Source organism: Brachycentrus maculatus, unplaced genomic scaffold (genome assembly GCF_059751285.1).
Source record: "Brachycentrus maculatus isolate JH-2025_06_01 unplaced genomic scaffold, ASM5975128v1 h1tg000299l, whole genome shotgun sequence".
Lineage (NCBI taxonomy): Eukaryota > Metazoa > Arthropoda > Insecta > Trichoptera > Brachycentridae > Brachycentrus > Brachycentrus maculatus.
The window spans coordinates 571,037-859,394 of record NW_028281050.1 but is presented as its reverse complement, the minus strand read 5'-3'; the positions used below and the strand labels follow the sequence as shown (position 1 = coordinate 859,394).

Here is a 288,358-nt window from a genome sequence, read left to right as displayed (position 1 = left end):
ACTGGATATTAAATTTAAAATAATAATCAGATTGTTATCTGTTTTGAGGATAAAACTTTCTTCTTGTGACGTTTAAAAACGCTCTTATGTTGCTTGTCGGTGGATGAACTTCAGATTATTTTATCTTTATTTTAAATTATTATACAGAACTTCGGTCAATGATTATTTCGACATAGTAATATAAATATTACAAAAAAGTAACCTTCACGCAACTCCCCGCAGGGGTAGGCATAGAGAATAGAACGTCACACTAATCTGTCTTTGCACACTATCATCGCCGCTTACCAACCCGTTCTCGTACTATCGGGGGCGTGCTTTCCAAATAGACAGAAAAGCAGTGTTAACTAAAGTGTATCTCCTAACTTACCCGCGTGACATATAAAAACGCCACAAATACCTACCCTACCTTACTAAGTAGTACCTAGCTTACCTTACTACCTACCTCTACTGCCTACCCTAATTAATTATCTGTGCGCGCCACTACGTACTATGTATATATAAGACACTGCTAACGTGTACGCGTCTCTAAATACCTATTATAATTATATTGAAATGTTTAAATTCGCTGTATTTTAGATTCATACAATGACCAAATTTTGTGGTTTATATCAAGAATACTAAATCAATCATTGAGTTTTATAATTCTATCGAGTTTTTTGGCACAGTTGTTTCGCCTAGCAAAAGCATTATTTCAAGTCTTTCTGCATATTTTTCTTACTTATTTTTAACAAATATACTCTTTTTAGCTAGAACACTTTTGTGGGGTAAAAATCTTTTAAATAATTTGAAGAAAAAATTCTAAACCACGTTGTTTTGTCTGTGCCACGTGCCTAAATCGTCTGGAGAGACTCTTTTTATTTTTTTTATTTATACCTACATAACTTTGTGGTAATAGTATTATGGTAGTATTTTACGAAAATGGCGCTATATGAATCATCCAAAACTATTATTATTATTATTTAGTATTAACTTTCACCTTGAAGCTTCTTTTAAATTTCAACGTTCATATATACGAGTAAATTTTATCACATACTGAATAAGACTGACGCATCCTTACGAATATTTGTATTGAAGAAAGAAATATCCACATTGATGGGTTTTCCCTCGTATTGAGATAATGTACCGTGATGGGTATATGTAGTACGTAGAATAGAAAAGTGGCCTGTTTACATTACCTCATGTTAATGTCTCCCGATGTACTCAAGATTACTCTAGTCTGTAGTCTCGATGCATCCGTACACGCCAGACTTGCAGCCGCTTGCATTATTGGGAGGGAACCAGAGAACAGACGCATGCAAATGGAATAACAGTTTATGGGAAATGGTACGCCAGCAAGTCTCGATACAAAGGAATACCTGTGAAGATGAATCAATAAAGGTAGTAAATATTCAGGGAAGAGAGTATAGTGGAGTACTTGGCTACGTTACTGCGGTCGAAGTTACTTTTTACGACGTATCTAGCACCGTTTTATCATGAATAAACTGCCATTTATAGGACAAGTAGGTGCAACAATACATATTATTACTTCAATAAAGAAGTACAGTTTTTATTATTATTACTATTAACTAGGTTTATTACTTTTGCCTTTGCTTTTCCTATATATTTTTTATGTTTATATTTTTGAATGTGTATCATCAATGGCGTGCTCAGAGAATTAATTAGGGTAGGCAGTAGAGGTATGTAGGTATTAAGGTAAGCTAGGTACTAGTAGAGGTAGGTAGTAAGGTAAGCTGGTACTACTTAGAATGGTAGGGTTGGTGCTGGTGGCGCTTATATATGTCTCGCGGGTAAGTAAAGTTTGGCACTGCTTTTCTACCTATATGGAAGGCACACCCCTGTGTATCATGGTAACAATGTGTAAATTGTAAAGTCGCATGTTTTCGGCATATTTATTTAGAAAACTCATTAGAATTTAATGATAACCTGATTCTTATGACGCTTGCATGCATTTTTACTGTAAAATAAAATTCGCACATCATTTTTAATACTTACATGATTTTATCACTATGTATCAATATATTGCTCGCACGGGGGAGTAAGTAAAAATAATATGCAATACATCCAGTGAAGAATTTCCCCTGCACTTGAAAATCATTCCCGTACGCATACGTATTCTAGTATTTCTAAGGATACACTGCAATAAGTATGCAAAACGATGCATAAAACACGTACGCTTCTACTTTGACAGATTCTAAAAGCTTTTAAGCTCGAGCCTCTCCCCGTGTTAATTGTTTGGCTAATGGCAGTGCAAAAAGCTCTTCAAACTCTGAGGTCGATCGACTCGAACAGAAGAGACATCACTAACTTGTTTCGACTCCTGCCACTTGTGAATTCCTGATACAAATCCTCACGTACCGGGAGATACGTATACGATGTTTATTCAACTTGTTTTCTCAAACCTTCAAGAGGACTTTTTATTATTATTTCGAACGCAAACAATTCAACGAGCTGTGTCGCGCTGACCTCGAGATCTTCAACTATTTCTTGTTGACAGTTTTAATAATGCGAGAAATTATGAAGAAGACGCTTTAAGCATGCAATATGAGAACCGCTATCTTCTTATTTTTATGACATTTTTCCGTTTAATTTGTTGATCTTTAACACTAAAAATAATTTAAATGTTATACTTTGCCATCATTATCGAATGGATTGGAGACGCTACTCACACAATAACTGCATTTAAGCAAACAAAATATCCTTCACATAATTTACAATATCAAGTGTCGGTATCGAAAAAAAAAACATTCTTAAAGTTTTCAGCAGAGATTCTGTTATGATGATGTTTTAGAAGAAATTACCCTTATTTCGGCGTAGATAAATTTAGGCGATCAAATAAACATGTTTTAACATATTTTAAGTCTTCAGAATCAGAAAATAGAAGGGATTTAAAAAAAATATTGTTTACTTGGAGTAATACACTGCATCATATTATGAATATAAGTCTCATATAATTTTGTTTATAATATATGTAATACAATCCATAATTTTATTTATTTAGTAATTTTTACATATTTAAAAAAAAATGGTTGTTATAAATTCAAACAAAATAAAGATAAATAAGCCGTGCATTTTCTGTTGGCCAACATGCTCCGACACATGTATATTTATTTGAACTGATATTGTCATTTATACTAATACGGTTGATTGGTCCAGTACTCCGTTTGTACTAACTCTGAAGTTAAGAATACGGTTAATTTGTTTTAACTACCATCTGCTTAACCCAAGAATCAGTTGAAGAGATAAAAAAAAACTTTGTATCATGTGGGATACATTTTCAAGAAAAAGGTTAATAGTCGACAGCTACGCCTTTGACCACTTTTTGACGTTATGTTACATACAGTATTTTTTTAAAAATATCATTTACTGCATCTAAAACGAGTTTCTTTCTAACTTCGTCACAGATAATCCCACGATGATTACGTTATCAAATATTTTTAATCTCGAGTATTTCTTTGTATGCAAAATACTTCGTTCTGTTTTTAGTTGACTCGATTTATTCAAAACAAAAAAATTAAATATAACAAGCCTGGCTGAACATCATATGCAAATAGATATATAAACATTTGCATTGTCGTATGAACATTAAGCCTTTATTGTTCCAGGTATGCAAAGTGCATCATGACATTCCAGTTTCTACAAGCTGGGAGAGAGTCTCGTTCATATTTACCTGATGTTTCTAGAACAAACTTGCGGTTATTGGTTCAGCGGACTTGGTCAACTACTACTAATGACTACTACCATCACGATGTTTCCCCGCAGGGGTAGGCAAAGAGAATACATCACCACATGTGTATCCAAACATACTCTTTAATTCCTCAGTTCTCTGTCTGGTCAAACATGTCCTGTGTAGATTATTGATATGACCAGATTTCAGTTTATGATTTATTTGGTCGTGCTTAGTCTTTGTTTGCTGTTTTTTTCTTCTTCTAATGTCGTCATAGAAATGTTTAAGTTAACTATTTTATTTTAACCTTTAAATTGCAATAACCATTTGAACGCGTTTCTTGTTTCCGTTCTTGCAATGCCGGCCATTTGAAACGTTCGTATTTTTTTACATTTGACTTTCTTTCATTTTACTAGCCAAGGTCAAGTGTTTTGGGAGTTTTAGTAACAGAATATGCACAGACTTTCCTTGTGATAGTTATTACATACGAAGATAAGATATGCAGACCAATATTTACCAATTTGTCGTTGTTCATTGGCTTAAGCGAGACATTACACACACAAAATTATTTAATGTAATGAGGATTAAAAACATATGATGCAAGCCTAAAACTATGAAGAATAGAAAAGGAAACTACGTTGATGTTCAATAATATTATTCATTATTTTCGTTAACCTTTAGCCGCATCCAAATGGTGCATAGGGTACCACATCGTATCGATGCGGTGTTAACTTGAACAAGCTTATTTAAGCTTAGCCACACTGGTATGCACTGGTAATAAATACATTATTATTTATTGTTAATAATATTATCATTACTATTTTAAGTCTTCGAACCACACAGACTTTTTTTTTTAAATGGTAGGTATATTAAACCACATCCTTTCCAAAAGTCAAAGACTTTTTAAGTGCTCATAGTTAACTGTGTAAAATTGTAGCACCATTGTTTCTCAGGGTTAAATAACGATCCCTTCGGAATCCTATTTACCCTCCATTTTAACATCATACCCTTTAGTTAGATGTTTAAAGACACGAAAAGATAAATAAAAAATGAAACGTTAAAGTTTGTAGTGCTTTTGTCAAGTCTTCAATGTTACACAACTTTTGATAGCTGATCAAACGAAACTAATAAAATCCGATCAGACTGCCTTAAGGCATCCAAAGTCCACGAGTAAATGTTAATAAATATGTATATGATACCATTTTACGTTCCATTTTACATTTTGCAGACTTCTTGCATCATAAACCGAGTTTTATGTATTTTATTTTCCTGTAGCGCTACCGATTTTATTATGTGATACGTATCACGAATCACAAGTCATCAAAGCTTAAATCCATATTGTGTGCTTATTTCCCTGCATTGTTTATTTCTCTCGCATCCATATTTGTTCCGATTACATTAGTTAGTAAGTTTGTTTAGTTTAGTATCTTCTCGGTGATTATGAAATCCGGAGGTTCGCAATTCGTTACTCCCCCACATTCGCCTACATAAAATATCGTGTTACCGGTGATATTTTGTATTGAGTACAATAGATTGTACTTACATAATGAGTTTTGAAGGTCTTTCGTTCAAAATATGAATATCGAGAAGACCAGTTTGATGGTGTCGGTGACAATCGAACCGGATCGCCTGTCTATTTAAGAAAAACATTAATATTACTTGTGTAGTGATTCTGGTTGATAAATCCAATTCACACTGAAAATCGCTTAAAATAGTGAAATTCTAAGAGATGTTATGTGAATTGAATGAAAGATGAACGATTATTATGTGATCTTATTATGTGAATTGAATGAACGATGAACGAACATTGAAACTAATTTCCGAAGCGAATAAATATGACATCATCGAAACCAAAGAAGACTGAAAAAGAATGATTCGATCAAGTAGATCAAATTGTTGAAAGTAGAAAGGTCAGAAGTTGGAATAATCGACATGCATGTTTGTTAAACAATCGAATTATGTCTACAAAAACAGTAACTTGGTAATTTATTATTTCCCTCCACCTCTACAGGTAAGCAGCGTTATATTTATTGTAGTTAGTAAGGAAGTTTAGAAGATTTTTTTAAAACCAACTTTTGAATGAGTAGATGCTTCAGAATTAACCTGCAGTTAGGTTCATATTAAAGTCGCCTTCAGAGTCAAAATTAAAACAGAACTGTGAATTGATCGCGAGCACAATACTAACCCAAGCGTATCCACCTAACCTAACCCTTTAACTCTGACTAAATCTCTTTGTTGATCACGAAACTAAAATATATGTTTTAAAAAATAGTAACATAAACTAACTTCGTCGATTTATTTATGCAGCGAAATTGTTTCGGTACTCAAAAATATATAAAATTGGTGTCTATATTGTACATTCGTTCCAAGGTGTACGCGATTTCTTCATTACATTTAGAAAATTTAAAAGGAGTATCTTTTTCTTAATTGCCGCTACCGTTAATTTCCTGTCACCAGCGGCTCCAGACAGGTTTTTATTGGAGATCAGATCTAGTACAGATAACATGCCAATCTTGTTTCACACGTACAACTGCTTCTGTGTGCAAATTGTGATCGGCTTCTCAATAGATTCCTGCGCCAGATACCTAATATAAGTGATGTCCGCTATTCTTGCTATTCTTGCTATTCTATAATCGCCTTGTTTTATTATAAGCAGCATTTTTGTAGCGTGTAAACGCGTGCACGTAGTTACGAGAACAGTAAAACATCTTGCTCGCAAATTTCTCTCCCCCAATTGACGTCCCACTTAGGATACTAGAATCTTGGTATGAAAAAAATACCGCTAGGCCAAATACACATAATTATGAATTACGTATTTTTCTAAATGCTCTAATTAAAAATCCGTGAAGTTTATATATTTTTTTTTTAAACCCTTACCCGCACCCCAATGGTGCATAGGGCACTGCGTAATACAAACACAGTGTTATCTTGATCTTTAACCATGAAGGAAAGGTAATCAGCCCTCCGCTACAGGCACCAGTCCAGGGTAGTATCGAATAAATAGTACAGTGAAAAAAATCACTTATATTTATTTTACCCCCCCTGGGAATCGAACCCGTGACCTTCAGAACGGTAGCCGAGCGTGCTGACCATTACACTACGGAGGCGAACTATATTATTATTTATATAATTACGAATTTAATACATTAAAACAATAAAAAAAAAACTGACTTAAAGTGTACATGATTATAGTTTATTTAAGTGACAATTTTACTTCACTTTTTAAAAGGAAACTACTGTAAAGGGTTATAAAAAAATACTTATTTTTATTTTTCGAAAGTATGTTTATGCTTACTTATTTAAGTCCATTAAAATCTTAGAAAACTAACTAAGTTATGGCATACTTGATAGTAGTATGTTTAGTTTTTTTTCTAACCCTTATCCGCCCCCAATGGTGCATAGGGCACTGCATCGTATTAATGCAGTGTTATCTTGATAGTTTCTTACATGAAGGCAAGGTGATCACTCCTGCGCTTCAGGGACCAATCAGAGGGTTATATTTAATTAATATATGAGTGTAAAATCACAAATATGTATTTTCACCATCCCCCCTGGGAATCGAACCCGGGACCTCCAGTACGGTAGCTAAACACGTTAACTATTACACCACGGAGGCGGTCTGATGTATGTTTGTGCTTACTTTTTTAAGTCCATTAAAAATTGACAAAAATAACGAAGTTATGGCATAATCAAAAGTCATTAGTATAGAAACTGAAATGAAACTGAAAACTGAAAAAATATGAAATTATTGTGCATTTTAAAAAAAAAGGTAAAATATTGTGCTAACAATGAACGTACTAATAAATAATATTGTATTTAAGACATAAATAAAATTGCCACATTCATGAAACGTGTTTACCTGTTTTGTCAAAGTCAAAATAATCTACAGGTATTTTCCTTTTACCGTTTTTAAAAATACATTATTTGCTCGACAATTTCACGCTTACTTTATGCCAAAATAAAGAACGGCAAATAAATTAAATTTATTACATACGTGAAGAAGATTCTCACTGTTAAATTGACATATTAACTTTTTATACCTCTTTCAACATTGGGAAGCTTATTTTTATTCTCAGCTGCGAAATAATTAACGAACGAATAATTCTTTATGCCATTCGCAAGCATTATTTACTGTTTATTTTTGTTACTTTCAAAATGGATTGAGTTGTCTTTTATTAACATTTTAAGTGGTTGTAAATAATTAACAAGGTTTACGTTTTACTTTGTTTTGCTCCTTTAAAATAATAAATGACCTTAAAATAATAATAAATAAAACAGGTAAGCGGCTACTTACAATTTTCTCTAAGTCTGAAAACCATATCAAATATTTAAAAACTGTTTTCATTCAATTCTGCTTCATTGATTTTTGAGTTATGTTTTGGTTTGTTTGTCGATATAAATGTTTTTTAACTAACTGTTTTAAATGTTATTAACATTTTAAGTGGTTGTAAATAATTAACAAGGTTTACGTTTTACTTTGTTTTGCTCCTTTAAAATAATAAATGACCTTAAAATAATAATAAATAAAACAGGTAAGCGGCTACTTACAATTTTCTCTAAGTCTGAAAACCATATCAAATATTTAAAAACTGTTTTCATTCAATTCTGTTTCATTGATTTTTGAGTTATGTTTTGGTTTGTTTGTCGATATAAATGTTTTTTAACTAACTATTTTAAGTGTAATCTAAATATGTATATTGGAAATGCAGACAAAAAAATATTAATTTATCTAATAAGAACATGTTTCAATTCATTGATATAAGTACCAATTTAAATACGAACAGCACAAATGAAGGTTGTCGTAGTATGTTTAAGATTTTATTTGATTTATATAGCCATTTACAGAAGTTGCATTGTAAGTTTTTTTTAGATTTTTAGCTAGTTTAAACATAGTTATTAAATATATATGTATGTGAACAGGAAGCATTACTGACAGTGAATGATAACATTATTTTTATTTGACTAGTAAAAATAATTACTATAATACTACCTAATAACTTCTATGTTATACATAATTAAATCAGGCTCAAATAAAAAAAAAACAAATTATCTCATAAACTTGATCGAAAAATACGACTCAATCCATTTGGACAGCTAAAAAGGTAGTGTTATATGAATAATTTTCAAGGAAGAAGCTGTTTGCTTCGAAACCAGTCGACATAGTAATAAAGTCATTATAAGATATAAAAATAGTGATTTTGATCGAACTTTTTATGTAAGTTATTTAATGGAAAAATCATAACTTCATGCAAGTAAATGGACCAATGAAATATTAAAAAAATAATAATAATAAAACCCCTGTCCGCACCCCAATGGTGCATAGGGCTCTGCTTCATATAAACGCAGTCTTATCTTGATTGTTTACACATGAAGGAAAGGTGATCAGCCCTCCGCTTCAGGTACCAGTCCAGGGTAATATTGAATAAATATAACAGTGAAAAAATCACTTATATTTATTTGACCCCCCCCCCTGGGAATCGAACCCGGGACCTCCAGAACGGCAGCCGAGCGTGCTGACCATTACACTACGGAGGCGGATGGAGAAAAAAATAGTTCTCGGAAAAATAGTATCAAAACAACATACAACATATTAAACGTGTAAAAATAATGTAAATATTCGCTTTGTAAAAAATATACTTACAATCGCGAAATCAAAATGTATACAAAATTTCAATAAAATTCGTAACCTAAAGTAAAGTAGGTATCTAAAAAAATGTCCCCAAAAAATACGTACTCAAAATCTGTTACTCACTTATTACTTTTTCAATATCTAATGTTGAAATCATTGGTTAATAAAGAAGTTTACTTTATTTTGTAGAACAACAACGCATTGAATATCTTATACTAATTCAATGTGTTGTTCTACAAAATGAAGATCATTTCAGCCATATCAACGTCAACGATATCATTATGTTAGTAAAATGCACTATCCATATATAATATTTTATAATGTAAGACTGTCTCGTTTAAATGAGCGGGGAAATCTGGCGCCATATGCAATATCTTTGGATCTGTCATAACTGATGGCGAAGGGTGATAAGGAGTTGCAAGGATTTGCCTGTAGTAATAATAATTATAGGATCTACTATCAGATCGGGATGGGCATGGTCCATTATTTGCAGTCTATTTGTTTGTAGGTGGAACTTCAATTGGAAACTGGTATCCAAGTCTGCCATCACGAGTTAGCTTTGCCTCACACTGAGTATCATATACTATGTACATGTTATATTGCATTATTAAAACAATATTTTTCTTTGCGACGAATTGCTCTTGTGCTGTCTGTTGATTGTTGTTTCGGTGTCTTGCTTTGCTTTTCGTCTTTCTCGTCTTGCTTAGTTGTGTATGTCGTATTCTGGATGTCTAGCATTTGGTACACTATTCGTCTTCATCATTATTGGTTCTGACCCAAGTTGAATGTACAGTTTAAAAATTACCCCATCGACTTTCTTGTTTAGTCTGCCCTTCTTGTTATTGAGGCCGTTCTCTTGTGAGCTTTTCTTCCATAGTCTCTTTTCTACTTGCTAATTTTGCCATAAAAAATATATTTTTCGGCTAGTATATGAAACCATTAGCTCCTTTACTAGCAAACGTAGCTATGGTGATGTATTTTCGTTTTTATTAACTGTTTCCTGATTCTAAAAATCCTACCTGTAATATTTCGTAAGGTGTGAAATTATTGCATCTTATTGTACGAATCCGATAGTTTTAGGAAAATTCGATAGTGCAGAACAAGAATCTTTATTGCTAACTTTCCATGTTTTACTGCTGAAACTTTAAATTGTGGGGAATCCATTATTTTTTAAATCCTATTGTTGTGAATCGTCTACAGATGTTCAATGTAGTATAACAATGAAATCTAATAGTATCAAGAGAAATAGTCCAAAAGTCAAATCGCTTGAATATATCATTGCTCAAAAATCATCACAAAATCATTGCCAATAGTAGAGTTTTTACACAAGTCATTAATAATTCATTGTGCAACCTTTGCTTTGTCATGTAAATAGTTCCTTATTTAATTTGCCTCTTTATAGTGATTTTTAATCATTACAACATTAATTTCTCTCCCCCTTTTATAAAATTAGCGTTTTTTTTTTCTAGTATACTTACTTGAAGACGTAAAAATTGTGTTGAAAGCTTTCTCTTGTTTTTCAAAAAGAACTATAGTTGGAAAGAACAATATTTGTGTTCTGTCGTTTGTCATTTACTTCCTGAGCCAATTCAATCTCTATAAAGTGTGTAGTAGCTTATTGTTCTTGCTCCTACCAAGACTGATACTTTTTATTTTTATTCTTATTGTATTTATTTCCACGTTTTCCACTTCGATCTTACTGTGTTTGACTTCCTAGCTTCCTACACGAACCTCAAATGCACGTTAATTCCATCACATTAAAATGTATTCCTTTCTGTACATTTGTGTTTCCGCGTAGGATGGTAAATAATACCCTCGGCAACACTTTCGTCATTACGTTTCCCATATTAATCATCTTTATGTTTTATTTTATGTCCATTTCTGGTCGTTCCTTTAGCGTCCAACCTGCTGTCATTATATCCTCTAGGCTTTACCCATCTTTACATAACTCGCAAGACTTTGGTATAAGTATTTGTATTTATCCATCGAGTGACTCATTTCAAAGCAAACGAGGGTTATTGCACACTGTTTGAAATAATAAAAATCCCTGTTGTACAATTTCCGTCGAATCTACTCATCGTTACATTTTTTTTGCTCTTTTGACGTCCATAATTAAGTATTAAATAAATACAAAACACAATTTTCTTTGATTGCAGTTTTTCTTTCACTATGTAAAATTCCTTTTCCTCGGTATATTACTTCACAAACCACTTTCTGTTTTCAATATTTTCCTTAATTTATCGTTCAAATAATCCCGATCCCGAATAATTTTAACTTCAAAAGATCCTTTTCATTACGTATTTAATTTGATTTCCAGAACTCAATTATCATCCTTGTGTTTTACTTTATACTTACGTCATCATTTGATTAATAAGATAATTAGCTGAATACGTTATCTTACGAAAGCACTTTAATGAAGGTCCTTTTTATTATTTATCAATCAAAATTTTTGTTATAAAGAATTTATGTGCATGGACATAACATAGTAACAAATGATACGGTAATAAAATTTGAACCTATTCGCCATATGTTATTATAAAAGCAAAAGCCTCTGTTTCTGTGCTTGTATGAAATCGTATTTTGCACATTTTCTGCAGTTTAGTATAGAACATGATTGTACCTGCAGTGTTATAGAAATCATTTCAGAAAATTAATCTTATTATACGAGCTCCAATTTAATGTCTTGTGCATTGCACAAGCGCCATAAATATTTGCAGAACTCAATTGTATTTCCTATATTAATCTAGCTTACATATATATATTCATGACTGTGATTTTACCTCCGTGTGTGATCGTCGCAAAATAATGATTTATTTTTCCCATCAAAATTTTACGTCGTATCATAAATTAGAGTTAAACAATATATATTCTAGGTTTACTATCCATTAAGCTATTGTTTCTATTGAAAATTAAATTCTGCTTTGGATTTTAGAGTCTATTTGCCCACACGTAAACTGAATGCAATCTCAAACTTGCATTGCCACAATTTTTCTTCGTCTCCTTCGCTCAACGTCTGTATGTTTTGTGTAAGAGAGAGTGAGATGAATTTATAATAAATTCGTTTGACAATAGATACCAGAACCGTCGAAGCGGAATGCTCTTAATTAGTGTCAGGTCATGAAGCTGTGACTGATAATGGATTCATTATTTCTCAACTAATCGAAGAAGACAATAATTCGTCGGAATGAGCTTTCTCTTTTGTAAATTCGCCCGAATTGAATTAATCGAACTTCAAATTGAACGGCTTGATTTAATATTTAATTGAAGCCATTGTACTAGATGTTGGTAAAGTCAGCGATTCTTGTTTATTTTAATTTTCTTATTTAGTTCTCTCGTTCTGGAGGTCCCGGGTTCGATTCCCAAGGGGGTAAAATAAATATAAGTGATTTTTTCACTGTCATATTTATTCAATAATACCCTGGACTGGTACCTGAAGCGGAGGGCTGATCACCTTTCCTTCATGTGTAAACGATCAAGATAACACTGCGTTTATATGACGCAGTGCCCTATGCACCATTGGGATGCGGATAAGGGTTTTATTATTATTATTAGTTCTTTTTTGTACCAACTAAAATACTTGTTTAATTTCCAAATTCTTTTATGAAACTAATTCTCAAAGCTTTCTTTTACTACATTTTTTTTTAATCTTGTCTCCTCCGTCTTTTGGATTGAAAATATTACAATGAAAGCAGTGGATGGGATACAGATGATGTTAGTAAGGGTATTGAGAGTAAAAGTTATCAATTCTATGAAGGAATGAAAATGAAGTAGGAAGAGTTGGTAAAAAGTGAGAAATATCGTCAATAACTAGGTCACTCAGGATTGCATGGCAGTCTTGCTAGCTTGTTTATGTAAAAGTGACAATATTATAATATACGGTAGGCGGTTAAAAATAAACAGCATTGTTGTAATTTAATATTTGTTCCAGTAGGGATCGCCTTACTGAATGCTTCTAACCGCGAGATGTCGTCGATGCGTTTTTCTATATATTTTTTGGTTTTGCATAAAACCACGTATTTTTTCTTCAAATCTTATTTAACCGTTGATCCGATCTAATAAACAAATCTTTTGTTCATTTGATCACATGCACATTTTTTCGCTAGATCACTGATTTGATTCAGATTATTTTATTCAATTTACTGTCGACTTTTTTTTAGTGTGGTAGACGAAATGAAACAATTACAAAATTACCGAAACTATCCATCGTTGTTAAGTGATTCGATCCTGATGTCTAGACTGATGCTGATCTTCTAAATGTCCCAATCTTACCCGTCTTTAGTTCCGATCCAGTGACTTCTGCATGGAGATGTGACTAATGACTAACTTTACTTTTTCGGTTACTCGATTAGGATGGTATTCGCTACTTTTTCTCGGCTTATATTTCTTTTTAGCTTAAGTTTTCTGCGTCAAATTGTCAAATATATTATGAGCTTGATATACGCAATCAAATTTGTGCACTGATTGCCGTGATTAGTTTTAAGCGATCAATTCCAAAAACCAAATAATGTAACGATTAATTTTAAATAGGTCCTTATTCACCTTCTATCTCTGCACCATTGGTCGAGGATAGGGATCTGAAGATTAATAAGAAGAATGTAATGTAGTTTAAAGACTCGCTTTGTTTCAATGTCTACCTTCTTTACTCTCACATAAATTGATTTTTCGATGAGTTACCCATCTTCTGCAGAATTTGAATTCCTTTATCACATTCGATACTTAATATTTATTATACCTATACTCCCAGACTGTGCAAATTTATGAATATGATAAATATTTTCAACACAAAGACGCGATATTCAACTCTAGTGTTATTCTTGAACATTCCAGATAATTTGCACCTGAAATTAGCATTGTCATTCTATTGCAGCTTACGGGATCGGAAGAAGTAAAAATTACATACATATTACTAATTGCGTTATGCAGTTATGTGAAAGCACTTCCTTTGAAGGTTTTAGCGTTGATTAATTTACTGGTTTCTTGCCACCCAAAAACGTTATCCTCTAATGTACATAAAACCAAACCAATCCTTAATAATACTGTTATATTTCATATCATTCGCAATCGCTAAGATTAACGTTTTAATAAATTGTTAAAAAGATATTGCCAAAAAAATCATAGAATCTGTAGTGTCGACATTTCGAATTGTTTATATTTTATTTTACAATTTATATCGCTAAAATAACGAATAACAAAGAAGAGTCTTTCAAATATCTAAATACTTTTCCATCTTGTTAAAACAGGCATACATATTACATCAAATGGACTGATTACTACTATTTTTCTATTTGTCTTGGGGGCTCTATTACCAAAATGCACAGTTACCAAATAGAACCACATTTTTCTAAAGACTTCACCGCGTAATTGAATAATGTAATTATTCAAAGCTACTTTTAGATGCATCTCTATCTATCATTTCTACCTGTTTGTCTCTCGAGAGATTGACGCACTATCTGCTGTGTGCATCGGGCATTCATCACCCGAGCTATCGGACACGTTTCTGTTGGCGAAGGTGCCCGCGCATTTCATCAGGAGAGTTGACGCGGTTCGCGTTAGTGCCCGCGGCGCGACTCTGTGGGCGCCTCTCGGACTCCCTTCACACGTGGGACGAACAGGTTGCAAGGCACGTGCACTATTAATCTCCACAGTCACCCACCCACCTGTACGGCGAGCCAGGTCCAGGGAACGCATTAAATTTTCATCTCGCTTTTAATTGCCGAACAGCGGGAATCGAGATTTGTGTTGCCACTGGCGATCCGTATAGAAAACCTTTAATGCTTGTTCAAACGATTCGTTTTTCCTTCAAAGAGTCTCTCGTGTTACAGAACCAACCGCCAAAGTCAATAAATATTATTATTTACAGCAGCATTAAGATTCGTAACTTGCTGTACCTCCGTTATTACATTTTACTGGATGGTTTGTAATTATTTTATATTTCAAACATGTTTTGGTTCTTAAATAGCAATTTCGTACATTAGTCTACTTATTCTTAAATCTCATTGCCTTGTTTTGTTTAAAGCTGGTAATGTTTCTCCATCCAAATCTAGCCATTATAATTATTTAAATCTAATATTTTTTTTTAAGGGAAGATACTAAAATTATCTAACCTGATGTATCATTAAAAACTATTTATTTTATGGTCTGTTTTCACCTGGTCTAGCTTCTAAGCCATCAAATCTTTTTCATCTCCTTACCATCTTCGTGAAATAAAAATTGAAATTCTCCAGCAAAACAGTAACATTTTTTTACTTTGACTTTTTTCATACTTAATTTAGCTTTTTTAAATTTTCTTAATTTATTTAAGATTGTATACTCGTATTTTCTTGATTTTAATTTCCCTGTCTCAAAGCGTCCAGTTTTTTTTCAACTTGCTAACATCCTATACCGTTTGTATAATACCTACTTATTTTTATTTGTTATTAAGCGCACCTAATAACAAATTTTTGTAGAGTTTTATCGTACCTCAATTTTTTCAAATGCGATTTTTTTCCCTATGATCCAAGTGTTTAGCAAATATTTTTTCTACGTTTAGCTTGCTTTTTTACTACCTTTTATTTCCTGATCTCCTTCCTTGTTCCTTTTAACTTTCCTCCATATTTTTCCATTAAATTTACACCTCTGTTTGATTATCTTGCCCTGAAAGGGTTTTAAGTACCTGTGGAAACGATGCTATGGTATCGATCGCAATAAATTATTTCGGATATATTTAATGCTTCAGTTAGTTCTGCATCAATAACAATAAAATTTGATTTAAGGTTATTTACGTACTTATTTTACACTGTAATTCATGAAACTGTAACTGTTTTAAGTATCTTTACTTGTATACATTTTTATATTTTTACAAATTTGTAGAACCCTTTTAACTAACTAACTAACTTACCATCACGCCTACCCGCAGGGGTAGGCAGAGAGAATCGAACGCCACACCACTCTGTCTTTGCAAACATTCTTTGCCTCTTCTACATTCATGCATCTCCTCATACATACCCGACGATTATTACGACTCCTGACCCGGCCGCTTTCAAGTATTTGACATACCTGATTGTGCCAAGTTTTCCTCGGTCGTCCTCTGCTTCTTTTTCCAACTACATTCGCCCCATAAATTTGTTTAACCGTTCTTTCTTCACTCATACGCTCCACATGTCCAAACCATCTCAACACACCTTTCTTAATTTTATCGATAATACTTATCTCAGCCTTACATTCTTTCCTTATTTCATCATTCGAACATCTATCAAACATCGTTTTGCCACACATTCGTCTGAGGGATCGCATTTCGACTGCATTCAGTCTGCTTTCATCCGTCTTTTACCAACTCCATGCTTCGCTTCCATGCATAAGGGTTGGAACCAGAACTCCATTGTGTACTGCCAGTTTAGCTTCCGCTGATAGATTTTTATTTGTTAAAACTGATTTTAGTGCACCATTCACTCTGTTCCCAGCATTCACTCTCCTTTCTATGTCTTTATCAATCTTTCCATCCCTAGAAAACATAGAACCCTTTTAACTGTAATTATTTTCAACATTTTGAGTGTGTCTAAATACTTGTTCATAAATCTGGATTTTCTCCAATTAGGAGTTTTTTAGACATCTTTACATAGATGAGGAAGAATATGGAAGTCTGGGCATTTACGGGGCTTACGACCGAATGATATTTTCGTTACATAGAGTGAAAATTTGAAATCATCTTAAATATATCGAAATATAAAATTTCTCCATTTGTATAAATGATTCAAATGTATTATGTTATGAATAAAAATGTAAATATATTAAATGAATAAAATAAAATAAAAATATCTCTGGAGTCCATGTATCATAGTTTACTCTATGGTTATTATATATCGTAGTCATACAGGAGAAAGCGACCAAGTCCATTTTTTACAAAAACGTGATTATTGACTATTTGAAATCTTACTAGCTTAAAATTGCCCTGAAAAAATCCCAAAGGATTTTTAACTTGGAAGTATAATATATTGACTTGTTAAAAATGACTAACTGCATTGATGTTTATTTTCTTGCCAAGCAAAAGTGACTTAAATGGCCCTCCTGAACATTTTACGTTTTGTAAGTTGGTCACTTTCTCCTGTACGACTTCGAACGTGAACTAATATGAACGATGAGGATGAAAAATAATAGAAAATTGTTAGAATCGTTTAGACTTTAAGTGTTGGAGGACGATGGTAAGAATTTACACCCAAAAATAAAACTAACTAAACTAACTAACCATCACGCCGCTTCCCCGCAGGGGTTGGCAGAGAGAATCGAATGCCACACCACTCTGTCTTTGCAAACATTCTTCGCCTCTTCTACATTCATGCATCTCCTCATACATACCCGACGATTATTACGACTCCTGACCCGGCCGCTTTCAAGTATTTGACATACCTGATTGTGCCAGGTTTTCCTCGGTCTTCCTCTGCTTCTTTTACACCCAAAAATCTGGAGCAATAATCAAATATATCGACAAGAAGTCCTAACAACACACAGCGCAATAATCCAAAAATCACTTTCGGAATGAAAATAAATTTCCCTTCCATCTTTTTAAATGTAATCAATCACTCAGTAAAATATCATTAAGTTAAACCACGGAATGTTTTAATTTTTATGCAATTTCGTCAGATCCATTTCATCAACCGCCATCTCCAATCTCCAAAGTCATTAATCTCGACACTTTTACAACGTTCTAATTTCAAAATTGCATTAAAACTTTAAACAGTGCTGCCAGTGAAATGGTGTCGAAATATTTAATCACGTGGTGTTTACAGTATCTTGTATTTTGATTGCAGAAGTGCATTCGGCCCAAATGTGTACGTTTTTTAAGTGTATAAGATTTATTTTTAGTCATTTATTTAAAGCTCTGAAGAAGAACTTGTCAAAAACACGTCGTTTTTCTTTTATACAGTTTTATAGATGTGGTTAGTTTTTTATTTTCATTTATTTATTGATTTGGCGTTTAATTTGTAGAACTCCATTTTAATTTTTGTATTAATTTTCAAATCAAACACAGATTTTTTGAGCCTAGTTATGGCATTTTCAACATTCGTTTGAAAATGCCATAACTATGCGAAACAATTGTCACAATATTAATTTTTTTATGTGTTTTTGTTAACAAAATACAACTTAGTTGACTCAAAAGATCTGTGTTTGATTTAAAAATTAAAACATAAATCTTTTATTTTCTATAATAGTTTCCTACTAAATACCCAAAATCTATTTACCAAGCATGTTTCAAACTCTTTTTACATTATTTCATTAAATAAAATGATTCAAAATTTTAAATATGTCCAAATACTTAATCACAAATCTGGATTATCTCCATTATAAGAGTTATTTATCATATTATTTTTTGACATCCAAACATAGATGAAGAAGAAGTCTGGGCATTTACGGGGCATTCGACCGCCATAGGCTGGTTTAAGTCATCACTTTAAACAGGTGTAACATTCACCAATTCTACCCATGAATGTCAACCGCACTACTCAAATTCTTGGAACTCCTTTATATATGGTTCAATTTCGAAACATAGTTCCACGTAAATGCCCAGACTTCCATATTCTTCTTCATCTATGTTGAGACGTAAAAAAAGAATACAAATAAAATCTTAGTATATCATTTCCCTTAAGAGCATTTCGTCTCATAGATATTAGTATCTTTAAATATCATATTTGCGGTTCTTAATATTATACGAAGGAATTATTTTAGTACATATTCTGATATTCCATTGAAATATTTTGAATATTTTAGATTAGTCAATAATTTCCGTGTTGCCACAGTAGTCTATCCCACAATCCCACACGGATTAAATAGTCCCCAGCAAGTACCTGACTTCGCCTCAAGTGTCAAGTACCTACCCGCTCAAATTACCGCCATCAGAGAGCGACTTTGTCTCTGGATTCGAGGCTTCGTTCCTTTTACCTATTCCTTTGTGGTTAGAAACATGAAACGCTTTGATTGGTTTGGGATCAGACTGGCAGACGTATTCATCCTATCAGACATCGGGGAAGGGAATGTCAACACGCGATATGCACACATAGATAAAGTGTGTGTGTTTGCTCTCTGGCGGGACCGCGAACACCTCAAATAAAATGTTCCAAAACGTTCTAAAAGAGTTTGGTGTGTTTGAAATCCCTTCAAAACTCCGAAATGACAACTTTAAAAAGGGTCCGCTTTTATTTCTGGGAATTCAATATTCTTTTTACATATAGATGTTTAAAAAATTAAGAAATGTATCTGATTTACATTTTTTTTATATTTTGGTGTATTTTTTAAAATGAAATAAAGAGTTCCGTATATGAATAACAAATAAATATAAGTGATCTGTAATATATCTAGATCTGTAATTGATAATTCATAATGACTTTTACTGAAAAAATATTCTTCTCACTAAATTAAATCTCAATTTTCACTTTTATTGGTCGACATTCATCGTATGTTGATCATTGAAAATCTAGACGTAAATTGTATTTTTTTAATTTATGTTATCAAAGGTACTTTATAAATTTGCCATTATTATTAAATGTTATTTATCATGTTTAACTAATTTTTTGTTTTTCTTTATTTTCAGGTGAGTACCTTCTTATACACCAGCATCTCTCTCCAAAAATCTAATTCGCTGTCTTGGAGTGCACAAAAAAGTTAGTAATTTTACATTCGCCGAAATTATTTTATGACATAAAGGGTGGAAAATATAGGTAAATAATCTATCAAAACTTTAATTTATATACACATTAGATGTATTTATTCTGTGAATTTTTATTTTTTCGCCCTAAAAAACCTTTTAACAACAGTCGAAACATGTGACACAGAAAATACACTTATCTTTTGTAAATTATAATACATATAATATCCGCACATTTTTTATTGGTTCTAAGTTTAGAAAATTATATTTTTGGTCAGCCCTAACAAAATTATTTCTGTGGGTTTTATTGATAAGAACCACTCGGTTTCTATTCCATATTTATAAAACCTGTGTATATTTTCAAATTGATATGTGTTGAAAAGGGGTGAGGCGCTCGCGCATGAGGTCAATGCCTCTGTAAATACCAAATACTTCAGTAACTTAGTATTGTTTACTTTTTTGATGTCCTGACAAGATCAAATATCGAAAAATGGACCTACAGCGATGTATCCCTTCGATACACAATTGTCGAGAGGTTCTTATGTGATCAATCATCTAAGTAATTAAATAATGTCGATTAAATCACAACATGGTTTAGCTTTTTTAATTTGACTTGGCCTATCACAATTCTATTTGGATTGCCGCAAAAGTTTCGAGAATGCTTGGGAAATATGAGTTTACAAAATTGAGTATACAATATTTTTTTGGTATTTTTGAAGATTTTAACAATTTAAACGATTAATATACTGAAGCTAGTTTTTTACATTTTTTTCTATTTTATATTTTTTTTAAACTTACGGTTTGTAGTTATTGTGAGTTAATCTAAAAATATAAAATGTTAAATTGTTAATGGCATATTTTCAAAAAACCGTTAACAAGTTCAGTTTTAAATATTATTATCATCTCATCTACATCACGACGGTTTTTGATCGCATTTATTGTTTCAGATTTTTTTTTACTATTTATTTCTAAATATGTTACATACATAAGTCACATGCATAATATTTCCGATGAGTAATTTCCACATTTCTCATTTTGGGGCATGGGGTTAAGGTTAACAAGACTGAAACACAAATAAGAAAGTTACAAAAAGTGATAAAAATTAAACAAAACTAATACAGGGCAAAATAAATCAATATAATACAAAAAACAGGTATAGTGAATAGGCATATAAAAAATCATAGGAAGCAAAAATTAAATTTAAAAGAAACATAAGAAAAGTATAACCAATACCTAACAAAAATATCTTTCCAAAAAGTATTTTTTCAGTTTATTTATTTTGGATCCCTCATTTCATTATACTTATTTTATTATGGTTTCAAAAAGAATCTTACTAAGAAAATTTTAGAATTTTTTTCGTAAGATTTCCACCGATAAACCCGTCTGTTACCAGCAGAAAAAAATACGTCGGTAAGATCATTTTTAGCTGAAAAATTTCTGTACAACTTCATAGTCTTTATCTATTTCGACATTTATAACCATCTGAGCCCCTAAGCGTTTGTCAGAACCTCTACGGCGATCTTAATTTATTTAAAATTTATTATGTTTGTTTTTTGTCTGTGGCATTAATCATGCGAGCTTATTGGCGGGATATTTATTTCGAGATGACATTGCCGATAGTGTCGTTGGTTCGTATCTCGGATGGTACGTTTAAAAATACGCAAGTCAAAACACGTTAGCGTCGATGGCAAATTAGTTTGAGACTGACAATGAATTAATCACTTACTATGGAATTAATTTAAATTAAAAACATCAACTACAAAAAAGAAGTAACAACGTCCATTATTTTTTGCCGATTTTATTCATAAATTAACTATTCATAAATTAACTTGAATCCAATGAAGCTTTTAAAAACCTTTTAAAGTTAGATGAGATGTTAATGAAGTTGTTATTTTAATTGCTATTTTTATTTTTCATTAATTGATTCGGCAGTCACTGTGTGGTAAAATCTATCCATGTTTAATTTAAGTTGTATTTAAATTAAAAATGACATGTGTTTCGATCCATTCCGTATTATTTTATTTCCACTATACGGTATTTAAAAATGATGTGGAATGCATCGAAACACGAGTTACAATAGATTTTTAAAAATAGTGGTATTTACTTTTCTTAATATAAGCTAAAAAAATAACATGTCGTTACATGACTTCTACTTACTTGAATGAAATATCAATATCTTCACAATACGTCGTGAAAAGTAAGTTTTTCCCATCTGATAAAATTAAATAATCTGTTAATCAATGGATATGTTTTTGTGTCCAGGGCTTGTCACGCTTACAATAATGCCCAATGTACGAGTACATATTCCTTGGTGCTTTGTTTCCAAATAGTTTCCAAATAATTTAACACTAACGACAAGGCAAGTAAACAAACACAAAATAGGCCATAAATAAATTTCGGTAAACATTGAACAACAAGACAAAACAAATTGTGGTGGCTGTAATTGTTTATGTACACCGACAGTTTGTTTATGTTTCTTGTTTTACTCTCCTTGTATCTTCATTCTTTTGTCCGACATTCTATTTCGAGTTCTGAACAAATAAATTCAATTCTGTAAACATTTATTTGGTCTTTTCTTCATTTTTAAATATTTTCTTACTATTTGATATCAATCAAATAGTAAGAAAATATATTTATAATATCATTTAGTATCCTTTTTGGGACTTCCGAACATTTTTTATTCATTTCCGACTTGTCTTTAGCTGACGGACACTTCTACGTTAGGCAGTTAACCCATCGCACATTTTCTATGCGTGATCAAAATAAACATTTAATTTTATGTAGAAAGTACACAAAATTATGGCTTATTTCAACTGTGCTTTTCGCATTCCATTAGCGTTTTCTTTCGATATATGTACAAATATACAAATTCGTAATATTACAAAGGAAATAATAGTTCTGCGTCAGGATTCGAACTAAGGTCATCTGACGTCCGGCTAGGTGTTTTAAGTTACGCAGACACCTATATGAATTCGTATTATATACCAAAATGACATGTCGCTCACTCCTTTCAAGAACGTCATAAATCAAAAAACTCGATTTTTCAGTAGCACGTTTTTAAAGTTTAAAAATATAATACAATGTATTAAAAATAAATATCAAGCCACTTATTGAACTTTTTACTGTGCAACAGATCTTTTTAGGTAAAACCTGAAGTTTTTTTCTCCATTTGAAAAATATTAAGTATATTTAAAAAAGTAATTAAACAATACCTTTTCTTCAAAATGCAAAAACAATACTTTCGCCCTGTAGCGGGTAAAAATTAAGTTGAAAATATGCCTCTTTTGCTGGGATGTAGTACATTTTCTGGGCATTCCGAAAACATGCACAACTGAAAATTGACGATTTTTGATTTATGACGTTCTTGAAAGGAGTGAGCGATGTGTCTCCCGTGATGTTTTCCTTCCTATACATCACTCGTAATTTAGATTTTTTTAATAACAGTATTAATGTGAAATCTAAAAATAAACATAAGTATCTTAAAATTAGTTTGATGGCTTTTTAAATTAATCATTATCATTCTAATTGCCACATGTTTTTATTGAGTTGGTTGTATATTTTATACTGTTTTTTTTAACAATAAAGGCCATTTTTCCTTTTCAACTTATGTACATCCTGTAATACGTACGTTTTTGAAATATATTTTTTTTATCATATGTATTTTCCACATTTTAAACTCGATTATTCATTTGTTGAACTCTTTGATGTTGAAGTCGGTACCACGATCGCAGCACGTTTTTGTTACATTGAAAATCTTTCAGGTCATTGATCAAAATTTTCAATCAGCTTTTGGCATATTCGCAAGAACGTCATTGATCCGTGATCCTCGGTTCGACAACTTGTCATTTCCGTTTCTCGTTAGCTCCATTCAATCATTTGTGCAATCGAAGGGGTCATATCTTTGTAATTACAGTATTACGTTGATGCAGTCAATAATCGATCCAGGGACGGTGACGTGGGAATTTATTTTTAAATATGAATAATAATTATACATATATATTAAATGTATTATGAAATGTGTAATAACTCATCTTTATTTATATTGTAGATTAAAAATTAGTCACAGATTCCAAGCAATATATGAGAGTGGAATATGTTAATATATTTTTTTTAATCATGAAATTGACTACTTTTTATTTAATCTAATTTATCGGTTTACACATTAAGGTAATCTGAATATAGTTCAGCAAGAATGCTCAAAGTTTATGGGTTCATTTTATACTTGGATCGATACCCAAATAATGCTCATAAACGTTTGAATTCGTGATACTACGAACAATTTTCATCAGAAATGTTTCAGCATACTAAAAGAAAAGGGATTGTGAAAAATAAACAATTGAAGGAATGTTTTTATGAACAATTTGAATTGAAGAAAATAGTCAATTTTTTTAATTGTATCTAAAAGGGTGCATTTTTTTCTAGCAGATGTATGAATTGCATTCCACAGCAAAAGTATTGCAAGAGTTGTCGTGTCTCTTGAGAAGATCGTATCGATGAACCATGTTTAGAAACACAAGCAACATTATCGGTAAAATATTTTTCGCCGTGGGGGTGTGTACCTTATAATGTCATTATATTAATAACATGTGTGACCTTTGCATTGATCCTTTCACAACATTAGGTGAGTAATGCAATCCTGTTGAAGTTACACTCATGGTTACCGTCACAGTCTAGCTGCAGCAGCTGTGGGTTGCCTATAAAGTAATCTCATTAGATGCTCGCAGCTAGATGCGACGTGTCTCGCTTCCTACACCTAATCACACAGGCGCTGCAGTTGCAGTATAATTGCAACAATAGAACAATACGTGAAATCCATCCATCTGCCATCAAGTCATCTCCATATAGGTATAGGCAGAAAAGATATTAGGCTAAAACTCAAAGAAGTATATATATATATATATATATATATATATATATATATATATATATATAAATATTTATATATATATATAAATATATATATACATATATATATATATATATATATATATATATATATATATATATATATATATATATATATATATATATATATATATATATATATATATATATATATATATATATATATATATATATATATTTATATATTAATTCATCATATTCAGTATCGTCTAAACTAACTAATTAATTAACCATCACGCCGCTTCCCTGCAGAGGTAGGCAGAGAGCATAGAACGCCATACCACCCTGTCTTGGCAAGCATTCTTCGCCTCTTCCATATTCATGCATCTCCTCATACATACCCGCCGATTATTTCGACTCCTGACCCGGCCGCTTTCAAGTACATATTTGACATACCTGATTGTGCCCACCTCAGTTTTCCTCTGCTTCTTTTTCCAATTACATTTGCCTCATAAATTTGTTTAACCGTTCTTTCCTCACTCGTACGTTCCACATGCCCAAGCCATCTCTATTCTATCAAATTCAATATCGTCTAATGTCTAATCCATTGGGAAAAATAATATTAGACAAAACTCTACTTGTGAATGTGACGAGACGTCATCATAAGATGTCCCTCATTTAGTGTGGGTAAGTCCAATTTTTGAAAAAGAACGATTAAAATTGGAAATAGAATGTGCAAAAGAAGGTATGCTGCAGACAAAAATTGATGAGGCAAATTCACATAAAGATCTGTCAAGTTTAGTGGTGTCTTATTTAGAAAATATGACAAGACGAATAAGATAAAATAAATGTGCTAAGTGACAAATCTTGATTGATAATAAGATATTGAATCCATTGTTTCTATTGCATTGTTTTTATGGATCAACCTTATTCATTTATTATTAACCATATACATCTACTATCATTTTTAATACATATAAACTAAGTATTCTATAATTCCTTGTACATAATAGGCAAGCATAATTTTCTAAGGCAATCAATAAATATAATTTTCAATGCCATTTGGAATATTTTCTCTGTATGCTTATTTTTAATTTATTTGCTTTTTCTCTAATTTTTGTTTCTGTTTTGTCCGCCTCCGTAGTGTAATGGTCAGCATGCTCGCCTACCGTTCTGGAGGTCCCGGGTTCGATTCCCAGGGGGGTTTAATAAATATAAGTGATTTTTTCACTCTAATATTTATTCAATATTACACTGGACGTGGAGGGCTGATCACCTTTCCTTCATGTGTAATCGATCGAGATAACACTGCGTTTATATGAAGCAGTGCCCTATGCACCATTGGGGTGCGGTAAGGGATTATTATTATATTTTTTCTGTAATGGTAACATTACATTGCAGATGAAGATTGTGGTGTATTTCTTTTTAATTTGTTTGTATACAAAATAACGTTAACAAAGTGAGGTATAGTTTTGAAAGGTAACAAAGCAATGCTATTACTCACATCCAGAAGTGTTTATTGTTTGAAGACCTGTTTTGTAGATTCCTTGGAGAATGGAGGGGTCAAAATAGAGTTCATATTGGCTCTAAGGCATCTCTAAATACTGTTCTTTATATTACCCATAGAAACACGATACTGATCTGCCAGGATAATAGGAATTCGAGGGGATTATAACATCACCAGTATTTATTACAAAGTATCAACAGTACACTATAATATTTTTAAACAATTTTATTTATTAGGTAATATTATTCTGTCTTTCTTGCACCTAGCTTTTTACTTGTTTTTTTTTTAGTTCATTATATAATGTAAATCCTTTATGTCATCGTATTTATAAAGTCTTCGATTTAAAAAAAAAGCATTATAATTTACTTGTCTCCACACATCTGTTGCTGTCTGTTAGTGGATAAGTTCATTATTTATTAATATATCATCAAAATACAAGCAGGATTGTTGATTATTTATTTTTCGTAATTACTAGACTTTACTTGAATAATACAGTAGAAATTTTAAGATAGGAATTCAATATACATATTTTTCTTTTAAGTAATTAATTATTTTTTAAATATAATTTCACAAATACTGGCGTAGTTGAGTAGACGCTCTACTGCGAAACTGGGGTCGCGTATTTTATCTATAGTCAAAATGTGTTGTAAACATTATAATTATGTAAATATTGAGTATTATGTTCGAAGATCCCCATAAACTCAACCAGAAGAGATTTAGAACTTATTTAAAATTGATAAATATATTCATTTCTATTTTCGGTAGGTACGATGAAATTCAGATTCTTTTCTTCCCGGGTCCCCAGAACTCGTCGCTACTTTGCTTGTCTTTTGTCTTTCGTTTGACCTGTTGCCTTCCAGTTTAATTGGTCCCCGTGTCTGAGGTCCCGAGAACGGAACACCGGATCCTTATTCCGGTCACGTCCTGGCGCGTGACTCGCGCTGGGGTCAGGGACGATCTTACTAAAAATAAAGGAAAATGTGTATTAAGGGACTGACATGGATAAATACTAATGTGGAATACGTAAAACATAACACAAATTCAATGAGTAAAGGTCTGTTGGGTTACGAGGCGGATGGATTTGAGGCTTCAAATCTCTGAATTTATTGAATCTATAAATCTGATGTTCAATAATCCCTTTTTTCTCGACGTAAATCTCATTTAGATATGAAATGAAAAAAGCAGTTTTATTTTCTCTTTTTTGTCACTTCGCATTACTTTTTTTTTAAAATTATTTAGTAACATGTCCATACCACTCAATAAGGATCAATTTTTATACAAATCGTTGAAAAAATCATGAATTTTTTTAGATGAATTAAAAATAATTGGTTTTTTCTATTGGTAATATAAAAAACCCCATAATCAAAACTAAACAGGAACTGATCAAATAAGTACAATAAAAGTGCAACATACATTATGAATGTTTTAACATTAAAAAAAACACACCATTTTCACACTATAAAAATCAAGATTTTTTGTAAACGAAGAATTTCTCTGGAATGTTTTTGGTCTAAGGGCTGAGCTTATTTTTAATTTAGTGGCAACAAATATTTTACATTTTTTTCACTTTCCGTTTTAAGTTATCCGGGTTTATTACCCTATAGAAGGTTATCTTATAGAAATACTATCCCGTTTAAAAAAAATAAAAACTCTACTGACTTATTTACAAGCGTTAACTTTGAATTATCTCAAATCGTTCGTTATTACATAATTTCTTCGAAAACCAACGTGGGTATTATTAATAGGTTTATTAGTCATTCAGACCTCGATCTTCCCGTTAGGAATAGATTATTATTAAGTGTCTACGATGTCTGACATCACACTGTAATATTGAGTTAAGGAAACATGGCTACTCCGCATCATTTGCAGTTCTTGCAAAAAGTCCTGGCTATCTTATTTTACCCTGTAGGTTGACATGGACACAGTTGAGTCCTTGAATACCAATAAGGCTCTTCGGTTCTTGCAGACAGGCTTTATAAGTGCACCAGTGGTGCACAAACTTCTTTGAAATCTTACAAATTTTAGATTGTAAAAATGTAGGCACATAAAGAGTGGCTGATAGTTTAATGCTTGTCAAAATGTAACATTGCAATCAACAACGAAAGTCTGAATTTTCAGTAAATGATTTATTCGAAACAAGAGCTGAAAACTGACGAACAGCTATTTTCTGTGTTATCTTTATCATTGTTTTTAATTTCGTATTATCTCACTCCGTTTTTAGCGTTATATTCACCCTGATGATAAAAAAGTTGATTCGGGGATATTAAGAAATTATCTTCATACTAAAATGTAGTGAGCAAAGGTTTTGAATTCTAAGTACGAGTATTTTTCACTAAAAAGATGAAATATTTTATTTATTGTTTCGGCATTAACTTTGTGGTAAGACATGTTACAATGATTAAAGAAAACACTTCGTTTTTTACCACTTGAGTTTTATTATAGACTACATGTTTTAGAAGTTAAACTTCCATCATTCAGGTCTGTATAATAACTAAAATATAAAATATAAAATTGTTCTATAAATAAGGAGAGGGGAAAGTAAGGGGAAGGGGTTAGTCAAGGGACGGAGTTTAATTCAAATTCTTCACCATTGCTTTCCATTTTTCCTTTGTTTTCAAACTCCGTCCCTTGACTAACCCCTTCCCCTTACTTTCCCCTCTCCTTATTTATAGAACAATTTTATATTTTATATTTTAGTTATTATACAGACCTGAATGATGGAAGTTTAACTTCTGAAACATGTAGTCTATAATAAAACTCAAGTGGTAAAAAATGAAGTGTTTTCTTTAATCATTGTAAAAAGATGAATGTTGTGTTGAAAGTAGTTGTTGCATTTCTGATTTATACATGTGAAATTCGGATCACACAATAAAGTGCGGGATACATTAAGACATAGTATTGAAGAAAATAAATATCGTCAGATAAAATTTGAATTTTTCTTCCTTTGAAACATATATCGCTCGCGTACCATAAATTTCAGACAAGGGCAAGACTACTTCAACTGCATACAAACTATAAAAAAAAACTCTTGCCAACTATTTTGTTTTCAATTCTCTGCATCGAGTCTACTTTCTACTAAAGCTTCTAAGATTACTTGCCCGATGCGGACAATTTTGTAAAGCTGTCCATTAAGTTTAGAAACTAAAATTGTATTCTTGATCTAGTCGTTTCTATTCCTTTCTACTATCTTCTTCTTTTCCGTCTCGTGCCTTAGAAGTACGTAATCTTTTTACGCTTACGTCTAATATCGCATTACGTATTCCAGTCAGATTTTTCTATCAATATTACATATGACAGTTTGTGGCACTGACCACCTCTATGCAAGGTAAGGTTTTCTTGGTCATTTTACATTGTCTACAAAGTTAGATGGAAATTTCTTTATCGCTCCTTGAAGAGGAAACGTGAGAACAAGTCTGAAAGTGTCTCAGTTATAATATATCAGAGGCATAATCGTAAATCGACTCGGTTATACGATAATAAGGTTACAACTCGAATAACAGGGATGGTTAACGGCTACAGGATGTTTGATCGCCATATTAAATTCTATTTCCCGGTTTGCAGCTGGTATCTTCGTGGTTCCGTGTAGACATTATTATAACTCTATTTTTTTAAACATGTCGTATGGAAATTCAGTTAGTGCGTGAGACTGTTGGTTAATTACACATTTTAATTTTAAATAGCTTAACGCTAACTTGGCTTTGAGAGCTATTTTACAGTTACAATTGTACAAGGTATTTCTGTCTTTTTTCTAAACATCTTCAAAAATTACATCGTCTTACTTGCAACTTGAAACTTCTATAAATACGATATCGTGAGAGTATATTTTCAAAACGCTTTTTTACGGTTTTTACGAGTATATTGTGTTTTCTGGTTGTGTTTTTTTTTAATGGTGACCGTTTATTCACTGACACCTTGAGTCGTCATGAAGCGCCTTGTTTGTTTTGTCATCACTTTCACACAGATAAATTCTTCATTAAAATTACCGCGTTCTCAAAAACAAACCACTCATCTGAAAACCATTCCCATCCGTTATTTAAACATAAAATTTTCAACAGAAGTGCCCAGCGTGAAGGCAAGTTCTTTGGCTGTTAAACTCCGGTTAATTATGATATTATGACAGTAACATTTTTAGACTCGTTTAACTTAAAATTTAATGTTCTCTGCTTACAATTTGAAAGTCTCTTTACAAATGCCCGTTACGTAGGCAGTAAGTACGTACTAATTTCAGGAAATGCAAGCGAATTATCATAAATCGGTTCTTGTTAAAAATTTCGAAAGCAAACTTTGTAAACGATTGTGCCCGTTTTAAGTTTTTAAGTCTGTCATTAACAGCGATTTCCACTCGTGAGTGCATAATTTCTTTATTGCGAGGTTCGTTGTTGGATTTATATTATTTTTAAAAATAAAAAAAATAGAAATGTATTATCTATTGACTTTTTTACCTCCACAGTCGTCAAACGACGAGAACATCTTTTGTATTTTCTTATACTTATTTTAAATTATGTTTATTCGCATTTTTTAGTTTTCGTATTGTGCTTTGAGCATATTAAAGGGATGGATACCAAAACAATAAACGACGCAAAAAATTCAAAATAATATATGAGTTGAACTTTACAGATATAAACATGTTTTTATAAATATATCATAGACGGCTTTTTTTCTGTACTTCTACAGCATTTTGTTCTTGTACTTCTTACCTTGTGTACTTGTATTTTGTCTTAAGATTTATTTGTTTTATGGTCATAGATTACATCATGTTTTATTTGAAAATTTGTTTACTTGTTTTTCTAATCCTCTCTCAAATCATTGATTAGAAAACTGTTCCTTTGCTTTCATATAGTTGACGTTCACGTTCACTCTGTGTCAATCATCTAAGTGGCCATTAAGTGTTGATAAGACGAAGAAGAAAAAAGTCGGATACGATTAGTAAACATTATTGGCAATGAGTCTGCGCATTCAACGAGTTCGTTTCTGTTGCAAGTGTGTAATATCTATGATTTAATTATAATTCGCTCCGAGTATGCTGCGCTAGAATAAATTTATTATAATATCATGGACGCAATACCAACTTCTTAACGTTATTATATTGAAATACCAACGAAATTAACACACAATAAGCCAGATAATCATGCCGATAATTTGTACTCACAAATAACCGTTCCACACGCTTCAATTACCGCTTTTATTTTTCACTTATCTCATAGAAACTAGCTCGTTACACCGCTGCGAGGCTGTCGTTTCAGATGCAATGATTTAGGAAATGTCAGCCGTGGGTAGGTACCTATCTCCAATGACACTGCCCACTTAGTTATTATACAATAAAGCCACAAATTCTTTGTCTATGTTACTATAGATAAATTAATATACTACGCCGAAAATTTCCCGCGTAAACAACTGTCAAATGAAATCTTAAAACAGACGTTTTAATATTTTAATAATTTATTTCTCAAATGATCAGCATTCTCTCATTTCACGCTTTATTTAAAAGTACGAATAACCTTTCGTCATCCCTTCTTGGTTACCTTTAAAGGGGATTAATCTGATTAAACTAGTTTATAACTAATTCTGTACAAAATAGTAATGTTTTTTTTTATCAGATTTCGATATAACAGCTGAAACATAATTATGTGCTAATTCAAAATATAATAACATCTACAACACGACACCAATTCTCGTTTTTTTACACTGGGTAAATTATAATAATTATTTTTATTTTACTTAACACTTTAAGGATTAAAGATTATATACTATTTAATGAACAAGAAAATTATAAATCATATGTAATTTAGAATTTAGGGCATTGCTAATAATCGCCTTGTCGGATTTACCCTAATACATGGGGCAAAAACGTACCATATAATATTAGTTCGCTAATTTCATAAATCGTTTTTGAATAATGTCTTTAAAAAATCACATCAAACATTATCCTTTCTTATTATTATAATAAAACACTATTACACTTTACACTCCAAGGTCTTTCTTTTTATATTGTTTCATTTTCACAGTTTTGTTTCATATATTTAAAGAATCTTTTTTGCCGAGCTTCACCAGGCCATCTGAGGTGGTTTGTCGGTGGAGTTCTTTTTTTATACATTTGTATTGTTTTCAACTAATTTGTAAAATGTCAATAAGATTACAAAATAGCCTAACATGTGCATACAATCTCTTGCATCGATTAGGTTACCTCTATTTGACCTATTCTGTATAAGAATTACCTATTATTTACCTATTATTTTTAGCATATCGAATTAAAGTTCTTTTTAATATATAATAAATATTTGAAGCACTAACTTTGTGATTTTCCATTTTATAACTAAAATGTAACTTTGTTTTCAAATCACTATAAATTATTTTTCTTTTTTAATCACTGTGTCATCAATTTTCCCTATTTTTATTACCGGTATGGCGTATGTTATAGATATTTTCAGATAGTAAAACGTACTTACTTACGTTTACGGTACAGAATGATAGTAATTTACTAGAAGAGGTTTGATATTAAACTAGATGAGGGGAAATACAAAGAATCAACCTTATATTTTTCTTTGTACGGACTCTTTAAATTGTAACAAGACTTATGAATACGCCTCTATGGCTTATAATATTTGTGCTTCAAGCTCCTTCGCGAGATAAATTTCTTTACGTATCTAGAGTACACCAAGGACACTTTTTCTTTTTTGACACTGATATTGATTACTGGTTCCTACTTAAACATGCCATTAAGATGCCGAGCCCCAAATGTTTTTATAGAACGGAAACGAGGCAATAAAGTGTGGGCTAAGAAAGAATGCCGCCTGTAAGTACCCAAGTACTTGGGAAGGTAGGAACCATAATGATAATTGAAAATTTTAGATCGTTTATTAAAAGTTTATCGATGAAAAGCTGCGGAGGTGTAGATTTACGCTTCTAGTAGGCGGGTATTATAATAAAATATACAAACAAATGGTATTTCATAATAATATTATTTTACTAGTCCGATTTCTAGGTTTAAGAACTATCTCTGTACTAAAGTACGAGGCAACATCTACCAGTACCAACTTAAATTCATTGCCACGTTAATTTACTTTTTTTTCAGAGAGTAATAACCATAATACTTTTAGAAAATTTACAAAGCGCCATTTTCGCAAAATACTAATGAATTAGATACATTTTCAAAGTATCCAAAAGACATACAATTCTCTTCCTTAATTTTAACTTAACTTATGAGACAGGTAAGTATATGATCAATTTGTTGCAAAAGATTAACATTTTCATGGTCGTCAATAAATATTCGATGGGGAAAAAAAATTACGAAAGGACATTATAGTATTGTAACACAATGATTTAAGTTTTTTTGTAATATTTTTTGGCACTATCCGTATAACTATCCACTATAACTATGTATTTAGAAACATAGTTATCAAATTGAAAAAATACGCAAATAAAATTATGATATTTTTCTTGCAACGTATAGCTGACAAAAAAATAGATGCACGAATCCTGTCGATTGATTGGTTGAAAAGAAATAATAACTTTTCAATCATACGAGTATTTTTATTTTATTCTTTAATATTGAAAATTATTTATTGTTTATGCTTTCATAAGGAACTCGTGAATTACATATTATTAACTCTGTACCTATATGAAAACTTTTTTTTCGTTTTTGTTTTAATCGGATTCTTTTTCAATTGTGGCTATTCGGTATTTGACTAATTCACGGTCAGTCGCGTCTCTATTATCAACCGATCTTTCCAGTATGCTTAAAAGACCCTATTTTGTAAAACTGCTTTATCATTCTGAGCACGCACCTAACCTAGAAATCCAAAACAAACTCAAGTTGACTCCAATTACTTATTATGATATACTTACATGTTTATGTGTGCATAAATCATTTTATTTATATGGTTTCTATTCACCTCAGAATGGCAACCGATACTTTGAATAACCATTTCGTATTTGTACTAATAAATGTTGTATTCAAATTATTTTCCATGTGACTTTAACCTTTTTAGAAAACGATGTTCTGTAACTAACGACTGTGTATAAAATTAAACGATAAACGCTTTACACAATGTATCCTAAAACTCTACTTTTTATTATTAAAATATTATGAAATTACTTACATATACTGGTTACATACGTAAAATAGGTAAAAAAAAACTTTGATCTTCATTTCTTAATAATATTAATCTTAAATTTCGACCCGACAAAACTGATTTATTACTGTGCTGGTTATGCTCGCATTCTCATTTATTTCCATTTTTATTTATTGCAAATTATACGTCATAATCTAAAATAAGTATTTGATGAAGTGTTATGACTGGTATCATCAAAATGGCTTTTGAATTCGTGTGAACTTGTAAAATATTGTCTTTGATAACTTATATAATGACAGAAGAAAACTCCCGTCTCGTCGGTTTTTAATCTGTCACTTTTCCCGCGCATTCGGCGCCATTTCCCGCCCACCTGTCGTGGTTGGCAATACAGCCGATCTAATCTCCAGCCATACAATCGAGGCAGGTACTTACTCAGTACTCAGTACCTACTCGACATAAACAACAAGAGCAAATAATGTTTACTAGAGTCCACGGTGGCAGTGTCTATCGGTACAAACATAATGAAGTTGTTCGTGTTCAAAATTGTACATTATTTATTCAATCCAATTTCTGACGTTTCCGTCCCTTCGCAAAGTCCGCCATTGTAGATCAGTGATGTAGTGGCGTTTGTAAAATCTGCAATTATTATTTGAAAAATAATATCCTCTAATTTAAACTGCTCAGGGGACAAAAAAGTCAGAAAAATATGTCTTTTACGTTACATATAATTTCTTTTGTAAAAAGTAGATATTAGAATCAATGTGTATTTTTAACGAATTCAAAGTATATTTCTATTACCCACCTTATGAGTCTTCCACTCAATAATACAGATTGTTTTTTTGGTAAAATTATTTTTCTACTTTGTTAATTAATCTGAAGAATATTAAAAAGTCAACACTTATATAGCTGTACTTTAATTTTTCAAATATATTCAAATAAGTTTTCCAAACGAAGATAATAAATTGTACATTTATTTATCGCTACAGGAGAGAACGTACTAAGTATTAAATACAAGATGGCGCAAAATACAGTTCCCAATTGGAAGTGCTTATATTTAATATGTAAACATGCCTTTGCGTATTAAAATTAAACGAATGAGAAAAGTTAACAGCAATAAGAAATAAGAAATTTTTAAAATAGATAATCGATCAACAAAAAATAATTGCAGAAAGAATAAAAAAGTTAATAATTTCACCAAAATAACAGTCGATATGTTGAAGTAGTCTATGGATAATGCGCTGAAATATTTTAGTTATGTGCATCGGTGATGGACGTGTCATATTTTGAATATACTGCATGGAGCTATTTTATCTTAGCCTCGCATATCACGAATATCAGAAATCGAAGAAAAGAAGGAAGGTACCCCCAGGTAAATAAGTAGGTTTTATATAGAGACATCTGCAGACGCCTTCCTGCATCTTGATTTTATGTTGCCATGATGTGGTCAAGTACCTAAGTACCACATTATCTTCTGATCATAATGTAACACAATTTGAAGGATTGACTTAGGTCAATTTCTTCATTGTCTTGCTACTACTTCGCTTCATGCTTTCCTAGGTCGTCTAGCTCTTGATCATGCTTTCCTAGCTTCATGCTTTCCTAGGTCTTCATCTAGCACCAGATCCTGGGCCTAGATGAAGACAACCACTCCATATTGTTGAAGACTATCCTCTTGGAGATTTTCTCTCACCTGTCCCCATTACTACTAACTTGCCAAAGCCTTTTATTATTCCTGACTATCGGTTTACTTTAATATTTGAGATAAAACTCATGGATAAGTGTATTTTGGGCCACCTGCTATATCCGTGCTACTGTTACCCGAGCACTAACTCAATAAAGTTACTTGTCAAATACAAATCTCACAGCATGCTTTACTGCTTGCCGTCAGTGTGAACTGTGGGTGTTTTACTACCTCGTCTCATTTAAATTATGGATAGGAAAGTAACTGTGAATAATTGCAATTGAATTGAAGGCAGCATCATATTTAAATCTTAAAACATTTTTTATACTTTCGACTTAAGTTCTTTGGCTAATTTTAAAATGTTAACATTTGCCTACACACGTCTTTTCCATTAAATAGACCTACTTGTAAAGCTGCAAAAAAGAACTTAGAATACTACTAGTAAATACATAAAGAACTCGTTGAAATAAATAAATCAACTTAATTAAAACGCCTAATCGACATATAGACATCAACATCTTACAAACTACATAGTGAAATACCAGAAGACGTCAATACGAAACAATCACTCACAGAAATGTCTTTAAAAGAATTCGAAACAAGAACCATAGAACCATACTACAAATGAAGCTTGGAGTATTTATACGATAGTATATGTGGGGCGCATATACTTTCGTTCGCCTCCGTAGTGTAATGGTCAGCACGCTCGGCTACCGTTCTGGAGGTCCCGGGTTCGATTCCCAGGGGGGTTTAATAAATATAAGTGATTTTTTCACTCTAATATTTATTCAATATTACACTGGACTGGTACCTGAAGTGGAGGGCTGATCACCTTTCCTTCATGTGTAAACGATCGAGATAACACTGCGTTTATATGAAGCAGTGTCCTATGCACCATTGGGGTGCGGTAAGGGTTTTTTTTTATATATGTGGGGCGCATATATACTTGGGCGCAATTTTACTCAATATTACATGAATTCATATTATTTACTCGTAATTTGCCAATTATTCTGCCACAACTGTAGAGCTCATGAATGTAATGTTAACCGATTTACTTAGCAAAAAAAATATTCATTAAAACGTGCGTTCTAAAAATTGAGATTGATTGAATCAAATGACCATAAATTATTGTCTAGTACCGTATGTTATTCAAAGCGTTGTGCATACTTAACTTTATTCATCTATCACTTGCCAAACTACTTGTTAAAGTGTCTGCTATGTACAATTTGTTGTAAGTAATTTCTCGAAAATAAATAACTCAGTCATTGTCATTTCTTATTACTTTCTTGATTGCCTGCTAATATACGACAAGCTTGTCTTGTGTCGCTATTGCTTTCTGTATCTCTTCAGCCTTTTGACATTTGATATCTTCATCTTTGAATTACCTTGCACAGGTAGTAAAATCATTAAAACACTGCATTATTACCGTCGTTAATTTGTCTACAGGGTACTACATTACATCAGATTGTAAGCAAAAGTCAACGCGGTTCAGAGAATAATTTGCGTCTTTATTGACTTCATGCGAGATCAAATTAGTTACTTGTACTTACTTTTACACGTTGCATTGGAATTAAAATCTTGATTTGTGTAAATTTCTAATACTACTCGAGAGCTTGCATGTTTTAAAGAGACGCGAAGTCGTTTTACGGTGTTGTGAAGATCTCCTTCATTTATATGTTGATTCATTTCATGAATTTTATTGCAACTGACTAAAAGAGTTGTTTATTTATGCAATTTTATGCAATTATCACATTGTTTCGCCTTGTCTTTACAATCATTTAAAAATATACCATTTGTAAAGGTATTACTACATTACAGAATACGAAAGATTAATTTTTGTTCATTTACAGGGGTTCACTGGGGGGTTTTCACAGATATAAAGGTTTTGAAATTATATTCACAGAAATTAATCCAATTCAATCTAATTATTTGAGTTACTCTTGATTACAGTTAGATTTCCAAGTCCCACGCCAGTTTTTCGCTACCTCTGTTCTACAATCGGCCGTAGGATCAAACTTTCAAATTCCCTGTAATAACTATTGTAAATACCTAGGAAATATCAAATGTCATATTATTATTTCTCTACAACTCTCATTATTATAATACCGAGGAGGCTTTAAATGTAAGCCAACATGTAACGAGAATAGTAGAATAATATTGTATATTTCAGACACCTTGATCAAATCCACGCACAAATCTAATGATGGCAGTGCAATGCAGACCTGTTGCAATGTTTTCTGCATACTCTGAGACCAGATGAAACCACTAATAGAGCAAACATCACGAATTTACGGTATATTTTCCAATGCAGTTGCTTAATGCCAAACTCGGCGTTATCTTCTGATATTATTGGGCATTTGCCATTCTTCGGAACACACAACACACCTTAATATAATGCTGTACTCTAGAATTATGATCGAATAACGCCTTCAAACTATATGATCAAAAATTATTGCATTCAAATGACCTCATGTTCTTATTTTACTTGATACTTAAGAAGATTTTTTTGCTTGTAACAAATTACATATCGTTAGCAAATATGTGTTAACCATTTTTTTGTAGTCTACTCTTTGATATTAAGGCAGGTACTCGCTTATTTTTTTATTGTTTGAATGGCGTTCATCCAAAAAGAAAGATATTTCTACCAGTATCAAGGAATTAGTGAATTGAGACTGCAACCATTTTTTATCGCAAACTGTCGAATCCATGCCTTGCGTTAAAAAGAAAAGAGAAAATAGATTTAGCTCCTTCCACAAAGGCGGGTGCTTAATTACTGATATGTACGATTGTATGGAATATTGTGATTAAAACACAACGGATAGTACCTACGTCATGAATCACATATCTCGTGAAAATGTCATTTTTTACGTTTTTCGAAAAATCCGTATTTTATCATAGATTCGGTCACTTTGTAGTGAATCTATCCATTTTTAATCTAAGTTTTACATGTTTAATACCACTATATCTTAAAATCTATTGTGACACGTGTTACGATGCATTCCGCTTAATTTTCAAATACCGTATGAAAATGATGCAGAGACACGTGTCACAATAGATTTTAAGAAGTAGTGGTATTTTCCGACTAAAACTAAAAAAAAAAATAATATCTGAAAATACTTTGTATCAGTCAATAGGCCTTATAATAGCTTAATAGATCGCTCAGTCATGTGTGACGTTTAATTTTAATACCAAATCGTGATTAATGATCACTAAATCGCATTCAGCCCAGATCGGATGGTAATTGCAACTTGCGCACTTGCAGCGCAACTTGTCTCCGCCGTGGCGCCACGGGTTCGACTCTCCGACGTCTGACTGCAGTTTGTCATACCGATTCCTGTCTCGTTCTCCTTTATAAAAACGGAATTAAACGCGAAAGAGACGGGAGTATCGTGAGCGCTGGAGATAGGGTAGACGCAACACCTTTGGTTATATTCGACAAGTAAATGACAGCGTTGGATCTGTAGGTACGCAGTAGGGAAAGAGAGCCATTGATGGACAGTTAAAAGATCATTTGCCATTTGGGAACATTTAATGTATGTTTAAATAATATTTATTCAATATTACCCTGGAATGGTACCTGAAGCGGAAGGCTGATTGATCACCTTTCCTTCATGTGTTAACGATCAAGATAACACTGCGTTTATATAATGCAGTGCCCCATGCACCATTGGGTGCGGATGAGGGTTTGAATGAAAAAATAATATCCCGTCGATATGATGCAGTATCCTATGCACCATTGAGTACATGTAAAGGTCAGAAGAAGAAAACATAACTTACATATTTGACTTATATTATTATTATTTATAATTTAACTTTTTTCATGTCACAATTCACATCTGTGTAAGCGCCCTTGGGGAAGTCTTTTACGAAAATAGCACTATATAAATTATCAAAATTATTAGAATTGAATTATTGGTGTTATTTCACCACACACCGTCTCATGTTTCTAATATCGACAGTAAGCATTGATTCAGTTCCGCGATGTCCGATTTCATTTAGGGGTCTTAATCACGTTATTTAAAAAAATATTAATTATATTTTTTGATAATTTCTAGAGCATTTTGCTTAGCGTTTTTTCGGTTTATTTGCTAAGTGTTTGCGTTGAGTAATTCTTGGGCAGGTTACCAATAATACGACTATTTTTGTATACTCTTTCCTACGTTGCATGACTAAATAAATTCATTATGGATTAAGCCTTAATCAGAAAAATACTTTGAAATATTTGAACCCAATATATTGTAAAGTTCGTGCAAAAATTCAAAACAATATTTAAATATATTATGATGTGTAGTGGTATAAATTTAATTAAAACATATTCAACTGACTGGAAATATTATTTTATGTTTTGACACCGTAATTTGTCATGCCCATAATTAGGTGACTGTCCAACACTGGCGCTCTTACTCTATGTATCTGACTTGACTGGATCCATAGTGTCCGAAGGCGCCAACAACAAACCAATTACCGCTTTATGGCAGTTACAGGTGCCACAAATCTGTAATTAGATAGGGTGCTAGGACTGGGACAGTTTTTTTTCTCTGAGCATTTCGTCACCTGAAACTAGCACCTTAAAACAGACAACCTTTATTGAGCAATTACAACGAATTGCAGTTGGCGCCGTTTGATCATATTAACTGTATAATCATATTACTTGACGTATATCAACAAAAATACCAAGTCTCACAAAAACAAGAAGAAAACACTAATAAATACAACGTCCAAGGTAAACCATTCTACTCAATCGCTCATATTTCCGTTTTTTTTCGACAAAACAAGATGTGGGAAGTTTAATTCTTTATAACGTGTTCTGGATATTTTCTTACCTCATGTCCATAAAAATGATCCAAAACTCAAAATACATTAAGAGTATTTTACGTCTGCCTGTGGTACCTACAATATAAATACTCTTAGAAATCGTGTAACAGGCAAATTTGACAGTAATAATTGTAAGTTACGTGACTATGAACTATTTTGTTGAAGGATGCTTGACTCTGGCCAATATCTGTACACGACGGATTCTTCAGTTCTTTGGACACGTTATGCGTGGCAATGAGGATAGTCTGGAACGACTGGTTGTGATTGGTAGCCTCATAGGGAAGAGAGGGGGAGGAAGATCCCCACACGATGAAGCGATCAAGTTAAGGCAGCAGCAGGCACCTCGGTGGTTGGAGCGCTACGTGCAGCGCAGTCAAGGGATAGCTGGAGTCGTTGCTTCCACAAGGGTCACAACCTTCAGTAATGAGGACTGAGAAAAGAGAAAAGACTTAATATTGACGGAGATTAAAGTATTTTACACAAATAGGTACTTTAAATTTAAGTTTAAGTCCTGATTTCAGATTTTATTGAAGACGAAAAACTTTTTAAAATCATAAAAATGCTACAGGCTACATAAATCGACACACTTTAATCCAAAGTTTCCTTAAATAATTCTATCAAACTGTCGTATATTTTTAACGATGTCAATATTGCCTGAATTCAGTCGATAGTCGGCTAATTTTACGAGCATATAATTAACTTTTAGTGGACAAGGCGTATGCAGCCAACAATTTTATTGGTAACACCTTGAACGTGTGTTTCACTTCAGTTGTGACCCAAACTAAGTGACACAACAGACACTAAATAATATTATGTGATAATTCGCTCCCGATTACACAAAACGATAAGAAAACTCTAAAACTACAATTTTTCTAGTGGATTACCGTCGCTCTTATTACCTGTGCTTATAATAAATGTAAACGCACTCCACCTACGAATAACTCAACGAAATTTCCAACGACAATAAGTAGAAAATTAGAAAATATCTGTTATTATTGCACTTTATTAATTCTGTATTTTTTTTTAGTTATCTGTATTTATTACATGTTATCTGCGCTTCCATTCGTCCAAGAAAAGTCATCACATTGTCTGTTGGTTTTTGTTTTTGTTGCATATAATTCTCGTGTATTAAAAAAGATATTCCCGACCAACACAACTATTAAACAACGTGATTGCCGAATCAATAAATAAAATACAAAATAATATTATTTATTGATTTGGCATTAACTTGGCGGAACAACATGATGATTTCATTATAAAAATAAAACACCATACATGAAGACCATTATATAAGACCACTTTTGGAGTTTATAAATGTAAAAAGACCAATTTCGAGAACTAAATGTGTTTTCATCAAGAGGTGAAAAAATCAATTGTATTTTACACCAGTCGTGTTCGCAATGATGATTTAAAAAGTGGCTGTATACAAGTGTTTTATTTTAATATTTAATTTTAAAATAATGGTGAACATACAAACAGAATATATGTATAAAAATGTATACAAGCATTTAGATATATTTTTTGTTTTGGGTACATAGAAAAAAGAAAACTCCACCCGTTATATTATTAATCAATTTCCATAAATTTCAACAAGTATTTGAATCTTTTTAAAATATAATTTTCAAGAACACATTATCGATACATTGTCATTGATTAAATCCGACCCAATCACTTTCACACGACATACGATCAATACAGTCACAAATACATCACATTCTACACTTAACACATATCATTTTATGCCAGATCCTCCGTTTTCTGGGTCACTGCAACAAAAATCCATAATAAATTCGTCGGGAAAACGTCCGAATCGAGCCGATCAAAAGGGGGTATTGTCATTTGTGATTATATCTATCGTTTTCTCCACGTGGATCTTTCGGAACACCCTTTGTTCACCTGGAAAGGAAGGTTTTTGTCGCATGTGTGATTGCAGATAACAGATGGTAAACACTTTCGTCTTTTTCGAAACGGACTGGTTCGCGAGCGCAGATTACATGGCCAATGTCTCGCTGGCTTTACCTACGCATTGGGAGATGTTTGCTTCAATGTTGCCATCTGCGTTCCAATATACCACGGCGCTTTCCGCGCGTTCACTTGTCCATTATTTCCGGTTACAGTTTTACTCACATATATGTACATATATATTCACATTTTCTTTCCAAAGTTAAGTTTAATTATTTATTTTTTTTATTTAGTTTGGATTATTTCAAAATAATCAAAACTAAATTCATTATTAATAAATAAAACCCTTATCCGCACCCCAATGGTGCATAGGGCACTGCGTAATACAAACGCAGTGTTATCTTGATCGTTTACACATGAAGGAAAGGTGATCAGCCCTCCGCTTCAGGTACCAGTCCAGGGTAATATTGAATAAATAGTACAGTGAAAAAATCACTTATATTTATTTTACCCCCCCTGGGAATCGAACACGGGACCTCCAGAACGGTAGCCGAACGTGCTGACCATTATTACACTACGGAGGCGAACATTCATTATTATGGTTTTATTATTATTTTATAATAATGTATACATCATACGAAATGTGACTATGTGTAGGTACACTGTTTTATAATATGTTTGTAAAACATAGAAATTTTGTTTGTCTTACACTATAGTAATGATTCCCTGTTTTAACTTTATATTTTTAGTATAAAAGTTAATATTACTTTATATTTATAAAAGAACATTAAAAACGAATTAACTAAATCAGTTTCTGATTCTTATTATAATATTGAATTTGTTAATCTTATCGGGAAATTCATTGAATTTTAATTATGAACTACGAGTTTATTACATGTGGGTTCTTCTGCCCCCTATCTGTACCCGATTGGTGTATAGGGCATCAGATTGAATTGTCGCTGAGTTAACTCGCTCGTGATTATATGAATGCAAGGATATCTATAAGTCCTGCAAGATTCATCAATATAGAAGGAATATTTTAATGGGATGCACTCTTAGCTTTTTCACATCCATACATCTAGTTATACCTGCCCTTCGGTTACGTAGACTTTTGACACGACCAAATTTACAATTTTTATCAATTTGGTCGCACCAAGTCAATCTTGGCCGTACTCGTTCTATATTCCCTTTACATTTTACAAATATACTCAATTAGTAATTCTGTCGTCATCCGTTCGCTCCACATATCCAAACCATATTATATAACCTTTTTTTTTAAATTAAGTCATCCTTACATCCCTTTCTAATCTCTTTTATATAATTTTTTTTATTCTGTCATATATCGATAATTCTTATAGAGAGGAAACTCGTTACTAAAAAATTGTATCGCTAAACATTATTTGTACCTTGACTAATGTCATAAATTAAACAAAAACAAAAAACAACAAGAAAAACACCCATTCGTCTAAGGGATCGCATTCGAGTTTCCACCTCATTAATCGCCCAACGAGAGGAGTCTGTTGGGATTTATGTAACAAAGTGGATAAAATGAAGGGTAAATGTTATAGTAATATGTATTCCTTCCCTTCCCCCCCCCCCCTTGTTACCTTTCCTCCCCCCTCTCCCCTCCTCCCTTCCTGCCACGGCGCATTCACCTCTCGGCCGGCCGGCGCCGCAGCTCCTGCAGTTTTTGCAGACCCCGAGGGCTTAACCCTTCCGCTACCCACCGGGTCTTGTTTCATCAATTAACAGTATATTAACAATGTAAATATTTTTTTTATTTAAGATTAATTTTTTTATATAACCCATCTTTGAATATAGATCGCAATACTTTGTCTTCATAGGATCAATGATTTTATTTATTTTTTATTTATTTAATATATTTACATTTTTATTTATAACATAATACATTTGAAACATTTATACATATGGAAAACTTTTATATTTCGATTCGCTGTGCCTCTCCAAAAAAGAGACTGTGCTCTTGTGCTTGGAGAGGGACTAGTCCAGAGGGAATAGTCTTTTTTGTATTTTTTTAAGATTTAAATGTAATATTGATCGATGTTTAATTTCAGTTTTGCTTAATAAATACCACTTTTTCTTAAAATCCATTGTGACACGTGTTTCGATGCATTTCGCATCTTTTTCAAACACCGTATGTGAAGCTTATTCTAAATTTTAGAGTTCGGTCCATGGGACGTTAAATGTTGAATAGGAGGTAGGAGCTGTTTCTTATTTTTATTGCATTCTAAAAAAAAATAAAAACAATGGATAACTACCACATTACGTTTTTTAAGAAAATTTAAAGAAAAGCAAAATTATCAAAGGGTCATTATCAAATTATCAATGCTTTTCAATGAACAGGATAGCTGAGATATCCACATGTATATAGTATCTCTAGAGCATACATAAAAATTGTGACATTCAAATTTTATTCGGGTTAGTGTCGTAGATTCATGCTTTAACTCTTCATAACTTGAAGATATTAGGAAATTGCAATATTATGGATAAAAAAATAAAACAAAAAATTTAATAAATATTTTGAGAAGCTGAAAATCTAACACAAAACAAATATTACGGCAGCGTATTCGACTTTATTTTTTTTATCCAGAAGAATATATTTTAAGCAATTTAAGGGTAATGGCTTAATTTTAAAAAAAAATCTTAAAAGCCTGGCGGCTAAAAATCAACTGATATTTCAAACAACTGATTTTTTTATGTAAATCGTTCGACACTACTGGAATACTAAAGCGATCGTAAAATATGAAAGTCAGTAACTGATCATTTTAAATATTATAGCCCTTTTTACTGAAGTTTTAGGGTTAAGAAATCACGAAGCTTCCCGATCGTATCCGAATAATATTTCTTCTTGGAGAGTGGATCGCTTCTGTTTTTTTCTCGAAGAACCAATCCTAACTGGTACATTAAGAGTGGAGGGATTTTTATCTAATGAGAAAATTTATTGCATAACCTGTTTTTTTATTGTAAGATATATCATTGATATCATTTCACCTGGACTTCCTTCGATTATTTATTACATAAGAACGTATCTTGGGATTTGCGGTTTATTTTCTTTATTGGGTCCATGCTTCATGACTGTGGGTGACGAATCTCTTTTTCTTACATTGACTTTCATGATTTGGGCATCTCTGCACCAGAAATGATTCTCTTCCTTCCTCTTGGTTTCCAGGAATGAAAATGACATTCTTGATGGCATCATCCCATGTTGTTGAATCGTCTTCCTTGTATTATACCAATCACTACGATTATCACTTTTTTGTCTGTGATGGTTCATGCAGCATATTTCGATAAACCCTTTTTACAATTTTTTTACTCTGCTTTATACCTATTTTAGCCGATCTTCAAATACAAACATTCATTTCTTTGTCTTCTTACCCTCATCCGCACTCATGGTATATTAGGGCACTGCATCAAATTGATGCAATGTTGAGTTGATCGTCAATTACATAATAATAATAATAATAATTCGGATAATTTGGATGGCGCCATTTTCGTAAAATGTGGCGCTTATAAAGACATGAATAATAATAATAATTATTTAATGTTTTACTTAGGAAATACCACTATTTCTTAAAATCTACTGTGACACGTATTTCACATACGGTGTGACACATACGGTGTTTGAAAATGATGCGGAATGCATCGAAACACGTGTCACAGTAGATTTTATGAAATAGTGGTATTTCCTATGTAAAACATTTATTAAAAATAGATAGATTTTATAACAAGGCGACTGCCGAAACGATTAATGAAATCAATAATAAATTAATAATAAAACGATTAATGAAATAAATAATAAATTAATAATAAAACGATTAATGAAATTAACAATTAATGAAATTAATAATAAATAGATATAACAATGAAAACCACTTATGTTAGTATAGTTTATGACTGATCCTGAAATAACAGATACTTTTCCTTATATTTTCCGTAAAGTGGGGTAACCATTACTATATCTACTCGTACATCCTATTTTATATCCTATTGTTACATAAATCAAGTTTTTCTATTGAAATTTATCCAGCATTATTTCGGGGATAAACTTTTTACGACACGTAATTCAAATAGAACAACGGGAAACATTTTTACTCAGTCCACGTGGCCTACGATGTACATTCTTGTTGCGAACGTTGTTTGTGAGGTATAATAGTTAAGTTTTCTTTTACTTATATTTAACTTACAGTTATCTGCCAAGTTTTTCAGTTTATTACTGTTCGCATTAACTATCCATTTTGTATTATCTTTCTCGTGTGTCAATCTTTAAGCCAAGTAAATTTATTATTTATTTATTTTTTCAAAACATAATACATACATAAGTCATATATATAATATTCCCGATGAGTAATTTCTATTTCTCATTTAGAGACATGGTATTAAGGTTAACAAGACTGGAATACAAATAATAAAGTTACGATTTTTTAAAGAAATATTCAAAACTATTAAATGGCAAAATATAAAAACAATAAACAGGTATAATAAATAGGCATAAGAAGCATATTTAAAATAAATGACAAAAAATATAAGGTAAGAAGCATATATAAAAGAAATAAATGAGAAAAACATAAGGTAAGAAGCACATTTAAAATAAACAAATGAGAAAATATAAAAAATGATAAAATATAACAAATGAGAAAATATAAAAAATATAAGATAAAAACAAAATAAGAAAATATTACTTATCACTAAATATATATATTTCCATTAAGTATTTTTTCATCATTTATTTTGGATCCCCAAAATATTATAAATGTCTCATTTTACGTCTCCCATTTCTACAAATAAAAATTAACATCTGCGCTATTAGAAATGTCTGAAAACATATCGTTGACTTAATTATTCACTACATAGAATTTTAATATCAATTAGCCCGACGTTCTAGGCAAATACGTGTGTGTAATACTGTCAAACGTCCCACGGCCTACTTTATCCTGAATCCAATTTTGTCTAATTAATCGATTTATATTCACCGGCTTTACTTGACGATGTGTTAACTTCTCAATTTCGTCTTCCTATTAACAAATAAAGATACTTTTTTTATCGTTTATTTAAGTAAAAATGTCGTTAGTCTGAGTGACAGGTGCTTGCGTGGACTATAACAGCATTTGGCCGCCTCCATTATGTAATGATGAATATGGGTAGCTAACGTGCTGGAAGTCCCAGGTTCGATTCCCAGGTGGGGGTGAAAATAATTATTACTGATTTTTCACTCTAATATTTATTTAATATTACCCTGGTGCCTGAAGCGCAGGAATGATCACCTTGCCTTCATGTAAGTAACGATCAACATAACACTGCACCAATACGATGCAGTGCCCATCCATCATTGGGTGCGGATAGGGGTTAGAAAATGTAGACGAAGTAGCTTCATTGTCTCCCTCCATGGTGTAGTGATTAGCGCGTTTGACTACCGTTCTGGTCCCGAGTTCTTCCCAAGTGGAGTCAAGATAAATATTTGTGATTTTTTTACAAAATTTATTATCACCTTAGAGCACCTGAAACGCTGGTCCTTGCCTTCATCTAAATTACGACAAGAAACACTCTTTCGGTGCAATAATTCAAATATAACTAAAAAAATGTTTCTTCGCTCCCATTAGAAAACCTTGTTCGAATAGGGAAAAGGTATATAATTTAACGGTGTAAATAGTTTTATCAAATTACCTGTACTCCCAAAGTACCTACTTTATGTTATAAGCTCGCTTTTACTTGTAGAGAATGATTTTCGTTTCCCAGATTTTTGATAAACGAACAAAGAACAACAGGACTTAGTATGCGCGAGAAAGCTCTTTTTATTCCGTAAGAAAAGATTGCAATAGAATAATTTGACCGTTGACCACGATTTGACAATACGCTCCAATCTAAATTTGAATTTGAACTACTCCGTCTGCCCGCGCACGCGCACAACTCCATTTCCCTTTTGATGGCTGCGTTTGATTTACGACCGCGTTTTTACGGCTATTCAATTACAGCCAGCCGTACGAAGGTAGGTACCTACTGGAAAGTCAGTACCAACTACGGATATAACATATTTCTACCTCTTAAGTCTCGGATCAATTGAAAACAGGAAGAAAAAGTGATTTTATAAAAATACTGACAAAACATCAAGCCATCAATTGACATTTCAATATCTACCTTATGAAATTGGCGTTTACTTTGTAGATTTATATTATTCGAAACACGGTTTATAATTCTACTCAGGTGTCAGCTGTTTCGCCTTGAGTGGGCATCGTTAAACTATCGAAGAAATCAAATAGACGTATTTAAATGCAAATTTGTAAAACTGTTAATAAAGAAGATCCTATTATTATTATACAATACATGTATTGTAGTAAGTGGATTTTTTTAAAATAATGTTTTTAGAATATTTCGAAAGGTGAAACAATTGTCAAATCAAATCATAAATCGTGTTTTGATTTGTATCAATGATAGTACATACATAATTTTTTTTTAAAAAAAAAACACTTTTTTACAACTTGAGTTTTATCATTTTATTTTAACGACTTGTGTCAGAAGCTATGCTTCCATCTTCAGTTCTAAATATAAACTGAATTTAAACTTCCGAAACTAGTCGTTAAAATAAAATAAAAACTCAAGTGGTAAAAAAAAGTGTTTTTTTTTAAAATATTTTCATCTTGTCTTGCCACAAAGTGATGCCGAAACAATAAATAAAAATATACATACTTTAACGAGGTTTGTTCCGAAATTCGGGAACAATCATTCTTATCAATTTCTGTCAAACAAACCGAAATTATTAGCAGTTATATTAAGTGCGTTTACAGCGGGTTATTTCATTTGCCCTTTCGGTCGCAAGAGGTTAATGCTGAGGGGAATTTGTGTAAACGCTTTGGTAAAATATCCTGGAACAATCGGGAGTAATGATGATGGATGTGGAATCGAAGCCAATGGGCTTTGGAACGAATTTACCGAAAACGTATAAGAAATTTATTACACAACGTTTCAGTTTATTTATTATTTCTGTTCCCGGAATCATTTTATTAAAACGTCTTGACCAGCGCGCGTTATGATTCATACTTTTTGGGGAATTGTGCATTTTTTGGTCAAATATTCATGGCACCAACGCTTTATCATAATAGTAAATTCGGTATCCAATTTCTCTTATTTCAGGTCTTGTTTATTTTATGCTCGGTAGCAAAAAGCCATTTAATATGTATGTATTTATATCCTTGAGAATTTGCCCATGTTTATTTTCAATGAATATAAATTTATTTATTTATATCGCTCACTCCTTTCAACAACGTCATATATCAAAAATACGATTTTTCAGGAGATCGTTTTTAAAGTTTAAAAATATAATAAAATGCATTAAAAATAAATATCAAGCCACTTATTGAACTTTTTATTTCGCAACAGATCTTTTTAGGTAAAACCTGAAGGTTTTTCTCCATTTGAAAAATATTTAGTATATTTAAAAAATAATGCAAAAACAACACTTTCTGCCCTGTAGCGGGTAAATATTAAGTTTAAAATATGCCGCTTTTGCTGGAATATAGTACATTTTGTGGGCATTCTGAAAACATACACAACTGAAAATTGACGATTTTTAAATATGACGTTGTTGGAAGGAGTGAGCGATATATCAAGAGTAGATGGAAATATTTGGTGCTCCTCGTCTCCAATTATATTTACAAACTAGGACTGATTGAAACGTTATACGACCCCTACCTCTTCTCCCCTTTTTTGTGATTTGTAACTGTTATATCTACCTGGTATACGTAATTACTCGATTATTTATTTATTCTTAAACAAAAGCAGGCATTCCCACCAATTCAAATAAATTTTTCCTTCGGTTATCTTTCATAATACATCTTCCTCATCCACACTCTCCTGTTTTTACCTTCTTAGCAGTGATCTTATCCTAATATAAAATAAAGTTCTTTTATCCAAAGAAGCCTTAATAGACTGCTAATGATACATACTAATTATTTATGTAAAAATCTTGTCTCTAGATAATGGCCTATTCGTTCCGCTTGCACGCACAAATTAAGTACATTTTTATAATATACTGTATATTGGTTGTATCACTTTTCTACTGTCTAGTATTTTAATGTGCCCTTAACCTTTGAATAAAGGCACTCCATTGTTAGTGTAAATAATGCCTTTAAATAAGTAGTGTTCTTCCGGCTAGAAATTGCCTCTCTTAACCCGAAAGTGCTTTTTAGTATCTCATAAACACACGTTCTGCTAACAGTAAATAAATTTCGAGCTTTTACCTTTTCTTTAAGAACTCTTCACAATTGTTGCTTTACTTTATAAACCAGTGTTGAAAAGACAAAAATAATATCAAAGCTAAATTTGTGACACTGTAGTTTATGCTTATATATCCATAAATACCTCTTTTAGATTTCAATTTATTTACATATTATTTTTTGACAACTCATCAAAGATGAAAAAGAATATGGAAGTTTGGGCATTTCAAATTACAGGAATTATTTTCATATTATTTTTTGACATCTCATCAAAGATGAAGAAGAATATGAAAGTCTGGATATGAATATGAATACCGTAAATGCCCAGACTTCCATATTCTTCTTCATCTTTGATGAGAAGTCTAAAAATAATATGAAAATAACTCCTGTAATTGGAAATAATCCAGATTTTGTGAACAAGTATTTGAACACACTCAAAATGTTGTCAATTTATTTAAATATAGTATGCAATCGCATAAAAATTATACTTAATCTGGTAATTCTTACATGGTAAATACCCATATTTGATATCGTTATTCAAGTTTTGACCATGATGGAAAATATAAAATGACCATAACATATTAATTAAAACGCATTAAAACCTTCTTTGGCATACAGTTTATTTATGGCACTTGACCACAAAAATACGACGACGAGTTTATTTATGTAATTGGTTTAAGGCGCATAAACATAAAAAAGGTATTGTGACATAGATTTATTTGCAAACTTAATGATACTATTTAGTGACTTAAAAACCGTTATTTATTTTACTTTGGTTCTGTAGCTTATTATTGACTGCCTTGAAACGCTTTACACGCCATACACTATATAAACGAAACGCTAACATTATCGATGAAAAGGCTTTTATTTTATAGATCAATAAGATCTAATTTTCTTTTGAGATTTAAGTTATTACTCAATCAATATCCATTTAAAATACATTTACTTATTATTTTTTGACATCTCATCAAAGATGAAGAAGAATATGGAAGTCTGGGCATTTACGGGGCTGACGACCGTCATAGGCTGGTTTAAGTGATCACTTTACACACGTGTAACATTCACCAATTCTACCCATTATTGACAATCACACTTCTCAAATTCTTGTCAAAAAATCATATGAAAATAACTCCTGTAATTGGAGATAATCCAGATTTTGTGAACAAGTATTTGGACACATTCAAAATGTTGTAAATGCATTTACTTATTTTATTTGCATTTTTTTTAATGTTACACGCCATTTTTTATTACGCTTTAGCGCTTACACCAAATGATGTACATCTTCAGACTCATCTTTCCTTCTGATAGTATTTACTTTTAATATACTTTTGAATATCTTTGCTCGTGATTATTGTACAACTTCTTAAGGAATCGACTGATTTACAATTAAAATCTATTAATATCTACAATGTCTATGTCCGCCGTGGTGTAATGGTCAGCGTGTTAAGCTACCGTGCTGGAGGTCCCGAGTTCGATTCCCAGGGGGGGGGGTGAAAATAAATATTGTTGATTTTACACTGGAATATTTATTATATATTACCCTGGAGCGCAAAAGTGATTACCTTCCCTTCATGAAAGTAATGATCAAGATAACACTGCGTCAATTCGATGCAGTGCCCTATGCACCATTGGGTGCGGATAAGGGTTATAAGTATAAAATCTACAACCAAGAACGAAAGGGTAACAACAGTTCGCAGTTCGATATTTCAGCATAAAATTTATTTTTTTAATTTTTTTTTAAATATAAATTATTTTTACTAAAAATACTTTCATATTTTGCTTTGAGGATAGGAAAAAAGTTCCCAGGAGATAATATTCGACAGTGTTTTACATGAGCCCACGCATTATCCTCAAATATTCAATACGAATAATAAATTAAAATCTCATGTTGGCGTCCCTCAGGGACTCGCATTTTATCCGCCAACGCCAACCGCCCCATCCTTCAAAACTTTTATTTTATTCATAAAAATAAACAAAACAAAAATAATAACTGGTATTTTAAATTCTTTATATCCAATTAAGTATACTTGATTTATGAACTTAACAATGGGGTCTTTTGAGCTTTAGTTTATTGTTGCAACAATTTGTGTTTTCAACATCTCGTTTATCCCACATTTCGGCTACTTTTTGTTTTGTTATAATTCACCGTAGTTTTATGGGTTGTCAGACAGATTCATCTCGTTAGTGTCCGCATTACATGCTATTACGATGTCCATGACAGGGCATCTGATGAGATGCTGTGGATATGAAGTTGAAGGATTAATTGGCGGTTAGGACTGCGATTCAACCGAATCAGTTTCGAAAATCGGAAACGTACCACCTTTTCTCAGAATTCATTTCGGATATAAAAACAATAAAGGTCTGCTTGCACCGCGGATGTCTGAAACCGAATACTTTTTTGAATTAATATATTTTCAACAACAAAATTTTTTAATATGGTGGATTTTGATGAACAGGATTATCTATTAATAAATAATTCCAAACATACTGTATACTCTTTCGGGAAAGTGTACACAGTTCAGTTCCTAAAATAATGCAGTGATGTGATTCAATTTAGTTTTTTTACTAAATTAGTTCAGCGTTTCGTTTTGATTGTGGTCGAATAATTTTATTGTTGGGTAGACAAGTCTATTTTCCGTTGAAGTAATCGAATAAATGGATTGGGATACTAAAAAACCGTTTATTAATTGACGGTCTATATTCTACATGAAGTGGCAGATTTTTTGGGGATGCTTCTACTTTTCCTTAGCTAATAAAACATGCAAGTTTGGGTTTCTAGGTAACGTTGATAATTAGTCATATATATGGTATTGATATTTATTTTAATTGGTGGGTAATAAGATATACTGTAGCGGTATATTTCATTGATCTGTTTAAATCTTATCCATTTGGATAATTATACGATATCAATCTAAAATTGTAGATTACTAACTTCTGCAACTCAAGGTCATTATGACTTATGCAGCTCAATTAAACAGCCATTTATTTTTTGCCGAGTAATTGGATGATTTATGAATTGCCGAATTTCGATATTTCCGCTTCCAAGACAACTCTAATTTTGCTTATATCATGCTACGAAGTAGGTTTTTTTATTGGGCGTTCCCATATATATTCTTAATATCCAAACAATAACAAAAAACTTAATGCTTACTTAAATTATCATTTTATTTCAACATTCAATTAGCTGTAATTAACCTCAGATTCTTCTTTGTGGTATCTTATACTAAGATAAGATAAGATAATATCAAAAGAAGTTTTTTTACCAGGTAAAATACTTTTACTAACCTGTTATCTTTAATGAATTATGATACTTATGATCTTTCGTGAATATCTCAGAAGCGAATTCTAATTTGTCTCCCAACAACAGTATTAGTACTTTATGGCGATAACGTAAGTTATTTTTCTCATTTTTTTAAATAATGACTTTTGATCTTAGCACAATACCTCTGGAATCTATTCCCAAACACATTAATTTGTTTTCTAAAACATTATTTATTACATCTTGTACGCGAGTCGTGACTGTTTATTTCCCTGTAAAGTGCTAAAATGAATAATTACGGTTCGAGTGTTGAGCTCATTTTCTTTTCTTTTTTATATCGCACCTTGTTACTACTCGGTACGCTTTCCCATCTTGCGCTTGGTACAGGTCCCGTGGTCAAAGGTCTTATGGGAGCCTTGTATTGCCTTTTGGGCGCCTTATTTATTTATTATTAATATTTTTTCTTGTGGAATTGTTATTTTGATCACCAAATCTAATTATCACATTCAGATGTCTTTAGAGACAGCAGTACGAATTGAAAAGTATAAAAATAGTTATGATGACGAATATTATTCGTCTCCATCTCATAGTAACCTGCTTCTCTTTGAACAGAAAATATTTACGTTAGTTAATTATAATATTTTATGTACCTTATAATTTGGTATGTATGACAATAATGGTACCTACCATTATTGTATAACTTTTATATAAGGTTCTGAATCATTTTATTTTATAATATTTCTGTAAAAAATTACGTACAGCGTTGACAAATGTTTTCCTTAAAAAATGTTTTAAAATCCTTTTTCTTGCATAACAGCAGTGACTTTGAATTGAATTCCAATATGTAAAGAATTGTTGTAAGCTTTATAAAGCACATATATCTCTGACCAAGTCAATACGAAACATGTGGCTAATTGGTTCTTAGAATTACTAGATATCTATTTTCTTCTTCGTGCAACTACCTAAGAAATAAGTAAAACATCACCGTATTGTGATTTTCTTTTTTAAAAATCAATAATCAAGTTATATCAGCTCTCTTTTTGTAGCATATCTACCATTCTAGCTTTAGCACGTGAACCGTCCCTAAAATGGCGAAGATCTCGTCAGCCAGTTTGTTAATATCATGTTATTCTACCAAAGATAAACCTGCCGTGGGAATATGTAGGTTAAACGCTCATGTCCATGGACAATCGATAAAGAACACTCAATTACTATCCGCGTGATTGATCTATGGTCAACAGTAAACAAAATGGGAAACTGGATAATGGCGATCACTATTTTGATGGATTACCTTACCTAACTTTTCGATACATCATGCAGGGATTTCTAAAAAAAAGGTGTAATTAAATTCATAACGATCGAATTACATGTTGTTTTCTATCGTTTTAATAACCAGTCTTCGCAAGATGGTGCTCGCATTATCTGTACGTGAATAAGTTTCCGTTTTTTGTATATCTAAGAGGGGAAATATTGTAAATAGTGATACATTTCAATCTTTTTCGTCGGAATAACAGAACTCCAGTCTAGAAGTATGTTACTATCAAGCAGGATACGGGATATATGGTAGACTGCAGTTTATGAAATACGTGGAGTTCTGCCTCTCTCTGCAGTTGCAATGACTTTTTCCAGGTATAAGCGAATTTTATGTTGACTTCGTGCTGTCTTGGGATATCTGGAATTGGTGCATAATATGCCTCTATTCTTCCTGGTCCCGTGCCAAATTAAAGGTAGCATTTCGTAGGAGATTATTCACTTGCTCGCTTGTCCTCAACAGTCTCGGTTGCTACCAGTTTTTTGAGGCTCTTAATTTTTTTCTGTCGCTGTCTGTTGTTATAAAATATAATAAGAGCTAAATTTTAAGGTGGCTTTTGTGAAAACGTGAATCTCTTCATTTGTATTATTTGTTTCGTATTTAAGCTGGACCACCTTGAAATCTCTTGTATTTGAACTGATTTGTTTGTATTATCCTGAACTCAATCGCCGACGTAAAAAAATATATGTGTTTTTTGTTGCTTTTATAACCATAGATAAATGTTTGATTTAATGTTCAAAGTTGTATCCGCGATCATAAATTTAGCAGTGGCGGAAAAAGGTGACAGTTACAATAAAATCTTACATATTGAATGGGTTCACGCTGGATCAATTTGTCACCTCCATATTAGAAATAAACCAGACAACATAAATATGTACTTATTTATAAATTGATTACATTATTGACATTCAACAGCTTTGACTTTTTGTATTTTTCAATGTGTTGATTGTAAAACCAAATCTATTGTTATATTATTTTAATTTGATAATTCGCGTAGGTTCATTTTCAAAGTCCTAATTTTTTTACTCGAACAAATGTCAATTTGTTTGAGTTGTAATCAATTTGTCGTAAAGTTTCCCAAGGTTTCACTTCATAGTTGACATTTCTGTCAATATAATAATAGTGTGAAACATTTATTTTAGAAATAACATATAAGCTACAGAAACACGTTTAATGTGTCCGCCATGACTAATAAAAATGATAATAATAGGTTAATTTATATAGCGCCATTTTTACAAAATATCGTCTCCATGGGCACTTTTCATTATTATTTTTTACTAGTTTTGAATGTTTTATATAATACTGTTAAACATGGCTTGTTATTATCTTATACTTTTTTATTGTATCGATATCAAATTGCCGTATTGCGTAATAAATTCTTAGTTACTTTTCACGTTGAACCGAGACTAATTTTTTAAATTTCTACTTGTCACACTACTCAACTATTTCACGAACTGCACCGGCTACGCTTTCTCAAAAAGGTAGATACGTTCAAAATAGACTGCTTATACTCGCATATAAATCAATGCATCAAACGGCTCCAGTGTATCTTTAAAAAGTTTTTAGAATCACATTATTTTCATATTATTTTTTGACATCTCATCAAAGATGAAGAAGAATATGGAAGTCTGGGCATTTACGGGGCTTACGACCGTCATAGGCTGGTTTAAGTGATCACTTTACACACGTGTAACATTCACCAATGTGTGTAAAGTGATCACTTAAACCAGCCTATGACGGTCGTAAGCCCCGTAAATGCCCAGACTTCCATATTCTTCTTCATCTTTGATGAGATGTCAAAAAATAATATGAAAATAACTCCTGTAATTGGAGATAATCCAGATTTTGTGAACAAGTATTTGGACACACTCAAAATGTTGTACATTATTTTCATTTTAAACTATTTCTTCATTCTTTTTTCTGTACGTACAAAAGCCAGTTTCTTCTCCTTGCATCCAACACTTGAAAGGATTACCAGAAATATAAAATAGTTTTGTCAACTTTGATACGCTAATCGCGACTTTAGTAGTACACGTGTTTCCTGCGGAATCAACACCATATGTGATGAACGGATTTTTAAAAAAATATGTAGATTGATAATTGTCCTTCTCTCTGTCTTTTTTCTGATATTTTTTCTTCCAAAACTTAAATAACGAACTCGCATTGCTTTTCATCGGGCCATCGCTATTTCCTGCTTGGCTATTATGGTAATTTATTCTCGGGCCATGTTAAACAATGAATCTACGCTACGCACATCATATTTTAATATAATATGTAGGTGCTGTGTGCTAACTCTATTGACCTTTATACCGGCGCCATCGCTACTCGATGTTCCCTCGTATTGTCTGTCTATCAAGCACTCGACTACCTGATTTTGCAAAGGTTACAGCAATATTTTATTTTCACGAAATATTCCATCGTATCCTACCGACATTTTATTAGCTCCCAAAAATGCCAATTCTTTTTCGAGCTAAGCTGAATCATTTATTTTTGATATTACAAAATATGAAAAACATTTCTTTGTGGTCATTTTATTTTTACCAACTGTTAGTCTATGATCACTATGCATCATGCCATGTAGTTTGCCAGCAAATATACGTACTCCCGATATTACATACATTTCAATGGTTTTATTCGAATTAAAATTAGTACAACTCCGTAGTGTAATGGTCAGCACGCCCGGCTACAGTACTGGAGGTCCCGGGTTCGATTTCCTGGGGGGCTCAAATAAATAAAAGTGATCTTTTCACCCTAATATTTATTCAATATTACCCTGGACCTACATATGTAAACGATCAAGATAACACTTTGTTCATATGATGCAGTGCCCTGTGCACCATCGGGTGCGGTTAAAGGTTTGAAGAAGAAGAAAATCGAAAGGAACTACACATTACACTGGTTAGGCAGCAGGGATGAGGTGAGAGCTTCGATTCGAGCTAACAAATTACTTTCATTATGCACAAATTATACAACGGAAAATAGACCGATACCCGTTACCTATACTAGCATATAATGATCAGCTGTCTTTATTCTATAGAACCGTTCTTATGATAAAACTGCGACCGCGGAGTATGGTAAAACTTTAAAATAAGCAAAAAATTTCACGTCAAGCAATTATAATAAGGTATCTCTTTTACTCGCACCATATCTGCCTGCAAGCACTTTTGAACTTGCAATTTTGAACGTGTTAAAATATAGCTTGGTAAAACTTTTAAACGCTTTACACTTTGGGTATATTTTTGTGTAGGTACAGCCTTAGACACCAAATGACGTTTGTTGAGCAATAATAATAATTTATATTTTTCTAATATGACTTTATGTATGCAATTCAAATACATGCTATAATTAAGTACTCAAATTTCTATCAGCCACTTATTTATGCAACACTTTGAAATCGTGAATATCCTCTTTTTTATTACCTTGCATAAAACAGTTATATCAGTATTTTTTCGTGGATAGCTCTATTGGTAAATCATTAATCAGTTAATCGTGAGTGTCCTTTTTTATTTGCATTTTTTACAGATAAAGTCATTCTAATTGCCTCTTTTTTCTTCGTGCTAAGCATGTTATTACTTGCTGCCAATTTATGATGCAACTCGAATCGCTAACGGAAGTTTTCCGAGGATTAGTCATGCTTAAAATTGGAATACATTTTCGTTAAACGCCTAAATTAATACAAAGCACAAGAAAAAATTGGTGCAATAGATTTTTTATCACTGTCATGCTTTTGTTTATTTGTGGCATACGCGTTTATTCAAAATAAAGAATTGTTTACGCAAATTATCAATGACTTTATTACAAGTTTAAAAAATATATATTTAACATGAAAACGCATTACAGTATAAAGTTACATAAATAATATGCCCAATGGTTAATTTGAATTACTCATTTTGGGACAGTGTTGTATGACGTACTTACAAATATATAAAGAAACAAAAAATAGGAAAAACAATAGTAATAGGATATACACAGCAATAATGAGGTAAAAAATGCGATTACTGTAATATATTTATAGTATAATTAAGAACAGAACAGGTATAGAGTAACTAAAAATAACACTATTTTCCTATTCAAGACGTTTCATCCTTGACAGCAGTGGCAAAGGTCCTAAACGTATGTCTGTTACTAATAAATCTTCATCTATGGAATATGGAATTCTGTCATTATATGCGTCACACGTTAAGCACGCGTTTATTTAATTATTAAAAAAATACAAATCTTGTGTCTGAATTAGTAAATCAATTAATCAGTGAACGGATAAATATTATTAATCAAGATTAACTTAAAATTAAGATATTGTTCTATCTTACATTACCATGTAGACAAGTACCTACTCCAAATGCGAGGGTTAGTAAGTTTTTGCTGCTTTCTTGTATGTATTGTGTTTCCCACAAGATCACGCAAGGGCAAGCGGTATGCAGAATACAGAGTGTAGAAACTTCCACTTGGCAATATCGAGATCATAATATTATTTGCAAGCTCGTCCCGGATTAAGGAGGAATATCATCAAATTGGTCTACCGGCTTTCACGACGCCTTCCCGCCATGTTTGGTCATGGAATTCACTCTAATTGAGCGTGTCATGTTCTTGAATTATTGCAGTGGCGATTTTAAATCAACGGAGGAGAAAGTTTCCGAGACGGAAGAAACACAATGTACATACAAATATGGCGGCTTAGTGGATTATTACTATTTATCCCAGAATATGAGGGTCACGGTCGAGAGTTCAGATGCTTTATTAGCTTCATTATTATTTATGTGAGCTCGTTGTTAATACCTTCAGAATAAACATAAATAAACAAACGTAGTAGTTACTTGTTTTCAAATGACAGTAAATATTTGAAAATGATTCCATTTATAAAATGATGTTGCCATTGTTAAAATCAAAAATTATTTAAATAGTGTTGGGCGTAATCCATCGATATTTTAAATGAATAAAACACTTCTAAGAGCGAAAAAAGACATTAAACATAAAAAAGAAGAAAATATTATCGAGTCCATATACAAAATGTACATGATGCGTTACAGTATGATATAATATGATTTTGAGCTTCTTAGTCTTTGTTTTGATATAAGAGCACACATGTACAAATTACAAACCAAAGGGGGTATTTTTTGTTCGTAAGTCGAGGTATGCTACGTATGAATGATAGGTCAACCCTCGAAAATGGGGTTTATTAATAACTGAATAATATTGGGGAAGGAAGTATATAAATATCTATGCTATGACTGTATTTATGTATCTCGTTATTTCGAGTTGTTTATGGTAATTCAATGATAATATTTGGTAACGTCGCGAATACGCAAATAAAAATAAACCCATCTCATCGTTTTTTGGCCTTCTTAAATTACTCGCAGTATTTATATTCTGAATTCATCATTTCCGTCACACACTTCTTCTATTATTATTAGCATTACTAACATACTGTGTTATGCATATTTTATAAGCTTGTGATTCACGGATATACATTAGTACAAATATTATCCATTTGCGAATAAAGCTTAAACAGATAATGGGCATTTTTTTTAAAACGTAGGTTGTTACAAAATTAAACCTGCTTAAATTTTATTCGATCCATACAGTGTTATCATGATTATAAACTACGTAAAAGTAATGAGTTTTCGTATAAATAACTTAGAATTTGAAAATGATAGGTTTTTAACAGTTTTTTTGTACTTATTTTTTTTACCATTCGCAAGTGGAAGATGAAATAAAATCTATGAAGGTACTATGTTGCGATGTCATGATGATATGATGATATAAGTTCTGTTAGATTTTCTCATTTCATTTATAATATGTATACAAGTAATTGGAAATTATTTATTTAATGACTGATATAATAAATTATAAATGTTTTATGGATCTCGTTAGCGCTTCCTGCTGACGCGTGACAATTGACGCTGTGAATGCAAGGTACGATGATGAGCTTTACAGTGTATTCCGAAACGTCAACAGATAATATCTTATTAATGACTGCAAATCCATCTAAATATATAAATCGTCAGAATATTATTAGACTATGAAAATATTTTAATGAAGAAAACGTTTCGAAAAATCTTTTTATTACTATTTCAAGCGTTAAACGTACACGGTAGTGCATAGGGCACTGCATTAGTTAATTTATTAAATTCACCTCAAGAGATTCGTATGCATTTCAAATATTTTTTTATATCGTCAGCGTCACAAGCTCTTCCGAGTATAACTAGCCATTGGTGCTATTCTCATTTTCCTGTTCATAATGAATGTTCCTCACCCATTTTCTTTCACATATAGTGGTAATGTCCGTTACCCCAGGTCCAGATTAGATCCTGAAGATCCTAGATCTAGAATCTGGAAAGCAAGAGTGATCACCTTTCCTTGCCTTAATATTATTTACGATCAAGTTATCTCTTCGTCGATCCGATGGGTGAGGATAGGAGCCAGAAATACAAATATTACCGTGAAAAGATACTTAATCTTAATTCCCCTACGAATCAAATCCAGGATCTCACACACGATAGCCGAACGCGCTAAGCACTACGCCACGGACGCAAATAAGAAAAATAATCACAAGAAAAATACCGTTAAAATTCGCGTAAATTATATTTACCACGCCCGTTACATTAGTCGTCACATCCCTAACTGTCAGATGTACAAAAATAAAAATAAACGAATGCGGTTAATTTGGAATTCGAACATGGAATTATTTGAATGAATAGTGTGTGACGTTTGACAGGGCGGGAGATTTTATAGTTGTTTATGGCGCGCGGCTCCAAATTTAAAGCGGGCGCTTCGTGTTACCAGCGCTAAATGGTAGCAACTCATTATTTCTAATTTAGTTTATGGCCAAAGATAGACGCCGGAATCGTATATCGTATAATAAATTATGGATTTTTACGATTTTTTTATGTGGTCTTGTAAAGAACATTGTTTTCGTACATTTTTATGTATTTTCATATATTTTGGTATAGTAACAATTCCTTATCGAAGAACGTTTTTTTTTTCTTAAAACTGTAATGCAATAAAAAAAAACATGGAAGATTTGATTTTGGCGCTCATTCTTGGTTTTCATACAAACCAGTGTGAGAGAGCGAATCGAAACAATAACATAACAATTTTGGCAGTAAAGAGTACCAACCGTATACCAACGCCCATTATCAAAGAAATATTTAAATTAATTTATTATTTAAAAAAAATATGCAATGTAAGATTTTAATTATAATATTTGTATTTCAGCAAAAATATTTTAATGGAAGAGCTATTTTTCAGTGGAACAAACGATCCCGGTTTTCACGGACCCCTTTGTAGAATTTTTCTTTGTCTGCTTAGTAGCCTCCCTTAAAACGGAGCAAGTGAAATGTAAAGGGGATGTTTGCTGAGAGTAATTGATATTGCGATTGTCTTGCTTAAGGTAAGGTATATTGTGCAGACGAGGATTTGAATAATTTTATTGCGAAAATATGCAAGCGGTCTGAAATAATCCACGGTCTGAGATTCACAAAGGAAAAGTTTATGACTTCTTCGCAATAACGAATATGAGCAAGTTCCGTTTTAATTTTGTCATTAAATTATATGTTTATTGTTGTTCGCAATCAATGGTGCATAATACAACAAATCAGATCAACGTGGGTAAATTTCATCGCCAACTACACGAAATGATCAGCCCTGCGCTCAAGATTGTTGATATCAATTGTCGGAAGAAACGTAATGAACGAATGGCAGAATAACCAAAACGATCCATCGTCCAATTGATCTTGTTTTAATGACCGGATCATTTAAGTGATTCAGATTCACGGATGCGGATCTTACTGACATCTATAATGTACTATCAGCGATAGCACTGTTTATAGAGTATGTAAAGGACAGTATGTACGTATTTTATCAGTTAAATATCTACCGGTCGAATTTTTAATTAAAGAGTACAGCACGATCGAAATTTACATTTTGAACTCATTTACCTAAAATCATTATTTTCTAAATAGCTGTCATCGAAGCTGTTAAATTTCCATAAAAAATTAAATAAAATGTTAAATATTTATCTAAATTTAACGAATCCGATATACTGGCTATTTATTAGACACGATAATCGCAATTATTTTGACAAAAATCGACGTCGTTCGTCTTTTTATCGCGCAGCGAGAAATTCGCAGTCCCGCTGAAAAATGTGCGATTTTCCCCGATCAATTTAGATAAGTTTTCCTTCTGTGAACACACTGAATACACGCTGATAATTGCCGGAGTCATTAGCTATCTTCACCGGAGGGCGACTAATGTATCCCCTGCAACCCCAAAGGTTTATACTCAGTACATACTGGAAGTATAAAACTATCTTCTACCACTGATATGAAAGGTTGACAGGTATAACTGTGTTACTGCTTTATATAAGTACTTAATATCGCCTCAAGTCTCAAGGCCGTCGTCAACTCTCAGAAAAGTAGTTTTCCAGTAATGCCATTCATTTTACCATGCTAAAATATATTAGCTGGAATATATAGTATATAAAATTAAAATAATAATACAATTCATAGATTTAGCGTTTAATTTGTAGTTTTATTTGAATTTATGTATTAAATGTTAAATCAAACACTGATTATTTGAGTCTACTAAAAATAATAATAAAACCCTTATCCGCACCCCAATGGTGCATAGGGCACTACTTCATATAAACGCAGTGTCATCTTGATCGTTTACACATGAAGGTGATCAGCCCTCCGCTTCAGGTACCAGTCCAGGGTAATATTGAATAAATATTACAGTGAAAAATCACTTATATTTATTTGACCCCCCCCCCTGGGAATCGAACCCGGGACCTCCAGAACGGTAGCTGAGCGTGCTGACCATTACACTACGGAGGCGGACGTGTTGTGGACGTGAGTCTACTAAGTTGTAGTTTATTATTGTTAAGAAACTCAAAGTTAGTACACTAAAAAAATCAGTGTTTGATTTAACATAATGCATAAAATAATAATACAGTTTCAATTATTGAATCGGTGGTAGTCACTTTATGGTAAAATCTTTTCATTTTTAATTTAGGTTTTGTTTGCTAAATACCACTATTTCTTAAAATTTATTGTGACACGTGTTTCGCTGCATTCCGTATAATTTTCAAACACCGTATATGTGTACGGTGTTTGAAAATGATGCGGAATGCATCGAAACACGTGTCACAATATATTTTAAGAAAAAGTGGTATTTTCCAAGTTAAACTTTAATTTTAAAAATATATTAAATTATTTATAGGGACACTAATTGTTTGTTGTATTAGTTACAACTAGTTGGTTGACTCTATTACCTATTTTTATTTATAAATTACCTGATGTTCCCAGATCAGGAAAAGTGATATATATTACACTAGGTTTTTCAGTTTCGTATGAATAAATCTAGAATCTACTGGATATATATTTTTAATGTAGAGCTGCGAAGTTTACGTTGCAATTCGTTAGTTCCGACTGAAGACTGGCGCGGCTGGAGCTGATGAGCTTTAGCTACTCATGCTATTCACCCCTACTTTTCCTTCGTTCACTTCCCCATCTCACCCCCGATTAGTGTAAAGGTGGGTGAGGGATTCATTACTCAGAGAGCTCTAATGATCCGCTCTTTAGAAATTCGGCCGCGGATTTATCCCAGAAAATAAACTTGATTTTGGTTCGACAGATGTAATAAATTGCTACCTACGCGAACACGGTGGAAACCGTTTGAGACGAAACGCTTCGCGTTAAAAATCGGTTAACACGAAGAAATATTTTGCACCCAACATAATGTCGTGTGATTTATATATTCTTTGTAATAAAAGCGGGGAGTCGGATTATGACCCTTTCGCAGTCGTGAACTTCAAGCGTTGATTCGAATTCTGCTCTGCCAAAACTCGATGCTTTATTTATAACAACCGAGGATGCTTACATTAAAGTAGCTCAAGAAGTTGAAATATGTGTGCATATCGTAAGAAATAATAATAATCAATATATTTAAACCACTCCACCTCCGCCTCCGTAGTGTAATGGTCAGCACGCTCGGCTACCGTACTGGAGATCCCGGGTTCGATTCCCAGGGGGGGGGGGTCAAATAAATATAAGTGATTTTTCACTCTAACATTTATGCAATATTAGCGGAGGCCTGATCATCTTTCCTTCATATGTTAACGATCAAGATAACACTGCGTTTATATTATTTAGTGCCCTATACACCATCAGGTGCGGATAAGGGTTAGAAGATATTTAAACCAAACAAAAAATAATAATAATAATAGGGAAAAAAATTATATAATTTTTTGTCCGATTTTTTCGTAAAGAAAATTTTTGTAAATGAAAAGTTTGAATCTTTGATTTTTTTGTAAATACACAAATAATCGGACAGATCCTTTTATAAGAAGAGTATGATAAGTTCGATATCGCTTCCGACTTGAGAAACCGAATTCGCAATCTGACGCGTGATGTCGGCATAATGCGAAATTATTATATTCTACGACCAAAATAATAATCATAAAAACATAACTAGATACGATTTCGTCTTAAACGATTTCTACCGTATTCTGCTTTGTTTCTCTCTAACGAAATGTTCGGGAAAGAAATGTTATTTTTTAATTCATAATCCAATATTCATACAAATTGTTTCCGATAATTGAATTGACAGTCCCTAATTCAATTATATTTCAATTATTCATCTTATTTATTAAATAAATTTAAGTAGCCTCGATTCGTTTGTCTAATTTATTGTCAATTAGGATTAACACGTTTTACCTTGCATGTAATTATGAAGTTTAAAATGTCTCGATATTTCCTAGTGCCTAAAACAATTCGTTTTTTATCTTCAAGTCTTAAATATAATTATTCAATAAAATATCTTACTCAATTATTAATATACTAAATTAAGCTATTATTAACTTTATTAAAAAAATTAGTAAAAAAACATATGCTGTCACGCTTTTTCAATCTCTCATTATGCCTTAAATTTCGTATGATTATCTCGTGTTTCATCTTATACTGGTCAAGAATCTTAAAAGGTTAATATGTAATAGCTATTCAACAAAATCTAAATGTCAATGTCAAGTTTCTTGAACGAATGAACGTAAAATGTGCACGAATGTGAAAAAGCCGAAAAATGTATGCAAAGACAGAAGGGTGTGGCATTCTATGCTCTCTGCCTACCCCTGCGGCGAAGCTGTGTGGTGATTAGTTGTAGTGAAATCCAATATTTCTCCTTAGTAAATCTTGTGTAGTTTTCATCGTTATAAAAATAAAAATAAATTGACTACACCTTTCATGGTTAAAATAAATATCTGTATGTGTGTTTGGTACGATAAACCAAGCTAGGACACAAAAAATGTGCAAAGTTCTCCATGGTCCAACAGTACCGACATCTGTCGCCAGCACAGCGTAACATATCGCCAAGATGTCAATAATCTAATGTTTTTTTTCTTGTTTTCCAGTGGGCGGCATGTCCCGCGGCGGCAAGCCGGGCCTGCAGGCCAAGCGCGTGGCGCCGCCCGCCGTGCCGGACGCGTTCGTGCCGCCCGCGTCGCCCGGCCGCCTGGCGCCGCCGTCCCCGGGCCAGCTGGCGCCGCGCGCCGGGCCCGCGCAGCAGCGCCACTCGGGCAGCTCGTTCGGCTCCTCGCAGGGCTACGCGAGCAGCGACGACCCGCTGCAGCAGCCGCCCGACACGCCGGTCGCCGGGATGAGAGGTGAGAACGCCCTTTTGTTTTGTTCGGACCCCACTTCACACTTGTATGGAAATCGTAGTACGCAGCCGAGTCACAGATTACGAATCCTTTCCAGAGCGCCGCCAAGCGCTGACTGACGGCGGCCATCCGATAAGCGAGAGGTCGTAAATCGGATCATGCAAAAGCGGAATAATCTAACTGTCTCGCTCTTTCCTTGTGGTTATACGACATTTATAACTAACTGACTAACCATCACGCCGCTTCCCCGCCCCTGGTTACCCCTGTAAGCAAAGAGAATAGAACGCTTTATCACTCAGGCGAAGAATGTTTTTGCAAACATTCTTCGCCTCTTTACATTCATGCTTCTCCTCATACATACCCGCCGATTATTTCGACTCCTAACCTGACCACATTTATTACTACTTTTATTTAACACTACGCCACGACAGGCACCGTGGCGTAGTTGGATAGACATTCGACTACGAAACTGGTTCGATTTCCACCGATCGCAAAATAAATTGAAGACAGATTTATTTTCAATTGGTCTAGGTGTATGTGATCTGTTTTTCACATTTATTGGAATGAAAGAAATAACATGCCGGCAGACTTGATTAAGGCTATCCTAACGTTACTTCCCTTCCAGATGACCACTCCGACTATGGCAGCACAGTCAGCGGGGCCAGCGGGGGGAGCGGCAAGTCTCCCGGGGTGGGGGGAGGGCCCCCGTCCGCCTTCACCTTCCCCCCGCCGCAGCAGCCCCTCACGCACAAGGCGGCCGTGTACTACCACCACCATCTCGCCCTGCAAGAAGACCAGGGAATAGATATGACACAGGTAAACTTTGAACCTTTTGAACTTTTTATTCAATATTACCCTGGACTGGTGCCTGAAGCGGAGGGCTGGTTACCTTTCTTTCATGTGTTAGCGATCAATATATTTCTGCATTTATATGATGCAGTGCCCTATGCGCCATTGGATGCGGATAAGGGTTTGAAGAAGAAGAAACTTTGAACTACTCAATCCACGCAATGACAAGTCGTGAGCCCTTTAAAGGTTCAACAACTTTAATGTTACTTATCCATAATTTTGTCTCCCTGAGACATCTGTAATAATATTTCATTATATCATCACCAATATTGCCAATATATTATTCAAAATTAACATGTTAAGTTTTCGATATAAATGATACATGTAGGAGTTCCAAAATTTGAGTAGTGTCATTTTCAATCATGGGTAGAGTGGCATATGTTGCATGTCTATAAAGTGATTACTTAACCAACTTACGATAGGTCATAAGCCCTATAAATACCCAGATTTCCATATTCTTCTTTATCTTTGTTAAGATGTCAAAAACATTAACCTTTGTCAGGAAAATAGTTTCAGACTGAAATAAGTCACCAAGCTTATTTAACTTTTTGATACTTTGAGGACAAAATATAGTGTTATGATATATAATACATAGTTACACCAGTCGAGATTACCAAACTAAAACCAAGTACAATAGTAAAAAAGTAATTAAATCATTAAACAGGAAGTAAAAATGTCATCATCCTAGTAGAGAATAGTACTAATGATTCCAGTGTTTTTTATTGCAGAGTCCTGGTCGTGACAGTCCTGGATCTTCTTCGGGATCAGCGGGATCTGGATCCCGGCATAGTTCAGCATCTCTGGACAGCGGGAGAGCATCCGGATGTCCAAACGCAGCTCGCTGCTCACTCAGTTCCTGCTCTCTTAGCTCTGACCAAACCAGATTAGACAGACTATTGTGCCAGGGTTTACCGGTAAGTCTTTATCATCTGAAATTTTTATATTTATATTCTCATCAAAGGTATTTCGAAATTTAGCGTTAAAAACTATAGAGAATTTTAGACTTCAATGTACTCCTTAAGTTGCAAGCTTACAGAGAACTCTGCAACAATTTCTCATTAGTTTATTTGACACACCTTCCGAATATAGTACAATAGATTATATGAGTTACAGCGGGGTTGGTATAGTTTCCAATATATACCCAGTGGATAACATCACTGACTCTTCATAATTTACCTCATTTTATAGTTCATTCTAATTTCAACTGTTAAATAAGAATTTTCTCAAAATGAGAAATAGAAATTACTCATTGGGAATATTATATGTATATATGACTTATGTATGTAATATGTTTTGAAATAAATAAAAATATTAGAGAATTTTAAGAGTTTAGGTAATTACAAAAAGTATGTAGGCTGAAAATTTTCATGTTTTCATGTTTTAATTTTATTGTCTTCTCTTCTTTATGGCGCATAGGATAGTGTATACGATTGGTGCAGCATTATTTTGAACAATAATCAATCTATTTTCATGTTACAAACTCTAAAATTCTGTTTAAATAATCAAGAAATATACAATGTTACTAAGAGAAAATTCTGTCATGGTGAAATAAATGGACAATGATATTTATTCACTAAATTATCTACATGTATAATGAATTGTAATGTAATGTATTCTTAACGCATGTTTTAAATGATTGATGTATACATGACAGACTTATATTGCTTACACAATACATTATTGGCTAGATACGAAAGAATGTACAAATTTTATTAATTCAGAAGGTCGAACAATGTTATATTGTTTACCCTGACAATAATTGAGATATTTATCCTTCTAATGACCCATAAAATCAAAGACAATTTATATCATGTTCAATCTGATGTTTTGAAGCGGCTTTTATATTTGAGGAACGATTTCTGGTTGTTAACCTGTCATAAATACATCACTTCAACAATGGCCTAACTCATTAAAGTAATTACTAAAATTGAATGTTCCAAGACATCAATATACAGGATAAGGCAGACCATGGGTAACCAATTCAGGATGCTATAATGTTTTTTTATACCTACCTACATATGAGTATTTTTTATTCATTGTTTTTTCTTTTTTAAATAAATTCATTTAAATCTCTAACTAACCCTTAGGTTGCTTCTCCATAGGGGTAAGTAGAGATGATAGAATGCTACAAGACAAGTTTGCATACATTATTTTCTTTCACATTTATATATTTTCTTTGGCTCCTGGCCTGTCCACTTTCAAGTATGTGATGTAATTGATCATCCCAAGTCTTCCCTGGTTTTAGCTTCCAATTTCATTTGCCTCGTATAGTTGTTTTAGCGTAGAATGTTATAAAATATTAGAAATAAAAATATTTAAAGTGTTAAAATGGTACAAAAATTAAATAGCAGTAAAACATGTTGTTGTTGACAGAACAGTTAATAAGACATAAAATATAATTTACTGAAAAATTCATTTAATGATAATTCATATTTGTATAGGCTTAAGTGAAACATATTTATGTTTGTGGTGTTTCCCTAATCTATTTTAAATATATGTGGAATTGGAAAATAAGATTATCAGTGATAGAAAAATGATAGCAAATAATAAATTTCATTATGTTCTGCGTGTAGTACATTAATCTTGATTAAATTCATGGTTCAACAATCGAACTTTGAATTAATAATTTTAAATTAAAGAATTCGCACAATTGTGCACTCAATCTTTAACAATTTTCCCAATAAGTATACTTCAAATGGTTACACTTGGTCTGGTCGCCCTGCACTAAGACAAAACACAACAATGCTGCATTGTTCCGCAATGAATTGGTTTTTATTGTCCTTGCTTATATGCAAGGAAGAATTTGACATTGTGACTTGTAACGATATTCAAATTTGTCAACGGCAAACTCAATATAATTTGCGAGGAATCATTTTGAACTTAATGTTTGAATGTCAATGTGCTATTGAACTGTTTGTGCATTTGGAATGCAAATTTTTATTTGAAAATTCTTTGTATGTATGACAAGTCATAAATCATATTGTGTAAATAGTATGAGGATAAAGATTATTTCATAAAAATAATTACAAATGCCAATTTTAACAAGTTATCTTTCGAATGGTAAAACACTTGTATAATTTTTCCTATTTGTTTTATATATTTTTTTAAACAACTGCATTCTAAATATTCCATTTCAAAAATGAAGGTGCTAAATGTTATGCTCTCTGTATTAGTGTAAAGAAAGGAATTAAGTTGTGCCAGAGTGAGGAATTGAATTTTAGACCTAATTGAAAATCTGTCATTTATATAACTTTTGTGATAAAAACTTGTTTGGTACAGTACTAGAGGTCCCGAATTTGAATACTAAAATTGTCATAGTAAATATCATATATTTTCACTCCAATATTTATTTATTATCAGTCTTGATCGTTACCAGAGGTGTAGAAGTGATCACCCTACCTTCGTTTAATTAACAATCAAGATAACTTTGTGTCATTATGATGTATCACAAGTGTATAATAAATTGACCACTTAAATCTCAAAGCTTTTGAAATGGCTAAAGTACAAACGGAAATAACTAATTTTGTTTGTTTGATAGGCATATGAGTTGAAATGTTTTGGTAAGCCCAGCTGTGCACTTCATTACCTCCTCACTAAATCATCTTAAAATGCTTGTACTCAAAGTCTGCAGTGTTTACACACAAACTTCTTTTCCTCCTTTTCTCACACATCCTTTGTTTCAACCTTGCTTTGTTCCACTTCACCCGTAGCCAAGGGAACACTTTCCATCGTAAACATATCGTAAATGTTCAGTTCGCAACATACTAAATCCTTTGTTGTTCTTTTTTCGTAGACGGAAATAACGTTTGCTGAATATTGAAATGCATTGGCGTGTTGAATGTTTGCTTGAGCTTTAAAATTTAACTTTTCCAAGAATTGATTGTTCGGAATTCAAATTAACCTTTTCTCCCGCCTTACTTCAACTGACTTATGACAATATAATACTTAAATAAGAAACATGTCAATGGAAAATTAACTAATTATTTTAGCTAACAATCAAATTTGACTATGTGAGTGGATTTCTGAATAAAGATCACAATATTACATTTTGATTATTTTTCATTCTACATAATGATACTACATTCATATAAGTATATCCAAAATCTAAAAAACTAATTATTAAATTTTACTAACAAATTGTGAATATTTACAAATTTCATAATCATGGCAAAACTGTAAAAAAAAACATTATTATTTTCAATGTTTGTTTTATACTGTAATACCAATCACTTAATTAATATCAACTGCTTTGAAAATAAAAATTAAAGGTTTATAATTGTAGAATAATAATGAAATTTGATTTGCAGCATTTTATTTTTTTGTGCATTTTTTTTACTCAAATTGAATGAGTTACTTTAATATTCCCACCTCAGTAACATAGTCTACGTTGAAATATCAATAAAAAATCTTCTTAAAATCACATTTAAAATCTTTTAATAAGTAGGATAAATGTCCATCAAACTAAGTGTGATCTCCTCCAATTTAATATTTCGCCATTATCAGCCTCTCAAATTTGAATATTTTCACTTCCTTCTCCAAAACCGTTGTGACATAATATTTATTGTGTTCTCCATTTTGTTGTATGTAAAATCTGATAATTTGTAATTCAGATGTGTCCTGCCATTGTCATAAACAGTCCCGAATGGCGCACATCTCATCTTTTATTCATCCTGCCTGTCCCTCCACTCATTTCTACAAATACTGAATCATTTTTTGTCACCTTTAAACTGTACAAACTACAATATGCGCTGAAAATTCTTGGGATGTAATGTATCGGAGTGGATGTGACTGAATTAGCATTTCATTGCATTATTTTATTGTTTTATTCCAGTAATCTCCCATTGCATTGTGACTTGAACCATATAATCAGTCAAATCTTCAATTGCTTTTGTAATTTTGCCATTATTATTTTCAATACTTCTTTGTCTTCCCTGCACCCGATGCATTGGGCACTGAATTGAAGCAATGCAGCATTATCATGATTTTAAATTATATAAAGCTTAGTTCGGTAAATAAAAAAAATAAAATTTCAATAAAAGAGAATTTTTATTTTATTATTTACACAAATACTTCAGTTTCATACTATTTCTGTGAGCCTAAGCGGCTCATTATTACAAATAGGTATCAAATTGTGGTAGAGTGGGTTCAAACCGAGAAACTTTGACTTAAGGGTCCGCAACACTAACCACGGGACCACAACCCGACAATTAGAACTTTAGAAGACTCTAGAAAACTTTAGAATTAGACAATTAAAAGATTATTTATAATCATACCTTATTATCTATAGCCAGATGGACAATGTAAACAACAGAATTCATATAATAATGATATTCAGGTAAATACAAAAATATATTATAGACATCTCTACAGAGACATAAAAGTTTTTGTTGAGAAGTATAGAATTCCAGCTTATACTATCTGAAAATGCATATCTTCCACTTCTCCTTGTGAAGGTAATATTAGTAAATTTGAAGATTCCTAAAAATATATATATGTTTTAAAAAATGAGAGTCTATTAGCAAATAATAAGAAAATATAATAATATAAATATATACAATTCCCATATTTTGAATATAAAGATTAATAATACATGTGTGAATAATCAACGGCCGACATCAAATTGATTGGCCAGGAGGACTCAATTGACACACAGTGACAAGTTACTGCAATTTGTAATAATAACAGCTCTATTGTGTCATAACATAATAAGTACGTCATTAATTTCCTTTAGCATAAAATAAATGTCACACTCCATTGAATTTTATGTTGTTCTCACTAAAAATATTGATCTTTGTAGAGTGGTACTGAGCATACAGCGAAAACTGACCGAGTATTTTATTTGTGATTAGTTGAGATGACTAAACTTTTCATTATCATCCTTTAAACTGTTGTGATTTTGTATTTAGCTGATGAAGAGAGTCTCAAGAAGCTACAAGTGGTACAAAACAGGATAATGAGAATATATATATATTTTTTAGTATAACAATATTTTTTTTTAAAGTCTGCTTAAACGGATTGAAGTTTAATCTTATATAATATGTTCTCACATTTGTGAGCAAAAATTATATTAAGTAGTGATATATATATATTTATATATATATATATATATATATATATATATATATATATATATATATATATATATATATATATATATATATATATATATATATATATATATATATATATATATATATATATATATATATATATATATATATATATAACTAGAAATAAAAATACCATTACATTATGAAATTGTTCAGAAGAAAAAAAAATACATAGGTACCAATTTTTTTTAAATAATTTACCGAGGGTTAAAAATGTAAAGTGAGATATCATTAAAAATGTATGAAGATAATTACTGTAACAAGTAATTATTGAGCATTGACTATAAATTATTATTATTTGAAGTATTAGATTATATGATGTATAGTATAAACTGTTGTTTCTGCGTAGTTATTAACTCTCGTAAAATGATTATTTTACGCCATCTTTTTTTAAAGTTCACATTTCTCTTTCTAGGACCATGACATAATTCACGCATGGCTCTCAGAACTGCACTTTGAAGAGTACGCTCCGCTGTTTGCTGCAGCCGGGTATGATCTTCCAACTGTGACCAGAATGACTCCAGAAGACCTGACTGCCATTGGTATCAAGAAACCGAATCACCGCAAGAAGTTGAAGGCCGAGATTGCCAACCTGAATGTATCAGACAACCTGCCTGATTATATTCCAGTATGTACAAATTTCTCTTATAATTTTTACTATCTTTTCTACATTAAATTATTTTAATTGAAAAATCAGTCAACTGAAAGCTGTCAATATTTATTGTCATTTTATAATTAATTAAATAATTAATTGTGATTAGTAAATAGTTTTCAAATAAATATATTATTTTAGGTGCTAAAAGTATATTTTTAGTAATATCATAATTCAATTAATCAATTTTGTCAATTAAACTGTTATGACTCCATTCTAGGAATCACGTATATCTTTACAATACTGCTTATCATATTACTTCTTAATATTAGTGACTGTTTTTTTTATTATTATTTAATAGGAGTCGCATTCTGCTTTATCTCTCTTATAAGGTTTATATTAAATTCAAAAGGATCGGTTTGTGTTGTTAAACATATCTATTAACATGCAAAAACCCTATGGATATCAAAAATTTAAAAAATAAACATTACAAAATGTTATTTGTTGCCACTTACTGACTTTTTAATGTCTTCTGGCCCACATATATGCAAAATATTAAATAACACTCTTTCTCAGACTGTCTTAAATACAAGCCAACAGGTTCTAAGCAAGCTTGATACACACAAAGGTTAAAAGTCTGTAGAAAAGTGAGTGTCCCAACTGTTATATTGAATGTTTCAATCATCATTTTGTTGAAATGTCCAACCACGTAGTAAAGGCTTTAGAAATGAAAATTTGAACATTTTATTTTGACAGGGTTCATTAGATGAATGGCTCCGATTACTCCGTCTCGAAGAGTACGGCCCGGCCCTGAAGTCTCAAGGGTACTGCAGTATACAGGACACCACGCAGCTGGCGTGGGAAGACCTCGAGGATGCTGGCATCGTTAGACTCGGTCACCAGAAGAAGTTCCTCCTGGCCATCAAGAGGGTGAAGGACATCCGCTCCGGAAAGAGGACACCACATCCTCACGTATGTTTTATTTCTATATCCGTGGTGTGTGATGTTTAGAGAGATATGTAAATGTAATGCAGAAAAAATCCCTCGGTCATATATATTTACGATAAAAATGGTCATAAGTCAAACCCAATACTGGTTTTCAACTAGATTAGCAAAAATTTAGCGCTTTACTGTGTGCGTCTGTCAAATATGTTGCATCAATCAGCTCGCACTATTAATTTTAATAACTTACATAACATACATACATTACATACAAGTGCTACTAGTTTATTTGGAAGGAGATTACAAAGACTTCCTCAACAAAAGGCAGTGAAGAATGGAATGATGACAAGTTTAGAAGTTTTCCATGACAATTTTAGACCATCTATGAAAGTAAAAATTACAAATAAATAGGAATAATTATTTTATACTGTTTGATTTAAAAAGAAATGTAAACACATTGTGATTTTTGGCGCTTATTTTAATGGGATTCATCTGCACTACATTTACAAATTGCAAACACGTGGAATTTATGTTTCTCTATAAACAAAATCATATTGGCAAGATTACTCAATCATTTAACCCTTTAAACTTGCTTTTGTTATAATTTTCACTCACTTTCAATGAAATATTACTAAACTTTTAAAATTTCGTTTTGCACAGCATAAGCATTTCTGTTTTCACAAGCACATTTTGCCAAATGTTTTTGAGCTCTTTCTAGTAAAAAAAGACTTGCACAATCTAAAAATTTATACATCCGTGTCTTTGGCTTTACTGCAACATTATTTTTTATTGCTTTTAAAAATAAAACATAATATAACATTACAGATTGCACTTTATTTGAAGAGTTGATAACTAAGCCTTGATTATCTCGCCAAAATGATTTGTTTTAATAAAATACCAATATCTTTTCCTTTCTTTTATTTTTTGGCTTTGATTTACAATGTAACCACCTACTTACTAACCATGGACAGTTCTCCTCTGTCTGAAGTAATTATGTATTAAAATAACACCTCATAGTATAACTTGGCTAGAGGTTCAATAATGGTTCCCCTTTCATTGCCCCCGTAACGTAGATTGTGGTAATATTCCAATGTATTATTGTCCATGGTTCAAGGCAGAAAATGTTGTATTTATTATGTTCTAAAGAATCACAATTAATAGGATCATGAAATAGAAATGAAGATGATTTCCATTTTTTATAATCTAATTGTACTTGTTATCACACGTTGATGATGTTTGAATAAATTTACTTGACAAAAGTTTTTTTCCTGGTTTATAGCCATGACTTTCAAGAAATTAGTGGGTTTTTATGAAGAAAAATCTCATATTTATTTAGATATCCAGTCACTCTTAAAAAAATAAAAGAAATTTCAACAAATTATTGTAAAAAATTATCAAAGCAGTGTACATTTGTAATTTTAATTATTGATAATAATAATGATTAATTATTATTTAAAAAATTGTTTTTTTTTTAACTGTTTGTAAAGAAGTTCATAAAAAGTCAGTTTTTTGTTAACTTCTCGGACTAATATCCTATGTTTGAATTCTCTAGTCTATCACATTTTCTTGAACAGTATGCTTAGTAGTGTACAAATGATCGAACGTTTTTGTCTGCAATGTAATACAATAAAATAGCTCAAGCATTATACATTTGCTCAATGAAATGTGTATTTCGTGCAACAATGTAAAACTTTCAATGTGTCAGATAATAATGTCGATTTGGAAAAAAACGGAAAGCATCTTTGTTACTTTAGGCCTTTATTATTGAACTCATCTTCACAGTCTCATTGCACTGTTCACGAGAATTCGTCTGTACTGCTGCCTTAGAATGTTCTGTGCATAGCGATAGCTCTGCGCTTGATCATCATCATTGAATCGCAACGCTTTGAAGGGCTTTTGATGGATTTAGTTTCAGTGTTCAATTTCTGACATAGAGTAAAAATTGACATGTTTTCTGTAGAATTCACAAATTGAAACATTTGTCGATCATTGCTCTTTTACACTCTAAACAATTTAATTAAAAAATTATGTGTGTTTTTTTATTTAATCTGTTCCGTAATGCCTTAAAAGCTTAGCTCTGCAGTTGATTTGTTTAAATGAAAATGTCACCGATTGTGTTTTTCTGGCCAACTATGTCACGGGTCATTAACACTTCTTGCCCACTTTGGAATTGTATTGTGCCATCCATGATGTGGACATAGCAATGCGGTCTGAAATTTAAGCAAGGTGTCCAAATGACACGTGGTATATAACCCTAAATATCAACATTTGGAGAACCAATAAAATCTAAGGAATTCAATGAAAATGACACCTCTCCATAGAATCAAATACAAAGTCATTAAATGGAAGTCTGTCCAACACTACTTTAGCAAAAAAATATTGTCAGCATCGTCTGCATGTGAATGTTTTGTTTCTTTTTTCCATCACTACCTCACAACTTCTCAAACACCGCGTGATTGGCGAATACTCATCATCTGTACTAAAACCGGATGCAAAATTGTGTGAAACACACAACGCAAACACTACACACTGGATTTGATGGGGCCGTCGCCGAATTACCGAAAAACAGGACATGCTCTTAACACCTTCACCAATGAGCGGAGGAGATCTCACTCCGGGGTCCTATGTCCACACCTCAATGCACGCTTACCAACAGCCGTGGGAGGTGCAACAATCGCGTAGTATGCACGCCACATACCACCAACAGCAGATGCAAATGTTCCAGAAAAAGCATCCGGGCATTCCTTTCAACACTACAGGAAGTGGTACTGATCTGGTTCCCATTCAGGTATGATCTTTAATGCTAACTATGTGTTGTGTTCTTTATTATTTTCACAACTCCGTGTTTACTTGTGCCGTTTTATAAGTTGCCGATATATTTTTACATTCCCTTTTTTGTTAGGTGTTACGTAGCATATTATTTATTTTATTTATGTAAACCTTACCTTTCTCCTAAACGTATGGATCTAATCAATGGTGTATTTAGCGGTGTATAATTGAAATATTAAAACCTCTTTATTTTTTATTGTTGTTGTTATCTATATCAAATATTTTATAGATGATCTTATTGTAGAACTCTGGAGGCATGAGATTTTTTAACGAATAGTAAAATTAATATTTTTCTCTTGTACTAATAACAATTTATCAGCTTTCTACTAATAATATATTTAGACAGACTTTAATCATTGGAAACTCTTTTTTTAGTGAAAATGCTTGTTTTTTTTACCCTCTATTTAAATTTTGTTTTTTATTTTACAGATTAGGCAACCGCGTGGTAAATCTTTGGAAAGCTTAGAAGACGCTAGTGAAAGGAATACTCACCTTACATTTTCCCCGGAGAATCCCCAGACATACTACTGCACCCACGTCAACATGAACCAACCAAATCTCCAGACATGGCGTCGCTCTTACGATGACGGCGACATTACTCCGACAAACGAAGCGGCTATTCTCGGAAGTTACGAAGGCGGCGGCACTTTACCTCGACCCAGAGGGCTCGTCAAACCGAGGCCAGTTGCCAAGATTAGTGCCACGACGAAGGCAGTCAGAGAGAATGTGATTTTCCAAGATGTGAATGAGAAATCTCCAAAATACATTATGGAAGGATTCCAGAATGTATATCCTGTTGAGAAAATGGGATATCAAAACCAGCCCCAACATATGGCCCAGATGAGGCAAGTGTATGCGGTGAGTCCGCACATGGGCAAAAAGATGCCTCCTGAACCGCCAAAGAGACAGAGTTCTAACCCTGGCATAGATCAAGTTGCCGCTCAAATCGAACACATCGGCATCTCTGGGCAACCCTTCGGGCAATATGGAAACATGGGATGTTACGGGCTATCTGTAAGTACCTCGCAATCTCTCTCACATCATTCATCTTTTTTTTTACATATTATATAGATTACACTTCAGCACTTTTAGTTTATACAAATATTATGGAATCTATAGGCAGATTCCGTGATATTGGAAATGTACATTGCATGCCTATTGGAATCTACCAAAACCTCTTATTATGTCTGCTTCCTATTGTCATACATAATAGACAATTACTTCCAATCAAGTCCCACATAAAACTATATTTATTTGTTATTTTCAATGTTTTATGCTTTTTATATTTGATTTATTTTCAATAAACTTTGAATGTACTACTTTTTATTTAAAAAAAATTTAAATGTTCAGTATGTCCAAAACATGTGTTCGGCTCGAGAAGTGTATTTGTATCCTTTGGTTTAGATTACCAATGGTCTTCACTACGTTGTGTATCCTTTATTTGCTAGCTATCAAAGGCTATCTTATAGCGAAATCAACAATTTCTTAGTAGGCACAACTATAGGGAAGTGAATAAGGTTGGAAAAGAGAGACCGTGTTACCAATCTAAGAGACAATCCTCTGCGATAATTGTGATGATAACAGTAGACTGTTTCTATTTTCCAGTACCAACCGAACTACAGCACCCACCAGACTACGGTGGAGATCCATACCGAGAAGCTGCCCCCTGAAGGTCCCGGGCGAGGGCGTGTTCCCTCTCTGCCACACCCGCTGAACCTCCCGCTGCCCGCCTACCCCTCCTCTGATAGCCTGAGCAGTGTGGCGCTGGAGCCCATCGGGCCCCCGCCACCGGCGCCAGAAGACAGGCGGTGGCAGGTCACCTGCCCTTTGGCGGCGCAGAGCAGGAACGGGTCGGATGCGAGCTTCAAGGTATGTTGAATTGTTAATGTTTTTAGCTTTTAAATGAGAATACTTCGTTTGAACCGTGCTAGTCTGGAAGTTGAAAGTTGATCCTATCTCTATCCAAAATGACCATCGCTCAGTGAGGCGTCCTGCCCAACATCTTAGGCACTATCCAGCCCAAGAAGATCGAGAAGAAGGCATTTCCCACTCCAGACTTAGCCCACTTGACGCCCTAAGACTTTTTATTATCTATCATTAGCATCATCATCCTATCATTAAGTCTTCATAAGCGCCCTTGAGGTAGTATTTTACAAAAATGGCGCTATGTAAATTATTCAAATTATTATTAGTATCAAAATATATTTATATAATATTGCATTTTCAGAATCACTTGCAAACGAGTTTTATTTTGATCGCCATTTTTGTTTCAGTCGAGTTCCAGCACCGAGTCAGACAGCCTTCCGTTCGCCAATGAGAATGCCGGAACAATCAAGCAGAACCGCGGGCAAACCAACAGCCGACCGCACACAGCGGACTATGGGCGTAGCAACACCCCTCTCGGTTCTTTGCCGCCCCGACACCCCTCGACACCCACACATTCCGCTAACAACGAGAATGAGGAATCCACCAACAACAGAAGTGGAGCCACTACGCCTAAATCGATGGCACATGCCCCGCTCTCCCTCTCAGCGGAACCCGGAGATGTCTTGAACGATATTGGAAACATGCTCGCCAACTTAACCGACGAGTTGGATGCGATGTTAGAAGAAGAAAAACGACAAGGACTTGTTGACAATTGAAAAAGACAATATTGAAACTGATTATACTTATATCGACAAGGCCTCTGCTTGATTTTGTTGCAAATGCTACAATTTCTTATTAATTTAGACACTTAATATAGTAATATAGAAGGTATATACTAATGCCGAAGTAAAACAAACAATCTAATTACATTATTTTTTCAGGAGAAAATATTTATATTTCAGCATTGAATGAAGTTATAAGCTATTAACATCTATTGGAATGTAATAACTATTGAAAACAAAAATACATATATGTTTCTTACGTGATTATGTTTTAATAATTAGCACAAATATTAAAAAATCACTATTATTCACAATCACTTGCTTGTGCTTTGAGATGTTGACATGTATTTTTTTGTATACAGGTATTAAATGTCTAAATTATTATGGAGATTTACAACTATGGCTGAAGATTCGTTAATGAATTTTAATATAATGAGAACAATCAGACAAATCGAACACAAAGTTTTCTTTACATTTCTACTACTTCAAAATGCCATTGAATTCTGAATTTTTATACAAAATCTGTAAACAGATTTACACATACAACTTTTGATATGATTTTTGTACTTTTCCACTTTTAATATTTTTGTGATAACCACAGTTAAATATTAATGATCTGATAGATTTAGTGGGAAATAAGAAATAGAGGTTTTGTGTTTTACTTAATTTACGATAATAATGAATTATTGAAACTTGAAAGGATTTTTTTATTACTATAATATTTATATTGGGTGCCATGATATTTTACAGTGCCTAAAAAATTTGACACTACCAATGCATTTCAAATACGGTTGATAAAACAAATTAATATAATCATAAATGTGTGTATGCTTTAATTATTATTTTCAAACCACAAAATTAAAAATGTCGTTTAATATAAAAGAGTTCTGTTTTGTTATACCTGTTTTTATTAGATTTGAAGAATGATTTGATCTCGGGAAAATAATTTAAAATTTTGCCAAAGTACTAAACAATGAATATAATTTAAGCTATAATTAAATTTTAATAAATTATATGGATTGCCTACTTAAATTTTTGAAAATCTTTTGACCATATTTTAAAATAATTTATTTAGTTTTTGAAATGATAAAAGTAAAGTATATTTTATTATAATATTTGTCAGCTTAATCCATCCGGGCTTTCTCTACATGAGAGGTATTTTACTTTATCATATTAATAGATACCTATAAAACACAATAAAACCTATTTTTGGAATTCATGAATTCTATTTCGAGGTTTTATAATGATTTACATATGTCAATCTGGCCTTACTTTTTATGTAAAGTAAGGCCAGATGGATATATGTACATGCATTTCAGATTAAGCTGACATATTGTATTTTCAATGCTTAAAGTGTATAGATAATCTTAAGATTTTTTTTATTAATTTTTACTAAAATTTCCTTTTATTATTATGGTAATATGATTTTAATCTATTCAACTAAAATTTTGTATATATATTGTGTGTGTGGTATTCATTCCTAACAATCTTTTTACTTACTTATTTAGTGTGATTAATTGAATCCGTGTAATGAATACATTTAACTTTTATTTAGTTGTGATTATCCACATCATCTCGAATAAGTTGCTGCAACCAACAGTTATTTGATAATTTTCCATTATGAAATGTTGCATCACATGCATAATAATATCATATAATTTTGATTATCGTTTGGCGGATACGATACACACGAATACCTAAAAAGGAAATTGTTACTCATTATCCTTCGAAACTAATTTTGTTTGGATAATGACGTTCATCCATACTCTCTAGTAAAGTAAAGTTAGGTTTGCCACGTGTATTGCACACTGTTCCCTGGTTAACTTAAAAGGTATCAAAACGAGGTTTGCTAACTAAATTAATGTTAAAAATATGTCACCGATTTTCATTTTCAATTGTGTATTATTTGATTGTCACATGAACTTTTTGTAGGTATAACTTAATTTTTTTTTTGTAATTTGTTTCTTTTTACGACTAAAGCCCTGTACATTGTTTGAATGCAAAAACTGAAATAAAACACTGACGCCTGTATTCTGATAGTGATCCATTGGCCATGTTAAATATAGAAGAATTAATATATATGTACAATATTGTTTTTAATTGATGATTTTTATGATAGTTACTGATTATTTAATGTTTCACAAAGAGATTGCTTTTGCCTTGAGAGATAGATCCTACTGCCATATTTTGTATGTAAAAAAATATATATACTTAGAGTTTTATACTTAAATATCCTTTTTATATTTAAATCACTAGCGTGATTTCTTGAATTTTATATGATAGAATAATATTTTCAGTTATGTATCAAATGCCATCTTGGATTAAACAAAATGTAACAAGTCTGCAATAGTCTTAGATTAGTGTTAGACATTGAATTTAGTCGATGTAATGAAGAAATAATAATGTACTATATGTATTGTAATATGTAGGCTATAGATAATTATTGTTATATATTTACATATGTCAAGAACATCGACACTGAAGTGTTAAGCAATAGATTTTGTACAGTAATTAGAATTTAAACTAAACAAATATTAGTATACGGTCGTAAAGTGAATATGTGAATAGGAACCTAGTTTTTGCATTACATTACATGAACAATGTTTTTATTTGTAATAATCGACCAACTATTATTTGTCCCTTGATGGTAACATTTATAATCATTTGTTAGCCAGTGTAACAACGATTTATGCATTTGTAATCCAGCGTAATAATGATTTCATCATTATTATAGCCAGCATAATAAACAATGTTTAATTTCGATAGCCAGCATAGTAATGATTTAAAAATTTGTTAGCCGGCTTGATAATGATTTGAAATATTTATCTTAAATCAAAATGTATAATTATTTAAGTGTATTATGTGCCTGAAGATTTAACTTTTTTTTCGCATTTCGATTGAAAAAATAAAGTTATATGAAAGAGGAATGTTTTATTTTATATTCGCGGAATATAAAACGAAAGGGCTTAATTTTAATTGGTTTTAATTCCAGTCAAATACTTTAAATTTATTATTAATGTAAGCGTTACTCTTAATATTGTAAGATGTCACAAAACACATAACTTGCCAAAGTGACTACCTAAAGGAAAAGTCAAAATATATGCAGAGTATGTTGTCAACACATCAGTAACATTTTATTTTGTAATTTAAGCTTTCTATCAAATTACTTAATATTATTATAATGAATTACTAATTTGGCATTATGACTGGTTTGCTATATTATTTTATAGTTTGATTGTGTAATTATTTTATGTTTATGATTCAATTAAATATATAAACACTTTATAGAATTGATTCAATGTGTTTTTATTTCCCCTTTTTTTTAAATTTATTGGCAAAGCACCCAATTTTGGGTGATACCTGTTTTATTTCCCCTTAATCAAGCAATCATAACACAGAAAAATAATCATGTTTTTTTAATATCCCATATTAAATAAATATTTTATTCACAGATGCAATTTGAAAAACAAAAACAGAATAAATGTTTTCAATTTCAATCTTACTCAGTAAATATAACTATTTCTTAAAATCAATTATGACACATGTTTCGATGCATTCAGCATCATTATCAAACACCGTTTGTGAAGCTTAATATGTACATATAAATATTAAAGTTGTGCCCTTGGGATATTGAAAGATGAAGTGGAGTAGAAGCTATTTCACAATATTTCGCAATGAAAAATGGGGCATTTTAAAAAAAATGGCGGTAACAGTATGAAAATCGTGTTACACACATCACCATTTGACATATCATATTTGAAGTCTGAATAGCACAGTCGTATTAGTAGTAGTATACTTTATTCGTTATTAACACATTATTGTCCGGTGGTTTTCTATCAACCCCGACCCTAATTAGACTCAGACAATCTACCACCTGACTCCAGTAAACTAATCACAAGTAATCGCAAAATCAATTCTGACTTACAGGTACACAATGTTTTTTTGGTGTCTCTTGCGCTCTAAAATGCTTATAAGCGTGCAAATAGAATGCTTTTAAACGTCTCCAACAGGATGTAAAAGACGAGATTAAGCATCGTATCCATAGATGAACAGAAATGTAGGTATTTACAAGGCTTACAACCCGTCATTGGCTGGTTTGAGTGATCACCTTATGCATTATTTTGCCCTTAATTGTAACTTAGTATTGTCTGTGTTTTATGTATACTCAATTTAAATTTAAACAATCCTTAGATTCTTCTCTCCTCTCAGATTTGCATGAGCTCAATATGTACTACAAATTATGTTTGGTTTCGTAAACAACATTTGAAAACAATGTTGTAGGCATCAGAACTCAAGTCGCACAAAATATTTTTTAATTAATGTGTTTTTTTCTTCATATTATTGAAATAACTTCTAGGTTAAATAAATAAATTAAGAATTGTGTATTATATTAACCTTTTTCTACCTAATTCACACACATCTCCCCCAAATCAAAAAAATTATGACTTATTATAAATAACTGAGAAAAAAAAACATAAATTTATCAGTAACTTATGGGGATGATAGACCACAAACAGAAAACCGGTACAGATTCGTGTGCTGAAAATATTTTTTTGTATTTCTCTGGTTTCACCGAGCTTCAAGTGAAATACTGAATTGCAGAGCAGTCTTTATTGGATGGATTAAGGTTATAACGATGGCTAGAATAACTGCCTTATACTGTTGAGACATTAGGTTTATCTTTCTCTATCCCTAACTCTTTTTTTCTAAAAGACCTAAGCTGATTATAACGAGGCTTCAAAAGGCAAGAAAAGAAAAATTTAACAAGAGTGATATAAGAACAATATAAATATTACTAATGATGATAGTAAAAAATAATGTGTCGCACATATAAAAACATTCATAAATGATACACAAAGTGAGAAATATGACAATGGAATAAGAATGAATGAGATATACTCAAAAAATACTGAAGAGTTATCCATTTAAAATATGTTTTCTCTGAGACAGGTGAACAATATGCCAACTAATATATATTGATATGATATTAACATGAAGTTAACAACACAGACTAACTAATTTTGTTAACAACATGCCCAAACTAAGTAATTTTTTTTTTTTGCCCACAAAAATCAGGTTAGCAGCATGGTTATTATCAAATTTGGTTTAAAAAATTAGAGAAATACATTAATTGGATTAAATTAATTGAAAATAAATATTCACAGCCTCACACGGGTTCGAACCCGTGTGAGGCTTACTAAGCAACAGCGCAACACCAGTCAAAAATAAAATGAATAACAAATATTAATTTCAAAAAACAAATTAAAACCTGATTTTTTGAAGCACTTTTGTGTTGCTTATCCCTGATATTTTGTATTATGAAAGTCATCTGTGAAATTTTCCCGAAAGCTTGAAGAAATTACATATTTTTAACATCATTGTCAAAACACGCACTTATTAAATAAATACCTTAATTACAATAATATTTTTGTTTTGAAAAATAACATTATATTTATTGAAGTACGAAAAACAAATATTTACGTTAATTTGTAGATTTCAAATAAAAACGTAATTGAACGATGACAGAAGGCAACTGAATACGGCAGTCAGTTTTCTAAAGATGGACGGCGCGGGTGCTTACGGCGGAGGAAAAGCGGGTGGAGCATTTAATCCGATTGCCTTTGCTCAAAGGCCTCCTGTAATTTTGAGAGCAGTTTGCTGGGTAAGTTATTTTCACACTTATTTGCCGACGAAATACCGCGGATCGTGTGAGTATTTCTTCATTTTTGATGTGTTCCAAAAAATCGATTTGACATTTGGGGGAGTAGGGTGATTTTTACTATACAAGAAGGGAGAGGGGGGTTGGTAGATCAATCCTTAGCCTAGGGTTTTATTGATTTATTATTATTTTACTGTACGATATTTATATTATTTTTCGTAAATTTTAATTTTTAAAGCTTTCCACCGAAGTCGCGTTATGTCATGGAGGTTTCTACATATTTATCTTTGCGCAACGTCCAAATCCCAACCCTTTGTAATGAGATGAAACTACGACGCTCGTCTTACAGATTAAGAATATTTGTGGTTTAATATTATTGTAATCTTTTACATTTCAACAAAAAAAATAAAATAATGTCACGTTAAACGACATCGTCAAATTTTGTGGTTTTTCTTTTAGTATGTTTCCCTATAAACAAAATTCCCGTAAAATTATTATTGAGACTAAGTGTTCTCTTATCCATTCCGTGAGACGTTATTTTAATAAATTTATTATAATAATAATAACTATTTTTATTCCATCATTGTCCATAGAAATTTGTAATTATTTATTGAATATTGAACTAAGCATTATGAAAAAAATACTGACTTTCTTAATGTTTTTTTTTGGGTTATTTTACCATTAAAAATAACAAGAATATGAACAGCCGTGAAAAATCTTATGAAATTGCATACCTCCTTTTTTTCTTGTAATTAATTAATTAAGTAATTTGTATTTTTTTCCGGATTGCGAGTTATCTCTGCACAACTCGAGTGTAAATATTTTAAACCAATATCTAAAATCAACATACCAACACCGAATACCATCAAGATAGCTTATCTTATTTGAAATCAGTAAGCGTGTAAGCCCTAATTTGGCAATGAACCCCTTTCCTGCATACTCTTCAAGCTATAATTTATTTCCTGCTGGTAGCTGGTAAGACTTTAAAAAACTAAGCTCTTTCAAATAATGTGGATATTAAATTTTATGATAAAGATTATTAATTAACCGATTTGGTGCCACGAGCGCGTTAACTCGCTCTCCAATTCCGTGCTCGCCAGGCCGGCCATACAAAATGAGCATTTGAGCTTGTCACAAGCCAATATCAAATCCAATTGCAATATTTCTAATTAGAATATATAGAGACATCTATTAGAAAAATCAAGAAATACTTAAAATATTACAATTTACCAATATTATCAATGTTATAGTCAACTTTCTTAAAGCTTTCACATTTCTTTTGAAAACATCACGGCCTACACTGGGCACGGCCATATTAATACCTTCCAGCATTCAAAGGGTTAATAATATGTATTTATATTTTTGAAGTATTTATTTTCTCTAGGTAGACTTTATAAGTAGTGTTCGCAGTGAGTAATGACCTTGAGAGTGTAAAGGGTTAAAATACATAAAAAGAATAGTATTAAACCTTGTTTTGAAGGCTGTAAAATTCCAGAAATATATTTTATTTCTCCTGGTGTCCTGTATTACTGAAAATTAGCCAAACCATACCTGGATGTCTAAAACGGTGTATCCCAAGTAACCATCATATGCTTGATGGAAGTGGGTAACTGGCGAGTTTTTCTGACTGTACCTCTCCATTTTTTATCTTTTCAAAATATATGCAACATTACAGAGCTACTTTCTATTGTCTTTTTTGTCACTTTCCTTGGGGGTCTTGGTTCTTACCCATTGGTTATTATTGCCCAAATATATCCTTAAAGGACTTCCATTTTTATCAGCTAAATAAAGCCCCCTAAGTTTGTTTTTAATCAATGTAATTGTTAAAACATTATTAGTTAACACCATTCTATCAATGCTTTTAAATTGTACATAAATTTATAATTATGGGTCTGTTTTCTTGGAAGTCCGGTTGCTTATCAATAATGACTTGTGTCTGAATGAGCTATGTATTTATAATCTAATGCACCTGACCAGCACATGAGCAATTTGTTTACATATATTGTAAGGCTTAATATAGACGATTGAAGACTCCAGCTAAAACTAGAGTCTTTAAGCATGCAACCTCATATTTTGTTGAATTATAAATATCCTATTGTTTCTCTCTAAGAGTGTGTGTTTGCAATAATGCTATTAGAGTTCAAACCTTGACTATTTCTGCTCTTATCTCAAGTCTGACTTGAAATTAATTTTTTACTCACAGGTATACAAGAAACTCTAGAGTTTCCTGTATAAAACAAGGCTTATGGACAGCTTTCATACTATTGAGAGTCTATTGTTAGAGATATCTTTGTTTTGCTTTTTTTAGGTTACGGATACTAATTATTTTAATTTCTTAAAGAAACGTGCGCTGAAATATTTATTTAAATTATTCAGTACATTTTTCCATGCTAAAAAATTATGTTTATTGACACACATCGGACGAGTAATTTTTACGCCTGCGGACCGCTGGCGACGGGATTTGATAATTATGCACATATAGTTAAGACCTTAACAAAGAGATTGGTACATAATATTCATATAAAAACATTAAATATATGATTTCTTTTATTCTGACGTTGAAATGAGGCCGGCGCAGAAGGTAAAAACACCTTTTCTGTCCTTAAAGCATCAACCGACCTAAAGGGTAAGGTAACCTTTCTCGTCCATAGTGTGTTAAGAATGATAACTAAGAAAAGATTTTTTTTAAATCCAAAATCTTAAGTTAATTTGTTTTTCTCATTTGCCGACTGTGAAAGAATAGACTCAATAAAAAATTCCTACCTCTAGCTGGATAAACGGCAACCGGTAACTAAAAATAAAATACATAAAAACAAGTCTCAAATGATATTTAAAATACTGCTCCTAGTTCTCTACAAATGTAAACTTTTTCTGAGATAAGATTCATGGTCTGTGTGAATAATTATTATTCATTACCATTATTGTTTGATTAACTATAACAATGTTATGTTTTTGATAAGATTATTCCTCTCCGGCATTAAAGAAAAAATTAATGCTAATTCTTTGGATTTTATGGTGCTTCTTAACACAGTAATGTCAAACATACTTCTTTTACCATAAGCTCCTTACTGACGAATGACATATTTATTTAAATATATTCATTTGAAATGTTCAAAAAATTATTAAATTCACAATTCCTTGAATGAAATTTTCTTAATATGTTACTTTTTCAAAACTTTTCGTTTTTATTTTAAAGATGTAACGACATTTGGCATTAAAAACTTAAAAAATAATTATATGTTTCTGTATAATTATTGAAATAACATTTATTACAATAATAATTTTTGATAATTAATACATATAATACATATCAGGTCTGTAATCCCAAAATTGCCATTTTGTGATTAAGAAAAACACGTAAATACTTAATAAAAATGAGAAAATTGTTTATTCAAAGTATTGGCCTACTATCTAGACATTTTTCCCATCTTTCTGGCAAGTTATGGATACCCTGCCAATAAAAGTCCTCGGGTTTTGAGGAAAACTAGTCGTCAAGCCATTTTCGGATGTCTTCATACGAAATGAAGTGCTGTTCAGTAAGCGTATGGCTAAAAACTAACTAACTAACTAACCATCGCGCCGCTTCTCCGCAGGAGTAGGCAGAGAGAATAGAACGCCACACCATTCTGTCTTTGCAAACATTCTTCGCCTCTTCCACGTTCATGCATCTCCTCATACATACCCGCCGATTGTTACGACTCCTAACCTGACCACTTTCAAGTATTTGGCATACCTGATCGTGCCATGTTTTTCTCGGTCTTCCTCTGCTCCTTTTTCCAATTACATTCGCCTCATAAATTTGTTTTACCTTTCTTTCCTCACTCATTCGTTCTACGTGTCCAAACCATCTCAACACACCATTCTTAATTTTATCGATAATTTTTTCGCAGCTTTGCATTCCTTCCTTATTTCACTATGTGAACATCTATCATACATCGTTTTGTCGCACATCTTCTCAGATATTGCATTTCGACTGCATTCAGTCTACTTTCATCCTTCTTTTGCCAACTCTATGTTTCACTTCCATACATTAGAGTTGGAACCAGGACTCCGTTGTGCACAGCCAGTTTAGCTTCCGCTAATAGGTTTTTAAGCGCATGGCTCATCGACGAAAATAAATGGTAGTCGGAAGGAGCCAAGTTTGGTGTATTAGGCGGGTGGGGTAATAATTCCCAGTCGATTCCCTCCAAGTAGTTGCGAACAAAAGTCGAAAAATATCATTAATGATATGTTTGTGGATTTTTTTTATTTAAATTCATTTAAAATTTCAAAAAAATATATTTCGTCGGCAGGTGATTCCAGTGAACCAGAAATTTTGTATAATATGCATTGAAATAAACCAATCATATTAAATTTCATTCACCCAAGCAATTCTTAATAAAGAGAAAATTCTTAGCTCAACTTCACGAAGTAAATTTACATATTTATGTGTTCTGCATATTCTATGGCATTCAAGAATTTATTTTATTATACTTATTATTAATGATGACTGGAAAAGCACTTAAATTTATTCATCAGACATTGCTTTTTTGTTAGACTACTAACATTAAAAGCGTTTGTTATAAAAATATATTATTTTTTGCAAATAAGGAAAATTTCAAGACTTTTCTATCCCTGTCAATCTTAAATTAAACAAATGATTTTTATTGATATCTCGCCAGAGACAATTTATAGAAGAGATGATAATAAGGAGGTCCGTGCATTTACACTTGTTACGACCTGTCAAGTAAGTTTGCCTGATTTAAGTAATCACTTTACCCACAGTGTAACATTCACCCATGATCAACATATTACTTAAATTGTGAAATCTTATATACATCAAATGTCAAATGCCAGACTTCCATATTTCCATACAATGTTTTAAACGAATTCCAAAATTTTAAACTTTTTGTTTCGTGAACTTTGAAACAATTTATTCGCAGTATGCTCGTAATATATGTATATGAATAAAAATACATATTTTCTAAAGAAACGATATTAATTACCAAATAGAAGTTTGTCTCATATTCTGCATGTTATTTTAATTGCAGTTATTCAGCATGATAGTGTTTGGCTGCATCTCCTCTAAGGGGTGGGCCGTGGACTCGACCGGAAAGGAGTACTGCCTGTATAACAAGGACACCAACGCTTGCAACTATGGGGTGGGCATCTCCGTCATCGCCTTTGTGGCCTCCGTCGGCTTCATTGTCGGGGAGTTCCTCTTCGAGCAGATGTCCTCCGTGAAGACGAGGAAGCACTATGTCCTCGGTGACCTTGGATTCTCTGGTAAATAAATTACCCAAATTCCTTATTCCCTCAATATGTCTGCACTGTGTAGTTAACTTTTTACTGTAACTTTAGTTGACAAATTTTTAATAATGAATAAATCTATGTTTTGTGCCGACATTTCTTGGTGGAACTGCATTTAGAATAAAATAACAACTATGTAACTTTTTCCACATGAATTTTGTTTGACCAGCAACCGGGTTTCGTCGTAATCGACATCACCAACATCACCAGTCTGATGTTAGTTATTTTATTCAATAAATAAATCAATAAAAATCCTCAGAAGAATGCTAATTATAAAAAAGTTACCTTAAAAAATTATAATGAATGTGCAAAAGAGATTGTTTTTCTTCCTTCATATAACGACTTTAGCCTAACAATATAAAGCCTGGTAATATTATATTTTTATAAAGATTGTTTTCATTTCGCACAATTTTTTTTTATTGAATATTAAAATATTTATTTTAAACGCAACACCCATACATCTAACTTACCGTACTAAATTCCTTATATCGTCCCACTCATACCTCACAGTTATTTGACTTCTGACCTGACCATATTTAGGTCTCCAACAGATCAGGTAATGAATCAATATAAAGGCCGTCACATTATTCTAGGAAATTTTTATTAATTTATACTCAATTGTATCTGACCTATTTATATGAAGCGCGCATATGTCTGTCATTCAGTATCTAACCAACTAATCAACACGCAGCTTCTCCACAGGTGTAGGCGGAGAAAAAAATGCCACACTACTCTATATTTGCAAACATTTTTTGCCACATTTATGCATATCAATACACCTGCCGACTCCTGACTTATAAAGAAATATGTACAATACACATATGTATTTAATATAAATGTGAAAACTCATTTGTTATTTGACACAAGACATGGACTTAATAATTTTAAACAAATACATAAATACATAAATATTCAGATATATAAAACGGAATTCCAACACAAATCAATTCTTATAAAAATCACTAAAGATTGATCAATATGATATTGTCTACCTCCATAGTGTAGTGGTTAGCGCGCTAGGCTACCATGCTGGAGGTCCCAAGTTCGATTCCCAAGAGGGTCAAAATAAATATTAGTGATTTTTCAGTCTAATATTTATTTAATATGACCCTGGACTGGTACCTGAAGCGGAAGGCTGATCACCTTTCCTTTGTGTATTTAACGATCAAGATAACACTGCTTCTATACAATGCAGTGTCCTATGCACCATTGGGTGTGGATAAGGGTTAAAAGAAAAAAAAAAATATATATATATATGTATATATATATATATATATATATATATATATATATATATATATATATATATATATATATATATATATATATATATATATATATATATATATATATATATATATTTATTTATTTATTTATTCAGTTTTCAAATATTTTATTACAAATACCTACATCATCTCTTTTTTTGGGGGTTACATGGAATTTTGTCAATGAATAAGGGTGTGTCAACAATACCCTTATCTAGTTGTTACAATTCCAAAATTGAGAATCGGGAATAATCAGCTTTTGATTTGCAGCATTCTGGGCATTCCTGTACTTCGTCGGATTCTGCTACCTCGCCAACGCCTGGGGCAAGTCCGAAGAGCCTCCGGAGGGGCGTGGCTCCAGCAACATGCAGTCCGCCATCGTCTTCTCCTTCTTCGCAATCTTCACATGGGTATGTTTATCTTCAACCGAGATCCTACCGTTGGCGAATGCCACGGTTGTTCGACAACTAAGTCACCAACACATAATTGATATAATCGGTGAATTCTGAAATTAAGAATACATGTATATATGTTTTTTTTTATAGTAGAAAAATACTGTACGAAATTTGATCATTCTTCTGACAAAATATAACTTTCTCTTATGGAATTACCAAAATCTCTACAAATTATTTTTTCTTCGTTCTATCAACAACAATAAATTATCATCTTAAGGGTAAAGGTAAACTTTAACCCTTTGCACTGAAATGCTTTTTGGTACGTACAAATAGCCAACTCAATAAAATTCCGTAACTTATTACTGTACATATAATTGTACTATTATGATTTTGGTTTAATTATATTGAAATCTAAATAAAATAACACATTAAAAGTATTGAGAAATTTAATTTTTTTTTTGTCGCCATAGCGGTGGCACTTGATTAATACAGTATACTATGCATGCCGCCTCTATGGCAACACTCAAGTGCTAAGGGTGAAATTAGAAAAATGATAAACATGATTTTGTTTCACATTGGACACAAAAAAACATCTAAAGTTTTTTTTCATTAGCATTCTGGTTAATTATCTGAATTCTCGTTTACAATCCAGGCGGGCTGTGCGTTCTTCGCCTTCCAGCGCTTCAGGCAGGGAGCTGAGGGGGCCTTTGCCCCCTCTTACGAGGTAGAGGGGGCCCTAGGTGGCACCACTTCCTACCCGGGGGCCCCTGATCCCGACCCCGCATACCAGGATCCCCCCTTCTCCAACCAGAGAGGTGACCTACTTTTTATATTGTGTGATTATTCTGTGATTACCTGTCTGTCAATATTTGATGAATATAACCAAATCAACTGTAGTCCAGAGCGGATATTTTTTTCCTAATCTGTAATATACTTAAATGAGTGTTATATGATATAACATATTTCAACTCATCTCAGGCACCTATTTTAATAATAGTCAATTCTACAAATAATATAATAAATGTCTTGCATTTTAAGACTAAGAGCTTGGGCAGAAACAACCATTAGAGATCACAGAAGACCTTTAATGACGGCATAATGGTTCCAACCCTTATGTATGGAAGCGAAGCATGAAGTTGGCAAAAGAAGGATGAAAGCAGACTGAATGCAGTCGAAATGCGATCCCTCAGATGAATGTGTGGCAAAACGATGTTTGATAGATGTTCGAATGATGAAATAAGGATAGAATGTAAGGCTGAGACAAGTATTATCAATAAAATTAAGAAAGGTGTGTTGAGATGATTTGGACATGTGGAACGTATGAGTGGGGAAAGAATGGTTAAACAAATTTATGAGGCGAATGTAGTGTAAAAATGAAGCAGAGGAAGACCGAGGAAAACCTGGCATAATCAGCTATATCAAATACTTGAAAGCGGCCGGGTCAGGAGTCGTAGTAATCGTCGGGTATGTATGAGGAGATGCATGAATGTAGAAGAGGTGAAGAATGTTTGCAAATGCAGAGTGGTGTGGCGTTGATTCTCTCTGCCTACCCCTGCGGAAAAGCGGCGTGATGGTTAGTTAGTTAGTTAGTTAATGTAAATATTGTTCCGTGTTACAGGTGGAGGTGAATACCAAGCCCCGACATATTGAAGTGTGTCCTGGTGCCGACATGCTTGCACCCCTCGACCACTGGACAAAGCACCTCTCGGTGCATCACTTCCCACCGACATCCATCCCATGTGTTATCATCCAGGACGGTCATCCCTCTTAGCTACTTTTTTTAACATTCGTATATTTCTGTATTATGATTGCTCTAAGATACTTAGAAAATATTGTGTGTGATCTTTTTATGCATATTTTTTTTTAATAATTTTACTATGTTGGCCCAAAGGGCTTTTGTACTGTACTTAGAGACAGAGTGGCTTTTCCAGAAATTTAAATTTAAATAACATACGAATTCCTTACATGTCAAAAATAGTCATATATAATTTAGGTACTTTTGTTTTATCATCAATTTCTGTAAATTTCCTAATATTTCTTCCGAATTGCTGAAACAATATTCCAAATCATCTTTCTTACATATGACTAGTTTTGATGTATAAGGATACAAATTATTCCAATTCAATGAAGGCCACAGGGAAAAAATGAGGAATGTCAATATTCGTGCTCTTTAACATTTCAAATTTATATATTTAGCTCCTCGGTCTGTATTTCAATGTTGGTGATATTTTAGCAGCCAAATCTGTTGTTTTCCTCTTTGAATACACCATTTAAAAAAGTAGGCATTAGCGACAGAATTTTTCATTTTATTATAAACGCAATGCGCATAAAAAATGCATTTGTCTTTTTTTATCATTTAATCTTCAAATTTGATTTGAGTTCTCAAATTTCTTAATGTCACATTTCAATTATGTACCATTTATCTAAAAAAACTAAAATTGATAAATTCGACCTCTTTCTGAGGGTGGAAGTTTTTAAGTGAGAATATAAACACTATTGAAATGGGAAATAAAAACAACTTGATGATTATTTTTTAATAGATTTTTTTCGGTGTTCTTAAAAAATATATATAAAATAATTGATTTCCATTCTTTCCTAGTCACAAAACATTTTCTTAAATGTTTTTTTTTAATTTTTTTAATTTTAAGTATGTAGACTAATAATATATGAAGAATAATATTATATTACTTCTCTTACTTTAAATTGTTTCGATGATGTTTTTATCTGAAATGAAAAGCTCAGCATAACAACACATTGATTTATATAAAATGGGATAACGTAAATTATTACACTTCTGTTAATTTTTATGCAAATCCCAAAAAAATCCATGTAAGTATATTTGATTATTCAAAGTACTTTTGGATTATTCCACGCGCCCAAAGGCCTATTTTTGAGATGATTAATTTAACTATCAAATGTGAAGGCTTGATAATGCTGTAAATGGAGATGGTGTATGGTATGTCAACAATACAATATGTAACGTGTTGTCATATGATTTCAGTGCTTATTTTTATATATACACGTTAATATGTATGAAAAAAAAAGTTTTTATGTTACACAGAAGACACCATATTAAATTTCAATAAAACATAATAATTTTTATTTTTATTCAAGAATAATATCTTTATTGTCGATTTTAGTAAATTATTGATTTTGCAAAACGATATGTATAAAACCATTAATGTCGAAGAAAAAACTTTCAAATAATTAAATTTTAATGTTCAATATATTAAATGTACTTAATATTTTATTTGGCATCCTTTTTTTAAATAACTTATTCCACATAAGAGTTGCAACAGTAAAAGTGCCACTTTGCAATAATGAAAAGTTAGCAGCAAAAAAAAAGTAAAAACTCTTTTACCCTGTTCTTAAATATAATCCTTGGATAATGTCCAGCGCATGCCGGGCGAACAGGTTGCGCATCACATAACGCTACTGCGTGGTGTAAATGTTGGGTACTCCCAACATTTACACCACCCTTTCTTATGTTTATCACAGTGATATTATGCTTGTGTTTGAGAATGAAATGGACACATAGAAAAATGTTTGTTTTGGAGTATTACTTGTTAAATATGTCATCTTCTTCAAAACTTATAATAAAAATTTAATTAACTTATAATAAAAACTTATATTATTATCCTAATGGTCACTTACTTTTGTTCTGTAATAAAAACTAATGGTTCTCAAGAAAATAAGTGTTTGAAATAATAAATTTAAGATGTCACACTTACGCGTGTTTTGCAAATGTCACAAATGACTTAAAACACAGTGATCGGGTTAATCATCTGTCATTGTCTCTCAAATTACTAGTTATTGTAAAGTAGCACTGTTGCCTTTATGTCCCTCACAAGATGGAATATATAAAACTTTAAAATTTTAAAATCAGACAAATACATATTTTTTTGGACAATAATGGGTTATATACATGCATTTATATTATTGGGAACAAAATATGTCAGATTTCATTATGCTACCATGCATAATCATAATTGCTTCTCATATATCCAAACTTACTAAATGTACTTAGTGTATTTTTATAGTCTTTAGAAATTGATTGATGGAATATCAAAGTAAGCGCATTACGTTGTTGGTTACGTACAACATTTATAGTATATATATTAATAATAATAAAAAAACACAATAATGTGTATTTAGATGACTATCGAATTTATTCAAAAAGCAATCCATTAAAAATATTGACAATATACATATTAATATTAATAATATATCCTGCTCACGTGAAAAACCAGAAATTGTAAATTGTACCGAAATTTCAAAGTACAAATGGTTTGTGCATACGTTACTTGGTAGTGTTCAGGACTTTTGGTTTTGGTAATGTTTACAACGATAAAATAGCTATTAATATGAAGAAGCATTGGTAAAAATATATGTATCATAAAGAAGTAAATAATTATCATTTGGATTATTAAAATAACTCAATCATTCTCATCCGATGAATTGATTTAGTTTTGATCAATCGTCATTTGCAGATAAATATTTGATGAGTGAATTGCTTTTTGAACAGTTTTCGATTATCCCAAGTAGGCGAAGTTGCATTGATCTCTTTATTAAAACTATAAAATGAGTAAATAATACAAATAGTTTAGAGCAATATTATGATGTACAATAAATGTTTATAGTTAAGTTATAGAATAGAACTTGCTTTTAAATATTATATAATGTAATATGTGTATATTTCAAATATATTGTAATGTTTTCTTTATTTCTGTGTAAAATGTTTTTCATATAGCCGGTTGTTCACAACTGTGCTTGTGACCTAAATCTCCAACCGACTTTCTTTGTACTGTATATTTTCCGAGATATTTTAAATAATACTATGTTTTTTTTTCTAATAATAAGTTTACAATACTGCGTGGATTATATTTCAACGTACAGCAAAACGAGTGTCATGATTAATTTATTGTCATATTTTTTTAGAATCATTATTTTGCAATCTATCAATCTCTTTATAGACTGGAGTCATTCACGAGATACAAATCTATTTTATGTCTCCATAAGCCATAATCTTCAAAAACTTTTTAAATTAGTGGCTTTTAAGTTTGATTCGAATTGCATTTTTTAAAGGTTTATTTTAATAAACAAAAGAGGTTTTTGAGGTTTTTTTTAATGAGGGAATTGTATTGCAACCGAAAAATTTAGCTTCTAAGAAATGTTAAAATAAATAATATAGCCAAATATATATGACTAAGTAACTTGTAAAATACTGTTTCAATGTCGCTTTTGTAAAAGCCACCATGGTTTCATACAAAAGTGACTCATTTTAATTAACCTTTATTTAGTCACACATTAGCATGTTAACTAGCGTTAATTAAAACGACTAAATGAAGGTTACTTAAACTCTCATATTTTATTTAAATCCGCAAAATATGCAAATAACGTGATTTAAGGGATCACACAACAAACTGTTCCCTTTGTTTCCCTTGACATAAATCGCAGACAGTAATAAAACTTAATTGAACCTAACTTGATTGAATTATTTTTTTTAAACGGAGTAAAAAATTGTTTACTATTGTATTACAATAAAGTTTTTTTGGGATTTTAAGAAGTGTATTTATAAAAAAGTTAAGCGTGAATGAACCTTTACATGTATGTGTGATTAATGCTGTGTGTGATATAATGCGCGTAGGAAGATGTGTACGGGACATGGAAAAATGTGCATTGTTTAAGGTGACATGCACACTCCTTGTCCTTGTTAAGCACATGCTACTTTTTAATATTGTATGCACCTTTCACGTGGTTTAACCCACTCGATGTCACACACAGCACTACTCGCATATTTAAGTCTATATGTGTAAAGGTAGTTTATTTTATTTTATTTTATTTTATTTTATTGGAAGGAAGAACAACAGTTACAATATATGATACATACAGAATACAAAAAATAAAATCATGAGTACCAATTATAGTTCTTCACAACTATACATAAGAGAGGTCTATATAAAGGAAGAGACATGAGACAAGGATAGGATAAAGAGAAAAGGAGATGGCAGTGATAGGAAGGAAAGAATAGTTAATGATGACTTGATGATCTGAATGATAGATATGTTGTAACTCTTATTCTCAATATCACCTACTAAATATTTGTAGAAAGTTGTTCCTTGTAAATGTCATTTTTAGTGTTAAGCTGTGTAATGTGTTATTTGCCTCGAAATTGTTTACATGTAAAACTGTGTGCTTTTATGTGGTCGAATATTTAAATCAATGTATGAAAAACAGCTACAAATATTTCTATTTATGCATTTAAAATTGTCAAAGATCGCTATTTACCGCATTCTTCCGGACAAAAAAATTGATCCGCTTATTTAAAAAACAACATCTGAAATACTGATAAAACTGTTGTTTCGAAAGATGTTTTTTGTAATTTCTTGTAAAAACTTTTATTAAGTATTAAAATAAGGATAATCACTGTTTGTGTTTTGAATTGTGTGAATTTGAGCCTGCATACAAACATTTATTCTATGCACTTTTGTTAGAATGAAATTTTCTTGGAATAACAGCACTTTTTCAAGTTAGGAATTCTATGATATTTTTCTCTCTAAAACCACACATTATTTATTGCAAAGCGACTAATGATTAGATAAATCGGGTAATTTTAAGATTTGAGTCATCTCATTATTCAAATAAGTTGAATCTGATTATTGAAGTAAATAAAAAGGCCCTTCACGAAACATATTTCACATTGACAACAACAAAATAAGGTTCTCGGCTCTGAAACAAAGTCAGGATTATTTTTTTAATGATCAGTAAGCAACTTAAAATTTTACCTTTGATTACTCTCTTTCTGATTCAAGTTAATTAAATAATAAATTAATCACAGAACCAATATTTTCATTTGATTTCTCCCATCTCTAATTATTATTCTCTAAAAATTTTTAGAAATTTCAGAAACATTTCATTTTCTGGTGTTGTTTTTTAAATGACGGGTTGAATTAATTAATATCTTTTTGTTATTGTCAATAGTAAAATATTGAAAAGTATATCAAAATGAGTATAAATAATATATTTTTATAACAAAATTCAAGCTACATACAAAGTCACACCTGTTTTCAATATTGACAATAATTACGTTATCAATCAAAAATTATGAAACAAAGTGAATCATGAGCAGCATGTTATCAATAGTAAATTGGTATGAAATATTTGCTTTGTATGTGAAGAGCAATAATCATTCCATAATATTCATCGGAATGCAATTAGTTATGAATTGTTCAGAATATTGCTAGCTATATTTCAATCTTAATGCCGTCAGATCGTTGTTATTTAGGGAAAAGTTACTTAGAGGTCAAATCTTATAGAACGCCCTTCATAACGCAGTTTTTCTCTAATAATATATGGGACAATTAAAAATGTAGGAATTTAAATTTACTTGCATTTATTTTTGCACTGGTAATGATCTAAATAAAAATACCTTATTCATACATATCTTTATCCAGTACGGATATAGAATATATGTATTTTGATAATAATCTTCGTAATCATGTATTGTATTTGTTAAAAAAATTATATTGATTGCACATTTTGAAAATTAACCGTACAAAAATTGTTAATTTTTTTCGTTTATTTCAATTTTAAATTTCGATCACTTCCCATCATAGCTTGCACATGTAGATTAAGGCGATCATAAAGGTTCTAAGGAATTTTTATAACTCAATAAAATGAACGTTTGTAATCTTTCAAAATGTCCAAAGGGATATAAATATTAACTTATTACCTTTATAATATGAAACGTGAATTACAAGATTTTTCCAAGTTGTTGATCATCGAAAAGCAATATTAATTATCATCTTAAATATTGTTATCTGATATTTAAAATGTTATTTATTTTATATCATTAATTATATTGGATATGTTTATTATAGCAGATAGCAATTAGTAATGTTTTCAAGGATATGGTTTTTGTCAATCCAACAAGGGAGATCTCTCTTTTTAAATCCTGTTTTAGATGGTTGATTCTGAGTGCTCAAGAGAGCTTACCATGAAATTACAGTTTAGTAATATATGCATCAAACATCTGAAAAATGTGTATTTGATTAAAAATTAACTCTTCCATTCCCAGAAGTAATTCTATGAACAATTTTGTAAATTTTTATTTTTGATTTTTATCAAAATGAGTTGTTTTGGATGTGAAAAAGTTTAATATATATCACATTCAATACAGCAAATTGACCAGCACAATGTCATAACCGAAGTATATTCTTTGATTATCTAGAAAAATGGTGCACACAGTTTTTCACATATGAAATCATAAGAGATTCATAATTTTTTAATTAACAGTGATTTGGAAATTCAATTTTATAACTCTCAATTTATTGTAAACCCTTTATTAACCTGTAAAACAAGATTTGAAAAGAGTTATCAGTTTTTAATGTGTTTTACACACATTTAGTCTTGTTGCCAATCATAAGAATGATCCCCTTTGCAAATATTTCTCTTATTTAAATTAGAATAGAAAGACAATAATTGATATACTTTTTAATAAACCTGTTCTTATGGAAAACATATTCTAATTTTCACTTGATGTAAATGTAATGTGTGGAGCCAATATGTGTATTTTTATTTTTCTTGTGTACAGGTAACACAAGCTCTTTGCATTTTATTCTAATGAGTGTTTGAATTAATTTATGGCATTGTTATTATAATCTCAAGATATTAGTAATGTTGTTAAGATTCACAGTATGTAACAGTAAATAAATAGAATGTTTGAGCTAGCTTATATCTGTTTCCTCAAAGTACATATATATTTGTAAAAGCAAAATAATATGTTTGCATTGTATTAAATGATTTATGTAAAAAATATTTAGTTATGTAAGAAATCATATATTCAAATGTTACATACACTACACAGTTGACAGTGTACATTATAAAAGTAATAAAATAGATTAATGTGAATACCTTGTTTTATTTTCACCTCTTGACCCTTTACCTCTTACCCTTTTACCCATAACCCACTATACGCTGCTATTAGTTTTATTTTTCTATCAAAATTGTTTTTATTTAGTTTGTTTTTTTGTAAATAAAATTGTTAAAAAAATATATATAAATATTTTATGAGTTATTCTTAAATCTAATCTACATCTAAACATGATGAGATTGTGAATTGTTTCACTAATATGCAATCAAGTTATAGAAAACAATCACAAATAATCCATTCAAAGAGTTTTTGCACAAAAAATGCACAGTTGGAAACAAGATGTTGCCTACACTATGGTACAATGACAACTACTGTACTTTCGTAACATGGATACCTACGGAGAGACGTGACCTAAAACATAATCCATTCCTCTATCATAGAAGGTACTAAAGTGTGATTCTTGAATATATCTTTCAATTGTGATTCAAAAACATTAGCAAAAAAAATATTATATTTTAAAATTATCTGCAAAAAGTGGAACAAAATCAATATTGAGTGACGCTCAACATTGTAGTGTTGTTTGCCCAATAAATGACCAAATGCCAAATTTTTTTAAATCTCTGGCCCCGTTTATTCCCCTCCCTACAGATATCCATCTCATCCTGGCGAGCAGGAACCCAATTTTGTACAGACTGTTAGTTGTTTTTCTGAAATTAAATGCAATAAATTTATAGTTTATCTTTATAATTTATAGTTTATCATATTTTATAATTAAGAATTCAATTAACTTGACATTGGCAAATGCATTGTATTACGTGTGCAACGCCATTCCATATTTTAAAAAAAAAACATTATAGTGGTAAGGTCAAAAATACTACGTACCCAAACAACGCAGAAAGGCCCATCGAAAATAATATTTAACAGTGCAGACACGAAAATTGCTTATGATCTATTTCTAACACCGTATTCATACATCGAAGAAAGGAAATATACAAATGCAATGTTACACAGAATACAGAAAATCAATCTGTGGATCTGCAAGGCATAATGAAATTAATTAACAGAAGAGATAAAATACACGGTAAAGCAAACAAAGATCCTGCAAACTAAGAACTGTTCGATTATAAAACAAAGGAATATTTGTAACAACAAATGCAAGTTAAAATTTATATCAAATTATTAAATATATATAAAAGTAAAACTGACTAACCACTAAGTAAAAGCTTTGAATATTGAGAATTAAATTTTATTGCATATCAGAATCAGCCACATCCACACTTTGGGTATTTTTATATTATCGTCTATTCCTATAAAAGTACTAATTTCAAAGTATAGATACATATATATATATATATATATATATATATATATATATATATATATATATATATATATATATATATATATATATTATCTCTAAATGAACGATTATTATGAGCATTTCATACCTACAAAGCACCAAAGGGAATGAAAATTTTTGGGGAGAAATAAAAAAAATAGCATTTTCAATGATTTTTATATTTATCACAAACATTGCAGATAAGTAAAGAACAGATTCATGGAATCTAATACCATATTGGTGCACAGTATCTTATGTGAGAGGAACCTTACATGTCACACGATGCTACAGCTTATTATTTCTTTTATAACATTACACTATAGAATACAATTATTAATCTTACAATCGGCTTGTATTCTATTTAGCGAAAAAGCAAATGACTAAAGATATCCTACATTACACACCCACTGTGTGAAATAACTCTCAGCAGACTAATCCGATACAATTGAACATTTGAGGTCATATTTATATGTCATGACTTTTATTAGCGCATTATACAATTTGAACTCTTGTTTCATGTGTCAATATTTCCATAACAATAAAAAATAAAAAACAATAAACTTTATTTTACAACGCAGACAAATATCATACGACATATTTGACACGCTTCTTCTAATTCTAATTCGCACCTAATGGTGCACAGAGCACTGCACTGACACAGTGTTACTCACGACTGTTACGCGATTAATTCTGCGCTTCAGATAATAGGAAATAAAAATTGTAGTGAAAAATCACTAATATTTATTTTGATCCCCCCTGGAAATCAAACCCGTGACCTACAGAACGGTAGCATTACACTATGGAGGCGGACTTTGACATGCACACTATCACAAATCCAAATTTAGGTTTAAGGTATATGCAGGTGATACCTTATTCACAATAGGGATGTTTCTCAGATCAGACGCTCCAAAGTGCATGATGCATTGAAATAAATGAATTGTGTCGCCACCGAACAAAAATACAAACAGCCCTAAAACATACAAACCTTGACTACTCATGCTCATTTGCTTATGGTTAGTTGGAAGACATTACTTTATAGCGATAGGCTGCTAATGTACATACCCAACTTTAACAACAACAAAAAATATAGAATAAGAATTGTCGGACAGGGTATGTGGTTATTGTAGCTTCATTTATTTGGAGTTTTAAAGTCATCTTTATAATCAAATTTAAATTGAGAAAGAACTTCAAACATTGCAATAGATTACGGAAATCAATTGAGAGAGACTTTACCACATATCAACAACACTGCTGTTTACACTCAATTGCCGCTATGTTTAAACACAATAACTAAACTAAGTTAAAAAGAGAAATGTTAGCATCTAAAACTTTCAGAAATATGGATTTTATACTGATCGACAAAATGCTTTAAAAGTACATAATTCGAGTGTTATTGTTACAACTAAACTAGCATCCATCATTTCATCCGTGGACTAACCCTCGAAAAAATGGCTGTCTTCGTAAAGTAATGGAAAAAAATGATAAATTTTAATTTCATTTTTAACAATAAATCTGGTAAATCACAAGTTAATGATTTTAAGATTTATTAAACATGTTGACTTTTTCAAGAAAATATAATAAAAGTCATTTATTTATTCCAAAAGTACATACAATTTTTAATAATGGAATTCTTAAGAGAAAATTCTTGACATTTCCTAGTAGAGGGAAAGATTTTTTAAAAGTTTTTTTACATACTAAGTCTTACAAATTCCTCAAGAAAATGTAATAAAAATATATGAATGAATATTATATAAGATAATAGTAACAAAACCAAGAATCTTAAGATAACTTAGTAAAAAAGTAAAAGAATAATGATTGGATAGAGAAAAATATAAGCCGGTAAAAACTTATTGGAAGAATTCAACCGTCGATACCTTTTTTATGTTGATATTATATTAGTAGTTATATAAACGGTACCAGAATGGTGACCAAAATTACTCATTGGAAATATTATGTATATACTTGTGATTATACTCATTAATCATAGTAAAAAAATAAAACATTATTGTAAAGCTTAATACACTCTAGAGACCTACAACCATAAATAGTATTTTCCAGTAAAAATGCAATATGGAATTATGTATGTTATCATCAGTATATAAAATATAAAGAAGTCTTATAAAGAGGTATCAATTTGTTGACAATTCAGCTTGACATTGGATACAACCGTTCGGTTCTTATAATCGCATGTCTGTATTTAAAAATTATTGGTCGTAACACTGGCAGTGTGCTATACAAAATCCCTAAAGGACAAGTTTATTGCACCAACGTTATAAATTGGATCAGTCAGGAAACCAAACCTTCCGGACACTAGACTCAATGAATACCTCCCGAGAATGAGCTTTCATGAAACAAGTACAAGCAGCCTCGGAAGGTAACTGATCATAGGAGAATCTAGGGCTGGAGATAGAATTATGACTTTGGAACTTATCACAATACTGACATTGTAAGAAGTGTGGCTTTTATATAAGTAAACAGATTTGAATTATTTTGGTATCATTGGATCTCATTGAATTTTTATCGTCGATCATTTGTAAATGATAAAAATACAGTATCTGCACCCTAACAATGGAAGTATGTTATAGAACTGCAGTATCTTTATTACTTCAACGTACTGAAAGAAAAACCAGTTTTTTCCTTGATATTTATATAAAATCTTTTTGTCGTATATTTGTGTGAACACAAATTGCGTCACAATGCGTCGTATTGAAATACGACATAAATAGTTGATGGGTATTTGGTATATTGAAAGCATTAACTTTGTGGATCATAGTGATATATTATTTTGAGAAATAAAAAGTCTTTGTTTTTTGGATCCACTCACATGTGAGTGGATCAAAAAAACAAAGTCTTTTTATTTCTCAAAATAATATAGTTGATGGGTAGTTTAAAACTTTGAAATACCACATTTCATCCATTATCTAAAAACTACCACAGATTTAGATGCCACACTTACAATAACAGTATATATCAGATCCGGAGTCTTATACGGCACCGATCCCACGAAAACCATACTATGCACATTTTGTCACTTACTAGTAGATAATGATCGGATGCAGAAAATTGATGGGCAAACAATAATGGCTAGTAAGTGAGAACCACGTTTATTTGGATATCAAAAATTATCAATAAAAATACATTTTCTCGAGGATTTAAAATCCTAAATGGTCAACATATTTAATAAAATCAATTATTTTAATTAATTATTTAAGTCAATAATTTAGTAAAATAAGAAATCATACATGAAAGTTAAGATCTCATCCAGTTCATGAAAGAATGAAATATTCTTATTTAGTAATTAGTAGGGTGAAATTATTCATCACTTAAACCGCTTGACGCGGAACATAGAGATAGAACGGTTAATATACCTATTGGGTAACATCTCTTGCAACGACAGAGAAAAAGAATTTAGTAGTAAAAATACAAATTTTATTTACAAACCACGACTTTTTGCATTCAATTATACAGCAGAAAATCTTAAATATCAGAGAAAAATTTAATGCACAAAAAAAACACAATTGCTGCTTTTTGAAAATATCGTAAAACAATGAAGAGTGTGTAAAAAATGCAAAATTACAATATTTTATGTATTTTTCTTTGTTTTAAAAAAAATACATTTTCAATCAGTCATTTTAATTAATTTTTTAAATTAGTAAAATGACAATTCTAATGTACGATCTTTTTTTTTTTAATAAAAAGAGAAAGTGTGTTTTTATTACTTACACAAATATTTCAATTTCATACTATTTCTGTGAGCCTAAGCGGCTCATTATTAGAAATAGGTATCAAATTGTGGTAGAGTGGGTTCGAACCGAGAAACTCTTGACTTAAGAGTCCGCGACACTAACCAAGGGACCACAACCCGACACGATCTCAAGCAGGCCTCTTCTAACCAGGAAGACCCCGGGCCAATCGAAATAAATAAATAGATTGGAGGGCTGCAGAAATAAATACATCCATCTGACAAACAGCAAAATGCAAAACTTGTTGCCATATGAATAAATATTTCATTCTAATATATTTGGAGTGCCATTAAATAAAATTATGTTCTTGAAATAAATCTGGTAACAGGAAAATTTTCTTATTTTCAGTAGATCAAAAACAGGTCGAGGGCCGCACAAATATATACCCCGGCCCGTGCTTTGAATAGCCTTGATCTAAAGAAAAACAATATTTTATTACACACTCCTGTAAACTCATTAAACCTGAGACCATTATTGTTCTACCATCATGATGAATTTTTTAGATATCACAAAAACAGTTTCTTTGTGACATGTTTCATGTTTTATAGTTGACTTCAGGAAAAATAATGTTTTTTTTTTCATTCATGCAAAACTAACAAAAACATTGTGGAGGTTTGTCTCGGCTCATAAAACAAAATGTGTAATGTACAGTTTTCGCACTTCCAGATTGCAGATGAATCATTTATATTAAGTTCAAATTTTAAGAGAGTTGAATTTAATTGCTGTGCACAGAGAGATGGTATCATAGGAACCGTTACTTTTGCCTGACTGATGTCCACAATTAGGCAGTTCCAAACTCCAACTTGTAATGTTATCCATGTGGAATTTTATACACATTCTTGAGAGAATTTCAAAATTAGAAAGGTAGTAAAATTATTGCAGCATTCTTACGTAAAAGTTAATACAAGAAGTCAGTAATATTTCTTATTGCGCTCTTAATATGAGAGTTTCGTGTTATACTTTACATCGGTAGGAATATATTGATATTTTAAACTAAACAGCCTTTTACCCACCACTATCTAGATCTATACAACTCAACGGTGATCCGTGTAAACTCCCGAACCTTCGACACAACACCAAAACATCCATAACGCCAATAAATTTTACATCTCATTTTTACAATACACAAAGATATTTTGCAGTAACTTAAGATTAAATTTTCACTTCTTGGTTTTGGAATACAGCCCCGACTTTGGCGGGGCCCATCGCAGGGCCGACGGGTCTACGCAAAGCCGAGGTTTCTTGAAATGGGGGCTCGTTCGATGCTCCGCCACCAGCTTGGGAGTCACGCAGATGACGTGTTGTCCCTTCCAATAGCGCATCATATTCATGGACTGCAAGGTGGAAATTATATCCGTTTGTGAAATACCAGTCATCTGACTCAAGTCCTTGATGCTCAGAATACCTCGGCTGACGCTCAAGACGTCTAGAAGTATCCAAGACCAGTACGAACGATAGCTTAATTTCCCGAGATCGGAAAGAGGTTTTTCGGGACTGCCGACGACTTGCTCCAACCGAGATAATTCGTAACTGAACGCAATTAAAAATTTGCCATATCCCTGTCTCTGGTATGGAGGCAGAGTCAGAATACAGGCGACATTGTTGCCCTCTGGAGATTCTTTTTCTTTCGAGAAGTAACCGACAACGTGCGCTCCGCATTTGTCGACCTCGCACAAAATATAAAACAAAAACGGTTCCACGTCGAAATATAAAGTCTTGTGGTCCAAAAACAGCTTGGCGAGTAGACACAAGTTCTGGCAATACACTTTGTGATCTTTACCATTTACTTCGAAGACAGCGAGGGTTCCTTTTCTGTAGATCTCGTTTCCTACTGGCTGGCGATGCTGACACTCGACGAGGTGGTGCTGGTATGTCTTTTCGAGTCGCATGTACTTCAAACAATACTCGCAAATCCACAGTTTCGGCTTCTTTCCGTACTCGTCGGGGTACGGACTGAAGTACCAGGTGTCTATTTCGTATTTTCCGATCTGAATCTTATCGATATATTTGACTTTTGTGATGGCTTCGTGTTCTTTCTCTAGAGCCGCTGTGGTAGGATCCATTTCGTCGTACGTTTTTTGTATGTGGTTGATTTCGTCGTGTTTACGTTTTTGGTTACGGGTGATCTTGCGGCCCGACTTGTCCGTGATGAGCGAGTCGGTGGATATCTTACTGCTGGACTTCCATCCTCGCTCGCTCATGTCGAACCTGTCCGACATTATCCTGTCTCTCGATACCCATTCGTCCAGCCTCCTGTCAAATCCTTCGTAGTGCACATAGTACTCGTAATAAGACTCATTGTTGTTGTATCTTGTTTGTATAATTTCTGCCGGTTGCCATGAATCATCGGTACGACGGACGAGATAATGCTCGCCAATATCGAGAGATTGTTCTTCGAGGGACTCCGAATCTTCGTTATCGGCGCTTCTACAATCCGGGTTTGGCAGCTCGCCGCCTACTAGAGCCGGCTTTTCCATTTCTTTGTCGCCTTTTGCCATCGTACTTCGTCGAAATTACGATGCACAGCTCGACATAAGCGTAAACTTTGCATATAATATAACGAAAGCGTCACTCCACGCCCGTCCGCGCCTAAAAAATCGCAAACAACGCAGATACCGACATACTACGCGTCCGAAATGAGAAATAATGGTGCAATACTCTGGTGTTGCCATCGCATAACACGTGCTAAGTGGAAAAATAAAACAACACTGAACTGAATTTTGAATTTATACATTCCGAATTCAGAATAAGATATTTTCCCTCGAGGCTTGTATCGGATTTAACATATTCTACAATGTAAAAGGATTATCTTTCTCGTTAAATATAATTAAAACAATATTTTCATATCGATTTGCTGATTTTGCTCATTAAAAAACACGTTTTTTGTTTGTAAATACTACGCAATTCCAAATTCATGAATCCGAGGAGTTTCATTTGATTTATCAGGAATAGATTCAAAATAGATAATATGGGGTTTGTAAAGTTCTTAAATGCTATACAATCTTAAACACATTTATGAATATTGGTGTCTTATTGTAAATTAAAAACACCAAATAATTATTTTTAGATTTAAATTGACCATTATTTTTTCAACAAATAATGAGAAGAAAGTTATTGAGTTTCAAAGCGGTTTTTTTTCATACGCTTTGTCGTAATGTTCTAAGTATTCTTCGGAAAATATTTTTTTCTTCTTTTATCTTATCTCTTAGCTAAGAAAGGGTAGGTACAACTATAATATTAGTATAGTAGCAACATTAGCCGCCGGGTCCATAGCGAACACAGCGCCATCTATCCCGATTTCAGTGTTTTCTAGTGTCATGTCGAGCTGTCGCGGGTGGTCGAGGTCCGAGATGTATATTAGTGAAAAGTTATAAGTGCTGTTTCAAGATTTATCTAGACGTATTTACAGTTTAATCTCGCCATTGTGCAAAATAACGTCTACTTATTCTATCAACATACTTTGACCGTGCCGGTTATATATTTCAAGCAATTTTTCATGTTAAGTTGTCCGATCACTTAAAACGCCCATTCCTCTAGGAAAGAAGTATTGTGATTTTCGAGAAGATAGTGTGTCAAAATGCAGGCGATCAAGTGTGTGGTCGTGGGCGATGGGTATGTATTTTATTAAATTATTCCGCAAATCCTGATTTGACACTATTGTTTCCATGGTTTAACTTCGGGCGATCACTGACGTCATTTTTATAAAGTTCGTGACGTTGCCTTATCATTATACTTGTTACGTTAAGATTGTAGGCGACAGAAATACATAATCAGTGTATTCTATTAAAATATAAGCATTAACTTCTTTACCTCAGTAATAGAAGTTGTTCGAGTACTTTTTTCATATCCTAATTTTTAATAGCTGGTAAAAACCTGACTTTTTGCCACCTGTTTTATCATTCTAGCATGCTGGTCTGTACGTTTTACTTATACTTTTGATTTTGTTGCAATAAAATTTTATCTGGATTAGGGTCTTTCTTTTTTATTGTTTTATAGGAAATGCATGATCGAGGTGATATTATAGCGGGAGATTTGACAGTCAAAATTGATTTGACGTAAAAAATGCCGTGAATATGTACCGACTTCATTTTTTGTTATGGTTTGAAGGGATGTGTCATGGAAAATGAAATCAATTCGATCTAATTAATAGTAATGAAGTGATTCGCTTTTGATGACGAATAAGTTTAGTATTTCATTATAATGTGTGTGTACGTTATAAGTACATATAAATAAATACATATAGTTTTAGTTTTATATTGTGTGGGATGTGGTAACGTTCAAACCGCGCCATTTCTGACGTACGAGACATGACTTTATGAAGAATGTAAACCACCTTATTCCGATAAAAGATTTTGTTCAATGTATTTTTCAGTAGAAATGATTTTCTAATTTGTTCAATATAATTTTAATCGAAGATATTCCCTTACCCATAACTAGTAACATTGTATACAAATTATTAGTACATAAATACACAAAAATTGCACTTAAAAAAACATCTTTGACCTTCATTTAGTTGCCTTAGTCGGCAAGACCATTCCAGTTTAATCCTTCGCTCAGTGCCAAGACTCTCGATCAATCGAAATGAATCAGAATATTTCCGAAAGATAGACCAGGAAATCATAAAATTTGTTCTTGCTGCCCTACAGTTTTCCGTATTATTCAGATTTTAATATTATCAGGTCATTTTGACAGGATATCCGTATTCAGAACGGAACGTGTAATGCAAGCGTCCAGAATTCAATCCTGACCGGATCTTGATTCAAAAAGCCATTTGTTTTTCGTGTCATTCTGTATTGATAATACGCCTCCAGAGTATCTGAAAAAGCTGTGCATTCCAGACAAATTAACTGTGACGTCTAACGCTTCGATCAGCTACAACTGCCACGGGTAAAGTGATCTTACCAGCTCACAACTAGCGGGCTAAATTTTTAAGAGTGCCTGTGCTGTTGCAGGCCCGAAGGCATGGAATGCTCTTCCACCAGCAGATAGAAATGGTGATAGTTAGATGATCTTTAGAAAAAACAAATTAAAAACGTATATCTTTTCCGAATCATTAAAATAATTTTCTTTTCCCTACAAAATTGTATCACAGCGTAGCGCCTTTGAAGGGAATATCACGGAAATGGCCCTATCTAGATTATCTAAAATTATTTTTTTATTAACTTTGGTTTTATCAAGAATCACGTTTTATAATTACTAATTATCGTTCAGCAGGGCAATTAAGAGGCAATGGCTAGGAACAACTCGTATCTTCAAATCGTCCTGACTACAAAAAATGTCCGAAAACAGTACACGCATAAATGACGAATATTTTTTCCCTCGTTTCTAAGTCGTAATCCGTAATAATAAATTCTCCAGCGGAAGCAATTCTCCGTGTGACTGCAGTAATATGTTTCCCATCGTTCAACATGTGTTTTGGTGCGTTTTTATGTCGGATTTTATGCCGACTGTTCAGAACTCGGCCGTATGTACCGGGAGTTCATAACCCCCAACTTCGTTCGAATAATATTATTTTACGAGTTCACACGGATTTGGTGAACCCGCAATGAACCGAATTTAGACGACTTTGTTTAGCGGTGGAAAATTGCGAACAAACAAAAAAACAATACTTGTTGACATCTTAGAATTGCTGACGCCGACGGGGAAGAAAAAGAAATGAAATTTATTTAGCGAAATCGTAATGATGGAAGTGAATTGTCTTCTTCTTCTTCTTCTTTTTCTAGATCCTAAGGATCTGTTTGTGCCTCCGCTTGTAGCTCTTGGGATGTTGACTCCCAGCTGTCTTTCCACCTTTTTGGCTGTCTGGTGGTCTGCGTCCTTCAGGGATTTGTAATTTGAATTTGAATTTGTATAAATTATTGTAAAATTAAATATCATTACGATACTTAATGTCCGCCTCCATAGCGTAATGGTAAGCACGCTCGGCTACCGTTCTGGAGGTCCCGGGTTCGATTCCCAGGGGGGTCAAATAAATATAAATGATTTTTTCACTCTAATATTTATTCAATACTACCCTGGACTGGTACCTGAAGCGGAGGGCTGATCATCTTTTCTTCATGTATTAACGATCAAGATAACACTGCGTTTATATGATGCAGTACCCTATGCACAATCGGGTGCGGATAACGGTTTGAAATGAAATGATACTTTATTCCGTTTTGTTTTGTTGACCGATTTTATCGCTTTCACGACATCGTCAGATTGCTGTAATTTTCAATGGACATGGCAACGTATTCAAAGTATTTTCAGACAAATTACTTTTCCTTTAAACTCTTTATTTTCGAATACCATATGTTTATAAAAAAAAATATTTGAAATTCTGATAACCTGTGGGTTTATTGTTTGGGTAATATGCGTCATTGAATAGTGTTATTGTCGCCCAAAAATAAATAATAAAAATAATACTTACAGTTCCGAGGAACTCCCATATAGAAAATATTCAACAAATTACAACTTATGTCAGTAAAACAACTATGTATATGCTAAGACAATCCTTGCATATGCGTTTAAAAATTACTCTCACAAACACAAGAAAGCACTTCCCAGCAAGGTACATAAATCATAATTAACATACTTTATGGATACGTACATAGAACCACAAAACACAGAAACACATCAAACAAAACCTAACACATACGTCTTTTGGTATTTTTTTTATTATTATTATTCAATTATATTGTACAACCTGCTCCCAGTATCCATAAGTAATTAAATAACGAAATTAAATACATATGAGCTATTCATAAATGAATAATGGAGGTGGGTAGATTTGAAATAGATCGCATCATTCGGCCATGTCTTATTTGATTGCATGACATAAACAATTTTTTATTCATATAATTTTATAAATACATATTAAAATATACCCTGGCATGGGAAAACCCCATGAGGGCACATTATTGTAAGTTGTAATTTTGTGTATGCTGAAAAATAAATAAAGAAATTTCAGTTACGTACCAATTACTTTTTTAGACCTATCATTTTTACTTTCAAAATTATTAATTATAAATAACGAGAAAAATCGTTGTTTGATCCTTGAGGGCTTTCATTTATTTAAGTCAATATAAGTCGATAGGTCTGATATATTTCTGCTATTTTTTATTAATATATTCGCGTAATATCTCAATCTATCATAATTTAACTTTCGTCCTTTTAATGTGAAAAAAAGTTTTAGTGTGTCCGCGAAAGAAACTGAAAAACGGAAAAAAGAACGGTTCCAAAAATAGAAGAAAAACAAATAGCTCTAGAATTTGGCCCACTACTGTGCTTTGTTGTCTATTTTTTTTATTTTCTCTTTTTTACAAAAAAAATCCTTTGTACCGATTGTTTTATTTTTTTTAATTATCATTTAATCGCATCCCTAAAACGTACCTCTGTGACGCCTCCCATTGTTGTACAGTACATGGTCGTTATAATACGTCTCGCCATAATCCATAAATTTCGCTCGAATCTCTTATTTCACATTCCTTTCATACCGCTTGCGGAAAATTTCATTTATACAATTATTTCCTTGCGTAGTCGTTGTGCGCTGTAATAATCGGTGTCCCCTTTCACGTAAATGCTCAGAAAACAAAGAAAAACTACAATTTATTCAACGTAAATTATATTCTTCAAGTAATTCATCTTGTTTAAAAAAAATGTAAGTATGTAATAAGAATACAGATATTTCTTTGTTTTAAGTCTGAAAATGATTTTAAAAATAATAGTGAAAATATTAAAATACAATGCAGGGTCATGCCAATAATAATTGATCGGTTTTTCTCGCATTAATTTTAAGGATTCTGTCTCCTTTCTTATATTAAATATTATTTACTTTGTTTATATTTTAATGTTAATAATTTTAATGAAATGAAGGATTGATAATTTAATTTATTTAGTTCATGAATGGTAACCGTAAGTATCATTACCCATAAGTATTTATTTTAAAGTAGTTGGTTATGACATTTACATTTAAATATGTTGTCCAAAAATATATATTTTTACAATTAGAAGGCTATGCGGTGGACTTTCTTCAACGGTTGATTTTCTTTTGTGCTTCAATTATTATTTTCCTTTAAAACAAGCGACCGGAGTTTACAGATTTCAATGAGAATTTTGAAAAAAAAAATTGATCAGAGATTCTTTCCGGCGGCCTTTTAGCACGTGACTCCATCTCCCGACCACGTGACCCGATTATTCCCGCCTTATTATATTCGCCACAGACGCAGACAGACGGACGAGCAGACGCCCACGGCCATGGCTGAATGGAGATTGAATTATTTTTATTAATATTTAACCTCGAAACTGCGAAATCGTAGCTAGAATTAACAAACCATTTCCCCTTGTCCAGATCATAATATTTTCTAACCCGTGAGATCAATGATTGTCAGTAGGAAGAGCTAAGGTTTCGTAAAGTAAGCGAGCGGTCCCCTGGATAGCATTAAAGCTATGGCGTCACGGATTTGGAGCTGTATCCATAGTTAAAACCATCATAGATATCCTGCTTATTTATTGACGTATTATAGAAATAAAAACCGTGCGAATATTATTATATTATTTATTTAAAAAATTGCTTAAAAATAACTTAAACTACCAACCGTTAACCAGGCATCCAACAGTCGAATATAAATTATCGTCACATAATCGCTGAATTTTTCATAGTGATTAGCCGAAACCGAAAAAACGATTCGCTGAAGGAATTGAAGGCGATAACTTCGGCGACCTATGAGTAGTGTATGGAGGATTGGATTAAACGTTGGCATAGCTGTATTGCACTCGATGGAGCCTACCTCGAAGGGGACAAAATAAATTTTGATGAATAAATGACAATTTATGCGTTTTTTTTAAACAAGTTCTGGGTACTTTTTGTACTAAATGAATGTTATTTATAGTAATCTTTGCGAAATGCGTCTTTTTTACGGTTCCGAATATCAGGCCTATAGTTCGAGTAATTAAAGGATATGGATTAATTTGTATCCCCTGGCTTTTTATTTACGTTCGATGATCGTAACGTGTTATTTAAACCTGATAAAAAGTTTCTAACTAAATAAAATGCGTATCCTTATCTCGGAGTTAGTTGACCCTATGGCACCGAGTTGTATTCATAGTGACTCACTCGACTCTCGCTGGGTGGGTTAACTGAATGCGTACAGATTTATCGTGGTCATGACTCGTGACTCAATATTTTTAAAATTGATATAAACATCCGATATCACCTTCCTTGTAACATAATTTACTGTGATTCACGGATTACTGGCTTGTCGGATTGGGTCGACGCGGTCCAAATCAATCAATCAATTCCTGCTCACTATCCCAACCGGTACGGTGGTATCAAACATGGTTAGTATAAAGTGTTATAGTCCAAACCATTGGGGGAATGAACCTAATGGCAATAAGCTTCTGCTCTCTGATAGTCTGTTGATATCAGTCACCACTCCGGCTTCTCTTGATAAGTTTTTTTTGTGATCTCACCATATAAGCATTGTACATTATAATAAGGTGAAAAAGAATGCAAGTTCCACTTTCAAGAAAATATGCTCATTGCTGAAAACATTTTTTTCTTTATACCCATATATTTTTTTAATCAAAACGTTCGAATTCTCTGATCCTTTTCCGCGCGATGTTCCTGCTCCACATTTTACTCTCTAAAAATAATAATGAATTGTAAATAATTATATTTCTCTATCTTCACGATATAAATACGTGGTCTACCACAATATTATCAGTATAGCATTTAAAACGCATCCTAACATTGACGTCTAGAAATAAATATGACTTAAATATACAATTATAAACTTTAATTCGTATGTGCAAATCAGAATTACGTTTTTTTCTTTTTTGGATTCGTTTTTTTAGTATTTGCAGGACCAGCATTTTATCGATATTTTTACAAATGTATCTAAAATATTTGAATGAAACGAGTGGTCGCTCATTCCCATGTTGTGAAGTCTTTGATATACTCCATTTCATTATTTTGTATTGTATAGTGGAAACATAGTCACCTAGGAAAGAAGAAAAGCATATGCTGGATGTGTTTGAGATGAGATACCGGAGACTGATGCTACGTATTCCTTGGACCGCAAGACGCGAAAACCTTTCCATCCTATCAGAAACTAATGGTGATCGAAAGTCTCCACTCCCTGTAGAAAAAGGAATCTATCCTACTTAGACATTTTACCAAAAGTAGCGGGCAGCGGGGACATTTGAGGGTAAGCGAGCAACAGGGCAGTTTCCCATAAGACAAACCGATGAGATAAAGGGATAAATGATGAAATTAAAAAGTATTAAAAAACAATATAAAAATATATTTATTTTATCGGACACTGGATTATTCACCCCACGGATGAGATGTCAGTTGTTTTAGTGTCTAAACTTTATATGAAACTTCTTAATGGAAGTCTAAGCATCCCAGGGCTTACGACCTGGCAAGTGATCGCTTAAGCCAGCCAAATGCCAGGATCACTTGCCCGCTCGCAAGCCCTGGGATGTTCTGACTTCTATAAGTGTACATACATGTTTCATATGAAGTTGAGACACTTTTGAAAATTGACATCTGATCCGTGGGGTGTATAATCAAGTGTCCGATGTAATAAATAATATTAATATTGGTTTTGAATACTTTTTTGGATGCTCAGGACTTCCATGTTAAGTTGAGACACTTAAAAAAAAGTATTCAAAGAGTTATGAATAATAAACCGGAGTAAAAATATATTTACCAGTTCAGTTATTGAATTAAGCAATATTTACCGATAAAGCGGTTAATTGAAACCTGTAATCTTTTAGGTGCGATCTCCCGCTAGTTACTTCTAAAACTATGTGTATATTTGATCGATTATTTCGGCAAATAGACTTCCGGCGCTGAGAGTTTTTATTATATTGGTCGAGCTTGCCAAATGAGAGTAAACGGGAATAGACCTTTCATAATATTCACGGCCGTTTTAAATAGATTGCGTTGGACAGGGAACTAACTCACTTCCGACCTGACGTAATACGTTTATCTAGACGGCGCGTATTTTGGACGACACTCAAATTGGAAAACTTTCGTGACTCGCGGGCAGAAAAGCTGCTATAATATTTATTGTAGTATGCTTTACTTTTGGCATTTTAGCACCCTTAATATGCGAGAAGGATTTATAGCTAGAATAATATTCATTTTAGAATAGTCACGTACTATACATACAATATTTTTGTCTACAACATTTTGAGTGTGTCCAAATACTTGTTCACAAAATCTGGATTATCTCCAATTACAGGAGTTAATTTCATATTATTTTTTGACATCTCATTAAAGATGAAGAAGAATATGGAAGTCTGGGCATCTACGGGGCTGACGACCGTCATAGGCTGGTTTAAGTGATCACTTTACACACGTGTAACATTCACCAATTCTACCCATTAATGACAGCCACACTACTTAAATTCTTGGAAGTTCTATATATATGAACCAATTTTGAAACATTATTCTTGAATCACTAGAACTTCACTAGTGACATTCCAAGAATATCACTAGTGATAGATTTATTTAGAAATCGGTATTCATGTAGAGTAGTGTTTTTTTTGTCCGCCTCCGTAGTGTAATGGTCAGCACGCTCGGTTACCGTTCTGGAGGTCCCGGGTTCGATTCCCAGGGGGGTTCAAATGAATATATGTGATTTTTTCACTCTAATATTTATTCCATATCACCCTGGACTGGTACCTGCAGCGGAGGGCTGATCACCTTTCCTTCATGTGTTAACGATCAAGATAACTGCGTTTATATGATGCAGTGCCCTATCCACCATTGGGGTGCGGATAAGGGTTTAAGTGAGAGTGAGTGAGTGTTTTTTAAAGTGGTATTTATTACACAAGTGAACTACGATTGATAAGGAGAGTGATAAAGGTAGCTCACCCTAAAGCTTATTGCACCCACCCAAGTTTTGCCTCCCGGTATAATTTTCCATTATCTGGGGCTCTACCGCCCGCTAGGTCCCACCAAAACCCCCCTCCCGGTGAACAGTAACGCCCATTTTGGAATTACTGCGGTGTATAGCAGGGAAATACGATAAAGCGAATGTTTTTGTCTAGAATTTTCACTCATGAATTACATGAAATTATAGTATGTAATTTAAAAAATTTGCATGTCGTCAAAATATCCACGTTTCGTATAATTTATTTTAATTGAAATATTTTTTCATAACAACAAAAAGCATTTATGAAATGTTGTATAAAATATCTACCTACACTTTAAAATTTACTAAAATTGTCTCATAAAAAATATTATGATATTAACAAATATGTTAAAATATTATCCAAATATAAACAAAATATCACACAAAACAATTTCCTTGTAACTGTAGAATAGTAAGTTTCATACATTAGTGAGATTTTATTTAGCAACTTAGAAATCAATTCAAATTTCGCAACAACGAAATACTAGTTAGAACAGTTCATTAGTAAGGCGAAGATATTAATTATTCCATTAATCAATTTATGTCAGCGATATATTTTTAAAAATCTATTAAAACTAGATTTCTTCTTTTTCATCCGCCACCATTAAAAATGTTTTTCCGTATAATAAAATATGGTTCTAATACATCTAATTATAGTTTATGATAATTTAAATATCTATGAAAATTATTCGTTGCCTTTTCCCTTCAACTTTCAGTTGCTAAAACAGTTTTTATTCGTTTTTATGATTCTGCATTTGAACTATGTTGTTTTGATTAAGGGGATACATAATTACACCTATGAATATGATCTAATCCATGGGTCGGCAACCTGCGGCCCGCGAGACATCTTGGTGCGGCCCGCGAGATTCTCGCCGCAACGCACATGACGGACACAATCGAGTGAAAGGAAGCGAGAAAGGGAGCGAAGGGAATCTCATTGATTTTATTAAATACAATAAATGTCGTTAAAATATACACTTTTTATTTTTAAAACTAAAATATTTGTACATAATTATTGTATGTATACCTACTGCAAGTGCGGCCCGCACTGATCCCCATGAAAAATATTTGGCCCTTTTACAACAAAAGGTTGCCGACCCATGATCTAATCGAACGAGAAAACACTGAATAACAACATTTGTCATGATGTTTTGTTATTCCACAATGAAACAATGATAAATTAATTATTTTAAAAATATAATGTTTTTTCTGTGAAAAGATACTTAATTTTCAACGTATTGAAATACACATTATTATTCTGTATACAGATGAATGTTTATTTTTACTATTTATTATATTAACACGTTTTAGGTTACGAAGTTCAATTTCCAACATTAGTGACTAATAGTTGCTTGTACATTGATCTCAAAATTATTAAAAGTACAATACAATACAAGGCACCTTACAAGGGCCCAGAGCAGCCGTGTACTAAGCTTTGAGAATAGGTGTTTGACTTTGTGAGGAATGAAGAGATAAGGCGTAGGACGCAGCAAATCTTGGTCACAACTGTCGTCAAGAAAAGGCGATTCAGTTGGCTTGGCCATGTACTCCGCATGCCTCCTGAGAGCCTTAATCAAGCTTGCCTCTTTTACAAAGCATCAGGTTCGCGCCGCCCAGGACGACCACTGCTGACAATTCGTCGGCAGTTCTCGTCAGAACTTCGGGACGCGGATCTGACTTGGGAGGATGCAAGGGAGCTGGCAGCCGACAGAAAAGCCTGGAAACAGTTTGTGGACTCCATATGCTCCACCTAGGGAGCGGATATGGTTTATTTTTTTAAAATATTTTATTTACAATACAATACAAGAGAAATATAAACAATTTTTTTTTTTTAAATTTCAGGCGATACATAATTTTTTTTCCTTCAAATTAAGGTTCCGATATCGCGTAAAAATACATTAAATCGTTGTTGATTTGACGATAGTATGTTCATTTATTTATTACTATTTATTTCAATTCCTAACAAATATTCGATATAAGTATTATTGTATTCTCTCAATACTCCAAACATTGAAATTCATAACGTGCCAAATGAAAAATGACATTTCAACACCTGACAATCGGATGACAGAACGAGAATGAGTTTGAACGAATTTAGTTGTGTTAAAAGCAATAGATGTTTTTAGAATTCGACCATATGGCCATATAATCAGATTTTAACTAGGATTGTCGTATGGTTTGTTTAAAATGTTCATTGTATTATCTACCTGCTTTGTAAATAACATATTTCCATTATGCGTGTTCTAATAAAGTCCCGTCACTCAAAATAGTACGGGAATGAATGAAAATAGCTGTAAACAGTCGGTCTCCCACGAAGTTGTGTTGGCTGCGGACGATTGACTATTTTCGGCAAAACCTGAACATGTCGTCGTTTACCGCAACTAAACATATTAATAAAACATTATTCAATAAAAATTATTTTTTTCAAGAATGAGTAGGACTTTAAAATATTTGAACGTAGTATTTTCACACACATTTATTTTCCAATAATTTATATTTATGAATTATATGGTTTTTAATTATATTTAAAAAATGTTCAAACTGTTGGATTACCGCGAATCAAATTTATTCCCATAATGCTGTTAAAACGGTGATTTAATTTTTTTTACTTTCTTTGTATCATTTTTAAAAAATACTCACGAAATTAAATACTCTGTCAATTTTATAGACTAATTTCAATTTTACTTTATCTAGTAGGTTATGTAGTGCTTTTCTATAAAATAAACACCATTTGAAAAAAAAAATTGCTGTAAGTGTATTTTTTTTTGTGAGATAATATCTAGTTTTCTCAATCTTCTCCAGTTTAAAAATACGTAATAAAGTTTTTCAAAAAAATATGTTCTGCGTCAGAAATATCGGTAGAAAGCCGGAAATGATGTATTTTATGTAAATGGTAACGAGCCTTAAAATGTTGTTATTTCTCTGCCATCAGTGTAGTAGTACCGTCAATGCACAGTGATTCACCCAGAACAAGCTAGGTGGACAAAAACATTTTATTCTACGATTTGATTGTTCTGGTATTGATCAATATTATTTCATTGATTTTTCGAATAATTATGCATTGTTTCATAATTCTGAAGCTTTGGGAATATTTTAATTTAAAAAAAACTTAAGAACGAAATAAAAAAGTATTTAAAAAAAACAGTATTGTTATAACAAGAAAATACATAATATACACAATTAATACAAACCCTCATCCGCACCCCAATGGTGCATAGGGCACTGCATCATACAAACGCAGTGTTATCTTGATCGTTAACACACGAAGGAAATGTGATCAGCCCTCCGCTTCAGGTACCAGTCCAGGGTAATATGGAATAAATATTCGAGTGAAAAAATCACTTTTATTTATTTGACCCCCCTGGGAATCGAACCCGGGACCTCCAGAACGGTAGCCGAGCGTGCTGACCATTACACTACGGAGGCGGATACACAATTAAACACATCATTAATTATACAAATAAATTTACTCTTAATACTATACAATCAACTTGTGAGGGCCTCCGATAGTCACACATCAATGGCATTTTATGACCAAAATCGCGTTAATTCTTAAATAATGATTAAACAAAAAATTTAACCTGGGGTAGGCAAATAATTATTTCCCTATATTATTGTAGAATTATAGCAATTTTTATCATAAAATGCGATTAAACTGTCGCTGTCAGAAGCCCCCTTTAGTTATTGTTTTTGTACCTATATACTTTACGGAAATAATTTAGATTACAGAAATAAACATAGAATAACATTAATAAATAATACACAAGACTAATAATCATTATCACGACTCATCATCAATCTCACAATCAGAGGAATCAGATATTAAATAATCACCATCGTTACATGGATGAAAGTTATTTGCCACCTGATGTTCTGCTATTGAAGGCAGGACAATTAAATTCAGAACTTCCAACAGTAATTTATCGGTTCTCTTTCTAGGTACTTCTCTGAGTGAGTTAATTGCAGGATCGGATGTTTTCAAAAGCATATTCAATAAATCTGTATTCGTGGAAGTACGTGACAGTTTCCTAGTATGGTGCTCGCGGAATCTACGACAATCTTTATTTCGGGCCTCTTGAGATTCTTCCGAGAGCTCCCCGACTGGAAGAATGAATGTTTTAAAAACCACCGTACTGTGTACTAGACTTGAGGCTGACTTCCTCCAGATGATGAAGAAGCGCAGGGATGATGCATTTTTATATTAAATTTTACATCTACGCCCTCTAACCAATTTTTAATTTTGTTTAAAAAATGGTCCGTCTTCATATAAGCTGCAGCCCAGTTTTCAGAGAATTTTGACGAAACACTTTAAAATTTTATCAGTAAATGCTTCTTTGAATCAAAAATCATATCCGTAACACTACATTTTTTAATAATAAAATCCATCAGACGAAAATTTCGTTCTTCTTTCGCATGTTTCCGCCATTCTTCAAATACTTCTAATTTCGAGAGAGAGCACTCACGATCTGAAAAAAATAAATAAATGAAAATTGCTACTATATGTCTTATAAAAATTATATATCGTTGTATAGTTAATGAATGTAGCTACATAATATCAAAAAATTAGTCTGGATATATCTGGGGACAAAAAGATGCATACGTTCAAAAATTTAAAACGAAAAAAAAAATTACAATTTTTACGTAGTTTTTCAAACTCTATCATAACTCATATTGTCGTGCATTTGAACCAAATTTAAAATAAAATAAAAAAAATCATACCCTCTTAAGTAAAATCCATTACAGCAATAGTAATATTCTTCACTTCAAGTCTTGTAAGATGTTATTGAAAGCACTGCAAAATAGCAACTAAATTGTTTACAAAAAAGGAATAACCTTATCACTTCATTTCAACCGCTTATGACTCATCGTTCTGGAATATTTTCCATAATAATTACCTGGATTTGTGACTAATGGGGGGTTGTTATTATCATGTTATCATCAATAAGTCGATTCATTGAATTGACTTTTGTCTTGCTGGCTTGTTCTGGGCGAATCACTGTGCAATGGCCAGTTTAGAATAACTTATTGCAAATCGGGCGGAAGCTGGTGTCATGAATAGCCATCGAAGCGATTTCTTATTGGTTGGATCTCGGATGCCTCTTCTGTGTTCATGGACATATCCACAAAAATACATCCAAACGACAGCATTGATTTATTGTGTTCCGTTGTGGTAAAAAAAATAACTAAAATATAACTAATTTGATCAGTTGCCGTTTTCATGTTTTCGACTTTTGGCAATGTATAATATAAACGCCATCTTTAATTTGACCTAATACCGAGAGTAATGAAGGCGAGTTATGATTCAAGTCCCATACATCATAAAAGCCACGGTGTTTACTGGGTGAACGTGCGGTCTACTGCGATGGCTGGGACTGTACCGAGCTAAACGCGGACAGGGGAGAATATTTAAACAAATATAGGAAAAGTCTTGATATGTTTATTTGTCCGCCTCCGTGTAATGGTTAGCGTGTTTAGCTACCGCGCTGGAGGTTCTGGGTTCGATTCCCAGGGGGGAAGAGAAAATAAATATGAGTGATTTTACACTCTAATATTCATTTAATATTACCCTGGACTTGTCCCTGAAGCGCAGGAGTGATCGCCTCGCCTTCATGCAAGTAACGATCAATACAACACTGCGTCAATGCGATGCAGTGCCCTATATACCATCGGGTGCGGATAACGATAAGAAGAAGAATGGATTTTATGCATTCGAAACAACATTTACCTTCCAGTCTGCCAACAAGATGCATGTTGCGAGAAGAATGGTAGAATGCATTTAGGTTAGATTATGAAATAAAGTACATAACTAAAGCGTCAATGAAATCATCTCCGATTCAAGCGAAATGGCTCAGACATAATACAGGCTAACCGAGCGGCGGAACGGACTGGACAAGACAAAGTGATCAAAACAATTCGTGAGAAGATCTCCGAAAAATACCGTTGATGGAATGTGATGGCAGAAAGAGATAACCATGGAGAAGATAAAAGACTTGTGGAGAGACCCATGCCCAACATTGAATGAATACGGACTGACGAAAAAGATGAGAAAACGCGTCATACATATAATAAAATTAAGGCCTAGATCGCGGTTGTTCAAATCACAACGCGTTCGGCCGCGCTGACGTATGTTCACCATCATTTTTTAATTATATGTATATTCGTGTATATTGGAATAAAAATATCAAATTCAATGTATATTGGTTGAATTGAAAAAATGTTTTAAATTATATATTTTTTTTAACTCCTTACCTTCAAATAACTCTTTTATTTTCAATACCATTTATGTAATTATTTCCAATAAAAACTTAGTTTTCAATACAAAAACAGTATATTTTGAAAAAATCTATTACGTAAAATGTTACCTGGATTTAGAGAAAACTAGGTTGCGACTTAACGAATACTGGGCCTTTTAAGGGACACCCAGCATCGAAAGACGAAAAAGATGAGTAAACTCCGAATGTCGTACATTGTACCGTTGGACGCTCAATTTTAAAATTGACAACTATAGCAGATACCGAAACTAACCAGTCGATTCATCTGCTGGGCCATTCGCCGGTTGTGAAGCTTCAACGTGACGCAGTCCCGCGGTTCAACGAGCTATGAAGACTACTAATCCGCCTCGAGCAAACAAATGATATCGTATGCGTTTTGATGGACGCGTGTTTACGCATACGCGTTTATAAGTACTTATTACTGGATAGGTACTTGCGCCCTTGTGTTGATAACACCAGTTATCCTCTATCCGTCCCTCTCACATCCTCCTGCCGATCACGTCCCACAGAGCGGCTGACGGTACAGACAGGATACTCGAATGTGTGCGCCTGAAATTATTCCGTACGTACACACGCCGGCTACTGTAATGATATTTGATTTGTGCAGGGCTGGACATCTTACGAGGGTAAGACTAAAGAAATGATTCCATTTATGTGTATTTCTAAGGCTCTAAAAAGACAATGTAAAATTTAATGTATTTATGTTTTATATGTGTATCATTATTGTAATATCTTTTTCTTCTAACGTTTTATCTGCACCCAATGGTGCATAGGGCACTGCACGTAGCGACGTAGTGTTATCTCAATCGTTAATTGCTTGAAGGCAAGGTGATCAGCCCTGCGCTTATTGTACCAGTCCAAGGTAATATTAAATAAATGCTAGAGTGTAAAATCACAAATATTTATTTTCTCACCCCCCCTGGGAATCTTACCCGGGACCTCCACCACGGTAGCTAAACACGCTGACCATTACCCTACGGAGACGGACGGACTATTGTTATTATAACAGATCTAATTTTAAATAAGAGTCCCTTGTTTTAGCGGTGATGTTAAAACCAACGTTTGTCAATAGTAAATACACTTTATAATGACTTTATGAATTTATAAATTTGGCAACCCTAATGATATCATGTGTGGAATTCGGTGAATGCACTCACAGCACCATCTGATCAAAACATTGCCTGCAGAATAAAAATTACGCTACAATTCATCCCGTAGGTACTCGATTTGTCGGGATCAAAGGACTCTATCCCTTTCCAAGCGAGTGTTTCATATCAACCAATATATGCTCAGGTTCAAAGTACGATGGAAAACACAAGCAAATCGAATGGTTACTTCTTTTAATTATGTACGTGTAAACAAACCTACCGCGATGGAATAAAACCCAACAGGAAATGGATATGAACGTTCGTATGTTGTAAACACCGTCGAGTATACCTTTCCTATTTTTTCCAGACATTTATAAGATCAAGTAAATTTTCTTGTTCCTGGATTTATTGTTTAATTTAATGTGATTTCATGTTCCGTTATTCTATTTTATGGTTAGCGCTTTAACGTAATTTGATCATTGTGTAAATGGAAGTATCATAAATTCTTCTTCTTCTTCTTCTTCTTCTTCTCTTAATAGATCTTTTGATCTGTTTAATCAGGGCTCTGGTCCAGCTTTCCCTCAATCTTTTCGGTGGACGTCCTATTGGTCGGCGTCCTTCTGAGATCCCTTGCATAGGGAGTTTAGGGATTCTCGTATGGTCCATCCTTTCGACATGATTCCTCCAGTACCATCTTCTTTTTCTGTTCCATCTCACGATGTCTTCAATTGTATAATTTAAATGTTCTCTTTTGATATTAGCAAACAATAAAATATAAAAAACTCTATTATAAACACATTTTTAATATCGTTTTATTAAAAAATTTAATTTAGTCTAAAATTAATATTTGTGTATAAATAACAGTCATAATCTTAACATTTTTCTTCTCCTACCCCTTATTCACACCTAATGGTGCACGGGGCATTGCATCGTGTCGAACTAGTGTTACTAGGGTAATTAATTATATTGAAGCACCGTGATCCGCACTGCGTTTCAGGTACTACCACTCCAAGGTGACTTGAACAAATATTACATTAAAAAATGAATAATATTTATTTTAAATCCTCTGGGAGTCGAATGCGGAACCTCCAGCACGACAACCGAACGCGCTTATCACACATAAAACCACTACTATATGTTTAAAAATAAAATCTACGTTGTGTCTTATGGATTTCTAAAAACAAAACATCTAAAAATAATATTGTTCATGGTTTACGTAAGCATTTTTTGCCGTTGCATGTTTCGTTAATCTTTGATCCAAGTTGCTGTAATTTATTGTATGGATGAGAAAAAAATTCAAAGAAAATCGCTGGCTTATTTACGTTGGATGAATTTACCCACGTTTAACCTTTTTATTGCCTATAGGTGTCGTAATATTTATTTAATACGACCCCGGTTTGGTCCCTGAGGCGCAGGAGTGATCACCTTGCCTTCATGTGGGTAATGATCAAGATGACACTGCGCCAATACGATGCAGTGCCCTATGCACCATTGGGTGCGGATAAGGGTAAGAAGAAGATAGGTAAAAATCGACATATTTTATTTTAGCATAATTATCCCAAGATTTGTCTCTGCATGTCATACCTTCTTTCTTCTTCTTCTTTACGAGCCCTCTGACCTCCACTGCTGGATATAGGCCTCTTCTTCTTCTTTCCATTTACTCCGGTTGGTTGCTGCTTGCAGCCAGTTTTTACCCCCACAGCGACAATATCGTCTGACCATCTCTTTTGGGATCTTCCAACACCTCTTTTGCTCTCCCAAGGTCTCAAGGTAAAATGGGAGCGTAAGCACGTACATACCTGATTTGCCTAGAATTTTCACTGATGAATTACATGAAATTGTTGTTGTCAATCATGGGTAGAATTGCTGAATGTTACACGTGTGTAAAGTGATCGCTTACACCAGCCTATGACGGTCGTAAGCCCTGTAAATGCCCATACTTCCATAATCTACTTCATCTGTGTTGAGATGTAAAAAAATAATGCAAAATTATAGAACTTACAAAAATTAAACATAGTGTAAATCCTCTCACGAGTAGGTAGGCTTTAAATTTAAAACCTACAAAGTTTAAGCCTAAGCACGGCAATGATAAGCTGTGTTGCATAAGCCGTAACTATTTCAAAGTCACGTGGACATTAGGTAATTTAAAAAAAATACGTCCGATTTGATTGTTAATGAACTAGAATACAAAATCACGATGACTATGTTTCTATTATGAAGTTCTCCGTCTTTCTTTGTTAATGTAATGGGATGAACACAGTTCTCTAGTTCTCTTTGGTTCATGAAGGCCAAGAGATTATCTGGGTCGATCCACGTTTCGCGGTATATTGCCAGGGGTCGACAATTTTTGCGATAGTTTTTTAGAAATCTTTTTTTCGTAACATTTTTTTACCAACCATACTAAATGTATTGTCGGTTACGATATAACCCAGTCTCTGGTCAAAAAAGAAGGTGGTCAAAGTAAATAATGAGTTTTTTTTTATACATAAATAATGCACTTCTATTGTCGTATTAAGTCGAGGAATATTCTTTTGTTTTTATTTTTCAAACTTCATTTACAATTTTGTCTCTCTTTATTTGTCCGCCTCCGTAGTCTTATGGTCAGCACGCTCGGCTACCGTACTGGAGTTCCCGGGTTCGATTCCCAGGAGGGTCAAATAAATAAAAGTGATTTTTCCACTCTAATATTTATTCAATATTACCCTGGACTGATGTTAACGATCAAGATAACACTGCGTTTATATGATGCAGTGCCCTATGCACCATTGGTTGGGGATGAAGGTTTGATTATTGATTGATTATTTGTCTAATTTGGTACTTTACGGTCACCGAACAACCTAAAATACAACCTATTTAATTACCCTGTTTCGGTCATTATTCGGTTTATTGTTGTTTAAAAAAAGCTCGCAGTTATGTTAGAAACTGTCAGAGTGAAATAGTAGTATTTACCAAGTGAAAATTAAATCAAAGATGGATAGATATTTCCACAAAGTGACTGCCGAATCAATTAATGTGACAGTGAACAGTGTGAGATCTTTGGGGAAAATAGTAAAAATTCATTTGTTTGCAAAATTATATACATTTATATTTTACAATTTTATTGAATCCCCCCTCCCCCGGCTGGGATTACATTTTCCGAATGTCGTGCTTTATAAATGATGAAATGTTTTTTAATAAAATATTTATGTTAAATTCAATCATCATACAACAATAGTTAAGTAAATAGTTACCTCTTTAATGTATTTGACTTACGTATTTGAGCAACTTAAATATCTAACGTATTTGAGTAATGAGTTACATCTCTCATGCAGCATACTGCATGAGAGATGTAACTCATATGTGTTTAGAAAGCCAGTTTGCTTTACAAATCACTTTTCAGGGTTAATTTAAGATAATGAGGAGTGAGGTCAATCAATTAGAACACTTTAAATATTTCCGTCTTTTTTTAACTGTAGGAGCTGCTTTGCTAAAGATTTTTTTTATAATGTTGGTGATATCTGATAGTGAGATTAGCTCCAGATATAGAGTTGACGCACCAAGGTGCCTATAAATACAGTATCGCGTGCTACGTACCGCGTCCCCACCTCTCTCCCGAGTACCGAGTACACACAACACACTACTTATACTGATCTCAACACCGAAATACTCACAATGTCATGTGACATAACTCGCTTCTATGAGAGCAAACAATGAGATGCGGTAAGACCGGGTCTCGGTGCACGCGATGCACCGAGACCCGGTCTTACCGCATCTCAAGACAGACAAGGCAAGTCGAAAATTAAACAAATGACAGTAAGGCGATATTCGCAAACACAGAATTCATTCCCTCACCGGAGAGATCACATCGCTCACTCCTTTCAAGAACTTCATAAATCAAAATACTTGATTTTTCAGGAGAACGCTTTTAATGTTTAAAAATTTAATGAAATGTATTAAAAATAAATCAAGCCACTTATTGAACTTTTTACTGGTCAACAGATCTTTTTAGGTAAAACGTGAAGGTTTTTTCTCCGTTTGAAAAATATTTAGTATATTTAAAAAAAATAATTAAACAATATCTTTTCTTCAAAATGCAAAAACAACACTTTCTGCCCTGTAGCGGGTAAATATTAATTTATTAAAATTAAACACTTGAATAATCCACTTTATCGAGTTTTATTTTTAAATAAAATATTAAAATATTAAGAAAAAAATATTAAGTAAAAAATATTATGTTAAAAATATGCCTCTTTTACTGGGATATAGTACATTTTCTGGGCATTCCGAAAACATGCACAACTGAAAATTAACGATTTTTTATTTATTTATGACGTTCTTGAAAGGAGTGAGCGACATGTTGTTATATCAACCAAATAATATCGCGTACTTTTGGGCCAATTCCCAAAATATGTTACTTAATTTTTGTGATAACTCTATTCTGAATAAAACGCATCCATTACCTATCATTATAACTGTAGTCAGCTGGTATCAACTGTTATCTATAATTTTGTTTGATTGCTGTCAATGTTTGATGTATTGACAAAGTAAATTGATATTTTTTAACTTTGGTCAGGAATCGAAAAGGATAAATAAATTATCAAAATCAATAATTGGGGTTAAAACGTATATTTTCGACTTTCTACGACACGGTATATAACCGTACGTTTTGTCAGTTAAAATAATGGTTAAGTCGCGCGTAAAGTAAAGTAAATCTTCAAATACCGATGGACCAGCAAATATACGAGAGACAATTATATTGCAAAAGAGATACGAAAATATGTTACCATCAGAAATGATTCAACGTTCTCTTTGAGTTTTTAGGCATATGGTTCTAGAGCGCCGGTAAGTGACTTAAGAAATTATGGTTTTAACTCGATGAGGATAGAATACAGGGTGTGAAGTCCTGCCTATTTTTTGTATGAATTTTTTGTTACAATATCAAATTTTAACAGCATTACTAAATACTGCCATTAATGAACTATTTTACGAATATTTGTTTCTTGAATCCTTTTGATTTTCATCTTAATTTATCCTTAAATTTTGGTGCGTTCCACGTTTTATTCCTAACAGTTCAGATAATGTAAAATCAGTTACATTTGAAATTTGGTGATGTTTAACGTATGGTATCTTGTATTTTTAATATATGAAATTATAATAGAAAATGAAACGCTCAACACCACCTAAAGTTAATTTTACTTTGGTTGTTCATTTGGCCACGTTTGATTGAAATACACTCAATTATTTTGAGTTTCGTTGGTACGCTTTTAAATGTTTTTATTAATTTACACTGAAAAAATCGAAATTGAAGAAAATGATTGAGTTTTTTATTAGAATTCGTCTTTAGCAATGATGTTTTGAATAATAAATCTCGTGCCACAAGAATATTAAATCATTTTTTGTGACTTACATCATTCTTCTCCGCACCCCAATGGTGCTTGGGGCACTGCATCATATAAACGCAGTGTTATATTGATCGTTAACACGTGAAGGAAAGGTGATCAGCCCTCCGCTCCAGAAACATACTTAATACTTTAGTTTAATTAAAAATTCATTAAACTTACCACACAGTAACTTCCGAATTAATTAATGAAATTTATTGAGACCTTATGATCCTTTTATCTCGTACCACACCATTTAAATAGACAAACATATTACGTATGTACATACGAGTATTACCATGCTTATAATTCTAATTTAGGATGGGCGTGATAAGTTGAATAGATTTTTATAAGCGTTTTAACATCTTGATGCTGTGCCAAGTTAATTATGGTCGTTATTGAATCAAATCTTTCAGTGGGAATCGTTGATTGATAAAAATATGTAAACATAACTGCTTTGAAAAATAATTCCCTATCAACATTGTAATTGATGTACAATTAATTCGTAATTACGGCCCATACTTCCATTGTTATAACAACACAAATTAATTCTGCAGAAATTCGATCTTTTTAATACCACAAAGCATGATCGTGCCTCGACCTTGTGTGTAGAGTGAACTATTTTCGCTCGAGGGGAATATAGGTCTTCCTCAGTCATCCTCTGCTTCCATTCAAACTACAATCCTCTGGTATATTTCTGTTACCGTTCTTTTCTCACTCACCCGTCGTTCCACATGTCCGAACCATCTCAACACGCCTTTCATAATTTTATCGATAATGCTTATCTCAGCCTTGAATTATTTAATTATTTCATCATTCGAACATCTCTATCGTACATCATTTTGCCGCACATTCGTCTGAGAACACATTTCGACTGCATTCAGTCCACTTTCATCCTCCTTTCGCCAATTCCATACTTCACTTCCACACGGTTTATATGAGGTGAATGTAGTTGGAAATAGAAGTAGAGAAAGACCGAGTAAAACTTGGCATAATTAAGCATTTTAAATGCCTAAAAGTGGTCAGGTCAGGAGACAAAACCTTCGGCTGGTGTGTATGAGGAGATGTATGAATGCGGAAGAGGCGAAGAATGTTTACGAAGACAGAATGGTGTAGCCTATCCTTGCGGGGAAGAAGCGTAATGCAAACCGTTTTTAAGAGACTGTATTTATGAAAATCCTACAAAAAAACATTTTTCTAAGTAAACAACACAACATTACGCGTTCGCGGATCCAGTTTTATTTGATTCCAGTTACTTATTTCATCATTAAAATATTTACAAATATGAATTTATAGTAATGTCTACTCCCTGCGTTTTCCCGCACCGAGAGCATTTTTAAAAAAAAAAACATTTATTAACGTTTCTTAAATTATTTGTTAGTTACTTGTCCATCATAATTAATTCAATGATGATAACATGGCTAAATGATACAATTATTAATAGCTCTTTTATGAATTGTTCCGTTTTTAATGATTTTGTGGACAGAAACAATTGAGTAAAGAGGTTTGTTGCGAAATATTTTTTTGGTTTTTTGACCAAACGTGGTACAAGTTTGATTTTATTTTGTGTTTTTGATATTGTAGTTCTATGAATGTTTTCATGCAGTGTGTTATTCTTGATTTATGTGTCGTTTATCTGGGAGGTTATAGTTAACAGAAAAACAAAAGAATCGTTGCAAGATTGTCGACAATGACTATTTTTGTCGAGAGAAATATATATGACGTAGGCGTTTTAATGGATTCTGAATCCACTGTGCCGGACCGTCCAAATAAGGAAACACAACAAAGATGAACGTTTTGTAGCTATGCTTTACGTTTTCACACGGCTATTACCCACTCGTCGATGTAATCTGGCCATTTTTGGAGACATAAAATCATATTTTTTAATGTATTCTGTAACTCGGTTGTCCAAACTTTAAACACAGTAAGGGACAATTTTTTTGTAGTACGTTTTTTTTGCATTTTCGGACTACGTAGAATCTACTTAGTCCAAAAATGCAAAAAAAAAACGTACTACAAAAAATGTCCCTTACTGTGTTTTGAGTTTGGACAGCCAAACTGTCTCGATGGCACAAACAAGTTTTTTTTATTATAATTTTTAAATTTTTAAATTTGTCATCAAATGCTTGAAAACCTGTATCTCGGACATTTGTCCTCCATTTTTAAGTTAACATTTCCAAGTTTAAGTCTTTCGATATATCTGCGACCGTGTGGCCTGCCAGGAAATCCCTCGGTAACTGATTGCTGTCCATTCTGAACAATGAGAGATGCTTGCATCTTGGAAGCGGCTAAAGAGCCCCTCCTTTGTTAAGCTTTATATTCTCCTGTTACAATAGCACCGAATATTTTCTGCAAGTGCCTTGGCACTGTTCCGTATCTGTCTTCTGTGCTGGTCGGGGTTGTGGGGGCGTCTGTATACCGGCCAATGTCGTGTTGGAATGGGATCTAGCTGACGAACTGAACTAACTAACTACTAGTCACTTTGTGGTAAAATCTATACATTTTAATTTAAGTTTTACGTAGTAAATACCACTATTTCTTAAAATCTATTGTGACACGTATTGTCATTTTACGAAAATGTGGTATTTACTAAGTAAAACTTAAATAAAATATTCTTATCCTTTTCACTGCCTACACTAGGGCACTTCTGGTAACTTGGTGGTGATTTTACAAACTTGTATATATTTAGATTGACAGTGACAGAGTCATTGAAAGCTTTAAATGTGAATTGACAGTAAAATCAATATACAATTTTATCTCACATTTTCTATTATTTTGGCAACTTAGTTCATATAAAAAATTATTTGCTAGAGAGTGTCTGTCAGGAAGCCTAGATGCTGCTGTATCAGATCCGGGAATGCGGTTGGGACAGCTTTTAATGAATGTTACAATATAAGTCACTGACTTGATAACCCTCTATCTCATTGTTATGTCCCCCGTTTGGCTGTATTTTCCACCCAAGTTTAGACATATCTACAATCGTCTAGCCTCTAGCCTGGTATCCAGGAAGTAACCTGGGTAGCTGAGCTTTGGCCAATGTGGAGATGCTTGTTTCTTGGAATAGGCCAAAGAACCTTTTTATTCCCCTACGACAATATTATCATTGCTGACTTGATAACCCTATATCTCTCCATTTGGCACCTTGCTTGCACTGAAGTTTCTTTTCCTTTCGACTCCTGTTTGTACCCAATAGTGCACAGGGTACCACATCAGATTGACACGGTGTTAAATGTATTTTCAATTATATAAAGGTAAGGTAATCAGTCCTGCGCGTTCGATTATTGGATATAACATAGAAACTAAATATAGCTGATGGGATACAGATAACGCATATGTATATGTTGGAAAGGGATTGAAGGAGACCAATCGGTGTGAAAATGAATATAGTAGCAATGGCTAGGGCACTCCGGGTTGAACAAGCTGACGTTAGACACTGCTAATGTGTACAAAAGTCCCTATAGAAGGCTTAAATTTATGTCCTTTATTTCTGATCTCCGGTCATCTCAATATATTTAAAAAATCATCAATTACAATCAGTTATCCAAAAATATTTGAAATATGTACATCACTAAATATTTCGCTAATTTTCCCTTTGCTCTCTATTTTCACAATAATTACTTCGATGTTGTGTAAACTTTTGATGTGAGTGGTCGCACTGGATTTGCAATAAATAATTGTCGATCCGATATGTTTTTTCTCTTACGAAACTTGATGACGATCCAAAATAATGATGACAACTAGATACCTAATACATTTTGAAATGTGTTCCAGTATTGTCAATTCAATACCAATGAAATTGGGTTTTTTTCGCAATCATATTGTAGTTTCTTCACGGCCTTGCATCATTTACATTTTTTTTCTATTTTAACCATTTTAATATCTTGATAATGTTACCTGTAATATCAACATCTAATCAGCTGTATCTCCATTATTGATTTTTGAATTAGTTATATTCTGACAAAAATTAAGAAACAGAGGCTATTTTTTTCGCTTTCTACTAGATACATATAGTCATTATCACCTTATAATGACCAAATTAGGATTGTCTTATACCTATTCAATTCCAAAAGAAAGCGGTGTATCCACTTTCGATTTCTGCGCCGCGTGCTCGCCATACTAAATCCAATATGAAATATCGGGTTGCCAGTACTACCGACTCGAAATTCCGGTTTGGCGGGAGTTTTTAATATCTTTTTTTTTTCTCCAGCGCCGCACGAAGATTCCAGATGCAATTTAAAGTTGGCAAAAATTTAAAAATACCTACATAAATAAGAAAATATCAAAACGAATTTGTAAATACCATATTAGTGATACGAACACACATTTTGTTTTAAAATAAACGTATTGAAAAAAAAGTAATTCTAGTAGTTATTCATAAGTGGACTACATATGAATGAAATGAAAAATGAAATGGACTACATATGACGGGTGTAGAATCAAAACTCACTAACTCCATTACAAATGAAAAATGAGATAAATATCTATTACCATTTTGGTAGTATTGATATAGTATGTATAGTTTAAAAAAAAAGTGTTATTTATTTTTCAATATTAAGATTATTCAATATGAAAAATCAGATAAATATGTATTACTATTTTGGTAGTATTAATATATGTATAATATAAATAATAAGTGTTATTTATTTTTCAATATTAAGATTATTTAATATGAAAAATCAGATAAATATATATTACTATTTTGGTAGTATTAATATATGTATAATATTAATAATAAGTGTTATTTATTTTTCAATATTAAGATTATTCTATTGCTTAAATATAATTATTATAAAAAAAGAAATTTTCTCGACTTCTAATTTCATGTCGGGTGCGTTTGTAAATTTTAATTTTATACCCCTCATATATCCGTAATTAATTTACATGAGCCAAAATTCATAACTTTCTTTGAGACAAATTTAAATATTTATTTGAGTAAAACATGCTTAAAAATAGGAAATTATGGACTACACACAGGTAAAATGGGCAAGCATTTTTATTATATTATCTTACCAGTCGATTATTCAAGGTATACTCTACATGTGGTCAACACCTTGCAATAATAAGCGATAACAGTAAAGTTATCGTCTTGTAAAAATTTAAATAAGATAAATAACTAGAAATTTAAAGGTTAATTTGAGAAACTATAACCAATAATTAAGGGGAGAACATAATACTGTAAAAATAATTATTAAAGATCACACCATCTGACTATTAAAGAATACCCCATCATTTTTAAAACGAAAAATTTCAAACTCGAGACACATAATCGCACACATCACCGCAAAATTTGAATGATTAATTTATCCTCGGAAGCCCGGGGTGAGTACGCTAGGTACATTTCAAATTCCAAGTATTTACTTCCAAGAATTAGGTAAACGTGAACAGATGACGCAAAGTGAATGATGAACGATAAGGAGTGTGTTACAAGTTTTATTGGCTAGCTATCAATAAAATTGAACCAGTTCCACTAAATCCTGCATGTATCGAAAACGAACTTTTGGCTAGCTATATTTCGTTTCGGAATCTCCGTGCGTCGCGTTTGTTTTATTATTTATTCTACCCGCGTGTATTGTACGCGGCCCAATCCTTTTTTCACTCCAACCCACAGTTTTTTTAACGTTTAATTATTCAACTTACCTCGCTTGATTAAATTCTGGCAAATTGCTTCTATTTTTTATACATTTTTATTCCTTCGCAGTAATGAATTTTAACAATTTATAGTATTCATGTTCCCTGCTTAGTTTTTTTTAATAAACGTGATGGCAATTTGACCAGTCTTAGGTCTCAGGTCCAACCTTAGTTAACATATTCAACGTATAAAATAAAAACTTTTTTGTTATTATAATCGATCATATTTTCATATCGCTTAAGAAGATATTTGTTTAGATGGTAAATTACATGTATTCTTATAATGTACTTGAAATTTAATAAAAGATTGCTATAAAAAGAATGCAGCATAAATTCTACTACTGCCTACTTCCTTAATTGTGATCCCCTTACACAATTTTCTCAAAATATTCGTTGTAAAATCTAAAATTACACGTTTTTTGCAAATAATTTGGTTAAATAATAATAAATAATAAATTTGGATAGTTAATATAGCGCCATTTTCATGAAATACTGTATTTGCATGTATTTTTATATTATAAACATAATTACTTTTACTTAGTAACTGACTTAGGTTTATTAAATGATGATACTTCAGATTTAGAGATAAATTTTAAAGTGTTTAATCATGCTATTTTTTAAAAGTAAAATGGCGACATGGAAATGGCCATCTGTTATTATTATTACGCACACTTACTATCTATAACGATTGTGGATTATTTTCTCTCTCAAAAATACTCGCCTTTTCCCATGCGACACTTCCGATGCTCACTCGTTTTTCCGGCAGTTGAAAGTTTCGGAAATAAACCGTTTAGCGCCGATTCGGCGCGCTATTTTAGAGGGGCGATATTGCTTCCCGGATCACTTTATTACTCTTGCAGACCTACCCACCCACTACCTATTACCCTTTGTATTCCACCGAGTATCTGGGTCAGTCCCTAACACGAAATACTTTCCGCATACCTACATGATGCAAATATCTATCTATCTCTCCATACAGGCTGTTCCTCGGTGTACGGTGTTCCTTAACTACGACTTGATGAAATTAACAAAAATACTTTAAAAAGTCCAACGCCTCCTTGGGTGTTATCGGTAATGATTTATCAGCACACTTAATTTTGTAAAAATAAATATCAATTATAATCGCTGTGTTAAAAATACCTACCAACAAAACAAAATCACTCAAAATATCATTATCTATAGATTCGGTGTCACTATCTAAAGATTCGGGTGAAGATTTCACCTATCTAAAAATCCAATAAGGGTTGATGATTAATTTTAGTTTTAATTGGTTAATATCACTATTTCTTGAAATCTATTGTGGCACATGTTTCGATGCATTCCGAATAATTTTCAATCACCGTATGTGAATCTAAGTCTAAATCATCCTTCAACGTCCCCAGGACACAACCCTAAAATTTAGACTAATCTTCACATTCACATTTATCACTATGGCAGCACCGCAATGCTTCCATCACACTCTAACAAACTTATCTGTAGATCAGCATCAAATCTCATACGTCCTGTAAAAAACGCCTTTTTCATATTTCGAATAATCGAGATTAGCTGTTTACTTATTTCAATAATACTGATAGGAATAACTGAAAGTTTACTGTCAAAAAGTTCGGTATTTTTTATAACTAGAGTGTCTTTTCCCAGTCTGGACAACATCAACAAGACACTGAAATTAATGTATGTAAGAGGGGATAGAATGCAACCACCGACCGACTGAACTACGTTTACTGCGTCAAAGGGCTTTGAAGGGGATGGTCTAACGACATTATCAATCAGCAAGAGCGTACACTCTACACGCTGTATTGTTTTAGGGGGGCGTATTTCGGTTGTTTAGGGGGAATGGGTTAATTAAGTTGGCTGGAAGTGACCAAAAATCATCAATTTGATGGCACTACTATTATAGATAAGCGCCCAGTACATTGGATGTATAAAGAATAATATAAACCAATTTTAGCTGTTGGGTCAAGTATTTTATCATGCCAAGTCCTCGGTCCTCTGCTTCTATTTTACAACTACATTTGCCTCATAAATTTAATTTACTCTTCCTTCCTTCCTTATCCTTTTATTCCACGTGTCCAAACCACATCAATACAACTTCCTTAATTTAATTGACAGTGCTTATCGTAGTCTTTCATTTTATCCTTATTTCACTATTCAAGTATTAATCATGCATCGTTTTGCCTCAAGTTTGTTTGAATGTTTGCATTTCGACTGCTTTCAGTCCGCTCCCATCCTTCTTTTTCCAGCTTTGTGCTTCACTTCCATACATAAGAGTTGGTCCAAGGACATCAGCCACAATGACACATAGGGGAAGTTAACCAGATATCATTGCATTCCTGTTTGATCCATTTTTGAGAATTTCTCATTTGAAACCCCATAGTTTCCACCCCTTCGTATCCACACTATTATAAACTCTAACGGAAGGCTTCCAGAATCGTACCAATCATTCCCTTTCCATCTGCTACGTCATACTCGGTCACTATTCAGTGCTTTTGTCGTGCTTTGTAAAGAAGAAAAGCTGCATTATGTTGGCATTTGGAAGAAAGCTTAAAGGTTTTATTTCCAAAAGTAGAAAAAACCTTTAGAAAGTTTGCGGCATTGAAGCGAAATCAACTCAGTGTTTTCAGCTGAAAATGGGTCGGAAGATTTTTGTAATTCCTAGATTTCAGTTCCGACTTCTCATTTACGTTATTTGTTTCAATGTTGTCGAAGGCTCTCGACACAAATTGACTCAAGTTTTCAAATTAGGGTATTCGTTTTAAAAAGTTTAAAATCTATGCACTCATAATTTTTCAACAGAAGGTGATCGAAACAATATATTTTTGTAATACTTTTATTTTGTATGTTTTAAAAAAATATGTTTATTTCAGTTTATTACATTAAATTATTCTGTGTTTATTATGGATAAATGTTTTTTTAAAGTTTTTTTTAAATTATATTTTTAGGCTTGGAAGGATACAAAGTATATTTTTTTCGTTATTATTAACATTGTACTATTAATAACGTTACTAATGATATAACATAAAGTACGTTTACGTTTGACTTTTTCGTTTAAATACATAATTTTGCAAAATTACAGTCCGGTTCATGGAATGATTTTCTTTTAAAAAAAAAATCAAATGATATCACTTTTAAAAACACTTTTTCAAGTGAACATAATATCAACTTAAAAATATTATATTTCGAAATACTTACACAAAACTTTTATCGTTGTATTTGTGGCTTTTTTTTATTGTCAGGTCACAAAAAGTACACGCTTCACTTCACATAATTTGTCATTCCTAGGTTTTATTCTTTGTACCCGTCATCAATCATAGGATTAAGAGGGCAGCCTAGCCAATGTTTTTTGTCTCAAAATATGTTATATTCAGAATATACCGTTTTGTTAATTTTTCTCGCGATGGTCCGAAAGATAACCTCTAATAATGGTGTATTAAAAAAATATGGATTTTCTATAAATTTCTACAAATATTATCTCGTAGTCGGTTACAGTGAATTATGAGGATAACCAAAATAAAATCTAACTTGGACGAAAGTTTCTAGCTAGCGTTATTATCCATTCCAGTTACAATAGCTTGATAATTCATATACGGCGGTATTGCTGTAAAAGTTTGTTATAATAACGAAAAATCGTTTTAAAAATCTAGCCAGTTTAACTGGGTAGTTTTTTTTAATGGATTTTTCGTTATAACAACAAACTTTTACAGAAAAATTAATTACCCACGTATATGAATTTTGAAGTTATTGTCACTAGAATGATAATAGCGCTAACTAGAAACTTTCGTCTAACTTAGATTTTATTTTGGTTATCCTTATAATTCAAATGTAAATTTTCCAGTCTTCGTAAACTAATCCTTTTGAGTAACAATGATGACGACAATAATAATAACTAGTTACGACAAATGTCTTTGTTATAATATATAATTAGGTTATAAACCTTGAAGGTGATGTGGTATTAACTCTGCTGGTTTGGAATATTTGTAACATAAGACAAATTAGTCACTTTGTTGACCCAGAACTATTGTATAATTATTATCACGTTTTGAAAATAACAATATGCTTAAGGACATGGTAACAATTCTGCGAATCGGAGTCATTCGGTGACCACTCACATTGGTGCATCATGACTTCTCTCGCGATGATTCATCGATCAGGAATGTGCACTTAAACCAATATAAATAATATTATAGTACACATAATCGATTGACAAAAATAACGTTCAATCAAAGAAATGTTTTTTTTTATTATCCTTTATACTATAAAGTTACGAGTATTTTGCAATAGCATTATATCGATCGAAACGATAATTACATACCTTCACGCATAGCACTCTAATCAACAGCGGCCACTCAATTAAAGGAGTAATCTGTTCAGAAATTTGTTATCTTTTTGTTTATGAAATATATCGGAATCTCGAATTACGAACTTAATTCGTCCATACAATCGTTCGTATCCAGAGGCGTTCGTATTCCGAGGTACCACTGTATTTTTCATCTTCATAATACGCACAACATTTTTACTAATTAAAATGTGAAATTACTACCATTGCGAGTTTAAAGAAAATGTATATGGCACCCTACAAAATATTGTTATTTCCTTTCACGGCTCCGGAGTTCACTGTTGGAGAGGTTTTACTACTTCTGGCAAACAAATTTCTGTTTCATGTGCAAGACTTGAAGTTATACGTTATCTGAACGATAGATAAAATATCTATAGCTTCGAATAAAAAACTGCTACCTCCCTAAGATTTGTAGGGAGGAAACCTTTTCTATAAGAAACATCTTAATTATAATTAATTCATGTATTAATTTTAAATCAAACACAGAATTTTTGAGTCTACTAAGTTGTATTTTATTAACAAAAAACACGAAAAAAAACGAATTCGTTTGATAATGCCCTAACAAGGCGAAACAATTGTCACAACATATTTTTTATGTGTTTTTTGTTAGTAAAATACAACTTAGTAGACTCAAAAAAATTGTGATTGATTTAAAATTAATATATAAATTAAATTCGAGTTCTACAAATTAAACGCCAAATCAATAAATAAATATAATCAATTGAACTTTTGGTCCCATGGTTAGTGTCGTGTCTCTATATTTCACCCCAATATGTCATAAATATGTTATCAAATACAACCCCCTTAAACAGCCTAAGGGAGTTAGCAGTTTTGCAATTTGAACGAGCAATATGGTAGATAAGTATTATACGGATCCATTTTGCCAGCTATAAATATTAATATAATATATTATGATTGTAATTTAGACCTAACAGAAGTCGGAAGTCAACATTGGATTTAAATACACATTTTCCGGAATCATCTACCATATTTCGGATTTTCTTCCAAACGGAAGTAACGATCGTGTTCCGCAAAGCTGACACCCGTACGCTTGTATCCGGTCACTCCGTAAGCTGAAAATCCATGTGTAAACAAATAAAACGGTTATATTCCCATGTTTCATAACAGTCCAGAAGCGCCCTAAACATACTCGATTTTAAAAATAAACCTATTTGATATATTACATCTTTAAAATGCGTAGAATATTGACAGTTAGTGTTCACGTCAAAAGCGAATTTACGACACTGTCTATACGTTTTTCGACTGTTTTTTTTTTAAATATTAAATTAATATTTTTTTAAACTGATTTAGCATATATTTATTATCATCTCACTGTTGAGTTTTCGGGCTCTAGTTTTATTTTTCTTCTGAGTTTCATTAATTTTATAGCTTTCTTCCAAAAGTCTTTCAAAGTATTTTCCATTTGCCGTAAATTAATTTATAAAATGGAATATCACTAAATTGCTGATGTAAATATTAATTGCATAAGTAACTAAATGTAGATTTTATTATTTATTGATTCGGCATTAACTTTGTGGAATGACATGATTATTTTATTAAAATTAAACACTTGAATAATCCACTTTGTCGAGTTTTATTTTTATTTACGACTAGTTTCGAAAACGACAATTGTTTTCATCCTCTGGTACAAATTAAAACTGTTTTAATTTGTACCAGAAGATGAAAACAATTGTCGTTTTCGAAACTAGTCGTAAATAAAAATAAAACTCGATAAAGTGGATTATTCAAGCGTTTAATTTTAATAAAATGTAGATTTTCATTATTTGAACGTCAGCCTATACTTTCGTAATTTTCGTATCTCTTTTCGACTGACGTACCGCATTAGGTGCTTTACCGACACCCTTCAGTTACAGATGAGGCATATTCCATAATTATATTGTACATAAAATGATCCTTGTGAATTATTAAGATGTTTAAATGGCGGAGTCAAGTGGTCAGGTGACCCTAATTGACTCAATCAGAAGCCGGGGGGAGTGAGCCGTTTCGTATGTAAATTTACCAGAGGTCAATTATTTACTGCATTTCTTCATTTCACTCCATGTGTTCTTCTTCTTCCGATAACTTCTTCTTCTTTGATATTTGTATCTAAATAAATAAAAAATGTTAATGAATTACAATTGGATGGAATAGGATAGATAGTTGTATGTAATATTATTTATTTAATGTTACCTGAAGCATAGGACTGATCACCTTCGCTTCATGTTTTAACGATCAAGATAACACTGCGTTTATATGATGCAGTGCCCTATACACCATCGGGTGCGGGTGAGGGTTTTATGAATAAATGAAATATAATATGAGGCCTAGTATAAGAGTAAAGGTGTTTTTTTTACTCTTATACTAGGCCTGTTCAAGTAATACGTAGACTTACGTCATAAAACAAAATTTACTATGTACAAAATGTACAAAAATGTACCACCTCCCCGACGCACACGCTTATCTCGAGGGTGTTTCCACTTTTGGAAACAGTCCTGAAACGTTTCTTTTGTGATGTCCTTCAGCTCCTTCGTCACATTTGCCTTAATCTTGGGAATCGTTTCAAATCTTCTTCCCTCTAAAGGTCTTTTGAGTTTGGGGAACAAGAATAAGTCAGAAGGAGTGAGATCACGTGTGTAGGGTGGGTGGGGAAGAACCGTGATCCTGTGTTTGGCCAAAAACTCACGAGTTTTGAAACCTGAATGGGTTAAAGCTGATAAATTTTAACAAAATCATTAGTTAATTTTACGCATTAGCAACAGTAAATTATTTCGAATCAATCGCCTAAAAGGTCTTTCATAATTTAAGAATATCGTTGTAAATGTATTGAATATTTTTATACGCGTTTTTTTACTATTCTTGTTTAAAAACGTTAATTTTAACGCCAGACCTTCTGAAACCCGAATCAATTAATGATTTTTTTAAATTGTTTTACTCGTAGTTTAATTTAACATTTAAAATACTCCCAATTTGTTCCCCTCTCTTTTATGTAAAATGAACATGAAGTAGGATTTACGCTACTAACAGGTTATGTTCTTGATAAATAATGCATAAAGATCTACCGTAATTCGATATTAATTTCCCTACTTAATGTGAACCATGAAACATGTGTGCGCATATTAAGTGCAGCGTCGTGATTAGCACGCTTGTACGAGCACCGGTTAAGGTGACTGGACTGCGAAATTGTAAAGCAATGCACTCTGCTGTGATATATGCGAGTGCCAGTCTATAAGTACGGCCATTATACCATCGTACTAAGCACAAATGGGGTATCTACGAGTATTTTCCAAGCGTTGAGTCATTCAAATTTAACTCTACCCGATTGCAACAATTTGTTCTCTACAATATATACCAATAATGTTATATACTTTTGGGTTAGAAATCCATTAGGTCTGTTGTTTAAAATTGGTTAGCGAATAATTTTTAAAAAACGAAGAAAAAAAAACTTATCTCTGTTATATCACGCATCTCGATCTGTCATTATACCATACATTTTAAAAAAATTTAACCTACATATCGCGTGCGTTTGACATTTTTGGAGTGTAAAACAATATTTTTTCGTTGAATATGTGTCAGAAAACTGAAAACGTTAATTAAATATAAATTATTTCCACTAACAACAAAAATCAACTAAGAAAGTGCCGTTTCTTCGCAAACGAAAGTATAGATCAAATGCGTAAATTATGTAGGTTATCCTAATTTCTATTGACTATCGTTGATTTAGCTAAGCATGACATATTGTATTAATATTGATTTTAAGCACATGAGACGACATAGAGAGACGATTATTTACTAGGAAAAATATGGTTTTATTAATAGTTGGACGAGGATAGAAAACAGAGAATTATTTATTTATATTTAATTATTTATTTTTAGAGAATTATAACTTTTTTTATTGTGGACTTTCGTTAAAAGTACTCAAACTTTAAACGTATTTATAGGATCAGAAAATTAGATTACGAAACTGCTAACTCACAAAGAAACCTCGGGAAGACGTTTTGCACTCTAAACTTTTCTTTTGTGATTTATTTGTTATTTTTGAAATGTGACCGTGGTGGATCATAAACAAAAAATTATTGTAAAACTGGAATTTTACACGGTTTTTATTACAGATTTATGACATTTTCGGAACACAAAATGATAAAAGTTTGAACTTTACAGCGCTGAGTTCTAAGGTTACTCAAGGTCCCGAAGGCCATGATATTTCTATCGAATATTACTAAAAGTGTTTAACGTTTTTAAATACAATTCATAAAGGGATATTCAGTGTTCTTGTCAAAAGGTTTATCTTATAAAGAAAAATACATAAAAATAAGATTTATAATTTATATTTGTAGCACTAACTTTGTGATTCTCCATTTTATAATTAAAATGTTAGTGTGTTTTAAAATCACGATAAATATTTTAATTTTAACATAATTTTAATGTCTACCGGTTTTGAAGCTAACCGCTTCTTTATCAAGACTGATTAATACTAAAACACTATCTACTAGTAGACAGTGTTTTAGTATTAATAAGATTTACTACATCCTCGTCCTCTTTATCCTGCCATCAACAAGTCAAAACCACAAATTTTCTAGTAAATTACCTTCGCTGTCCCTCATGTGCTTAAAAATCAATATATACGCAACCCGTTTCATACTGTTATCGAAATTTTCAATGAAAATAATATGACTTTATAAAAACCTCATCATTTTTGCAAGTTGTCTGTGCTTTAATTAAAGGAACGTCACTCAGACAGTTATTTTTGGTTGTTAGTAAGAATAATTTACATACATTTTTTTTATTCCTGACCGATATTTCATAAAACTACCGTTTTAATCCATGAAAATTCAAACTCATCATTACTGTTCTAAAAAAGCGAAAATTTAAGGCATTAAATATCCAAATAGTTTTAGAATTTTTTATTTATCATCTTTAAAATCCAAATATACGAAATCATCTGTCACAAAATCTGCCATATTTCCCCCTAATTAATGTTCTGTATTCGGAGGCTTGTTAAATTCCTAACAAAGACATTGTTTTAACTTAGAAAATCTTTAAGATATAATTTTTCATTGCAATTTTAACATTAGCAGGAGAGAACTGCAGCATAATTGGCATTGTTTGAAGATAAATTGACCTCCAAACTCGCTAAATTCTCGCTTCAACTTTGTTCAATGTATTCGGAGCCGACACAATGTTTTCAGTTGAATTGCGAATGCCTTAGTCCAAACTACAGACATTAAATTTAATAGTTTCTCGATATTGCTGTATTTAACTCTACACTCAAAATTCTTATTCAAAGTATGCTAAAATAACTAGGTACTGGCAGTGACTGCTCACAGTTTTATAGATTTTTTTTATTATTATTTTCTACATTGTATGACATATCGCTCACTCTTTTCAACAACGTCATATATCAATGAAACTTGATTTTTCAGGAGATCTTTTTTAAAGTTTAAAAATATAATAAAATGTTTTATATGTATTTCAAGCCACGTATTGAACTTTATACTTTGCAAGATGATATTTTTAGCTAAAACCTGAATGTTTTTTCTCCATTTGTAAAATATTTAGTATATTTAAAAAAATAATTAAACGATACCTTTTCTTCAAAATGCAAAAACAACACTTTCTGCCCTGTAGCGGGTAAATATTAAGTTAAAAATATGCCTCTTTTGATGAGATGTACCTAGTACCTTTTCTGGGCATTCCGAAAACATGAACTGAAAATTGACGATTTTTGATTTATGACGTTCTTGAAAGGAGTGAGCGATATGTTCGAGTAAATTTTGACTTTCATCTGACGGTTTTCAACCACAGAGAATTGATGTGACATTTGGATATTTACGATTTTTTTCTTCATTTTCCACATAATTTTTCTTATCAGTAGATCACATTGTAATTCACCTTTTCACATGATTTCTGTGATTTTACATACTTTATATACATAACCCATTTTGATAATTTGTTATTTAAACCCTTATGTCTTTGATATAGCCTTATGGCCGTGTTTACACGTTTTAATGATTATATACATGTTTTTATGATTATATTAATTAAAACAATTGAATCTTGAATCTTGAAATAACCACAATTTGGATTTTTTCGTTTGTTATTCAAAAAACAAATCATTGAGTACTTATTGCCTCATCCTACAGACACATGAAACTTCTGAAACACCCGACGCGGTGTTTGATAGTACATAGATACACGTGTATCAGTCCAACATCTCGTAATTAAATCATTATCTTTTTTTTATCTCCGTCGTGTTATTTTCTTTTTCCTATTCTTGCATTCATACTGTTTTCTCACTACTCTAGATAAGTATTTTCCTAGATATGTATCTCTAGTTTTAAGAGGAGAGTACGCATTTTAAATCAATATTTATTTTATACAATTTATATGAATCTTGAGATATTCAATTTATATTTTTTAAAAGAATCCAAGGCTAAGAAAAGCATTATCGATAATTTTTTTTAAAAAAAGGGTGTTGAGATGGTTTGGACATGTGGAACAAATAAGTGAGGAAAGAACGGTAAAACAAATATATGAAGCGAATGTAGTTGGAAAAGGGAGCAGAGGAAGGCCGAGAAAAACTTGGCATGATCAGGTATGTCAAATACTTAAAAGTGGCCAGGTTAGGAGTCGAAATAATCGGCGGAGATGTATGAAAGTGGAAGAAGCGAAGAGAGTTTGCCAAGACAGAGTGGTGTGGCGTTCTATTCTCTCTGCCTACCCCTACGTGGAAGCGGCGTGATGGTTCCTGTTCCTTTCCTATTTGTTTATTTCACGCGTGATATTCGCTGATCCCTCGGGTTATCAATGTTTACGTTTATTTTTCCAAGGGGATGTTTAGTTTCCGAAATTTTACAGTTTGTATTTGTTTGTACATTTCATTGGCCGGTTGTTTTTCAGAGGGGGATTTATACTTTGCTAAATTTTGCCTTCTTTGCTTTGCGATTTCTATTTCGAAGGGCTTATATTTGTTGACCCGAAGGACTCACTTTTAGCTTGGTTTTCCTTGTTCGGGCTGGAATGCCACTGGGGAAATTTGCCCAGCTTATTTTTTCGATCGGATAACTGCTCTAATGCATTATTTTTCCAATGCATTCCTGTGACTTCGTGTGTAAATCGACTGCCCTGTTTACTGTTATTTATTGCTTGTGACTAGACCCGTTAATACACTCAAAACAAACGGAATATGCAAATAGGTGAAGTGTTGCACTTTAATTTTTGCTTGTTTCCGCCGATGCATTTAATAAGTCAATTTCAGGTAGGTACTATCTCTAGTCTATGGGGCACAGTGCATAAACCATACAGAAGCTATTTAAGTAACACCGTATAACTGTGACTGATAATATATTAATTACTAAGAGATAATTCATTACTGAAATACTCGTAAAACGCAATTACGCAATTACTGGCCAGTCGCTGTGTAATTTGTCTACATCTCACCAATAGATGTCTCTAGTGAAGTTCTAGTGATTCAAGAACAAGGTTTCTAAATTGGTTCATATATATTGAACTTCCGAGAATTTGAGTAGTGTGGTTGTCAATAATGGGTAGAATTGGTGAATGTTACACGTGTGTAAAGTGATCACTTAAACCAGCCTATGACGGTCGTCAGCCCCGCAAATGCCCAGACTTCCATATTCTTCTTCATCTTTGATGAGATGTCAAAAAATAGTAAAAAGTCGAGACCGAAATCTTTATTTTTTATGTCTATAAATTTTCGAACCAGTTTATTTCTTTTGACATATTTTGTTTGTAATTTCGACCTGAATTCTCATAAATCGAAAATTTTATTTTTACATGTAAAATAAAAGCGATTTTATTTTCATAAGGTTAAAAATGTTCGACCTTATAACGAAAAGCCTCATCTTCTTCTCTTCTGTACAATCCTTATTCCTCTGTACATTCAAAATAGACGAAGAAATTTTTTATAGTATATTACCATCGGTCAGCACCTTGTGTGCTTACAAACCGAAGCCAACGTATCTTTTTCGAAAGTTGAAAGAAATTTTCAAACATGATTTATGAGTGCTAACCTGTTAGAAAAATTGCTAAAATCAATTTCAGGTTCAAGATTAGTCACTTTATGTTCAGATCTTGAATTATTGTAGTTTCTTTAAAATGTTAAAATGAAAAGTTATGATGCATACATCGTAAAAAAAAAATCCACCCTAATTATTGTTTTAATTATTGGTATGACCATTAATTTATTTTTCTACCGTTTTTTTATGAAAAAGTGTTATTTTACTCTCTCAATAGATCAATTTTTTTATTTATTTACCTAACGTCCAAGTGACTCTAGCTACGGCTTATGCAACACCCCTTATCGTGACCCTACTCTGGCTTCAACTTTTTAGGTTTCATAGCCTCTGCCTACTCGTGAGTGGATTTACTCTTTATGTTTAAAGTTACTATAATTTCATGCAATTCATGAGTGAAAGTTCTAGGCAAAACATTTTTTAAATGTTTTTATTTATTTATTATCAGTTATAAAACTACTTCAATTTCAGTCTATTTCTGTAAGCCTAAGCGGCTCATTATTAAAAATAGGTGTCAAATTGTGGTAGAGTGGGTTCGAACCCAGAAACTCTGACTAGAGTCCGCGACACTAATCACGACCCGACATATTGCCAAATTGCCAACCACCACACAACGTACACGAAATATGACAACCTGAAAGGTGATTTTCAAATAATTAATACAAATAACAAGACAATGATGCGTTTCTAAAAAAATCGTTATTTTAAACATTAATCGTTTATCTTAATTCATGACTTTGCCCATATATCTCGATATCCCACCCCTGTTCATAATTCCTCCCTTCCAATTTGTCATACTCCGCCTCCCCAAGCAACCCACTACCGGCTGACCCGCATAAATTTACGAAATGTGATTTGATTCGATCTCCGGGCACGACTCGCGATCGACAGCGCTAATAAAAGCTTCGAAAATGAATACATACTGCCGTCAATTGACTTTATTTACAATGTTCCCAAATACAAGGTCGCGTTTGATGTTCGAGAATAAACCATTACGGGCCAGAATGTACGTTCGAAAAATGGTAAATCAACGTACCTAATACGTTTTATGTCGAATATCATAATTCGCATTGAAATATAATTTTACCAAACGAAGAAAATCAATATTATTTATTAACAAGTTTTGAGTGTGTCCAAATACTTGTTCACATATCTGGATTATCTCCAATTATAGGTGTTATTTATCTTATTATTTTTTGACATCTCGACACAGATGAAGAAGAATATGGAAATCTGCCCAGACTTATATATATATATATAGGGTCCGCCATCTAAAGTTTTTTTTTTCAACTAGTGCTTATTTCGTGAATGGTAACACTTAGCTCATGTCTGATTTGACAGATAATTAGTTTTATCCTTCCGCTGAGCGAATATGGTTGTGTATACGCTTGAACAACGCTGGAAAATATTGCGACATTACTTTGAAAATCATGGTAATGTTGCAGAATGTGTGCGAAAATTGCGTACGGTTTTTGGAAGAAGAGAAGCACCGTCAGCTCCGTATGTTCGTTATCTTGTGAAAAAAGTGAAAGAAACTGGCATCCTCATCGATAAACCAAAGCGTGAAAAGCCAAAAACAGTGCGTACACCCGAGAATATCGATGTTGTGGCAGAAAGTGTGCGTGAAGCGCCATCAACATCAATTCACCGTCGTTCTCAACAATTGAACATTTCGGAGACATCATTGAGACGAATTTTGCATAAAGACCTTGGTATGACGCCATACAAAGTCCAATTGGTTCAGGAGTTGAAGCCAACTGACCATCCAATGCGTTTTCGCTTCGCTGAGTGGGCCTGCGATCGACTTACAGAAGATGCCGATTTTGCCAAAAAAATCATCTTTTCGGATGAAGCTCATTTTGATCTTGGCGGGTATGTAAACAAGCAAAATTGTCGTATTTGGGGCACAGAAAACCCGCACGCATACATTGAAAAGCCGGTACACCCAAAACGAGTCACTGTTTGGTGCGGATTTTGGTCCAGAGGCATAATTGGGCCATTTTTCTTTGAAAATGAGCAAGGAGTGGCCGTTACAGTCAATGGCGATCGTTATCGGGCCATGTTGAACGGATTTTTGTTCACAAAAATTGAAGAGGAGGATATTGGCAACATTTGGTTTCAACAGGACGGCGCTACGTGCCACACAGCCGAAGCTAGTTAGTTTTTTTTTTATAGCATTTTCAAAAAAAAAAAGTTATTTGGCGGACCCTTTATATATATATATATAAATATATAAATATATATATATATATATATATATATATATATATATATATATATATATATATATATATATATATATATATATATATATATATATATATATATATATATATATATATATATATATATATATATATATATATATATATATATATATATATATATATATATATATATATATATATATATATATATATATATATATATATATATATATATATATATATATATATATATATATATATATATATATATATATATATATATATATATATATATATATATATATATATATATATATATATATATATATATATATATATATATATATATATATATATATATATATATATATATATATATATATATATATATATATATATATATATATATATATATATATATATATATATATATTACACTATGCATAATACACTATTATATCGATGTATTAGTGGCTTTTATTGGTCATTCGAGCCCGTGGGAAGTGACAATTGACAGATATTCGGGCGGTGAACTAACACAGTGATAGAACACGTATTGTACATAGTATCACATTATAACAGTCCTCTTCTTCTAACTCTTATCCGCACCCAATGGTGCACAGGGCACTGCATCGTATTGACGAACTGTGATCTTGATCCTTACTTACTATGAGGGCTTACATTACAAGTTAAACACTCCTGCGCTTCAGGGACCAGTCCAGTGTAATATTAAATAAATATTAGACCGTGAAATCATTATTATTTATTTACACTCCCTGGGGAATCGAACCCGGGACCTCCAGCATGGTAGCTAAACACGCTAACCATTACACCACAGAGGCAGACAAATAACAGTAGCCATTAAAATCACTTATTTTTAAAAAATAACATTATTATAAAATAACACATTCGAGACCATGATAACAAAATATGAATTATGAAAAGTTTGTGAAATTAACTCTTAAGCGGAGAAAACCCAGATTTGTGGACAAGTATTTGGACACAATTAAAAAAATACCATTTTTCATGTATTAAATATTAAAAACCATTCACTGATTTTTGCAGTCTACTAAATTGTATTTTATTATTAAAAATACATAAAAATAAAAATTGTGACGATTGTTTTGCCTTTTTTTGCCATTTTCAAACTACTGTGCTGCCATAAAGCGAAACTATTGTCATAAAATTTATTTGTGTTTTTAATAATAAAATGCAATTAGAAAAATCAGTGTTTGGTTTTTAAAATTCAATATATAAATTAAAATGGAGTTCTACGAGTGAAACTCGAAATCTGTAAATACTATTTTTATTTTTAAATGTCGAGAATTCGCCGGGCACGGCGCCATTTTGTTTTCTCGGCGTTTTAGCCCGTTTGCGCGACACATTTTCCGCGGGAAATCGCGCAAAGGGCGCCAGAGCATAATGACCCCTCGCGCAATGTAGGTTAAGTGCTCGGCTCGCTTGCCTAGACGCCCGGAGAACCTTAGTTTTATTACTAACTTGGGCCTACTGAGGGCCCTCGAGGCTCTCCCCCCTCCCCTCACTGGTCCTTCAAGCACTCGAGTGCTAAAGTGATTATTTTACCTTTTCGCATTGTTTGCGTAATTTATATTGGATAAAGACATTTATATAGAAAGGTTTATAGGTAGGTAGTGGTGCCTAAAAATCTATTGCTACGTACATTAAAAAAAACTGTTGATGATTAACGAATTTTTAATTTTCATAAAATTACCTCTTTGTGCGATTTTATCACAATATGTATTATGTTTATTTTACAAAAATTCTTTATTTTTTCATCAAGGCCTTACTCTCAATAATATAATTCATTACCGTCCGGCTGCGCAGAGAACCGGTCGCCAAGAACATATATTAGTTTTTTTTTTAGCATTTATATTGATTTTTTTTTAAACTTCTTACCATTCAATAACTCTTCTTTTTAAAACCATATATTTATTTTAAAGTAGAAATATTTAGTAAATCGATTTAATTGTGATGTGTCTTTTTTAAGAACATATATTAGATATTTTTTTATAGCATTGAATTTTTTTACTATTCAATGATTACAGTGATTAAAGAAAACACTTCGTTTTTTACCACTTGAGTTTTATTATACAGACCTGAATGATGGAAGTTTAACTTCTGAAACATGTAGTCTATAATAAAACTCAAGTGGTAAAAAACGAAGTGTTTTCTTTAATCATTGTAACATGTCTTACCACAAAGTTAATGCCGAAACAATAAATAAAATATTCTTACTATTCAATAACTCTTCTTTTTAAAACCACATATTTATTTTAAAGTAGAAATATTTAGTAAATCGATTTAAATGTGATGTAGCTAAAAGATTTTTTCCTTTTATTCCAGTGCCGTAGGAAAAACATGTCTACTCATCAGCTACACAACCAACGCCTTCCCTGGAGAATACATACCCACAGTGTAAGTTGGATTTTATTCTAAAATAAAATAAACAGATTTTATATTTATTTTAGTTATATTTACTTATATCCATATTACTACTTATATCCTTATTACTACATACTATATAATCATATAGATGTAGAAGTTTTTGGGACATTTAAATAGAGTATCTCCGTTTATCTTTTTTGATGTTATTATTGAGTTTATCATCTTTACAATTCATTATTTCTGTAGCATCGACTTTTCCTAAGTTTTTATTTTAATTCTTACTAGAGCTTATAATTTTTTTAAGATCATTCATTCTCGGCTTAATTCTTTATAGAGTTTATTCAGAATATTCATCTGTAGACAACATATTTTGACTTTATTCATTCAAAGAGTATAGTTTACAGTCTGTTCACAGTTATTTTACCTCTATTTTAATTTTTTTTTTATTTATTTGGCAATATAAATATGTAAAAAAAATAAAAAAAAATAAAATAAAAAAACTAGAGGTAAAATAACTGAACAGACTGTAGGGTTCATTATTTTTTCAGTAGATTTGCATCTTCACATAGTTTTCCAGTTCTTTCAAATGTTTATTATTTCTTTAGTGTTTTAGATATTTCTATTACTATTAATCTTTTTGCTGGTTTATTTATGTGTAGTCTATATTCGCCCACAAAGTGTAGGGATTGGTGCATTTGACTACCATGCTGGAGGTCCTGTGTTTCGATTGCGATTTGCGATTCCCAGTGGGGTTTTTTTTTCACTGTAATACTTATTTAACATTACCCTGGACTGGTACCTTAAGCGCAGTACTGATCACCTCGTCTTAATATGATTAAAAATCACATTAACATTACATCAATTTGACGCAGTGCCCTATGCACCACTCGGTGTGGTCGAGGGTCAGTAGTAGTAATTGTCTATATTCTATGTTTTGTTCATCGACAGTTGAATATTTGATTATTTAGAGTAGAATATTTCCAATTTTCCCATATTCTTTGTAGACTGGAGTTTATTTTATTGTGAATTCATTCATTCATTCATTCAAACCCTTATCCGCACCCCCAATGGTGCATAGGGCACTGCATCATATAAACGCAGTGTTATCTTGATCATTAACATGAAGGAAAGGTGATCAGCCCTCCGCTTCAGATACCAGTGCAGGGTAATATTGAATAAATATTGGAGTGAAAAAATCACTTATATTTATTTGACCCTCCCTGGGAATCGAACCCGGGATTTCCAGTACGGTAGCCGAGCGTGCTGATCATTACACTACGTAGGTGGATCCATTACTCCCATAAATTTTCATTCTAATTTTGAAGGTTTTTGGTTTCTACCTCAAATGCGTGTTTTTAACTATGGTCAATTTTTTCCAGATTCGACAACTATTCAGCCAATGTAATGGTGGATGGGAAACCTATAAACCTGGGGCTGTGGGATACGGCGGGACAAGAAGACTACGACAGGCTCCGCCCTCTCTCCTACCCGCAGACCGATGTGTTCCTCATCTGCTTCTCGCTTGTCAACCCCGCCTCCTTTGAGAATGTGAGGGCGAAGGTAAGTTGTCGCAAAGCATTCAGATGATGAAAATTTTCTGTGAATCTTTTTTACATTAACAAGTCTGCAGGCCAAATATTTTTAGAAATAACTTCCATGAGGATGGCAACGGGTGCGTTCTTAACCACTTAATGCTAGGGTTTTTTTTTAAAAAAAGTGTATAAACATCAGGTTTTTATTAAACGTTTTATTCAAAGTTTATCCACTTTTAATAAAATATAATAATTTAACCCTTAGAGTGCGAACCGTCGATAGATCGACTCTATTAATGCGTATAAAGTGCGGAGCGTCGGAATACCGACTATTGCACAATTTGATTTAGGTATTGACCTATACGGACGTGTCTTAGTGTGCGCATGTATAACGTTTTTAATAAGTTAAAAATATTTATAAATAACCATTAAAAATTATTTTGCTGTGAATTTAACATCGATTTTGTATTTTTTAAGTAAAAGTTTGTATTTCTACCTACAAAATGTCAAATTCGTCAAGTAGTGATGATGAAAAGCAATTAGCAATTTATGCAAAATATGTGAAAATAAGCTCAGCACTATAAGGGTTAAGCATATTTAATTTAAAATTACATCTTCAATAATATGTACTAATTCGTCGTCAAAAATAATCGAAAAATTCTTAATTGAAAAGCATTTACAACATTTTGAGTGTGTCCAAATACTTGTTCACAAAATCTGGATTATCTCCAATTACAGGAGTTATTTTCATATTATTTTTTGACATCTCATCAAAGATGAAGAAGAATATGGAAGTCTGGGCATTTGGGTCGTCAGCCCCGTAAATGCCCAGACTTCCATATTCTTCTTCATCTTTGATGAGATGTCAAAAAATAATATGAAAATAACTCCTGTAATTGGAGATAATCCAGATTTTGTGAACAAGTATTTGGACACACTCAAAATGTTGTAAATAAATTATCTGGTCAAATTATAAGCTTAAATAATATAAATGAAAATGGTATTTTCTGGCGTTTCTCATGTGTGTGATTATAATCCAGGATTTGGACCTCACATACTAATATAAGAGTTTCTGCTTAGTAAAAAGCTTCTTTACATCTCACCAATAGATGTCTTTAGTGAAGTTCTTGTGATTCAAGAACAAGGTTTCTAAATTGGTTTATATATAAAGAACTTCCAAGAATTTGAGTAGTGTGGTTGTCAATAATGGGTAGAATTGGTGAATGTTACACGTGTGTAAAGTGATCACTTAAACCAGCCGATGACGGTCGTCAGCCCCGTAAATGCCCAGACTTCCATATTCTTCTTCATCTTTGATGAGATGTCAAAAAATAATATGAATAGCATTTAATGCATGAGCGTGACCCGTTTAAAGGTATGAAGTGTTTTTTCGTAAAACGTTTTAAAAGTGTCATTTTCATACGGTTGGTAGAGAGTGAAAGAAACTTAAAAGTGTTCTATTTAATACTCCTTATCATTCATCGTTCACTTTGTGTTATATTACCATACCACAAAGTTAACAATGCTTTTAATGTACAAAATAGCGTTCTATTTGCTTACTTTTGGTAATGCAAGAGGGACGCCAAAAAACATTGTAGGGATTGGAATTGGGTTTGCGGTTACTTGTGATTAGTATACTGAAAGTCGGGCGCCAGACTGTCTGAGTATAATTGGGGTCGGGTTGATGAAAAAACCGCCTGCAAATAATGTGTTAAAATAAAATCTTGTAATATTTATTATGCCCGTTCCAATTTGATGTATGGATGTGAAACTTTAAAACAATGCTAGCTTTTATAATGAATTAAATTGAAGTATAATTTATATTTAAAGCACTAACTTTCTGATTTTCCATTTTATAATTAAAACGTTAATAGAAACCAAAAACCTTCAAAATTAGAATGAAAATTTATGGGATTAATGGGTCCGCCTCCGTAGTGTAATGGTCAGCACGCACGGCTACCGTTCTGGAGGTCCCGGGTTCGATTCCCAAGGGGGGTAAAATAAATATAAGTGATTTTTTCACTGTAATATTTATTCAATATTACCACGGACTGGTACCTGAAGCGGAGGGCTGATCACCTTTTCTTCATGTGTAAAAAAAATATCAAGATAACACTGCGTTTATATGACACAGTGCCCTATGCACCATTGGGGTGCGGATAAGGGTTTTATAATAATTAAAACGTAACTTTGTTTTAAAATCACTATAAATATTTTATTAATCTTTAATTAAAATGTCTACCGGTTAGCTTCGAAACCGGTAGACATTATAATTAAAGAATAATAAAATATTTATAGTGATTTTAAAACAAAGATACATTTTAATTATAAATTAAAGTCTTTAATTAAAAATAATCCCATTTACTAATAATATGAGAATTTTCAAAATTTAAATATCACTATATAACGAAAAAACAAATATTTATTCTAAAAATGTTTGGGTTCAACTCACTGACAAAATCGTAAAATAAATAAATGAGCATCTAAGTTCCAGTATTGAATTGTTATTGAAAATGTGTACTATGCAAAAAGGACAAGGCAAATCTCTGTATGGACATTGGTTTGCATTTTGTAAAAGGGAAGACCTTGGGCACCCAGTTATCAGTATAGCAGTTGCTGTTTAATATTCCTACAGCAAGTCTAGCAAATTTAAAAGGATAACCTGTTTGTACCTGCTTTAAGATTTTATTTATTTGTTTTTAATTATAGCGGAATCCGCTTATAGTGACTGGATACCAATCAGATTGACACAAAAATCGACAATTATTTTAAGTTTGGACATTCGACTTATCATGTAACATAAAAATTGAAAATGATTCTTATCTGGTATCGAAAAGAGAAAAAATTATCCTTTTTGTAATGAGTAATATCTGTTTCTAGTGGTATCCAGAGGTCAGGCATCACTGTCCTTCGACGCCCATCATCCTGGTAGGAACTAAGCTGGATCTGCGCGAGGACAAGGACACTATTGAGAAGTTAAAGGACAAGAAGCTGGCGCCCATCACATACCCTCAGGTACGTACATGCAAGTTGATAGAAGAAGAAAGAGGGATTTTAGTTGGTATACCGTCCTTGCCAGTGTATTACCAAAACAATTTTGTCAAACAATTGTTCCCATATACTTTTTTGACTAATAAATAATGACTTTTTTTGCAGTCTGCAATATTTAAGTGACTACAATCTAGCCTTTTTTTACATGGGAATGGATTATTTCAGACGGGAGGAATATCTAATTTAACATACTCAACCTATAAAGGACTGTGTTAGACTCGTTTTGTGTTTATAACAGCCGATATAATCAATATTTTTTTCATCATTTTCATTTGCAAAATTCTCCTTCGTAAAAATGTTGTTTTCGTAAGTTGGCAACGAATGACGTCGCAGAAACGAATCCACACTACTACTGTTACAGCTCTATAAAGCAGATGCATAAAGGGATACGCCCCATAACACACCCGATGACGTCAAATTTGATGACGTATAGTGGTGTCCGTTTTTTGTTTTATTAAAATATCTAATGTTTAACCTTCATATCTCCCTTATTTATCTACAGATTTCAATAAGAATCGTACCAATAGTCTTGTGATTTTTCAAATAAATTTATTAGCCAATAATAACACATGAGAAAAATCCATTTGCATTATTATATACCTTGCTTATTATGTACAAGGTTTATACATCATTTAGTGGATTTTTGTTTCTTCTAACAAAAATAAATAAATTGTATCGGGAACGGGAGGGATAATCTAGTGTGGGCCAGTCGGGAACTTCTCAGCATTTGCTCATTGCTGGAAGGAAACCACTTAAAACTTCTCAGGAGAAGCCGGACTGTTGACTGTCGTCAACAGACCTTCTGTTCCACTAGAAGAGGGTTCGGCATTTTGTGTCCTAGCCTAGTTTATGGTACCAATGTCCTCCACTATTTTTATCATGTATGATACCACCCATAAACTTTTGTACTCATATAAACTTTTGTAAGTTAGACACTGCTGTTATGTACAAGTCTCTCGGAGAAAATTGCTTGTCTTATAACTCGATAAATACTTGAGTTGTTTGTGGTCCACCGCTAATATCATTAACTCATTGAATTGACGATGCAGGGTTTGTCAATGGCGAAGGAGATCGGAGCGGTGAAGTACCTGGAGTGCTCGGCGCTGACGCAGAAGGGGCTGAAGACGGTGTTCGACGAGGCCATCCGGGCCGTGCTGTGCCCAGTTCTGCAGATTAAACCCAAGCGGAAGTGTGTGCTACTGTAGTGTACGCGGGTGAGTATCTCTACCTGCTCTCATGGTAGATCAATACACGTCTCCCTTGCCCCTAGCTAGAATACACATATATCTACCTCACCACCTACCTGACTGAAAGTCCAAGATAAACATGTGACAACAAGAAGACCAGTATCGCCCCCGCCATCTGCAGTTGAATATCCACAGTGAAATGAGCTCAACAAGCTGCTCTCCGGCGCTACCATCGCTCAGGGAGGCGTCCTGCCCAATATCTTGGCCATGCTACAGCCCAAGAAGAAGGCGCAATAATACGGCGGCTCCACTTTCTCCCCTTCAGACTCAGTGGATGGACGACGTTTTTCTTCAATATATATTTTTTTATCATTATCATTTCCGTATCATAATCCATATCTGTATAAGCGCCCTTGAGGTAGTATTTTACGAAAATGGCGCTATATAAATCATCCAAAATTATTATTATTATTTAACAACCTTTTGATTAGTAAATTTTTAATGAAATCTTTCAATTCAATTAAATTTTTAATTCAATTTATTTAGTTCAATTAATATAAACATTACAAACTATAAAAAATTTAAATCGTATACATCAAAATAAAATATATGCAAGAATTATTGCTAAAGGTGTAGAAGAATCCCGCTTCGGAAGACTCCTTCGGACACATGGAACAGATCAATATCCAATGTGATATTTTTCAACATAGCGGTAGCTCTTCCTACAGGCATAACCATTGGCAGGTTGGTCCTGTGTATAGGAATGTGAAACAATCTATGCCGACGCTGTCTTAGGTAACTATCGGGAACATACAGACCAATGCTCCGGATAATTTCAAGATTATCGATCATACCGCACAACAATCGAGAAAAAATTGTAATCAAATACACATTCCTTCTAGTCTCTAAACTATTGTAGCCAAGCATACCCTGGAGAAACTCGGTCGGGTAGAGCCAAGGATCATAGCCGTACTCTCTCATGTAGAGATAGCTCGGAAACTTCTTTTAAATTTTATCATAAAACATTGTTTGTTCAGTAAACCTGTAACTTACTATTTAATTGTGTTTCATCATCAATAGATGGTGTTGGTAGTCCAAATTCTGACAAAATCTGAAAATATTAGAGAAATAATAACTATACCCCAAACGTGGAGCCAAACACTAGATGACTGAAATTTGACATTTTTTCACCAGGCAACACATGAACTGACAGATGTATAACAAATGACAAGGATATGTTTGGAAGAATTTATTCATTTCAAAAATGAATTGTTAATTTTTAATTAATGTTTTACTTAGTAAATACCACTATTTCTTAAAATCTACTGTGACACGTTTTTCGATGCATTCCGCATCATTCTCAAACACCGAAACACATGTCGCAGTAGATTTTAAGAAATAGTGGTATTTACTAAGTAAAACATCAATTAAAAATGGATAGATTTTACCACAAAGTGACTGCCGAATCAATTAATGAAATGAATTGTTAAGCCTACTTAAGGAAATTGACCAATAGTGATATTTCTAACTTCATTTGTTATATACAGACCTTTTTGTAATTACCGGGCAGTATTTGAAGATTTTTAATTTAAGTTTTACTTAGTAAATACCACTTTTTGTTAAAATTTATTGTTAAACATGTTTCGATGAATCATTTTCAAACACCGTATGCTGCAGAATGCATCGAAACATGTGTCACAGTGTATTTTAAGAAATAGTGGTATGTACTAAGTAAAATATAAATTAAAAATGGATAGATTTTAGCACAAAGTGACTGCCAAATCAATTATAAAAGTATTTAAATTGGTAAGCCCGTCTAATTATCTTGTTTTGTTCCAGAAATCCAAGTAAGAGCTGCCTCTGCGTGGATTTACAAGTTTGGTTAATTTGTCCCGAGGTGCCATCGGCCTCCACCACCCGTCACCCGTCTAGCCCTGAACACTTTGTGTGAATGTGTGCGTGCGCGCCCCATCGAGGCACTGTCGCTCCGTGCAAACACTAATAACTATATCTCTACATGACATAGGTACCACTCACAATCATATTTATGTGTCCATCAAATCGCTAACTTTAGTTTGGTATGTGTGAATTGAACGTTCAGTATTAAGCGCAATGGTTGTATTCTAATAATCCTTAGTGCATAATCCTTAGTGCAAGCGTCCAGTGCTGAAATTGTAATCTTCGATCAATTCTTTCCCAGCAGGTCTAAATACTAACGACATACGCAAGTATGCTTTTCGATCAGCTAGACAAGGATTATGTTTTCATAAAATGATTATGGCGTTACAACAATTGTGATTTTTTTAAATGTACATTTTTTAATACTTAACGTTCAACTATATTTATAAATATATTATATTTATTCAATATTACCCAGGACTGTTACCTGAAGCGGAGGGCTGATCACCTTTCCTTCATGTGTAAACGATCAACATAACACTGCGTTTATATGACGCAGTGCCCTATGCACCATTGGGGTGCGGATAAGGGTTTTATTATTATTATTAACGTTCAACTATAGTAAGCAAAATATGTATAAATATAATATTTCACCTTGCCAATGTAATTTTTCTGACAAACTTCATTCATCCTTTAATTTAGATTAAAATTTATATGTAAAACATGAAAATATGACTTGAAAGTCAATCTGAAGTTATATTTATTATATAAAACATATATGTGTCTAATAATTGTGCTTTATTTTTTTTATTTGCAAAAGATTCGATACAAACCTGCCAAATTGTAATGTTTCTGGAAGTTTACGTCAAAAAAGTCTTCGCACAATTTTTAATGATTTATTTGTTTGTTTAATTATCGGTGTCGTTTATTACGAGGTTATTGATAGATCTCTTGTTATGTAATTGATCAGTTACGATAGTATGTTCATTTTTATTAAATCGCTTAAATAAAGTTTACACTGTAGTCCCTCCTGCACATTTATTTGCGGATGAGATATTTTGGAACATTGTCTCAGCGTAGATGAAACTTTTCAAAATTGTACAATTCAGTAGAGGCAAATTATTTAGTAATACTATTCAAATATTCCTTTAATCCATCTAATCCCGCCAATATTGAGGGACTACTTTGAATGGTTGATCATTGGTGTATATTATAATGGGCGATGTTTTATCACTAGTTATTAGAGATGCAATGAATAACGGTTAAATAATTAATATGATTTTAATATAGTCCGAAATAAGCAGTTTAATGTTTGTTTTACGTAGTAATGAATTTGTAATTTGTAATCAGTAACTTCAATCAGTATTAAAAAGAGAATGGGTATCTTGATGCTTTCCTTCATTTGCTCACGTATATGTGACAATATAAAATATCCATACATGAATTTGTAGATGTACTTGTTTCACTCTTGCAGATATCCCATTTTGAGCAGCACGTACTGTACCTACATATTTTGTCTTTTCACGGTTGACTCGATGGTAGTAAACACAGAGCAAACGTATTGATTATGTACTTATCTATAACTATGGCGCAACTCTCTTGTAAGGTAGCGAGAGCTTACTCCTACAAACAATCAATGTTCTCATAGAATTTTTGTTCAAATGATTGATCACTTTTACATATAATATTTTTCCTTTGATGCATAAATTAATGCTTTTCGAGGTGCATACTAGATTTTGTATACAGTAGTACTCTGTATACCTCCACTTTGGTATGGGCCAACTTGATGTATGTCCTGTTTGATCTCATTTTTTGTTGTTGGTATAAAGCCGAGCAGAAATTCGGAATTCTAAGCATTTAGAATGCAAAGCATACTTTATGCATATAAAATAATGTGCGTGGATTTCATGCATTCCGAATTTCAAAAGAGGAAAATGAAAATCGAAAAAGTCCATTCCCTGACAGACTTAGACCTTTGTTTGAAATTTGAGTCTAATATATCATGGTACAATTTCCCGTTTATTTCTTATGGAAATTTTGTTTGTATATATATTTCTTGGTATAGGTCCAAGATCTGGAAAGGATTATGAAAGTAAACTTGGGCTAACTTTTTATTATGTTTTATAATACAGAGGTATTTCTGCTTGTCGCTCTTTGCCTAATACCTTTCATTTCTCATCCCAAACTGTATTTAATCCATCCTATGTATAGGGTACTAAAACGTTGACTATTGCATCTCTATTAAAAAAAATACTTTAGAAATTAAAATAATTAAGTTTGTTCAACATTATTCGTCAGCAATGCTAATTTAACCATTCTAACTTTTAGTTTCCTTACGAATTAGTTTAAAATATTTTTTCCTAGTATTAAACCTGTACAGTTAAAATATAATCTCCTAGCTTGAATATTTTTTACAGATATATACGTTTCTACTTGTTATATTCCCTTGTTTATATCCCGAGATAAGATTGGTAATCAATATTACTCCGCGCGTATTATTTATTATGCAGTAAAGATTAAATGAAATTATTGTTTTATTACCTATATAAGTATCAATGAGAACAATTCAGTTTTTTATTTACGTTTATATAACGTTTTTATGCCTAGGATTTTAACACTGAAAGATTGTTTTTTTTTTTATCTGTCAGTCAGTTCTGCTTATAATTGCTTAAAACATTTTGAGGGCACATACAGGCATTAACAAAACAATGTGTCAACAAACCATAGCTCCAAATCAATTTAAAACATCCACAGTGTATTTATTATTCTTAGTTGTCGAAATGGGTAACATCTTTCGATATTTACTTAAATTAATTCAAAGTAACTGCCATCTTTTGTGCCTTTTTATAAACCCACCTTTATGACAAAAAAAATATAGCATTATGAATAATTATTTTCAACACTTTATTTAATTATTTTTACGAATAATTGTGCAGTATAGATGCAAAATTTCCATCGTCTTATTATGTTTTATTTCTTAATTAGAGTCATGTTTGGTCATGTAGGTTTGGGCACCTGCAAATAAAAGTTGAACAAATGACAAACAGATTTACGATGCAAAAGTGTCTGGAAGTAGAAGCCCGGTAGGGTTGAGGATACGATGGAGTACACTGGGTCATTAAAAGCGCACAAGTATGAATGTGGAAGAGGAAAAGCATGTCTGCAAAGACAGATACTGTGGCGGTCTATCCTCTCTGCCTGCCCCTACTGTGATTGTTAAATGCAATGGTATTATTCAACTTAGTTATCGGTTATATTGGAAATATAATGGTTTTTGGATGTGAATTTGCATCTATACTGTATGATTTGCGGTTGTATTGTCTTATAAGAGCTTCGGTATGGAAATAAATGAGTTACTATTTGACCTAAAGTTATGTAATTCTTCTTTTTAATCCGAGTCTTAACGATGCATTAAGCACTACTCTAGGTGTAAATCACACAAAGGTGAGGTGATCATTCTTATGCTTCATGTCAGTCTAAGATAAACAAACGCAGTTACTATTGGTCTCGTCGGGAATTAAACCCATGTTTTTGACTACCAATCAAGTAAACTAATTGATGTGTTATGCCTATTTTTAATAATACGCACTTTGTGTTGTCAATTAAGATGAAGACTTTGTCTCTTGAAATGCTTTTTATTTTTCAAATTCCAATCTCGACAGTTATAAAAGCAAAGATAAGTATTATATTTGAAGCATAAATTCTGCTGTTTTGTATTTTGTTTGAATTAAATAATAACTTTATTAAACCATTGTTAATAGAAAAGGGAATAACTGTCTACTGGTTTCAAAATAACCAATCTCTGAAGCTTTTATAGCGTGTGGTATTGCTCAGTTTAACCGAACAATATGTATTCTATCTTCCTTCATCAAATGGGTAAGAGGGATTGAAACACAGTGTGTATGTATTTTCAAGTATACATATTTTTTGTACCAGATTGTTTCTGATTTATTTGGCTGGATATACCTTTAGATATTTAGGATATCGCATTTATTACTTTCTTTGGTGCTACAAAAATATTGATTTAAAATTTTTAATTTGTTTGTAACACAAAATTAAACAATGTAATTAGAATAACTGAAACTCTAGAAAACTATAATACATAGTAACTGTATGTAGATATATGTACTGTAGAAAGGGGCCACTTGAACTTTGATGTGTTAGTTGAGCCCTGTACAAAAAAAATGTTGTACTGGGCTCAAGTAACACATCAAAAAATATATAAGTATTGTGACAATAAGTGTCACCTGTCAGGGAAACAATGAATCATGTCGATAGGTTCATTATTGTTGACCAAATACAGATTTATTTATTTTTTTGTACTGAGCTCAAGTAACACATCAAAGTTCAAGCCCCATTCTACGGTATTTGACAGGATGAAAATCATAGGGGCTAATGTAAATTATTTATTTTATTTTATTACCATTAACACAATCGCCGTGTTTCTGTATGGAATATTAATTATATTAATGAACATTTTTTTCATAAATGTCAAAATGCCATTTGATGAACCCCTATGGTTTTCAGACTGCCATTTCAAGGTATTAATTTAAATATTATTAATCTCTAGGAGTCAATTTTTTTCTTGTATTATTAGCTATGTATATATTCACAGCTAAATTCACTTAAATTCAAATAATAGTTTGAAGATGGTTTGAATTTTTAACTGAAATTGACTCCCTGCGATAATTAATATTTTATTTTCTTGAAAACTGCTTAAAAAGGGCGGAATTAAAAATTATTTACTAATCTTAAAAAGCTTTTAAACGGAGAGCAGACACTATTACATATTTATTAAAATCTTAATTTTTTCTCAGTATTAAGAAAAATAATATTAAAAAATCTTTCAATATTTATTATTTGAATGTTTCATTGACATAAATTTCACTGCCATTTATGAATTAAAAATTAGCTTTGAAATCACAAAAATGATTCATCATCCATTTTTAATGTGAACTATTTTGTGTGGGAAGACAATATTTCAGTTTAAGGACAAAACTCTTCTGAATAGTGGCCCAGATTTCAATTCTATTCACAGAGATAATGGTGTGTGCCACACTACACCAAATGATGTCCTCGAATTGCTGCAATTCATGTGATGGCTCTTGGATTCTCGACGCTGTAATTTTTAAAATCTGCCTTGCATAACATCTTCACTGAATATATTTCTAAAATCTGTAATGGGAGATCCAGGCTACCTTATTTACACGATGAGTTCTACCTTCAAACCAAGGATGTATTCATAAATCAAATTGTTTTATTTTAAAATCGCAAGGAATTTTAAAAAATGTTTATAATTATTTTGTAGTACATAAATATAAACATATCTTTTGGGAGACCTCCCAAATATTCCTAAATGTAGATTTTAAAACAACATTATGCAAACTAAGTGTTTTGTAACAACGTAAGCATTTTTACTGCAATGTTGCTGTCATTGCATTTTGTATAATTTTATAAAATTATAATACAAGTAAAAGTAATACTAAAATGCTTTTTTCACAATAATCATCGTCGCCATTCAACATGTGTTTTTTTTTAGATACATATCTTCGTTAATACTGCCTATTGCTTACTGGATATTGTGTTCATCTCTTTAAAGGCCTTTATCCACAGACTGAGATTCTATCTTAGAATTCATGTGATCTCTGATACCTATGGCCGTCCTATGGGTCTGATCACCTCTGTGGGTGGAGGCCTTAACTTGTGGCGACAGAATATTTACTATTTAATTTGTAGCATTCTTAATAATGAATCTAATCTGTTTTTATCAGTTTTAAATGTTAGTAAATGTATAATATGTACTTGGATGTCTATGGAAATATCTAAGCGTGCGTATATCTAATTATCGAAAACAGTTCTTTCGGAACATATTTTTTCTATTAATGTATGTCAATCTTGTTGTATAAAAAAATGAAATATAATATGCTTCGTCGAAAAGAATTCTTACATGTACGTTTTTATTTTGATTAAATATTGTGGCATTAAAAGAGGTAGGCATTCTGCGAAAACTGACCGAGTAAAAAAGATGTTGAAATAATTTATAATAACCGAATACATACTTCATTCTTTCTGATTAACAAATTTAAGTTCAGAAAAAGGTTCAACTTTAAACTTAAATATTCAATATTTGAGACCATTTTACTCTTTAAATGAGTTTTCTCAATATGCTCACAATAAATGTGTATTTTTTTCTAATTTTTGAGAACTCCACCATATTGAGAGACGTTTCTATTCCGAATGGTTATACACAATGCTTCCAGTGGTTGTTTAAAAGTCTTCTTGAAAATCTAAGTTCAGGGAACGGAGTATTTGATAAAACTATCGTTATGTTGGATTTGCGTAATGCAATTTCCGATAACATAATTGTGCTTTGTTTTATTATTATTATGTATATTTTTCAACCTTTTGCCATTAGGCAATTCGTTTTCTGTCAGTTTTCGAAATAATCTATCAAAAACAATGTTATTTGTGATGGTATAATTATATTAATTTGAGAATTGCCAGATGGCCGATAGTTGAACATTGTACATAATGAGAAATGAATAATTTTAACATAGGCTTTATATTATAATATTGTTTATTATTCACATGTCAAATAAATTTATATTATAACGAATATTAAATAAATTTGTGTAAAAAATGTGAAAAATTGTTTTATTTACTAGCGTAACTTTCAGGTATAGTACAAACTCCAATATTTCACTTAAACATCTAGTATAGCAGAGGAGTATGGTAACGGCCTAAGAATGCTGAGAAAATTATCAGCACCATAAATGCTCATTATTTCTTAAATGGAGGCACCAAATTTGAAATATGAGTATATTTATTAATATTTAAAAAATAAAAAATCATATACAATATATATATATATATATATATATATATATATATATATATATATATATATTTTGCTGTTTTTATTGCTGTTGCGCATTTTTAATTCTTTTCCCGTATTTTTATTTAGTATTTTCGACAAAATATTTTTTTTAAATGTCAAAATTTTGTACGAAAAAATGCTTCAAAAAATCTTTTAAATTCCATTTTAATCTAAACTATAAGTGGATACTTTCTAATTTATCCGAAACATATCCGTCCTTGAGGTAATGGCACTTTATAAATTATCCAAAATTGTTATTTAAAAAAAATAATTAAGAGGTCTACCCACAGTGTAAAATTATAAAGCTGCGTATCCACTACGTAGCAAACAATGTGGATATATTAATGTGCTCCGTCAACAGAGATCCATTTCAGTTAATTTACACAATGCGTTTTTGCGGGTATTGCAATCAAAAATATTTCCACTAGAGAAGTTATAAATACACGAAGTGTTACAAGTTCGCTAACGCAGTGGATATCCATTTTAACACTGTTCCATTGATCTCAACCTTTTCCTTTACCATGCACTGCTGTTAAACTACACCATATTTAGATAAATAAAAAAAAGTAATTTAGTGTTGCAAGCATAGATTGTATAATAGTATTACGTGGCTCGGGTATAGATAGTAATAACTCGTAATTAGGATGCAATCGGTTTATTGAACAGGTCGCCATGACAGTATAATGACAAGTGTATGCAGTCTTCCCTGCCTCAATCTCATAAGGGATAACGTAAACATTCCCCGCGTACACCCCGCCCTGCCCCTAGCGGGCGCTTGGGGTCATAGTTCATGTTGCTAGAATTATTGCGCCGTAAAATTAGCATGAATGCCATTTTACATGATGAAATGGAAGTTTGAAAATACAACAAAACTGTAGTCAAAAAATATAAATATTATTATAAAATAAATATGTAAAACCTATGTCTTATTACAATCACAAAATTATTTTTCATAATCACTCTCATCAGAAATTATCAGAAATTTTTTTAATCTCGAAGTTAGTTGGAACTCCTCTTCACTAGTTATTTCTCCACAATTACAAGTTATCTAAAATTGTTGCAATTATCTGCCTGTTTCCATATCGCAATTCTTTTAAGGAATATAGAATTTCTATAGAATTTATAGAATTATTATTATTTTTATAGAATTTCTCTATAAGGAGCTTAAGATCTTTACAATTTTCTTATAAATTTTCCGCTGCATACCACTTAAGGATCATTTTCAACTACAATTTTTTTTTTAAAGTTAAAGTTACTTTTTGCGGATCTATTAAATTAATATCAGCAACCGGTGCAACATTAAAAATATTTTAGAGATCATCGACGTAATTGGAATTGGAGATATTTAGTAGCTCAATTAGTTCTTCCTCGTTGAAAGTTTGTTCTTCAAATGGTTTCCGAACATCATCAATGTACATATCGCTCACTCCTTTCAAGAAGGTCATAAATCAAAAATTGACAATTTTCAGTTGTGCATGTTTTCGGTATGCCCAGAAAATGTACTATATCCCAGTTAAAGAAGCATATGATTAACTTAATATGTACCCGCTACAGGGCAGAAAGTGTTGTTTTTGCATTTTGAAGAAAAGGTATTGTTTAATATATTTAATATTTTTCAAATGAGAAAAACCTTTCAGGTTTTACCTAAAAAGATCTGTTGCACAGTAAAAAGTTCAATAAGTGGCTTGATATTTATTTTTAGTACATTGTATTATATTTTTAAAGTTTAACAACGTTTTCCTGAAAAATCAAGTTTTTTGATTTATGACGTTCTTGAAAGGAGTGAACGATATCTGAAAATCCATCCCTCCTAAATTAGAAGCAACATAAATTATTCTGTTATATTCTGCATCCTGAAATGGGACAAACTTTCCTCTCTGAACCATTTGTTTTAATTCCTTGCAAGCCAAATATTATTTTTTTGGAATGCTTGTCCTATGTAGTATGCCTTAAATGTTAAAATGATTCATTGATCAATTTCATACAATTTGGAGGAAAAAATACAATTTTTACATCAGGATGATTAAACTATCTACTAGGAATTCCCATTACCGAAAATGAACTTCAATTTAACAAAATCGTGTTATATCAGAACCGTGTAATATGGGAACCGAGTACCGTGTTATATTAAGTTGTACCTGTATATATTAAATTTGTCAACGTGGTACTTAACAATTCTCGGTCCCCCAAAATTTAAAAAAAAATCTCAGTACAACATTCCAATTGGAAAAAAATCTTTTGTTCTCTGCTCCACATACTGTTGTAATAGATACGAGTGACAACAATGTAAGCTTGGAATTTAAAAAAATAATACTAATGATGAAAAAAATGTCGAATAACATCCGACATGGGACCTAAGAGCAAAAAATCGATGTCGAATGAGATTTGACATTGGACCAGTAAGGGTTAAACTCCGCGGTAACGGAGGCCGCAAGCTTTGCCATTTTATTTTTGAGATTGAAACCACTATTGATGTCACGAATTGCTCGTTTATTATTGAAATTAAAATATAGATAGTTAGTTTAACTTTTTATATCTCATTTGAATAAGGTATTCATCGTATTCAAAGGCCATATAAAAAGTTATGTAATTTTTAGTCAATGCCAAAAATGAGGAAAAAGAAAATTATCCATTGCAAGCACCTTTCATTATGAGTGGAAATAAAGTACAAGAAAAGTTAATACAAGATGATAAGATCTGAGAGAGTCGCGGTGTTGATAGACGTTAGAATTCCATAAAAAGATGGAATTCTAACTAGAATTCTCTAGATTTACATAAAAAAAAAATCGTAAAATTCACCATTCGTAGAGGAACCAATCTTAACATAACAATTTCTCTAATTGATTCGGCAGTCACTTTGTGGTAAAAATCCATCCATTTTTGATTAATTTTTTACTTAGTAAATACCACTATTTCTTAAAATCTACTGTGACACGTGTTTCGATGCAATCCGCATCATTTTGCGTATTTGAAAATGAGGCGGAATGCATCGAAACACGTGTCACAGTAGATTTTAAGAAATAGTGGTATTTACTAAGTAAAACTTTAATTAAAAATAGCAATTTCTTTCTATAATCTAAAGTCCTACAAATTATGGAAGAATAACAATAATCTCGCTAGACGTTTTACTAAGTAGCATATGTTCATGCGTTATCAATTATTTCCGGCTTCTGCGTAAATATAATCGTGGCATTCTGAAAATATCTGTGTTTGTGTTCCTAATTAAAATAAAACATTATTTCTTCATTCAAACCAAATAAGTTTCTTTATTTTATACTTTATTTTGTAAATGATAAAACAAAAATATAAAAATAATAATAATAAAATACTGTTAGTATGTGTCGTAATATCAGAGTTAATAATTGCTCATATCGTCTTTATAGCAATTCTTATCTACTCGAGGAAAAAACTGAATCCTAATATTTGGAGTCTATTAACAACTTACTTGAGATAATTTAAGTACAACATTCTCAATTGTTTTTTCAATACTATTCCAATTATACAATAAATAATTTTTAAATCTGCTTTAAGGTGTTTAATTTACAAAATAAATGTTTTAAAAACCCTTTATATCAGTTTAAAAAGTTAAAAGCATAAAAATGAAATAGGGTATTTTTATTAACTTTTTAAACGTTTTTTTTATCTCGAATAGAAAAACCCTCATAACTTTTTTTCTAAATGTCAAAATTACAGTTTCGTTGATGTAAAGTATACATAAAGCTTTACGTATAAAGCGTTAAATTGAATAATGTGTTAGAATGATCTTAAAAAATAAATAAATGTCTTTGTGTTTAAAAGGTTATATTTTTTACGGATTCGGCTATTTCTGTTGCCGGGAGTGTATATCCGGAAAGCCTTTCAACAAAATATGTGCGTTTCACGCGTTTTTAAGTCACAAAACAGCACAGCAGCAATCTCCAATCTCTCAATGATATTTTCGATTAACAAAAGCATCGTTTATAAGGGAGAAAAATTAATCAGAAAAAAATACCGAAACGCCCATACTTCGGTATTTTTCTCATACCGAACACCTGGCAACACTGCTTAGGACCCGTCATTGGCTTGTTTGATTGTTCGCTTTACACGCTGCGTAACATTCACCATTATACCATGAATGGCAAATAACGAATGACGAATTTCGAAAAGTTTTTTTTATCTTAAAACTTGTTGGGTTGAAATTAGGAGTGTACTTTTAATTTTAATTTCACTCGATAAATACCACTATTTCTTAAAAATCTATTATGACACGTCTTTCGAAGCATCGCGCGTTGTTTGAAAATGATGCGAGATGCATTGAAACACGTGTCACAATACATTTTTAAAAATCGTGGTATTTATCAAGTGAAAATTAAACGAAAAATGGATAGCTATGATTGAGATACCACAAGGTGAGTGCCGATTCAATTTATGAAATTTAATTTTCTATTTTTATGTATTGATACTTTTTGTTAATATCTTATCAACATTTTCATCGAATTCAATTAATGAGCCTTTTGTAATAACAACATCTACATTAGGGTGGGCCGATGACGTTTTTTTGCGAATTCAGCAGCAAAAGCGGTCTAAAAAGTTGCATTTTGGTTTGCACATAACGAGAAAAATATTCAAAAAAATATTCGATACTACTTTTGGCCCTCAACCAGAGCTCAAAGTTTTCGGAAAAGCCATTTTTTGCGCTTTACCAGCTGTCATTTCGTAATTTAGTAATAAAGACAGTCTAATTAAATGTTACGATATGTAATATACTTTACTTAAAAAGCAAATAAAGGCAAAAGTTGCACTTTACGTTGTTATAAATAGGTAGCGTTGTTTTAGTAAGTCATTATATCCATCAGTATTCGGCCGGCGCGCGGCGCTCTAAGGTATCGGTTGCGCTGTTGCTTAAGTTAAAAAATATCTAAACAAACGATTAAAGTTATTTTAAATACATTTTTATGTAAATTAAAACCGAAATGAGTTCATCTAAACCCTGTATAAAATAATATTAGATTTTGGTTTTTAGCCTCTTTTATTTTTGGAATTTTTCTCGAACCGGTTTCAAAAAGAACTTTGTTATCTTCAGGGATAGACATGAACATGTATATTCCAGAAGACAACAAGGTTTTTGCCGAAACCAGTTGGAGAAAAGTACCAATAATGGATGTGGTTAAAAACAAAGTTCTAGTTTTACTTTGTAAAGCTTTATAAAATAAGCTGCAAAATATCTGCCAAAAATATTTAAGAAATAATCTAAACCCGCTACTAACATAGATGTAGTGAGGTAGGTTGTCCCATATTTGGCGCACCATCAGGTCACATTGTAGAAATGATAGAAAAATGATGATAGGCACTATTGACTAAAATTAATCTTCAAAAATTAATCGAAAAAACAGCCGAACTTCAAAAACAAATCGAAAAATTATCGATTATCAAAACAAGGTTACATCACCTTTGTCTAAATTTAAAAAGAAGAAATATTTACAGGAAACTACAGAATCAGTGAGCTTAAAATCATTCCCTGAACCCTCATCGTCCAAGAGGAAAACTTTGCAACTTCCTGCTATAACAAGTGTGTGTAAACAATTTGGTTTTTCTTACTGATAGGCTGCAACTTTGACTTTTGTTTTTCTAAAAGACTACAAGCCATACTACACCAATATTTGGCACTGGCAAATATATTTCAGATTCAATCGTCAATGATTTTTTGAGTAACAGTTTGGAGCTTGAAAATATTCAATGCCTAAGCTGCGATGGGATTGTATTTAATACGGGCTGGAAAATGAAGCCATTCGGCATATAGAATAAATATAGAATATACGATTACAGTGGTTTATTTGTCAATTACCTAAATTCTAATGAATTACCATTTTGACATTTATTTACCCATGATGGTCCCACATCTGGTCTTCGGGGAAATTCTAATCCGACTGGAAATTCTAAGCTTTAGGTTTTGTGAATGATTATCTATTTTAGATTTTTTACTGTACCTGTAAACCTACAACATACTCTAAGCTGGGACCATCTGTGTCAATTTATTACTATTAAACATTGTTCACCTGAAATCGTAAACCAACAACCATTTATTTTAAAATACAAAAATAATTGTCAAAATTTACGCTTTAGTGTGGTAAATTGTAAAAAGAACACCATAGGATAGTGCAAATTATTTAATTGAAATAATAAGTTTGGGGATGATTTAAAATCAAAAAAGATCCTGTCATTCAAAGGAATGCTTTTTTGTTCATCCTATAAACTCAGTTTCAACATTGTTATCGGATACCAGAAGCTATATTGGGACCTAAATTTGAGAAGAATCATCGAAACTCGGAAGAAGACAGATGCTAACCTTAAGGTTATTTAAGTTACCAAAGCTCAATTTTCAAGCTACCAACTCCATAAAAATAATAATTAGGGTTAAATCATAAGTTACACAACCACCAATCTTAATTAAAATATCGGACAGCTTTTAAGAGATGATTTTAATAAATCGAAGATCAGTTTTTACTATATCCTCCATCCCTTGTCACCATTTTTACGCAGCGTTTCACCTTGTGAAACGCTGCGTAAAAATGGTGACAGAAGCCTCGATAACAGTAACTAGCCAGAAAGTAAAAGATGGTGTTATACGAACGAAAATAATGTACAGGACTAAAATACTATCATTCTATAGTAAGAAACAGTATGAATCGTAAAAATAACTTTTATTTTCGAACTCTGCTTTATTTAGAAAAATCTGTGAATTCCGTCATTTTTATGATTTGAAATATAAATATAAAGCCAATTTCAAAAAAATATTCTTGCGGACTGACTTTTCTTTTAATACATTTTTTCTTATACCATAAAAGAGAAATTTATAAATTTTTTTTTTCTTGCTGAATGACTTTTCTTTTAATATATATTTTTTTCTTATAAACGTGAAATTTCATATTTTGTGGGAATTGAGAATTTCGCTGAAATATATCAAAATGTAAAAATATTAATCTTGGTTGATTTGTCGTTTTTAATTAACATAATGTTATTATAATAATTTTAATTGTTTGTTAAGATAATCTTTAACTTATGCTTAATCACAATTAAATTTCTAACACATTTTAAAAGTACCGGGATCTAAGAAAAAACACGGAGAGCGCAACCTATCCCTTTGAGCGCCGCGCGCCGGCTTAATACTGATGGAAACAATGGCTTACTAAAACAACGCTACTGATTTATTACAACAAAAAGTGCAACTTATGACCTTGTGTGCTTATTAAGGAAAGCGTATTACATATCTTAACATTTAATTAAACTGCCTACATTACTAAAATACGAAATGACAGCTGGTAAAGCGCAAAAAAATAGCTTTTCCGAAAACTTTGAGCTCTGGTTTAGGGCCAAAAGTAGTATGGAATATTTTTTTTAATATTTTTTACGTTATGTGCAATTCAAAATGCAACTTTTTAGACCCATTTGTCTTTGATATCTAAAATAATAATATTTTTCATACATCAACGGCCCACTCTAATCTACATGTATATTATTCTTAATTATAAGTTAATGCCGAAACAATAAATAAAATATATTATTCTTCATAAGGTTTTTTTTTTTTAAATAAAAGCACATATTTTTTGACATCCAGATAAGTTAATAATTCCCTTGTGAATATGCTGAAAAGTTTTCGAAACTTTGTAAATAATCATTTCACATCTGAATCCTGATTGGCTGGTCTGTATTCTAGTTAGGTTCGGCTTAGATTCGAGATTCGACGATGACGGGTCAGTGCGCAGTTGCCAGTGAGCGATTCCACTACTGAGTTTTGGTATATTCGAACTCGAAGTTTCAATTACCTGCCCTTTAATTTAAATTTAAATCAATTTAAAAATAATAATTTCTTTAATCAACGATATCCTTAACTAATTTTTATTTCAAGTTTGTATTTTGATTCACGTTTTGCAAAGTTATTTGTATAGAAATTCCTCGCGATTTTTTGTTTACACTTTAGCTCTGTGTAGCTTTATTTATTGGTTCAACATTTTCCAGTTAATTTATTCAATAAAATGTCCACGCGCCTATTGAGTAAAGAAATTCCTGACATTGAGGTATGTTTTATTTTCTGTTTTCGAGGAAAAATACAATATGTAGTTTTTAATTACTTTTTTATTCTCAACATATTTAAAGCATTTACTTTGTGGTTAGTCGTTTTTACTTTTATATTTTTTTTACAAAAATGTTAGTAATATTAGTATATAACCACTCACCGAGATTTTTATGTCTACCGGTTTCGAGACGCACCCGTCTCTTCGTCAGGACAATCACTACCACAGGATGCAAACAATACTGCCCGTGACTACCATAGCACAATTTACACACTTCAAACTACACAAAATGTTTAACACATGCGATTTTGGTTTAACCGAAGACCAACATGCACTAGGGGTTGCAGCACAAACATGCATTAAGAGCCGAAGTCTAATCATGCACTTTTATTAATTATATAGATTTAGTGGGTCGCCTTCACAGAGCTGTCTCTGAATATTATTGAATTCCTAGGCAGAAGTCCCCCTATATTATATGAAAAAATATCCTTGCTTAATTTATTGAACAAATCAGTAAAATTAAATAAATAAAAAATATCATCCTTTATTAAAAATATGTTTACCATAATATTCTTAGATGAGATTTTAAAAATAAATACAAAATTAGAAAATTATGCCACATAAAAATATTTTATCAGTCTCAGTAGTGTACTGGTTGGCACATTTAGAGGTTCTGGAAGGTCAAAATAAATTCAGAATTTGTGAACAAAGATTTAAATACACTCAAAATATTATTCATGTGAGACTTTTTTTCATTTGAATATTTAGTGAAAATCAACTTGAAATGTAGGACTAAACTTGCTTCAAGAGATTAATGATAAAGTCAATACTAAATCGGTCAATGAAGTGCCCTATGTACTATCAACATAACATCAATAAGTGTTTAACACTCCGTTTAGAAACATGTATATTTATATTATGGAGTATTATTAAGCTCCAAAGTGCCTACAATAATAATATTTGTATCTTTCTACTCACCATATCATTACAAACACAAAGACACTATCAGGATACTTGGATTGAAATCAATTGAGAGGCACTCCAAACTATGCTTTATTATTCAATTGTCTTATTTTGGTATGCATCATATAACGTATGTGACAATTCAACTAATACAAACATTAGTAAGTTATGTTAATATACAGCCACTCATCTGTCACATCTGTATATCACTACTCATGAAAACTTTACCCCCTACTATAGCCCTATTCAGTCACTAACACCTGCATAAAATATCCATCATATGCGTTATCAGTCAGACCGAAGGCCAACATGTGCTAAGGGTGTTTGCCAAAAACAGGTCATGAGAGTGAAAGGTGACTTAAGTGAGCGGAGACATGTTTTCCCCAAATCAACATAACCCAAATACCAAAAAAATAATAATTTTTACATAATCAAACATTTAGACTATCAATATTATATTGTAATGTAACAAATATCAATCAGTCTATAGTTTAACTAGAGTTTTTAATTACCATAAAGTATGTTCTGTGTATCTTGCTATATTTTTGCTCTTACAAGTGAAAATCGTAAATTTTACACTGGATGTGTAGATTAATACCAAAAATATAAAAGACATTTTACTGTCAATTATACTGTTAAACATTTCATTGGGTTTCATGGTGAAATCTAATACAAATTACTGAAACAGGTTATAATCGCAGTATGTTTATGTAAAGTTTGCAGCTTAGCCGAGAAACCACCATTAATCGAAGATTTTTTTTGTGAATTGACTCAAGCATGCACTATGGGGGGGGAGTTTGTGGCTTGCGTATTTGAGAAATGGCTTTTTAAAGTTGCTTATAAATGTGGAAAAGCAATCCATAGAGGCTGGCAGTGCCAATTAATATTGGCCTTAAGGGTCAATTAATACAGACCCAATGAGCCAATTATTGTTTGAAATAAGAATCAACCTTTTATTTTAGTGCCACAGTAATCCATATTTATTTAGTACATATAAAATATCTAGCACTGATAAATGTTATCACATATTATTTTGTAATCTTTATATCATTCCTTACTAATTGGAGAAGGTTATGTAAAGGTCACGTAAAGTAAGACTAAAAGATTATTATAACTTGTTTCTTTTCCAGATATTAACTTCTTTAATTCTTTAAATTATTTTTTTTAGAATTTGCTGAGTCTCAATCCACGTGTCACCAAATATGCCTCGCTTGTTCCAACGGGAAAAACAAAAACTAACAAAGCTCAATGGAAAAGAAATGCCGATAGAAAATGCAACGTAAGTCAATTGTTTTAGATTAAAATTTGTCATTCATCTACAATCAATATAAGCAAAACGAAATGTATTTTGATGATTAGTTTGATTAAGGATTAACTTAATATCATTATTATGTCATTTTATTTTTAGACTTTATTAAATGTTCCATATTTTCCTTATTATTACAGATTTTTACATTTCAATCATTGTCCTTATACCTATATCAAAAAGCTGAATGCACCATCATATAAATTTTATAGGAGAGATACAAAACACATAGTATTTTGGCTCAACACTAAATATATAACTTGCCTTGTCAATAATAAAATGAACATTTAGTACTTTATCAATGATTATGTGGTTAGCGTTAATGGAAGTGTTGATTTTATAGAAGAGATATAAAACGCAGTATATTGACTTAACAATAAAAATGTAACTTACTCCGAATCTTACTGTAAATATGTAAAATAATAGTAAACACTTGTATGTGATAAACACATTCATATTTTACATTTTTTGACATTTTAACATAGATGAAGAAAAATGTGGAAGTCTGGGTATTTGAAGGGGTTATAAGCTATCATAGACTTGTTAAGTAATTGCCATTCTGCCCATGATTGACAACCATACTACTCAAATATTCCAAAGTCATACATATATCGTAGTCATACAGGAGAAAGTGACCAAATGCATTTGTTAACAAAAACGTGATCATTGACTATTTGATATCTTACTAGCTTAATATTGCCCTGAAAAAATCCCAAAGGATTTTAAGCTTGAAGTATAATATATTGACTTGTTAAAAATGACTAACTGCATTGAAGTTTATTTTCATTCCAAGCAAAAGTGACTTAAATGACCCTCCTGAACATTTTACGTTCTGTCAGTTGGTCACTTTCTCCTGTACGACTACGATATGATCAATCTCATGATGTTCCATGATCGAGTTTACAAAAGCCATCTAAGATTGGATCGAAAAAGGTTTCATTTAGCAGAGACCCTTTTATTTAAGTTGATCCTCACGAGACGCCATGTGATTGATCATATATGTAACCAAGGTTAATCAGATTTTTTTGTCTTTTCACTAAGTTAGGTTAATTTGTATTAATAAAATACTGTTTTTGATTTAAATATTTATAGACTTGTCCACCATTGGAGAACGACTTCAGAGATATAAAGCATACTACATTGTCGGAACGGGGTGCCCTGAAGGAAGCTGCAAGGTGCCTGAAATGTGCCGACGCTCCGTGCCAAAAGTCCTGTCCGACTCAACTGGATGTCAAAAGTTTCATAACTAGCATTGCTAATAAGGTATCCACATTATTCTTATTCTACTTGGAGGTCAGTGGTTGTCAGGTTCCGGACATCATGGCGACCTTCATTGTGACAGGTCCTTAATAGTTCAATCTTGCCCTCCAGCCTATTCAATAAACCTGACCACTCATTGTCATCTTCAGAGCATTATTACCAATTTTACACATTTATTGATCAAGGTAATATTTCTAGGTAGCGTTGAACCAAAATACCTTTGTCTTCCTTTACCAACCACGGTTGATAAAGGAAGACAAAGGTATTTTGATAAAAAAAAAATCCAAAAAGAATTAAAAAAAAAAAAAAATATATATACAGTATCTACTCAATGAATTAGGGCCACCCATTATTTTTTTGAATACTCTGAAATCTTTTGGATTATTATATTTATTTTACATAAATACTTTAAGTTTTCTATTGACATCTAATATCATGTGTATTACCTTCAATAATATGTAAAATATACCTGGATTATTTAAGCCTTTACAAAATTTCAAACCCTTTTTCTGAGAAAGGTCCCTAATTAGCACAGGTAGACAGATAGTTGAAAGTTCATAAAATAGTCCTATCTCATTTATTAGTGAAGTTTCTTGAGTTCTGGTTGTTGTTTTGTTCAGAGAGGTTATAAAGTTATCGTGTCTTGTGAAAAAAACTTAATTTTTAATTTTAGTTCATAAAGTTTTAAAAAAAAATTGTAAACACAAGTGTTTTTTTTGAAAAGGACAAAATGGGAAAAAGTAAAGACATTTCTGAGGAAAAAAAGTCTAGTGTAATAGTGCTACTGAAATTAGGAATACTATCTAATAGAGAAATTTCAAAAAAAGAAAATGTTTCTCGTCAAACAGTGGACAGAATTTCAAAATCAATAAAAAATCAGTCACCCGCCACCAGCAATCGGCGAAAGAACTGTCGTAGGATTAGAAAAACAACACCGAGGACTGATCGAAAAATCGTTCAAAGTGCCTTAGAAAACCGTAGTGCACCAGCAAAAACATTAAAAATAAAATTGGAAGAAGAGAGTATAAATATATCGGTATCAACACTGAGGCGACATCTTTACGAAGTAAATCTGAAATGCAGGCGCCCTGTAAAAGTACCAAAATTGACACCACGAATGAAAGCGGATCGATTAAAATGGGCCAGGCTACATTGAAATTACTCGGTAGATGATTGGAAAAAGGTATTTATTTAAATTGAATTTTCAACGTATCATTTTAGTAAATAAACTTATATATTTGAATTAAACTTAAATTTTCATTATTTTTCAGGTCATCTTTAGTGATGAGTGCCGGTTAGAAGCCGTGACAGAGAGCCGTCGATTCGTCAGGAGAACACCAATGGAACGTTACAATGAGGCCTGTGTGGTAAAAGTTATCAAACACCCCCCTGCAACAATGATATGGTCATGTTTTATTAACAATTTACCTGGGCCGTTGTTTTTCGTGGAAGGAACAATGAACCAAAATTCCTATAAGCAGGTCCTCGAACGAATTTTATTGCCCTTCTACCATACACTCGACCCAACAGAAGGTCCATACACCTTCATGCAGGATGGGGCACCTTGCCACCGGGCTAAATCAATAATAAAATTTTTGTCTAACAAAAATCTGCCTTTGCTCCCCTGGCCTGGAATTCTCCGGACCTTAATCCTATAGAAAACGTATGGAGCATGTTTAAAAATAAGGTATACTCATTTCCAAATCCGACAGTAGACTGTCTAAAAAAATATATTAAAAAAAATTGGTCAGAAGACGAAGAAATAAAAAACATGATAAAACAGTGCATTTTAAGTATGCCAAAAAGAATTGAGGCAGTTATTTCTGCCAAAGGTGGAAATACTAAATACTAACTATATTTATATGAAAATATATGCATAATTTAAGCGTTATAAAGTGTTCATGTGTAAATAAAATTCAATGTTGTTTTATTCAAGGTTTTCTCTGAGTTATTCCTGTTTGAATTGAGAAATTGCGCGAAATTCTGCGTGGCCCTAATTCATTGAGTAGATACTGTATATATATATATATATATATATATATATATATATATATATATATATATATATATAACGTGGTAATATTTTCCTTTTGAAAATTAAGTGTAAATAATATGTAAAGTGGGTGTATAATAATAAAATAAACAATGTGTTGCTTTGTAATTAAAGTTTATTCTTAATTTATCTTTATAATAATTTTTATATCTATCTATCTATCTATCTATCTGATTCTGACAGTCAATAATATTATCGGAAGTCTTTTGTTTTATTCTGAGCGACGCATGCGGCATCTGGTGGTAGAACTGTTTTATGTAGGTACTTTTTGTAAGTACTTAATAAAATGTATAGGTAGGTACCTAGTTATTTTATTACATCTCCCCCCTTGGGGATGAAAATTCATAGTAAAATTTTCACTCGTCCTCCGGATCATCTTCTTGTAGTGAAGGGACTGGTATAAGTTTAGTGATATGATAAAGTTTTTTTTTTTTTCTTTCTTTCTTTTTTTTCCTTCTTTTTTTTCTTTTTTTTTTCTTTCTTTCTTTTTTTTCCGTTCTTTTTTCTTTCTTTCTTTTTTTTGTATTTTTTTTTCTTGACCCTTTTAAAGTAGACACAGTTTTTTTCAATCCATTTGTTTTTTTCTTTTGAATTCCTTCATTTTTATTCAGATCTCTTAAAGTATCTTCTAATATAACCAAATGTACAACTTTTAATTGTTCATCTGCATTTTCATTCGATTCTAAAACTGGATTCCTGCTTAGACAATCTACTTCTAAATTCTTCTTTCCTGGAGTATATTTTGTTTTATATTTTGTAGTATTTTTTTCTACTTTATTTTTATTTTCATTCTTCAAGCACTGTTTCTGTGTTATTTGTATGTCTTCATTTTTATTCTGATCTTTTAAAATATCTTCTAATTTAACCAAATTTACAACTTTTAATTGTTCATTTGCATTTTCCTTCGATTCTAATACTGGATTCCTGCTCACACAATCTGCTTCGAAATTCTTCTTTTCTGGAGTATATTTTATTTTATATTTTGTAGAAATTTTTTTCACATGATTTTTATTTTTAATTTTATCACTAGTTCTTAAATTTCCACGTCTTCTTTGATTATCTTCTAATCGTTTTCTTTGATCATCTTCTAATTTTTCTCTCTCACTCCGAACATATTGTAGTAATTGTTTTAATACATCTAATGTTTCATAATCCATTTCCAATTAACAAAATTGTCGTTTTATAACGTGGTAATATTTTCCTTTTGAAAATTAAGTGTAAATAATATGTAAAGTGGGTGTATAATAATAAAATAAACAATGTGTTGCTTTGTAATTAAAGTTTATTCTTAATTTATCTTTATAATAATTTTTATATCTATCTATCTATCTATCTATCTGATTCTGACAGTCAATAATATTATCGGAAGTCTTTTGTTTTATTCTGAGCGACGCATGCGGCATCTGGTGGTAGAACTGTTTTATGTAGGTACTTTTTGTAAGTACTTAATAAAATGTATAGGTAGGTACCTAGTTATTTTATTACATATATATATATATATATATATATATATGTGTGTGTAAATATAATTTTATTCTTTACATCTTTCGATGTTTTCCTAATACATGTAATAATAATAATAGTAATAATCTTGGATGATTTCAATAGCGCCATATTCGTAAAATACTACCACCTATAGATTATAATATGAAAATAATAATGGTAGATAAAAAAATATTAAAGAAAAACGTCCTCAATCGGCTGAGTCTGAAAGGGGGAAAGTGAAGCCGTCTTAATAGTGCCTTCGACGTGTACTTGTATTTAAGTCAATTTAGTAATATAACTATATGTATTGTGAATTTCAAACTTTTAACATAACAAACCTTTTTACTTTGATTTACCAGATATTGTATTTTATTTTGAGATTGTTTGGCTAAGCATAATCTTAATACTCACATTTTTAGGGATAGTTGCATATGTCTATTAAAATATGTCATAAAACATTTCAGAATGTTTCTAATAAAAGGATTTCATTTTGTATTTCAGAACTACTATGGAGCAGCAAGAGCGATATTGTCTGACAATCCGCTGGGACTGAGTTGTGGGATGGTCTGTCCCACAAGTGACTTGTGTGTGGGAGGATGCAACTTGCAAGCTAGCGAGGAGGGAGCTATCAACATCGGGGGCCTGCAACATTTTGCTGTTGATGTAAGAAATATTGAATAATTTACATGTGATTTCTCACATTCTAACCCAGTGAACTCCTTTTCCTCTTCTTAAGTGCCTACTATTTCGTTTTCATTTTCTTACCCATATAGCAGTTATGTCATTCGTCCTGAGCGTCTTCGCTGACTGATGGCATCTGTATTCCATCAAAAATATTCCACTCCCCTTCCATATCTTGAGCGCAGGATCACCTTACCTTTGTATAATTAAAACATTCTCTCCATATATATCACGAACAATCATGAGATGCTGACTGAATAGAAATTTTCAAAATGGTAAAACTATTAAAAATATGAAATTGTTTTTTGTAGATACTAGTACACACTATTCTCTTTGTGTGTAGAATTCATCCGTTGATTTGTTAACCATATAACAACCTGTCATGGGTGAAATTAGCAATGTCTTCATTGTATACTGTAACCAAACCTAAAAATGTCTTCCTTATCAATCCTAACCTAACCATATTTCCGTCACAGATAACCTAACTACTAACTAACCTAAGCATACAATATCTCATTTGCAGCAATCAGACTTTGCTGGCTTACCTATCTAAGTGTTATGTGCAGACCAAACTTTACCTATCTCTTGCAGATCTTTAAACAAATGAAGATTAAACAGACATTGGATCCAAAACGTCCCCCTCTGTCCCAGGGTGGAACTCACAAGATCGCACTCCTGGGAGCGGGGCCTGCTAGTATTAGCTGTGCTTGCTTCCTTGCTCGAATGGGCTATTCCGATATTACTATCTTCGAGAAGGAAAACTTTTTGGGAGGACTAAGGTAAAACAGTAAATTTGTATTGTTCTTTCGATTTCTTATATAATATTGATCTTCTTTGTGTATTTACCAGTTAGCTAGGCCATGTACTCTTCATGCCTCCCGAGAGCTTAATCAAACTTGCCTCTTTTACAAGGCAAGACTTCTGCCACCCAGGATGACCACTGCTGATAATATCTCTGCAGTTCTCAGCCTAGAAGCAATTTGTTCTCTATATAGGTAGCAGATATGGAATAAGTAAGACATGTGTTGATGATCACTACGGAAAGAAAATCACCAACTAGTGCTTTTTGGAATGCTCAGTCCAGTTATACACATTTTCAAGCTTAGGTGTTTTCTGCCAATGTCATGTCATTTGTTTTTCTTGTCACTAAAGAACAAAGTGGAGTATAAGAATATTATCTGTTTTGTAGTTTTTAGAGCAGTTAAAATGTCAGATACTGTATTTTGTAAGAACACCCTCAAGTTTTACGACTTAAAAAGAAACAATTTTTTTATTCAGCTCTTCAGAAATCCCACAATACCGTTTACCATTCGATGTGGTCCAGTTTGAGATTGATCTTGTGAAGGATCTAGGAGTTAAAATTGTTTCTGGCAGATCACTATCAACTGAGGATCTCACTGTGAAGGTACTCCACATATTTAATTCAGTATTTTCAATTAATTGAATGTTTATATTGTACTCGAAAGTTAAAACGCCTTGATGCATTTCCAATGGCTATTATTGATCTGTATTTTTAGATACTCATTAAAAGATTAACATGCCAATTGGTTGGATTGACAAGATTTTATGTGTAATAAATATGCTGTATAAAATGTTTCTCAGTAATTTGCACCTTACCCACATATCACCAGATACATACAAGTATCCTGTCTAGCAATTGGTGGCATGTAGTTTTACATTACAGAATATTTGAGATTTCTGTTTGAGACAAGTTTTCTGTAACCCGGCGCTAATCTTTGCAAAAACCTCCCACACTCTAGCAATAGCATGCAAAAGAAGTATTTATATATTTTTATACTTTATTATTTTATGATTTTAGAAACTTTTTGACGATAAGTATGCTGCCGTGTTTTTAGGAATTGGTTTGCCTGAGCCAAAAATAATTCCAATCTTCAAAGACCTCACTCCCGAAATGGGATTCTATACAAGCAAAAACTTTTTGCCGAAAGTCGCAAAAGGAAGCAAAAAAGGTAAATTTTATCAAAAATAACATCCATAAAATTATCGTTCCACCAATGGCATGTAATGTTGCAGAAATGTAGCCCCAGAGTAACAGGTTTGAGTGTTTTTACGCTCTGCGTATTGCAGGCTATCTTTTAACTAACTACTCAGATGTGGTGCGAGTAGAAAAGGATTGATATTTTAGCGACACATTTATTGACATGAACTTTTTTAAATTACTTCTATATTTTATCATACTCTGAGGTCATAGTACTAGCAGATAACAGTCAGCGATAGCCACTTAATAATAATAATAATAATAATAATTTGGATAATTAGTATAGCGCCAATTTCTTAAAATACTACCTCAAGGGCGCTTATAAAGACATGGATAGTAATAATAATAATAATAGGATGATGATGATAATGATATACAAAAAATAAATGGATTAAAATGTCGTCAATCGGTCTCGGGCCGTCGAGTGGGCTGAGTCTGGAGCAGGGAAAAGATGAGCCGACGTATTAAAACACCTTCCTCTTAATCCCCATGGGCTGGAGAATTCCAAGGTGTTAGGCAGGACGCCTCCCCGAGCGATGGTCACGCTGGAGGGCAGCTTATTGAGCTCCTCGTCATTGTGGATGACCAACTTCCAACATCCAGACTAGCACAGTTCAAACGGGACTTCACTTTTATCCTCTTTTGCCGCCCTTCCGTGATCCGGCATGATGGTTTTGTCTCTGAAGTTTTCTGCTTTCGCTTTCATACGAATGAGAGCTGGCGTAATGGAGTTATTTAAGGCTGTAGTTCGATTTCATAAAGTTTAACCGTTTAAGCACATGTTCTAGGATCGTTATTGTCTTTGCACATTTTTATTGCAGTCATTTATCCCCGAGAAGCTAGGGATTTCGGATGAATATACTATGGTTGTAACATACCCTTAAGGGACGAACACAAAGCACTTTTTAACGCTTAATTGCCACATGTGTTTATTCGGCACAGACTCTTAGAAATACGCTACACCGTTTAGGACCCGCATTGCTATATTGAATGATGCAATGATATTATCGATGCACTTTCATCAGTTAACAGCTAACCTTTGTAAAATTATAACTTTTAACCACTTCATGTTAACACTAATCACTATATTTATAGATGAGCAAAAAATTGTAGACTTGAGATGTAAATATCCGGCGAAAATTAAATAAATAATGAAGCGTGGCTCTCTCAGCAGCCGCGTCGGGCGCTCGAGGAACCACACTCAATAAATTCATAGTTGTAATAAAATCCTTTGGTTTCTTATGTTGCACGCCCCATATCAGACAAGTTCAAAAATATTATTTTGTAAAAAGTAGTATATTGTTTCAGTTAACATAATAGAGAGCATTGAAAGATGTTTGGTTCAACGTTTGGTGAAAGAATCACTTATTGCACTCATTATTTTATAGATTCAAATAATATCTATGCTTTTAAGGATAAATTTAAAATTTTATAAATTTCAGCATAGGAATAATCTCTAATTCCCATACAAAGCATCCACCCAATTCTTCTCTATCGGATGAATGTAAATGTTAAATAATAATTGTATTGCAGGAATGTGTGCATGTAGTAGCGGAGTGACTCTCCCCCGGCTGTCAGGGAATGTGATTGTCCTAGGAGCGGGTGACACCGCTTTTGATTGTGCTACTTCTGCTCTTCGTTGTGGAGCCAAGAAGGTGTTTGTGGTCTTTAGGAGAGGTTTTTCCAACATTAGAGCTGTACCGGAGGAGGTAAGTAAACACATATTATTACTAATATATCCAGAGCTATTCAAAATTGTATCCAATAATGTTGATGTGTAATTTGGCTATGACCCTTCAGTAAAAATAAACAAGAAGCCGGTGATTTTCAGTTACCTTCTAGTAAACTAGAATGGAAAAAAGGAACTTACTTTTTTTGCATGTTTGATTTTTTTTTACAATTTTAAAAAATGGCAAAATCATTTTATCGCACTGTATAGCTGATTAATAAAGAGATAACGTTTTTATGGCTAATGTTGGCCAATGAGTCAAATATTGTTAAATAACGAGTCTTGCTTTCTTCCGTGATAAACATATAGGGCTTAGGACAGGGAAGGATGGAGAGAATGTACGAACCTGAGCTAGATGAGAAACCACGATCCTCAGTCGTATAGATAATGACTAAGGAGAAGAGAGTTGATCAATAGCAAAGTAATCAAAGACTTTGAACAATTTACAATCAATATTGTTTTGATACTGTGTTATTTCTATGAATATATAAAAATATTTTTAAAACTATTGTTATTTCATGTGCAATGTTTATGAATGTACACTTTGTTTCCAGGTGGATTTGGCCAAAGAAGAAAAATGTGAATTCATACCCTTCATGTCTCCATTTGAAGTTATTGTCAAAGACGGAAAGGTAATTTATTAATGCAATGCGATTAAAAAATTAAAATAACTATCTGATGAATTCATTCATAAGAATAATATTAGATTTTTAAAATTTATTCTGATGAGTGAATCAATTCAAATAATTCAGTAGATGCTTTAAATTAGTATTTCAAAAAAAAAATCTAAACATAGATAATGTTCTGTTCATAGAAATAAATAAAATGATTTCTTCAGATTATCCATATTAATTTCAATAAACTTCTCAAACGGTTCACTGCCACGAGTGCGTTAACGCTCTCTCCAATTCCGTGCTCGCCAGGCCAGTCATATAAAATGAGTGCGTAAACGCGCTCTCGTTCGAGCTTGTTCAAGCCAATATTAAATCCGATTGCAATATTTTTTTTATTAGAATATATAGAGACATCTATGAGAAAGATCAAAAAATACTAAAATATTACAATTTAATGATATTTCCAAAGTCATCTTTCTAAAAGCTTTCACATTTTTGTGACAAAAATCTGCTGGGTACAGCCATATTAATACCTTACGGCATTGAAAGTATTAATTGCACTCCCAGCTAAGAACACGCCTGCAGTGCATGCCATACTCCAGGCATGTTCTGTTGGTATCATATTTAATTCTTAGTAAGTTCATTAACAGATTACAGGCATGAAGTTCTATCGTACGGAACCTGACCCTGAGAAAGAAGGTGAATGCATTGAAGACAGGGATCAAATTACGCAGCTGAAAACCAACTATATAATTTCGGCCTTTGGTTCCGGACTATATGATTCTGATGGTATGCTTTTACATCAATTGCATTTGATCTATTGACTTTCTTTACCATCTCTAGCATTTAATGGAGTGCTGTCAAATTATATACATTTGGCCATTTATTTCAAAGTGAATGTAATATTCACCATATTACATTCACATATGTGTGTTATATTTGAGGGTTTTTGCAACATATTATATAACAACTACTAAAAGTAAAACTTTTTAGTGTCTACTTTGTGATTAAATACATGATCTCAAACAATATGAAAACTTGTCTATGATGTCCATAGTAATTGTCTCAATAATGAATTGAATATACTCTGAACATAAAAAAGGATGTCATATGACTTCTATGATTTTACAAAAAAACTTTGATTTTCATGGATTATTTTTTTTAAAAGAGAAATACATATTTGCGTTTTTATTATTTACACAAATAATTCAATTTCATACTATTTCTGTAAGCCTAAGCGGCTCATTATTAGAAATAGGTATCAAATTGTGGTAGAGTGGGTTCGAACCGAGAAACTCTGACTTCAGAGTCCGCGACACTAACCACGGGACCACAACCCGACACTTATGATTTCTTTACATATTTATATGTCATGATAGATATATATATATATATATATATATATATATATATATTCTATTATAACTTTATGTTCTTCTTTCTTTTTTAACTTCTCCTTCCTGCTTAATTTATTATTTTATACCATACCCTTTTTTTTAATCTCTGAATGTTTTTATAACATAAATGTGGAATTGTTTAATTGGCTTTTTTTTAACATAACTATTTTTGTTAATGTTATGTAATGTCTATTATTGTTAATGTAACTATTGTTTGGTATATATTTTTTTTTATTTGTAAAGCTGTACAATTCCCGAACAAATAAAATAAAAAATATTTTTAAAAAAAATTTAAAAAATGTTTTAATAAAGATTATTTGATATATTTATCTAATATTTTTTTTTAAATGTCAGTAATTAGACTCTTTTAAACATTTTTTAATCATATTATAGTGAAGGAAGCTATGTTTGGTGTCCAACTGAAACGGGATGGTCTCCCCGCTGTGAATCCTGACACGATGCAGAGCATATCAGAGCCTCGAGTGTTCTGCGGTGGAGACTTGGCTGGGTCCTCTGAGACTACAGTGGAGTCTGTTAATGATGGGAAGACGGCAGCTTGGTACATGCATTGTCTATTGCAGGTCATTATCTTTTTTTTTTCAAATACAAGCCAGATGCTGGAATTTTTAATAAACATACACAGTGAGATCTGAAATGTCTTCTAAATATGAGAAAGATTAATCAGTTGACACATTAGAATGTTACTTTGTTGATTTGCCATGTACTTGAATTGATGATAATTTGATTTTGACTGTGAAATTGAAACATTTTAATTAAGAATGTTTAACTATGAAATGAAAATTAAAAAATTGTAAAATTTTTATTTAAAATATTTTTAGTACTGGAATTACTACCGGAAATATAATTTACACAATAAGATATGGGCTGGTACTTGAAAGTTCAGGAACTGATCACTTTTCTTACATGTAATCGATAAAGTTAATACAACATCAATTTAATACAGTGCTCTAAATGTCATTTTATGCAGATAAGGTTCAGAAGAAGAAATTGTAGTGAAATTCGGGTTCAACAAAAACCAAAATATTCTATAAGAGCCACAGCTGAGTGGATGCAGTCCCCAATGGATGAGAATACTTAAATCCCCTTGACTTATTACCGTCACATTTATTATTTGTTATTAATTTTTGTTATGCATATTTTTCTTTGAAATTTCATTTTGCTCTTTTTCTTGTTTCCCTATAACTCTTTTCATTCTCTTGTGTTATGTTTAATACATTGTATGTTTACTTATTTACATATTTAAAATTTCACAGTTACTTTGGTTCTTATTTTCTTCATGATGTATGATTTCCAGGGGATGAGTCAAGAGCCGGGAGCCATTCCTCCTCAACTGCCAAAGTTCCACTGCGACATCGACGACGTGGACATATCGGTGGAAATGTGTGGACTGAAGTTTGAGAACCCATTTGGTCTGGCCAGTGCTCCACCAGCCACAACTTCTGCCATGATTAGAAGGTCCTTCGAGCAGGGATGGGCATTCGTAGTCACGAAGACCTTCAGTCTTGATAAGGTGAACAATGATAATGAATCTTTCTGTCTTCTCGGAATCATTTTGAGATTAATCTGCAGAAGTGACAAAAATCTTAGTCTCACAAATGAAAGAAATACAGTGAAACCTCTATCTATCGTTCCTCGAATAATTGTTTTCCCGGATGTGTCATTTTTACAATTATCAATTTTTACATTATTTCCAATTTTCTTACATTCAACGGCAACGCATGGGATAAAAACTATCGAAAGCTTGTGTAACCGATAGCAGGAGAGGTCGATATTGATGAAAACAAGCCGCTGCCTGTACCTGCATTTCCAGAAACGTGCACACTCTTTAAAAGAAAACTTTCTACAACGCACATTCAATAACCGATGCTGAAAAAAATACTATTTGCAAAGCCGAAAATATACTATTAACTTACGAAAATAAAACTGTTAAAAAACAAAAGTATTTTTTAAAATTCTATTCAGGTTTGTATTTTTTTTTTAAATAAATACATTTGTATCTGAAACATGTATTCTTCTTAGAATTTCAGCCTACGAATGGTTATGCAGATTGGGAGGACGGTAACTTTACTCGGTCGTATCTACTTGCGTATTGACCTCTTAATCCCGCATTCATAGTTTATTTTAATAGGTCCCTTTAAAAACGATAGATAGAGGTTTCACAGTATTTTATATTTTATCGTTTATTTTAGCTTATAGTATTTTAAAATATATTATGTATAATGTTACTCCATACTTCTCAGATTGGGTGTTTAGTACTGAGCTTGTAAACAGCACTGTTTTACTTTAAATCTATATCTTCCAAATCTGTATTTTATTTGGTTTTCATTGTCTCATTAATCTTTCTCATTACATCTTTTCACCACCTCATTAATTTATTTCATTTTCTTATTAATGTGTTTCATTGGTCCATTCAATAAATTGATTTTACTCTCTCAATGACATATTAACTCATTACTTAAAATATTTTAAATTATAAAAACATTAAGAACTTAGTGGTATGATAATACAGTTATGAAATTGTCACCCACTCATTTAAAAATTAAAAAAAAAAAAACCATCACCATCAAGTAGTGTTATAGCACATAGCGAACAATGAATCACGAGGAAAGTGTTACATGTAATGGTTTTTGCTATATTATTGAATTTATTATATTGTATTTTAATTCCCAGGATATGGTGACAAATGTGTCTCCTAGAATAGTTAGAGGAACCACCTCCGGGCAAAACTTTGGTCCAGAGCAGGGATCCTTCCTGAATATTGAACTAATTTCAGAAAAAAGTGCCGCATATTGGTGTCAGAGTGTTGCTGAATTGAAGAGAGATTTTCCAACTAAGGTATACATATTAACGTTTTTCGCTTAATTTTGGTCTAAACTCCAAAAAAAATTCTGTTTGATTTTTAGTAAATCAAATGGTCCTTAAGTTGAATATTTATAACTTTTGCATTTTGCATTGCATAATGGAGATGTTGTGCTTACAACAACTGTAAAAATGTGAACTTTACAATGTGCATTTAAGTACATATGAGTAATTGTTTGCAAACATTGTGGATATGTGGCTTAAGAAGATACATGGGCGTTTTATTTACTTATAAGTTTTCATTATGTTAGGTTAGGTTAGATCAAATAAGGTGAGTCTAATAAAGTTAGTCATTTCACAACTATGTTAGTGTTAATATTGATGGTAAGCATGTAATCCAGGTATATTTACATATTTCTAGATTGTGATTGCCTCTATTATGTGTTCGTACAACGAAGACGATTGGACGGTGTTGGCAAAAATGGCAGAGAAATCGGGAGCTGATGCCTTGGAGCTTAATCTTTCCTGTCCTCATGGAATGGGAGAGTCGGGAATGGGCTTGGCGTGTGGTCAGGTACGGAATAACCATAATCTTGAATCAATCAGCAACCCCTGTTTTATATTTTGTTTATTTGTTTTGGATGGTAAATGTACTAATACAGTAGAGTCCCGAAAACTCGGCACTCGATAACTCGGCAGTCCAGATAACTTGGCCACACCTAGCAGAGTAAAAAACCTATGCGCACAAACCCGTTTAAGGTCCCACATTCCTTTGTATCGTGTCATACTCCCACTACTTCATTAAATTACAGTACCCTTTGTATTAGTTAATTTTCATTTTCATGTATTAAGGGCTAGTAAGTAAGGGCTAGTAAGCTAATGAAGTACTTCTTCTTTATATAAGAGTATTTGTGCAATTTATTCTCTGTGGAATTCTCAACCAAACAATACATACAAGTACAGTACTGTATTTTCTAAGGAAACACTTGTACTTTTTCTTTTTCAATCACATTCACCTGGCATATTAAATAACTCAGCCACCTTTCAGTCCATATCAGGCCGGATTTTTGTCACACTACTGTAATAATATTGGATGGATTTAATTTTGGAAATAATATTGTAGAAACCAGAGTTAGTAGAGGGCATCAGCTCATGGGTTCGGGCGGCTGTGAAGATACCATTCTTTATAAAACTGACACCAAACATTACTGACATAGTCGACATTGCAGCTGCAGCGCAGAGAGGTAATATTACATCATACACATTTATATTCTTAATAGCTGTACCCGGCCACATATTGCTGTGGTTCCATCTGATTAAATGGAAAAGAGAAAACACATTTCTAATATATTTAATTTAACAATGCTTGTGAAGCTTGTGTCCGCCTCCGTAGTGTAATGTTCAGCACGCTCGGCTACCATTCTGTAGGTCCCGGGTTCGATTCCCAGGGGGGTCAAAGAAATATAAGTGATTTTTTCACTATAATATTTATTCAATATTATCCTGGACTGGTACCTGAAGCGGACGACTGATCACCTTTCCTTCGTGTGTTAACGATCAAGATAACACTGTATTTATATAATGCTGTGCCCTACGCACCATTGGGGTGCGGATAAGGGTTTGAATTGAAATTGTGAAGCAATGAAAATATTAAAAAATCTTTGAAACAACATTGCAATTGAAAACATTGAAAATTCTTAGTAACAGGATATGTCATGAATGACTCCGCCATGAGGTATGTTTAGTATTGCGTGCATTACTGTTAATTTCAACAAATTTAATTTTAATTTAATGGCATTGAGGTCAAAAAAGCTGTTTTTCAACAAACAAACAAAATTATATCTCTCACAGGTAAAAACATTTGTCATACGTTGTGCCAAAATGTAACATTATGGCAAAATTTCAAACCTATCGCTGAATTACTTCAGGATATGATTACGAAAGATAAGATTTTGAACAAACAAAAATTTACATTTTTGTTAAATTATATTTTCCATTTAGCAATGTAATAAATATTTTAATTTGGTTACAGGAAAAGCTGATGGAGTATCAGCTATAAACACTGTCTCAGGCCTAATGAGTGTGCGACCGGATTCCACTCCTTGGCCGAATGTTGGTAAGGATACAACATTATTGTACAAATACTTATTCATTATTTCATGTCAAAATTTATATACATAGTCATAAGAGTGATTTTTTTTTATTCCTCTAGATGTCTCTATTAACAATTTGTCATTTAAAATCAGCCTGGTCATTCATTTTTGGTGGAAGGGGTAGTTATAATTTTGATATTAACAATTTCATTTTTAAACAGCTCCATGAATTTGTTTATTGTAAACAGTTTAACAATAATCCCATTAAGTCCATTTTTTTCTCCCATTACTAATTTTTTATATGACACCATTGCAAATCTCTATACCTTTATCTGATGGTATTATTAATCTTTATCCATTAGATAATACTTTATCAATCCTTAACCCATTATCTGACACTATTATGAATTTTTATCCCACTAAATTAACACTATAACTTACTTAATTCTGTTAATCTTAACCTCAATGGACTAGTATACATTGCCCAGCTTACAGAAGTTTATGATGATGTGAATACAGGTATGCAAACCCAACTGCCCTAACCTATCCTGCTATTCTCTTTTTTCTACCTTCCATTCCTTCTCCATTTTCTTAACCATACTATAATGATATCCTTCACCCTCCGCTCTTCTAGTACGTTATCTGTATCCCATCAAATAACTTGGGTAAAAATTTGAAGGATGATCAGTCCTCACCTATTAACACATTGTAGTCGGGCGCTTCGGACAATAGACTCTAGCCTATAGCGGATGTTTTTTGCGATTAGCGCAAAAATATATCTCTTTCTTAAAATTGACACCATTTCTAAACCAAATAGTATTTTCGATTGAAATTTTCAAAGAAATCATAAATGACATTTGATCATCAAAAATAAATTATAATCATAATTTTTAATAAAGTATTCCGTATTTCACAATTTTAGAAGCATTGTAAAAAATTGTTTTCCACTCCGAGGAATATATATTCCCTATACAACGCTGATACATATATTCAAATAATAAAATACCAAACAGTAAACGAAACAGTGCGAGCGGTATGAAAAATAGTCCAATACGTGAAATGACTCAAACTTAACTGGAGATTGAGATCGCATAAAAACTCTAGATTTCTGGCGATGCCTTTACACGCGACACACTAGCCAATCCGGACAAATACTCAAATAAGACATCTCAAATAACGTTGACAAACTATCGCCTAGCACCCAGGTAGCAAACTACCCTTCAAGGCGTTTTATTTTACGCTGATAACAAACCCGTATATTGCCGTTTCCCGCCGAAAACCGACAGTCGACAAAAACGGCATTTGCCGTGTCCCGCAGTTGACCGGTAGTCCTCGAAAAACGGCAAATGCCGTGTCCCGACGACAATGTATTAATGATTAAGTGTCAAGATGCGGTACGCTATGCACCATTGAGCAAAGAAAATGGAGAGAAGAATAACATTCATATCCCATTATCTCACACTAGAACTAAATCCATTACCTGATACCTTAGGTGCAGAGAAGCGCACAACATATGGTGGAGTATCGGGAAATGCCACGAGGCCGATGGCTCTAAGGGCTATTTCATCCATCGGCAACAAGCTGCCGGGTCTCGCCATCATGGGTATTGGCGGAGTGGACTCTCCTGAAGTGGCCTTGCAGTTCCTGCAGTGTGGAGCCTCTGTTGTGCAGGTTAATATTGTTTCATAAACATAATATAATAAATATTTATAAACCGCTGACTTTGTGATATTTGTTTGGTTCATAATACAATTCCTAGAAGACAATGCATCCAAAAAAGTTGAGAACCTCTATGCAAACGGTACAATGGCATAGAATACACATCGACATGAGAGTATAAAAACGTCATACAATATTTTATTTTTTATTTTATTTATTTATTTATACGGCACAGGGACCTTTTACAATTAAATATAAAAACAGTGCATTTATATTAAGTAATACACAAAAATATTAATATTTAGTTCAGTAGCTGTTAAACTTTCTTTGAATGTTTCATGTAGCAATTTCTTTTGACTGATTAATTGTATTAGGTCTTTAGTAAACCATGTTCGATACTTTTTGTTGAATGGTGTGAAGGTTGCGACATAAGAATTTATTGTTTTAGAATATGGAATGGAGTTTATCTATTGATTGTTCGATATTAACGTCACTTTTGTGACATAATATCGAATATATATATATATATATATATATATAAATATATATATATATATATATATATATATATATATATATATATATATATATATATATATATATATATATAAATATATATATGTCCGCCTCCGTAGTGTAATGGTCAGCACGCTCTGCTACCGTTCTTGAGGTCCCGGGTTCGATTCCCAAGGGGGGTAAAATAAATATAAGTGATTTTTCACTGTCATATTTATTCAATATTACCCTGGACTAATACCTGAAGCGGAGGGCTGATCACCTTTCCTTCATGTGTAAACGATCAAGATAATACTGCGTTTATATGACGCAGTGCCCTATGCACCATTGGGGTGCGGATAAGGGTTTTATTATTATTATTATAAATATATACATATATAGATATCATTTATATATCAATATATATCATTTTTAGCTTTAAAACAAAATTGACCGGAATTGTTTTATTTTATTGATTTCATCAGGTTGGTAGTGCAATTCAGAACCAAGACTTCACTCTGATAGACGACTATTGCACGGGGCTCAAGGCACTACTGTACCTGCGCGGGGTGGGGGCTCCTGGCGGGCCTTGGCTGGGCCAATCTCCTCCCACACCCAAGCATCAAAAAGGGAAACCGGTCACCACACTGAGAGGTGCTGATGGAAAGGTACATACGTAATTAAGGATATAAAAATTACCAGAATTGTAACATTAATAATATAATAATTTTCATCATTAATTGAGCCAGCAGTCACATATCGTACATAATACAAGAAATTTTCTTTTTTTGGAGGCATACTGTTAAGTAAAGCGCACATTAAAAAATCTTGCAATGTGTTAGTATCAGTATATAATAAACATTAATATCATAATCGGATTCTATTTATAACGTTAATAAGGAACATATGTCTTTTAATGATGTTATTAAATTGTTGATATTGGCTCATTTCCTAACCTAGCCATCTTTACCTTGAATACTACATATATGTCTTGTGAAAATTGGTTAATTTTCCATCTCAACCTTACTTTAAATATTTTTACCATAGATATTGGCGCATTTCGGTCCATACAAAAAGGAGAGGGAGGAAATATTGAAACAAGCTCGCAAGAATGGAGAGATCATGGGTGGAGAAGATGTGCCAATCAACACAATAACAGCGAATGGAGATGTCAAAATCCCTCTCGTCAAAGATATCATCGGTGAAGCTCTTCCTAGAATCGGGGCATATAAGGATCTGGATAACACAAAACAAGTGGTTGCTCTTATAGATGACGTACGTATTAATATATTCATTGAAATAATATCATGACTTAATTTGTGCAACATGATCTAGATAGATAGGCTTTATTGGTGGTATATCCCCATATATTGGTAACCATAGGAAGATTGGAACCTACTCTAGTGGTTCAGGTGAAATAAGCATTCTGTCTTTTCTCAGTTATCAATGGAAACAGAATATTTTTATACTAAAAATCCATATCCTACGTGGGGCATACTTTTTCCACATACTGTCTTCAGGATCTTCTGTCGGTTGCCAGCTCATTTTCAACCTTTTTGGACTGAAGAATCGTCAGCAGGGACATCTTGGGCAGTGAGAACCTGATGCCTTTTAAAAGAGGCATGCTTGATTGATACTCTTATAATGCATCTGGAGTACATGACCTAGCCAACGACAGTTGTGACTATGGGTTTCTTCGTCCTATGTCTTATTTCCCCATTCTTCACAAAGTCAAACCACCGAATGCCTAAAACGCACCGTTGACATCTATTCTCAAAATTAAACATACAGCTGTTTTGAACCCTTATTTAGGTGTCATGTTTCACAGCTGTGCAAGAGAATATGTATAATTCAATAATTGGCGGCATTTGATCTTCATCGAGTACAAATCCAATAACTAAATACTATGGCAAATTAGTAAATATTGAGAGTGAATAAAATGTGGTGTGAAGTATGTCAAAATCTTTATTATGTGTGTATACGAATATTCATTTTCATCGCATTAATGTACTCAAAAGAATGCATCAAATCATCAATAACCCTTTGAATAAGATTTTCTGTTTTTTTAGGATATGTGTATCAACTGTGGAAAGTGCTATATGGCTTGCAACGACTCTGGTTATCAAGCTATAAGGTAGATAATTTGTATTGATTTTTTTCGTGTGCTTGTGAAGCTGTATAAAAATAGCTTCATACAAAATATCTAATATTTAAAAAATGATAATATAAAATTTCACTTTAGAAGTAAATCTGTCTTACATAGTTTATATTAATTCTTATGACCTTTTTCTGTTCATAAATCATTAATTATCTAACGTTAGATAGCATCACAATGTAGTACATATTTCTTTCACCATAAACACTTCACCTACTAATGATATATTTTTTAAATTAGAATTTTAAAAAATAGGAAAAATTATATTACTATGAATCAAATTGCGTTAACATATTGATATTTAAATTTATACTGTGAAGAACATTAAAATAAAAACTTTTGTGATAGATGACTTTAATATGTTAGTATTAAGTTAATAAAATTTAATTAACAGTAATTAATTTATTTTTTAAATATGATATCATTAATAAGCAAAGAGTTTATTTTAAAAGATTTATTGATGAAAATACTTGATTTTGGTCCCAAACAAAATGTTTTTGCTTTCAGCTTTGATCCTGCAACACACAAAGCTTGTGTAACAGATGATTGCACTGGGTGCACTTTGTGTCTTTCTGTCTGTCCCATTATCGACTGCATCAGGTAAATTCAAATTAATATGTTGTTTTTTTTCATGTACATATGCACTTTTTTTTTCTTAAATGTATCGTACAACGTAAATAAGTCCGCCTCCGTAGTGTAATGATCAGTACGCTCGGCTACCGTACTGGAGGTGCCGGGTTTGATTCTCAGGAGGGGGTCAAATACATATACATATAAATAAGTGATTTTTTCACTCTAATATTTATTCAATTTTACCCTGGACTGGCATCTGAAGCAGAAGGCTTATCACCTTTCCTTCATATCTTAACGATCAAGATAACACTGCATTTATATAATGCAGTGCCCTATGCACCATCGGATGCAGGTTAGGGGTATGAAGAAGGAACTTATCCTCTATCTCTACATACCTTACTGTGAAGCCAGAATCAATCCTTTTTTTAGTGAATTTTTATAATGTTAGTATAATTGCTCTGGCATTTGATAATATATATAAACTCGAAAAAGGAATCTTTTTTGTGATGATTTGCAATAGTTTAGCGTGATTAAATTTGCGCACTTAAGTAAGCAATTTTGTATGTTACACGTAAAATTATAATTTTCCACTAAAAGAGTTTCCGAGATATTCATAAAAATAATTCTGAGATATCAGTCATTATCTTAAAATATTTTTTAAATGTCATTGAAGTTTTAACTTCATTTTTTTAGTTGTTGACATACTTCCAACCCTATTTGTTATTTCAACTCTATTATCTCATTTTAAAATTTCGTTAGATGCTTGTATTTTTGCTTGAACATCTACATTTATCACAATTTAAGAAATTCTCTAATGCCTGATTTTTATTTCAGCATGGTACCAAAGACAATTCCTCATGTAATCAAAAGAGGATTAGTTATCGGAAAGCCCGGAACGTTCCCAATTCATCCTATGCACGGGATCATGCAGTAGAAAAATGCTCCATTGAGTTCCAAAATACCACATAAATATGAAATTATATGTATTGTCTGTTAAACTAACATACAAAAAGTGCTATTTTTAATAATATACTTATATCTACATTTATTATTCTCATTATTTCTTTTAAATGTATATTACTATATAGATTATACAAATGTAAAAAAAATTAAAACAATTTTATGAATAATATATTTTTTTGAATTTTGAAATGGTGTTTGTCAATCAAGAGATGAAGAAATAACATGATAATTTATACATTATGTGATTGGAGATCAATTTTTTTCTGTCATTACCACCGTAGGGGTGTCAAAAAAGGTAATTCTTTCCCAAATATTCATTTAATATTACTCTAGACTGGTGCCTGAAGTGCGGGACTGATCGCCTTTCCTCTATGTGTTTAAGAATCAAGATAGTACAAGCTTATATACAATGCAGTGACGTATGCACCATTAGAAATATAGATAAAGGTTAGAAAAAGGTAGAGGAAGGAGAATGAAACAAAGGTTTTATGGATACATATTATTTTTATTGATTTAAAATGTTTAACATTATAGGCACATTTAAATTAAATTTTTTAAAGTTTTTTTAAATAAGTATTTCAATCATTGTCTCTTTACTTATCGACTAGGAGAATATCATGTTTATTCTATCATAAGACATTTTATACACATATGCTTTTTAAGATAATTTGTCTTATATATTTATGGATGTAAATAAAACTGCCAAGCACACATCTAGGACATTGTCAAAAATTCGATTTATACTTAAAAATATTTTTGGCTGAGATTAAAATTTTAAATAAATATATGTATATGTATTTTTTTAAATGTATAAAACGTGGTTTTATATCAGAAATAAAAATAATCAAAACTATTAGTAACATTCAATAAAGGAAATAGATGTTTAGAGATTCAAATTAAATATGTACTAAGATTGTGAGATGAATTTCTATTCAAAATAAAGATGCACCTAACTAAACCGCATCAATTGGCTAAGCCAATCAATGGTGACTAAAATCAATTATTTTCATATTTTTAATAATAATGTCAATAGGTTAGTTTTCATGCTCATTCTGGTAAAGAATTCTTTTTAGAAAATGTCAGCTATGTCGACCCATCGGACAATTAATCTGCTTGAAAAATTGGCAGTCAGTAGCCAACTTATACATAGTAAAGTCAAATTATTTCAGCGCCATTTATTTGATTAAAATATATATTCATAATAAATGCAAACGTTTATCTGTGAAATAATTCATAAATGGTTATACCATTATATGGCATAATTAGATAGAGATTAATTTATATAAAATATTTTATTTTATTTATTTTATTTTCACCATCAAATATAACAATACTGGCTCAATAAATACAAGATTCCCGAAATTAGTTAAGACTAGCTACAATATATATTTTAATTAATAATGTACTCGTATAAAGCTTTTTATAATATTAAAAAAATATATACAGAAGACTCTAAACTTACCAAGATCGCTTTAATCGGAAAATGGCTTAATCAGGATGTTAAAAAAAATTCCAAACTCCAAATCGATATTACATAATTCAAATTTTTACAATTCAAGAAAAAAAACACAGTTGTCAGTTGTTTTATTCTGGTTGAGCAACTGTCAACCACATTTCATGTAGTAAAAAATGAGCCGATTATAAAATAGAGGCTAACTACTGCCTTTGTTACAAAAAAAATCAGAGACTTGTAAACATGTAAGTGTCATTTATATGTTATTAAATGTATATATTCTTGAATTAACAGGGATTATATTCATCACCATTCTAGTAAATATAGAGTCTACTGTACGTAAGTATTATTGGCACATTTTATTTTGTTGTTAAAGATCATTTTTACGTATCAGAAATATTATTCAACTTAAGTATTTTAAAAAATTAATGTCTTTGAGATATAAATAATTTTGACTATGTTACATTCATCATATGTCTTTTGATATATAAGTATGAAAATTACAAAAATTCCTTGAATTCTTCATTAAAAAATATTTTTAATAGAATCAATTAAAAGATTAGTAAAATCAATTTTATTTCATACAATAAACTTGTAGTAAAAAAATTACAAGTTATATTCACTATATTAAGAGGGTAAAGATAATCTCAGAATAATATATACACACCTCGGGTAACCTATGTAGCAGAGACGTGCATTTTATAGGCAGAAAAGCAGTGCTTACCCTGGATTATTCGAGTTCTATATATAAAAACAACCAGTGCCTACTATGCCTTATCGTTGCCCAACCCTACTGCCTCCCCTGATAAACTCTGTGCACGCCACTGCCTAGTAGGTACTTAATAAACATCTTTAAAATCATAATGAATTCAAAATACTTGGTAAATCGCTAGATTCATACTTAGAGAAGTCCGCTTCCGTTAAATTATTTTGATTTTCTTGGACAACTAGCTTATTCAATAAAGCAGCTCTTCTTTTCTGTACTTCCCATTGCTCGATCCACCATTTGTCCAACTGATTACTTTTGAAGGGCATTGAAGGCTGAGGGCAACTGTAGTGGCTTTGATCAGCTATACTGTACTGAAAATTGTTATTTATCCGTCTATCGTGTATTTTTTGGCAAACATAACATTCAAAGGCATAAATAAAGGTATCAAAATCATTTCCATTCACATTCCAAGATCGTTTATTCAATGCGGTGACTAAATTTAAGTTAGTTATCTTACTACTCAATTTGTGTTGAAGGTATACTTCATATTTATCATCGTGGGTGTTTAAGTATTCTATGTAAGCAGCGAGAAACTTTGGAGATTCAAAGTTTTTGGCAATCACAGCTGACTGGTCATTGGGTAACCAGTCTCTGATACTCGGAGAACCCATGTAAATAGGAACTGACCCTACTTTTAATGGCCGCCAAAACTTTTCGGTGATGTAATCATCGCACACCGCATTTTCGAAAGATATCGTAAACTTATATTGAGCTACAAAATTGAGAAAATCATCTGAATTTAAATTGTTAAGATAGTCTCCTTCGTGCTCCTTTGGAAGTTTTTTATTATTCAAGCATTTCCCGTACGAATCTACCGGAATATGTTTCATTAACTCTTTCACATATATATCTCTGTAGGATGAAGTATCACAATCAGTTTGGATGTATAAAACTGGAGCGAGTTCTTTTAAAAGAGAGTTTTTTTTTGGTGTCGGGATGAAGTATTTGTGAGTGAGTAAGTCGTTCATTCCTCCGAGGTAAAGTAGGGTCAATGGGACATCACTGTGACGAGATATGGTAGAGGAATAGTTGAATAGCTGCAAGGCGGGCCCGTGTTGGAGTATTGGAGTATTTCTAGGAGACTCTTCATGCATCAATCCCCAAACGTACTTCAGTGGATTTCTCGGCAAAGGCAATTCTAAATAATCAAAATCGCTTCCATAAAACAAAAAACCTTCTGTGTTCTTGTCAAATCTTCTTTCTTTTACATTAGTAAATTCACAAATCACATTATTCTTACATCGTTGCACATTGGATAAAAATCCAGGGAAATTAGAAGTCCACCAAATGATTACCGGATAATCAGTAGGATCAGATATTGTCCAGTAAAAATGTTTCACCGAGATTACCAAAACAATGCACAAAATTATTTTACAAATAGGTCCTTTCATTTTTATAATTCTTCGTAAATGAATCATAGCTGATGATGTTTTATCTGAAATGAAGTTGTAAAATAGATCACTCACTAACACATCCTCGTAAATATTTTATTATATGTATCAGCCATCAACCGGCAGGATGTTCTTATCAAATAGAAGAATTTTATTTTGTGCTCTGTAAAATTATCAACATATAATTTGTCAAAGTTGTCATATAAAATATAAAATAATAAGGGCAATCTGTGAGTACCCCGCCGGAATAAATAATATTACGAATAGTGATAAGACAATATGTATGTATTGGAATTGAAAAATAATTTATTTTTGTATTATTATTAGGTACTTACACTTTGAATCTAATTCTATACTCACCAAGTAAGTAAGAAAGTAAAATGTATATTTAAATTTATTCCATAAGTAGTACCATTATGGGAAATCCATTTTTGTTTACACTTTTTTTTGTTTGTTTGGTTTTAAAACCGGTGGAAGTTCAGGAAAATTATGAATAACTTTAAGAGTACTCGGCTGTCCAAATTTAAAACACAGTAAGGGACATTTTTTTTGTAGTAGGTTTTTTTTGCATTTTTGGACTAAGTAGAGTCTACTTAGTCCATAAATGCAAAAAAAAACCTACTACAAAAAAATGTCCCTTACTGTGTTTTAAATTTGGACAGCCGTACTATATATAATACAATTTGATATTATTTTAATTTAATAGAACGTAACGTTACAAAACTTTGAAAAATATACAAAAACGTTTCATGTTTATAAAAAAAAGTAATACAAAAAACAATGTCAAACGAACAACCGATAAACAAACAGGAATATTTTTTTGTATTTTGACATATGTGTATCATAGACAATAATACTTTTATGGCTGTTGAATGGTTACAGGTAGATCCTGTAATTATTTTTTTTTAAAAACACAAGTCGAAAATTCCGGCACCCCCGAATTAATTGCAGACAAATGAAACGCGGACCGCCCAGACATGATAAGGGCTACTGGCACTTAAGTACATCTACAAAAATTTGTCGCAGGGGCAGAAGGTTAGCCCCTAGTAATACTAAAATAAAATTGTTGCAGGGTATAAGAGTTAAGAATTTATTGAGTAGAATTTTCATCATAAATTGTATCGACGACAACCAAAAAAAGTCAAGAGGTATTGGAATTGTGAAACCCTACTTTCTTCACAAAAAATGCCAGCGACCTCTGTTTCAGAACAATGCCAATAGTCCAAAGTTTTACGAACGAAGATAACGTTTTGTTTTGTGTACCAAGCAAGAAACTAGCATGGTTTAAAAATAGGTGCCTGAGGCGAATACTGGGTATAAAGTGGTATGACTTCCGCAGGAATGACGATGTGAGGAGAAGAACTCAACAGCCTCTCATACTGGAAGTCCTGAAGAGGAGAAGGTGGACATGGTTGGGATATGTTCTTAGAATGCCACCTGAGAGCATCAACCCCTCATGTCTCTTATTCCAACCCCGAGGATTCCGGCGCCCCGGAAGGCCCCTGACGACCATTCACCGACTATACTCAGCGGAACTTCGAGACGCCGGACTGACCTGGGAGGAAGCCAAGGAGATGGCGCGTGACAGAGTGACTTGGAGACGTCTCGTGTTGGCCATATGCTCCACCTAGGGAGCGAATATGGAAAGAAGAAGAAGAAGACTTCCCATAGTTTGTTTCTTGTTTCTAATTTATAATCTTTGTCTTTGGTCGTGCCGTGTCGTGTCCGGTCGCGTGTATATAAATGTGATAAAATACATAGTTTGTGATATGATATAAATTAGTAGTCTGTGGTCGTGTCCTGTCGTGTCGTCGAGTAGAGATCGTTGTATCGTTTGTTAATTATAAATAAAACTTTAGGAGGTATAAATTATATATAAAATTATGTTTATCAGCAAAACAAGGTTCTTTAATTTAAATTTTATATGCTCGTGATTTGCCTTGTGACTCAACCACTTGTTTACCATCGATTTAGTTTGTTACGGCTTTCGGGCTTTTCGTACTGCAACGTATTTGATACCTTGTATTTAGCTTCCACCGGTGTTTTGAGTTTGTGTTAACATTCCATTTTTGTTATAGATTTGCGTGCTTGTCGTTCGTAACTAATATATTTATCCGAATCGTTTAGATCGCTAAATTCGTCGGAATGAAGCATGTCTTTTGAACCAAATAAATATTTGACCGTGCCGGGAATATGTAACCATTAATTTTCAGGTGATTAAAATACTTTTAGGTTCAGGGGTTTTCGGATACCTCGTGGATCTTGCACAATGGAGGGACCAATCACATCTGATATTGTTCTTATAGGAGGAAACTCACATGTGGAGCTGGCCAATTTGATTGCCAGGTACTTAGCTATTTTTAATATTATCTCAGTGTCTTTGTGGCCAGGTTTTGCGTAGTTTTTAATTATGTGTTTTTCTTCCAGTCGGCTCGGCGTAAAGAATGGAGGCTGCGCCGTATTCCACAAGACTAATAGAGAGACAGTGGTTGAGATTGGAGATTCTGTTCGGGGGAAAGATATCTATATTGTTCAAACTGGAACCAAGTAAGATTGATAACTAGGGTCTGAATTAGTCCCAGCAGTTGTGGTGCTATGCCTTGATGTATATTTTTCTTATTAATATCCCTTTTTTACTGTACCACATACATTTTAAATCTTTAAACACTAATATTCCAAAAATAAAATGTTTCACTTTCTTCAATAATGCATCATAAATTAACCAACAATATAATTATTTACAAATACATACCACGATCTTAGTATACAATCACAATAAATACAAAACTGGAGAGACTATATAGACAATATATAAAAATCAAGACAATTTAACACATTTTTTCTCCAAATTAGAATCATTGCGGACAAAATTATACTAAGAAATGTTTATTTTCCTTTTTTGCCATTCAACATTGACATTCTGGTGGATACCAAGTAAATAATCATTAATCCAAATTTTCAGAAGCTCTGGAGAGACCAAATTACTGATTTTAAAAAAATTTATTGCTGTTATTTTATTATGTCCTAGAATAAGAATATTCAAAAATATTCTGAAAATTACTCTCTGAAATTTAGGATGTACGATTATTTACCTCGCGCCTGCTGATATGGCATAATTATTTGCTTTGTATATATTTTTTTTCTTTATCAACGGCTGTAGCCAATTTGTACAGAATATATTACATGTATACTTTGATAAAATAATATTTTTTCTCTTTTTAAGTATATTATTGGCAAAGTTAGTTAGTTGAGCAGCTGTTACAAGATTGAATTCAATTATAAAATAATATTAAGGATAATAAATAGAAAACCATTTAGGTTGTTATCCAAACTATTATTTTAGGAATTTAAAGTATTGGATATCATATAAAGTAATTATTATATGCATCCACCAAAAACCCCAACATGTAAACAATGATAAGATATACTTCTTCTTCTAACCCTCATCCCCATGCAACAGTGCATAGAGCACTGCATTGTGTATCTTGATTATTGCTTACATGAAGGCAAAGTGATCCTACGCTTCAGGTATCAGTCCAGGGATATATTAAATAAATATTGGAGTTTGAAATCACTTTAATTATTTTAACCACCCCTAGGAATCGAACCCAGGACCTCCGGCACAGCTAAATGCGCTAACCATTATACGCAGGCGAATATGCACTTATGTGATTATGGATGCCTATTAAATTCAAAGAACATTTCACTTGGAAAATTCCATCACCATTTTTTCCTTCATAATTATAGTTGTTCATCAATTCTGAAGTAATAAATTCATTATTTGTATAGAACAGAAAGTATACGCATGCATTAGAAAAGGTTTCTGGTGTAACATTTCTCAAAGTTGTAAGCTTTTTTTTTACCTTGAATAAGAATGGATATGTAATAATCAAAAATAAAATTCATTTTCCAACCTTGCAGAGTGCGCTGCAGTGTATATCCATCTGAAGTGATGCCACAAAAGTGTGAACAACACATGTCTATGGAAACCACCACTAGCACAAATAAATTCTTTCCTCGCCCGCTGCCTCGACTAATAGTTTGATATTCTAGGGATGTTAATAATAACATAATGGAGCTGCTGATAATGGCCTACGCTTGCAAGACATCATCCGCCAAGTCGGTGGTGGGCGTGATTCCGTACTTGCCGTACAGTAAGCAGTGCAAGATGCGCAAGAGGGGCTGCATCGTCAGCAAGCTTCTCGCCAAGATGATGTGCAAATCCGGACTGACACACGTCATCACCATGGATCTGCATCAAAAAGAGATTCAGGGATTCTTCGACTGCCCCGTGGACAACCTCCGCGCATCTCCTTTCCTCTTGCAATATATTCAGGAGTGTGTAAGTATGAACACAAATTTATCCTTATTTATATTGTAAAAACAATGAGAATATCACACTACATAAAACTTCAAATAATTCACTTCATAACATGGTCTGCATATTATTAATAATACATTCCATACAACATAATAATTAGAAATAGATATGTTGAAAGTAATTTGAACCTATTTTTTTTTTATTACAATTTTTTCAAGTTACAAAAATACTAAAATTATTAAAAATTTAAAAGAATCAACGCTAGTTGGTTCTCCAAGCAGATAAGGTCGATCACCAGTTAGTAAAGTTGTAATGTTAGTAGTCACAAAATGACCATTTCAACATTTTTGTTTCATTTTGTATCAATCTATGAATTACATTGCAATATTTATGGACTCGGTTCTTTTACTGTGGTGTATAATCATATAGAAATATTAACCATGTGCATGGAAAATGGATGGTTTATCCCTATATCCAATGGTGACCTATTTGTTTTTTTTTTGTGTACCACTTTTTATAAACATTACAAACTTTTAAATGATCAATCACTAAAAATTGAATTACGTAAGATTACAATAAAATGTTGTAAAACTTATAATATTAATGGTTACATAGGCCACATTTTACACCGCAATATATTACTCTGGACTAGTACTAATGGCCTTGTCTTTATATGTACTTAATGATGAAAGTATTATTGGATGGAATGCCACATACACATGAAGTGTTTTTAGATTCCTGATTACCGGAATGCAGTGATAGTTGCCCGCAACCCCGGGTCGGCTAAGAAGGCTACTTCCTACGCTGAGCGTCTTAGGCTGGGAATAGCAGTCATACATGGAGAACAAAAGGAATCTGAGAGTGACGAAGTTGATGGCAGATATTCTCCACCAACTTTGCCTAGGTACCAAATTTTTATTTCTATATTTAGTCGGATATATTATTTACATAACTTTTGTTTCCTACTTAAATTATTTACTTAATAACTTTCCTACATAAAATGTAATAGATCAGTTTAAAAAAATATAAATGCCATAAATTTTTCACATTTTTTAAAAATAAATTTGATATTTTATATTTTTTTGTAATTGTAAATTTCTAACAAGATATTTTTACCACAAAAATCGGGTTACAATTAAAATATCTACTAATTGACCCATCGAGCATCAAATTTCAATTGGATTTTTTCAAAATCCTTAAGATGAGAGCTATTTTGCAAACAAATTTTACTTTATTTTAATTAGATCGCGAACAATGGATGTTGGAGTAGGTGTTCCAGTTCACCCTGCAAAAGAAAAACCTCCCATCAACGTAGTGGGAGATGTTGGAGGCCGCATTGCAATCATGGTGGTGAGTTAGCTATATCATTTCACTTTGAAATTTTCTGGAATTACAAAAACGAGAGATTTGTTTAATCCCTTTGTGAGTCGGAAAACATTTAGTATGCCACCGTGCAATAAATTAAAATACACTCTTGCTTTAAAAATAATTTTATTGGATGTAAAATATTGATATGAATGTAGTAGCTTTTATTAAACAGTGAATAATTCTGAGTGCTTGATTTATAGTAAGTGCTGGAATTACTTTGTAGAAGGCTTATTTTATAGTGATTTGCCTTTGATATATTATTAATTCTACAAATATTCAAAACATTAAATTCTTATCTATATTTTGTACAAATATTTTTATGCATAATGAAGAAATGATTTACTTATCTGATACTTCTCGCATTTTTTTTATTGAGGTCAAATATTATCCAACTTGGCATTATTAACAATATTAAAAATAGCTTTAAAAAATGGGTTTATTAATTTCCATATTATATTATAGAGATGATTTTCAATACTAAACCATAAAAAATAAGTGTACCAAAATGGTGCACTTAATATCAACTACATAAATGTAGGTTTTGGCAATAATACAAAAGTACATGTTGATTATTTTATAGGAAGTCAGTTAGTACCATCTAGCGATCCTACCTAAATGTATGATTTACATACATATAGATTTTCAGTTCCACGGTGGTTTTCCAGGGTGTCTTGTTGTCCATAGCAACAAAAACAATTTAGTATTCAAGGTTGTGACTTTAAAAAAACTGAAATAGCTAAAATAGACACAAATCTGTTATACATGGACCTATCGGATCAATAATTCTCATAGATTTTTTTAATTAAAATTGTTAAGTTCTACTACTATTCATGTTGTATAAATGTATATATGTATTTTGTTTACATACAAATAGCAATAGGTTAGGAGTCGAAATAATCGGCGGGTATGTATGAGGAGATGCATGAATGTGTAGGAGGCGAAGAACGTTTGCAAAGACAGAGTGGTGTGGCGTTCTATTCTCTGCTCATCCCTGATGGTTAGTTAGTTAGAATAGTAAAACATTTTTTTTTTTACTTTGTTCATTTTAATTTTTAAGTGTTATCTCAGATAATTCCTGTGATGAACATGTAATTATATTTTTGAAAAATGATAGATTCCGTACTTATGAAGATTATTGCACACTGATTGTTTTAGTTTGTTGCTTATTCATGGTTCGTTTGCTAAATATTTATTCCATTGTATATTATTTAAACAGGATGACCTTATCGACGATGTCCAATCTTTTGTGGCGGCAGCGGAGGTGTTGAAGGAAAGAGGTGCATACAAGATCTACGTGTTGGCGACGCACGGCCTGTTGTCTTCTGACGCTCCCCGACTGATAGAGGACTCGGCCATCGACGAGGTCGTAGTAACCAACACTGTTCCCCATGACATACAGAAAATGCAGTGCCACAAAATTAAAACTGTTGACATATCCATCCTCCTGAGTGAAGCCATTAGACGCATTCACAACAAGGAATCCATGTCATATCTCTTCAAGAATGTGACACTCGAAGATTAAAACATTAACTTTACCTACAGTAGAACTCCAATAATCTGAACTGTACATATCGGTTTCAGAATTTCAAGGAAAAAAATTAAAACGTAAACGTACTGCAATTTGCAAAATAATGATTCTGTCTACGCGTGCTATTGTTCTTCTCTCCATGAAGCCACCTGTCGCAGCCCGAAAACAGATAATGACATTCAAATAGCTTACTGAAATGTTCAGCGAGCAGTGACTTTAATTTGCAGTATAGCACGTACTTATTATACTAATGTACGGCACTTGTAACTACGCTTAATATGTAAAAATGTAACCTTTTTATTTATTTAATTAAAAGCTCATTTTCTTTAAGAACAGTTTTTTTCTCCCATTTTCAACAAACACACATACAGTAATTACTTGAAACAGACCTTTTTTGGAAAAAAAAATGCAATTTTCCTAATGGGGTCTGGTTCCAATTGTTCGGATAGTTGGAGTTCCACTGTATTTTGTTTTAAAAATACTTTTTTTTTACCAAGTCTTAAGTTTGAAATACATATTGATGGTTAATTATTATAATTAACTGTAGAGAAAATTATACTATTTTGTATGATTTTGAGCAAAATTCCCTCTAATAACGTTTGTAGTTGTGTTTGTGGATCATCACATCACTACATCAGTAATTTTTTTTTTAAATATGTCCTGTGTAATTTAAAACATTTGTATGTGCAAACACATATAATTTCACTAGGTTTACATTTAGTAATTAAAGTATAGAGACAACACTCAATACAAAACCATGTAAAATCTTCTGCATCTTTGTCCTCATTACTGAAGGTCGTTACCAACCTATCTCCTTGTCCTCAAAATAATTTGTGTAGTTGTCCTCCACCTCTCCCGAGACACTGCCATCTAGATTGTTCTAACCACTGATGAATTTGTGGCAACCTTAATTTGGTCAGTCCGTCTAGTTAGGGTCTACTTCTTCTACTACCTTTGACCCCTCTTGTGACCGTTACCTTTTTAAGGCTGTCAATATTTCTTCTGGCGATGTGTCCGAAAAACTGAAGGACTCGTCTCAAACAGACAGGAAAGTCAGTCTTTTATACATATTTGGTTCTTTTAAAATGGAAATATTTATCCTTCTCGCGGTTCAGGGAATTCGGAGCATACGTCTCCAACACCACATTTCGAAGGCATTGTGTGTCAGTCACAACGGCTGGAGACTATGAGCACCAAAAATAGTTATTTGCAAGCACCCGGTGTCACATCGAAGTATATGCCATTGCTGCTCTACAATTTTTTTATGATACATTGTCCGTGTGAAGATGTGAGGTGGAAGCATTTGTGTGAATAATTTTGAACAACTGAGCACCTGTACATTGAAACCCTTAGAAGGAACATTGCTTGTTAGTGTACTCACTATTGTTGTAATACACTACCTATCAATGTGGTGTAAATAGATTTTATTAATATTATGAAGCTCTTAGAGTTCTGTATCCGTGTTTACAAAGATTAATATATTTGATCCCACCTCTCACTAACACATATTTTCCAATTATGTTAAAATATATTTCATCCCTAATATAATATAAAATGTAAGGAAAAAATACATACCTACTTAAATTTTGGAAATTTTAAAATGCTTAATAAATGTATTTTTATTTGTTTTAGTAGATTATTTGTTCCAAAATCAAACAAATTTCTTCTATTTTATTTTACCATAAGACTTTTAAAAATAAAACTAACTAAAAATATATTTCCATACTATTTTGCGACTGCAAATTCCTTTTTAAAGCTCACCTTATATGATTTTCTTGGATTAGATTGGATCAATAATATTCTACTGTTTTATAATTTCCCAGTAAAAATCTATTATTATAAAATTTTCCAGTGTGTTTATATTAATTATAAACTATTTTTTGTTGTTGTATTGTTTCTATTTAAATTTGTGTAAGAATTTTGTGAATTTAATATTCTAAAACATTGAATTGATTTAATAGTGTAACAGTTAGTACAATAAAATAAATACCTATAACTGATACTTATTTTTAAACTTTTGTATGTATCTAATTATACACATTCGTAGAATTGAAAGAGATATTTTAAAGATATAAAATCTACGAATATATATATTTTTATACTTGTTGTCTTATTCTTTCATAAAGCACCTTGAATTATATAAATTTATCTTTATTCCAAATATTCTGGTAATGTTATCAGTGTGCCTGTTTTATATGTATAAGTATCGATGATATTTTTTCTTTTGTAAAACATTACTCTGGTTTAAATTTTCAAATTGTAAAACAATACGAGCCTTGCATTTGTACTGCTATTGTTGCCATCAATGATAATAAAGGATGGTGAAGTAGTGAATGTTTTGTTTTCATCATTTGACCATATGACATATGAAATATGAAACAACGTGTTTGTTTCTTATTTGCAAGATGTGTTTTCATTGCTCACAACCACTCCTACGCAATACCTAGAAGCCAAAATACCATCATTATGATATCATATATCTTTTTGCATATATTTTTTAGTACTTAATTTTTTGATCAAAATAAAAAAAATTTAAGACTAAATTATCAAATTGCATAAAAATTTATACATTATCTTAGTATATTTTCCAAACTTTTTTTTTCTAAAACTTATGTATTTAATGAATATAGGAGAAGCAATTATTATAATTCGGGGGGAATATCAGATTTAACACACTGCAAATATTATTCTCGTAACTCTTATTCGCATGCAATGATTCATAGGACATTTTATTGACGCAGTGTCATCTTGATTTTTAATTATATGTAGGCAAGGTGGATTAGTTCTGAACTTCAGATCATACTCCAGAAAATATCTTCCCTCATTGAGGACGACATGCTGAAAACAGGGATTCTAAACTCCACTCTAGACGTATAGTATGGTGAACGCTATAGTCTAATTTAATCAAAGAAGTTGGAAGCGACTCCGATTCATTATAATGTCATCACAATTTTTATTTTCCTCTCATTTGAGATGTATATGGTTTTATCCTTGGCGTCACCTTTTTTTGTATATTTTTACGAATTTTAACAAAAATAATCATATTTTTAAAACAATAAAAAGTAATAGTATCCTGTTGTCTTTTTGTAGTTTACGTCATTGTGTTGAATAAAACTCGGTACCGAAAGCCTGTTTACGAGTTTTTTTCCCCCCATATTTCGTAAAAGTAGACTCCAGGATATCTATATTTTTCTTATTGCATCCCCAAAATTAGACCATAGAAAACATTGTCTATGGTGAAATTTCATCTGTCAATTTTATTTAAATTTGACGTAAGGACCCTTGGAAGGTTTCGGTTTCATATAATACAATATAAACCATGATTTAAAACATAGAATATTTCAAATGAATACTTTTATCGGCCTTCATCGTGTAGTTTTATGTAATTGAGCATTTTCTTTTTGAAATAAAGATGACACTTCTGCAAACATTTAGGTTATGTCTTAAGCAATCTCAGCGGTGGTATTCAAATCGGAATATTTTGCATCTTCGCGAGAGGGGAGTGATACAAGAAGTGTTCCCCAGCACAGAAATGTAAGAAATTAATTTGAAAGTATGCATCGAAAGTTATTTTGATTTGCATCACAGTTAAAGGAAAATTACGTTTCTTTAATTACATTTTCAGAAAGCAAATTACGGATCTTCTCAATAAAACTCCGCAGTGCGTTTATGCTGGGTTTGATCCTACTGCAGACAGCCTTCACGTAGGAAATCTTTTAGTTCTAGTGAATCTTTTACATTGGCAGAGAGGCGGCCACAATGTAATTGCTTTGGTAAGAGTTTTTAATCAATGTATCTATAACTTAAAATGGAAAGAAAAATTACTGGATGTAAAGCTTTTTTAAAAAATATTTTGAAGTAAAAAAAAGTATTATATATATTTTTTTTTCAGAAATTTCACAAAATAGTTAAATCAATTAAGTCATTCATATGAATACAATATACATAATGTATAATTAATTAATCATAATTAAACCATATCCACTCCTTAAGTGGAACATATGGAGTCCACAAACTGCCTCCAGGTTTTTCTGTTGGCAAATATATATTTAATATATAGTCACCCAAAATAAGTGTTATTTCTCTCAATTTCCTTTTTTTTTATTTATTTCATATATACATACATTTTTACTAGTTGTATTACGGCTCTTTTAGCTTTAGAAGTAAAGTTTGTTTTAATCCAGTGCAGGAGTAATATTTTGTTACCAGACACCACCCTCAACACTGATGAAATGTAAAATTAAGTAAAAGATAGTCACATGTAGAAACAAAGGTTTTATTTATTGTTTGTTATTCATGTGTAGGGTCCCAGCGATTTTTTCGCATGATTACTGCAATGCTATAATTAATGTATTTTTAAATAATTTTTCTGTTTTTTTTTATACATACAAATATTTCAATTCAATGTTTTTTTACGCATACGCTTAACAATTTAATAATGTATCAAATGAAGTTATGATGCTTCAAATTCGTTTGATGTATTAAGTATAGTATTGTTTACAGATAGGTGGTGCTACGGGACACATTGGTGACCCAAGCGGACGTTCAATTGACAGACCGTATTTAGAAACAGATTTTGTGAAGGAAAATTTAGAAGGAATAAAACAAAACATTGAAAAAGTTTTTGAAAATCACTCAAAATACTTGTGGAAAAATGAAAAATCTCAATTAAAAACGCCTATGTAAGTATTTTAAACATACAACGATTTGAATTGTAATCACAGAATGTTCTTATTTCTATTATTTAATTTAAAAAAAAAAATATGGAGTACAAGGATTAAACATTTTTTATTGACATTTCTTGATGGATGTCCACTGTAATGATATGAGCTTGTAGCGTCATAATCAAAATGAAATACTTACCAAATTACATCAGAGTTTTCCATATGATCTTCGAGCTAACTAACAAACTAACTAACCAGCACGCCACTTCCGCAGGGGTAGGCAGAGAGAGTAGAATGCCACACCAATCTGTCTTTGCAAACAATCTTCGTCTCTTCCATATTCAGGCATCTCCTCATACATACCTGCCAATTATTCTGACTCTTGACCTGACCACTTTCAAGTACTTTAAAGTCTCAAAGAGTAGAATGCCACACCAATCTGTCTTTGCAAACAATCTTCGTCTCTTCCACATTCAGGCAGCTCCTCATACATACCTGCCAATTATTCTGACTCTTGGCCTGACCACTTTCAAGTACTTTAAAGCTTACAGATTCAAGTATTTTACAATCATTATTTGAAGCACGACTTTGTCATTTTAGATGCCCGGAATCCTTATATTATAGTGTAGTATTTTTATTTTGTTATGTAATAAAATTAAAGTTGTATTCTCTTTTTTTGTGGTTTTCCGTGTAGCGTATTGTTTAATATAATTACGAAATCTTTTTCAAAAATTCATTGATACTATTTAACCTTTGTTTCTTCCAGAATTTTAAATAATGAACAATGGTACAGAAAAATGGATGCCGTAGAATTTGTCAGCAAAGTTGGTAGAAATTTCCGGATGGGAACAATGTTACTTAAACAGTCCGTACAAAGCAGAGTTAATTCTGAAGTGGGAATGAGCTTCACAGAATTTACATATCAAATATTTCAGGCTTATGATTGGCTGTATTTACTTACAAATCATAATTGCAGATTTCAGGTAATTTCCAACTCTGCTAATATATCACATTAACTAAAATAATTTTATGCAAATCTTAAAATAATATGTTCCTCCTTTTTAAAGGTTGGAGGTAATGATCAAATGGGAAATATCTGGTCTGGTCATGATTTAATAAGCAAAGTTACAAATCAACCTGTTTACGGTAAATATTTTTAGCAGTATCTGTTTTAGCAGATTTATCACTATCGATTTTTATTAATTTTTAAATGTACCCATTTATAATAAAAAATAAAAATATATTTACTGTGTACTGATATGATAAAAGAACAATAAAACCAATTTTATTTTAATTATTTAAGGTTTGACATTACCACTAATTACCACAGAGGAGGGGAATAAATTTGGAAAATCTGCCGGGAATGCTATTTGGCTCAGCGACAAGAAGACGTCATCCTTTGCCTTGTACCAATTTTTCATCCGTAGTAAAGATTCCGAAGTTGAAAATTACTTAAAGTATTTTACATTTTTGTCGTTGGGAGAAATAAAACACATAATGGAGTTGCACAAAATGCACCCCGAAAAAAGAGTTGCCCAAAAAAAATTGGCGGAACAACTTACCATTCTTGTCCATGGAGGTAAACATATTTCTCACGATAAAGCAAAAACAACATTCCACTTTATATAAATTTTACAGGGGAGGCAAAGAACTGCATAATATGTAGATGTTTTGGTTATATTTGGCTTAAATATAAAACAGTTTTTGGCCTCCCTGCAATTTTCTTATTACTAGCTAACGAGATATTCATTTTTCAAGAGCGATATATCAAGTTAACACACATTTGCAATTTTCTACAGTATTCTACATGCTGCTTGGTACAGATTCAACTTGTTCGTATGTTGTCCTTTACTGTATAATGATTTATGAAGTCAAAATTATTTTATATACATTGTTTAATGATGTTTATTTAATTCTACAGAGGACGGTTTAAAGAATGCAGAGAGAGCATCAGACGCTTTGTACAGTAAAAATATAGATTCATTATTGAAATTAAGCATTACGGAATTACAGCAAGTATTTGAAGGAGCATCTGTAGTTTCATTATTATTGGAACCCGGAATGGACATTTTAAAATTGGCTATGAAAGCTGGATGTTTCCCGACAGAAAGTAAGTCTCATATTTCAAACTTTTATACAGATTATTTTCCTCTAATAATAATAACCGAGTGTGAAATTTTATGTGAATTAATTAATTGTTTTTAGATGATGCGATGAGAATAATCAAAGCTGGAGGTTTCCATATAAATCACCAAAAAATCACAAACTTCTCGGAAGTTCTATCGGAATCGGTTCATATATTACCAAACATGCTATCACTTTTAAGAGTGGGCAAACGTAATTATTATGTTGTTAAATGGGCATAGTTTTCTAGTATATAAATTGAATAAAATAAGTTTATTTTGAAGATGATATTTTATTGACTGAACAATTTGTGTGAATTAATTATTTTTTTATAAAATAGAAAACAAATAATTAACCGCTTGCTTGGACTTAAATTAAGGTAAATAATTTGAAAATGTTTTTCTGTGTGTAGTCTATTTATATATTTTATATTTGCTTTTCCTTTAATGATATATATATTTACTAATAAAACCTACTCTATCACACATATTGATTTAAGGCTGAAAGCAATTATTTTCATGTTTGTAATAAAACCGTCAATTTTAATAATTCTTGTAAGGTTTTACAGCAGGGGACAGCACATTTGTTTTCTAATTGGAAGTAAAATAGCACGGAGTATAAAAGCGATAAACAACAAAACAATTTTTATCAATATCATTATTTATTTAATGTAAAAGTTAAAAATGCACTGTATATTTACAATAATATGTCATGAGGTTTAATATAATAGAATCATTGTTTTATGAAAATATTTTTTTACATTCCGAAACTGAAAATAAATCTATAATGCGTTTCTTATAGAAGCAATGCATTCAAGTACATATATATGTATATAGAATATGAAAAGCACAATAATAATTCCTTAAATTAAATATGACTCGCATAAATTCAAAAGCTCTTAATAATCAAAATAAGCTAAAATAATTACAGCTAAACTTTGGATAATACATTTATATTATGTATGTATATGAAAAAAGCAACATGCAAATATGATTTAATTGTATTTATAAAGTTTTTTTTCCATTCACATAAGATCACGCGTCCTTCAGGACTGTTTTATATCCACGAGATATGCACGCCAGGTAAGGTTACATCTTGAAGGTAAAATATATAAGGCACCGCTCAACAGCTATTTAAATAGTAACAGAAAATGCGACAATTACTAAGAGTAATTTTTCTGACAAGCTCTAACAATCTTCAAGATATAATGATATCCTACAAATATGTCTGCAAACTGGAAGAGTGGATTTTATCGAGATCTTTATTCTTACTAATATTTATATGATAATTTTTAAAGATATGTACATAATAACAACACGCCCAAAACGCCCTTACGGGTAATTTTAATCTCTTTTTTTTATAACAATAATAAATATCTATGTAGCGCAATATACCGCATGCATTATACAAATGTATACATTTTTAAACTACACACATGTAGATGATTTGTTTTTAAATAAGGCCTTTACAAACTTCTAACAGTTATTTTGATATCTCAACACAGATGAAGAATAATATGGAAGTCAGGGTATTTATTTACAATTGAATAATATTTTTCGATAGTTTCTAAATGTAATTACAAAGTTTGGTTAAAATAACAATCTTGTTTCTTCATTCCAAGATTTATGAATAGTCACCCCATTTATATGGAGACCATTGCACAGCAATAGTGCTTTAGTAAAAAAAAAACCTAGGCAAATTTAAAATACAATTTCAATGATAATAACATGAAACAAATCTCTCAAGATGATAGCTAACAAAACATTCAATTAACATGTTTAACTATTTTTATGTTATTGATTCAATCTTCACTATTACCTGTGACAGAAGATCCTGACTTTGAAATTTGATTAGTTCCTCTTATTTATATAATTCTGCATCAAGTACATATTTTTATCATTGCAAATAGATACTTAAAAACAATTTTTTATAGATATTAAAATAATTAAACATTGTGTTATTTATTTAAGAAAGAACTGAACATTCAGTTATACAAGTCAAAAGTTACATATTTTGTGCAAACGATCAACAAAACAAACTATAAATCCCTTCATTAGCACTCAATAATGGTCAGTTTCCTTCAAAACGATAGATTCAAGCTTAAATAATTTTGAAAAATAGGAATCACTGCAGTTTTTAGCATTTGATTTCACACTCAAACTGAGTAACATTTTTTTAAAAATCAAAGGTAAATTGTGAAACAAAATTAATGTGAAATATTAATACTGTCGTCATTTAACACGCTGACTGCTTGGAGTAAACACCGTGAGATTTTCAGACAGCTGATGATTCTGAAAATATACCAAAACAGCGCTCCATAAAATATCCAAAATAATAATTACTTTTATTTGGGTGACATCATGAGTACTACTATAAGTAGGTACTCCTATTTTTTTTATGGCAGTCTACATGTTAATATATGAAAATTTGCTAATATATTTACAAAACATCACAAAAATATTCAATTGTAAAAGTGTCATGACACATGACATGTTAACAGGTTTTTAGTCAGAAGTAATAATATGTACTATACTAAATAAGCTGTTCCTAACATTTGTTGACCTGCATACCTTTTAGCAGCCCTTAAAATGCATTTCCTTAAAATGCACCCCTTACATTGGAAAAATGTCATTTTCTGTTTTTCAAACATATCTCTTTCACTACTCCCAGTTTGAAGAACTATCAAGCTTAAAAAAACTATTGTATTAGATTTATTTGTGATTTTTTTATTAGCTTTAACGTAATAAAGAATGCGTAACGTTATATTTTTACATCGTCTGCAGTCCTTAAAAACGATCACTCGACAAACATTGAGGCATTAATTTATACTTATAATGATTTGCAACTTGCTCGCTAGGCAATACTAGATCACATTTCAAATATTTTTTCTAACAGTGCAGAATGTTGGTTTTGATGTCACTAGTAAGAACGCTGACACTAATTGACAAGAGTCAGTTTGTGTCTCTATGTTACAGTCACAAGAGTCACTGAAACACAACATACCGTATAATATAATATTACAACAGTCGCAATCAACATGTGCCATTATTATTTTTAGTAAATTATCATTAATCATTCCCAGCATTTAATAGTGAAATAAAAATAAAGGAACTGAGTACATGAAGTTTTACACTATATTGAAATAAAATTGTTTTCAACGCTAGTTTCACGGTCTTTGTATTTCAAATTTATTTCTAAAAATATTCTTTTGACCCTTATCCACGCTCAATGATGCTACGGTAGTCAAACATGCTAATCTTTATGATGTGGAGGATACATGGATATGTGGAGGAATATAATTGACGGTAAATTAATATATACTTTTATTTAAAAAGCAATTTTTGTGTTTAATTTTTTTCATTATCCACACATCATTTTGATTTAATCTATTGCGTGTGAGCTCTTGCGAAGTATATGATATCTAAGGCGTTATTAATTTTTATCACAACAGTATTATTGTTAGTAAGTATTATTTCGTATAAGAAACTATATAGGAAACTCCAATGATTACCTTTACAACTGTACAGCCCTCGGGTTGTCTTAATAATTATCAACACGCAATGTCTTCAAATTCCATTAAATATACCATGGCGAAATTTTTTTCTATGTTGCAGTTAGAAATATTTTAATTAGTTTCATTGAAAGAAATAAACAATAAATTTGGATATTGAGAATAAAATTAGTACATTATTAAAATTACTATTCACATAAAAATAATCAAATCATTATTAACAGTTATTAAATTTTACCCAAAGGTTTGTATATACCAATATGCAAATATGCACTTATCACGTCTATTTTTTTCTATTAAGTACGTAATAATAATAGACAAATGTTAGTATTTTAGCAAATGTATTGTCGTTATTGATGTGCGCCCATAAATAAAATCACATAAATTTCCACTAGGCACAACTAATAGGATGTGCACCCATAAGTTTTTTTGTAGGCACGTTGATAATTGTCACTATTAAATATATGTACAGAGAATATTTCATGTACAGTAGTACCTCAGCATTTATGGGTGAAATTGAAATGATCCCAAGTTAATGGTTTATTAATAAGACCAAGCAACTGTTGCGCGTCTAGATATTGTAAATTTACAACTATTAGGCCTATCTTTACAGGGGTTCACATAACAACATTTACAGTTGCTTGTATGTATTGTGTACAGGGTGTAAGAATTATGAATTTTGACTAAAGGGCAATCTTTATCTCTGGTGTTCTTTTATTTTGTCTATGGCGGTGGTCAAATTTAATGAGCTCTAGTATATGGGTACCTACTAGAGTGCTATGGCAGAAACAGTGGAAATTTGATTTGAAGATGGTTGCCTCTTACCAACCGGTAGTGAAAATTGGCATATATGTTAATGTGGTAGAATAGACAGAAAGAGAAATAGGGGATCTCTTCACAACTGTCACACATTTATTTTAGCGCTCTCGATTGGGCTTTGCTTCTTTGTTAAATTGGCTTTCTTCATCTGAAAATGGAACTCATTTTACAAATTGGAGTTATCTATATTTTATCAAGGGGATAAGTGTGGCAGTAAAGCAGCTGTCAAATTACATCTATTCAAAATTGATTATTGTGCCGGTGTTTTAAAACAAAAATAGAAACACCAACCGATAGCGGAACAGATTATTTCTGCAAACATCCACAAAACTGATGAAGTGACGTTTTACAGTTACACACTTCAATTCAAGATGTTAATCACAAAAAAGATTGACAATCTTTTTTGACTGTGCCCTAGCACCATAAAATTTTGATAAAAGTTACAATACAACCTTACTTTTATCACATATTTTGAAAAAACTTACAAAATATGTGATAAAAGTAAGGTTGTGTTTAGTAATGCTATTTTCTGTTCTAATATTTTAATAATTTAAGCATTTCCATTGAACCAGGAGCTCTCTAAAGTCTCGAGATTTGCAAACTAAAATATAACCCCCGAAAGTACTGAGGGATGACTGTGTGGCGTGTATGCGTAGTGTCGAAAGGGCAACTATACCTAACTGCGATCACAATCTCAAAACTGGAAAATTCTTAACAGTAAAAATAACTTATATAATTATTTATTAACATATAGAAACAAAATAATCACAATCAATCAACAGACAATTTGCACGGGGTCAGCTGCACTGCACAACCGTAATATTAGTCCAACACACATATAATTTGGTAATGAATAACAGTAATAGGTTATAACAAAACCACACGTTACTTTAAATCAACACCTTTAACAAGAAGAATCCACAAAATCATATTTTGTATTTTACTTATTGTGCTATAATCTACTTACACAATGGATAAATTCCATCTAAAGCTTTTTTTTTTTTAAATAATTTATGAATGTAAAGATATGAAAAAATTCAGTGTTGAGGTATTTTATATAATTTACATATTTTGATGCAGATTATTGATACACAATTTTGCTTAAACTGTGTTATATTAAGACCCTTTAAGTGTGAAAACACCTTTAACTGTTTATGGACATTAATGCTAAAGGTGTGGAAATAAAGTTTTCTTATGAATACTAAAAAGAATAGTGGCATTGTCTGTTATAGTATATTCCAATATTCTCCCTGTTTTCGTTCACGGAAGAAACAGTAAAAGTTTTATAACGATAATTGTTTGATCGACCATTGATCAAGTGTCAAATACACGCGTCGTAAGTAACGCACAAATTGGATTACCCGTTGGTGTAGGAGTTTCTAGAAGTGCAGCCACTGTTACAAGTCTGTGCTGTCGCTGTCGGGTTTGTGCTTGGTCGGAGGGGGAGGAGCGGGCTCCTGGGGGCGCGCCAGCTTGTGGTAGGGTCGCGGGGAAGGCGGAACGTCCAGTATATTCCCTTCAGACTGCGACAGCTTGCGCATCTGACTGGCCAGACTCTTCTGTTCCGATTTGTGCAATTCCGGCTTGTTGGCGTGCTGGTTACTGGAGCCCGTGCTGTGGGTACGCTGGATGTTAGTCTTGTTCTCGTCCTCCGGGCTGGGAATGCCCGAGTCGGACATGCGCCCCGTGGGGCTCTCCTGATTGCTGCCCACCTGGATTATCTTGGGATGCTGCTTGTCCACGCTGTACATGTGCGTCCGTTCTAACAACGTCCCCGCCCCCTCGTTCCCGTTGAGTGGAACGTCTACTACCGCTAGCATTTCTAGAGACTGATTTTTCTGAATGGAATTTCTGAAAGATTGTGGGCGCAAGGTCGCCGGTCTCTCCGGAACGGCCGGCTTGCCTCCCGTGGCCGTGGATACTGCATCCACTATTGGTTTCGGCCGGAGGTGGACTTCGCATAAACTGTCCATTTCTGTAGAAGCGTCCTGTTTCATAGAAGGCACTGGAATAGTCGTCCTGGGTGCAGGAACGGGCATAGGTTTTGCGAATGGTAAATCGGGTACCGATTGTAAAATTTGTTTAGAAGGAACGAAGCCACTCCGAACGCTCACAGGATTTTTCGAAATAGAAGAAGTCTGAAAACTTTCCGAAACGATTAGTTTGCCGACGGTGCCGTGATGCGCAATTATTGTTTCTACGCAGCTCGTAGGATTGTCTTCCGGAGGTTTTACATCTTTACCGATATTCTCATTTTCAAATTCGAAACTCTTTCTTCGTTCTTTTATGGCCTCTGCTATGTTTTCCCTGCTGCTTGTCAACTTTTGAGCGATTCTGTTACCTAACTTACTTTTATAGGTAGATCGATTCATTGTTTGCACTCCGGAAACCACTTTGTTCGGTTCTGTGACCGGAGCGGGACGAGGAGGCTTCTCCGGTTTATCGGGTTCGCTCTTATTATTATAATTGACTTTCGTGTCTTTGGTTTGCAACGAATCAGCTTTAGCACTGGCGGAATTATTAATTCTAGAGGAGGTTTGGTTGCTTTTATCAGGGGGTGTAAAATTAGGAGGCACTGGCGCAATAGGCTTATTCTTCCTCCGCGTGATGGGCTTAGGACTGCCCTGCGGAGGACTGGAATGATCCGACAGCGAGCTGTTGGATTGCGTTCTCTTCATTTCGTTGTCGACAAGAATGAGGCTGGTGTCGTGACTATTACTACGCGAATGAGTTTGTTTACTCTGGACTAGGTGAATAGCACTCTTGGGGGCCACGTGCGACAGTTGGTTATTAGTGTGCGACGAGTATTCGTGCATGGATTTGCTCATGCCATGTTCCCCGTTAGGATGATCACTGACAGGATTGAAAGCTTGATTGCATATCCCTTGACCAAAATCCGAAGTGAATCCGTAATCGCAAAGATCCGGCAGCAGATCTTCTTTGGTAAGAAGTAGATAAAAATTAACATCTTCCTTGAAGAACAAGTCGGCGTATTTCACTAACAACTCTACTACACAATTAACGGTACTAGCTTTGCTCATGTTATCATCGCCTTCGCTCCAAAGAATATTAGGTGCGACGACTATGGATATATTAGACGGGGTCATCTTGTTGACGGCTTGCTGTTGAGAGAGTAACGAGAAGAACTTGATAAGATAGCGTAGATTATTATAGTTGGGTGCGGGAAGTTTGTTTACCACTTCCCGTAGGTGGCTGACACGACCTTCTTCGGTGATATTAGTGGTAATGGCTGCGAGGAACGAGTCGTAGAGCTGGTGAGTGAGTAGCGGTTCCGGCAGTTCTCTTAAATATGACTTTAAAACTCCGGCCAATACATGCACATCCCGGTACTCCGGAGACAGTGGCAACTGGAATATTCCAGAGTCCAGGGATAACTTCATTCTTTTCAAACGGGACGAACCTGGAAACAAAATGATAATTGAGTACTAAAAATTCCCTTTTACAGGGGGAAAATGATAGGAAACTTGGTAATGTACTTACTGCCAGTCATCCTGAAAAGTCCTTCCTCAGACAGTCCCAACTCGTGTAGAGCGCACACGCAGAGTTCTATAGGAAAGGCGATAGTACGACCGGTCACACGGAGATGTTCCTCAAGAGGCGATCCGAACACTCTTTTCTGCGCACTGTCACCTGCAAATCAATTGTTGATGCTATCAATAAAACATAACGTGAGTTGACACATAAATTAAGGAAGGAACTCGCTAAGACTGCATCTCTCGTCTGATTTCCATTTTTTGGTGTCATGAAAACAAGCAAAAACATTGCCAATATATTTCATTTTTTTGAACTTATACAATTAATTCCAATAATAGGAATGCATTATAAATTAAATCATATGTATTACCTTTGTGAAATACCATATAAATAAATAATCAAAGTGAATGATCAAAAATATCTGATATGTAACATAAACAATATGAAAATATATAATTATTTTTCAATATTACTTTGATTTTTTACACTGTAGTCCAGTTTTCATGTTTATTGAGGTTTGTGCTAGATATGCAAACAAAGTTGATAGAAACACAAACAGACATTGTACATATTGGTGTTTATATTGATTTTATTGTATTCCGGCACGACAGGTATATTTTTCGTTACATCAAATTTGATGGGCAGTGAATTTGTTAATTTGCCTGGTATGTTAAGTAACACAATTGCAAATTACCTATTTGATGGGCAGTGAATTTGTTAATTTGCCTGGTATGTTAAGTAACACAATTGCAAATTACCTATTTGATAGGCAGTGAATTTGTTAATTTGCCTGGTATGTTAAGTAACACAATTGCAAATTACCTATTTGATGGGCAGTGAATTTGTTAATTTGCCTGGTATGTTAAGTAACTCAATTGCAAATTACCTATTTGATTCTGCAGTTGCTGCACGACGTCAGTGAGAGTGTCTAGAACGCTCTTGTGGTAGACAGTTTGTAGTTGAACATATTGGAGGACAAAGTTAGCCACATCGGCCTCCTTGACTATGAGGGAGAACATTTCGGCAGCGAGGGAGTCTCGCGACTGATCTGTTTTCTGTTCAGTCTCTTCTACTTCGTCTCGGGCTTGAGATATTTTAACAGGATTCAAATCGCTTTGCCTTTGTAAGCTCTGAAACAGGTACAGCTGATTATTTTTAATATTTAAAATGCGTTTTTTGACAATTTTATGCCAAGTATCTGGGTACGCGAAATAAACGGTGATTTTTTTCTAATTACAGTTCAAAAATAATTATGAAGTTTATTATTCAATAAAAATACCTCTAGCAAAATATAAAAAAGTTTGTTTATTGGTATTGCTGGAGCTTTTTTTACATTAAAAAAAAATATATTTAAAACGAACTGACTGATGAATTGGTATGCACGCAAAACGAAAAAGAGATGGAAATTTTTTTAAATTATGATAATTTATATAGCACCAGTTCAAAGGCACTTTTATTAACCACGTACAGGATTTGAGGGGAATTATGCAATTTAACAAATGTAACGCCTCGCTAAATGGAAGAAGAGACTTTGATCATGTCGGAGAAATGAATACATATGATCATTATGCCATTTATTTTTGTTAAGTAACATTTTTTAAAATTGTTCTTATGAATAAAACAATGTACCTTCTTTATTGATAATTTATTCCACCAAAAATAATGTATAGGAAAAGGCATAACTGAACAGATATTACCATTGAAATGGTGATATGTGGATAGCAAGGCAAGTATGAATAAGATACTGATGAGTGAAATTAAAAGATATCCCCGCAATTTAGTATCTTAGAATCCTTTAAGGAAGTGAATACTAGTCTATCTTAAAACTACAAGGGCAAGCTTTTTAGAGCAATAAGAGTGTTTCATACAAATTTGAACAAATAGAATTGTGAAATTATATTGTAAAGAGTACTACTTAACAACGCTATTTTAAATTGACTGCTTGAATTGGTGTGAGAATAAAAAAGTTGTCTTTGCTGTTAACAATAGTAGAGTTAGATTGCATATTTTACAGAATGTAAATAATTTGATGTAATTGGTTGTGAATATTTGACTGAAAATCTACCAAATACTTTCCCAAGTTATGACAAAAGTAGAGATTTAAAGTTCTTACATGAAGACGGTTAAGTGCAATTTCTCTTTCATTCATCAGTCTTGTAAGTTGCTTCTTCGCCTTAAGGATATTGGGTAAGTCTTGTTCCGTCAGGATATTTAGTTCAGAGCCGACAAGCTTCTCCACCCTGGCTTCGTGGTCCGCTATTTCATTCGCAAGTTTCACCTCGACCTTGCCTAAAAATAAAAGTTGTTTTGAATTCATATCTATAAGGAACCAATATAAATTATAAAAGCAATTAAATAGATCTGTTGAACATTGAACCATTCCGATGCAGTGCACTATGCTAAAAGAATGCAAGTCTGAGATTTTGAAGGTATTTAGAAGAAATCGATAGTGAAAAATAGAAAACAGCAAGTATTATTTAAAAATAACTGTTCCTATATTTATTTATTAAACTTCTTGTAGGGGTAAGGTTTTTGCAACAACAAAAAACACAAATTATAATGAGCGTAAACGATCAAATAATTACAATATTATTTATTTATGTAATTTTAAAATTAATAAATATGAGGAAAAAAGGGAGTAGGATTAGGGAAAAGGTTGGGGAAGGAAATGAAACGAAGGAAGGGATGATATGATGAACAAGGTCCCAAGGATAGATGGTAATACTGTAAGTATAAGTAGTTACAAAGCTTAGGGGTGTGTGATAGTGTCAATGATTCATAGGTTCTTTCTTTACAGCATAAATCGTAATGTCTGGATTTTCAAATCGATGCTACCTTATACATACATTACATAGTATGTATATTGTACAGATACGAGCTATAATTCCACACAAAGCCGTTTTATTATAATGGACAGCAAAATATAAATCTATTTTTAATTTAAGTTTTATTTAGTAAATACCACTATTTCTTTAAATCTATTGAGACACGTGTTTCGATACATTCAGCATCATTTTATAACACTGTTACGGTGTATGAAAATGATGCGGAATGCATTGAAACACGTGTCACAATAAATTTTAACAAATAGTGGTATTTACTAGGTAAAACTTAAATTAAAAATGGATAGATTTTCCCACAAAGTGACTGCTGAATCAATTAATGAAAAAATATAAGTCTTTTTAGCACACCTCCAATTTGGCACCGGTGTTGCAAGTCACACTGAATAGTTCTGACAAGAAGCAGCGAACTTTGAATGTTAGTAAGTCTCACCGCACTCCTGCATGATGTGCTTGAGTAGCTTGTTGTCGTCCGTGCCGCAGGCCTCCTGCATGGCGAGTCCCAACTGGTACTCGGGCAGCTTCCTGAGGCGCTTCTCGCGCGCGGCCGCGTCCCCCGGAGGCGCCGCGCCCCCCGCGCCGGGCGCCCCCAGCCGCTTGCACATGCTCTGCACGGCCCCGCGCAGGTTCTCCACCTTGCGCTCCGCCAGCTGCAGCTCATCGCTGAGCGCCTCTGACTTGCCGGACCTGCCCATAAACAAAAAGGATGAATATTCACTTAATATATGCCACTTTGAATCCATTCATAGCTTCCAGTAAAGAATTGCTAATTCAATATTTTATTAACACATTTCCAACGTGTGTTTTTTACGCCTGCGAACTGCTGGCGACGGGATTTGATAATTATGTACATATAGTAAAGACCTTAATAAAAAGATTGGTACATAATATTCACATAAAAAAATTAAATATGTAATTCCTTCTTTTCTGACTTTGAAATGAGGCTGGCTAAGGGTAAAAATACTCTTCCCATCCTTAAGCATCACTCGACCAAATGGGTTTGACCTTTTCCTTCCAAAGTGTTTAAATTCATCAACATAGATGAAAAACTTTGTTGATTTCACTTGAACCTGCCAATAGAAGTTTGTTTAAATCAATGGCCTTGTAAATACCCAAATTTCCATATTCTTCAATTTCTTCATATAGATGAGAGTGATAAAATGGAGTGAAATCAGCATTTATTAACATATTGTTTGCGGGAAACGGTTAAAACCATCATACATACTGTTGGTCGAGAGCGGGAGACGCTTGTAAGCGTTCTATTTGCTTTTACTACAGCGTGAGATTTGGGTTTGCGGTTACTTGTGATTAGTATACGATGCTCATTAGCATACTGATCAGGGTCGGGGTTTATGAAAAAATCTCCCGCCAACAATGTGTTAAAATAAATTGGACATACTCAAAATATTTTGATTGATAATTATTACAAAATCTATACTTCAGATATATATATATATATATTTTAAAACATTAGCTTGGTAAAAACCACCTTTATACCAGTATAAGAATACTTGGTTAATATTATAAAGCCTTAACCACACTAATTCATAACCAATTTTGAGTCGAAATTCTTATGTATTTGTTGGATCACTGTATCACTTGCCATTGCAGGGGTGATATGTTACCAGAGGCGTGCATTCTATATCGGCAGAAAAGCAGTGTCTACCCTGTATTACTCGCGTTCCATATAGAAACATGACCAGTGCCTACTATGCCTTATCCTTACCCAACCCTACTGCATACCCTGATTAAAAATTCTGTGCACGCCAGTGTTTGTTACTTTAACACATTACCCTGATGATAGCACCAGCAAAGACGGCTGAAATGTCTGTCTTTCCACAGAAAATAGATTTGAAGCATCTCTGTTTTAGAAGATAGGAATCAAGTTTGGCAAAGTTGGGAATAGAACCACGGATCTTAGGTTAAGTCCATAGGACCACAACTGGACTCAAATTCATTTCAATAACACTGCTTTGTTCAACGTGGCGGCCTGTGCACTATTGAGTCCAAGTGTAAGTATTTTAACAATCACAATTAAATTAAGTGGTTTGTTTAGTCATAGGCTAGGCACAATTGGTGAGATTTCACTAAATATGTATGAGTAACTTCATTTAATACACAAATTGAAGATGGCTTATATAATAAAACATTCAACGTTAGACTGGTTAGTATTATGATGTCAGAAATGACAAAACCCGGTCAATGTTCAAATAAAGTAAAAGCGGTAAAAACTATATAGTTGATGTTTTATTTTATAAAATGCTGTTTCTGCTGAAAAGATGTACATATTTTTTTTTAATTTGATTGATCATGCCCATTACTGAGCCAATCAAATCTCACGCTGGGAGGTCACTTCATGTTGGTTAACAGAATACAGTAAGCTCTCACTATCCACGGTCAAGAGATAACACTTGCATCTCCTATATTTCGACATATTTAGTACATTTCCTCTCTTTCACTTTATCTTTGGTTTTGACCTGTGCCCCAATTTATATTTCATTATTATTCTTATGATTATATTTAATTTTTCAAGTATTTAAGTATATTAAATTAATTTACTCTTATTTTTTTAACATACTGTACATAGTAAAACAAGTTAGCAATTAAAACAATGACGTCATTCTAGAATCCAGTTTTCGTGTGTGCAATCATCTCTTCTTTAATTATACACACATGGAAGTTACTAAAATAAAGATAGTACTAAGAAATGAAGTTGTTAAAACATTGAAAATAATCATTTAAGAGTACTTATATATAATAAGGAGCATTTAAAAACAAAAATATATTTATAAGATGGATCCGTACATATTTTTTTTTACATTTGCTAAGATTTGAAAAATTTGTTTCCTGTGAATTAGCTAAATGACATATTGTTTATAATACAATTTAGCATGCGAAAAAGTGGATAATTTTGGAGATATCAATTGCAAGATTTTTTAATTTAAAAGACCTAAAAGGGGCGTCATAGACACTTTGTGGACATTTTGTTTATATATGAGACACTTATGTGCACATATCGCTCACTCCTTTCAAGAACGTCATAAATCAAAACACTTGATTTTTCAGGAGAACGTTTTTAAAGTTTTAAAATATAACACAATGTATTAAAAATAAATATCAAGCCACTTATTGAACTTTTTAATGTGCAACAGATCTTTTTAGGTAAAACCTGAAGGTTTTTTCTCCATTTGAAAAATATTTAACATATTTAAAAAAATAATTAAACAATACCTTTTCTTCAAAATGCAAAAACAACATTTTCTGCCCTGTGGCGGGTAAATATTAAGTTAAAAATATGCCGCTTTAGCTGGGATATAGTACATTTTCTGAGCATTCCGAAAACATGCACAACTGAAAATTTACGATTTTTTATTTATGACGTTGTTGAAAGGAGTGAGCGATATATGATAAAAAATTTAACAAATCACACAAGTTTTTTTTTTACACAACTATACACCGTATTCAACAATATAATTTTTTGAGTTTTGCATTAGTAGTACCTGTCTTTTAGGTATAGTTTCACTGTTATTTCTCAAATAAAAACATCAATTCGACTACCATAGTAATCATAACAATTAAGATCTAATCTACAGGGAAGAAACATTTTTATTTTATTTTTAAATATTGATGTCATATTTGTGGTAACCGATATCCTGTTTGTATATTTATATTTTTAAAATACACCTTAAGATAAGTAAACCACCAATATAGACTATATGCATTGGCATAAATATTATATCGGCCATAATTATATTAATTATTTACATATATAAACAAATGCTTGATAAAATAACTTTTATAAATAAAATGAATTTGGGAAATTTTATAATCTAATGTAAACAAATAAATGACTAATTATGAAATACAATATTCTTATCAGATTTAAATATATTTATTCAAATTTACATTAAACCAGCAGTGCAATTACACGATACATGAATAATTTATCAAATACCTTAATCGGGAATTTTATAAAGCGATATAAATGTCCTTATCTGACATTTAAGATTAAAAAACTTACCTAGAAAAGGTCTGGTCAGCCAACTGTTTTACTCTCAAAAATTGCTTCATCATAATAATATATGCACCTTAGTTTAAATGACATATACGTCAAGAAACGCAAATAATTATTCAAGGCAGGCTGCAAATTGTACAGTCGCCTATACCAGCAACAAATAAAACTGACAATGAGATCATCCACTCATAAGTCATTGTCGTGATCGCACTTTATATCTCATATCGCTCGTCTAATTTAAAAAAAGAATAAATTAGAGCGAGGAAATCGATGCACACCTTACTTTGAATTTACAAAATTAGACGGTAAATGAACTTATATTGACAAAAAATTGTAAAAAAAACTCAAAACACCCCAGACACGTTAAACCAAGTCATTTCTGCAATAATCCATAGACGATTGCGCAAACGCATAGAAAATAGAAGTAGAGTACACGGCTGCCAACAATAAAAAATAGAATATCATAAACAAAATAGACTTCAGATTACGAATTACGTACCTACCCACATATAAAATAAAGTTGAAATTGAATAAAAGTAATAAAAAAAATTCTTACCCTTATCCGCTCCCAATGGTGCATAGGGCACTGCATAGTTCTGTTTTTTTTTTAATTACCAAACGTCCTAGTGACTCTGAAATCTAGCTACGGCTTATGCAACACCACTTATCATGACCCTACTCCGGCTTCAACCTTTTTAGTTTCATAGCCTATGCCTACCCGTGAGTGGATTTACTCTTTATGTTTAAAGTTACTTTAATTTCATGTAATTCATGAGTGAAAATTCTAGTCAAAAACACTCGCGAGCATAGTACTGTTGATCTTGATCGTTACTTATATGAAGGTAAGATGATCACTCCTGCGCATCAGGGACCAGTCCAGTGTAACATTACATAAATATTAGATTGTAAAATCACCAATATTTATTTTCACCCCCCTCCCCCGGGAATCGAAACCAGGACCTCCAGCGCGGTAGCTTAACATGCTAACTGTTATACCACGGACGCGGATATAATAATAGAAAAATAGCAACTAGTAACTATTTAGTATTTGGTACCAACGACGACCAAATCTATGTAGAAATAGTAAAAAGGATCCTGAGCAAAAACTCACCCAATGATTGACTCGGAGGCTATCTTAAAATAGCGAATTTGTGGGCAACGCCACAAATTTGATAAAGTACCTACAGCATTTCGTGTTGAAATCCATTTGTTTAGTTTAATGATTAATGATCAATTAGGAAACCAAATAAATAAAAGGGATGAGATGAAATGAGAAAGCGAGGACAAACCTTTATTTCTTTATGTATGATAAACGTTTCGAGTAAAACATTGTGGAATATTCATCAGGACTGTCGAGTGTTTCAAAATATTATGGGTCACCCATTTTACAGAACTGAAGTTAATAATAAATAAATTAAGGAATAAAAATATTTATTTGTAAATCATCATAGATAGTATTGCTATTTATAATTCTCGCCTATTTGAAGTATTCACGTAACCATATGATGATTAGTAATAAAAATAAATGAAAAATACTTTTGTTAATTTTTTTATCCTATAAATAAAGATGGTTTATAAATTTTCATTTCATTACAGTTTCTTAAAATTAAAATGAAAATTATTATGATTCGTGTAATGTAAAAATTATTGTACTTTTAATTATTTTTTAATTAAAAATAATTACACATAAAAATATGATCATACGTATATTATTGTTACCTATTATTGGGAATCCCCTAAAACCAATAAAGCGAAGCGGACTACATCGCAAATGCAAAATTATTGGTTTGTTCCGTAACAACAAATTTTGTTATTTCTTTATGAATGGAATATAATTGATAAATGATATTGCGTTCAAGCACAAATAATATCCCGTCCCGGATTACGCTTCTACCTGATTGTATGTAAGTATATTAAATTTAATCATTATCCTGCTCCTGTAAATTCATACCGACTATCAAACTGTATCGAGAACCAAATAAGTGCTGTCCGACCTCGTCCATCGAGTACGGGGTCCTTCACTCAATAGACCTGCCTCCGCATTCCATGATACTTGCAGTAAAATACTAGACGGCTGATACTTTTTTTTCAGTTTAATTTTGCCGCCGGTTCGTGTTGGACGTACACATTCTAATTTAGTGCGACGCTCGATAAATATACAAAAATGACTATCGAAAAAAGGTTTCTTAATGTTATCATGCTCGGCTTCGGGTTTATGTTCGTATTTACGGCTTTCCAGACAATGGGAAATATCGAGGTGTGTTACAAAAAATAATATTATTTTCGATCTGTCAGAATTTATTTTGACGTTTCAATATTTTGTGTCTATCGTATTTTCTGCACGTGCTGTAAATGTCAAAATGACATTTCGCGTTGTTTTACTTTATTTTTATCGCTATAAATTTCGAAATATTATGAAAATACCGCTTTTAATCACCATATTGATTTAAATTTTGATGACGCGTTTTACATTTTCTCTTATATGGAAATAAACGTCGTTTGCATTATTATAACTGCAACTGAACGAGATAATAATATTGTCAACTTTCATTTTTACAATGTAGTTTTATCGCATTATTACCTATTGTTGATTACATCGTAAATACCCGCGTAATGTTATTTTTTATGTATTTTTTCCTTTTTTATAGTATAAGTATGAAATGAAATTATTTTGATACAACAAGCTGTGTATTATAACTCAATAGGAACTCGTGAATCTATTTCTCATCATATTATGAAATGTTCATGTAATAAGGGATAAGTATGTAATTTAGTAGATAATATATTAAAATTAGGTTAATTAAAAAAACATTGGAATGCATTTTTGTGGTCTTTGTTTAATAATTTTAATGACAGTAATATTTAATATCTCATCTCCACTTTTAGATTATTACGACTCAAAAATAATATTTCTAGTTAATTTAATTTTTGAGTTTCATACCTCCGAATCTAAATATGTATATATGTAGTTATTATTTATATAGGTACTTATGTATAATAATATATGTGATATTTGTGGTTCATAAGTTTTTTGGACTGGTGGGTCTATAGCTAAAATATTTTAAATGTCATATACTTACTACAATATTTGATTATATATTTTTTTTAAATAAGTATACCAGTAAGTAATCGAATATAACCGTTAACTTATTACTCATTTAAAGATGAATCTGTATGAATTGACGTGTTATGTATATATTTTTAATGTCTTAAGACAACCAGTTTTGTTGTTATTACTATTATGAATAATAATAATAATAATATCATTATTATTATTAAGATCACGTTCGCCAACACGGCAATTTTTTTGGTTATGAATAACATGTTTTAAGATTCTTGTACGTTGCTATTTATTTGTTGACAAGTAATTTTTTTCTTATAGTCTGCATTTAGCACTATTCGTCAAGCCGTTTTGTTAATGTCTTCTAGTTTCCCTTATCCGCAATACAAATTAAACTAATTTTGTTTCATAATCATTGCCACATCATATTTTTTTTATTTACACTTTTTTTAAATGAGTTTTAAGCTAAAATACATATCGCTCACTCCTTTCAAGAACGTCATAAATCAAAAATCGACAATTTTAAGTTGTGCATACTTTCGGAATGCCCAGAAAATGTACTATATCCCAGCAAAAGCGGCATATTTTTAACTTAACATTTACCCGCTACAGGGCAGAAAGTGTTGTTTTTGTATTTTGAAGAAAAAGTATTGTTTAAATTTTTATTTTTTAATATGCTGAATATTTTTCAAATGGAGAAAAAACCTTCAGGTTTTACCTAAAAAGATCTGTTGCACAGTAAAAAGTTCAAAAAGTGGCTTGATATTTATTTTTAATACATTGTATTATTTTTTAAAACTTTAAAAACGTTCTCCTGAAAAATCAAGTTTTTTTATTTATGACGTTCTTGAAAGGAGTGGGCGATATGTGGGTATAAGAAAAAAAAGAATAAAGCTCCTATTTTAGACGTCTTTATTTGTCTGCAGGTAGGATAATAAGGATAAGGAAGGTAGACGTGAATAATACGTCATAAATACCCGGACCATTTGAATACTTCTTGTATTCATTTTGCAATCGGCGGAAATCGAACCCGCGACGCAAGTTTCCCAGTCGAGTCATCTATGTTGAGATATCAAAAAAAAAATCCAGATTTGTGAGCAAGTATTTGGACATACTCAAAATGTAGTAAACAAGTATTTGGATACACTCAAAATGTTGTAGTTAAAGTTATCATTTATTATACAAATAAATAATAACTTAATTTCAAGCATAAAATAACGTTATAAAATGGCGCTAAAAATGTTCTCAATTGTTTTTATTTATTACGTATGTAAGCCGGTTCTTCCTGCACAATTTTACTCAACTACAACTACAGTTAAATGATTTGATGTCTGTATTAAAGACGCATTAAATATGACAAATTCAATTATTAAAATGGACTAAACGTAACACTAAATGCAATCAAGGTTAATCGTCAGTTACATTATTATATTACGTAGGTACCTTACCTGTGCCTATTTAGGTTCAAATTGTTTGAATACATTAATTTTTGATTTCGTATATTGTGTCCACCTGTTGAAATGGTTCAATTACCTTTTCAGGTGTTTTGAGAAAAACGGGTTTTCACTTTTATCAGTATAAGGTAGTGTTCCCATGATGACAACGCACTCTATAAAATTACCGTATAATGATAAGTAGATGTATTATATTTATTATTACCGTGTAAACCGTGCTTATTTATAAATAAAGGATCATTCGCAAAAACATATATTTTAAGAGTTTAACTGCTGGTGGGTAGTAAGGAAGATACAAAGAATACATAAGAAAGACCCAGACCAATTGAAAATCAACGTTTTGCAATTGGCGGGAACTTGCCAAGACGTTTCGTACTCGAGCGTCTACGCAAATATTTCGCGGCGCCGTGTTGTTATTCTGGTTTTAGGCAGCCAACACACGCGAGTTTTCCTCTTTCGGAATACCGATGCATAAAATCCATACAGATATTCCCTATTTATAAAATTTTCTACTCCGAAAAAAATGAACCCGTGTTTGACACGTAATTTTTGTATGGGATTCATACATTCCGAAATCCGAAAGAGGAAAACTCCGGCGGAAAACTCGAGCGTGCGAGCAGGGTTAAGTCATGTTTATACGTATGGCGGGAAGCAATTTGCGATATCTTACGATTTGTGTCAAATCTATATCAATATCGGCTCCACGGTAACGATAAAACAAAAATACAACAAGCGAAAAAAAATCAACCATAGAACTATGACATTAAAATGTCACCATGCAATGTATATAGACACATAATTTAGACAAATGGATGACACTTTTGGGAAAAAATATGCTGCTTCTCCCCCACCCAGTATTTTTTTTGTTCATATCATTAAAATTAAAATCGAAAACAAAGTAACGATTAAGTTTTTATTTCATGAGCTATGAAAACGATATTAAAAGTTTTCTAATGTGTGTCTAAATTCGTCCCCCATAACGGAGCCAGAAAAGTCTGCCGAGTAAAGATAACGCATGACGACTGATCATTCTAATTACATCATCTCCACGAGAACTAGAATGAACTGAACTTAAAATTGGCCGCTCAGAAAGCGACAACCCCCTAACCGTCGCGGAAAACCACGAACGGCGAACGATCATCGATGGTCGGGAATCCGCCGCAATGGCTTATTCGGGACCTGCCTCACGCTCAAGGGGCCGCGCCACGTCTCCTCATCGCGGAATGTCACTCTGGTAGAGTGTACACGTTACGAGGGAGGAAGTACTACAGAAATGGTACCCAAAAACTTTAGGTGGGTACACTGCATAGTACACCGTCAGCTCTCAACATAAGGGCGGATTTAAATTGAATCATTAACTGACTTCAAACACGAGGCAAGTCAGTGCTGACTCGGTACTGCTATCGTAAAAATTGATTTTCACGTCAGTAAAGCGCTGTACCGTAAATGCTGACTTCTATTTCCAGGTATAAACAGTGTAAGTCTATTCCCGGCGCCAGTACTGACGTCAGTAGCTTACTCAATGTAAATCCTGCCTCATAGCATTGTAACTCATCTAAAATCAAAAACACGCGCAAAGATGATCCCGTAGTAAAAGAAAGAACTAGTAATTATGTACCTACTCACTTTTATCAGTTAGGATTCGGGCAACCCATCCTCACTCGAGACAGATTTATCATTTACCGTGGAAGACGACATTCCTGTTTGGATGCGTTGTTTATTATTTACACAACTGATTAATAATCTTATTTCGTTACTCGACCTGCACGTCGAGACTATCGTTGTAACAAGTAACAATACTTTCTCTCGCCTCAAGACATACCATAACAGTTCTTGTTCTCTTTGTATCTTACATTATATGTATATAAACTTTAGTTACGTAATAATTCCACTGCAGTCGCGCTAGTCTCCATAAATCACACAGTAATTGTAGATTATTGGGAACCAAATACCAATTGTAGGTACTAATGGATTCAGGATATGGCTAGCGATTAGATACGTTGGGAAATTTCGAATAATCCTGTATCAACATTGCTGGACGTTTGTAAAGTACAGTAAAACCTCGATATAATGGACTGATTGGACTGGGGGGTGTCCGTTAAAGCCGAATGTCCGTTATGTAAAAAATAGGTTCAAAATAAATCAATAACCTTTTTTTAACGTATGAAAACTGTATTTAGATATAATGAAACAATACAAAACAAAAACAAAATTATATTTATTGCCTTCGGACACTCACGTGAAGTGACTGCTGTTTGATATCGTCGCGCTTGCTTTCGGTAATCCTGCTTTGAAAATGAAATCAAGTTTTGTTTCCACATTCGAGTTAACTGTTTTTTTTATTGTCAACTTCCTAAAATTACGAAAATACGTATAATATAATTGAACTTCGTTATCTAACGAATAGTCAATAATTTTACCTAATTTTTGTCCGTTATATCCAAGCTTCATTAAATAGAGGTCCGTTATATCGAGGTTTTACTGTTTTAGGTTTAACTGCGTTTAATTATTATTGTCTGCAAAGATTCTAGCAAACTTTTTCAAAAACATTTTAAACTTGTTTTCGGTACAAACTTTGACAAATTTTATACATACTTATGTATATACCGGTCAGATTTTCATAATGCATATTTTCACACAGCTGAAAGAACGGCGACGATTTTGTGGACGCAGTTTTCTTTCCAAAAGACCGCTGATAACCGATATTACCTTCATATGAATGTACATATAACTTCAGATGTTTTTTCGCATTTCAGAAATAATGAACATAAACTAAATATATGTGTATCATTAATAATTTGTGATATTAACAATGTATATGTTTTAATTGGTAACAAAAAGCATTTTTTTTACTATCCAGACTAATAAAGTAAATATTTGTTTTTTTTTTTTATAACGGGAATCAAACCTGCCAGGCCAATTTTTCAGTAGAGCGTCTATCTAACTATGCCTGTCATGTGTGTGTTAATATTACATATTTATGGGATACAATGTATTTTCGATGCTGGTATATTAATAAGAAATTAATAAAATAATTTTCAATTGCAATAAATGAGAACACGAAATACCTCCATGAAACGTGGGACAAGTCAGGACGAGTACTTTTTGTAGGTAGGTACTTTTTGTAGGTAGACATTACTTTGTATGAAAATATACACTTATTTCAACTGTGCATAAAAACTTAATACTTATATGTATACTTATATGCACCTCGCTGGTTTAAATCGCCTTTAGTTGTAAATACCGAAACAGTGGGTAACAAGAGTTATTTTCATGTTTTTAGTGACAAGTCAATAACCTTTACGTTTCGATTTCACGCATTTCTGATCAATTATCACAAGCTTTTAAAAATACGATTGTTTTATTTTAATGTGATAGTTGTAAAGTTTTTTCTTACATTGAGCATATTGCCAAAAATAACGAGTAGTCTTGAGAAACTGGTAGTAACAGGGATAGTTAAAAGCGATCAATATCGTCGTCTGACTAGATAAAGGAGTTAACCAGCTCCTCATCGTACTCTGCCTTCAACTTGGTCCAGGACCGAGAGGAATGGGAAGGAATTGTGCACCGAGTGCCTGAGATTCCAAAACATCACAAAATGAGGCATTGACCAAAACTATGAAGAAGAAGTTACAGTATCTACTCAATGAATTAGGGCCACGCAGAATTTCGCGCAATTTCTCAATTCAAACAGGAATAACTCAGAGAAAACCTTGAATAAAACAACATTGAATTTTATTTACTCATGAACACTTTATTACGCTTAAATTATGCATATATTTTCATATAAATACAGTTAGTATTTAGTATTTCCACCTTTGGGAGAAATAACTGCCTCAATTCTTTTTGGCATACTTAAAATGCACTGTTTTATCATGTTTTTTATTTCTTCGTCTTCTGACCAAATTTTTTGAATATTTTTTTTAGACAGTCTACTGTCGGATTTGGAAATGAGTATACCTTATTTTTTAACATGCCCCTTACGTTTTCTATAGGATTAAGGCCCGGAGAATTTCCAGGCCAGGGGAGCAAAGGCAGATTTTTGTTAGACAATAATTTTATTATTGATTTACCCCGGTGGCAAGGTGCCCCATCCTGCATGAAGGTGTATGGACCTTCTGTTGGGTCGAGTGTATGGTAGAAGGGCAATAAAATTCGTTCGAGGACCTGCTTATAGGAATTTTGGTTCATTGTTCCTTCCACGAAAAACAACGGCCCAGGTAAATTGTTAATAATACATGACCATATCATTGTTGCAGGGGGGTGTTTGATAACTTTTACCACACAGGCCTCATTGTAACTTTCCATTGGTGTTCTCCTGACGAATTGACGGCTCTTTGTCACGGCTTCTAACCGGCACTCATCACTAAAGATGACCTGAAAAATAATAGAAATTTAAGTTTAATTCAAATATATAAGTTTATTTACTAAAATGATATGTTGAAAATTCAATTTAAATAAATACCTTTTTCCAATCATCTACCGAGTAATTTCGATGTAACCTGGCCCATTTTAATCGATCCGGTTTCATTCGTGGTGTCAATTTTGGTACTTTTACAGGGCGCCTGCATTTCAGATTTACTTCGTAAAGAAGTCGCCTCAGTGTTGATACCGATATATTTATACCCTCTTCTTCCAATTTTATTTTTAATGTTTTTGCTGATGCACTACGGTTTTCTAAGGCACTTTGAACGATTTTTCGATCAGTCCTCGGTGTTGTTTTTCTAATTCTACAACAGTTCTTTCGCCGATTGCTGTCGGCGGGTGACTGATTTTTTATTGATTTTGAAATTCTGTCCACTGTTTGACGAGAAACGTTTTCTTTTTTTGAAATTTCTTTATTAGATAGTATTCCTAATTTCAGTAGCACTATAACACTAGACTTTTTTTCCTCAGAAATGTCTTTACTTTTTCCCATTTTGTCCTTTTCAAAAAAAACACTTGTGTTTACAAAAAAAAATTATACTTCATGAACTAGAATTAAAAATTAAGTTTTTTTTACAAGACACGATAACTATATAACCTCTCTAAATAAAACAACAACCAGAACTCAAGAAACTTCACTAATAAATGAGATAGGACTATTTTTTGAACTTTCAACTATCTGTCTACCTGTGCTAATTAGGGACCTTTCTCAGAAAAAGGGTTTGAAATTTTGTAAAGGCTTAAGTAATCCAGGTATATTTTACATATTATTGAAGGTAATATACATGATATTAGATGTCAATAGAAAACTTAAAGTATTTATGTAAAATAAATATAATAATCCAAAAGATTTCAGAGTATTCAAAAAATTAATGGGTGGCCCTAATTCATTGAGTAGATACTGTAGTTAACACAAGTTAAATAGGCTTACCTGAGAATTACGAATATGTAATTAATTATTTTGAGTGTGTTAAAAGCATTTAATCAGCACAACATCAGATTAATTGACAATTAATATTGATTGGATTACTTTTGCAACTGCATCTGTGGGAATCGAACTCGCGATGCCAGTTTCTCAGTCGATCGTCTACTCATTGCCATTATTAAGTGAAGAATATTTATTACACGCAAATTTCTCTGTTAATTTTTTATTAGAATGTTACGCAGTATATAAAGTGATCTCCAAAAATAGCCAATGACAACTCGTAAGTCCTATCAATTACCAGGTCATATTCATCCCGTAATAACTGCTTCGTCTCTTTTGGTATATCCATGTTTTTAATGGTAATAATAATAAATAATAATAAAATTGGATAACTTATATAGCGCCATTTTCGTAAAAAAATACCTCAAGGGCGCTTCACTGTGAATGAATTGGGGAAAATATTATGGTGGAAATGATTTAGCAAACAAATGTGTTTTTAGTCTTTTTCTAAAGATCATCTCACTCTCACTATTTCTAACCATTGGTGGAAGAGCATTCCACGCCGTCGGTCCTGCAACAGCAAAGGCACGCTCGCCAAATTTAGTGCGTTGGTTGCGAGCTGGTAAGATAACTTTGCCCATTGCAGATGTTGTAGCCGATCGAAGCGTGAGACGTCTATCAACCAATTCATCTGGAATACACAGCTCCTTAAGATACTCTGGAGCCATATTGTGTATTGATTTATACATGAGTAGGCAGAGTTTATACTCAACCCTTTCGGGAAAGCGTAACCAGTGGAGTTTGTGAAGTAGTGGGGTGATGTGACTGAATTGCCACCAAATTAAGGAGCTTGCCGTTCTGAATGCTTTCCATAAGCGTGTATATATTTATTCGTGATACTGTATTGGGTTATCAGTATTTTTTACGTCTTTTTATTATGCTAATAAAATATGAAAAATCTGTTTTATTTAAAAAAAAACAAATAAAATGGGCCGTATTACTAATTGAGGGCATACAATAGCAATAATTTCTTTGTTTTTGTTAAGGACCCAAGCAGTTAAAAATAAAATTGAGTGAGAATAGTTAGAGCAGGAAAATTTAAATTCTGCTGGAAATATTGAGAGAAAAAGAAAACCGAGATAAACGACCTCAGAACGGATTTTTAAATACTACGAGTACATCTACAAATATTTATTTTTATTATATAAAAGTGTCAAGTTATTAGTTGATAGAACTTAATTGTGTTTATTTTTTTCTAGAAAACCATTCTCGACAGTATAACAGCGGATGACCCAAGCTTCCAAGGAGATGGGTACATCTCTCTGGCCATCATATATGCCTCCCTGGCCATCTTCAATTGGCTCGCCCCCTCCGTCATCAGTCTTACAGGACCCAGGGTGGCCATGGTGGTCGGCGCTGCCACATACTGGTAATAATAATAATAATAATTATGATAATTAATAAAGCGCCGTTTTCGTAAAATACTACATATTGATAATGGACGTATTGATATTGATTGATAATGGACATATTGATAATGACGACTTGGATAATAATAATAGGAAGATGGTGGTAATAATACATAAAAGTATAATAAATATAATAAAACGTCAATCGGCTCGGGACGTCGAGTGGGCTGAGTCTGGAGCGGAGAAAAGATGAGCCGATCCTCCTTCCTCTTGATCCCCATGGGCTGGAGAATGGCCAAGGTGTTGGGCAGGACCTACTGAGCGATGGTCACGAATAGTTACTCTGGACCCCATGTGCTTGAAATAAATATAAACGAAATCGGATTGAGTGAACGAAATTTTTAATGACAATCTGGAAAACTCTCAAGTTTTTCGATTCCTTACCAATATTATACGAATAATGTCGTTTTTCGCTCTGAAGATGACAAACACACGCAATACGATAGGTATGCTAAAAGTTGAAAAAATAGACGGGATAATGATAGTGGAAGACGTTAGACGCGAGTTGTTCGTGAACGACCGGATCTTAATGACCCATTTAATATTCGAGTGAACAGATCCCAATTTTGAATGAATCCGGTTCATTAGGCTGGTGCCTCGTTCGCTGGTTTGTTGAATTCATCGTTTCACTAAATTGTGGACCAAGGAGCAAAAAGAAATATAAGAAAAAAGTTTCATTATAACAAAACTTCTCAGCCACCTTCAGTTTTTAGCTCCTCGCTTCACAATGTATCAGTGAATCCATGAATCAGTGAGTCGCCTATAATTCTCTCTCCTCGTCCGACGAAAGATCCATCTTTCAATTGATCTGGTTTAGTGAATGGATCACTCTAATGATGATTACCCACCTTCGTAAGACATATATTTCGCTATGTTTAAAATAATCGTGGAATAAACACACAAGTCGGCTTTAATATATTCTGTTTGATAATAAGGTATTCGTTGATTATACCTACCCAATACTTTGAAAATTGCGCTATTTGTAGCGTAAGTACGTCTTTTAGTGTTTATTATGTAACAATTTGTACAATAATACCAGATATCACATTCTAAAACAAGATTGGTAGGTAATATGACATTATTCGAAGGGGCTATAATTATATTTTGTCCTTGAAATATTATTATTATCAAAGCCTATTCCTGCGTTGATATCAGATTAAACTAGTTTGTAATAGAAACGACAAAGGATCAACAACGAAGTCGTCGGAATGTAAAATTACATAAATAAAACTTGAAGATACTTTTGGCACAAAAAAAAACATTCTAAAATTAATCACTGCAGGATAAGATATGGAGACCTTAAAAAAACCTAGTCAGTTTGACAGTGGGTATCGTCCTATTGTCCATAAATGATTGGAATTGTGACCCACATTCTTCCGTTACCGTTGAATCGATCTAAAATTTCGCATACGTTAGTAATTTTTTTTTACTATTTTTCTTTCTTTTGAGATTACTTTAAAATTTTTTGAGGTCGTAGAAGAAAAAACACATTGTATTTAGAAGCCGGAAACAAAATTCTACACATGGATACGTCGAACCGTAGACTTGCCAACGTAAACATACTTTCATCGTTTGACAGTCATTGATAAACCATTAAGCATGTATATAATAATACTCGTATTACATGTGTAGTTATACTCGTATTATATGTCTATATATAAAATATAGCAATTTTATCAAGTGAAAAAGATATTGAATTTATCTCAAATTGCACTCTTAAAATTTTCAAGCGTAAGGCTTGGAAATTAAAAAAATTCAAGTCTTTAAAAAAAAATATTAGTTCATTTCTTCGTTATAAAACCAAACTGTTTTCATGATCTAGTATACAAGTACACATATGAGTTAATTAGATTGTGTTATCATTTAAATATATATTTTTTATAATATGAGTTATTTTATTGTTATTTTGTATTACGAGTATGTCGAGCACCTACGTCATATTATGCAGTTATGGTTCATGATAAAAGTGTACAAAGTCTTTAAATTCTATTGATACGCTATTTATCTTTAAAAATAAACAAGCAAATCATTATTTATTTAATAATATTATTAATATTGTGAAAGAAAAATGTGATAATTTACGTGGTTGTTGTAGGTGCTTGAAAATGTATCTTACGATTTCGTGATTTGAAATTTCTTATCATTATTTTTCTGATTTTTTATTACTTGTTTATTTTATCTTTCCGGTTATATTACTTTATTGTTTATTGTATCAGAAACTAGATTATTAAGCCTACTGATGATATATCAATATATACTGTATCAATATATATGTACTAAAATGGGAAGAAATAGAGAGATCTGCAAAAGCTATAAACGAAATACACCAACCAGATGAACGACAGCAAATTAATACTTAAGTATAGTCTTTTTGATCAACTGTCGCTCAAAAAACTTTTTTGCATAAAAAATTGAAGAATGGAGTTATACGACGACCCAAACTGAATACGTGGATAAATGGGTCCAATTATTCAAACATTTTGACGAGCAACAAAAAATGTTTCGCTTAACGAGTAAGATGCTGGAACGAATTATGTTCGTTATAAGAGGTTTAACTGTATTTGTTTTTTTTCTCTACCTGTCCCGGTTTAGAGCTTTATAATTATGGAAAGCCTAATTATACCTATCATTAAACATCCATATTGCTTTAATTTTTGAAAGATGTAATTTTATTTAATTTATCTTCTACTTTCTTTTATATATTGGCAGACTTACAACCAAAACGCCTAAATTTGTCATTATAAAACATCTACTCTACTATTTACTATTTATTACATATTCTGTGTACCTCAACCGTGAGCAGCGCCTCAGTACGTATGGATTTTAGCGAATTCCTAATAGAGTAGGTATTGCAATAATTATTTGCTATTGCAAATAAAGAACGTGCAAATACTTTCAATCAGTCTCGCGAGTAATAAGTAATAATTGCATCATGATTTGTAATGTTTTAGATTGGATTTAAAACTAAAATTACGGAAATTATGCAAAATAACGAATAAATAAGAAGAGAAATGAATTTATTGTGTAGAACTTCTTTTTTTAAATTGATTTATATACTTGATAAAGATAAATCGAAGATGCATTTTTTTTATACGTAACATATTTTTTTCGTTGTGACAAATGTTTCGCCTTCTGGAGACACTTTAATAACAAATTAAGCCACATCGGATCTAAAACGATCTAAACTACCCTCGGTCAAAAACGTTTTTTCTTTCAATTAACACCTCCTCTGCGATGGTGGGTCTGATCAGACCCACCATCGCGGAAAATTATTAATTACTTAATAGGTAATTTTTTTACGTCGTTTTCCTTCAGTGTAATCGTTCTTCAAACAATTACCTACAAATTGAGATAAAAACAAAAATTATCGGACCAGATTCGAATGAGTTATTTAAAAAAAAAGAACAAATAAAAGATCAAAAATCATATTGAGTAAGGTCAGTTGTTCGCTATCAATGTGTTAGTGTGCCGTCTGCCGTGCCCTCGAACTCCCCAAAACAAAAGCAAACATTGTCAATCTTTGGCGATTGATTCTGTGTATTGTTTTTTTTACATTCGTTTTAAACTGATTTATTTGTTTACTTGTATGAAAAATACTAAGGATCACGTTTAAAAAAGTGTAATTATTACATAAATTATTACATATTTTCATAAATTGATTCGGCAGTTACTTTTTGGTAAAATCTAACCATTTTTAATTTAAGTTTTACTTAGAAAATACCACAAATAGTGGTAATATATAGTATATAATAGATTTATGTATATATACAACACCGACATACACAAAGTTACTAACTTCAAAACTTCACAATAAACTGTTTTATGTTTGAACAATTTCTAGTTTTTAAAAAAAAAATCTTTACGACACTTTACCACAATGAATGGCAGGAAAAAAATAAATATCTCATAACGAGATTGGACGACTTTTGGACAGTTATAAAATTGAAAGAAAAGTGAGAAAGTAGTGTTGATGACAGTGATTTAGAATTCAAAAACCTTAGATACAGAATTTTAAAGTGAAACAGAAAACTTGGTTTTGTAAGAAATGTCAGTAAGTGATGAAGACATCGATTTTAACAAGAAAAGTAGCGATTGTCTTCTGATTTTTTGATAATAATTTACTTGTCAATATTAAAATTAAATTTGTTACCTATTATGTCTAACGAACTTGTATATAAAAATAATTTATACCCAAAAATTAGTTTTATTTAGTACCCTACAAAATTATATTCATAATTTCTAAGACCCGCAAATCTATGTAAGAAATAGCGAACATTAAATGAATATTTACACCATTTTGGGCAATTCTGTTTATATTTTTCAATGAAAAATTTACCATTTTCACTGTATTTAAAATAAATTTTAATTGCATTATGGACAAAAATTTATCTTGAATTATGAACTCAAGTCAAAATCCCAGAATCATTTTGTGGTTTTTGGAGCTAACCGCCACGTTTTATATTTGAAGATAACAAATAAAAGTTAAAAATTCTATCTTTTATGATGTTGACTTAAAATATAGTTAAAAAATTAAAAACACAAATTATTTGAATTCAGTAAAAATAAACATGTTTACAACCACTGCTTCATGCCGATCATGCCTCACGCGGATGCGACATGCTACGCGGTGGTAGTTAGCAGCTGCGCTCGGTCGAGTTCGCATGTAAAATGAAGCGCTTGGATAATTTAAATTCAAAACTATCAAAAACTTGAAAATTCTCATACAAAACTTATGACACATTATCCTATTGCTATGTAGCCTATTTTGATTAATATATAAAATATAAAAACCCGACAAAAAACGTCTAAAAGGCGATTTCTGTACTGGGTCAGATCAGACCCACCACCGCTGGGCGCGTTTTGTTTGAGGGCATCGCGCTTTAGGTGTTAAACGGGTCACGACGTAATATTTTTTTATATATTTTTATACTCTTTACTTACGAACGATATATTTTTATACTTAGATAACAAAGTACTATAAAATATTTCTGTAAACTAACGTACCAATATTAAAAATCTATCATTTTTATTTTGAAAATTATTCATGCTAACAATATAGCTTTGAAAATAAACATGATAGGTTTTTAATAGTATTTTGATATTTGCATATTGAAATTTGATTCACGGTTATCTGATTTTTTCTTCTTTTTTCTAAATCTAACTTTCTAAATTTATTATTTGTAAGTTAAGAGTTATGGTTGAAAAAAAATGTATGAAAATATTGCGTTGCGAAGTTCCCTGTCGAAATCTCGACAATTTCAATATTTTTTTGTCATTTAGATATGTCGGGATTTGAAATATCGAGTTTTTAACTGTCTGGATGTTAAAATTTAAAACAGAGCTTTATCGAATGTATAAAAAATGTGAATGTTTCAAATTTAATCGTATTGAATTATAATATGTAGTGAAGTATATACATAAATATATAATATTTTATGATAATAAGTTATTTTCATCCTACGTCAAAAAATGGGGTCAATGAAACCAAAATCGCTAACATTATGCTAGACTTTATTTATTATATGCAAAAAATATATGTAAATTGTGTCCTATTTGATAATATGCAAATCTATTGTGTATTATGTCAATTTATAAAATTAATATAAATAACACGAAGTATTCCACCTTGACCTGGGCAACGACACTCTCTTAAAATTGGCATAAAGTTCAGATTGCGTCAGTTTTTGATACAAAAATAGACATATATTTCATGTCCAGTTAGCTATCATGGGGCATATTGACTACTTAATTATATGTCCAGCCTAAGACGATACCTCCCAATTTTTAAACGGAATGTTTTTTATCGTGTTCTTCAAACACCTTTTTCTGAGATCTCTTTCAAAATATAGTATCATTTTTATACGAAATCAAGTATTAAAAATGTGTCTACATAATATCCAGGATCTAGTAAGCAAATATTATACCCAGGTTACTAGATCGGATTGTGAGATGCCTGAATGCTCCGAAACCGTATGGAAAAAAACTTTATTACTTAATAGAATAATAACTATACAGTTTTTTCCACATTAATTTTATTTGAGTAGTGCCCGGGTTTCGTAGTTACCGACATTATCAGACTGGTAGGAGGCTAGACAAAATTCTATGTTATAAACATTCACAACAAGGCAGGAGTTGAAAACCATGATTTTATATAATTTTTCTGTCAAAAGTAATTTAAATTTAATGAATTAATGTATTATTATAATAATTACGTATAAGTTGAAGTAAGGTTTTTATGTATGATTTTATTATAGAAATGGATTTTTATATATAGATTTAAATAATATGTGGGGTAATTTATTACTTAAAATTATGATACACCCTAATAGAAAGGAGATTTTGCAGCTCAGTTATTTTAAGAAGTTTTTTACATGATAAAACTTTTAAAAGATTAAACCATTCATTCTGGTTTATGATGTTATGGGTTCTGTGTCAATACCTAGTTATTTAATTATTTATGAATTGTTTAGTTTAACCGTGTTAAAAAAAGTATTTAGTATGTTTGTAAGGTATAAGTCCTATATATTGTATTAGAAAGTAAAGTTTAGCTGTAGAAACCTAGATTCTAACTTTTACTATTACGAATAACCTTGACGATTGCGATTTTTCGCGAATATGGTATTGCTAGAAATCTATTAGTAGGTCTGCATTTTATTGAATCTTGTCGAATCTTATTACGTTTCAATTAATTTGTTTTGTAAAATGATAATTGTTTCTATTGTTAATGTAGCCATAGAAAACTTCGTGAGAGGATGATGAATTGAATATTAATGACTTTAAATAAGATAACTGTTATTATGTTATGTACGAGCCATACGAACCCATATTCTACTTTTGACATCGAAATATATAAGTACATGCATAGTTTTTAAATAGTCTATATTTTGCGTAAAAAACTTTATTTTTGGGTCATCAGACATTATATTTAGGTCTTAAAGGGTACCTAACTAACAGATAATGCGAAATTTGACATATCGCTCACTCCTTTCAAGAACATCATAAATAAAAAACTTGATTTTTCAGAAAAACGTTTTTAAAGTTTAAAAATGTAATACAATGTATTAAAAATAAATATCAAGCCACTTATTGATCTTTTTACTGCGCAACAGATCTTCTTAGGTAAAACCTGAAGGTTTTTTTCCATTTAAAAATATTTAGTATATTTAAAAAAATAATTAAACAATACATTTTCTTCAAAATGCAAAAACAACACATTCTGCGCTGTAGCGGGTAAATATTAAGTTAATAATATGCCTCTTTTGCTGGGATATAGTACATTTTCTGGGCATTCCGAAAACATGCACAACTGAAAATTTACGATTTTTGATTTATGACGTTCCTGAAAGGAGTGAGCGATATGTATTTCTCAAATAATATTCCTGAATGACAATATTGCTCTTTTTTGTTGCATGGAATTATAAGATCAAAACTAATTTGAAAAAAAAACTTAATTGCTCTTCTTATTTTTTAAATATTATTTTGGTATTAAAATGTTCAGTTGATTATTGCAGATAACACAGAAAAAATATTTTGATTGCCAGAATGCTACATATAACTGAGACGATTACGTCTAGAATCTGCGAGCATAAAGATGCTACAAACATTTATCGCTTTCACTATTACCTAGTTACAAGTTGCGTCGTGAAATGCGAATTATTACGATCACAATGACTGCAAAAATTACTATTCAGAATAATCTCTTTTTCACAGTGTGTCTGATTAATATTTTTTACCATTCTTTTCGCTTTTCGCCAACCCAATGTTGCTCGAACGCGAAATATACATAAACTAATTAGACTTTAACTGGCAAATTATAGGTTATTAGAATTTTGTTAATAGATTAATCCGTGGGTGTTGATAGTCGGAGAATAATAATTCATACCCATGATTGATTTCTTAAAATTACATATTTTTTAATAACAATAATAACAAACTCAATACTAAAAAAATTGCAAAAAATGCCTTAAAGTGAGAATTAATTATATAACATATTGGTATAATTATAATACTCCATACACTATATGTTGTCGTTGTCGCCCATGTCCAAATTGTAAGTTGGCAATGTTGAAAAATCATATGAGTATATTTATTTTTTAAAGTTCCTTAACTATTGTATTGGATTCTAGATTTCTATAGAATAATTATTTTCTTAGTAGAAAATAGCATTATGAGATAAATTATTGTAGGCATATCATTTTTTTTTACAAAATATCAAACAATTGCACCTTCATATTTAAATATAAAAATCTAAATATAAAACACGTAAAAAATCTAAAATCGAATAATGTAAAAACTGCGAACTCAAAAAATATACACACGAATAATGTTTAAAAAAAATTAAATACAAATACAACTTTCCAAGTAGCAGTTGTAGGTGGATAAATTTTTATTTACTAGTTTACATTTGCTAGTTTAATATAAATTGCATTTCAAAATGTTGAATGCAGACATGCATCCACATCCTAATATGTACAACTTGCGTTGGCGTCAGGTGCTAGTTTGACTTTGAGTTTTAGGCAGGTTGTCCTTTAAAAAAAGATAATGTATTGAAATGCTTTCATCATTATTGTTTATAGTATTAAATTGAGCAAATAAATATTAGTAGGTCAGATAAAATGCCAAGTGGACAAGAAATATCCTTGTATCGTATTTATACGCATTGATAAATTTGATAGGAGATATTAGGAATAACATGTTTGCTTTTATCATCCACTTATAGAATTAGGTCAGCTAGCTGAATTGGGAAGAATAATGTCACACATATTGATCTAGCAAGTGCTTTATGCGTTCCCTAAGTTTTATCAATTTTTGTGTTTCAATTTGTGTCCACTTGGACCAAATTTTCAAACGTCACTATTTTAATACCACCAAATAATTGTGTATTCTATCACAAGAACATATTACTATTTCCCCATTACACAAAGTTGTATGGGTATGGATTTGCAACAGAGTGCCCTAGCTATCACTCTGATTCTCTATATCCTGCATACTGTTTTTCCTCCATTTGCTAGTAATCCTTCACCCTGAGCTCCTGTACTTGTGTCAACCGGATCCCTTTAAATATAATCCACTTCTGAATCCAAGAATCTGGAGCATATTACTGATCAGCTCGCCTTCCTTTTTTTTACATATTACTAATTTCAACATCTTAAATTTTCCTATTTTTTTTTTTATTTTCCTAGCTATGTTTTTTTTACTAAGTTCCTTGTTTTGAACCATTTTCTTTGTTTTTCAATTGCTTATTATAAGTAATTTCATACTTATTTTATTCTCTATTTTGACTTTTTTCCGCACCCTATAATGTACTCGTATAGGTCACCACATTGGATTGACATAGTATCTTGATCGTCAATTACGTGAAGGCAAGTCTTGCATTATAGATTCTTAGTTATAGATGTGGGGAGTGGAAAATATTTGATGGGATTAATAACTGATCCATTCCTGATTTTATACTGACAAAATTCAATTTTTTTATTATTGATAATAAATCAGTGGCTCTCAACCTGGGTTCGATCGAACCCCATCGGTTCGGTGACTCAGTCTCCCGGGTTCAGCGGAGGTCAAAACACACACCGACTTTACGATATTATGAAAAAAAAAGACGTACAATATATTCATTTATCCAATTGATCTTGTATATGATTTGAAAGGAATATATCAAATATTATGAAAATTTATACGACGTAAAATATATTAATTTCTCCAATAGGTTTAGTAAATTATTTGAAAGGAATATTTCAATCTAGCAATATTTTTTTCCAATTAAGGGTTTGGTGAACGCGCATATGAAACTGGTGGGGTTCGGCACCTCCAACACGGTTAAGAACCACTTTAATAAATTATGCTTCTGATATTATAATACATATGTATATTCTAATAATAGTTATTGTTATCATTAATGTGTATTACTGTTCTACTTATTCACAGCTTATTGTTCGTTATTATTTGACATAAATGATATTATATTTTGTTTATTATGAACATTTGCATAACAGGGAATTATCTTCACATTCTGTGTGACATAATAATCTGCCATTCCCATTAACGCTGATAACAAAACAGCGTGCATTTTACTATTATTCAAATATTTCATTCTTCGCATTATTGAAATATTATAATTTTACATGCGAATTAAATTTAATTGAAAAAATTGAGCCAGATATTCAGAAAAAGAAATTAAAGTTTGCATCATACTTTGTATCAATTATCTATTATCTCATAACAGAGTTTTATAGAAAAATATCAATGGAAAACATTTTTTATGTCAACTGAATACATAGTATAATTGCAGTTTATTAATGTGCTATTTCAGTTTGTTCATCGTCACTTTCCTATTCCCGAAGACGTGGTTGCTGTATGCATCGAGTTGTGTGTTGGGAGCCGGAGCGGCCATCATATGGACTGGCCAGGGAAACTACCTCACTCTCAACAGTGATGCGGCAACCATCTCAAGAAATTCTGGAATCTTCTGGGCTATGTTGCAGACAAGGTATGTTCTGTTACTCATCTGCTGGTAGTATAGAAAAGGGAGATATGAAAATTAAGTACAAATACTAACTAAAAATAAATGTTCCAGAAATTCATTTTGAAATGTATTGAAATGAGAAATAAGTAGGCAGCTCCATTGCGTAGTTGGGTAGATACTCAAATGCGAAACTGGTTCAATTCCCCCCAATTAAAAATTAAATTGAAAATGTTATAATTAATTATTCTAAGTGTAGTTATGTATGAGTATATATCATAATTTTCTTTCATCCTTTCTTTCTCACCTATAGACAAACCTCTAAATGGAGTTTTTACAGGTTATTCCTTTTTTTTAAAGTAAGCATTGTCAAAATCAAGAGAACTATTAATGTGCTTCTTGAATGTTACTCGAAAAGCATAATTACAATACACTTTCAATTTACCGAGATCAATTAACCGGGAAGACTTTTATGGATTTTATGGGAACAATTATGGATTATCTGGGATATATTGTATTTTAAAAATCAGTTTAAGTAATGATCTACATTTTTAAATCTATCAATACTGGAGTAATCGCATTCCAATGTTTAATGTTATTTACATGAACCGAGTAAATCAAAGATTGTGTGATTTATATTTCTGATTAGTGTTCTTTAGTCAGATAATAATTTTAGGTCAAGACATTTAATATTTTTGTATTTCGTCAGAATAATAGATATGTCCCACATTATTTTATATTATAGATTAAAAATGCTTTTTATGATTATATTTTACACATTTTTAAGAGGTAGCAATTGATTATATTTTTAATCAATGAATGAAGTCAATGTTTGTTTTTATTTTATTATTTTAATATTTGAAATGATGTTTTTATGTTATTATTGCACAGTTCCGTGTCACAGTTTAACAACTATCCGGTAAGAAGAGTCGATATGAAAGTATTCGACTATGTTTTTTTGACAATTGGCAAGAAAATATCACTTTTTACACAAGTTTGCTTTGGTAATCAAGACGGTACGTCTGCACTTTATTGTTGTATTATTGTTATGGTCGGTTGGAAGATATTGCTTTTTAGCAATAAGCCCGCCAATGTACTTTTTATTTTCTGTACATGAAGTTTAAAATAAAAAAAATAAAAATCAATAAAAAAATATAAAAAAATTGAAGAGGTAGCAATCGATTATGTTTTTAATCAATGAACAAAGTCAATGTTTGTTTTTATTTTATTATTTTAATATTTGAAGAGGTAGCAATTGATTATATTTTAATCAATGAATGAAGTCAATGTTTGTTTTTATTTTATTTTTTTAATATTTGAAGAGGTAGCAATCGATTATGTTTTTAATCAATGAATGAAGTCAATGTTTGTTTTTATTTTATTTTTTTAATATTTGAAGAGGTAGCAATCGATTATGTTTTTAATCAATGAATGAAGTCAATGTTTGTTTTTATTTTATTATTTTAATATTTGAAGAGGTAGCAATTGATTATATTTTTAATCAATGAAGAAGTCAATGTTTGTTTTTATTTCATTATTTTAATATTTGAAGAGGTAGCAATCGATTATGTTTTTAATCAATGAATGAAGTCAATGTTTGTTTTTCAATGAAGAACAAACCGATTAATATTGGCTAACATAAAAATCAAAGTAAATAATAAATCTTATATTAATTAAAGATTATAAAAATAATGTCAAGTATTCTCTAAAAGATGTTCAGTGGCTTTATGTTATCTTCGGATACAAAGTTTACAAAACAGTTATTGATATGAGAGTTTATTTTATTTTATTTGTACCTCAGGGATTCATATACATTAGCAGTGTATATGTTTCACAAGCTAGCACAAGTATGGATATGCGAAAATGAGTGCCCTAGCCATTACTGCTATTCTCATATCTATCTATATTTCCTTCTTCATTTCTATTCCCATATAGCAATCATGTCTTTCACACTGAACTCCTTCACTTTTGCCATCTATATCCCATTAAATTCATTTCATTTCAAAATGCAAGAAGTCTTTAAATTATTAATAATCAAGTTAACATTGCAATGATCCGATACAATACCATATGCACCATCTGGATGCAGATAAAGGCATAATTTATATTCAAATACCTTTAACAAACTTTTAGAAAGTATTTTCTATAATTTATATCAATATTTTCTTTTTTTAAGTATGTTCCTGGGAAACCTATTTGTTTACATTCAGTTCCAAGGAAAGACTGAGATAGATGCTGATACTCGCAACCTGGTGTTTGGAGTTCTCATAGCCCTGGCAATAATCGGCATAGGCTTCCTTCTGTCCTTGAGGAAGTCGGAGCCGCATGTGTCTCCAACGGAAATTGTCGGCGACACGGAGAAGGTGGAAATCCCAGAGCCTGAAGGACCAATGGAAGCGCTGCGCGGTGCTATTAAGTTGTTTTGCACTAAAGAAATGCTTATATTAAGCATCACCTTTTTCTACACAGGTAAAGTATTCCCAATGTATGCACATATCGCTTTCTCCTTTCAAGAACATCATAAATCAAAAAACTTGATTTTTCAGGAGAACGTTTTTAAAGTTTAAAAATATAATACAATGTATTAAAAATAAATATCAAGCCACTGATTGAACTTTTTACTGCGCAACAGATCTTTTTAGGTAAAACCTGAATGCTTTTTCTCCATTTGAAAAATATTTAGTATATTTAAATAAATAAATAAACAATACTTCAAAATGCAAAAAAAAACACTTTCCGCCCTGTAGCGGGTAAATATTAAGTTAAAAATATACCGCTTTTGCTGGGATAAAATACCTTTTTTGGGCATACCGAAAACATGCACAACTGACAGTTGTCGATTTTTGAAATATGACGTTGAAAGGAGTGAGCAATATGCATTATAAAAATATGCCATTCCATACGGGTGTCCTGTCCCGAGTGTCCTAGCCATTGCTGCTATTCTCCTTTTCTTCTCCTATAGTACCTACTAAAACTCCCCTATTTCCTTTCCCATATAGCAGTAATGTCCTTCACCCTGAGCTTCTTCACTTATATTATCTACATTACATCAAACACATTCAACTCCCATATTCTATGACTGGATCATTTTATGTATACATATTAGAATTATCACAAGCAATAACAAGAGAGTTTTGCAGCCAACTTCTATTAAAATATCAGAAAACCTTTCTACATATTTTTCTTCTTTCAGGTATTGAGTTATCCTTCTTCAGCGGAGTATACAGCCCAAGTATTGGCTTTACTAAAGGCATGGGAGAAAATGCGAAACAACTTGTTGGACTTTCTGGAGTATTTATTGGTTTAGGAGAGGTTTTAGGTGTGTATTAATATATAAATTTCATGTTGTCACTATTTATTCACGGGCTGAGTAATTGCTTGTTTTAACATGCGTTCCAATAAATTTCAGCGCTAAATTAATATCAAACACGCCGCAAGACTGCATGCAAGTACAAAAGCACCAAAATTGTTAGCAATTTTGAGGAATACTGATATCACAATGATTTTGAGAGATCCCAATATTGAGAGATTATCATACAATACCAAAAAAGCATTATGCGTGATCTTACTGTACTTATCTTAAAAATTAACAATATTTATAAATTAAATCATTTATGCTAGAAAATAATAAGTGACACTTGGATATTAAAATTACTTATTTGTTCAGTTTAAATAAATACTTTAAATTGTTTGCATTAATAAATCAAAGAATTGTAGTGTAAGTAAGACGATACACCTTTCTCAATATGTAATATGTTTTTTATTTTACAGGTGGTGCATTGTTTGGCATTCTGGGAACAAAAACGACAAGATGGGGCAGGGACCCAGTTGTTATCATGGGATACCTCATTCACATTCTCAGTTTCTTTCTGATATTCTTGAATCTTCCAAATGATGCTCCGTTCGGTGATACAGATGAAAAGTCCTACATCGACCCATCACCGTACGTGGCCATGTTCTGCAGCTTCTTGCTTGGATTCGGTGACGCCTGCTTTAATACGCAGATTTATGCTACACTCGGGGGCACCTTCTCTGAGAACAGTACATCAGCTTTTGCAATCTTCAAATTCACCCAGGTAAGCAGGAGCTTAGGAAGTATGGTTTAATGAAAAGTCAGTTATACAACCACCCCAAAGCGATTCAAACATAATTACTTTTCGTATATGAATGTAGATTTGGAATAAATCACAGTTTAACCCAAAAAATATAAAGTCTATTCAAATTAGTCTTTCCTTTTCTTTGTCCACCCACCTGAATGTATAAGACTCACGATGTTTTACTCACTCATAGATGTTTTACCATCTTTTATAAAAAGATCTCATCTCAAGTTAAAGTTAATCACAAAATTAATTGCTTTTATATGCGTATCTATATTTATTAGAAAGTATCATAAATATTTATTAGAATCACACAATCAATTTCAGAACTTACTTCTTAAGCCGTTTTGCATCCATATTTGGATGTAGGCCTCCCTTGAACTCTGTCAGTGATTTGTATCCTTTAAAGCCTCAATCCTTCTAAATTCAGAACTTTACTGTCACTACTAGATATGAATTAAATTAAACAATGATTCGATGTAGATTTTTTTTTAATTTTCAGTCCGTGGCAGCCGCAAGTTGTTTCTTCTATTCATCGCACGCTCCCCTCAGTGTACAACTGGGAATCCTGGTCTCTCTGGGAACATTAGGAACTGTTGCTTTCTGCTTCGTAGAGTGGCTCGCCAAGGACAACAGGATACGAGAAGCATCCAAAACAACCTGCATCGAAGATGTAGTTTCTGCAGCTTCCAGACATGAAACTAGACCTGTTGCAAATATGCACGAGAGCGATTGATGAAATAATTGCAAGTTCCACAGCTGGACTTCTAATAAAGTGACTCAAATATTAGGCGTAGTGTGAAATAACTGTCACAAACAAAATAACTTTTTATCAAATTGTCGTCACAATATTAAACTTGACATTATGTAAATTATTGTTTAAAATATTTATTTTTAACTATCGCATTGGCAAAAAGGTTAAACCTAATAAGTTTTTTAAAGGAATACATTGATGTTGTTTTGGTACTATTTTGTGCCCATTTTAATCATGTGAATTTGCTCAATTGTGGTGTTCATTTTATTTCCTACATGTAAATCACTCAAAAGCATTTAATATATTTATCATTATTATAAATAAATGATGGTTATATGAAATATCTAAAATAATTTTTAGTGATGTTATGTTACGTAAATGTTCAAAAATAATATTGTTCTGTTTGTCAATAACAGATTTTAATTTCTATAAAACCACAAATGATTTGATTATTGTAAAGTAAAAAAAACCTTTACATCTTTAACAGATCAAAATCTTTATGCAATTTGTTTATCAATTCTTTTGCATCATATGAGTGATATAACATATTTTTTGTGTTAAGATTTTATTGATTATGTGTAACTTTATATGATAGTTATTGAAAAATGTAAAAGTATAATATCTTACAGCGAAGCAGCTCACAATAAAACATAAGTTATTTTTAAAGTTAGGAAAGAAAGAGACATTATTTGGCCATTATTTCATTTTGGCCATTTTAGCATAGCTTTAAGTATAAATATTATTTGTATGTTTTCAATTTGTATTTGTCTAAGAGTATTGTTGTAAACCGAACTTGAAACTAAATTTTGATTTTCATTTGACATTGACATATGAACAAACCACTCTATCAAACATTATATTTGCAAATCCATAATTATTATAAAATATACTTGCAATTACTCTAAATTAATTATGCACCATTTTCCAATTTTAGAAATTTTATATCTTTTAAATTAATATTTTATGCGATTTCTAGTCAAGCAAATGAAAATATTAATTTTAAAAAAAGTTCGTTGTTGACAAAATATTCCTAATTTTTACCACTCTGTGCTATAGATTTGTGCATAGTAGTAGAACCTCCATTTTCTATATTATATGGTGATTGAGATTAGAAAGGTTTGGGGATATTGGAACATACATACAATTCAGAAGAGAAAATTACATATATGTATTGTAAAAATGTAACATCGCATACCTCCGAGTACATTACATGCTTGTCAAAAGGTGGAATATGTTTACAAGAAATATTGTTTCTTGAAAAATTAATAAGAGACAGGTGGCCCCTATGTGCTTAGTAACAACACCATAGGTTTTTTTATAAATTTTGAGATAATTGAAAATTTGGATAACTGATGTTCTGATAATGGAGGCTCTCTGTATTAATTAAAAGAAAATGTTTAATATATTGCTTCTTATTGAGCCTTAAATGATAATTACCATAGTAAACCAATATATCCATTTAACTATAACAGCAGTAATTTAAATAAAGAAATTAAATATTTTTAGTTACCTACTACATAGTCATGAGATTTAAATCACAAATTTGTGTTTTCTATATTATTTGTAAATAAACTCATCAAATATTCACATATTTCTTTACATGATATATTTAACATAGCAAGTATTTAACAATTTGATGTTAATAAAAAAATGTTGGGAATGAAAAGTTGTAAGTGTTAAAGAAGTCGTTAGTTCCTTGTAAACAGAGCTGTAAATAGAGTTGCGTTTCCAAAAGAAAGGAGAGCTGAAAGACTAGAGAATTGATCATAGTGTTGTGAAAAAATGGACATGAGCACCAAAATTGTCAATTAACACTAGAACCACCAAGCAGTCGTATGGCACAATCAATATTATCAGGAAACGTGTTTAAAGATAATTAATCAATACGTTTATTGTAAAGAATAAGAGCCGTTGAAAATAATTCACTCTAAAGGCAATTAATGAAATTAACAAGAAAAAATCTATTTCTAAAAATATATTGAAGAAGAAAAAAAAAGTTGGATATAACCCACTATGCATAATTTTAAATACTTCCATTTACTAATTAAACCTACTAAATGAAAAATATTGAAAATAAATGCAATCATGATTAACTTCCCAAAGAAAAAAATGAGAAAATATTTGCATTTTGTAAGAAAAAACATTCTTTTAATTCATACATAATATTGACCGCTCTAGCTGCTTGAGTTATGGAGCACTTCTTGGTGGATCTAGCATTAAATGAACAACTAAATCTATTATCAAAATTTAACATTTTTATAAATGCAGTAGACTATCCAAAGTAGAAGGGAAAAAAGACCCATGGATACAAAGACGTATAAAAAAAAATACTATCCTGGTTAGAATACAATCTAAAATAACTGAGAGTCTACTGTATATTTATTTCTAGTGTCTAAAGTACCTATTTTTTTATGTGCTGATAATTATTAGAAACTACCATTCCACATTATTATGTGATAAGTACATTTTTATAACTAAAAGTGAGATTCCATATTTATACATAATAGAATATAGGTTTTTACAATATTATATCGCTCACTCCTTTCAAGAACGTCATAAATCAAAATACTTGATTTTTCAGCAGAACGTTTTTAAAGTTTAAAAATATAATGCAATGTATTAAAAATAAATATCAAGCCACTTATTGAACTTTTTACTGTGCAACAGATCTGTTTAGGTTAAACCTGAGGGTTTTTTCTCCATTAGAAAAATATTTAGTATATTTAAAAAAATAATTAAACAATACCTTTTCTTCAAAATGCAAAAACAACACTTTCTGCTCTGTAGCGGGTAAATATTAGGTTAAAAATATGCCGCTTTTGCTGGGATATAGTACATTTTCTGGGCATTCCAAAAACATGCACAACTGAAAATTGACGATTTTTGATTTATGACGTTCTTGAAAGGAGTGAGCGATATATTAAAAAAAAAAACAAATAATTATTGTTTTTTACAAAAACAAGTATTGTTCAGTAGGTTGTAAAAAAATCTCCTTGTTATTGTCTTCTTAACACATTTCGGACGGGTGTTTTTTACGCCTGCGGATTTGATAATCATGTACATATAGTTAAGACCTGAACAAAGAGATTGGTATATAATATTCATATAAAAACATTAAATATGTAATTCCTACTTTTCAAACTTTGAAATGAGGCTGGCGCAGAAGGTAAAAATACCCTTCCCGTCCTTAAGCATCAATCGACCGAATGGGAAGAAATACCTCCCCGTCCATAGTGTGTTAATTGAAGTTTGATAAACTTTGCTGGTCTGTAAGCAGTGTAAGAGTCAGAAAGGAACGAGGATGAATGATGTCAATTGAGCCAATGTAAAAATTCTGTTTTCTTCAACTATCCAAAATATAATAACTTAATAGTCAGAGATCCTACACACACAGTAACTTGATATGAATTCCATACATTTATGTATGTCACAATCATTATTATTGCAATCAACTTTTTTTTTAAATACACATGTAAATAAATATTTGAAATAAAAATTTAATCCAGAGCTCTTAAAAAAACTTTTTTTGAATATTCCACATAATTTTGTTATATGAAACATAAAGTGCCTATTTTCTTTATTGACTAATTAATAAAATATGTATTTAAGTGAAACTCGAATTTTATAACTTATGTATGCACTGCGCAAATGCAATAAAAAATATTTTAGATTTTTATTCATTTTGCTATAGTTTTGAAAGTACACAGATAATAAATATCTTTGGTAATTTTGTGTTTTTATACAAAATTCTAGTCATGAAAAAATCCTAACTATTTTGTTCACTTTGAATTTATGAACTTTATTTTATGTGCATCATGAAGTTTAAATAAATAAAATAAAAAATGTTGTAAAACATATATGGCTGACTAAGTATTGCACCCACCACTTAGTCAAGCTGGAACAAAGAGTAAAAAAAAAATAAAAAAAAATAAAAAATAAAAATAAAAAAAGGGTGCCATGCGGCATCTTTGAATACTGTAAAAAATATAATTATTTTAGTTTTATGAAATATTATTGCATATAAAGTAAAGTTTTATTTCTCTGACATAATTTGGCCTATGTTCACTCTTCTATATTCTGTTCTTGACGAAACTATATTTAAAAGTATTAACACATTATGTTTATATGTATAGATTTCAAAAAAAAAAACTTTTATCTACACATTTTATTGTAAAATTTACTTACTATGGAAATATATAGCTCTCTTTAAAGATGCTAACTTTTCTATATTTATGGCTTGTAAAAAAAACTATTATATATTTATATTTTTTTTTTGATAAAATATATCATTTTTATTAAAATATTTTATTAATAAACAATGTTTTTAAGACTTATTGAATAAAAGACACTGATAACAGACACATATATTTTTATTATTTAAATGACATTTACAAAAGACATTTAAAAAATCTTTAATATTGAAATTTAAACATTATGACTCAAAATATCTTATTATTATACCTAATGCCATCAGCATGATATTGGTAATGTTAGAAGCATGGTTAGTTTGTAACACTAAATAAAGAAGCAATTCGTCTGTGATATTATTACACTACGGCAGGCACTGTGGCGTAGTTGGGTAGACGCTCGACTGCTAAACTGGCGTTGCGGGATCAATTCCCGCTAAAATAAATTCAAGAAAGATTTATTCTCAATTAGTCCGCGTGATTGTGATGTATTTTTCACATTTACCTTCCCTATCCTACCTGCACACAAGCCTCTAATAGTAGAGGCTTTGCAGGTTATTCCTTTTAAAATAAAATAAAGTTCAAATCATTAGAGTGCCATCAAGCGCTAGGTTTGACTGCATAAATAACAGTGTCAGTTGGCAAATGAAGAAAAAAACAAAAAGTTAACACAAATTCATCATATTGCGTGAAAAATAACTGTCTTGCCCAAGATTTGAACCTGGGTCCTCCGATTACCTTTTATATGCTAATCAAACAAAGTAAATTAGATATTTACCTCAACCGTGAAACTAAATAGTGCTATCGTCCCACAATGACAATGGTGAATGATTAAAATACAAAGCAGGGTTGATTTCGAATAGTCAACAATAGAGGGTGTTTTTAGTTACTACAACACAAAAAAACTCTATTGTTGACTATAGTATATTTTGTATACAAAATCAACCATCCTTTGTATTTTAATAATTCACAGATCAATTCGTAAAAAATAAATGTTTTCTATAATCATATTTTTTATGATATTGTGAGAGTGATAATCATGATGGCCAAAAATAAGGCATATGAAAAGTATCAGTCTGTTCGTTGATTAAATTCAAGTAAGCAGAAATAAAATAAGAGTTTTATTAAATAAATTTTTTAATTAACATAAAATAAATAATCTAATTTTAAATTAACAGCATTTATATTTTTGGTTCATTTGATTCTTGCAAATTGACATTGCTTAGTTTGAAATCCATCGGTTTGTCATATCCCATTATTTTAGCATAGTGGTCTGGGTCCTTGAAATGTCTCATGTCAAAGAAAACTGGAGTATCTTTGATATAACAACTAGTGAACATTCCCAACGAATCGGGCATTGTAATATCCTCTGGCTTAAAACTTATCTGCAACAATGAAAACACAAATAATATACTATGATGAGAGTACTATAGTGAGATGTTCAATTGAAGTAGATTGCAGTCTATAGGAAAGTTATCCGAATACTTAAATAAAGAGACTCATTACCAAATATTTTGTCTATACTTCTATAACTGATAAGAATAAGTAAAATTGTCTTTTAACAAATAAATATACAAGTATGAGGACAAAAATTTTAACTTCAATGTGTGAGAAGACAACCACACTAAGAAAAGTACGTTGTTAACAAATTTTATGCAAAAATGTTAAAAACATAGTTGTCCAAAGCAAGTTTTGTTTGTTAACATAATTGTATTAGATGATACCCAAGGGTATGAATGTTTTGTAACAATGAGGAATAATTTAATCAGTATTATAGCTCCATATTATTTACCTTTTTATTAAACATAAAGAAGGATATCCTGGTTGCGGAGTAAGTTTCTGTTTTGGGATCATAATCCATGTCGATAACATATTTTTTTGTGATCCAATGCAACATCAAAGGAGTAACAAATGTGAAGAAACCGACAACTCCACAAACAACGATTATCATTCCAGTGCCGCCAAGTTCTGATGCCTTTTCATAGAATATTGGCTGAACGGCTATGCCAATCATACTCGAGGAAAGCGAAAAAAATTTAACAGCTCTGATTTGCCGGCTCAAAACACCATGATATATGTGCTCGGGGGTTCCAGAAATATTTTCTACAGGTTTACTTTCTGTACCTGTTGAAAATTTTGCTAAAATATTGTAATTTTCAATGCGTTTTGGAAAATTTAAACGGGTCTGTAATTTTGACGCGGAAAGTCGCGACTTTAAAAACGCTTTAGAGCAAATATTCATACTTAAACGGAACATGGCTATAATTTTGATTATCCTTTCTAATAGAAATGCTGATTATGCTGTTATTTTGCCGTATTACATAAATATTAAAGCAACACTCAAATATAACCTAGCCATTCAATAACAAATTTGACAGCACCGGAAAAATCCTAGAAATTTTAAAGTAAAACAGATTCTGTCTATACCGACTTGATAGCGGTTCTAAAACAGATTTCTTCTATACCGTGCTCCTAGAAAATGACTCGTATTTCCGAGAGATGGCGAATCTAGTAGCAAATAGCGATGAATAAACTAAAAATCGAACCGATGAAAAAACTTAAAATAAGAGACTTGAACTTGTGCAGGTTATGCCTACGGATGTCCAAAGGCGTTTTTGGCTTGCACATTTCTGCTTCAAAATCTAAATGAATTATAAATAATACCAAGCATTATAAATAAAATTAAAAAAAAATTGATTTACAATTCGTATCCAGCACACGGTTGTTTTTTGCCGAGCGGAATTTTCGTATGTGTTTTGTTCATTTGGAATTACGAATTCGGATACACGACGTGTGCTACGAGCATAAAGGAGAATACCAAAATGCTAACAAAAGCGGCAAATTTGAACTTAAAACATTGATTGTTAAAAAGTGGTAAGCTCAAATTTGTTCAAAAGGATAATTTTGTAAATCATAATAAATTAATTATTTGCTACTTATGTGCTTATAATGTATAAATAAAAATTCGGCAAGATCCTTTTATTTCAATATTCCACATATTAATATTGTAAAGAAATATAGTCGAACCCCGTTTGCAACACAGTGCAAAATATCGAGACCGTCGTATTGGTAGGAAGTTCAAAAAACGCGACATACTACCCCAAAGTACTATACTTTTATATATTTTTCTATAGTACCATACTTTTATTTATCAGAAGAATATATAAACTCATTTAAAAAATGAAATTCAGTATGTAGCGAAACTAGAAAAATTAAGTTGGAAATGTTGAGTTATTTTTAGAATTTTTCAAGTTTGTAAAAACAAATTATTTTGAAATTTGATTAAAAAAAATTATTCGACATGTGAAATTTTAAAAAAAATAATTTGAGTAAGGTTTTTGACTGTCTAAAATAATACATTTGTTATTCATGGTTTGGGCATGTGAATCGAATGAATGAAGAAAGAACAATAAAACAATTTTATGAAGCAAATGTGGTTGGTAAAAGAAACAAAGGCAGTCCGAGGAAAACTTGCCATGATCAAGTATTTCAAATACTTGAATGTGGTAAGGTTAGAAGTCAGAATAAACGACGGGTATGTATAAGAAGAGTGGTGTGACGCTATATTCAATTTGCCTACCCCTGCGGAGGTGGCGTTGTAGTGAGATAGTTAGTTTTCTTAAAAATATATTTTAGTGCAATTTCTTTAACTACTCTGTGTTTTGTACAAAAACATTTCATTACATAAATGCAAGATTATTCTAACAGCATATAAGCAATATTTACAAGAGAAGCAATTAAATTATTGAAATTAAGTCATTTTAATCATTCGGTATTTTCTTTACATATTTTATATTGATAATGCATTTATTTAACTTGAATTAAGAACTTTCTGCACAGCAAAATCAGTAGCATAAAGAATACAATAAATGAATAAAAACGAAATTGACTTGTATGCGACTTAGGACAGTTCTGAAAAGTGAGGTTTTAGTTTGTATTTATCCTGTTTTTGTCACATCTGTAGGCAAATAAATCAGATACAATAAAATGTACGTACGTACTACTGAACTATACCAGATTCATTTTTGTATAGAGTATGGAGTGAATCAGTCGGAGAAAGCTCTTTATATGATTTATACACTGCGAATTAATGTGGAGATACACCATACCGTGATGTATGTACGAGTTATGTGGCGGAGGAAAAGAGCAGCTAAAGATACGACTATGCAATGGCTCCAATACCCGAAAATGGAGCTAACGAAGAACAAGTTTGTAGATTTACAGATTCCTCTGCCGATATGGACTAAGTACATCTTCCATTGGACAATGGACCTCATCCCACATTGCTAAATGATAATGGAGATAAATTTTAAAGAAATCTGATGAAATCTTCTTTCGGCTCGAGACAAAGGTGAAAAAATAAAGAAAGTTAATTAATATTTTTCCTTCAAAATATTCACGTTACAGCTGGCGCGTTTGGCTACCGTATTGGAAGTCCCGAATTCGATTACCAGGTGAGTTGAAATAAATACCATATAAGAGATTTCTCGAACTAATATTAAATATGATGTGGAATTCCATACAGAATAGAATTCACGACGACTGCGACTGACGACATCTTAACTGCGACTCACGGCAACATCAAACCGATTTTTAACAGAGAAATTCATGATTATAATACACGAGGACATAACAAAATAATAAGTTCGGGTTGTGGTCCCGTGGTTAGTGTCGCGGACTCTTAAGTCAGAGTTTCTCGGTTCGAACCCACTCTACCACAATTTGATACTTATTTCTAATAATGAGCCGCTTAGGGTCATAGAAATAGTATGAAATGGAAATTATTTGTGAAAAAAATAAAAACACAAATATTTCTCTTTTTTATTAAGAAAAAGGTTGGAGTAAGGTCCTTACAATATATTGCCTATACCCAAATTAACATTTAAAATAGAAACCAAAGAGGAATCCAAAATAAATTAACTGAAAAAATACTTTATGGAAAGATATTTGTGTTAGTAATTAGTTTCTCATTTGTTTCCTTTAAACATGCTTCTTATCTTTTTTATATGCCTATTTACTATACCCGTATATTGTTTTATATTTTATATTTTACCGTGTGCTAGTTTTGTTAAATTTTTCATATATTTTGTCAACTTTATTATTTGTGTTTCAGTCTTGTTAACCCATGTCCCAAGATGAGAAATGGAAATTACTCATCGGGAATATTGTATATATGACTTATGTATCTAATACATATGGTGACGGGTTGTGGTCCCCGTGGTTAGTGTCGCGGACTCTTGAGTCAGAGTTTCTCGGTTCGAACCCACATTACCAGAATTTGATACCTATTTCCAATAATGAGCCGCTTAGGCTCACAGAAAAAGTATGAAATTGAAGTATTTTTGCAAATAATAAAAAGACAAAAAAAAATATATATATACGTGTATATATTTTTAAATAAATACATAATAATACATATCAGTATAATGAGTGAAGTTATCTACGTAGTGTAGATAACTTCACTCATTATACTGATTTGATATTGACTTTTAGTTGATGGATTTCCGAAGCTTCACAGAAAAAGGAAAAATAATATCAAGGAATACCGATTTAAGTGTTTACGAAAATATTGTAAAGTGGTCAGGCGCTGGTGAGGGTGTGAAGTTTATATTTCTTATTACAGCAACCCACAATGCCATTTGTTTAGGATAAAATGATTTCAACACGTTTCCCGTCAGTTTTGGGTATTTATTAAGCCCCATAATAGGGCAAGGTGTGATGAAACAGTCTGTTTGTTTTGTCGTAAGAATGAGAAATAAGGCGTTCCCGACTATCATCTCGTGCTTATTATTAGTGGTCTCTCTGTGTGTACAGGAGTTAATAAAGGCACTGAGTAAAGTTGTGTTTTGTGTTGTGGGTACGTAATGCGTGCACGAAAGCTTCTATTGGCCGAGGTCTGGTTAGGTTTTTTTTGAAGCTTTGTAAAACAATATTTAGTTTAGTGGAAATAGGTTACATGTTCAGTTTCAAGAATGTGATGCTTAAAAAAAACATGACTTTAATACATGTTTGTTCTTACTGTGAAAACTTCCAACACAATGTTATACGACACACGTTACATATGTACAAATGTACTGATTTCAAAACTAATAATGGAGTCTTGGGACCACAATAAATATGCCGAAGCGAAAACCAAAAACTTCCAACACAATGTTATACGACACACGTTATATATTATGTACAAATGTACTGATTTCAAAACTAATAATGGAGTCTTGGGACCACAATAAATATGCCGAAGCGAAAACCAAATAATATTTCTCGAACGCTTATTTTATGTTCGAGAAAATTTCTGATAGCCTTATTGTGGTAGGATTGGTCTTAATAAAAACAGTTTTTATTTTGACTGATGTTGTCGGCATTAACTTTGTAACACTTAATAATTACTTATGATTCGATTGACTAACTTAAAAGACATAAGTAATTATTAACATAAAATATTACATAAAATAACCTAAGTTCTTTCTATTATTTGTGTAACACTTCTAACTTAAGTTAATTAAATCATAAAAATAGTTTTTATTTATTCAACCTTTTGCAGTTTAAGCGACATTAGTAATATCACACGTAGAGGGCAGAGAGAATAGAACGCTACACCAATCAGTATTTGCAAACAAATTTTGCCTCTTTCACATTCATGCTTCATATTTAGAATGAGTATTCTGGAAGTCATGGAAGTCATGAAGTCATCATGGCAAGTTTTCTTTGGTCCTCCTCTGGTTCTATTACCAACCACATTCACCTTATAAATTTGTTTTACTACTGTTTCTTGACTCATTCGATTAATCATCTCAATACATATTTCTTAATTGTATCGATAATGCTTATCTCAGCCTTCCATTAAGGTCAGTTTAATGTAGTTAATTCCCAAAGTGGGTCATGTCATCTGGTGGGTGTCTTGGAGGGTGCTACAATATGTTGATAGGCAGGAGGAATGGGGATTCTATGGAAAAAGTGGCCAATTTGTGCCAAGTGGGTGAAAAATCGTGTTGATCCCCACTTAGGTGGGCGATCATGAATTATCACTAGCTCCTATGTGGTACTGAACAAAAAAGTTTTGGGACCAGTGGTTTAAATGTATTGCATTCAATTAAAAAAAAACTAAAACAAATAAAATGTTTGAAGTACATTTATTAAAATGATTATTTATGTCAGCTATGTCAAATTAATTACCGGGTACCTGCTTCAACGTCCTGTTATCGGCCATCATCATTTTTGTCCAACCTTTATTGGAGGCGCTTCACCACTGTATGCAGTGCTATGTTACACATTCTAGTACCTATCTGATATTTATTTACGGGATTGACAGGCATGGAATGTACACAGTCCGCAGGCATGGCCGAGTAGGTGTGTATTTGAACTCCTCCAAGTTTGGGGTGTTAGATTTGACGCCATCACTTCTACCTCTTATTAGACCCGCCCAATGTGTTTGGTCTCGCTTCCAAAACGGTCAAAGATGTAACATTTATTTACTGGCCGAATTAACACATTAGCAGACTGATGGCGTGATTGTCCAAAAGGAAAAAAAACTTAGTCTCATTTTACGTTTTCCCTTATTTTGTTTTTACCTTATGTTTTTTTTATATTTTCTCATTTGTTATATTTTCTAATTTTTTATATCTTCTCATTTGTTAATTTTAAATATGCTTCTTACCTTGTGTTTTCTCATTTATTTCTTTTAAATATGCTTTTTGTGCCTATTTATTACACCTGTTTATTATTTTTATATTTTGCCATGTATTAGTATTAGTTTTGGTTATTAAAAAAAATATTTTTTGTTACTTTATTACTTGTGTTCCAGTCCTGTTAACCATAATCCCATGTCCCAAAATGAGAAATAGAAATTACTCATCGGGAATATTATATGTATGTATGAGTTATGTATGTAATATGTTTTGAAATAAAATATTTTTTTTTATTTAATTGAGAAATTTGTCGTGTTTTGATTTTAGTCGATTAAATACTGTACTGTTGTCATATTACCATTTAAAATAATACATTTTTCTAACTAAAACATTGTATTTTCATTAATCGAATCTGTGGTACAGCTGCCCCTGGGTAGGGGACAATTGTTCCAATTTACCTCGTCAGCTTAGAGGTCGAATATTTATGTTAATATTGATTCAATATAGTTAAAAATAATGCCAACTTTTAGGCAAATAAACGATGTTTAAGAATACTATTGGTAGTACTGCAATAACATATACAATTACCTCAGAATTCAATTGTCCCCGGTCTACCCTACTTACCTAATACGATATCGATGTCACTCCGAAAATCCCAAATTTATTTTGAGTAATTGTGTATCAAACTTCAATTTTTATTCATTTTGATCATTCTAAATAAACAACAACAAAAAAGCTCAAGAATTCGAATTTCAATCATGTGAATGAGATATCTTAACGGGGATAAAGAAGTTTTTGGGAAGGATTCATCCCTTGAAAGTTAAATCCAGTATTTGTATAAAATGATTAAGATATATTCAACATTGACAAATACGTTTTACGTTTAAAAAAACATGATCCAAGTGGTCTTTTTTAAACTAAGACCTAATTAAATAATTATTTGATGCATAAAATAATATTTTTATTTTCACTAAAAAAATTACTCATTTATAAAAAAAAACACTATGTTGATATACCCTCGAAATATTTTAATAACACAATATTTTATAATGAACCTACCTATATATTTTATACAATATTTTATTTGAAATAATATGCATGATTTTACGTTCATTTTACAAAATGCTAAGCATTTTATTTCTCTCATATAAAACTATGAAAATAGAGCAAAGAAGTGAAGATACAAGTACTTTTATTCAAAGTACATAATTTCATATCTGTTAATATCTGAGCATTGTTGAACACTCTTTACCTTAACCCGTGTAAGAATTTGAAACAACGCCGTGTCTGCAATATGACATGCCTTTTACATGTCAACAATCTATAGATGGAGATAAACCACCATTAAAATCGGCATTTCTAAAACCACAAGTTGCTTTGTAACAATGGAACTATTAGGTCTCGCTCTCAGAGAAATGGCAAATGGTCGCAATATGACAAGGCACTTTCGTCAGAATTGTAGAAGACGATGCAATTTTTCATCGTGTTCACTCTTTTTATGTATTCGGTAATTAATAACCACTTTTAAGGTATTTATATGATTGATCACCACGTTTTTTTTTGGAAAGGAATTTACAATGTCTTGTTCTTAACTAAGAAGATAATAGCATAATACAAAATAAGCTTTGAAAGAATTACAATAGGAATCCGACTGTTTTGTGTTAATAAATTTCACTATGACATTATTTCAATACTTATTACAATTAAAAAATATTTAGTTATTTCTTTAATTGATTTTCTTAAAAATTGCAATGATGGACGTATTTCATTTAGAGCAGGCAGCCTGTAAAGCATTTTCACGATTCTAAAGATGAGACTTGAACCGATTAACTTTTTAATCTATGGATTTTTAACGATGGCACTGCTCTAAATTCTAAATTTCGAAAAAAAAAATTTACGAATAAAATAAAAATTAAAGCTTTTTTATTTTCTATAAAGTTTTATTGTGTTTTTGTATGTAAGTAAAAAAGTTGGGCCATCGATAAAGAAATCATCGTAGTAGGTAATTAAAAATAGATATTTTTCACTGTGAATTCGAATATTATTTGTATTTAACATATGTACATACATGTTTAATTCCACCTTCTAATGTTATTAAGCACAAGTTAGGAACTTGTACTTAATAAGTTGTTATTCTGGTGCAGACATAGGAAAAAAATATTAGCAAATACGGCGCCATGGACATTGGACTATAGATGGATTTTTTGTTCCCTTTTACTAACAAAAAATATCTCACGGCGCAATTAGGCACCATCTCCAAGGCTCTTTCAGGTTTATTAGGTGTCTCTTTGCCCACCCTTACCGGTATTTCAAAAAACTTTATAAAAGCTAGGGGCGGAACGGTCTTCAAACGCTTTTAGCGGCGCTTCACTCTCAAAAGATTTTGAACGTGAAAAATTATTGTGTACATTTCGAGAAAATGGAATGATTGTCTGTTGCGTCTATTATGATTTATGGAGTAGTGAAATTACAGTCATTTGAAGTCAAATGCTTGTTAATTATCACCAATAATTGGCGGTATACGAAGATTCGTACCGATCCACAATACGAAAATGGTTTTGGGGGTTGTACGAAGACATTTTAGCGTTTATGCACATGCAATTATTTTTTAAAATTATAATTAAATTTATGTTTCATCGCTTTAATACCTGCTTTATGGTTTGTGGTACAATATCGCAAATTAGTTTCATCTTCGCCATTAGGCTTCGTGGTCTTGTGGTAGCGTGCGGTATGTTATTGTACCTCATGTTATTATTTTCATTCTGTACTGATGGATTTGTTTTTAACATTTTTTATACATTTAACCTACTAGGTACTTATATGTGTCATGTATATAGAGAGTAGTACATCACTATTATATTATGAGATTGGTAAAAAAAGGTTGAGATTTAATTTCCAAATACAACATTTTGACTGTGTTCAAGTACTTGTTCACAAATCTAGATTATCTCCAATTAGGAGTTATTTTCAACATTATTTTTTGACATCTTAACATATATCGCTCACTCCTTTCAAGAACGTTATAAATCAAAAATCGTCAATGTTCAGTTGTGCATGTTTTCGGAATGTCCAGAAAATGTACTGTATCCCATCAAAGTGGCATATTTCTAACATAATATTTACCCGCTACAGGGCAGAAAGTGTTGTTTTTGCATTTTGAAGAAAAGGTATTGTATTATACTTTTTTTTTTAAACATACTAAATATTTTTCAAATGGAGAAAAAACCTTCAGGTTTTACCTAAAAAGATCTGTTGCACAGTAAACAGTTCAATAAGTGGTTTAATATTTATTTTTAATATATTATATTTTTTCACTTTAAAAACGTTCTCCTGAAAAATCTAGTTTTTTGATTTATGACGTTCTTGAAAGGAGTGAGCGATATAAGAAGAATATGAAAGTCTGGGTCACCTCACATACAAATGGAAAGAGTCTCTACTTAATAAAAGATTTCTTTATCCCACCATAGATGGCTATTTTGACCTAGTGCATACTGTGTTACGAGTTTGATCAATTTATCTAGAAGTTTAAATAAATTGAGTAGTGTGGTTGTCAATCATGGGTAAAGTCTGTGTATGTTACACGTGTGTCAAGTGATCACTTAACAATACATATGACGGTCGTAAGCCCTGTAAATGCCCTTATTTTTATGTATAGATGTATTTTTAAATGTTTAAGTTCAATAATTTATGTTCGCATTATTACTTTAACTCTATTATTTTAATGACAGTGTCATTGATATAGTGTTAAGGAATGGTGTTATCTTATTTATCCATGCCTATGGTGTATTCTCGGTATGTTTACTATCCCCATAAAGCAATGTAGGTGATATATGACGGGTGTAATATACGCTTATTGCCTAGGGTGGAACTCTCTCACGAAAGTGATTGCTTCCCCTTCCTTGACAAATGTCGACAACAAAAACAGACAAGTGTAGTTAAATCTCACTCTTTTTAACTATCTTAAGCTATATGATGTACCCATTACGTGAAATTCGTCTTAATTTTAAAGAAACTTAAATACTTGTCTAACACATTTTATTATAAGCATCGCTGGATACAGCGAGAGCTTTTTAAATTTATGTTTCAACACCCGGAGGAATGCGTAATTTCAGATTTCTAAGGATCTACATCCTCACGCAAGAGGCATAGAGCACTGAAAGCAAAGCTGCAATGTTAAAGGAATCATAAGGTATAAGAATTTCAGGTATTCAAGTCCTGGACTATAGGTGCCAGTCTGGAGAGCCCTATTATATTTTTTCAGTGATAAAACCGCTCAAAAACGCTACTCACTACACTACGAGGCAGCATGTAAGGTAAACTATGACTACTTCCTTCTTTAAACCCTTTTTCGCACCAAATGGTGCATAGGGCACTATATCATATAAACGCAGTGTTATCTTGATCGTTAACATATGAAGGAAAGGTTATTAGCCCTCCGCTTCAGGTACCAGTCCAGGGTAGTATTGAATAAATAATAGAGTAAAAAAATCACTTATATTTATTTAACCCCCCCCCTCCCTAAGAGTCGAACCCGGGACCTCCAGTACGGTAACCGAGCGTGCTGAGCGTACGGAGGCTGACTATGCAGGTAGATAAAATAAAAATAAAACGCAATCAACAATTATCATCAATTTCACAAGTTCTTATTATTTCATTTCAAGTTACATATTACATATTATGTATGTTTTCTGAATTATATGTTTGACCTTATGGATATTTTTCATCCAAGCCACGTAATTTTGGACAGAGCTAACCATGAGAGAATTAGTCGCATAATAATTTGTTTATAATTAAAATGTAGCTTTGTTTTAAATTCACTAAATACTATTAGTTAATATAATTAATTAATCAGTCTTGATAAAGAAGCGGTTAGCTTCGAAACCGGTATACATTATAATTAAGTTATAATAAAATATTTATAGTTATTTAAAAAGAAAGTTACATTTTAATTATAAAATGGAAAATCACAAAGTTAGTGCTTCAAATATAATCATAAAAAACCATTATCTGCACCCCAATGGTGCATAGGGCACTGCGTCATATAAACGCAGTGTTATCTTGATCGTTTACACATGAAGGAAAGGTGATCAGCCCTCCGCTTCAGGTACCAGTCCAGGATAATATTGAATAAATATGACAGTGAAAAAAATCACTTATATTTGTTTTACCCCCCTTGGGAATCGAACCCGGGACCTCCAGAACGGTAGCCGAGCGTGCTGACCATTACACTACGGAGGCGGACAAATATAAATGATATAATTTGTTCAATTTTCATTTTTATCTTCGTTTCGAATTATGTTACACATAATAATTAACCGTTCTTTTATCACCAAAACACAAGCTAGCTGATTTTATACTGAAGATGTAAATACATTATAATTACGAAATCTTTAATAAATATTAATAAATTTACGAGTTTTTATAAAGATCATCAACATTGTGGAGATGTTTTATTTACTACTGAGGTAGATAATATAGTCACTTGGTAAGCCGAGTGACTAGATTATAATAAGTGTTGTAATTTTAATTGATGAGTATTCGGTTCCCCTTCCTTATCAGATTTAATGAAGACGCAAAGCTTATGAAACATCTGGAATGTTCATAAAAAAGGAAGTATTTATATATTTTGAAGACTATTTAAAATTTGTTGTAATAAAAAAAACCTAAGCTAGGTAGAAAAATAAAAGACACAATGTTGTTTCACGCAGTGGTACCTGATATATCTTATATAAAATACTTGAAAGTGGTCAGGTCAGGAGTCGGAATAATCAGCGGGTTTCTATGCATGAATGTAGAAGAGGTGACGATTGTTTGGAAAGACAAATTGGTGTAGCGTTTTACGAATGTTCTCTCTGCATACTCCTGCGGGAAGCGGCATGATGATTAGTTTTTTTTACGAAAAAGTAGATATATTCAAATATCTCTCACTCCTCTCAAGAACGTCATAAATCAAAAATCGACAATTTTCAGTTGTGGATGTTTTCGGAATGCCCAGAAAATGTACTATATCCCAGCCATGTTTTAAACTTAATATTTACCCGCTACAGGGCAGAAAGTGATGTTTTTGCATTTTGAAGAAAAGGTATTGTTTAATTATTTTTTCAAATATACTAGTTATTTTTCAAATGGAGAAAAAACCTTCAGGTTTAACTTAAAAAGATCTGTTGCACAGTAAAAAGTTCAATAAGTGGATTGATATTAATTTTTAAGACATTGTATTATACTTTTAAACTTTAAAAACGTTCTCCTGAAAAATCAAGTTTTTTGATTTATGACGTTCTTGAAAGGAGTGAGCGATATGTAGTAATATATTCAAAAGTTCTACCTCACTAGACTAGACTTCTCGTGTTTAGAAAGGGAGTAGTCTCGCAATGTATACAATTAACAATTTAATATGTAACTAATTATGTAGTCAAATTTTGAATTATTGGGTATGTTAAAGAAAAATATCAATCAATATGATAACAGTAAATATAACACTGGAAATCAGATCAGGAATTAATTTAAATATAAATAGGATCTATTCCAGACTTGTTATCCTAGACAGCGTCGGTAAGATATCTTACTCTCTTACCGAATTAGTCAAGGACTATTGCTCTCCAATACATGGCATGAGACCGATTTCGTATCTTGTAATCCTTTAGTGCAGCGCTCGCGCCCTATTGTACATTTTTCAAATATTTACCAACTTCACGCATTAATAAATCTAAACAATGCCAATATAACGGAAAACTTTGGTTTTAAATAACACAAGATCCTTGAAGATAATGTATAGACAACGTCTCTTTTTGTAGGTAGTAGGTAGGTACTTATAGATATTAACTGTCTGGGTATAGCTTTCAACATTCAATACAAGACTCATTTAATTTTACAGTTTGTGTAGCTTTAAAAAAATATTTACTTAGAATATACTGCCTTTCCAATAATTATATTACTACTTTATATTGGACGATGTGGATTGATTTTTCAAAACTGTAATACAAATGTATTAATATTGAAATATGTAGTTATTAATTTTTTAATTTTTAAGAAATATTCGTCTATGATTAATTCATGTGATTCATTGTCCCTCGTGGATTAATCCAGCACTGCACTAACCCTAGGAATATGTAACGGTAATTTTCTGAAAGATAAAATAATATACAGCAATGTTTCAGAAAAAAACGGGATTAACCGATTTACAAATATTTTATTGTTAGCCAAAAAATGCCTACTTTAAATTGGGAGGAATGCGAATAATTACGAAAAAATAGTATTGATGAATTATGATACTTATAAAAATAACTGCTAGCTCTCTGTACTTAATCCTACACAACTATTAAGATTTTGGATGAAAAAATCGTTACACAAATGAATGCATAAAAAACTGGTATTAAAAAATTGCAGTAAAAACGCAATATCGTTTTTGACACTGCATTCCATAAACCCTTCGCCCGGCAGTTAAGATCCTGTGTGTTTACATTGAGCGTGTGTATTTTTATGGTGTACTATACTCTAACAAGCGAGAGATTTACAACCGATGACGTTTGCAACAACAAGATTGTCAATATTGTTTTTACTATTGGTGGTTATATTTTAAAAGTACAATTGTTTATCGCAAGGTAAACCTTATTTTGAAACTGCCTTTTTCCGTTTTTCTAACAAACCTTTTGTTTGTCTTGAATGTTCTCTTAAGGCTGTTTCCTGGAAAATCTTATTTCCAGTTTTTGTGGAGGTAAGGGAAGGATGTAGAGGACAATTTATGAAGTAATGAAATTGCACACTTAAAATCAGTATTTATTATTCAATGCCATTGTCGAGAAATTCGTTTTATTTGGAATTGTGTCATCCATAACTGAACATAGTTTAATGTAAATTACTTTAATTAACAAAATATGATGATTTTTTTAAAAAGATAAACTGCTATTCGAAATATTCATATATAATCAATATTCGAAACTGCTATTATACATACATATGAAGGCACACATACGTATATCACTACTATTATCACGACCACTCTGTCAAGAGGACTAAGAAGATTTTTAAAACTCTTTTTGTTTTTTCATTAATTGCTTTGGCAGTCACTTTGTGGTAAAATCTATCCATTTTTAATTTAAGTTTTACTTGGTAGATAACACTATTTCTTAAAATCTATTGTGACATGCATTCCGCATCATAGGATTTTAAAGGCTTATGGGCAACATTTTGCATCATATGTTGTTTTATAACTACAGTCAATTTATGACTGACAATTGATAATATTACTATAATCTAAGTCGGTGCCAAGATATTGAAGTTCAATGTTGAATGATAAACGTAGAAATAAATAACGCTTGTATATTTTCAAGCCTTTACATCTCGACTCCGACTTTGTCAGGAGAATAAACATTAAATATAAACAAAATTTGACTCAAAGCTCTCAATACGCTAGTGCTATGAGGTTCGGTTGATGGATTTATATTTGTCATGAAGGCAAATCGAATCCCAAGGAACGTATGAGGCAAATAATAATATTTATATTATAAAGGTAATCGTAAAAGTACCTACCTACCTGACGTTCGGTTTACTTTGTAGTCTCCATAATTCACGCAAGTTCCCAGGATGCCCATTTTTATAATAAGAGTCATGATCTTCCTAAATACTAGGGCACGATGTAAAATAATACAAGGGATACCAACACTACGCGCATTTTAGGAGAATACCAATTAACTCCTTTGGACCCGAAATTCATAACGCAGTATATATATATATATATATATATATATATATATATATATATATATATATATATATATATATATATATATATGTATATATATATATATATATATATATATATATATATATATATATATATATATATATATATATATATATATTTATATATATTTATATATATCGTTATAACCTGTATCTATCGTTCCTCGAATAATCGTTTTCCCGGTGTCGTTTATTTCTTATACCCCGAATTCATTTCGTACAAAAATAGACCACATGGATCGTTTATCTTTCACAATTTTACCACATTCATTGTTTAAATTATAATGCATACTTATATGATATATTTTGTCTGTTTTATTACATTCTTCTCAATTTCGTTACGTTCGACGACAATATTCCAACGTGTGGGATAGAAACTATCGAAAGCTTGTGCGACGCAAGGTTGATGGATACAGTAGAAGAGGTCGATATTGATGAAAAGTTGCCTTCATTTTCAAAAGCATGCACACTGTTTGGAATATTTCTACTTTATGTATAAACATGCGAGTATTATTATGTAAAAACATATTGTTATGGTGTTGTCATATCCGAATGGGTTGAAAGACACTGCCTAAAAGCTCGTGGCGACCTTTCACCGTCCGTGGGCCACAGGGTTGGCAGAAGGCACTACTCCGACTAGGGTACCTACTCCGATTGACCTCTGTTTGTGATCTATTCACCATTCTCCTAGCTATAATCACTGGATATACGCCCAGCTAACCGTACCCAATACGATTACCGAATCACGTTTGGTTATCTGTAGGCGCTTGCGTATATTATTACACACGTACAAATTATTTCTAAATTTTGTAATGTATTTTTTAAATGGTTCTAATAGATGAAATTATGTATTGCTTATTGGAAATCTTTCAGATAACTTTTACACGCTTCTATTACTTCGCCATTTTTCGGTTTGGTTAAGGCCTTACTCGCATAATAGAATTCATAAAGCGTCCGATTGTGTCGAACGTCACCTCACGCCAGTTTTTTTAGCTTTTTATTTCATATTACTACCATTAAATTTTATATATTGTTTCGGCATTAACTTTGTAGTAATACATTATGAAATTATTAAATAAAACACTTTGTTAAATTTAATGATTCAATAAATAATATATTGTTTTTTTTAATTCTTCAACTTAGCTTTCCATTTTTCCTTTATGATCAAACTCCGCCCCCCTCACTAACCCCCCTCCCCCTAATTTACCTTTCTCCTTGTTTATAAAATAGTTAATTATTTATTATGTTTTAGTTTACATTTAGTCCTGAAGATGGAAGTTTAGCTTCCGAAACTAGTTGTCATAATGTCATAAAATACACTCAAGTGGTAAAAAATGTGTTTTCTTTAAGAACTACCATTAAACATCCTAAATAGGTATGTACTTACTTAAAATGTATTCTACATTTCTTCTTTTTTAATCTCTCGGTACCCTAATGGTACATGGGGCATCACATTGGATCGACGCGGTGTCAATTAGATAGTAGTTCTCAGTATTTTATTCATTTATATAATAAGTAAATACCGTTTTTATTTGAAGTTGATTTCAACACCCCAGAAATAGAGCATCGTATTTCTTTGTAAATTATTAAATGTGTTGTATGGTTAACAAGAGATTAAGAAGGTTTTACGCTTGACCTATCGTTCGGAATTGTATACTTTTTGGGTCATGTTTTTACCTGTTGCATAAAATACCAATCCGTCTCAGTTTACAGGTAATTCGGTGAATGGCAGGTTTGTAGAATATTTTAGAACCATTTTTATTAAGAGAATCTATTTCAAGAATGCTCCAAGTCCACTTTCTTGAAAATCTTTTCTTATTAAAATTTTGTGTGTGGCAAAAGTATTACAAAGCTTACGAATATTTTAGCCTGATTAATTTAAATCATCTCGCCGTCATCTGACATGAGTGAGATGACTGAGATGATAAATATGACGGTCATCTGACCGTCATATTTATTTATTCATTAATTCATATTTTTCTAGCGTAATTTTTGTGAGAAATCACCTCAAGGTCATTTTACAATTTACGGTGATTTTAACATTTAACATTTGGTGGTTTTCAATGTTACTGTCAAGGGTTGAAATTCTATCAAATAATTTATATACAAAAAAGATAATTGATTTGGCAGTTTTTTTACTTTGTGGTAAAATCTATCCATGTTTAATTTAAGTTTTACTTAGTAAATACCACTATTTCTTAAAACCTTTTTGACACGTGTTTCCATGCATTCCGCATCATTTTCAAACATACGGTTTTAAATATACGGTGTTTGAAAATGATGCGGAATGCTTCGAAATACGTTTTAAAATGGATTTTAAGACACAGCTGTATTTACCAAGTCAAACCTTAATTAAAAATTACATTTATGTATTTATTTTACAATTGTTTCGCCTTGTTAGGGCATTATCAAACGACATTCGTTTGATAATGCCCTAACAAGGCGAAACAATTGTCACAATATAATTTTTGTATGTGTTTTTTGTTAATAAAATACAACTTAGTAGACTCAAAAAATCTGTGTTTGATTTAAAATAAATACATAAATTAAAATGGAGTTCTACAAATTAAACGTCAAGTCAATAAATAAAAATTACATATTTCTACGTACCATACTGGTGTGTACCTACTTATATTTCTGATTTTGATTACTTATCGTAAAAATTAAAAATGGACATACAGTTTTCTTGCTTTGGGACATCCTATTTAGGTGGGTAGGTACCAGATAAGTAGGTAACTAACTACTTCCCTTTGAGCTTTGTTACATACCGGGACAGCCACGGGGTATCCATTATGACCCGTTATGTTTAAATTATGACCAAAACACGGAACCCTTGAATCTGCCAGAAATACTTGACGGACGTTTGCAATAGTCACTCGAGTCTTTATGAAAACGACAATTAAATACATACTTATTGACGAATATTAATTATATTCTGTTTTTAATTATTCACATCACTCTAACCCAAGCACTTATTTAATATAACACTCTCCTTACATTCATCGTTTACTTTGTGTAATACCACTTTTTTATCTACAAACTAAACGATGAAAGCTGTCCCACCGCATGCCCAGATCTGATACAGAAGCCTCTAAACTTCCTGACAGATCTGCTCTTGCAAAGCGATTTTTTTAAAAACTAAGTGGCGAAATTTATTGAAAATATGAAACAATATAAAATTGTATCCCGATTTTACTGTGAATTTACATTTAAAAAAAACTAACTAACCATCACGCCGCTTCCCCTCAGGGGTAGACAGAAAGAATAGAACGCCACACCACTCTGTCTTTGCAAAACATTCTTCGCCTCTTCCACGTTCATGCATCTCCTCATACATACCCGCCGATGGTTACGACTCATAACCTGACCACTTTCAAGTATTTAGCATACCTGATCGTGCCAAATACCTGAAATATACCTGTCACTGCCAATCTAAATAAATACAAGTTTGTGAATCCGTCACAAAATTTTCTAGTAGTACCCCGGTGTAGGCAGTGAAAGGGATTAGTATTTGGTAAACGATGAAAGATAAGGAGTGTTATATTACCATACCACAAAGTTATCGATGCTTTTAAAATATGCTTATTTAATAATTTCAAAATATTCCCAAGCCATTTTGGGAATAAAATTATTAACTTTTTTTATTTGTTGCTTTTACGCTATTGATCCATTCAACTTGTGAGACTTATGACCGGATATGAAAATTTTTACTTGGTAAATACCACAAAAGACAAGTATTTCGATGCATTTCCCACCATTTTCAAAAGCTGCAAAAATAATGCGGAATGCATTGAAACACGTGTCCCAATAGATTTTAAGAAGAAGTGGTATTTATCAAGTAAAACTAAATGAAAAATTCATATATATTACCACAAAGTGACTGCCGGATCAATTAATGAAATAATTGAAATGATTAAAAAAAGTTCTTTAAGGTGGTATGGACATGTGGAGCGATTGGATAACGAGAAAACGAATAAGAAAGTGTATCGTGCAAACGTGAACGGGAGAAAGGAACGAGGACGGCCACAATGACTTGGCACGACCAGATCAATCAGAACCTAAAATCTGGTAGCACCAAAAGTCCACGTAATCGTAGGGCATATATGACTAGATGTATGAACGTGAAGGAAGCTAGGAGTGTATGTCAGGACAAAAGACTGTGGGTTCCATCCCCTCTGCCTACCCCTGCAGAGAAACGGCGTGACGATAGTCACGCCGATAGTGACTCCTATTCGCATCAAATGGTGCATAAGGCACCGCATTTAATTGACACGATATTCACTCAAACATTTGTTATGTTTATAATAAAATAACTGCGTAGTTTTTTATCCATATAATATTATGTACGTTTAGTTTATTTGACCAGTGACCGGGTTTCATCGTTACCGAAGTTACATTCTATCCTCTATGTCTACCCCTGCAGGTTAACTACGTGAAAGTAGTAATAATAGTAACTTATGAGACCTCTTTGATTAAAAATATTTATATTATTTTTTGACATTTCCTCAAAGATGACGAAGAATATGGAAGTCTGGGAATTTACGGGGCTGACGACCGATTATTGGAGATAATCCAGATTTGTGAACAAATATTTGGACACACTCAAAATGTTGTAAAAAAAAATATATATATACATATATATATGTATATATATATATATATATATATATATATATTTATATATATAAATAAATATATAAATATATATATATATATATATATATATATATATATATATATATATATATATATATATATATATATATATATATATATATATATATATATTTATATATATATATATATACATATATATATATATATATATATATATATATATATATATATATATATATATATATATATATATATATATATATATATATATATATATATATATATATATATATACTTATATATATATATTTTTTTTTAACAATGAAGTAATACACTTACATATATCTGCGAAGATATTTATGTATCTACTGCTATAATAGTGGTTATTGTAGAAATTACAGTGCCGAGTAAGTTTAATCTGTAGTACATATCTGTGTGTTGTCAGTGTGAGTAGCTGGTTGTCATGCGCATGTACGTAATTGGATGTCAACTGCGTCAAGACAAGCTGCTTGCTGCTTACTTGGTGATCGGTTGGCTTGTTGGCTTGTTGGCTTGTTGGCTAGCTGCCTACTAGTTGCCGTTGCTTTCTGCTAGTTAACTACGTGGTCTCTGTATTTGGATCCACTATACCAAGGGTGGCCAACCCGCGGCCCGCCGGGTGTCTACGTGCGGCACAAAACCACCAAAAGGACATTCCATCGTGCGTAGTTTGTATCATATCCCATATCGCTCACTCCTTTCAAGAACCTCATAAATCAAAAATCGACAATTTTCAGTTGTGCATGTTTTCGGAATGCCCAGAAAATCCACTATATTCCAGCAAAAGAGGCATATTTTTAACCTAATGTTTACCCGCTACAGGGCAGAAAGTGTTGTTTTTGCATTTTTAAGAAAATGTATTGTTTTAATTTTTTAAATAAACTAAATATTTTTCAAATGGAGAAAAAACTTTCAGGTTTTACCTTAAAATATCTGTTGCACTGTTAAAAGTTCAATAAGTGGCTTGATATTTATTTTTAATACATTGTATTATATTTTTAAACTTTAAAAACGTTCCTGAACGGTATGAGGAGATGCATGAACGTGGAAGAGGCGAGGAATGTTTGCAAGGACAGAGTGGTGTGGCGTTCGATTCTCCCTGCCTACCCCTGCGGGGAAGCGGCGTGATGGTTAGTTAGTTAGTTTAGTTAGTTAATAAATATGTTTATAAAATAAATGTCTTGTTTGGCATGAATGATGAAATAAATTTCGTTTTACGGCCCGGTAGGAAATCTCATTTCTAAAATCTGGCCCGCTACTGAAAATGTTGGCCACCCATGTACTATACCTTTACTTATCACTACCGCACCGACTCTTTATCTGCACTTGTCTTATTTGAAGAGCATTAAATAAGAGGCGAGTTCTCTACTAAAAATAATTATTCGTGGTTCTTTTAATATAGGTAGGTCTTTTGTGATTAAAAAAAAAATATTTTTCTTCTTTTCACATTTATCCGCACCCAATTTTCCATAGGGTTTTGATCGGATTGATTAGGTGTTTATTGACTCGATCATTGATTTCGTTGATAGAATCGGTAGTCACTTTGTAGTTATATATATTTACTTTCAATTAAAGTTTTACTTGGTAAATACCAGAAAAATAAATAAAAATAAGAAATAACACCCTTTCTTCATGCTTCAACGTCCCAAGGACACAACTCTAAAATTTAATCTTACCTTCACACATGGTCAAATAATGGATAGAATTGGTGAATGTTTTTTTTTGAGGTCAAGGGATCTTGCATCCCTTAAGTCACTGCGACCATATTAGTTCTATTGTGATCTCCCTCTGTATTACAGCTCACTGCCAAGACCTACATGAGTCATGTAACTCAGCTTTAGCTTCTCGGAGTCCAGTAGAGGTCCTCCTTGGTGAATGTTACACAATGTGTGTAAAGTGATCACTTAAACCAGCCTATGACGGTCGTCAGCCCCGTAAATGCCCAGACTTCCATATTCTTCTTCATCTTTGATGAGATGTCAAAAAATAATATGAATCTGTTATTTCCTCCTTAAATATTAATCCTTCTGATCTGAAGTTCAGAGCACACCAACTTCCAGCTTTTTACTTTTATATGCGAAAGAAAATTGGCGAGCAAGATAGAAAAATAATATGCCTGCAATATCTTCTTCTTCTTCAAACCCTTCCGCACCCCAATTACTGTAAATGTTAACGAATCGCTTTTAAGACCCCTAGCTTAATTTCATCTAAAAATAATCAACGTACCAACGAAATGTTTTAAGTGAATCCTTTAACCGTTGAAGTCGTTTGAAAATTTTAAGAATACGCCGTATTCGATGTTTTAATTTATAGTGCGCAAGTCCTATGTGAAAGACTGAAACAGCACAACAAATTGCATTGCAAATTGCAAAATGGACGACAAACATAAACAGTCGCAACAAAGCGAAGGACTAAGC

The 288,358-nt window shown here is 32.1% G+C and overlaps 11 protein-coding genes and 1 non-coding gene across 23 annotated transcripts in view; 7 read left to right on the top strand and 5 right to left on the bottom strand.

The window, feature by feature from the left end:
• Positions 1-84,440, top strand: part of ckn (CRK like proto-oncogene, adaptor protein) — a 364,013-nt gene extending 279,573 nt beyond the window's left edge. For 3 of the 4 annotated variants that reach the window (XM_088267584.1, XM_088267585.1, XM_088267582.1), the window contains 9 exons: positions 66,934-67,185; positions 67,808-67,998; positions 68,760-68,945; positions 74,557-74,769; positions 75,490-75,705; positions 78,245-78,463; positions 78,934-79,518; positions 80,110-80,373; positions 80,778-84,440. In XM_088267584.1, the coding sequence (XP_088123710.1) occupies positions 66,934-67,185; positions 67,808-67,998; positions 68,760-68,945; positions 74,557-74,769; positions 75,490-75,705; positions 78,245-78,463; positions 78,934-79,518; positions 80,110-80,373; positions 80,778-81,146 (2,495 nt within the window). In that variant the 3' untranslated portion in view covers positions 81,147-84,440. The remainder of the gene's footprint in view (positions 1-66,933; positions 67,186-67,807; positions 67,999-68,759; positions 68,946-74,556; positions 74,770-75,489; positions 75,706-78,244; positions 78,464-78,933; positions 79,519-80,109; positions 80,374-80,777) is intronic. The other variant, XM_088267583.1, reaches the window with a different exon arrangement.
• Positions 84,441-86,702: 2,262 nt separating this feature from the next.
• Syngr (synaptogyrin) lies at positions 86,703-96,192 on the top strand. The gene is made up of 5 exons (XM_088267575.1): positions 86,703-86,814; positions 91,842-92,076; positions 93,636-93,775; positions 94,413-94,575; positions 95,379-96,192. The coding sequence occupies exons 1-5, from the start codon at positions 86,713-86,715 to the stop codon at positions 95,408-95,410; spliced, it is 672 nt and encodes a 223-aa protein (XP_088123701.1). The 5' UTR covers positions 86,703-86,712; the 3' UTR covers positions 95,411-96,192.
• A 7,939-nt stretch (positions 96,193-104,131) lies between these two features.
• Positions 104,132-110,322, bottom strand: LOC148304889 (histone acetyltransferase KAT8-like). Its single transcript, XM_088267545.1, has one exon. The coding sequence runs from the start codon at positions 110,210-110,212 to the stop codon at positions 108,875-108,877; it is 1,338 nt and encodes a 445-aa protein (XP_088123671.1). The 5' UTR covers positions 110,213-110,322; the 3' UTR covers positions 104,132-108,874.
• Positions 110,323-111,020: 698 nt separating this feature from the next.
• On the top strand, positions 111,021-165,330 carry Rac1 (ras-related protein Rac1). Its single transcript, XM_088267580.1, has 6 exons — positions 111,021-111,326; positions 154,903-154,974; positions 156,324-156,504; positions 159,357-159,491; positions 160,577-160,741; positions 162,554-165,330. Exons 1-5 carry the CDS (start codon positions 111,292-111,294, stop codon positions 160,730-160,732), a joined length of 579 nt encoding a protein of 192 aa, XP_088123706.1. The 5' UTR covers positions 111,021-111,291; the 3' UTR covers positions 160,733-160,741; positions 162,554-165,330.
• Positions 165,331-177,223: 11,893 nt separating this feature from the next.
• On the top strand, positions 177,224-201,894 carry su(r) (dihydropyrimidine dehydrogenase su(r)). The gene is made up of 22 exons (XM_088267554.1): positions 177,224-177,544; positions 179,673-179,783; positions 180,903-181,073; positions 185,110-185,271; positions 185,881-186,068; positions 186,568-186,694; positions 187,109-187,259; positions 188,822-188,997; positions 189,572-189,649; positions 190,282-190,420; positions 191,422-191,609; positions 192,344-192,559; positions 193,720-193,884; positions 194,270-194,422; positions 194,972-195,092; positions 195,881-195,964; positions 197,434-197,612; positions 198,581-198,763; positions 199,143-199,370; positions 200,165-200,229; positions 200,758-200,850; positions 201,658-201,894. Exons 1-22 carry the CDS (start codon positions 177,503-177,505, stop codon positions 201,755-201,757), a joined length of 3,120 nt encoding a protein of 1,039 aa, XP_088123680.1. The 5' UTR covers positions 177,224-177,502; the 3' UTR covers positions 201,758-201,894.
• A 376-nt stretch (positions 201,895-202,270) lies between these two features.
• On the bottom strand, positions 202,271-206,242 carry FucTB (alpha-(1,3)-fucosyltransferase 10). Of its 4 annotated transcripts, none has more exons than XM_088267533.1 (3): positions 206,068-206,242; positions 205,760-205,912; positions 202,271-205,443 (listed from the first exon to the last, which is right to left on the bottom strand). In XM_088267533.1, the coding sequence occupies exon 3, from the start codon at positions 205,424-205,426 to the stop codon at positions 204,098-204,100; it is 1,329 nt and encodes a 442-aa protein (XP_088123659.1). In that variant the 5' UTR covers positions 205,427-205,443; positions 205,760-205,912; positions 206,068-206,242; the 3' UTR covers positions 202,271-204,097. The 4 variants fall into 4 exon arrangements, with proteins under 4 accessions (XP_088123659.1, XP_088123658.1, XP_088123657.1 ...); XM_088267532.1 differs by having other exon boundaries at positions 205,735-205,912; positions 206,068-206,223; XM_088267531.1 differs by having other exon boundaries at positions 205,735-205,912; positions 206,193-206,206.
• On the top strand, positions 202,443-214,945 carry LOC148304885 (phosphoribosyl pyrophosphate synthase-associated protein 2). Of its 4 annotated transcripts, none has more exons than XM_088267536.1 (7): positions 202,443-203,484; positions 207,632-207,745; positions 207,827-207,946; positions 209,453-209,741; positions 210,455-210,624; positions 210,965-211,070; positions 212,305-214,945. In XM_088267536.1, coding segments are annotated over exons 1-7 (1,107 nt in total). In that variant the 5' UTR covers positions 202,443-203,482; the 3' UTR covers positions 212,611-214,945. The 4 variants fall into 4 exon arrangements, with proteins under 4 accessions (XP_088123662.1, XP_088123663.1, XP_088123661.1 ...); XM_088267537.1 differs by lacking the exon at positions 202,443-203,484 and adding an exon at positions 207,181-207,261; XM_088267535.1 differs by lacking the exon at positions 202,443-203,484 and adding an exon at positions 207,181-207,302.
• A 921-nt stretch (positions 214,946-215,866) lies between these two features.
• Positions 215,867-219,700, top strand: TyrRS-m (Tyrosine--tRNA ligase, mitochondrial). The gene is made up of 8 exons (XM_088267549.1): positions 215,867-216,150; positions 216,242-216,389; positions 217,120-217,298; positions 218,047-218,263; positions 218,348-218,426; positions 218,584-218,859; positions 219,202-219,390; positions 219,486-219,700. The coding sequence occupies exons 1-8, from the start codon at positions 216,029-216,031 to the stop codon at positions 219,644-219,646; spliced, it is 1,371 nt and encodes a 456-aa protein (XP_088123675.1). The 5' UTR covers positions 215,867-216,028; the 3' UTR covers positions 219,647-219,700.
• A 1,873-nt stretch (positions 219,701-221,573) lies between these two features.
• LOC148304883 (uncharacterized) lies at positions 221,574-234,487 on the bottom strand. 3 transcript variants are annotated; one of them, XM_088267547.1, is made up of 7 exons: positions 234,091-234,230; positions 230,421-230,756; positions 229,343-229,518; positions 228,116-228,359; positions 227,236-227,385; positions 225,096-227,155; positions 221,574-221,695 (listed from the first exon to the last, which is right to left on the bottom strand). In XM_088267547.1, the coding sequence occupies exons 2-6, from the start codon at positions 230,728-230,730 to the stop codon at positions 225,132-225,134; spliced, it is 2,904 nt and encodes a 967-aa protein (XP_088123673.1). In that variant the 5' UTR covers positions 230,731-230,756; positions 234,091-234,230; the 3' UTR covers positions 221,574-221,695; positions 225,096-225,131. The 3 variants fall into 3 exon arrangements, with proteins under 3 accessions (XP_088123673.1, XP_088123674.1, XP_088123672.1); XM_088267548.1 differs by lacking the exon at positions 221,574-221,695 and having other exon boundaries at positions 223,628-227,155; positions 230,503-230,756; positions 234,091-234,487; XM_088267546.1 differs by lacking the exon at positions 221,574-221,695 and having other exon boundaries at positions 223,628-227,155; positions 234,091-234,363.
• Positions 234,488-236,139: 1,652 nt separating this feature from the next.
• Positions 236,140-262,727, top strand: LOC148304881 (UNC93-like protein MFSD11). The gene is made up of 7 exons (XM_088267564.1): positions 236,140-236,341; positions 245,209-245,378; positions 255,731-255,907; positions 258,057-258,349; positions 259,074-259,199; positions 259,652-259,956; positions 260,480-262,727. The coding sequence occupies exons 1-7, from the start codon at positions 236,249-236,251 to the stop codon at positions 260,711-260,713; spliced, it is 1,398 nt and encodes a 465-aa protein (XP_088123690.1). The 5' UTR covers positions 236,140-236,248; the 3' UTR covers positions 260,714-262,727.
• On the bottom strand, positions 239,680-239,890 carry LOC148304882 (small nucleolar RNA U3). Its single transcript, XR_015838288.1, has one exon. It is a non-coding gene; the product is annotated as a small nucleolar RNA U3 (small nucleolar RNA).
• A 3,310-nt stretch (positions 262,728-266,037) lies between the features above and the next one.
• On the bottom strand, positions 266,038-267,305 carry LOC148304880 (transmembrane protein 70 homolog, mitochondrial). The gene is made up of 2 exons (XM_088267565.1): positions 266,711-267,305; positions 266,038-266,303 (listed from the first exon to the last, which is right to left on the bottom strand). Exons 1-2 carry the CDS (start codon positions 267,173-267,175, stop codon positions 266,100-266,102), a joined length of 669 nt encoding a protein of 222 aa, XP_088123691.1. The 5' UTR covers positions 267,176-267,305; the 3' UTR covers positions 266,038-266,099.
• Positions 267,306-288,358: the final 21,053 nt, after the last annotated feature.

Excerpts from the sequence above, each read along its gene's own strand:
- TyrRS-m (XM_088267549.1), top strand. The coding sequence starts at position 216,029 with ATGACACTTCTGCAAACATTTAGGTTATGTCTTAAGCAATCTCAGCGG. Across the intron at positions 216,151-216,241 it reads GTGTTCCCCAGCACAGAAAT|AAAGCAAATTACGGATCTTC; the intron begins GTAAGAAATTAA and ends TTACATTTTCAG. Across the intron at positions 218,264-218,347 it reads ATCATAATTGCAGATTTCAG|GTTGGAGGTAATGATCAAAT; the intron begins GTAATTTCCAAC and ends TCCTTTTTAAAG.
- Syngr (XM_088267575.1), top strand. The coding sequence starts at position 86,713 with ATGGACGGCGCGGGTGCTTACGGCGGAGGAAAAGCGGGTGGAGCATTT. Across the intron at positions 92,077-93,635 it reads CGGTGACCTTGGATTCTCTG|CATTCTGGGCATTCCTGTAC; the intron begins GTAAATAAATTA and ends TTTGATTTGCAG. Across the intron at positions 94,576-95,378 it reads CCCCTTCTCCAACCAGAGAG|GTGGAGGTGAATACCAAGCC; the intron begins GTGACCTACTTT and ends TCCGTGTTACAG.
- LOC148304889 (XM_088267545.1), bottom strand. The coding sequence starts at position 110,212 with ATGGCAAAAGGCGACAAAGAAATGGAAAAGCCGGCTCTAGTAGGCGGC.
- LOC148304880 (XM_088267565.1), bottom strand. The coding sequence starts at position 267,175 with ATGTTCCGTTTAAGTATGAATATTTGCTCTAAAGCGTTTTTAAAGTCG. Across the intron at positions 266,304-266,710 it reads TCTTTATGTTTAATAAAAAG|ATAAGTTTTAAGCCAGAGGA; the intron begins GTAAATAATATG and ends TCATTGTTGCAG.
- LOC148304881 (XM_088267564.1), top strand. The coding sequence starts at position 236,249 with ATGACTATCGAAAAAAGGTTTCTTAATGTTATCATGCTCGGCTTCGGG. Across the intron at positions 245,379-255,730 it reads GTCGGCGCTGCCACATACTG|TTTGTTCATCGTCACTTTCC; the intron begins GTAATAATAATA and ends GTGCTATTTCAG. Across the intron at positions 255,908-258,056 it reads TGGGCTATGTTGCAGACAAG|TATGTTCCTGGGAAACCTAT; the intron begins GTATGTTCTGTT and ends TCTTTTTTTAAG.
- LOC148304883 (XM_088267546.1), bottom strand. The coding sequence starts at position 230,730 with ATGAGCTGCAGCTGGCGGAGCGCAAGGTGGAGAACCTGCGCGGGGCCG. Across the intron at positions 229,519-230,420 it reads ACACCGGTGCCAAATTGGAG|GCAAGGTCGAGGTGAAACTT; the intron begins GTGTGCTAAAAA and ends TTTTATTTTTAG. Across the intron at positions 227,386-228,115 it reads GCAACTGCAGAATCAAATAG|GTGACAGTGCGCAGAAAAGA; the intron begins GTAATTTGCAAT and ends ATTGATTTGCAG.
- FucTB (XM_088267533.1), bottom strand. The coding sequence starts at position 205,426 with ATGATTCATTTACGAAGAATTATAAAAATGAAAGGACCTATTTGTAAA.
- LOC148304885 (XM_088267535.1), top strand. The coding sequence starts at position 207,283 with ATGTTTATCAGCAAAACAAG. Across the intron at positions 207,303-207,631 it reads ATGTTTATCAGCAAAACAAG|GTTCAGGGGTTTTCGGATAC; the intron begins GTTCTTTAATTT and ends AAATACTTTTAG. Across the intron at positions 210,625-210,964 it reads TCTCCACCAACTTTGCCTAG|ATCGCGAACAATGGATGTTG; the intron begins GTACCAAATTTT and ends TATTTTAATTAG.
- Rac1 (XM_088267580.1), top strand. The coding sequence starts at position 111,292 with ATGCAGGCGATCAAGTGTGTGGTCGTGGGCGATGG. Across the intron at positions 111,327-154,902 it reads TGTGTGGTCGTGGGCGATGG|TGCCGTAGGAAAAACATGTC; the intron begins GTATGTATTTTA and ends CTTTTATTCCAG. Across the intron at positions 159,492-160,576 it reads CGCCCATCACATACCCTCAG|GGTTTGTCAATGGCGAAGGA; the intron begins GTACGTACATGC and ends TTGACGATGCAG.